Source organism: Pteropus medius, unplaced genomic scaffold (genome assembly GCF_902729225.1).
Source record: "Pteropus medius unplaced genomic scaffold, Ma_sr-lr_union100, whole genome shotgun sequence".
Lineage (NCBI taxonomy): Eukaryota > Metazoa > Chordata > Mammalia > Chiroptera > Pteropodidae > Pteropus > Pteropus medius.
Window position 1 is genome coordinate 730,115 of NW_024345916.1, and position 224,157 is coordinate 954,271.

At 37.9% G+C, this 224,157-nt stretch overlaps 3 protein-coding genes, 1 long non-coding RNA gene and 3 pseudogenes across 10 annotated transcripts in view; 4 read left to right on the forward strand and 3 right to left on the reverse strand.

Annotated features, from left to right (window-relative positions):
- The window catches only part of ABCA4 (ATP binding cassette subfamily A member 4), a 107,560-nt gene extending 93,798 nt beyond the window's left edge, over positions 1-13,762 (reverse strand). Inside the window, exons 1-3 of the mRNA XM_039874816.1 lie at positions 13,672-13,762; positions 11,665-11,792; positions 6,651-6,848 (exon numbers count right to left, since the gene is read on the reverse strand). Of these exons, the coding sequence (XP_039730750.1) occupies positions 6,651-6,848; positions 11,665-11,792; positions 13,672-13,762 (417 nt within the window). The remainder of the gene's footprint in view (positions 1-6,650; positions 6,849-11,664; positions 11,793-13,671) is intronic.
- Positions 13,763-30,957: 17,195 nt separating this feature from the next.
- LOC120612379 (uncharacterized) lies at positions 30,958-31,076 on the forward strand (annotated as a pseudogene).
- A 26,274-nt stretch (positions 31,077-57,350) lies between these two features.
- Positions 57,351-121,811, reverse strand: ARHGAP29 (Rho GTPase activating protein 29). Of its 6 annotated transcripts, none has more exons than XM_039874798.1 (23): positions 121,673-121,811; positions 106,606-106,842; positions 96,393-96,527; positions 86,988-87,084; positions 86,559-86,631; positions 84,362-84,410; positions 83,796-83,933; positions 82,891-82,955; positions 82,378-82,488; positions 82,197-82,277; positions 81,812-82,000; positions 80,930-81,067; positions 73,103-73,260; positions 72,419-72,558; positions 72,050-72,154; positions 69,688-69,786; positions 68,546-68,685; positions 68,082-68,270; positions 67,423-67,560; positions 63,396-63,628; positions 61,862-62,192; positions 61,626-61,734; positions 57,351-59,463 (listed from the first exon to the last, which is right to left on the reverse strand). In XM_039874798.1, the coding sequence occupies exons 2-23, from the start codon at positions 106,808-106,810 to the stop codon at positions 58,586-58,588; spliced, it is 3,801 nt and encodes a 1,266-aa protein (XP_039730732.1). In that variant the 5' UTR covers positions 106,811-106,842; positions 121,673-121,811; the 3' UTR covers positions 57,351-58,585. The 6 variants fall into 6 exon arrangements, with proteins under 6 accessions (XP_039730732.1, XP_039730730.1, XP_039730735.1 ...); XM_039874796.1 differs by lacking the exon at positions 121,673-121,811 and adding an exon at positions 112,324-112,478; XM_039874801.1 differs by lacking the exon at positions 121,673-121,811 and adding an exon at positions 103,078-103,167 and having other exon boundaries at positions 106,606-106,812.
- Positions 91,728-91,846, forward strand: LOC120612372 (uncharacterized; annotated as a pseudogene).
- LOC120612359 (extensin-like) lies at positions 112,510-124,425 on the forward strand. 2 transcript variants are annotated; one of them, XM_039874804.1, is made up of 2 exons: positions 112,510-112,805; positions 120,370-124,425. In XM_039874804.1, exon 2 carries the CDS (start codon positions 121,352-121,354, stop codon positions 121,817-121,819), a length of 468 nt encoding a protein of 155 aa, XP_039730738.1. In that variant the 5' UTR covers positions 112,510-112,805; positions 120,370-121,351; the 3' UTR covers positions 121,820-124,425. The 2 variants fall into 2 exon arrangements, with proteins under 2 accessions (XP_039730738.1, XP_039730737.1); XM_039874803.1 differs by having other exon boundaries at positions 121,175-124,425.
- Positions 124,024-178,905, reverse strand: LOC120612360 (uncharacterized). The gene is made up of 3 exons (XR_005655434.1): positions 178,581-178,905; positions 177,599-177,774; positions 124,024-124,103 (listed from the first exon to the last, which is right to left on the reverse strand). It is a non-coding gene; the product is annotated as an uncharacterized LOC120612360 (long non-coding RNA).
- Positions 164,659-164,777, forward strand: LOC120612381 (uncharacterized; annotated as a pseudogene).
- Positions 178,906-224,157: the final 45,252 nt, after the last annotated feature.

Genomic DNA, 224,157 nt, shown 5'->3' on the forward strand with positions numbered 1-224,157 from the left:
CCCAAATAACAAGCAACACTTCCACGTCACAACTGTTCAGCACAATCTCAAGGTCCGGTTAGACCTCTTAAGGAAGCTGAATATACAAATGGGTCTATGGAGAGGGCACGTCTCTCTTATCTCCTATTAGTCATGCTTGGTTTGAGGGGGTCCCTGGGCCTTGATCCTATACCTAAGAGATGAAAACAGGGCCCTAGCCAGTAGCCAAGAAGATTCTGATTACTCGAGGTCTGTTTGGGTTCTCAGGGGGCAAGAAACATGCTATCCTTTGGGACTGTGTAATATATTTTTTTTCTGAAGGCAGAATAAAACATATTAGCTACTGAAAAAAAAAAATCTTGTTCGGGTAGTATTTACTGATGCTTTGGATTTATTGGATTAATTAAACAGATGCTATGCTGCCAGCACACAAAACGATGTTTTTTTGAATTGAATTCTTTGTTTTACTTTCTCCGATTCAAAGAAGGCCTGGAAAACAGTATTGATTTCTAAGTTGAGGATTTACTTAACATAAGGGTAACTAGGTAGCCTTACGTTAAAAGTCTCTTTACAGGGATGACATGGCCTCTGGGAGCTGGTGGAAGGTTCTAGAGTGAAGGACATGCTGCTATCTTGAAAGCACCCAGAAAGAGGTAAAAAGCAGATGAACTGGCAAACAGACAGTGTGACCCACTGTGCTGAGTCCTAGACTACTGCTACAGGAAATCCAGATTTATCCGGGAGAGAAATTGTTGCTAGGCTACTGGGAGACTGTGGATTTAAAGCATGTTTGTTGCAACCAGACAGTTGTTAAGCATCAGATGAAAAGAGAGGAAGCCGGCTTCAGTGGTGAGGGGGCAACCAGAGAGGACACCCTGAGTACCAGGAAATGCGTCATGAGTGGAGAATTGAGACTAAATCACTCAGAGGTGAGGGGGAAATGCCAAACTGTCTCTAAAAGGAGAGGTCACAGAGACATGCTGTCTTCCAGGACTGGAAGAGACAGAGAGTCTAATGACAGGGTGGGCTCTAGGGTATGTGAACAGACAAGTTATGGGACTTTCTTTGGCTCAACAGAAACTAGACCTTTTTCTCTCTATTGTGACTTCAGTCCCAGTATTTGTGGTTGATGAAAACAAAACTGAGTTTGGAATTTAGGAGCAGTCAAAAGGTCACTCCATGAGACAAAAACTTCTTGCTAGTCTGAGGAGTCTGAAGAAGAATGTCCCACCTAAGTGTTCGAGGAGGACATTTCTGAGAGTGGAACAATAATGGGGGGACAGTGGGGCTCTCTGCAAAGTGGCTGTATTCTTGCTTTGGCAAGAACAAAAATGCTTTTTGTTTCAAAGTGCTTTTCCATCTCTTCTCTAATGTGAATGTCACTACCATCCCATAAGATATGTAACATAGGTCTTGTTATCTTGATCTTACAGATAGGGAGGCTGAGATCCTTTTAAATGACAGCAAGTTAGGAAGTTAAGGGCCAACCCAGATCCAGGACCAGTCTCCTGGCCACCAAGGGATCTTCGTGTGCTGCAGCAGGCTGCCCACTCTTTGGTCCTCTTACCATTGGGTCCCACGCTCAGGGGAAAAACTGATGACTTCATAAGGAGAGTTAAGGAAGAATTTGTGTCTATACTGAGACACTTCAGAAAAGAACATGTATTAATGGTAGGCAGGAAAGAAATTTTAATGGAAAAGCTCTTAACCTGGCATCCGCCTTCATAGGTTCCATGAGACACACCTGTGAACTTATATTTCTCTAGGGAAAAGGTTTAGAGCTGTTGTCAGATTCTCAAAGGTAGTCCTAACTCATAAAAAGGTTAAGAACTACTCTTATATAGAGATAAGAAATATAAGAGGTTAAAATCTTTCTTAAAACCCATTTACCGTGGAGAGAACCTGATGCCTACCTAATAAGCTGATGCTCAAAGTATATCTACTGAATAAAGGCCAGGACTCCAGGACACATTATCCTAAGAGCAGCCTTCACATGGGCCTGCTAGTGACCTGAGTGACTTTAGTTTTGACCTCTCAGTACTTGTTTCTTTTTAAATTCATAAAAACAACATATGATCTGTCACAAAAATAAGCTCTGACCTACTGTATGCCCGGAGCCTAAAAGAAGTCAAGGCAGGCCCAAGACAATCAAGCCCATAGCTAATGTACATTAATATTCCTTCCTCCTATTGCCTTTTTATTTCTTTATTGAAATCTGTTGACCCAGGGGAGATTTTGATTGTAATAGACACAGTTTTGTAGCAGTAGGCAGAAACAAATACTAATGCTGTAAATCAAATATGCTTGCTGTGGCTTAATAATTTTTTTAAAAAATATTTTCTGACTTCGTTTTTGTCTAATGGCCCTCCCTCCCTGCTCCCCCACCCTAATCCCCCCCCGGGGCTCTGCCCCCCCCCTCTGCTGCTGGCACTGGGCATCACTCCTTTCTCTTCCTCCCTCCCAAAACCATGCATGACATGAAGTGAGAGAAAGTTGACAGACCAAAGATTTAGAAATCGGAAGGGAGAGGAAACCATAAAGTTAAGTCATCAATGGGACGTCAGCGTAAAATCCTGGAGATGCGGGCTTTTCCAGAGAATTTTGACACAGCAGTATCATTCGAAAATTGAAACACAGAGTTGATACTTAACAAACTTCAACCATCACAGAGAGCAGAAACCACAGCCAGCTCACCCTGGGCAGCGTGGAGTCCACCCACATTTATTCCCCATGATTCAGGAATTTAGGATGCAGAGCCAAGAACAAAGCAGGTCATTGAAAGGAGCATGGAGTCAGGACCCCCAAGACTGGGTCCTTTCTTCCCCAGAACGCAGTGTTCAGCCACTCCGTAGTCAAAGAGACACGGGCAAAATGAAGTCAGAAAATTAAAAACCGTGACAGAGTAATAGTTGAGGGGAAGGAAAGAAAGCTGAATCATGCCGCCCTGGAAGCAGCTGCAAAGGGGAAAACCATGGGCCAAAATGCCGGGGAAGCCAGATTTCCTCTATCAACAACCATCGAGAGGGGGGCAGGGAGGGAAAATCAGATTTCCCAGCAGTGTGGCAGGTCTTGGCACCCGCCTCAGTTCCCCGCTGAACTTCCACAAATAAACATCAGAACAGAAGGGACAGATTTGCTTCTCAGCAAGATTTCAAAGCTGTGCACCAGAGTCGAGAGAAAACAGGAAGGATCTAGAAGGAGGAGAAGGAGGAAAAGGGGCAAGCTTACCTCCAGGCAAATCAGATGGGAAACATCCCAACCCCTCATCCAAAACCGACACATCATTTTTTATGAGGTGTGAAACGTTTTAGGCAGCGTTGGCAGTCCTGGCACTATGGGCCCAGGTCTCAGTTCCTGGGTTACAAGCTTGAGGTGGTAAGACCACAGGTGAAGACAAGCCTTTTTCAGCTCTCAACTGAGGTGAAACCTGGAGGGGCTAAATCCCTCTGGAGGAAATCCAGCCACCTGGCTGCATATTTCTTTCCCAGCCCACCTAGGTCACTGGACATTCGATATGCGTGTGTGCGCATTCATGTGTGTGCGTGCTCGTGTGCTTGAGTGTCCTTATGGGGATGGGTGGGGTGGAGTAAGGCCATGGTCTTGCATTTGGATTATCTGAAAATGACAACACTTACTCTGACTCCAAGGGGCCGAGGAAAAACACAGCTGGTCCCAGTTGGTGCTAACCCCCAAAACCTCTCTCCGATTCTCTCAGCTCCCCAATTCCTGGGGCTGGAAGTTGAGCTCTCATTGGCTACACACACACTGCCTTTTACACACACACCGCGCACACACAGCTCCTTACACAACAGGGGTAGGTAGCGTCACAGTAGTTTACTGGGATTGGTCCCTCTTTCTTTGTTAATGAGCACTGACTTGGCATTTACTAAAACCTTATTTATACACTGGCCTACGTGCTATGAGAAACAGCCCGGCGGAACAGAAGGCCCAGCATTCCCTGCACTGGCGCTCTGCGTGGCTGCCTGCCAACCAGCTGCAATAACAGTCTTATCCCAGGGAGGCCCCGCCCCTGGCCTCGAAGCAGCCCCTGCCTCCCTGACGCCCCTCTCAGAGTTGGGGGGAGGACTGGGCTCTGCCCTGAGCCTTTCTGTGCTGCCTCAAGGTTGTTCTAAAAACACTGATAGGAGCAATAAAGGGAGCAATAAAAGCAAAAATCCTGCCTTAATGCTGTAATTTATTTTAGGTTTCCTTATTAGTAATTTTTTTTTTTTTTTGATGTTTAGCTACTTCGTCCATTTGTCGAATGGAAAAGCACATTTGAAGAGCACCAATCAAGGTGTTTGTCCTCTTTGCTAGGGTCCCATGTGTCTTGTCTTGGTCCGGCCTTTCCCCGTAGAGATGAGCAAGAGCAAGAAGATGGCGGGTAGGGGGTGTCCTCCAGGCCCTTCTCCAACTAGTTTCATTCTAGCCAGTCTCTGGGGCCACTCGCCAACTTCATAAAGAGAATGGAAGAGATGATGTGTCTCCACAGCACCCTGGTCTTATGGGGGATCAAATGAAAGTGCTTCGAAGCCTTAGAGACACTTGGGGGTAGTAGTATTATTATGCTTGCTCTACAGAGGTTGATTAGGACTGTAAATCAAACTCCTGTGTTCTAGGTCAGTAATTCTCAGCCCTGGCTGGACATTGAAATGATCTTGGGAAGCTCTGAAAAATACTAAAGGCCAACTGAGTCAGAATCACGGTGGGTGGGAGCCGGGCATTCACAGTCCTTAAAAGCCCGTCAGGTAATTCAATGTGCATCCCCGCTGGAAATCATTGATCTGGGGCCCCAATGTTGTCGGTGTTGGCATTTCTAAGCTGAGCTTCTGGGACATGGTCTATTTGCTGGTCTGGGCTAACTGAGAGTTCAGCGAGGGCGGGAGGGGCATGCCTGACGCCTTGGCCTCAGCACATGCCTGGAGCCTTGCGGGCATCCAGTTAAAGTTTAAGTGTGTGGACATGTGTACAGGGATGGTGAGTGGGCGTGCAGAACCTATCTCAGGTCAGTGAGGGTGACTGGTTAAAGTTCTCCTCTGGTTTCTTAACTCTAGTACTTGCCGGAGCAGAATATTTATCAGAAAAGATGGACCAGAAAGATGGACCTTTCTGGTCCATCTTTTCTGATAAATATTCTGAAGCCGGAGGCCTGAGTTTGGGTTCAGCCCCTAATGAACAGTTTACCTAGGTCCCCCTTTATCCTGTTATTTCTAGAACTGTCACCCCAGAATTGCTGGTCATGCCCCACAAGTGCATTTACCTATACTAGCAGCCAGGGTCCTTCAAAAAATGACACAAGACTCTGCTCCTTCTCCAGCGACCAGAGGATCGCACAACCCCAGGTGCCCAGGGAACCTCCAACAGCTCTGCAAACACAAGCACTGTTCTCCCGGCTGTATATGATAGGAGGTCTTTATCATCTTACTCATCCTTCTGTCTGATTCCGAAAACAAACCAAGGACTGTGTCTAAAATCATTTTTTTAAAAACTTTGGACAGAGAAGTTTGAACCACATGGCTTTTTATTCTCCCTGCAGCATGGGGAGCCGAGAGACCTTTTCTGTGGTCCTGGGTTCTCAGTGGTGGTGGCTTCTGTAGGTGCCAATCCCTCTTACCACTGTGGAGCCCCATACCGATGAGCCGGGAACATCGTAGAGTAACATTAAGAGAAAGTCAAACTTTGAAAGAGACAAAGTGTGAACTCTTCCAGAAACTGAGAGGTCTTGGTTTTTTTTTTTGTTTCACTTAAAAAAGCCTTCGGCTTGCTTTTTAAAATGAGCTGAGAGAAGGTTTTCTGGGACTTGAGAGAGAGTATAAAAAGGCAAAACACAAATTTCTCAACCAAGCTCTCAGTGACTGACATTCCCCATAACGCAGTTCTAGAAACTAAAATGTAGGCACAAGAAAAAAATACACAATTTAATGCTAGAAGCATTATATATGTCACTTTCTCTGAAGGATTCTAATTTTGAGTGTTCCTTAAAGCATGCCCTACCATGACCTACATCAGAATCACCTGAATTGGTCGCTGGGGGTGGAAATTTGGAATTTATATATTTTACCAGCTTCTCTGATGATTTTCATATACTCTGAGGTATGAGAACAGCTGCTCTGCCCCTCTTTTACATAATTCCCTCTCATCTTATCCTCTAGCAAAAGAGATTTCAGGTCCCCAAAAAGTATGTCTGGGATGCAACACAGGGTTGAACTAGATCCAAATTTTTGAGACTATGAAATTTTCTTTGTTATTTTTTTTTCTACCCAGAAACAACAAACTTTGCGGTCTAGAGTAGACCCAGAGGAGAGAGAGTGAAGCTCTTATTTATTAAACGCTTTGCATATATTTTTTCATGTATCTTTTCCTACCACTCCATAAGGTGCTATATTTGTTTTATAGGTGAGTGATGGAGCCAGGGGCCATATCTTGCCCATGACCAGCTAGCTAAAATATGGTGGGGCAGAGAGTCAAACCAGGCCTCTTTTTCCTTTAAAGATGCTATCAGTCAAGATTCCTTGGGCCTTTGGAGCCTGGAGCTTTCTCAAGAATTGTCTTGAACACCAAGCTTACGATCTCCCCAACTCTCAATTCACAGGTCCCTGATGGCCTGGAACCAGGTCCTGCTGTCTCAGGAATTACCTTCCAAGGGGCAAGCAGTTCAGTTCCTCGCTTACCACACGGAAGAGCTTGAAGAAGTCCACGTTGGCATACAGAGTGTCTTCCACCCACTGTAAGGTGCCCTGGGAGAGGGAGCACATGGCATCACGTACTGTCTGTGCTCCACGTCTCTGGCTGAAGATTATGAAGCGCTCCAGGAGGGCCTCACTGCAGGCAATGTCCTTCAGCACCAGGTCTGGGACTCCATGAGCAAACTGCAAGAAGGAGAAGTGACACTGGAAGCCTGCCTGTCACAGGAGGATACTGATCCCCGAAAGATGTCCACATCTTCACCCACAGTCCCTGTAAATGCATTACGTTGCATGGCAAGGGGGCTTAAGATTACAGATGAAATTAAGGTTGCTAATCAGCTGACTTTAAAATAAGGACATTATTTTGGATTATCCGGGTGGGCCCAATGTAATCTCAAGGGTCTTTCAGTTGTGGAAGAGGGAGGCAGAAGAATCAATGTCAAGAGTAATGTGACGTGAGGAAGATATAACTAGCCACAGCTGGCCTTGTAAATAAAAGGAAGCCAAAGGATGTGGAGGGTCTCTGAAAACTGGAAAATGGATTTCCCTCTAAACCTCGCCCCCCAGTAAGGAACATAGCCTTGTCAACACCTTGACTTTCAGACTTCTGACCTCTAGAACCAGAAGATAATAAATTTTTGTTGTTTTTAAGCCGTTAAGTTTACGGTAATTTGTTATAGTATAGCAGCAACAGAAAACTAATACACTCTCAAGCTTCATTTTATTAGAGAGCCATTTAAAATTTGAGAGATTCCCTTCTTAGTACACAATGCTAAGGTGATATCAGTACCTACTCCCTGAAGCTGACGTGGGGGTGTGGCTAGAATGCATTTGGAGTGATGGAGAATAATCGGCCCCCTCCTTTCTCACCAGATTTAGCAAGTAAAAACACTGGATGTCCAGTTAAAATTGAATTTCAGATAAACAATGAACAATTTTTAGTATAAGTATGTCCCCAATAGTCCAAATGAGACATACATATGTTAAAAATTTATTTGAAATTCAAATTAAACTAGGCATTCTGTATTTTATCGGATGACCCTAACCCTTGGATACCCCACATCCTACAGTTCCTGTGGAGTTCATGGACAGTGACTCTTTAACCATAATCCCTACAATGGCCTCCAGAGGTTAAGGGGGTCTCAACACTGGCCAAGTATCCTTGATCAGCCAGCACAGTAACTGACCTCTTAGAGTTCTGAATGCCAAGCAGAGGGCAAGACCCTGAGTACCGTGAACAGGTTCATGAGCTTCCCTGGCTTCTGAAATCTCCCCATGGCTTCCAATCACATAGCCCTCTAGGCTGGAAAGCATAGTAGGCCCAGGCTCTGCTACCCGCTGCATGAGACTGTCTGGGCCACAGAAGGAAGCCTGGTTCTTAAATGAGGCACTGGTCATGGCCCACGCTGGGTTGGTGTGGACTCCATCAATCTCAGGGAACCATCACTAGGTGCATATTCCAGCAGAGCCTTCCTGTTTTTCCCACATTTTACTTCTTATCACCAAGCAAAACCCTACCCCCACCCCCTCCAGAGTCTGAAACATTTTGAGGTTAAGGGAACTAATGAGCTAATTTTGTCCAAACCTCTAATATGTCAGGGGAGAAAAGTGACGGGGAAGGGGTTAGGTGACTTGAGAAGGTTACACAACAGGCTATTGAGAAAGCTGGGACACCACAAAGGGCCCCAGCTCATTCCTTCACTCAGTCACTCATTCATTCAGTGCTCACTCACTGAGTTCCCACTCTGCAGGGACTAGGGTAGTTGTTGGGGATACAGAGAGAATAAAGTGAGTTTTCTGCTTTCCAGGGAGCTCCCTGGCTAGCTGGAAACACAGGTAAATAAGTAACAGTAAATTCCAGATTGAGCATAGTGAAGCCAGAGCATAGAAGAGTGGGGATAAGAATAGCTATATTTATTGAGTGTTTACTGTGTGCCAGGCACTTTTCCAAGTGTTTTACATAGATTAATTCTTTTAACTCCCACGACAACCATATATGGTAGGCATTTTTTCAAATCTCCACTTTACAAATGGAAACAGGGGCACAGAGTGGTGAATTAACTTGCTGGAGGTCACACAGTTAACTGTGTGGCCTTGCTGAGATTTGAACCTACAGCTCATGCTTAACCATTACCTGTTAGCTCTGTCTAGCAGGGCAGAAGGAGGGGTTAGGACAAAGAAAGGAGGATTTAGAAATGATTTAACAGAGGAGGTGACATTTGAGCTGAGCTTCGAAGCATGTCCAGGAGTTTACAGGCCTGGGATTGGCAGGTGGGATTAGGGACGGACCAGAAAACTGTACTACTTCCATCGTCTAATAATTCCCTAGATGTTGAAAGAGGCGGGGTGATGTAATTCCCTTCTGAGTTGTGCTCAGACACCAGGCAGAAAGGACCAGGAAGGGTATCTAGTTCTCATGGCAAAAAATAAAATTCTATGTTTGTTGAAGATGATCAATTAGAGAGCTGTAAGCCACACGTGGCTATTTAAATTTAGAGTAATTAAACTTAAATTACATTTAAAATTTAGTTCTTCAGCTGCACTAGCCCTATTTCAAGTGCTTACCTGCCACATATGGCTAGTGGCTATGGTGTTAGACAGCACAGAAAGAGAACATTGCCATCGTAGAAGAAGGTTCTAGTGGATGGTGCTGTTAAGGAGCCTCGGAGTTGGATAGAGACTGAGACCCAGATTGAGAGACAGAGACAGAGAGACACACACACAGAGAGAACAGAGAGAGACAAAGAGAGAGAGACAGAGACAGAAAGAGGAACAGAACCAGAGAGAGACAGAGACAAGGAGAGAGAGAGACAAAGAGAGGAAGAGAGAGAAAGTGAGAGAGAAGGAGAGGGAGAGGGAGAGAGAGAGGGAGACGAAGAGGGAGAGGCAGGCACACAAGGCAACCAGGCTGGGAAGGAGGGCACGGGGTGCAGAGGGAGCTGGGTCAACATGAATGACCCCAGCAAGTGTGGAAGCTCTAGGCTCCCTGTTAAGATCTGAGGTTTGCTGGTCAGGGAAGCATCAGCTAATCACTAAATAAAGTCTCAACTGGGTGATCCTGGTCCTTTCTCCCCACATGAAAGTCCTCAGCCCTGATGCCAGTAGCACAGCAACTAGAGAATCAAATGTCACGTCACTGAGGAACTGGAAAGAAATTTCCCCTAAATTCCTGTCCTTATCTCCATCTCCCTTTTATTACCAACTGGAAGTCATCACAGGCATTTCCAGGACTTGAGTTTTATGAGCTGAAGAGAAAGCAGAGGAGAAAATGAGCAATTGATGCTGCTGCCACCACACCCCTCCGGTGGGGATAGGAGGGGAAGTGGAGCAAAGCAGCCAGGCCTGACTCCAAGGGCCCCACCAAGAGCCCACTGCAACCAAGGCCTGGGTACTGCGGGCGCCATGCTCCAAGGGGCCTGACATGCCGCCTGGGGCTGACCCTCAGTTCCTCTCCTCTAGTTTCCGTGAAAACCTCAGGGTCTGAGAAGCCAGAAAAGCAGGTATGGGCTTCTTCGCTTCTGTGCTTGAAAACCTCCTTCAACAGAGCCAGCCCCAATCAGGCGGGTGGGGTGCCCCTCCCTCCTCTGGGATCAGGGGCACCCTGTGCAGACCTTTATCTCAGGACTGACAACAGGCCCTGAAATTCTGTTTATGTCTCGTCTCCCCTGGAGTCTGGGGGAGGTGCAGACCTGGCCAAGAGAGGTGGGAGGGCATCTGCGCTCTAAGCCGCTGCTCACCCTACATTCTCACTGACTTCATCCCAGTAGGAGCCCACACACCTAGGATGCTGGGCCAGGAGCCTGTAAGGCGCCAACCCAGAGCAGCAGTTCTCACCCCTGAGCCTATCAGAATCACCTGGAGGGCTGATTAAAACACACAGATTGCTGGCTGGTCTGGAGTGGGGCCTGAGAATTTGCATTGCGAACCAGCTCCCCCAGTCCTTGCTGCTCTGGGACTCTGAAAACCACTGAACTGGATGTAAGAAATGAGAAGACCTGGATTCCACTGTGGTTCTGACAATATTTAGCTCTATAGCCTCACACAAATCACTCAGCCGCCTCAGTTTCTCCCATCTGTTAGACCCATCTCAGGATTCATGTGAAGAACACACAGCTAAAAGATGTGAAAGTCCTATGTTAGTACTAAAAATGCTCTGAACAAATATAAGAGAGTATGAGATGTAGATGAAATAGATGGAGGAGGTGGGGCGTGGATTAGGTCAGAATAGAGGAAGGAGTTTGCCTGCCATGGAGAAGAAATGTTGCAAGAAATCAAAGGTTTGCTCTGCCTGCTGCCGTTACCAGGTTCTGTAACTGGGAGCAGTAACCTCAGCACACGCAGACTCTCTGCACTGCTGGTTTCTCGACCTGGAACTCTCCTCACAGTTATTTTCATGGCGGCCTTCTCTTCAGTCGGGTCTGCTCAAATACCATCCCCGCCCCCGCCACCACCCCGGGAAGGCCTCGTTGACCATCTCATTTAAAACTGCCCCATCAAGACGATCAGTCCCTCCTAAACTCCTGATCCCGCCAGATTTTCCTCATAGCCCCCATCTCAACTTAGAAATGCATGGTATCCTTTGCTTCCTTGATTACTGCCTGTCGCCCCACTGGACGTAAGCTCCTGGAGTCAAGGGCTCGCCAGTACTGTTCACACTGTATTCTAGTACTTAAAATGTCCCTAAATATTTAATGAATACAAGAAGAAACCCCAGTTTCCTCAACTAGAAGAGGAGGTTGAGCCACGTGATCTCTAAGGTTCCGTACAGTCCTAAAAATCTGAGATGTTGTAGTGTTGCCAAGATTTGTACCTCAGAATCCTATAAGGGGTATGTTGATCATCTCAAGTGACCCCCAGATATTTTTCTGAATATGTGGCATGAATCATGGGTTCTGAATGTGAAAGCAAGAAGGAAAAAAAGCCAAGGTGTTTCTTGCCTTTCTGGGGTTCGTGCTCACCCTTCCCCTCTAGGGACCACTGACCGAGGACATACACCTACCTGCTCTGGTCGGACCTGGGAGTTGACCAGAAGGTGGACAACTGAGTCAGACAGGCCAATGTTTTTCATGAGAAATAGTGTCAGTGTTTCTTCATCTTTTAGGACATCCAGGATTCGTATTCCTTTTCCTACATATGAATGAGAAAAAAATCAGGGTACTGAAGGGGAGGTAGGTCAAAAAGAGACGACATCTAAGATTGATCGGAAACATTTCTAACTTGATTCTCAGAGGAAGGTTCTGTTCTTGGGTTCCCTGGGCATGCCTGGAGGTCAGGGGTCCTGCCAGTAGGCTGTCACCAATACAGTCACATTTACTGCTGAAGCAGTTGAGCAAAATTTAATGAGAAGGCACAGGAGGTGGGAAAAGTTAGCTCAGGGTCAGGGGTGAGATTGTCAGATGTTTTGTAGGATTGGTCAAGGACAGTGGCTTTCGGCGTGATGGGGGTGAGGAGCTGGAGCAGGGAAATTTTGTCCCCCTGGGAATATTTGGCAATGGCTGGAGATAGTTTTGGTTGTCACACCTGGGGAGATGTTAGTGAGTAGAGAACAGGGATGCTGCTAAACATCCCACAGTGCACAGGACCAACCCTTTCCCTCCAAAACAAAGAACTATCTGGTCCAAAATGCCAATAGTGCTAAGACTGAGAATTGCTGGGATTGGAAGAGACACGTAGTCTGTCCACACTGCAGTTGTCATGGGGTAGAGGATCTTTCTTGGCATTTCTGTCATCTCAGTTAAGGCTCTAAGCTCAGGGTATTGACATGGACAAAGAGAGATGGGGCTGTTTTGGACAAGAAGATGTTCAAGTGGGAAAGGGGATGGCCTATTGCTGGGCTTGCAATTTTATGCCCCAATCATCCCAGCCATGCTCTCTCCAGCTCCACTCAAAACCTGCGAGAAGCAGAAACTTCCTCATGGAGAGGCACAAAGGACCGCTCACAGTTCAGGTCACTGTAGGGCAGGTGATTGAACCTCTTTGTGTAAACACTTACCACATCTTCCTCTTAGGGTTGTCGTGGGAGTGACAAGGGACAAGGAATGCAAAGTGCTCAGCTGTCAGGCCTGAAAATAGTGAACGCTCAACAAATACTCGTTCTGACTGCATTCATATTATTCTGACCCCTCCCAGGGGAGTCACACCCAGGGGCCCACTTCCTCTGCCTGCTTCCAGGTCCAACACCGTTACAGTTCATGAGGAGCTGGCCAGAGAAGAAGATTGCAGGCCCAGATATTTATGAAATCATTTCAACATTAAGAGAAAACATTTGGGTTGCATGAAAATGCCCATGTCTACATCCCAACTTCTCTGGGAGCCTGTTTGACTGCTTATCACTTGGCTCTTCTTTAAATGTAATCATCAAATCCCTCTGCAACTTCCAGGTCCTAACACCACAGAGCCCTTCCCCTCCCTTCCCAAATTCTTCCCTCATGAGGCAGGCAAGAGGCCCAGGCCCTGAGTGCTTCCCAGCCTTCCGCTCCATTTTTTGAGGCTGTGACTCTCACGGCACTGTGCCTTGTCCAGACTAATGTTGCTGTTGCTTTCCTCTTGAAAGGGGATGTGTCAATCACAGGCTAGAACAGGGTGACTGTCCTGAGGTGTCACCGCACTGCCGCCTCTCTCTCCAGGATGGGTGCCCTTTAGAGTTGTGCCACCAGGTAGCCCAGTGTCACTATCCTTTGCACAGGAAAAGCCCAGAGGCTTTAGGGGAATCTGACACACGAGTGAGCCCAAGGGAGGAGGTGGGTTCTGAAAGGGACTGCTCTAATCGATTCTTGCCTTCCCTCCTTTTCAATACTGTAAGTCTGTCATCTTCCAAATTCAGCCCCTGTTTCCTCTCTTCCTTTGTCTGGGGCACCAGCTCAATTGTTCTCCCAATCATTTCTTTATATACGGCATTATATTATATACTCTGGCCTCCAGCATCACCTCCCCTCCCCCCCACACACACAATCTCTTGTGAGTAGGGGGTTATGGATTCCATTTTTATTAATATCCCTCTTCATACCTAGCAATGCCAGACACAAAGATGTAAGCCTTTGAAGTCTCCTCTCTCTGACACCCAGCATTAGAGCCTGACATGGAATCAGGGCCTCCATAAATGGATTGGCAAGAGGCACACAATAAATACCTGTTGTTTTGAGTTAAGAATAAGGAAGCTATTTGACTGTTTATCTCTTTGTTATTCTTTAACTCACTTACCTGACCTTACATAAAAATACTTTGCTGGGGAAAGGGACGAATTGAGGGAGACAGGAAGTGGTTTTGCCCTGGCGTTGCACAGTGTCCTGCCCAGGTGACTGGGCTGCTGTGGCCCATAGGGAGGAGGGGGTAGGAGCTGGGAGTGTGGGGGCCACCCTGTAGAGAGAGTGTGGGGCCCAAAATGTAAGAAGTGGCCGATACCAGACAGAGGCTTCACTAGACTCTCGAGGGAGAAATGTGAGCTGGGGGCCTGAGGAAAGAAAAATAAATTTAGTTTAAAATGTGGTTCTTCTTGTTCTCTTCCCCTGGGAAGATTAGAGCCTGGGGGAGGGGGCTGCTGAGGCCCACGGAGCTGAGGGGAGCTAAGGTGGGAGGGAAGCCAGGAGAATGCATGAGGCTCCTGGGAAGAAGATGTTTAAAGATGATTGAGAGACCTGCAGAGCTTGCTCGGGGGCGAGAGGGGAGGGGGCTTCATGTCTGTCTTTTACCATTAATCCTCCCCTGTTGAGAATGCTGTACTACAGGTTTGCTAGAAAGGAAAATGCTGCATGGTCAACCATCAGCATACTTTCCCAGGTGACTGGGGAACTGATGGGCAAAAGCACACACCAGCGACAGCCGCCCACCTCACTTTCAAAGACTCAACCCTCCACTGCGACTTTGGGCTGAGGATTCAATGTTCGCAGCAAGTCATGTCCGCAGCAAGCAATGTCCCTGGGTGACTCTGGGACCGACTTTGAAATAGTCTGCAGTGCTGACTGTGGATTTCAGTCCCCAGCCTGGAATTCCTTCAGAGACTGTGTGCCACATTTTACTTGGGGATGGGCCCCTGTTCCTTCTGATGGCCAGTTTAGGTCATGGGTTCTGCACAGTCTCAGTTCCCAGCCCCAAATTCCTTTGGGAGCTTTGGCTGGCCTTCCCTGACCTGGTCTCCCCAGACCCCCAAAGCTGCTGTCATTGAAGGATTTTCCCCCACAGCCCGAGGGCCTGCAAATGGAACCACCTGTGCACTAATTCACAACTCATCCTGCTGTGGAGTTAGAAAGTAGTGATTTTGGTTCTCACATGCACACTGTAAAAACCACAGAGAAACTGTGATTTGAAACGACTTCCTGATACTTCCTCCCAGCTAGACTCATCTGATGACTGAACACCGAAACGAAAAGTCTGCGGGGTGAGCAGGGTAGGCAGTCACTCTAGGGCCTGGACGGCCTTGTTCTCTTCTGCTGTTCAACCTTAGAAAAAATGCTTTCTGGTTGGTGTCCCCCACCTTTTTTTTTTCCTTACGATTAAAATGCTAATTGTGCTCATCCTTTAGTCAAGCTCCAGCTGAGTAAACTCTTCTACCCAAAGCAGCAAAGAACACAATGTTCGTAATTCGGTTTTACTACATCAAGTATACACTTTTCTATTTTTGAAACAGTTTGAATGTAACGAAGTAATCTTACTGTCCCATCGGAACATACTCCTGTCCTGGAGCACCGTGGGGAGAGAGGGCAGAGGGTGGCCGCTGGGAGGGGATCGGAATGTCCCCTCCTTGACCGCCCTGAGCTCTGGAAGCTCCACCGGCTCTCCCCTCCACTCAGCGCGGTCATCTTCACTCAGTCCTTCCACTTCTGCCTGGGAGAGGGCAGGCACGCAGTCGGTCCCTAGGGACCAGGGCAGCACCTGGCTCACTAGACACTCGCCAAACATCTGCTGGATGTTGACTAAGCTGTCCAGGTGAGGCTCCCTGGGCGGATTTGTACCATTCTCCCACTTTTCTTGTTGGGAACCCTAAGTAGGAGCTGCTCTATTCAGCCCCTTCGGTTCCCTTGGTAGACCCCTTCCTCATCCCTGTCATCGCTGAGAGTCACTGCCTCCCCCCGCCCCCATCCCTATCCTTGGAGCAGAAGGGTCCCAGATCCAATTGGCTTCCTTAATAGACTATGAACCCCACTCCCTGAATAGTCTTCCCCACCCCAGCAGCCTCTTCTCCAACCCTAGACTGCAGTGACCCCTGAGTTCCTGGCAGGCCTTGCTTCCTCTCGGCTATTCATCTGCCCTTCCCAGGGATGGGTTCCAGCTGGTGTCCAGGTTTCTGCCATGTCCAGTCCCTCCGGCCACTTACAGAGGACCTTACTGCGGATACAACCGCAAAACATCTACTTGTGCTTTAAGAAGAGATGTCAGAGTGGTTACTGGGGTTGGATGTTTTTGTTTCTTGTTTTTCCCCTGGGGAGGAGAGACACAGGAGAGTGGGTACCCCAACCCTTCCTCCTCACTGTTCCTGACTCCAACGGCTCTCCTACCTGCACGACCTCAATGTTCTTGTGACCCATCCAGCCTGGTCTCTCATTTCCTTCACCTCCTCATCAACTAAACCCTTACCTCTGCTCCACTTCAACCACCTTGGCCACACTTTGGGGCTTGCTCTCACCACTCCTGTCTGCCTTTAAAATCTTGAATTCACTGTACTTCACTTTCTGACTACATCCATTAATCTGTCCATCTTGCTCATTTTCTTAGAGACCCTGCTCATTTTCTCAGTCCTTAGACAGGCAGAGTCATGGAACCCCCAAAACCTCTATTTCCTTGCCCTTCTGTTTTCCCCTGGACAATTTTAATACTCCTGGCTTCTTGTCCATCCTTCTGCATCCTGGATCTGACATGTGTAGTCCAATCACTGCCCTCGACCCCCTTGCCTCCTGGATTTTAGTGGCACCCCCTACATGTCCCCAGCCCCACATCCTCCCACTCTGCACATGCTCTGCCTCAGGCCCAGGATGCCGAATATTACTGGAAGAGATCAGAGGATCTTATGTATTTATGTCATGATAAACATACTCTCATTGATCTCTCTGAGCCCTTAATGCCACTTGGCATTGCTTGTGCTTGTTCCTGTTTACCTCGCTCTCTGGGACTCTGTGAAAGCCGACCCACACCTTCACCTTACTCTGCAAACTCCTCTTTCCTGCTTCCAACACTTAACCTAGCCTCATACTTCCCAGAGCACAAGCTCTCCTGGCACGTTCCTTTCTGTCCCTGGACTCACCTATGATAAGACCCTGCCTGTCCTCCTTCCCAACTTCCTAACTTCCAGGCTGGCAGGAAGAGGAGTCCTCACCCAGGTGACCCTCACGCCACCTCTACATCCCACTCCTTCCTGCCTCCTTCAGTATCTTTTTTCAGCAAATATCTTCACTCTTTCCTGTGTCTTCAGTCTCTCTGATATATGGCGCAAGTGAGAGGCAAGTGAAAACTAAGAACACTGAAGCCCCCCTTACCTGCAATTCTCTTAGGGTGAGTCCGGAGGGTGTCCATGAGTTGAGACAAGGTGCGGAGCTCTGTCCAAACATGGCCAAGGTGCTGGCTCTCTGGTGCATTCATGAGGAGTTCCTGAAAATCTCGATATACTCTTGCCAAGCTGGAAGAAAGATGACACCTCATCAATAAAGACAGAGCTGTCGTTTTCATAATAATAATACCACCTCGTGAGACTTTTTAAGATACCACCTACGTGACCTAGTTACCACATTATGTATATTTACAATACAGCCAAGGCTAAAGGAGAAAGATTTTTATTTCCTTGTACATATAAAATAACAGACAAGAGTAGTAAGCAATTTGTTCAGTATGCCAACTTTGGCAGGGCCAAGTCACCTCTCATCCCCATTCTCTATGCTTTGTCTGTTAGAGAAAACTTAAACAGGATAGTATTAGTTGATATTACTGGAAGTTCTTCCCAGCCATCGCCCACTTCACTGAGACCTGCCCTTCCAGATGTTCACAGGGGTAGGTTCTGATGGTCATGCTTAATCCACAAGTTCCTCCTTGCACTTGTGCACACACACATCTCTGCCAAAAAGAATGAAGCCAGGCCAACAAGATATGTTCCCAGGGATTTAAATGATAGTCAAGGATGCTCTTCCGATTGTCCAAGCCAAGGTGCTGTGAACTGGGCAACCAGCACCATACTGGACATTGAGAAGCAAGGAAATTGCTCCATGGAGAGAGGCAAATGAAGTGGGTGTCCAGAGAGAGGCAGAGAGGATGGATCTTCAGGCCAAGAAGGCAGAGAACAGCTCCTGACAGCTCTCCAGTTTTCATCCAGCCGCCACTCCTCCTTCCCCTGAGATCTGCCTTGACGCCCTTGGCTTTGTGAGGTCTACTTTCCAAATCAGACATTTCCCTGTGGGGCTGAAGCTTATTTAAAAGGGTTTCTGTGCCTTGCAAGCAAAAACTCCTTGAATAAGCCAATATTTCATTTGTAATGTGTGTGTGTGAAATGTGAAACCCAGATTTTTTGGTTCAAATGCTGAGTACAACTGGAGTCTGAAACCCCCCTCCCCCAACTCTCGTCCCTTAATCTATAGACACTACCAGTGCTGGTCCCACCAAAGCTCCATGTAGCCTCCACTGAGGTGTCTCCAAGGCTCCCTGAGTCTCACAGTGCGACCCATAGGATCCCGCTAGATGGGTAGATATTTCTTCTCAGGCACCTCAAGAGACTCAAGCTGAAAGTGTAGGTTGTAAATGAAAGCTTCAGACAATATTTGCAGCCATGGGAACCTCTCTGACTTTCCTAGAAAGACAGGTGTTCCCTCTTCTACCTTCCTATAATCTAGGGGTCAGCAAAGAGTTACATAGTATAGGCTTGTGGGCCATATAGGCTCTGTCATTATTACTCAACTCTGCCATTGCAGGACAAACGCAGCAGGTTTGTTCCCAATGGAGAAAGCTTCCTCTGAGCATTAGGCTGACTTACCAAATGTGCATTCTCTCTCTCTCTGTCTCTCTCTCTGTCTCTCTCTCTCTCTCTCATCTCTCTCATCTCTCTCATCTCTTTTAGCCAAAATGCAATTTTGTCCTGGAGGAATTATATCCAGAGCTCCTCTAAGGAAAAACTGGAGTAATTAAATATTTCAGTCTCCATCTGACTTGCTATTTATACAAGTAGGGTGAAGCCTGCTCTCCAATAAGCCTTTGTTGGTGACCCTTGGGTTTAAGCTTCACAAGCTGCAGGTCAAGTTCAACCCAGCAGGTGAAGGACAACACTGTCCCCATCCGTGAGCCTTTGTCTGTAGGGCATGCTTACGTCATGTTCTTGCACCTCCTCCTCTGAAAGAAAATCTCAAAGGTAGACCCTCTCCCTCTGGGATTGGATCTGAAATTTGACTTCAGACCAGAGGGCATTAACTTGGACTCCACAAGTTCCTTGACATTGGTGTAACGTGTGTGCGCGCGTGTGCGCACGTGTGTGTGTGTGTGTGTGTGTGTGTGTGTGTGTGTGTGTGTGTGTGTAATTTTCTTGGGAGAGGGGCCATCAGTTTTATCAGCTCTGTGAACGGTCTTCAGCCCCACAGGGCAAGAACTGCTGCTCTCCAGTGTGTACTAAGATTTTGTTGCTCAAGGGAACTGATGGCATCCACAAGAGAGGATTTGGAATTTGTTCTTTTCTCCCAGGAAGCAAATTTCACCTCCCAAATCTGATTTCATTCACCCTTGAAATATTCCCTGAATCTTAGCTTTTAGATGTCCAAGAAGGCTTTTAAAGGGAAGGAGATCTGTTAGGGTTGACCTGGGTGGAGCCATGTAAGACAACAGAAGGTGAACTGAGTTTTTCTCTTTCAGTGACTCCACTCAAGCAGATGGATGACCTGGAGGCAGTGGACATATCTCAGCAGGGTGCTGCTGTCAGACTTCAGGTCACAACTTGGAAATATAAGGACCAAGAAATCATGTCATGTAATATTCGTTTGAAGCTTTCTCCTCAACGTCCTTAACAGCTAATAGAATGCTCCATAGAGGAAACATGCCCTGCTCCTATGAGGGTTTAAGGGTTCAGCAAGCCACAAACACATTCATTCAGCATCACATATTCTGTGTGTGCGCACGTGTACGCTCTGGAGTATGACAAGAATAAAGAGGTGTACAACTTCCTTCCCCTTCTGGTGGGAATCTCAACACTTACATGGAGTTGTTATAGTTTGACACAATCCCAGGAGATTCCCCCGGGGTGGGACTCTGAAAACAAGGATTGTTCACATTGCAGAAAATTCCCTGGAGCCACGGCAGCATTCCTGCTGAGGGCATCGCCTTGTTGGGAAAATGGCCTTTAAGACAGGAAATGAAGACAAGGAGTTAGTCATCCAGAACAAGCAAGACTCAAGCCCTAGGAGCTGGGGCCTCTGCAGGAAGGAGCCTGTTCCCTCTGGTGCTTTCTTTCATTCATCCACATTTAAGAAGCAGGAGCATCTAATATATGCCAGGCCCTGCTCTGGATTCCAGAGACAGGGTATCTTCTCTCAAGTTCCCAGTGTAGTGGAGAAGGGGGCAGATAAATTTTCTAATAGAGGCATAGATGGAAGTACAGAGGGAAAACAGAGGAGGAGCACAGTATTGTATGGTGGGAGATGCAAAGGAATGTTAGCTCAAGAAGCCTCCACGAGTTGCTGATGCTCGAAGAAAAGAGGTTTGCCTAGTCCTTCAACAACTATTCCAATGAAGACCTATCCTGAGCAGGCAAGAAGATTGCAGCTTACTAGCTCCTGGGGTGTGGGGGGAGGGAAAGAAGCAACAGTTCAATGGACAGGAAGCTGACTTGGAACTTGCGGCTTGGAACTCATGAATAGGTGAGGAACAAGAATAGGAGGCTGAACAGCTTTGTATAACTCCTGAGGTCTGCGTATCAGCTGCCTGGAGGGAGGGGAGATTGTCCTGCCCAGAAGCCAGGTGAAGGTTTTTCCATAGTATAAAAGAGGCACTCACAGCTCACACTAAGTCCCAGGACACATCTAGCATCCAAGACATAACATTTTATTAAGCGTGATTGTGTAGCATCCCTTGTTCTTTTTTCTCTAGCATCATGCATAACATATCCCTAAATTGGTTTCCAAAATATTTTAGAGAACTCATCTATACTCTGTTCACTTTAAAACTAGTAATAGTTTAGGTACAGAAAAAAAAAAACAGAAATAAAAACAAAAAAATAATCACAATTCTTCAGTAACCACATACAAGTATTTGCATAGGATGTGAAAGAATAAAAGATTAGTTTGCACAATACTGATAAATCTCTGTTTTCTGCATTGTAGGCATGAAATGATGATAAGAAAATCCAGTGCTGGGACCTTTAGACCCCAAGATTTTTTTAAACAAAAGGATGAGATTGCCGGGTCTGCCAAGGGTCCGCTTTTATGCTTACATTCATGTTTGCTGTAGAGTGGGTTGACATTCCTTAACCAGATCAAGACCAGAAATAAAGATAAAGGCCACATGAGTTCCACCACAAAGCGAATCTAAAAACAAAACAGAAAGAAAGATCAGTGATGTTAAGAGATTGTAGGAAACATAACCAGAGCAGGCAAATTTATCTCAGCACCTGCCTATGAAATAAGACTTTAGTCATGGGATATTTCCTAAAGGACTTCCTCATTTTATTCCCTCTCACACACTACCTATATTCTGATATGTTAGAACAGCAAGACTTGGCATCCATCTGAGCTCTACTCCGCTTCTATTTTAGAAAACTGCATTAGCACGGACCTTTCATCAAGGATCATCAGGATATGTGCTTCAGTGTTCTTTGGATGTTGCTGTACATGAATGCAGATTTCACATGGCCATGCCAGATCTTGCCTGACTAACAAGCTCTCAGGTAATACCGATGCCACAGGTAGCAAAGATCTTGTTGTAACCTCTCCTGTGGATGATGAAACAGAGGGCCAGGGCGGGCAGGTGACCTGTGCAGTGTCACATTTGCATTAGAACCAAAATCCAGCCTCTTGTCTCCAAAGTCAATACCCTGCCCCTCCCCACTGCCCTGCCTTCTAGCACATGCTACGCTATGCATGGTCACTAATGAATGAATGAACACACAAATGACTCTGTGAAGTACTGTGATTCATAGCAAAGTCAAGAAAAATCCGGGTTTACCAACATTTTTCTTTCAACAATTTCTTGTTGCTTAAAGAAGCAAAGCAAGGCATACTGCCATGGGTTTTTACAATACTGAAAGAGCTTATTGAGACCAACAGATGGTTGAAAGTTGGTGTTTAAATTTAGGTTCAATTTAGAGTTTAAGGACTCTTAACTGCAAAGGAAGAAGAACCAGTGAGTTGTTGCAGCCCATACTGTGAGGCATTGCACATGAGAGTGGAGGTTGGAGGTATGGGATTACGGGGTGCGGGTAGGAGGGAGAGGAAGGAATGCAAATTGGAAGATATACCAGTTCTTTTATCCAACCCTAACTCCAGAGACCTTAGGAGGAAAACTCAAACATTTAAAGGAGAACTTCAGCAGGTGGCTAAGAATAGAGACAATATACATAGATCTGCCAGGGGCTATTTGCCTGGTGTTTTAATCATTGTTGTTCCCTCCAAAAAATGTACTTAAATTCTCAGCAAAAGTGTGGACACCACAGGAGGTGCTCAACAGATGTTTGTTCCTTTCCTGCTAGTAAGGTCTGCTGGCAACTGAATTATTACAATCATAACCTGAATCCATGAAGACGAAAGGATAATACATTGGAGAAAAAGCAGAAACTGTTTAGAGCAGGTGGTGATTATAAGTTGCAGTTGCAATTTATTACAAAATGTTTTACTTAAAATATGTGTAGGGAGGATGTGTTAGAGGAAATACACAAATATTATGGGAAGAAGAAAGAATAGTAGATTTTCCCTAAGGCACTCATTTTTCAGGGCTCCCCCTACACATTCTCCCACAAGATGGCCAAACACCAATATTTGGACAATTTCCATCCAGTGTTCAAGGGACTGACCTCAAGCGCATTTGATAGACACTGGAATGTGGCAGTCCTTCCCCAGCACGCAAATCAAAGGAGAAGGGGCTGAGCCTCTTCCCCAGCTCCCCTTCCCTTGTTGACATCCTGCCCTTATCAGGCCAGCATGACAGTTCTCACAGCAGCCCACACTTACCCTGTCCTATCACTCATCCAATGTCAGGGTCATTACTCCTTCATGTAAGTGGACCCCTCACTGGCTGTAAGCTTCCTGAGGTCAGGGACCATGTCTATCCCCATCACTACTGTGACTCTAGCACGGCACGACAGGGCATGGCTCATAATAGGTGCCTGATCAATATGGAATGATTGGTCTAGAAGGCTCCTCCAGGAAAGCTGGAGGTTACACAGAGGCTCAGGTCACCAACAATTTTCAGATTTCACACACTGTATTGGCTTCACACCTTCTATCCCAGGTCCTCCAGTGAGTAAAGTTGGGGAGCAAGTCTGGCAAGACTGCAATGTGAATAATGGATGCAAAGGGTGAAACCAGAAGTCTTTCCTGATGTTTTTACCAAGAAAATGAGACAGCTAGTCCAGATTCCGCACGTTTGACTCTTCCTTAAGACAACTGCTTACAACCTTGGCTTTCTACCAAGTAAGTCAAACTCCTTCCACGTAGCAAGTCTACCTGGGGGTAGTCTGGTATATTAGACATTAACGTTGGTTTGGGAACAGGAAGATCTGGGTTAAGAATCACTTTGGGGCTTGGTTAACCTCTGAGTGTCAGTTTTCTCATCTGTGGAGTAGGACTATTTTGTCCTACAGTGTACACCAGAGGTTAAGGGTGTTTCAGTACAGAGGTTTCATACTTGGCTCTGCTCCATATTAGCTGTATGACCTTGGGTAACCCATTCAACCTCTCCACGCCTCAGGGTCTCATCTGTAAAATGGGGATGATGCCAAGACCCATCTCCCAGAGCAATGTGAGAATGAAGTGAGTCACAGTCACCTAAAGCAGAATCTGGCACAAGGTAACGTTCAATAAACAGGGGCTGTTTATTATTGACTCACTTCTCACAAACAGCACTGTAGGCGACTGCACATTGTGAAGGCTAAAGAGTCAGGAGATAAAATTATGATTATCTGCAAGCTCTTAGGCCTGCCCTCCACTCACATTCATTTCTTCTCTTTTTCTCTTTCCGAATTCAGAACAGGTCATTTGCCAGTTTGGAAATGTGGGAGAAACTAACCATACGCTGTCTCCCGCTCCACACCTTAGAGTGGCTGGGACCAGGGGTGGGATCAGCCAGCCTGGCCTACATGTCCCATGGATAAAATTCCCAGACTCAAGCTTGTGCATCTCATTCCTCTTTGCAATGTTAGTCACACACTCTCTCATCTATTCACTCAGTCACTCGGTCACTCAGTCAGTCAGTCACTCCTTATATTTTGGAAGTATCTGGTCTTTGCGAGCATTGTGATTTAAAGTCCTCCCATCCGTGGGGGGAGGGGGCAAATCAGAATTCTTTCCTCCTTCACTCTTTGCCTAGCCCTAGGACAGGTGTGTCTTTGCAGGTGTTCCTCTTTATCATATCTCTAAGTTAGGGCTGCTATTTTCTGCCTGTAATCCTTGCCCCTCACGTGATCCCCTTCGTTGACCTAGGTCTGCATTTCTTACGTGCTGGAATCATGTGGGAGCTTAAGGCATGCCCCGGATCAACTACACTAGTGCCTCTGATCTTGGGACATCGTTTTGTTTTGTTTTGTTTTTTAACATTTCTCAGGTAATTCCAAATGTGCAGCTGGGTCTGAGAATCACTGGCATCGATAGTGGTTGTAATCTTTGAAAAACATTTGTTGAGGTCAGTGTTATTGTTTTAACTCTGTGAACATTTGTTTTGGAGAGACTGCATTTCACACTTCACTCCCTGCACAAAGACCACGGGCAATTCTTTTCCAGCCTGGCAGGTCCTCACAACAACCTCTTCTCCCTCCCCCAGAATCGTACTCAGTACCCGCACCCCAGAGCGGCATCCTTGTCCTTGATGCTCAACTGTGCAGGGCATACCCCAGGGAGAAATTCCACAGCGTAATTAAAAACATGTTTTCAGAGCAGTTCTGACTACCCCCACCCCTTCCCTTTAAACATGTCTGTAACTTTAATTAAGCCCAGCCAAACTCAGAAGGGGTCGGTGGAAATTTTTTTTCCAAACTGGTATTTCCTTGTTCTCTTTTCTGCTTCCCCTCCCCCTCTCTTTACCATGTGGGAGGACGGTCGCAGGGAAGGGCAGAGTTGTGCTTGTTATTTTAAATCTTGGCCAGTTAGACATCCCCCCACACTCTACTCTGTTTTCAATTTAAAAGCGGGTAGCCAAGGATCGAAATGAACTGTGCGATTCTCCCTTCTGCACCCAGAGCCCAGACAGAATTCTTAGCTTGAATGAATATGACCCAGGACCATCTGCCAGGGAGTCTGGGACCTGGGGATGAAACCAAGGGCAGAGGTTGTGTCTAACTCACCCGGCCATACAGGATGTGCAGGGTGACCATACAGCCCAGGTCCAGTGTTAGTTTACGTTTGTTGTCCTGGTGTAATCGTTAAAAGTGCCCCCTCACTTTTGTAACTGCCTTGGTTTGGATGAAAAATTAGATGGCCACCCTATCATTGTGGTCTTCATGGTCAACTTATTAGATAAGGCTTGATACATGGGGGCAGTGTGGGGTAAGGGCCATGTTTGCCTATCCTGGAATTTTAGGTCCAGCCCCACCAGTCACTAACCTCTGAAGTCTCATCAGTACCCATGGGGATAACAGTAGTATCTGTCTCATGCAAGTGAGGTGAGGGTTAAATGAAGTGACAGTACAGTGCCAGGCACTTAGTAATACTTGATAAATGTTAATGGGGGTGAGGGGGCGGGGAAGGGAGGGAAGAACATCTGAAGATTTTCATCGTACGCCCTTAGGGATTGGGAGAGGAGGAATGGGGAAACTTGGTATCTGTTTTTGCTCTTACTCATAATAGTAAACACCCAAAACCATGGAAGTTTGAGAAATTAACAATGTAGGAACTGAGTTTATGGGCTGAGCATGTTGTACTTTTTTCCCCCCTTAGAGTCACCATTTGTGCAGGCAGAAGCTTCTAGAAGAATCAAAAACTTAGGGAAAGAACCATAGACCCCTCTCAGAGCTACTGAGGGCTGTGGAGTATGCCTCTATCTTTACCCAGACCTCCTGGAAATTCCTGGAATGTGGTAGCTATGGGGAAGCGGGCTGGAGATATACCAGACAAGAGATCTCAATTTCCAGGCCATCAGGATGGCATCGAAAGAATATCAGCCAGACTAGGTGCATCCTGGTAGATTCCCCAAGCTAAGGTCTTCAGCATGAATTGCCCCACCTCACCCCAGAGGGGCTGGCAATGTGGAAAAGATAGAGTTCCTGAACAGGGGACACTCACCGATGCCAGAGAAAGAGAACAAACTGTGAGGGGCTTGGAGCCAAATCCTGTCTTTGAAAAGAAGGTTAGTCTCTGTAACAGCAACAAGCTTGCCACAGGAATAGAGTCATTTCAGGCTAGGAGCCACAGTCCTCAGGTATATTTCCTGATGGCCGTAGAGAGCACATTGCGAGTAAAAGTAAGTGAGACTCTTAGTTTCTTACGGAAGAGGGGGTTGGGGAGGGAAGATAGTTGCGTATTGGCTTTTCTTCATTGTTCCACAGACCGGCAAGCAGCCAGGGACCATGACTGTCTTGTTTGCCATTATATGCCCAGTGCCTGGCACAGCTCCTGGTGGTTATCAAGTATTTGTTGACAAAAGGAACAAATGAATAAATAAATGAAGTTAATAATGAGTCTCCTTTAAGTTTTGTCGGTATTCATCCTATTCATCCTAGAACGGAAGCTCCTGGAAACAAGGGATTGAGTCTCTGACTACTGTTTGCACTTGGCTCCTGGGAGCAACAAATAACTTTCACACCAACTTGAAAAATTATACCAGCTTTGACAAAAGAAAGCTTCTTGATGTCAGTGGTGTTTCCCACAGATGAAGAAGTTCAAGTTTGACTTCCCTCTCCCGCCTCCCTAAGTCCTGTCCAAGCCACACGCAGGAAAGGACCATCTGTACACAGGGTTGGATTGTGTCCCTTACTCCCTCGTGTGCTAGTTATTAAGCAGTTTTCCCTGAGCCCAAACCCCCAGCCAGCCAGGGCTCCCTCCTCTCGGGTCTGGAACTGACACCAGGCTCAGAGACCCCAGCAGCAGCCTCATTGCACCCCTTCCTCACAGGTCCGAGTCTCAGCTCCTCTGAGACTGGTGTATTTCCAAATTTTAATAATTCCATTTTCTTCTCTTGGTCCTCTCTGCTCTAGGGCTGGTCACTGTGTCCTGCCATAGCCACTTCCATGACACCTTGGACTTCTCTTTCACTCTTTCAGCTACCAGCTTTGTACTTAGAGAACACCTTTTTATATTAAATTCTGTCTGACTGAGACATTCAACTGTAAGTCTTCAAATGTCGTACCAGTTGGCCCACTTTTTTCTGTCACATCCCTTCCAGCACCCAGGAAAACCCTGTCTTGCCTACATAATCCCTCCAGAATCAAGGCTTGAAACAAATTTCTTCTCCACAGCAGATCTTCCTCCCTGTCCACCTTCCAAACTCTCCTTTCCTTGCCCGGCTCCTGTCTTTCTAAGCTCAGCCCTGCCCACTTCTCGCCTCCTCTCTCTTTCCTCTTTCAGCTCCTATAGTCATTTTATAGTCATACGGCATTTGCACGACTGCAAGTCTGCAGTAAAGTGCACATTTCCTTAGTTACATATTTACTTGTTACCTCTTTCCAGAAACAATTTAGAAGTAGGTTGGCATTTACATGTACACCCTTGGGTACTTTGATTTCTTGGGGTTCTTGCCTGTACTTTCCTGGTGTTTGGCCTATGCTACTTTTATTGCTTTTGGTCTCAAAACATACCTCGAGTTTTCCCAGCCTGACTGGAAGTGAGTCCAAGATGGAATCTGCTTCTTGTTCTATTAGTCCCTGGTCCCGCCCAGCCCTATGTCTGCTCACTGAAAGGGCTCAGTGAATGTCTGTGATGGTTCTATCTCATTGGATCTAAGACACTATCAATTGTAAGATGTACTGTGATTTTTTTGCATGCTATAGAAGTAACAAGTGTGTCCTGTTAAACTGTCACTTGATTGTGAGCTGCATTCCAATTTCAGAAATATGAAAACGTGAAAAACCAATGTGCCTCGTAGAATCGATAAAGTACAGTATCACGCTGGGAAGCTCTTGGAGAGCATTATTTTCCATTGAGCCTGTTCTTCAGGGCTTAGGTTCTTCTCACTACACAGGAAGGATGCTCAAGGTTGTGTGGACTGGACTGGCAAGTTTAAAAACCAGGATGGGGAATGGGTGGGCAATGGATTTATAGGCAAGACAGGAAAAAGAAGACTTGAATGTGGCCATGGTGGCTGCGGGTGGAAAGCGCTCATCTCAGGATAGAGAAGTATGTCTTCCTGTGAAGGACACTTGTCAGAGAGGCTCACAGAGCAGCCAGGCAGTTAAGTGCTGCTTCAGTGCTAAGCAGCAACCAGCCCATCGACTGCTCACCCTCCTCGCCCCCACCCCACCCCACTCTCTCCTCCCATTTATTTGCTCTGCACCTCACTTTGAGACCACAGACTGTTACCTTTTGCCTTTTCCGGAGGGTCCAGTTCTTCCAGAGCAAAAGCTGGATTTGTCTCGCGAAGCCCATGATGGCGACCACAGAAGACCCATAAATCACTCGGAGCCCTTCCTCTATGGCTGAGGTTCACGGGCAGCAATGGACATAAATGCCCCAGAGCACCTCCTGCTCAGTCTGCTTTGTCCTTCTCTGGGTGATTAAAGGTTCATTTTCCCCTTCAAAGCATAATCCCTTTTAATTACACATAAGCCCTTCGTTGAGGAAAGCAGGCGTACACGTTGCTGGCTCCTTTTTAGGCAGTGAAAGAGAAACCTAAAGACAAGTGACTGGGCACTAAGCAAATTGAGGAGGCATTTAATAGGAACCCAAGATCCTTAGCCTCCTGCCTCCATCAAAGAGGTTCCTGGGGTTCCTGAAAGGGAAACCTTTGGGAATCTGTGACCTTGGAAATCTGGGTCAAAATCTCTTTGCATAATTACAGGCTGGGCTTTGCTCTCCTCAGTAGCCTGCCTTGAGCCAGTGTCCAGGTTTGACTGTACCTGTAAGCCCTATCAACCCACTTGCCAGGTCTGAGGTGATTGCTCCGTTTTTTTTTAGCCGTTTAATTTGGTCTGTAGTGACCTTAGACCAGCTATTTAGGGGAATCACTAAGCTTAGTGGATGGTAAATGTTTTTATTTATTTATTTTAATTATTTTTTTAAATCTCTTGTGCTAAAATTCATCTACAAGTCATGGCTGTCTGGAGCTGTGCTGGAAAAGTCACTGAAACCCTCCAGGCCCAGCAGGACAGAGCCCACGATTGACCAGCCATGTCTGATGCTGGCCGGGCTTGAGGAGAGGGAGTGGGTGTTGCTAGATGGATGCATCCTCTGGAGATGGATCTATGATCCGAGGGACACCCCAAGCAAAAGACTCCCTGTTATTTCACCACTGGGAACTTTTAGTCTCTACCTCCTCAAATCAGAAGTTGCAACCCTTTGAAAGACTGTAGACCCTTGAGACCTACGTAGTGTGGAGGGAGAGCCACAGAGTAGGAATAGATGCTGACTTCACAGGGTTTGTAATCTGGTTGTAAACATGGAGCATGAACTTGGATAAATTAAGGTGTATGTGAGGGAAGCCATGAAGGAATATGGTCTATCCAAGAGAAGGAGAATGATTTCTACGTAGGATACCAAAAAGGCTTCTTGCAGGTGGTGGCATTAAAAATAAGCTTTGATGAATTACAAAATTATACTGTATGGCTTACAAATTGCTTTTGCATATGTTATCTCATTTTACTTTCACTATAATTTTGTGAGGTAGATATTCACTCTATTTTATATATGAGGATGGGTCACACACAACAATGCTGGGTTCCAGTCATATAAACCCTATACAAAGAGAAGGAGGCAGGAATAGCTTATCTTGCCCAGAGAAAGCACAAGTGAAGTGTGGCTGGAATGAAGGATGTGGATGGAGGAGTGCTGAGAGAAGAGGCTAGAAGGAGAAATAGAGACCAGACTCAAGAACAGATGATTATTGTTGCCTTGACTGAGATTTCCAGAGCATCTGCAAAGAGATCTCTGAGTGGCCCACAGGTGCAGAGCACCCTCAAACAGAGGCAAACTCTGCGTAGAATCATTCAGATCTTTTTGCCTGCTAGAGCGCAAGAGACTATGGCATATTTTGATCCTAATGGCTGCCAAGAGTATTAAGTTTGCATTGGTAACAGTGTGGGTGAGTAGGGAAGCAGAGAGCCTGGGCAGAGGCGGACATAGGAGAGGAATTGGAATGATAGAAGGAGGGAAATACAGTGGCTTATTGGAAGTGGATGATGAAGAAAAGGAAGAAGATAAAGAATGATTGGGGTTTAGGACATGGTTGCCTGGGTAGTGAGATGGAGGTGCCAGAGGAGGGAGTAGGAGAAAGCAGGAGAGAGGACAGGCTTACATTTGATATATTGGCTTTGAGGTCCCTATTATGACATCTGAGTGGAGATATTCAGTAGGCAGTTCTGGGATGGAGACACAGATTTGGGATGATCAGCATATAGATAAAGCCCTGGAAGTGATTAAGCAGAATCCCCCAGAGATGATAAACTTCAGAGATGAGAGTTTGTGGGGTCACTGTGGGAGAGCTACAGCTGATGAAAGAATATGCCTCATTCCAAATTCCCAAAGGGAACAAAAAGTTGTAGTCAGCAGATATCAGCTATATAAATTGTGTTCTGTTATAGTTTTTAAATAATCCATTTTTCATTGAGTTACAAAATAAAAACTTAAAATAGGAGCACTTTGCTATAATTTAATTGATGACACTCCAATAGCATTATTCCCATTGAACTGATGTTCTTGCCTGAACAAATGTTTGTTGAAGTTGACATTTTTTTACTGTCATAAAATATACATAACATAAAATTTACCACTTTAACCACTTTTAAGTGTGTAGTTCAGTAGTGTTAAGTATATTCACACTGTTGTCCAACCATCACCACTATTCATCCCCAGAAATTTTTCATCTTGCAAAACTGAAACTGTACACCCATTAAACAATAGCTCTCCATTCACTACTGTCCCCTCTGCTCCTGGCAAATACCATTCTACTTTCCGTCTGTACAAAATTTAACTACACTATCTACCCACATAAATCAAATATATTTGTCCTTTTGTGTCTGGCTTATTTAATTTAGCATAATCTTGTCTATGGCCATGCTACCCTCAGCAAGCCCGATCCCGTCTAATCTCGGAAGCTAAGCAGGGTCAGGCCTGGTTAGTACTGGGATGTTAGACCATGTAGGAAGACCAGGTGCTGTAGGCGTAAAAAATAAAATAAATAAGGGATAGTAAGCTGACAAGGTCCTTGCAATCCGTGAGGTCAACCAAGGGTTGCCTTGCCTAAAAAAAAAAAAAAAAAAAAAAAAAAAAAATTAGCATAATCTTCAAGTTTCATCCATGTCATAGCATGTGTCAGATTTTTTTCCTTTTTAAATCCAAATAACATTTTATTGTATGTAAATACCACGTTTTGTTGACCCATTCATTGATCTATAGTCATTAGGGCTGTTTCCACCTTTTTGCTGTTGTCAATAATGCAGCTATAAAAATGGGTACACGAATATCTGTTCAAATCTCTGCTTTCAATTTTTGGGGTTATGTATCCAAAAGTGGAATGCTGGATCAAATGGTAATTCTATATTTAATTTTTTTAGGAACTACCGTACTGTTTTTTATAACCAGCTATACCATTTTACATTTCCATCTACAGTGTATGAAGTTTCTAATTTCTCCACATCCTCACCAATATTCGTTATTTTCTATTTTTGTTTTGTTTTGTTTTACTTTACAATAAGCATCTTAATGGGTGTAAGATGGTATCTCATTGTGATTTTGATTTGCATTTCCCTAATGATTGGTGATGTTAAGGATAATTACTCTTTAAATATTATAGCTCTATTCAGGTGTGCATTTTTTCCTGCCTAGATAATTACAGTTGTTTAAAAAGTATGTCAGAATAAAGCCTGTGTTCTCAGTTATCTCAAATATTTCTGAGAATATGCCTAGTTAGTCAAGAATGGTACTGATAACTGCATATTTCATTTTCACAGTTATCACCAGTAACTCTAATTGATTGGGGTAAATCTGGAATTGATGTAAATGTAGAGAGTACAGTGTTTTCAGACTAGAACACTACACATGGATTGAGAATTGTGAAGTTAAGTGATGAACCATATCAACCTATATTTATCATCAGAAGTACAAAGAAGTCAAGACAAATGGCGAAGTTTTTCAGATTTCGTCATTCTTATTTCTGAAGTTTGAAATGCAGTGTTATCAAGGAAGTGACTTTTTATTTCTTGTACCAGTTATTCTACTGACAAAAATTTAGTAATGAAAAAAAATTTATAATTAAAAAAAATTCTATTTGAAAAAAGCTCTGGAAAATGTATAAGTTAAATGAACTAGAAAAACTGTAATTTTGGAGTGGAGATAAATTTGATAATGAAACTAATACCAATAGATAGCCATCAGTTCGCTTGAAACAAGCTGAGGAAAATAGAACATCCTCCAAACACATCACTGAACGTTTATACTTCTTTGGAAACAGCGATTATAGGTGATGTAGGAAGCATTATAAATCTATATTATAAGCAGAAAGATAGGTTTGAGACATCATAACCGTAAGATAAAGAAAAATATTTTGATTTCTAAAGTTGGGTTTATTCCTACCAAATTCAAAACTGAATCATTGGGCAATTAAAACCTGAAACTCCTTCAATTATGAGTAACAAATTACTTCCTCAGCTCATTCAATAATATTTGATAAAGTAATGCTGCAATAAATAAATAATCATCAGTTTATAAAAATTATTCAGAAAAAAAACCAAGGCTAGGTGGAAGCTGCGGGCAGGTCATCTACCCGGCTCACAAAAATTTGTTCTCCTCTGAGGGTGACCCCAAAGCCAAGGGAAGGTCTACAGTAGACTTGTGGATGCTGTAGGTCCCTGTTCCCTGGCCATAGCTGATTGGTCATGTGTGGTTATGTGACCTCAGGTAGGCCATTCAGAGTCTAGTCACAGAATTTTCGACTGTGGACCTGAGAAAAGCATGAGTTCATCTTTAGAAAAGTTCAGAAGCTATGAGAAATTAGAGGTCATGCTCGGTCACAAGGTTCAGTTTGTACTCCGTGCAAAGCTGTCCAGGTGAAGAGTGGAATTTGGGCTGAAATCTCACTTGCTTTTGCCGACCAAGCCTTGGGCCCTGATATAATAGGGCTGCATCCAAGAAAAAGAAGTGGCTTTTTCTTTTCAGAAAGGTGCCTTCTGCTCACCAAACTATGCAACTGGGAGGCTGCCTCTACCCAAAGGAGTGCCTTTTCTAATTTGCACAAAAGTGCCATGTGGGCTAGCTGAGGCCCTGAGGCTGTGTATCTTACCACAAGGAGGAGATATCTGATCTGCAGTAAGAGGGAGTGAAGGGAATGCGCAGAGAGGCCGAGGCAGACAGCATTCGTCTCAGCTGCAGCTGCGTCGCTGTTGCCAGCTGTCCTTGGGACACAGCTGCTCCCCTGATTTTCTTTCAGGCAATTTAGCTCTAAAACACCCCAATCCTTCCAGCAAAATCTCCTTTTGCCTAACTTAGCTCAAGTTTGGCTTCTATTAATTGCAACAGAGAGACTCCTGACTAATGTGAGTTGTATTAATCAAGAAGAGGATATGTCCTGGACCAACTGACATAAGGCAAAAAAAGAAAAAAATATATTTGCAGCCTATTGGAATGTGCCTGAATAAAGTTCTCGGGTAGGTACATGACTGCAATATTAATATAAGCAGAAAACTCAGTAGAGTTGCGGCAAAGTTTAAAGGAGAAGAGCTATACTGTTGTGTCGTTTAAGAAAGTAAAGGAACTCCAAACTGTTCGATATGGTCAATTCCTATATCTATTAGGGAAAGGCTGACAATTTTTAAAAACATGCTAAGCAATATGAAGGTATAACAAGTCGGATGATGTGTGGGAGATTCAAAACACATCAGTTATTGTACATATAAGCTGGGACTGACGTACTTTCAAAATTTATCAGAACATTATAAAAATTATATCAATTAATTCTCAAAATACAGTGGTGGTCAATGAATCAAGTGGAATATTTATGTTTTCGATTTTGAACCAACTTTTTGTTTAAAATTTATTTACTATTCACTAAATGTTATAAGAATTCTTCCTAAAGAGTCTCAAAGTGAAACTGTAAACACATTTTTCCTTTGTTTTTAAAAGTAGAAGCAATACCACATAGTTTGTCATCAGAGAGAAATGATGAGTGTTTCAAAACCATTTGGCACAGAGTAGAAGGAATTTCCTTAGAAAATAATCTCTAATGATCCCATATTTAAAAATATCTTTGAAGGAGGAAAAATTAGAAATTAAAAGAATTTTCAGAGAGCATTTTTTCCTACCTCCTCAGGATAATATAAAATAAGTATCTATTACTATGGATTACTAACTACATCACTGTATTTAAATTTATATTTTTTTCTGAGGATGATTATACCAAAATAAAAATAATTTCTGAATTAAGTAAAGCAATATCAAAATACATAAAAAAATTGACGAGTATAATCCTAGAACTTTGCTTTTACCTAAAATAGCTATAGCTTAATTTCATCTTTTAACTAATCTTGACTCTTACTTGAGACCTGATCTCATTGAGCCTTGTGGCTTAGAGCTATTATTGATTTGATTTGGCTGGGCACTGCAGAGAGAATGGCATGACTCCTTTGCTACTTTGCCTTGAAAGGAATATTAATACAGTGTGATAAAAGAGGTCCAGGCCCATCACTAATTATTGTGGAGTAGAAATTAATGACCAAACTAATAGAATTTAAGCATGCAGTGGTACTATGGAATCACTGGCCCGATACACTGAGAAATAAGTTATATTTTCCAAATCGAATCTCTCTTATGAGAATCTTGCACATTAGCTGGCACTAATTTAATCTTTCCTGTAAGAATTTCGAACTTCTGTGTGTTATTGTTCGGCTAATGTACAGACATTGATTTTTAGCTTATGAAAATAGTACTATTTGAAAAACTATTCACCTGAAACATTACCACGAGCTTCATTCTTGCTTAGTAAGAGGAGACATTGTTCCCATGGCTAAGCAATTATTGCCAATCTGCTCCCCAAATATTCTAGAGCTGCTCTGAGGGACTATGTGGAGGAGGAGGTCTAGAATGGAAATCTAGGCAGTTCACCATTTAAAAAGTAAGCATACTAGCATTTTATCACACCACACCTAATAGCTAAACCTGGAAACTTGCCATATGCCCATTACAGAAGAATGGATAAATGAATTGTGGTGTATTCTTTTAATCAAAGTTCATCCAGCGATGAGTATAAACAAAGTCCACCTACAAAAATATGGATAATTCTCCAATCCAGAGTGCTGAGCAAAAGAAGCCTGACACAAAGCATCCGTAGCCCGCATTTACCTGAAGTTCAAGGGCAGGCAAAACTCGCCACTGATATTTAAAGTCAGGATGATAGCTACTGTTTGCAGGGTACAGGGTGGATGGAAGAGAGTTTCTAGGGGTGCTGGAAATAGTCTGTCTTTTGATTTGGGTGCCGATTACTCGGGTATGTTCAGTTTGTGAAAATTATGAGACTGTGAACATGTGATTTATAAGCTTCTCTGTATGTATGTGTATTTCAATAATAATCTTTTTTTTTTTTTAAAGTAAGTGAAGGAAAAGAATATCCAGTGAAAGAGCCAAAGTGGAATGAGCTAGAGATGATGGGAAAAAAATCTGGAAAGAGGGGTGCCTTGAAGTGACATAAAGGGGATATTTTAAGAAGGAGGAATGGGTCTGCAGTATCAAATGGCTCAAGAAAGGCGAGTCAGATAAAGACTGAAAGTGGTCCATTGGACTTGATGACCTCTGAGAGGACAGTTTTAATGGGAGGCAGAAACCAGACAGAAGAGGGTTGAAGAGTGAGATGGGAAGAGTGCAGCTGGTCTTTCGAGTAGCTTGACAGTACAGGGAGAGAGTGACAGAGACAGTAGCTACGGGGAACATCGGGTCAAGCAGGTCTTCATTTCCTTGAAGACAAGAGAGATTTGACCATGTTAAAATGTGGGAAAGAGTCAGTTGAAAAAAAGATACTAAAGGTCATGAAGGATGATTGATGGGGTCCCGAAGAAGGGGAGGAGGTAGAATTAGCCTTCGGCAGGGAGAGGGGCACTTTGCATTCCAGGGACACTGTGAGGGGGTGGAGGGAGGGGGCGGGAAGGTACGGAGTGCAGATTCACTTAGGGAGCCAAAGCCAGGAGTTGAGGGCGTTCGCCCGGCTGCTCCTATGTTAAAGGTGGCACGGGAAAAGTAGGGAGATTAAGTACGATGATGTGAAAATACCTGGCGAATTATAAATTAGTAACAAACATGCAAATCTATAGTATCGTCTCTCCTTTGCCCTCCTTTGACCCTGTTAAGCAAAGTATGCATTTAGTCTGCTGTCTTAAACGGAAGAGTAATTTATATTCAGTATGTAAATCTTAGGGGTGAAATTATTCCAGGAAAATCCCCCTCCCACCATACATATACACACACACACACACACACACACACACACTCTTACACAATTATATTCATCGAAATAGTTGGCAAATTATAGGTATTCTTGTTATTCAATTCATGTTGACAGTTTAAACCAATAATGTTTTCTGGAGTTTTTTTCTCTGTTACAGTTATTTGTGCTCCAGGAGAACTGGACCATTTCAAAGGTCTGTTGTCTCTGGGAAAACAAGGTCCTACTTTGTGGGTCTCATTGTCCACCTCAACCTACATGCACACTCCAGGCCCCTGTTGGTTCCCCTTCTCTGTCTCCTGGACACCCAGCCCCAGTCATATCTCTGGAGTTGGTCCAACTTTTTTCTTGTTCTTCAGACTGCATGATACATCTACTGGCACCCCCACCTCCATCAAAGACAGATCAATTTGGGGAAATTATTCATATGGAAAATAAAGATCTGGAAATGTATCCATGTATCTTTGAAAACTCCTTGTGGACTTTGGGGGGTGAGGAAGGGGTAGTCCATACGTCTGAGCATGAAGAACTTGGCTCTAGCAGAATCAAAGTAAATCAAGCTGTTATCAAAAGAGAGGAGGCAGCTTGCTTTCCAAGCACATTTTTATACACTCACTTCAAAAGCTGTTTAGAGTTTTGCTGACTGAACATTCAGAAAACCCACCAGAGCCCAGAGATTTTACATTTTCTGGGTATTAAGTGCAAAATACTTGGACAGATAACAGAGTTTCATGGGATACCGAAGAGTATTTCATAGCAGGCCATTAGTCTGGGCTGTTATCACATGAGCCTCAGCAGGAGTTTTGAGCTGCTGGCGGAGCATGGAGTCTGATAACACCTGAGTAACCCACTCCTGGGCCAGACCTGTCACTCTATGATCCCAGGGCATCATCAGCTTGCCTTTAAGAGTTAGACATTCCCTAGGGCTCCGGCCAGAGTCAAACAAGTGAAAAACTTAAAAAACAAGGAAAAGAGACATTCCAATGCCAAAAATAATTTTTGAGAATCAGGGATCTGGAGTAATTCAGAACAACTTCTCTGTGGTGATGTTTTTAATAAGATGAATAATAGCAGTGCTTTGAGTACCTGTGCAGAAGGTGTATGCCTCCTTACAATGCTGGAGAAGACCTGGCACCTGCCTTCAGGAGTTTGCTATCAGAAGGTTGGCAAGTAAAATTTCCCCAGCCCCTGGCTGTGTGTGTTCATCTGCATGATTTCCAATAACAGGTACAGAGCCCGCCTCCTGGTGCCACCTTGCAACCATTCACCCGCCAAGTGGCAAGACCACACAATGACCAAAAATGATGTCAGTTCTCCAGTGACTGTTTGGCCTTCAGCGTGGGGAGAACAGGAAAGTGGAAACCACTTAGGCAGCATTCTGTGAGATGGGAGAAGCTGTGGGAAAATATTTTGCGTGGTTCTTGGCTGCTCGGCCTGACAAAGCTTGTGGTTTGTTGTCAGATTCCTTCAGCTAAATTTATCAAAGGGTCAAAAAGCTCTCTTGGGTGAGGGAAATCTCTTTCTTCATACAGCTCCTTATCACTCCCTTCCTTAATGACTCTGCATCCTGACTCTCTGCCTCCTTTGGGGTTGGAACCTGGAAGAGGTCTGTTTGCTTAGGTACAAATAGTGTGTCAGCCTTTGTCCCTGCCCTGGGCTCATCTCTATCTCAGCCCCAGTGGGAACGTTGTTCAGTCATTTTAGTAGAGCACAGATGGCCGTGGGAACATTGGAGTCCAAGCAATCCCTCTTCAGTCATCTGAAAACCCATGAATGGTATGCAAGCAGCTTCTGTCCCCAAAGTGTAATCAAATTCTAATTCTCTTTACTCCTTAATGAAATTAAATTATTTTTAAAATACTATTTCTTGATACCAATCAATAAAGATTTGAGAGTGAGTATTGTGGTATTATGGAAAAGCATGGTCTTTGAAACCAGACATAACTGGGTTCAGATCTCACATCTGCCCCTTAGCTGTGTCTTTTTTAAAAAAGAAAAAAAACCCCAGGATATTGCTATTAAAAAGATGAGAGAAAATGTCTGCATTAAATCAGGAGATCCTCAAGAAAATACATGAAGAGGTTTTTTGTTTTGTTTTGTTTTTAGTAAATGATGCTTCTTTATTTTTCTCTCAACAGCTATTTAAGTTTGTTAGATTATATTTGGAGAAAGACTGGACATGGTTCATTCAAATCCCTTAATACAGAAGACTGTGTTGCTTTTTAAAGAAGTCATATCAGGTCAATTTCGGTTTCTTGACAAGGTCTGGAGAAGCCATCTTAAGTGAAAGTCTGTCATCAAAGACAAAACAAACCTTGCAGTAAAATGGTTATCACTGGCTTTCAACCTTTGGTAGCTAAATTGCAGCTAGAGAGTGACAAACACTCAGAGCCTAAACCGAGGAATGAATCCCAGCAGAGCTATTATAACTGTTTTCCTGAGAACTTACACTTTTTCTCTGAAAGATGCTGGATCAAGACTTTCAAGATATCAAAAATAAATTCTCATTTTTCAAACTAGAGACTCATGCCTTATGTGGAAGGTATATTCATGGTTTGTATCTTCTGTGTAATGCAGAATAAAAAGCATATTTCTTAGAGACTGAATAAAACAATTCTTTGACTCAAGTTGCCTTTCTTGTGGGGTGAGTGCATTCACCCTGAATAGGGAAGGTGGGGTGCTGATGAGCTTCGGAGAGAATGTCAACAGAACATTTACTGTTATTATTACTACTGATGAAGACATGAAGAGATCACTAGAGATCAGTCAGAGATAGCCCTGACAAGCTCCTCTGAGATGTCTGTTTTCAAACCGATCAAGCTTTTGTTAGTGCTTCATAAGACAATTGCCTTCTATTTTTACCATGCTTGCCAGATCCATGTGACACCTGCTTCATTATAGTTAATTAATTTGGATTTGGCTCACTGTTTATACTTAGTTGAATCCTTAACAATAATTTGGAAAGTCACAGGGTTTTTATGTTATATTTTTTGAGAGTACTTTAGAGCTCAGAACCATTACAATATATTGTTCATGTAACTCTTAAAATAATCCTGTGCCCCAACAGTAGATGCACCATAATTTGAAAGGCACTCCTTTAGATGATCAAATATATCATGAAAGGACTGTTAACGGCAAAGGAGTAATGGTTCTTTTTCTTTTTCTATACTAATCAAACATTCTCCCAACCTCTTTCTGGTAAAAGAAATTCTTAAATATCTAAAATTACTTTCATGTACACCATCTTACTTGATCCTCACAACTCCCTGTGAGGTGGGCTGGATAAAAATTATGACCACTTATAGAGGAAATTAAAGATCAGAGTTTAAATTACTTTTTCGAAGACACATAACTAGTCCTTATTAAGGCACGAATAAAAACTTATGCTTTTTATTCTTTGTCAGTCAGTTACATTACACTTCTCCTTAGTGAACTCATGGTTGACAGGGGCCAGATGTGTGTATGTGTGTTTAAGCTACTCTCATCATCAAGTACCGATTTCAGAGGTTTAAGAGGAACTTAAGTCAAGGTCCACTTGTCACAGAGACAAGACTTCCATTCCAATTCAATGGAAAATAGTGTGGCTTCCATTCTCTTCAAGATTTTAGTGGTTAAGGACACATGCTTTAGAGTCAGATACACTTGGGTTTGAAATTCTAGTGCACTGCTTATTAGCTGTATGACTCCAGGAATGTTTTAAAATTTTTAATTTTGATCAATTTCATCACCTGCAAAGTGAGAAAAATAATTTTTAATATCTGTTGCATAGGGTGGTTGTTGATCAACTGAAATGGTATGAAAAGTTTATTACTGCGGTCAGTCTAAAGGGAGCATTAAATGATGGCTATTATTACTTTGATAAGCAATGTCTACTGTTGATGCATTTGCTACGTAATATTTTGAAATCAATGATGATATGATTAAACTTTTTAAATGGTGGTTCAATTCATCATATAAAAATATACTTGTGATAATAAATTCAATCCATTCAAATGTTTACTATTTCCCCTCTAAATGCAAAAGCAGTACAGTTTCCTCTCTTGCTTCATTCCTGTGGCCCAATAACCATCACCATCCCTCCAAATATCTTCACCACTTCAAAGATACTTTACATTTTTATAGGGCTTAAAATGTACATTAACTCAGGTCTACTAACTCACCTTCACAACTGCCTTGTGATGCAGATATTATCCTCATTTCACAGATGAGGAAACACTCTCAAAAGGTTGGATGACCTTCCAAGGTCACATAAATAGAAACGTGTATAAATAGAAAAGTTGGGAAGGAATTACAGGCCTTCTCATTCTTTCCTATCACATGAGTCTCTGACAAAGCAGGAAATAAATACATGGTTGAATCTTCTTTTGACTTACCTCTCCTCTTCCTGGTACATAATGTCATGCAAAAAGTTACCCAGTGCATTGAAGAGCGGGAAGCATCCCCGTTTCGAATGACACTAGTGCAGGAAGCAGTTGTTAAGTTTACATCCTAGACTGCCATTGGTCGGTCGTGGTTTTATCCCTTTTGCTACAATAGGAAAATCAGGCTGCTGGAATTGAGCATTTTCTAAAAAGGAAAACTGAGTCATTTGTTTTTTGCTGATTTTCATTCAAACCTCCTTCTGTGCTGATTGATGGCAAATAACTTGCAGACCTTTCGGTGACTCAGCCACATATTGGCAGCTTGTCTGGGGTTCCAATACAGTTTTAGGATACTGACTTCCTTTTTCCGTTCCATTTCAGAAATCATCACAATAGACTTTAATTACCACTGTGAACATCCAAAGGAAAGAAAAGATGGGTTGGCTTTACCCAATTATTCCCCTTCCATTCTAAAGATGAGACCTTTGACAGAGAGCCTGAAGGTAAATAAATATATCATCCAGCCATCTTTTTAAAGGGTCAAATAACCCCTTTCAAAGTGCTCTGGGTCTCAGACTTCACTCACACTTCTGAGAAAAAGTAAGGGAAAGCAAAAATGGAAAGCAAAGGAGGGAAGAGGAAACAGACTAGAAAAATTAAGAGCAAACAAGGAAAGTTGCCGACCTCAGGTCACTCTCAGGAAAACTTGGCCCCAAGTTGAGAAAACCCATTGGTAGTGAAGCAGCCGAAAGAGTTACTAGTGTTCCTTTTCGTCTCTCCTCTTCTCCCACAGAGGCTTCACAGCCTGAAGCACCATTTTAACTAAACTTTTGCGACATTAAGTGGTTTATTAACAGCTCCCTCCTGCAGAGAAATGTTACTGTGTCAGATTACTTGCAGTATTCCCCCTTGATTAGATTAGGAGTTATATTTGAAGTTGTTTTAGTGGTCTGTATTCTGTTTTTATTCAGTTTAAAAGGATAGGTTTTGTAAAACACTTCCAACAGCTTTAGTAAAAAAGTTTAATTCATTGGGTTTGGAAACATTGACTCCGAGACTGAACTTCAACCAGCAATAAATGTCTCCAAGGGCATATAAGTTTCTCTAGTGTACAAATACATTTGTCAAAAATATATTTGTTAAAAAAATAGCATGGGAAAACTTGCACGATAACCTCAGTTGTCGAGCCCTTGCATAGGTTTCATTCAGCTACTGGACGTGAAAAAACAAAGCACAATTTAGAGTATCTTTCTGTGCTTCTCATACCCACTGCAGCAGACTTAACCTGGAACAGCTGTTAAACATGCTGGAAGCCGAGGTACTCAATCAGGATCTCTGGGGGTGAGGACCCAATATTTGTATGTTTAACAAGCTTTCCAGGTGATTCTGATGCACCTAGCATTTGAGAAGCAACCCAGAGATTAGAAGGACAGGCCAGTGTTCCACTGGGGTGCCAGGGTTTGCCTTCAGGCTGGGTCATCCAAGTCCAGTTAATTCTCACAGCTTTAAGATTGTTACAAACCTTTTGCTATTGCAGGAACCACCAGGAGTAGAATTGGTTTATACTGAGAAAATGTAACACTGACTTCCATTACATCGCCTGCAAATCTTCGGGAATTTTAAAATATTGAACCATCTAACTCAGCTCTGGGACCTTTTATGTGAAGTTCTTATTGGAATGCATGGTTATTTATCCATTTTTAATTAAAAAAAAAAAAGGACTCCATAAATATAAAGAATATTTTATGAAAACAAAGGTATATTCTTTCTGTAGTCTTAGGCTGTTAGCAACCAGAATCTCTTTACCAAAAAAAAAATTTTTTTTTTAATTACTAAAGAGGTTGGGATTGTCCGGGTTAAATCGGTAATTTGGTGGACTCAAATGACACAACTCAAGCAAGTGCAGCTGTGGCTTTGTCAGCGTTTTATTTACTTAGAATCACTGGACTTACTTGAAGTAATGATTTCCAATGACCCCTTAAGTGAAGCTTGATCTCAAACCAGTTCACCAATTATGTAAACCAATTTTGAGGGTTGTCTATGTGTCAGGCAATTGATGCTGGGTACCATGGATAGAATTAGGCATAATTTTATAAAGAGTGCCTCTCAACTCTCCACTGTCCATCAGAATTAACCATAATGCTTTTAAAAAAATCAGTTGAAGTTTGAGTCCATCCAAAATCTACTAAATCAAAACCTTTAGGGGCAATATCAATGCAACTGAATGTACAAACCTCTCCAGGTGGTATCAATACAGAACTAAGGAGCAAAACCACAGTGTTAAAAGTCTTATCTTCAGAGAATTTTTAGTCTACAATAGATGATATTGACGTAAATACATCTTCCACAGGACTTGTAGTAAGAACACATTTTAGAACATAATAGTGGTAAATAGCATCAGATCCGACACAGAAACAAATATATAAATGGAAGGATAAATGAAAAATTGGCAGAGATTAGAGAAAGCACAGAGAATTTTCTGGGCAGATTCTATTGCATCTGAATCTTGAGCAGTAATAGACTCTGCATTTGTTTTTTTGGAATTTCAAATTAAAGGCCTATAGTCAGAAAAACTGGTTCCAGTTCAAAAGGCAATGTTTTAACTTTTTCATAATTCTGATGCAAGTATTTGAAGTTGTACAAAAATTATACAATGAAAGTATCTAGAGTGTATACAATTTTTATTAAAATTATATGACCTCAAATTTTTATTTTAGGGTAGAGCTATAAACAACTAAGTTCTATATAAGACCGATATGTTGTCAAGGAAAAATGAAAGACTAAATCAATATCCTGTGAACATGTATGAACATATGTTACATGCATGTTTAAATGAATTCCTGGCAGTCTTATATCAACAGAAAAGAAATCAAAGGTTTGCAGTCTGGCTAATGAGAGGTTCTCTGAAGGGCATTCTGTGGAATGCATTTCTTTGGCAGTGGCTCTAGTGGACTCAATTAAATTCTAAGCAGATTTCTTTAATCCTTAGCTCTAACTGGGTCAGCATCATCTGATTTTAAGTATTATTACAGGAGACATAGGCACAATGATTATTAAAGTAGCTGCAACAAACTTGCCTAGAAAGTTGGTTTTTTTTTTTTTTTTGAAAATGCTTGAAAGATCCAATTCACATAAACTGAAAATCTCTAATAGGACCACCACTACTCTGGAGTAAACTGAGGTGGCCTCAGATGACAAAAGGCAAAAATCTACTTGAGTTTTTTTTTTTTTTTTTTTAATAGGCTGCTTAGGAAAAATGCTTAATTAGTTTACCAGATTCTCTGTATTGGTTCAGGAAGATTCTGTTGGGTAATTTGAGGACACAGACTTGAAGAGAATTTTCAGAACTGGAAAGATAAACATATTGTTTTTAAATCAGAAAACCTAAACAAAATGTGGCTATCTCTTTCCAGAGACAATTATCAATAGGTGGGTCAGTGATACTTTTTCAAGATAGCTGTTAGGTGCTACTCATTAATTTAAGACCCTTTTCCTAAAATTTCCCATCATCTTACCAAGTTCTCTTACTGTTTGTAGTTTGTTACTGATTCTCTTTGAGGTTTTGTGTTTACAATCATATTTCATCTATAGTGATCATTTTATCTTGTCCTTTCCAAGTTTTATATGTCTACATCCTTTCTCTTGCTTAACTACATTGGCCAATATTTCCAGTACAATGTTAAATAGTAGTAGTGACGGGCATTCTTGTTACATGTCCCTATATCAGAATGTTCCTAATGTTGTTCATCCACTAAGTGTGACGCAGACTTTTTAGGCTGTCACCCTGCTCCATCCCCAGATAAAAACACATTAATAGATTTTATGTTACAGGACCATAGAGGCATACCTGGAAGAAACTCAGGAGTTTACAAATGTAAGAGGCACTGTACTGGCTGGACCTAAGGAAGCCATAGTACCATTTCTAAAGTAAATGAATTAAGGAAGAGAGGATCTTACTCCATTTGCTTTTGAGACCACTAGTTTGAAAATTCATCGCAGGAAACATACTTTATACATCCATCCTTGTATCCATAAATATTCATTGCTTAAATGTACACTATGAGAAACATATCAAAAGCCCTCCCATCTTTGTAACTGAGTCTCCCTATCATAAAGCCAGATTTCTTAGAGGAGTTCTCCAACCCCTCAGACACTGTCTTTCACACGCCCGCCACAGTACACCAGCCATGGAGACTTCAGGTAGTCAGTGGGCTTATAAACGCCATGTTATTACCCTTTTTCATCAGTCAGATCTCTGCCTGTTTGTAATAAGTCACCTGCCAGACTAGGGATTTCCATAATAAAAACAGCAGCATCTTTTCTTGTATAATGGCCTTCAGAAGCTGTCATGTGTCTACATGCTGAGTATTATAAGTAGGATGAAATGCCAGAGACTCCAAAGGCAGGATTTCCCAACTCATCTCAGAGTTTGTAGATTGGGAGAATGTTGGGGAATGAGAGGCAGACTAGCCAAGAAGAAAGGAATGAAAGCAAAGTATGATACTCCCATTGAGGTTTACCAGTGAGGGGTAACGAAGACATCAATTTACCAGGTAATTCCATTATATTCTCTGGGTCGGTTGTCTTGACATTTTAAAAGATATGTGAAGGTATTTTAAACTGCATAAACACTAACACCTATTATTTAACAGTAAGATTAAGAGCCCTGATTTGTAATCTGACAATTCTATGTGTGAGTCCTGCTCTGTCAATTACTGGTTGTGTGATTCTCTTGGGCAAGAGAATGTGTGTAGAATACCTAGCAGTGCCTGGCACATAGTGAAGGCTCATAAATGTTAGCTCTCATTATTTTCTTTTTAGGTTTCTGTAAGTAATATGATTCTTCTATATTTTACACAGCGAGGACCGAAAACAAGGCAAACAGGGCAAACAGGGTGAACTATTCATTTCCCTCTAGTTCTTAGTGCCATTTAGAACTATAATACAACTTCCCATGAAATGTATTTCATCTCACAGCCAAGAGAAATATGATTCAAAATGTTGAAAATCAAACCAAGAGTATGGTTCGCAGACCTCAATAAAGTCTAAAGAGACCATGATTTCAGAGGAGCGATGAGTCCTTGAAATAGGATGCAAAAATTGAGTTTACGTATCTATATATTTAGCAGCTATAACAAGGTCATACAAAACATGTACTATAGATAAATACAATGTTCAGATACTAATGTGGACCCTTAGGCTATTTTGGCTCGTCTTAAATTCTATTTTAGATTCATTAGTCAAAACCCGGAAGAGAGAATTTCTGTATGTAAAACAGACACTTATTGGAATAGCAAGAGAAATATTTAGCTCACAATCTGACTTATTCATCAAATCCAGGGATCAGCAAATTTTTTCCTATAAACGAACAGATAGTAAATATTTTAGGTTTTTCAGGCTGCAGGGTCTCTGTCCCAACCACTCAACTCTAACATTGTAGCAGAAAAGCAGGCACAGACACTACGTAAATGACTGGGCATGACTGTGTTCCACTACAACTTATTTACAAAAACAGATGGTGGGTCAGATATGGTCCGTGGGACATAGCTTGCTGCCTCTGCTCTAAACATATGTCATACTCTAAATAACATGACTCACTCAACTATTCAGAAATAAGCTCAAATTAGTCTGATCTTTGTACTAGTTAAGGCTTTGTGCACTATTCACATATGGCAATATATAATTATATATATTTACATATAATTGATATATGTAAACAAAGTTTTATACATTTTATATAATAGTGAAAAGGTTAAAACTGTTTTATTTTATATTCGTATTCTAGTTGTTGAGTTTTATAATGTTTCCTTTTTACAATGAAAAAATAAAGTTGGTCTTTAAATTGTGAGATTCAAAGAAGCCATATTTTTGAAATAGGGTTTGATGGCTTTAAAATACAAATAGTTCAACCCTCTCCCAATATTTCTGCTTTGTTGTATGCACATTTAAATTGTTTTATACTATATTAGTTTTTATTAGTTTTATATTATATTAGTTTCAGTTGTACAACGTACTGATTCAACATTTATATACCTTACAAATTGGTCACCACGATAAGTCTAGTAACTATTTGTCACCATAAATAGTTATTATAATTTTATTGACTCTATTGCCTCTGCTGTACATTATATCCCTGTGACTTATTTTATAACTGGAAGTTTGTACCTGTTAATTCCTTCCCCTCTTCTGCCCAATTCCCCACCCTCCTCCACTCTGGCAACCATGTTTGTTTTCTGCATCCACGAGTTTGTTTCTGTTTCATTTTGTTTGTTTGTTTTGCTTTTTAGATGCCACATATAAGTGAATAAACATATTTTTTTAATCTATAATTTAAAAAGTTCTGAACTTTTTTCAGTATTACAGAAAATATTTAAGTTATCAGCAAAATTTGAATTTGATCGGAAATTTAAAATTTACATATGTCAAAGACCAAGTGATAAAAGACAAACTATCAACATATTTTAAAATCCAAGTAATGAGATTCAACTAAACCACAATTCAGAAACAGGCTTAAGTGTATCTTTTTTTGTGCAATCTAGATGATTGTCACTGATAAAACCTAAAATCCTGATATGAAAAAATACAAATATATTTGCTAGACTTTGGTTATTACAGAAAAATATTAGAAAATGAAGCTGTCAGTTATCATTTGGAATATAAAAGCTTACGTTTAACAGAATACAACTGTTAAAAAAAATCCTGTCATCTCTTTTTAGAACTACCTAATTTATCCTGGAGAGTTCTTTTGTTTTTTAACCATTGCAGTCAGAAAATTATTTCTACAATCAAGCACTTGGTTCCACCCTAGAAAGTGAAATTGCTTCTTACTGAATTTATCATCTTGACAATTGTACTTTATTGAAGATAGATTAAAAGAGACCATTTAACAGGAGCCAAAAAGTTAGTGGAGCTTTGGAATTTTTAAATCAGCTTATTGTGCTTTGTAAGTTTCCAAACACAAAATGTATAATGCGTGTGTTGCTCAGAAGTCACTCAGGAGGCTTATAGGATGTCACTGCACGTTTGGGCTGCGATGTTCTTGGTGCTCTGAAATAAGTTCGAGAATTTGAAGCATAGCAAGATGTAGATATTTATTAATTTGTCTTTTAGAACATCTTGTTCCAAGGCTAGAAACCTAATGGTTTTTGAGAAAAAGAATGAATGTCAATTAATTTTTTAGAAATTAAACTTGAAGGGCATTTAATTAATAGCCAAGTTTGACTGAGTTCATAGATGTATAACCTTATAAATCAATAGAGAGTTCACTAAAGATTGTTGAGCAAGAGAGAGATGCAAAGTGCTTAGAACAGTACCTGACCTAACAAAATCTCAATATATTTAGCTATTTTATTTTGATCAACATTTCTTATAATGTATACCACATCATGGGATAGTAGAACCACCACAGGCTTAGAAGTCAGACTGGTCTAGGTTCATAATCTGACAAAACTAAATTATTCAACCTTCCTTGCATAGTTTCAGCATGGGCAAATGATATTCTAGATTCTGTAGAAGAACACTTCCAAACGTCTTAATTTACCTTTCTTGTTTCTGCCATTTCCCTCATGAGGAGATCTTGCAAGAAGTGTACAGGCAGACTTAAAGATCTAGTCAGGGTTTAGAGGAAGTTGATTAGGAGTTTTTCAGACATTTTTCATTTTGAGGGAGAAGTGAAGTTTTGAGCTCTTGATATATAATGTCAAGAGCTGGTATATAATGCTATTCAAAAAAAAAAAAGAAGAAAAGAAAAGAAGAAAAGAGAAAAGGGTTGTCACTTTCTATATCTAAATCAAACTTGTGTTCCACTTGATTAAAAAGCTTGAGTTGACAGACTCACTTTCAGAACAAAGAGATTATATAATTTTATTAAACAAGTTATTCTCAGTCTAAAAGATACATAGTAGTGAATATTTCTTCCTGCTTAGCAGAAAAAAATTGTTTTACTTGATAGAAATACCTATCCCTAAAGTTATATTAAAGGGTTAAAGGCATACTTTGAATAAAATTATATATGTGTGTGTGTTAAAATTAATGTAATAAATAACTACAAAACACACTTAGTTTTTAAAAAAAATTGCTTCTGTGAAATTCTTTTTATGAAAATTTCAGCAAGTATTTCCATAAGACATATACATAGACGTGAAATTGCTGGGTCAAAGGGTTATTATGATTTCTAGAGGCAGACATTGGTAAATTAACCTCAGAAACGTTAGACCAATTTCATGCCAACCAATCATAGGCATGACCTTGAATCACAGCATTTTGCCAACTCATTTAATCAGCTTTTCAGTTACACTCAATCCACAGTGAGAGTATATCATGTGAAATGCCTTAGATGTCCATCATATCTGATCAACTAATGAACCATACCACTCAACTTGTCCAACTAATTATAATAGTTCATTTGTATTTTCTATGTACACAATTGATCATCGGCAAACACATGATCCTTACTTCTTCTATTTCAATCATTATGCCTTTCGTTTATTTTTCTTGCCTTACTGTATGGCTAGAATCTCTAGTACGATGTTGAATAGAAGTAGTGATTGTAGGTATCGTGTCATTCCTGATCTCATGGAGAAAACTTCAATATTTTACCACAGAATATGTCAGCTGTAGACTACATCTCTATCAGTTTAAGGAAGTTTACTAAGAGTTTTTATTATAAATGACCATTAAATTTCAGCAAATCTTTTTTTCAGTTTGCATCTATTAAGATAAGTATATTTTTCTCCATTTAAAAAAGCAATATGGTAAATTTGATTTTTCAAATGTTAAACCACGTTTGCCTACATAGAAAACTAACTTCACTTGGTAGTAATACATTATACGTTTTGTATAAGTTTCTCTTCTCTATATTGTAATATTCTTGTCAGATTTTGGTATCTGACAAGGATAAATTTAGAGAATTTGGAAGTATTCCTTTTTCTATGTATTGGAAAAATTTGTATAAAGTTAGGGTAAGTTCTTCCTTAAATGATTAAAAGAATTCACTAGTAAGGCCTTACATTTTCTTTGTAAAAAGCCTTTTAAAAACGGATTCAATATACACTAATAGATGGAAACTCTCCAGATTTTCTAGTCAGTTTAATTTTTTAGGAACTTGTTTTTATTCAAATTTTCAAATTGACTTTAAGTTGTTCATTAAATCATCACAACATCACATCTTTTCAATGTTTATAGAATCGCTAATAATATTTTCTTTTTCATTCTTAATGTTATTTTTTTATTGATTTTCTTGGGGGGTTATCAATTTTCTTAATCTTTTCAAAGAACAAGCTTTTAGTTTTACTGTTTTTCTTCAGCTTTGTTTTCTATTTCACTGATATTTAATATTTATTGTTTCCTTCTTTCTACATCCTTTGGGTTTGATTTACTATTCTCTTGTCTCTTGAGATGACATTTAATTGATTTTAACCTTTCTACTTTTATAGTAAATGTAGTTAAGGTTATAAATTTCTCTCTAAGCGTTGCTTTAGCGTTGCTGTAGCCTATGATTTTTGATATGGCACATCTTCACTATTAGTCAGTTTACGATATTTTCTAATGTCTGTTGTTATTCTTTGATCCATGGATGTTTAGAAGTGTGTTCTGTTTAATTTCCAGGTACTGGATTTTAGAGGATTTTCTAGTTATCTTTGTTACTGATTTCTAGCATAATTTCCCTGAGGTCAGAGAGCATATTTTAAATTTTTTCAATCCTCTAAAATGTTTTGAGGCTTTATGACCCGGTTATTGTCAGTTTTGGTAAATTTTAAATATGGGCTTAAATAAAATATGAATTCTGTCATTGTTGATAGTGTTCTCTATCTGAATTAGGTCAAGTTTAACTGTTCTGCAGATCCATATTTTTAATACACTTTTGTCTGTTCAGAGGTATGTTAAAATAATGCTTATGATTGTGGATTTGTGTTTTTCCTTTGTCTATTTTGCCTTAAGCATTTGAAACAATGTTATTTGTAATTGTGAAACCTTCCTTATAGATTGACTTATTATTACAGAATATCCTTCTTTATCTCTAGTAATGCTTCTTGACTTAAAACTTTTATATGATATTAGTATAACTACATCAATTTTTTTCATTAGTAGTTGTATGGTTTTTTTTCCATCCTTGTAATTTGTGTGACTTCATTACAAGATGTGTCTCTTGTAAACAGGATTTAGCTAGGTTTCATTTTCTTCCCTATTCTGATGTTAGTTTATTACTTGGAGTATTTAGTATTTTTTAATTTAATGCAATTACTGATGTAGATGATTTTATATTTCCTATCCAACTATTTATTTTCTGTTTTACTTTTTCCTTCTGTCTTGTCTTTCAGATTACTCAAATATTTCATTTTTCTCTCCTTTTAATGTATTCTTTTTGACATTAACAACATGTATCTTCAATTTAACACATTTACCACTTCCTTCATAATGCCAGAACTTCATAATACTTCCGTTTTTTTTTTTTGCCTTTTCTATTACTGTTGCCATGTATTTTAACTCTACATAAATTTTATACTACACATTACTATTACTTTATAACAGTTGATATTCATTTGTAGTCACCTTTCTAGAGGTCTTCAGTCTTTCCTGCATTTCTGTATTCCCATCTGGAATCATTTTCCATCTGCCTACAGACCTGTCTACAGAATTTTGATTAATGCGGGCCTGCTGTGCACTTATTCTCTTTTTTGTTTGTCAAAACACCTATAGTTCACTTCGCTTCTGAAGGATAATTTTACTCTATAGAATTTTGGGTTGACAAGTTTTTCCGCCCCCAGCACTTCAAAGATGTTTTCTAGGTAATGAGGTTTAAATGCTTCTTGGCTGACATTAATAACAGTGATGAAACGAAAACAGTGAAATTGCTTAATGTAATGATTTTAGGATTTCTAGCACCTAAAAACATCTCAATCACTTTAAATTGAAGGGCACAGTATCAAGATGAGAATTTGAAAAGACTTTACAGATCATCTAGCCCATTTCTTCCTTAATAATAATCCTTGTAGATGGTTATATCTTTTTTATCTGGAACACTTCCAGTTTTTGAAAGATCACCAAATCGCAAGAAAATACATTCCACTCAAAAACAGTTCTAATCATAAACTGCTTTTTTAGAGAGTACTAATATAAAATCTGCCTCTGTTTAACTCTCAGTCATGGAACTTCATTCTGCCTAAAGGAGCAAACAAGATGTTTGACTTTAATTCTTTGTTTTCACATCTGATATTTGAAGAAAGCTATTACTTCCCGTTTCCAGGTTAAGCATCCCTTTTCTCTACCCTGCTCAACTCCACCCTCAACTTTCACCAACTCCACATTCACCATGGGTCACTAATCCCTGTCAATTATGTTCCTAAAATTAAACTGGAATTTAGGTCATCATCTCCAGAGACAGTGGCTTAATTTAGGGCCTATTTCTCACCTGGATTACTGCCTATTTTTCTCATTATCAGTAGAAGCTAAGAGATCTCTCTATACAAACCTTATTCTCTCTATGCTTAAAATCTTCAACAACTCACAATTACAGGTTCGTTTTCCCAACTGTTCTAGGGTAGAGTGTGTAAACTTATTTATTCTGTCAACTGCTCTGTTGTCCTCTCATTATTAGCAAAGTTTAACCTATAAAACTGACTGTAACCCAGAAAAACTTTGGCAGTTTTAGATGCAACAGTTAGATGCAACAGTATTAAAATAAGCTTTAATACACACACACTAAAAATGACCTTGGAGTTGGGATATGATAACCCTAAATGTCAGTATCCCAGCAACTAGAAAAAACATGTAGCCTTAAAGTATATGATTTATGACAGCCCATCTTAAGAAAAGTAAAGATAAAATAATTTAGACAGACTTTCTTAACAGAATTTAAAGACAAAATTTATGGTAAAGACATGTGGGTTCAAGTCCTAGCATCTTTTAACTACATAACTTATAATAAGTTATTTAATCTCTTTGAAGTCTACTTGCTCATCTGAAAAAAGCAGTTAAAAATACCTGACTTGGTAAAGATTAAATGAGATGACAATCACAAAGCAGGTCTGTTTTAAAAAGAAAAAAATGAAGGAAAGAAAGTAAGAATTAAGTTTTCAATGCAGCATTATTCATAGTGACAAAAAAAAAAAAAAAAACACAAAAAACTGGAAGCAACCAAAATGTCTGTCAACAGTGGCTTGAGTAATAAATTGCAGTATATTTACCACAGGAATATTTCACAGTATTTAAAAATCCAAGGAATGATTAACATACAATTCAAGGTAGTGGTTACAGCTGGTGCTGAGAGAGGCAGGCATGTGATCAGGAAGGGGTGCTCTGGTGGCTCCTTACATTGTATTAAGGGGGTTGGGAGCAACCCCCTTATCATTTATTCTTTAAATGATACATATACATTTACACAGTTCTGCATTTATGATCAAATTTAAAACAAAAATCATTCAAAACTCTAACTGAATCTGAATTATTAAATATGTATCTGCATTTATATGTGGAGAATTCATAGATTCACTTCTTTGCCCTGAGTTGAATCACGACACATTCTGATCTGACTGGTAACTGTGAAGAAAATAGTTGGATACAGGAAAGTTTTGATTTTGTTGGAAGTAGATCCTAAATAGCGAATTTCTGATGTAAAATGAAATGAGAACAGGTAATTAATTTGGCAGACAGCAATTGTCATATGCCAACAATTGTAAATAAAATCTTATCATACTTAGTCTATCTCTTGATTTTTAAATTTTGGAGTCACATTCACTTATTAGCACTCCCTAGATAATGAAAGATCACGGTCTATTCACACTGTTACACAATCTTTTCTTTCCAATTCTTTCATTAGAAGGAAGATTTAAAATATCCTGTAACAAGTGGGCAGGGCCATACTTGACAAACTGAGACAGGTTTTCTTGTGATGTAAGGCTTTTGTTTATTTACTTAAAAGCCAACGACACACCCAAATACAACTTTAACTCAGAAACATGGATAATTAGTTTACTTTCTGAAAAGTATGCTAATTTTATGTATGCAGAAACATAAAAATGAGTCTATTTTCTGGAAAGTATGCTAATCTTATATATGCAGAGTAATTAAACTGGTTGATTATAAAGACATTAAAAAACAGCATAATATGTAATGTAGTTATAGGAAATGCTACTACTATCTAAAAATATATGCAAGTATTAGAGCTGAGACAAAAAAAAGGGATGGCAAATAATGTACAAGTTTGTATAATTTTATAAATATATCCAATTGTTTAAACATTTCTTATGTGTATAACCATTTAAAACTTTTTCCTAGTAAATTCAATAAACAAGTATTTAATAGCTGCTCATTATTCAAAGATCATAAATTTGTCCCTTCCTTCCCCTTCCTATTGGGGTCAAGGATTTAGCCAGATGACCAGGGCCTAGGATTTAAATGACTTGGTTAGGACTGAAATCACTGGGGTTAAGGGTTCAGCTGATGTGGTCTTCGTTGGTAGCGTTTCAACTGCCATTTTAGGAATCAGGACCAGGGCAGCAATAGCTGAGCACTTATTTGGCATAGTTGGGGCTATGTGGGCCAACACAACAGCTGGCATTGTCAGGAGGTGGGAATATAAAGGAAGAGTGAGCAGATAATGTATTTAGGATCATGGGAGCCAGGTTTCTCACTATGAAAGAAAGGAGTTACAAGTATGTAAAGACTAGATTAAATCTTGAAGTATTGAACTAGCATTGAAAGTATCAATGTGAACTCAAGGTTTTCAATATGTATGTACATAGAAGAACATATAAACATCTGTGTATTCACACATGTATTTCTTTGATCTGTGTACCAATAGGGCTTAAAACCAATGACTTATAAATAGCAACGAGCTCTTCTCAGCTCGTTTTCCATATACCGTTTTCCTTTTAAAGAACCAGGGCTCCTTAGAAAAATGGCTGGGGCAGGGAAAAGTCCCAGATAAGCTTGGAACACCTTGATGTGTCAAAAAAGAAAGAGCTCAAAAAGTCAAAAGGACATAAAAGTGAGCTTGAAGAGATTCCCGTAGACCAAATATGGCAAAAGTTCAGTATCGAAATAAATGACAGTAATATATTATAACTTACTGAATAAAGTAGGAATCCATGAGGCCATAATGATATAAATGAATAAAGATATGAACAAATGGAGAAAAGTTAGCTCTTCCTTACTGTAGAATATCAATCAAAGCATAAGTAATGATGGACTCACCATTTGGCAACCAGAATAGTATTATCTGTGTTAAGTGTTAATGGACTCAAACTAACTGGAGACCATTTGATGACAAACGGGATATTTACATGGTCTCAAAGAATCTCCCCCACAAAGTTCTTTTTATTAACTTTACAGTGGAGAAACCTGATATTATCCTAACCAAGGGATCAAAGTTAACATCACTAGGAATGGGACAATATGACATTGTATATCTCCTGGTGTGATACAGTGAAAATACAACATCTTTCCTGTGATATATCTGACAAAAATGTCTATCCTGACTCTAACTATGAGGAAACATTAGATAAACCCAAACTGAGAAACATTCTACAAAATACTTGGCTTGTACTCTTCATGTCAAGGTCATGAAAGAAAAGACTGAAAAAATGCTCCAGACTGAAGAAGAGAGGACCACTAGATGCACCGTATAGTCCTGAACTGGGATGCTAGAACAGAGAGAAACATTATTGGGGTAATCTGTGAATCTGAATGTGGTCTGTGGATTAGGTATCATGTGTCATTGTTAATCTCCTGATTTTGGTGGTCATACTATGGTTAAGTAGGAGTGTTCTTGTTTTAAGGAAATATCACTAAAGCATTTAGAGGTAATGGAGCATACTATCTGCAACTTACTCTCAAATGGTTCAAAAGTTACACTGGATGAGACTACATTGAATTTATACATAAAGTAAATGAACGTCTTTATAGTATTGAGACTTTCAATCCATGTAAATCATGGAGCACTCCATTTATTTCCTTAAATACCTCTTGATATAGTTTAAAATTTTCTCCATGAAGATCTTGCACATATTTTGTTAGATTTATTAAGTATTTCAAAAATTTTATGCTATTATTTAAGAGATCTTTCTAAAAACTTTCATTTTCTGTTAGTTGCTGATATAAAGGAATACAATTGACTTTTGCATATTGATTGTGAATGCAGCAACTTTGCTAAACTGTAGATGTGAATGAATTGTCTACATATATAATCATATCAACACATCAAAACTTCCTTCCTCTGGAAAAGATAAATCTAGAAAATTACATTGACTATAACTTGTCAAAAAAATATACAAATGGTTGCCATTTTAAAGAGATTTTTATAGTTGTACGAAAACAGTAACACAATGTTAGTAGGAGTAGTGTAGACATAGTACCGTATTTAAATTAAATCACCCAAGGAAGCGAGGTATGATTCTGTTTGCCTCTGAGATCTCTCTCTAGGCAACAAGTCCCTCATAGGGATCATATCTTCACCTCTGTATCAAAAGAAATACACTGCCTACGATGCACTCAAAGTAATTTTAAAAACTCATAGATTCCAATTAAGTTCTCGGCATGTAAAACAAGCCTGTGTAGGGAAGTTTCGATTGACCCTTCACAACTGACTTCTTGGGGACTTGAACATGATTTCCGTGAGGCTTCCTGGTGGTCTGGCAGCTCTAAAAGGACTTCCCATTGTTGCTCTTTCCCTTGGCTCACATTTTTTCCATGCATCGTAAAACAACTTCCTGGTGAATGACTGCCACGTGACTGGGTATCAGGGCACAGTGTGTACTGTGGGTACTCTAGAAATAGCATCATCTTCTCAGGAGATACTTGTTCCATCTATGCACTGGCAGCTTAAGCTCTCACTTGTGAGGTTTAACAGGGAGGGGAGACAAAGAGGGCAGTTGATTGTATGACATATTCTTTCACTGGGTTATCTTAATACAGTAAAATAAAACTGAAGACGTTTAAAAGTACATTTTCTAATTTTCAGTATGGGATGATGAGAAAATTCTGGAGATGGTTAGTGTGAATGAACAACGTGAATGTACTTAATGCCACTGAACCGCACACTTAAAAATGGTTAAACTGGCAAATTTTGTTATGTATATTTTACAATAAAAAATTTTTAAAGGTGAATTTTCTATTATTAAACACTACTCGATATTACTCTGATATTACACGGTAATTAACTGCACTGACCAGCAGAAGCTGATGACCCTGTATTTGAGACCTGACCTCAACTGTTACAACTGTGGAACCTAGAACAAATCATTTAACTAAGCCGCAGTTTCCTTATCTGTAACACAGAAATAATAAAATACTTACCTACCCATTACAGGCTGCTGTGAACTAGAAATAATTTATGTAGGAACCTAACAGAGTTCATGGTTCATAGAGAGGGCTCAATAAATGTTGGCTCTTATTTTCTTTTTAGGTTTTTCTAGCAATACAATTCTTTTATATTTTGTACAATGAGGACTAAAATCAAGGCTCTAGCACAAAAGGGTTATTTATATCTCACTAGTCCTTAATGTCATATAGAACTAACTTCCCATGAAATGTATTCCATGTTGTAGTGGTCAAGGGAATGTATGAGCCGAGTGTTAAGCCAATAGTTAATAAACCGTAATTTTCATACCCTAAGAGGCAACAATTTCAGAGAAGCCACAAGAACTGGAAATAATTTAACAGGTTAATATATATATAATTTTTATCAAGGATAACATGGTCATACAAAAACATTCACTACAAATAGAATTCACGCATATAAAAAGAGGCTATTTTATTTTTTGTCCCTTTTACATCCTATTTTAGGCAAAATGACAAAACCCAGAAACTAACAGAACTGCACTAGTTCTAAAAACTGGGAATTTTATAAATGAAATATGTCCAATCATCTACACCTCCTCTCAAATTCCAAACAATGAGGCTTATTGAACTATACTTTGAATCAATTTAAATAAATCTTTGTGCCATTCAGATGAAATATACATTGTCAATGGTTAAAAGTCCAGGTAGAAAAAGTATATAAAATTGCTCATAAGTAAAAACACCTCATATGAAAGAAATGTTTTTTTTTTTTTTTTAAGAAAAACCCAGACAATATCAAGAGGAAATGCATTGAATTTTAAAACATTTTTTGGACCATTATATGAAATACCAAAAGTTTCAGAACTGTTGAACAAAAGTTTATGTAGAACAAAGCCAAGAGGTGAAAAACTATTAAATGTATTAAAACCATCAAAAGCCAAACAAGATAAAACTGAACTATATAATTTAGAAACAGGTTTAAGTGCATTTTTGGGGGGTATGATTTAACTGACTACCACATGTAAAATATGGCAATTAATTAATATGCAATTAACTACATATTTGCAAGCCTTCTGGCCATTATGTAAATATTAAAAAGTTAATTGCCAATTAAAAAATAAAAGGTTACATACATACCATAAAAGCACAATGGTCAAAGATGCACTATAAAATTGTGTGAAAAAAACACATACTAAACAAAGATCTTTCAGGCACTTGCATTCAGAAACATTCCTTTTATAAATAAGCATAGTTTCACGTCAAAAAAATAAAGCTGATTTTTCCCAATTGCACCTATTGAGAACTAAATCATATATTAGGGATGCATTTAAATGGACCATTTTATGGGGAAAATCAATGAACTTTTAAAAAATACGAATCCACCTACTTATTCACAACTTCAGAAATAGATAATTCCAGTGAGGCACAGATGTGGCCCTATCAAAACATTCCACTACTCAATATAACCAGCGCAATACAATGACAAAAAGCAAACTCCACAATCTGGCATTCCTATACAAAAGGGGCCCTGTCAAAAATTCTTCCACAAAACAAACACAATACCACAAAACAAAATGACTAAAAAAGAAAAGCTGAATTTTGACAACCCTACACAAACTGTGGGACTTCATCTTCAAGGTCTTCAAATTGTTGCATTCGTTTAAGCCTCGGTCTCTGACATGTTGGATGCACAACAGGCAAGTCACGCTCCTCAGAGTTCTCTTTGGGCTTACTACTAATTGGCTGCATGAGACAAACTGGTGCATTTTCTGAGTCTGGAATTGATTTCAGCACATGCCCCTGAGGAGCATGATCTGTGCTAGGAGGCACTGCTGGGGAGGGTGCTGGTTTCTCTTCAACCCCTCTCATACTACCAGCGGGAACCCGTGGTTTATAAAACGTTGTCCAGTGCTGGGGCTGCAGTGTTCTGGGTGCTCTGACAGGAGCAGCAGGGCATGAGTCAGAGGACCGTCTCTCTGACACCTGTCTTGCTGGTTCTGTGCATGGCTTACTGGGCTGGGTGGCACTGAGTAGCTGGTCCCCACCAATCTTGATGCCCGTCATCACTCCTCCTTCTTGGAGTGCACTGGGCACAATCGTGGTCTTTGCAGTTAGGTCATTTTGTTCATACTGTTTTTCTGGAGTTTTTTGTAGAGTTTGCTGATCAAAGCCATCAAATTTGCAACAAACAGTAGGGGTGTCTTTTCTATTAACGCCTTCAAAGGTAGGACTCTTGAAAAACTTGTCTGAATTTACATTCCCCAAATTTCTGCCATTTCTCTCATGAGGAGGGCTTGCAAGAAGCAACAGTCTATCTACAGGCAAACTTGCAGGTCTAATCTTGGTCCTTGGGGTATATCGCTCAACAACACTGCTTGTCTCCCTTCCGGATTTCAGAGTAAGTGGCTTGGAGGATTTACAAACATCTTCTATCTTTTGTGATGTTGATTCAAGCTCTGGGTCTACAGGCAAATGGACTCTGTTGTCTGTAAAAAGAGATTTATTTAAAAACCAAACTTCATGGCACATGGCTAACAAGTTTGAATGAACATGCTCTCAAAACAAGGGCCTTACATATTTTTTCCAAGTTATTCTCAGTTATCTATGCAGAGGGATTTAAAGGTGAATCCTGAATAAAAATGTTAGAATTCTATATTTATTTAAATCAATATAATAACTAGCAACAAAATTCACTGCAGTTTCAAAAAAACTAAAAAAGAAAACATATGCTGAAGTAACTTTTTATGTGTGATGCATGAACAAGTATTTGCTGGGTCAAAAGGTTATCATGATTTCAATAGGCAGACAATGGTAAATTAACCTCAGAAAAGTTACACCAATTTACCCATCAACAAAACGTAGCCATGCAGTTGAATCCCAAGACTTTTGCCAACTCATCTAACCTGCTTTTCAGTTACCTAACCCACAGTGAGAATGTATCATGTGAAATGCCTTAGATGCCCTTCACATGTGGTCAATAAATAAATGGACTGTAACATTCATCCTGTCCAACTAGGGTTGAATACGTCTAAGAAAAAATGCCCATTCACCCCATTTACTATTTACACCCAGACTTACTTTCTTCTCTTTCCTATCAAGTCTGAACTCATGGCCCATATTTTCTCAATAGAACCTTGAACTCCTTTAAACCCTGTACCTTTTTGCTGCATCTCCCCTAAAAAATTCCTATTTCTGGAAAATTTCAGCCCTCTGCTCACACTCCTCTTTTGGCCAGCATTCTGCTGACAGGAGCCAGGTGCCCATCAGAATCACTGCCAGGAGTCATCTCATCTCACCTTCCTCCTTACCTTAGACTGCTGACCTCTCTTCTCTGGGCTTCCAAAGCAACACTCTCTTGTTTTATTTTCCCAGGTCCTTCCCCACATGTACAGACCACTCTAAGGCACCTGACTCGAAGTGGTAGGGCTGTATTCACCCACCAAAGTATATTCTTCAGTTCTGAGGGAAAAACTTATAGCCTAATGAATAGAGTGCAGACTCTGAAGCCCAGTTGCTCCGTTTAGCTCAGCTCTACCATTTCTGAACTGGGCAAGGCAATCTCGCTGTCCCTTGTGTCTTCATCTGTCAAAAGGGAATCATAATTGTATCTGTGTTGATGTATGGCCTAAATGACCTAATTATGAAAAGTGCTTAGAATTCTTTGGTATATAATAAGCACTCAAAAATAACATTTATTATTAAAACAATTCTAATTGGGAGCCCTAGATCATGGGGTAGTGAAATAAGCAGAAATGTAGGTTCAAATACTGACTGAACAATTTATTAGGGGCATGACTTTTGGCATGATTTCACCCCTCTCAGACTATTAGGCTACAGATTGAACAGGGCTAATACTACCTACTTTATAGCACAGAACTGTTATGAAGATCAAATCTAATAAACAGAATCAAACAATAAGCACAGTGCTTAGCACAGAGCAGGTGGATACTTACTTAATGAATGTTAGCTCCCTTACTTTTTTCTTTTTAGACTCAGTCAGGCTATTTAATTATGCATCAAATTTAAAAAAATTGGAATTTAGCTCTAGGAATGTATAAAATTATAGTAATAAATGGAAGCCTTTCCACCAGTTTGATAGCTACAAGTCACTGCAACTAAAATGATCATATAGTGAATAAAATGACTGTAGTCAAGGAAATAAAGACATACACATATGTGTGCTTAATGTGTAAAAGGCAGGTGTTAGGTAAAATAATTTGAAAAAAAATTTAAGAGTTTTAGGAGTCTAATTTTTTTTAATTTTAGGAGCCTAGTTGACTCCTTATAAGCAGTTAGACCAATACAATGATCTACAGTAACAGAGATGCTAATGAACTATCATACTACTCAACACATTTCTGCCACAACTTTAATTTATGGCAAAAAGGAAGACAAAAAATTTTTAGAAAGAGCACCAAAAAAAAATCCATGAACTCCAAGATGTCTTTTTATAAGAAAGACTGTTACAGAGAATAACATTTAAATGCGAGGTACACTAAAAGGCAACTTCCTTAATGGCTAGTAAAGATCCATTTACTAAAGAAGCTTCTTTCTCTGACTTCTCTCAGCTGCACTCACCCCGGCTTTTAATCATGGTTTATTGACACAGTTTTAAGTCAGCAAACATGTATTTTACATGGCCACTCACCAATGAGACATGCATCACATTTTTCTAATGTATTCTGCTTTCGTTCTGATTCTTCAAATGATGTAGCTGGTTCAAAAATTTTGCTTTCACTATCTGCTTTATGGATATCCTATTGATGGAAAAGAATTTTTAAGCTTTAAGAAGCAACACATCTCAAAATAAAACAATTCAAAGATTTTTACCTTAACATAAACATTATAAAGTTCCAACACAATTCCATAAAGGTCAAAACTCACTTCCTTTGAAGAGAAAAACAGTGACTTCATGGAATGTTCTGGGTCTCTTCCTTCTGGTGATAACAGAGGCTTTGGAAGACGGCCTTGATCAGCCTGAGGTGCAACACCACCTGTACTACACACAACTGCATCTTGTGGCTGCAGAGACCCATCAAAGATCTTCTGGGAGTAAGTAATGAGGAACTCAACCAATCGCGCTTGATTGGAGTATTCCGCAAGAAAGGAGATGGTGATCGGAGCAGTTGTGGGCCTCGGCCTAATGAGGCTTGGTCCAAATATCACTCCCAGGTTTTTGGAGTTCATCTTGTTTTCCTCTGCATGATCTACGACCCTGCAGAGTAGAATACATACAGCTATATGGGATTTGCCTGTTAAGATTTTCCTAATGGTAGTTTACTACAGGTTGGGAAGGGTGAAAGAAAAATGGGCTGCAGAAGTCTAAGAAAAGGATATATTTATGTGATAAAATATTGACCACATACCAAGTTAGGTTTCACAGTATCAGGATGAAAAGTAAATGGAAGGAACTACCAGAGTTTTACCAGCAGAAATTAAAAATACCCCTAAAAGCTGCAGGTCCCTGTGCTGGAAACTTAAGCATCATCGTCAAATTCTGATGGCCATGGCTAGTCTGCTGACCTAGTTGATTCTCCATTCTAAAGATCTCTCTTTCGGTTCTATTGCCACTCCCTCTGCTCTGGCTTACTTCAAGCTCTCAACACATTTTAATTCTATGACTATTCATGGAGATCTAACATACAGTAAAGGCTTCTCCTTCAAACCATTCCACATATTGCTGCCAGAAAGATCTAACAGGCAAATCTGAGTATGTTAAATACCTGGCTCAAAATTCCTTAGTGGGTACAGAAGGAAGATAGTCAACTTATCTGCCAAGTATGTAAGACTTTATTTACCAGGCCACTATCTAGCTCATTCCTGCTACTGCTTGCTATATCTTAGCCTAACCAAATTATCTGTACTTCCCTAATGCAAAATGATTCTTATGTCTCTGTATCTGTTACTGCTGCCCTGAATGCTCTTCTGCACGTTCTCTGCCACCAAACTACTATTTAGTTCTTCAAGTGGCTCAGGACTACCTCCTCTGATTCATGGTTCCCCTTCCCCTTTTTCCTGTGCATGCTATGCAGAGCTTCATTAGAATTAGCATGATGCTGCACTGTACATGTTTGCAGGTCTACCCCTAAGCTGACAAGCACAACAGATGACAGAAACCTTATGTTTTCATTCTTGTTTCACCAGCCAGAGCCTGGCACACAAGGGGCATCTGAGGGAAAGACGTTGGCTGCATGAACATATGTTCAATGGCTCCCTTTCCCTAACACACGTTAGAAATGAAATGCTCATTTTAAAAACAATAGCACAACACTGTAAATACTCGAGCTATACACTTTAAAATGATTAAGATGGTAAATCTGTGATGTGTATTTTATCACAATTTTTTAAAAAACAAAAACAGTTAAACCGATCAGTTATCCATCCACTAATGGATGCTTGTCTTATAAGAAGTTCTTACCGCTTAAGATGTACTATGAGGTAATGAAGACTGTTAAAATTTGATGCTGGCAATTGTCTTAGAAGGTCTTTGCTTTTTATAAGAATTCGGTTTATTTCTATACACGTACTCGGCCATTTTTTGTCCTCTGGAGTATCCTTTTTTGTCTCTTGTTCTTCATTTACTCGTCGGATCTCTTTGGCAAGGTCTATAAATTCCTTGTACAATCGGAATAAAATAAATGGTTCTGGAAGCTAAAGAAATAAAATTACATTAGAAATATCCCTCTGTCCTTTTTTCTCCTGTTGATATCTACTAAATAGCTACTGAATGGTTTGGCACGTCCCCTTAGATGAACAAGACTTAGGTCAATCCATGTTTAGAAATGTACATATCTTTGCTACAGATGTGATCTATAAAGACAATGTAACATAATCACCATAAATCATATCTATTGTAAAAATGAGTTGACTGATAATCAGTAAAATTCTAAATCTTACATTCATAACTGCCTCAAACTGAGCATGATCTTCAACTGTTTTACTGAACAAAACCCAGGATGATACACAAAATAAGTCAAATTAATTAGAAAAAGCTTATGTTCCGAATTTTATTGGTATAAGGGAAACAGAACAAAATGCTTTAGGGTCCTTGTGTTTTACTTATATCAGACTGAAGCAGCATTACAGAATATGGCTTATAAGAAGGAAACTGTGAACATTTTATTTACTTAATTTTTAAAAACAACTTGAATTGGCATAAGTCAACAGAAAAAGTTCCTCAAACTATCAAAGAGTATGCCACCTTGATCTAACTGGCATAACTTATTTCAATATTTATACTGCTCAGTGGTAGAAAAGAGCACACCTCTGGCTGGCTGAAGTCCTAGACTATCTGCTTATCCAGTTTCCCCTGCTGGTCCCAGAGAGGAGACGCTTTGAGATCAATTCCTGCCTCTACCACTCTGAGATCTGAAGAAGGTAACTTAGCCTCCTGGAGCTTCAGATTTCCCACATGGTACCTGAGTAAAATGAAAGCTATTCTCTAATACTATAGAATCAAGCATGTCTTCCCACACTAAAGTCTTGGTCCCATAGTATTCCTGACACAGAATGAGAAATGAAAGTATTGGCCCCATTCATTTCCTTTCCCTGACTGGCTAGAAGAGATAAAGGATGGTTCGCTATGAGGTTACAGCCAATCAAAGGTACTCTGATTCCATTTCTCAGCTGAGAATCCTGTGAAATGTGATTAAAGAGATATCAATCGTTTCCTGGGCTAACATGACAGGTCTAACATTTGTACCTAATTTCTTTTCTTCTGCAACTCCATGAAATACAGTTAAGTATATAGAACCAACAGAATAGGAATGGAGACAAAAGCAACATTTCACAAGCTGAAGAGCAGATGACCAACTGCTGACTTAGCAGGCCTGAGAAAGGTGCAATTCCAAACTGAGATACAGTATGGCTTACAGGATCCTAAGGAGACTGGAGGGCTGTCAGCACAAGGTCCTCTGAATCCTAGGGGAAGGTGGGCTACCCAAGAAGCATTAGATCTCTAGATCCTTGTTTCTACTCCTTGCTCCTAAGCAGCCTCTTCCCCTGAAGCCTGAGGATTCCTCTTATGGGCAGTGTTAAACTGACGATTCTCTGGATGAGCAATGACAAGCACAAGAAATGGGTGGACAGCTACCTGATACCCCAGAGAAAGGTCTTTCACTGTCTAGAGGTGTGGTGCCAGTACTCTGGGAGCCAAGTAGAGTAAGAAGGGTCTAGGATCTCTGCATTTAGCATGCATACAGGGCTATCAGACCAGCCCAAGAAAAGAGACCTAGAGATGCAGATATCAGGTGTTTCTTAAACAGCCCACCTAGATCACACTATAGTAAAATTCAAAGTCTTCAAAGATTTCATGTATTCAAGAGCTTCCAAAGACATTTTAATTCCCAACTCTTTCATTTTAAGCAAACAACTACAGAAGACAAATCAAAAGATAGAGGAAAAGAACCAACTTGAAGGTCTAGAACTGTGCTGTCAATATGGTGACCACTAGCCACACACGGCTACCCAAGCACTGGATATGTGGCTGGTTGAAAGTGACATGTGCTTTAAATGAAAAATATCAGATTTTAAAGATTCCATGACAACAATAACCAAAAAGTAAAATATTTCATTAATAATTATTGATTAGATGTTCAGATAATTTCAGTATATTAAATAAAATATTAAAATGAACTTTATCCATTTCTTCTCTTTACACGGGTACTAGAAAATTTAACATTATATATGGGGTTCACATTGTATTTCTATTAGATAGGACTAGAAGCTAAGCAGAGAAAAGAACCCTTTTTAAAAAAGTTATGAATATCCTCAGGTAGATAAGATACTGCACTCACTAAAAAAAGAAAGAATGTTATAAAAGGAAAAGAGAACCAGAGTTCTTAGAAATTAAAACATGACCTCAGAAATGAAACAGTTTACAGTAGGGGTGGAAGATAAGCTGAGAAAATCTCTTAGAAAGTGTTAAAAGAAAAAAAAATGAATAAAAGAGAAAGAACTACAGAACCAGTACAAGTTGTCAGTATCCAAATATAAGTTCTAGGAAGAAAACAGAGTGGAGGAAATGAGCAGTGAAGTGAACGTTTAAGGAACTAAAGGACAGGTATCCAGAATGATAGAGCTCATGCAGTACTTGAAATAGCAGATGAAATGACACCCACATCAAGGCGTATCACGTTAAATTTTAGGGTAATGGGGAGAAAAAGAAGATTCTACAAGCTTTCAGAGAGAAAATACATACAAAGAATCAAGAATGAGAAGGATCTCAGGCTTCAAAGAGAATAGAAAAAATACTTGCAAAATTCTGAAGAAAAATAATTTCCAGCCTAGAATACTGTAACTTTCCCTACCATTCACTCTTCCACTCCCATTCAAGAAAGTAGAATAAACACTGATAAATAAGTTTCAAATACTTTTATTCCACATTGCTCAAAAGATGAGCATGACCAAAACAGGAGAATAAACCAACGCAGGAAGACAGGTATTTCCTCACAAAACAGAAGAGGCTGGAGAAGAGTGACCCCAGGATGACAGCTATGTGCCATGTTAAAAAGGACCCAGAGGGAGAAAAGAACTCCCGAGATCCACATGTTAAGAATCATTGTCACTATGCTCTCTGTAACAGTCTCTTCTTCACCAGAGGACAGAAGGCAGCTGAGCCCAGATCACTTTTTATTCTTAGCTCAGCATGACAGTGTGCTGACTGTTCCTGAACTGCTCCATAAGCTGCTGCCTGAAGCCTCTGAGGCCACTTATTTCATCCCACAGAAGTGTTTTCCTTGGACCTAATCCTGAAACCTACAGGTATGACAGTGAGCATGGAAAGAGAAAACATAGAGAAGCCCACTCCCCGATCATATTCCTGCTGAACTCGCAGTACCCAGTTTATAGGGCAGTCCTGCCTCATGCTCCAAATATGGTGAATTTCCAGGATGCATTCAGGACCTTGCCCACTGACTTCCCACAAAAGCTATTTGAAAATATCAGTGAAAGTAAAGGTGGACTATGACCTAGACATTGTTCTACTTACTGTATCTTTTATGTACTATTTTGAATAATAGCCTTTCTTCATATAGCTAGATTTATGCTTCCTATTCAGTTTTCTAAAACTTAATGATACACTGTTTAGGAATACACGACAGGTATTAAAACTTTTAAGAGAAGAGAGGGAGTAATTAACATGGTTAGGAAAGACCACTGGGGTAGAGTTGCAGGCTACAACTAGACAGGGGCACACAGGGCTCTTCTAAAAAGTAAGGTAAAGTTCTATTTTGTTAAGCTAGGTGATGAAAAGTGTTTGTTTTTATTATTATTGGTCTGTACACTGTATATATATTTATATATAGTTTGATTTATACAGTAAGTAAAAGATATTAATATGGTCTATGTTGATGAAAATATACGTGTAGCAAATGTTATCAGCAAAATACAAAACATATTTTTGCCCTTTTCTATTTAATGGTAGTTTTCAAAGGTAAAAACTTTACCTGTCGAAGGTATAATTTCAAGACGTCACAGATGTCATGCGAACTAAACTCTGAAATGTCTACCAAGTGCATTCCATTTTCCAAAGCTTGACAAAGTTTTTCAGTTTTTATTTTGTTTCCACATACACGATAAATTCCCTTGAGAAGAAAGGGGAAAATTTTTTAAAATTCTGCTTTAGTACAAATGGCTAAATGTGGACATCTAAATATCTGATGTGTCTGTTTCAATGTTTATTAATATTTTAGAAAAAAACTTGGGCCAAATAAGGTAATATTTTCCAAATAAATCTGAATAAAATCAGTTACTTCTTAAAAATTAAGAGCACTGCTTTCTTTTCCTATCTTTTCTTTTTTTTTTAGGCGAGGCAACTCTTGGTTGACCTCACAGATTGCAAGGACCTTGTCAGTTTACAATCCCATATTTTTAAAATTTTTTTTTTATTTTTTTAAGCCTACAGTACGTGGTTTTCCTACATGCTCGCCCATCCAAGTACTAACCAGGCCTGACCCTGCTTAGCTTCCAAGATCAGACAGGATAGGTCTTGTTCAGGGTGGCATGGCCGTAGATAAGCACTGTTTTCTTTTAAAGTCTCCTTATCATGAGAACAAATCACACAGGCATTTGTTTAAAAATTTTTATTTTAAGAGTTACAACATACCTGTAGACACAAGGCTCTGTTTTCAATCTCTGTGGCACATATTTTGAGTATAAAAGGGATGCCATCTGGTTCCTTTTTTGCAACTTGTGTGAATTCTGCTCCAAATAAGTGTATTTTCCCCAGAAGTTTCTGATGACCACAAATGATGACTAAATTTTCCAAACACTTTCGGTGACAAACAAGGAGACACTGCAAGAAAATAATACTTTAAAACTGGTTAACTTACCTTAAAACTATTCACAACAAACTATAGGTAGTGTAACACAATGAAAATGCGTTTAGAAGATATTATTTGTGGTATTTAAAATACATTTAATAGCAAAATAAAATATAATATTATGGAAGGTACATTGTGGTTCAATTTATTAAAATTATATTTGCAAAACAGCCTAGTCAGTAAAATTAATAACAAAAAAGTAAAGCAAAAGCATAAAGGGGATAATGTAATTCCCAAAAGATCTTACCTCTTCACATTCAACACCTTGGAATACTACAATGCCTTCACAATCCCTACATTTTGTGGGGGATCTCAGTTTGTGAAACTTGTGGGTGAGAGCTGCCTTTGACATCAACGTTTTCTTATATGTTCCAAGGGAATTGGGTCCTTGCAACAGAAATAGATTACTATGTAAGACTTATAAAATGACAAAAATTATAACATACGATAGTATATTTTGAAAAATCTTTAGAGTTTGCAATCATTCCTATATTATGTAACATCAAAATAAGCATCTAATTTAGAGATCTCTCACAAGGCACACATTTATCAAACATTTTAGTGATGAGTAAAAATCACCACCAAACCAATAAGATACTTCTAAAATAGCACGGCATAATGTTTTCAGAATTAGAAAATTTACATGTTATTAATATGTCCTTTATAGAGATGGAAAGGGCGTTACGTAGGTGGCATTACATTCTTAGAAAATGCCCCTATAAAAGCTTCAAAGAAAACTTGCTGTATGAGGTCAGTGTGTCAGCATTATTTGCATTAAGGATAAATCTATTCTTAAATTATGATAAAATTATAGATAGTATTAGCTAGTTATACATCAATATCCTACTGGAGATTAAATGTTATGTTACTTTAGGAAGTGATGCCAAAACAGGTAACTGCAGGTTTCAAATACACAAAACTAATTTATATGAGTCTACATTAAGTCACTAAGGTAACAGATATCTCTTTTATATCCTTCAACATCCACAATTTTCCTTATCCTCAAGAAATATACTTATTTACTTTTCCTGCTGAGCTGCTTGCACTGTTTCTTTTGAAGAGGCTCATTCACTGCAACTCTTTTGATAGCTAAGTCATTATATTAAGTTCGCAAAAGATCAAAATATCTAGCCTATTTTAGCACCATGCTAATACATTTTAGATCTAGTAGTTTTGCTGCTTGTTGTAATATTTGTAATTGGTAACATCTGATTAATATATTATCAACCTATACTTGTTCATATTAGTTGGGATATATTTAAGTCTTTATAATGCCTTTTGTTTAATACACGGCAACGTAATTCTTTAAGTTATACTATTTTTCTAATATCATGCAGAACCACTGAGTCAACTGGTTTAGTGAGAACTTGATTCAGTGAGTGTCAATACCAGATTCTGAAGGGGAAGGTGGCTCTCTTTCATCTAGATCATCTGCAGAAGACATGGTTCCGCTGGATGGTGTTCGTGGAAGTTTTCGATTAAAGTCTCCTATAAGAAAATTATGGATATAATTACCTGATCATGCACTTTAGAATTTTATAAATGGATAATGACAACATTTTTTGAATAGCGCAGTCATACTATTTTATTAGTGACCATGTAAAATATTTGCTTCCATTCTCAGACTTTGGATACAGGGAAGTCTGATACTTATTCCTGGGAGCAAAAGTGAATTGAACCCAAACTGACTTTTCCAAATAAAATATAAAATTGAGGATTACATCTCAATGAGACCTTAACTGCAACTTGTGACAGTGTCAGACTGTAAGCTCTAGAGGACAGCAGGTATTTTCTATTCGTGTCTTATACCTAACATCTGAAAAGAGTGGCTAACACAATAGTAAAGTTGTCCTTAAATGCTTCTTGAATTAAATTATAAATAAATGCATACAATATAATCCAAACTTTGTATATAAAAATCTTTAAATATGGTTAATACAATAGGAACATCACATTTATGTTACCAGTAAGACAGGAGACTGGAACCAGGAAAATGATTCCTGGCAGGGAGCTGAGAGCACAGGATCCAAACTATACCAGCAAAGGATTCTGCCATGTGTATCAAAGCATGTTCAGAAGCAGACCACCTAGATAATGAAATTTATTTGCTCCCTGCTGATATTACAAACACGGCTGTAGCTAAGTGGAAGAATTCATTTAACTCAAGGCTTTAATAGTCTAAGGTTCTAGAAAGGGCTAGAGGGGGCTTTACAAATGATTTAAACCAGCAACCTCACCCCAAAAAGATTCCTCTGCATAATAAGCTTAAAAGGTAGTCATAGGTAGTCAACTGGTATTTGTTTTGAATGTGTCCCCAATGACTAAGAAATTATGAGGTCATATGTTCCATTTTAGAACTATTCTAACTGTAAAATGGCTTCCTTATATTATCAAGAAGAAATCTGCCTTCCTATAAATCCTAGTCTTAGGTCATAATTCTCCCTAAAGGAGCAAACAAAAGCACTCTAACTTTAATCTCTTTATATTTCCAATATTTGAAGACAGCTGTCATTGTCCTCAAGTTTCCTCTTTCCAAGGCCAGGCAGCCCTAGGTCTTCATCCATTTATCATGTAACCAGTTTCCAAATCTTTATCACAGGCAGTCTTACAGGATTCTAAATAATTTAGGGCTTTCTCTAGGATAGGTCTTAATTTTTGGGACTAGGTGGAACCACACTGTTTTTACAAAGCTAATAATAAATACTCAGTTAAATATTTAGGCTCACATCTCCAGAAGGTCCCTTGAACAGAGCTAATTTTAAAGGAAGACACAAAGTAAGCCTACTAACCTCAGTGCTACATGGAAGTATTTCTAACTTTAAATTCAAGAGATTTATTTACAAATAAAATTTCTGTAATATGTTGAATACTAAAAAAAAAAAAAGGCCTTGGACTTTGTGGTTAAATCCTATAATGTCATCTCCCGCAGTGCCAAGATCCTAGGAGGAAGGAACGTAGCTAGAAAGAACAGGACTGGAGCAGTCTTTGGTCAAGGAGTGGAGGAAAATAAATGTAGAAGTAACAATCTTATGGGTTCAAGTGCTACCTTCTTCTGCTAGCTGTGCATCACATGGCAAGTTATCCTCCTTGAAGTCAGCAAGGGAGAGTTCAAAACACTTACTCTGCCTCTCTAAGGAACATGAGATTATCAAAGCACCTTAAAGTACATTTATAAAAAGTTAATACATAATCATTGACCCAAGAACTAGTGTTAATTATGGTGTTCATTCTAGCAATTAACTACAAAACAATCCAAAAGATCTAGAGTAATAATGTTCACAGAATAAAACAGTATACAGAGTATAGTATAAAATAAAGATGGCTACTCTCATCAATATGGATCTCAAGCAAAAACTACATGAAAGAAGTCACAAAAGAAGGGTATGATTCCACCTGTACAATATTCTGAAGAGGGCAAAGTTTAACTAGATATAGGTACTAAAACATTTAACATAGCTAGGAATGATTAACAAAATTCAGGATGATGGCTTATTCTGGTAGGATACGGCAATGTTACCAAGAAGTTACACACAGGAGCTTTCTAATATACTGATAATGCTCTACGTTTCTCAGGCTGGGTGGTGAATATGTAAGGATTTATTATTTTTCTTTTTAGTGCACATATATATGTACATACTCCTCTCTAAGAGGTAGTTCATTATAAATATAAGGTATTTAAGAAATATTCCCCCAAAGGAATACTTCAATTGTTCACTGAATTTTCACCTCTAAACTTAAATAATTTATATACCTGGACTTATAGATTCTGAATCTAGAGATCTAGATTCACTGCTTCCTCCAGTGCTCTCAGAGTCACTGAACATCCCAAATGTCCATGGCCTTATACAAGAAGGACCTTTAAGAAAAGAAGATTTGAAGTTAAACTTGGCTACAGATAGATTATAAGGCAAAATAATGACATATAAATGAGACGAGTCAAGTTTCTTTGTGATCAACAATCCACTTTAAGACAGGCACAGTGCTTACAACTGTGAATAAGCCTCATAAAATTACAATTCAAGGCCTGATTTTTAAATTCCAGAGTTGCAACTCATTTAATAATCACATTCAAACAATTTGGTCTTTCATGAATTAGTGCTGTCTTTAACGTGAAAAGTACCTGTCGTATCTGCGCTGTTAGAGCATCTGTCCTCTTCCATTTTATTACAACTGTCAGGAAGGCGCGCAACGTCCTCTAAAGAGTCGGCAGGTCCATACCCAGACGCATTGGGACTGTTTGTCAACTGTTTATTTACATTCCTAAGAAAAACCCAAATAAAACTCATCCTCAGAAAAATGACTAATAATCCACCTATTTTACTCTAATTTCAGAAAAATTTGTTAATGAATGTATGGTAATTTAACTAAATATTAAGAACAGACCATATTATATGGCTTGACTTCTTAAAGGAGATGTGAATAAAACTTATTAATTATTTGTACTCACTACAGCTGAAATATAGAAAAGAGTAGCAAAAGTCAAATCAATTATTCATGTTAGGTAAACTTTTCTACTATAATCTCTGTGGAAAATGCAGGTTAAATCTGTGCACTATACATTCAAAATAGATATGACCATTATTTGCCAATCTCGAAGGATTTTTAAATCTCAAAGAAATGAGCTCTTGTGTCAAAATGGAAAGCTTTTTACTCTTGAGTTACACCTTAAATAATATAAAAAATTCCAGAAAATTTTAAAGTCAAATCTGGCAATGTTAGAAAAGATACAACTTTATACCAGAGAGAAACTTAGACGAGATATTTAATCTCTTAAAAAAAACTTCATCTACACATTAATTCTCACCCATCAACTTTTTCTTCTTCGGTTGAATTTGTGGCCTTGACAAACTCACAATATTCTTGGCCTGGGTCATACAGTTTGGCATTATCACAGAGAGACTGCAGACTGTTTGCGAGGGAGGCAGTTTGTAGTTGTTGCATCTGGAAGAGGTTAACTGTAACCTATGGTCACAGAGATAAAAGGCAAAATAACTCATGATATACAGAATGCTATGTAAATATGCATTTATTTCAAGTGACAGCATGGAGAAAAAGGTCACACAGTGAAGCACACAGCACTGAATATCATTGTGAGCATACTCTATCGCCTGACTTCGTGCATGGTCTAGATCAGGAGAAAAAAAAAAAATTTAATCCAATATCTAGGAGCGACCACTTCCAGCAAAATTGGTTTTAAACTGAAAAGTTCAAAAATATAACCCCATGTCCCTACTGGCTCACAATTTTAGGAGATAAGAGTATTTTTGAGAAGCCCCAGCTCTTTACTCTGATGGTCTGACCACACTGTCTAAACTCTTAAGTAGAAAACGTGAAGGGAAAAATTTCAATCAGAACACTATTATTTAGACTTTCGTTTTTCAATCCTATAAAAATATAAATGCTTTATATGTATAATGTATCCTATACCACTCAATTTTTATAAGTAGGTATATATTGAATCTATTCAAAATATATTATTCCACTGAATTTCTACAAATGCCTAAACATAACTCTCACTACTACTACTGCTTACAGTAACAACAATAATAGCAACTGAGGGGTGTTTACAATATACCAGATGCATTCTGAAACTTTACATGAATTAACCAATGTTCACAAAAACCTAGGCTTTGGGTATGCTATGGTAAACAAACAGGTGAGATTCCAGTCCTCATAGAGTTTATGTTCTCCTGAGGGTGGCACTGAAGAGAGAACAAAGTAAATAAGATAATTTCTGGTACTGAAAACTGCTAATACTACTATATAAGATTGTTAAGTTATGGAATATGGCCAGGTATGTGCTTGTGGAAGGGTATTTTTGACATGGTAGGTTAATGAAGGCCTCTCTGAGGAGGCAGCATTAGAACTGAGACCTGATATAAGAGCAAGTCAATGCAAAGTTTTAGGGAGAAGACCAACCCAGACAAAAGACTCTAGGACAAGAGTGACTGGAAAAGAGCTTGTTGGGCTCAAGAAACAGATGAAAGTCAATATGGCTGTAGCACAATGAAAGAGGTGGAGCCAGAAAGGGAAGCAGTCATCTAAATCACATTAAGGAGTCTGGATTTAGGTACAAGGAAAGCCAGTGGGGAGTTTTAAAGTATTAAAAGCTATAACATGATCTGATTTATTTTTTAAAATGCCAGTGGCTCCTGTGCTGAGAATGTGAATGAATGCCAAATTTGACTGGCTTAATGTTATTTCAAACACTGCCATGTTTCCTCTTCATCTCTCTTGATATACCAGACGATATGCTGAGCTTATGATTAGCCTCTAAGTCCTTTCCGAGGTAAACAGGCATTCCTCTAAGATAACTAAAACTCAGCACAAATAGTATTTGAAAAGTGCACCAACAGAATAGCTTATTTAATTCTTTCAAGAAATAAAGGAAATTCAAACTGCAGATAGTAAAACCTAAATCTAGCAACTAGCTATGATCAGGGAATTCTCCACTTAATGGTAAACTGAACTTACTCTCTTGATCCTAAAGTTTAACTACTTATTTGTAATACTTTTTAATAAATTTTATAAATCTAGTTAAAAACACCAATAATTTGAAAAGCCAAATGAATAGCAACAGGCATTAATAAATTCATCTGCTGAATATTCGTCTCTAGGTATTTATTAATAATAAAAAACTTAAGCAATAATATATATAGGAAGCCCCATCTTGAAATCTCTTTTCTCTCAATCATTCAGCCTTCTTGCTCCCTTAACAGAAATGCTAACAAGTAAGGCCTCCATGAGGTAGATCCTGCAGGAGTTGCTGGGCATCTTAGCTGGCGGGTGGCTCATAGGTATCTAAAAAATCATGATGTTTCTAGACCCTTTTGTCCTTCAACCTCTTTGTGAGTCAGGGGCTTATTAGTCTTTTTCTTCTAGGTCTCCAATGTGTAGCATAGTGTCCCAAATACGTCATAAATGGGAAATGACCAAATGAATAGTAGTAGAAAATATTATTAGTCAAGGTCATACTGCAATCTGCACGTTTTCTGGTATTGCTCACTCAACCACACAGGACTTCCAAGTCTATGGCCACCTTTTATCACTAACATCTAATTTTTAGTTAGTACACTGGCACCTAGATTAACATAAATTTTTCTGACAGCTGGTGAAAAATTTTTCACAATTTCAAATTAACAGGAAAAGTTTCTCTCAAAAGAGAACTTAAAATCATGTTATATGAAGAAAAGTAATCAGATTTGGGGGTGTTTAATGTGGAGGAAAAACCCAGGGAAGGAAGATAGTAATTATCTTTAAATATTTAAAATGTAGTCTTGTAGAAGAGGAGTTATATTAGTAAAGTAGAGAGGTACACAGGGAAACAGATTTTTTTTTTAGCTCAATATAAACATCATACTAATTTTGGAGTTGTTCAAACCCAGACTGAATAATCATTAAGCAAGACAGCACAGTATTTAAGAGCAAAGGCTCTAAAGTCATTCAACCAGGTTCTTATCCCAGCTTTACAATTTATATAACTGGACGACCTTGATCAAGTAACTTATAAGTTCCCTAAACAAGTGTTTGAAAAGTTAATGTGCCAATGAATCACGCGGGGGATCTTGTTCAAAATGCACATTCTGATTCTGAAAGGGAGAGGTCTATCCCTAGGTGCAACCATTAAAACAAAACTACACAGAGATATAGTTAAAAAACTAATAGATAAATTAAAATGTAAATAAACACTTTAGATAAATGAAACTATCATTCTGATAAATAAAAACAGATTAAATTAAATCTATACTAGATAAATTAACTAGATAAATTAAAATATAATTCTAAAAATTTATCAATTTATCTAAAATAAGGCAGCTAAAGGCAAACAGATGAAGGAAAACAGAAAGTACAAACAGAAAATCAATAATGAAATAGTAGACCTAAATTTGAACAATTTCTATATCAAATATAAATGGTCTAAATAGTTCACTTAAAAGATACAGACTGTCAAAATAGATTTTTAAAAAATCAAGACAACTATATGCTATATAAGAAATTCATTTTAAATATAATGAGAAAGTTAAAAGAAAATGAAGAGAGATATACTACGTTAAAAATAATCAAAAGAAAACTGAAATAACTATATCAATATTAAATAAGGTACATTAAAATACAAGGAAAATTACCAAGATAAAGGGACATTTCATTGGATAAAAGGATCAATTCACCAAGAATATACAACAATCATTAATGTATAAGCATCTGACAGAGTTTCAAAACACATAAAGCAAAAACTGATAGAACTAAAAATATACAATATGTAGAAGACTTCAAAACTCCTTTCTCAGTAATGAACAGTAAAAAGTAAATCATCAAGGATATAGAAGAAATAACACAAACTGATGGGAACTAACTGACATTTACAGAACACTCTGGTCAACAACAGCAGGATACACATTCTTTTCAAGTGCATATACAGAACATTAACCAAGATAGACCATATCCTGGGTCATAAAACGAACCATAACAGATTTAAGAGAATCAAAATCGTACAAAGTATTTCTCTTAGCATAAAAGAATTAAACTAGAAATCATATCAGGAAGATATTCAGAAAATCCTCAAATACTTGGAAATTAAGCAACAAACTTCTACATTATCCAAAGGTCAAAGATAAAGTCTCAAAGGAAATTAGAAAATATTTTGAACTGTACAAGAATGGAAATATATAATTCGAAATTTGTGGGATGCGGATAAGCAGTGCTTAGAGGGAAAATTAAATAATATTTGTATTTAAAAAAGCAGGGAGATCTTGACAAACAATCAAAGCTTCTGCCTTCAAGTAACTAAAAACAAAAGCAAAATAAACCCAAAGGAAGCATAAATAATTTTTTTAAAAAAGAGGAAAACCAATAAAATCGAAAGCTGTTTCTTTGAAAAGATCGATGAAATTTATAAACCTCTAGCCAGGTTAACGAGAGAGGGGGGTGGTGGAAGGCAAATTACCAATATCGGGAATGAAAGAGAGCATATCATTCTAGCCCACTGAGACACTGAAAGGATAAGGGAATATTATTAACAACTCCATGCACACGAATTTGACAACTTAGATGAATGGGACCAATTTCATGAAAGCCACAAACTACCAAAAATTCACCCCAAAAGAAATATTTAACTCAATTAGACCTATATCAAAGAGATGGAATATATAGTAAAAAATCTTCTGAAAAACGAAAACTCTAAGTTCAACTGCTTTCACCAAGAAATGTCACCAAACATTTAAAGAAATAACACCCATCCTATACAATTTCTTCCAAAAAATAGAATAGGAAGAAACACTTCCCAATTCAATTTATGAGGCCAGAATCACTGATACCAATGTGTAAAAGGAGCAAGGCATCACTACCGAGAGGCTTATGCCAGGAATAAAAGCTAAATCGACACTCAAATATCTACATAATCCAACATATAAACACACTGAAAAAGAAAAACTACATGATCGCATCAATCAAATGGTATAAAAATCATTTGACAAAATCCAACAACTTCATGATAAAACCCTCAGCAAACCAGAAAAAGGGGGGAAATTCCTTAACCTGACAAAGGATGTCTTCAAAAAACCTACAGCTATCATCATATTTAATGTGGAAAGACTAAGTGCTTTCCCCATAAGATCAAGAATAAGGCAAGGATGTCTTCTCTCATGACTCCTATTCCATAATAAACTGGAAGTCCAAGCCAGTGCAATCAGAGAAAGAGATAAAAGAAATACAGTTTGGAAAGGAAGAAATACAACTGTTCCTATTTGCACATAACACGATTTTCTATGTAGAAAACCCCAATCAATGACAACAAAACAGCTCGTAGACTAATAAGTGAGTTTAGCAAGGCTGTAAGATCAACACACAAAAATTGTATTTCTAAATACTAACAATGAACAACTGGACTTTGAAATTAAATAAATATGTGTGTATGTGTGTATAGATACATGCACACATAAATTATATATGTGTATAATCTCTTGTATTTCATTTTAATTATGTGTATGTGTCTATATCACTATGTAGTAAACAATTGATCACACTCACAATAGACCCCAAATAAACACACATACATATAAATTTAAATCTAACAAAACATGTAAAGACTTACATGTTGAGAACTATAAATGCTGATAAAAATATATCAAAAACCTAAATAAATGGGGAGACATACTATGTTCATGGATTGAACAACTCTATGGAGTTAAAATGCTACATATATAGTCAATTCTCCCCAGTCTGAGCTAAGATTTAATATACTCCCAATCAAAATGTTAACAGGATTTTTTTTGTAGACACAGACAAACTGATTCCAACATTCTTATGGAAAGTCAAAGGATCTTAAATACTCAAAGCAATTCTTAAAAAGAATAAAGTTGAAAGACTCATGCAACCTGAGTGTTTTTAAGACTTGCTTTAAAGCAAGAGTAATCAACACAGTACAGTTTTGGCAAAAGGATAGACACATTCATCCATGGAACAAAATACAGACTGTAGAAATAAGACCTACAAAAATATGGTCAATTGATTTTTGACAAAGATACAAAGGTAATTCAATGGAGATGACACAATACTTTCAGCAAATTGTATTAGAACAAGTGGGTACCTCTATTAATTGTTTTTTATTTTCTGTATTTTATGTTTTGACATTTTAAAAAGCTTGCTAGCCCTCCCAGGGCTAGCCACCTCTTAGTTGGGGAGCGCGTCTTTCCTATGGAACTCCAACCACCTCATTATCTAAGTTTCACATGCCAAACCAACATTTTCTCCTGCTATATATCATCACAGGTACCAAGCAACTAGAGACCATCCCTATACCCTAAAGCCCACTGGAATTATTCAAAATAGCCAATCCTATATTGGTTATCTTGCCCTATCTTGCCTTTTCTTTGGAAACCCCAATAAAAGCTCTATATTCAGCTTTCCCCTTACTCTTACTCTCCTTGACCAAACCTGGTATTTCTCCTGTGGCCCTGTGTGGCATAAGCATGTCCCTGTCTCTCGGGAAATGTAAGTAACTCATCTTTCAATAGCATTGACTTCTCAAAGTCAGCATTCAGTCATCTCCATAAATTAAAATCCAGTGGGTATAATTTTAATATAACACCTGAATGCAAAGAATAAACCTCGACCTATACTTCACACCTTATATAAAAAATAACTCGAAATGGATCATATATCAAAGTCAAACTATAAAATTTTTAGTAGAAAACATAAAAGTCTTTATGACCTTGGATTAGGTAAAGCACTCTTAGATATAATACCAAAGCGTAATCCATAAAAGAAGAAATTGATAAGTTAGACCCCATCAAAATTAAAATCTTTTGCTCTGTGAAAGACACTGCCAAAAGAATAATAAGAAACTTTAGACTGGAAACCAATGTATGTAAGCTCGACAAGAAAACAAACAACTATTTTTAAAAATAGGCAAAATACAGATTGCATATAAGCCCCTGAGAAGATGCTCACTATCATTAGTCGTTTTAGAAACACAAATTAAGACCACTACCACTACCTACCTATTAGAAAAGCTAAAACCTACAAACAGCAGCAGACATGTGCTGTCAAGGTAGCAGAATAACTGGAACTTTCATACATTGCTGGTGAAAAATGTTATGGTAACTATGGAAAACAGTATGGCAATTTCTTATAAAGTTAAATAGACATTTATCATACCACCCAGTAATCTCACTCCTAGGTATTTACACTAAAAATATGAAAACTTATGTTCACATAAAAACCTGTAAACAAATATTCACAATCACTCAAAACTGAAAACAACGCAAATGTCCAACTGGTGAATGGATAAACATCGAGGTACATTGATATAATGAATTACTACTCAGCAATAAGAATAAATAAACTATTGATTCATAGATAACACTGAGAAATCTCAAAGGCATTAATGCTGAGTAAAAGAAGCCAGTCTCCAAAAGTTACATACACACTATTGTGATTTCGCTGCTATGACACTCTGGAAAACACCAAACCATAAAAGTGGAGAACATATCAATACTTGCCAGGGGTTAGGGGAGGGTGGAGAGTTTGACTACAAAGGGGCAGAACAAAGAAATTTTTTTGGAGTAATGGAATTGTTCTGAATCCCGATTGTGGTGGTGGCGTTTACACAAATTTATACATGTGTTAAAACTCAAGAAATGTATACCAAAAAAAGGAAAATTTTTTGTAAATTTTTTACAAAAACTATTTTAAAGAGGCAAATTCAAACACTTGAGGGCAGAATTGTTTTGTTTTCAAATAAATCACTGGGTTCAATTTTAATATTTAGTTTACCCAAAGTTTGAAGAATATATCTCATAGTGCTGACAGAAGTTTCAGGGGTCAAATCCATTTTGCCAACCAAATTAAGACAATGGCTTAGAGGCAATTTCAAAATGTCTGACTTCAATTTTAATCAAACAAATCATCCATCCACAGGGTGTGTGGGGGGGAGGGGACCAGATAAAAAATGTAACTCAAACCATATAACACTATTAAAAACTGAAAGTCAATTTTCAAACTCTAAATGCTCCATTAACCTCAGAAATTAAATCTCATAAGAATCATGACTCATCGAACATCCCTCTCCCTTTTGCAGATATGCAGACTCTTTTTTTTTTCCCCTCTTCAAAACACTGAAGAAAGTACTTACAGCTTTAAGGGTAAGATCACACTGGAAAACAAGTTTCCGGAGTTGTGCTAAAATTTCTCTTTTAGTATTTTCCAGATCATTTCGTCTTTCTTCAACATTTGTCACACAAACTTTGTAGAGTTCATTTGCTTCTTCTACCTTCGGGAATACCACACAAAAATTAACACTAGTCACTAGAATCTATATTTTAAAACAAATACTTATTGTAGTATAGCTCAATTGAAATAATTGAAAAGACTTAATGCACAAAAATTCTGAAATAGTCTATATTTTAAGTAGAATATTTCTAAAGATAACAATTTGTTTTGGTCAGTGACTCAAGGGTACTTGACTTTCATGGATACTCAAGTACCACTTAGAATTAATATAATGTTTGTCTATTAAATAAATAGTCACTTCTATTTAACAGTATTTTCTATTTACATTTACTATGTTTATATAACCTTCTTACAGAATTTGTTTATCAAATTATATTTCATAAATAATATACAAAGTTTCAGCCTAGCCTTGCTATCACATCTACACACAGGTGCCTAAAGCGTGAACTTTCTAAACAATGAAGTCAAAAATATTGACTTCTCTAAGATACTTCTTTCACAAAGAAACGCCAAAATTCGAAAGATAAGCAAAAGTCTCGTAGCATAGTAGTTCTCAAAGTGTGGATCCCCACCAGCAGCAGTAGCAGCTTCACTTGGGAACTTGTTAGCAATGCAAGTTGTCTAGGGCTAACACTAGACTTACTATATTAGAAAATCTAGAGAAAGGGCCCGGCAGTTTGTTTCAACAAGCCTTCCAGTGATCCTGATGCATGTTAAAGCTGAGAACCAAAGCCTTCCCAGATTATTGCTAATTAACTTGCAAATAACAAAGAAAAATCATTACTTTTTGAAGAGCCTCCTCTTCCAGCCTTCGCTTTTTTTCTAGCTGCTTGTTGAGATTTTTTACTAATCCACTACTTGAGCACAGATGCTCCTCTTCTGCACGAAATGTGGAAGATTTTGCTTTTTCATACTCATCTTGACGTTGTGTGCATAACAATTTTGCCTTTTTAAGAGCAGTCTCTGTTTCGAGCTACACAGAAAAAAAAGTATTATTAAATACATAATAAATACATTACTTTAGCATGAATATTCAGCAAGATAGTTAATATAACATTTTAGAAAAACTACAGAGTAAGGTATGCATCTTCTCAGGGTAGGTGCTTATATACAGCAGATGACTTTAGGTATCCATAAACAAGTAGATAAAACTTGATTATAATACTAACCATTTTATTTTGCTCCTGTTTCCAAAGTTCCTTTATTTCTTTCCTTTGTTTTTCCATTTCATTTTTCCTCCCAAGTAGAGGCTATTAAGGATATTTTTTTAAAAGAAAAAAAAAAAGCTGTTTTCTAAAGGTATGCAATGCAGTTGTTTAAAAAATGTGTATTATACACATATATTTTTACCTGCACAAATTTGTTGGCTTGGAGAGCTGTAATTGTTTGTTGTAAAAGGTGACTGCTCTCTATGTCATTAAGAAGAGCACTGGTAAATAGAGACTGCAGTGGCATAAACTCCTAGAATTTAAAATTGAAAAGTAAATTTTCCAACAGAAATGGCACTAGAATTCTAGACTCCTCATTCTTCAAAAAGAGAAATTTTAAGTTTCTAATTTTTTTAAAGAAAAATGATTAGTTATAAATATGACTATGTGGAAAATATTGAAGAAAATTAATTATAATTAATTATTAAACTAGCAAAATTAGTAGCTAACAAGATTATCAACATTCATATATAATTGTGAATTTCCTCGTTTTTTCATAATAGGCATCCAGGTAAATTCAAAAGGATTTTATTTTGTGAATAAAAATGTTAGCACTTAAATTACTTTCTATATAACTATGAAATGTTTTGATTTTGCAGGGTACAATCAGGAGCTCATCATGGTATAGAACCCTAGGAGTTCACTGAACACTTACCTGTAGTCCAATGCTAGTTCTAGTTGCCTCTGCCAACTTGACAATATTTCTAGTGGACTCCAATTCTGAAAAGGTCAAAGAAGGAATTAGAAGATAAAATTAACTTATTTTTCCCCTTGATACTCTAAAATTATTTGTAATACCCCAATTAAAAAGTGATCACGAATACTAGCTCACATTGTGATATGCTATGATTCCTCATCGGAAGTGTTTGTCAAAATCAACTGGGAAACTTTCAAAATACACTTGCTTAGACCTCACCTCTCTGGTGGATGGGACCTAGGCCTATGTTTTGTCCTTTTCATAAGGCTATTCAGGTAAATCTGATGGGCATTCCCTATTAGGAGCAAATAATGTAGTAGAAAGACGGGCTTTGGGTAAATTCGATAATCTTCCAGTTACCGCTATGTGATTTTAGGCAAGCCTGAGATCTGACCTTAAGCACATCACCTATCTTGTTTGCCTCACCTGTATAATGGGGTTAATAATTCTTGTCTTGCTTACTTACCAGGGTTTTGGTAAGATTAAATGAGATAGTGGATGTGAAAGCATTTTGTCAACCATAAACCCTGGCAAAATATTAGGTATTAAGAAAGCTCATACATCTATTGTTTTTAAGTCCCTTTACCATATTGTCTAATTATATTTCTTTTCACCCACTAGACTTCTTTAAAGGCAAAGACAGTATACTATTTGTTGGTTGTCTTACAGTAATGTTTAATAAGTACATTCACTGTAAGAAGAGTCTTTCCTATTTCGAGAGGAAAAAATAAACAATTTTATTCACTACAATGAAACAGCTACTATCTTGGAATCATATTACTCATAGTCTATAGAAAATTAATTGTAAACAATTTAGTTCTTACATTCCAAAGTTAATCAGATGCCCCTAAAGGGCCACTTACCTAAGTTAAGCTTTTTTTCAACCCATGACACTATGTTCTTGGTGTATTTTGACCATGTTTTAGCATATGACAAAGCCAGTTCTATAGAGTCAGTGTTCTTTAACAGCATGCTGTCTAGTTCTATAGGAGAAAAATTTCCTGAAAATAAAAATATTAAGGCAAGTATAGATTAATGATCACGTAACTCAAAACCAAGAAGCATTCAAATCCTAAGATGCTCTTCAATGAAAAATATAAGTAACAAATTTAGAATTAAAGGGTCACAGTTTAAACTTAAAATGGTTTCAAATTATACTATATTTTTTTTATCTTAATGTGTATTTCTATTATTCATGAAGTTACAAGCCCTATACAATTCTTGAGCAATCTCTATCACATTATCTGCTCTAGCAGGTTTTCTTCCTTAAGTTTTTTTTATGAAAAACTTTATATATCAGTTTATGTTAAAATGAATACATTAGTTTTCTAAGCAAGAAGAGATTCGAAACATTTATCAAAATTCAAAACATTTATCAAAAGTAACTGCAAAAATTTTGACAAAAGTTTTAAGTACCTTTAAGCATTACCTTTTTCATTGGATGAATCCACTGATTCCACAGAAACATTTTCAAAAGACTTACAACATGGAAGATAACAAATTTAAGATTAGAACAGAAGGTAACAGATCTTTGCTTCAGATTTTTTTTACTCTAATTTGTTACTCTGACATAATTCCTGCTAAAGAATTTCAAGTATTTAGAACTCAAAGAGCCTGAGAACTGTGTTTAAATGCCAGAACATTTTATAAGAATTATATAGCTTTTTACAAGAGCAGTTCTCAAGGTCCAAGAATGAATAACCTCATTGTTTACTAACAGCATTAGTTAACATTAATAAATCCATTTAAAACTTTAAACTCTGCAGATCTCAAAAATATCAGCCAGGAAGTTATAGAAGCAATCTAAATAGATTGCTATCTAAATAGAAGACAAAGACTTATATTTCTTCCAGCCATCTTTTACCATTTTATTAAGTGACAAGCATTTTCTCTGAAAGTCTATTAGAGAGCATAGCACAGAACTGTCTATGATGATGGAAATGTTCTATATTTGCACTGTTCAATAAGGTAGCTAACTAGCTACATGTAGCTATTTGAGCATTTGAAACATGGCTAATGTAACTGAAAAGTAAAATTTTAATTTTATTTATTATAATTAATTTAAATTTAAAGAGCTCCATGTGACAAGAGGATACCTTATTAGACAGTGCAGGAAAACATTATCTACCAAAATTGTAAAATCTCAGACAAATTTCATCTATTTAATTGGGCAATAGAGAGTATGCAGGTATTCAATGCAAGAGGGATCACAGAGTCCTGGGTTTCAAGTCCAAGTCTACCACTTATTAGCTGTATGATACTGTGGTGCTACATATTTAAGCTCACTTAACTTTGGTTTGCCCTTCTGTAAAATGGGAATAAGAACACCACTTTCACAAGGCTATTTTAAGGACTGAGATGATACAGGCTTTGCACAGTACATAGTAATAATAAGCACTGTTAATAAATGGCAACTATTATATTTGAAGATATTTTTCAAAACTCTTCTCAAACAAAATAATTTTATTTCATTAGTAGTATTATATCATCAACTTTATTTCAATCTCCAGGGTAAATTAAAAATTGCAAAAAGGAAAAAAAGGTGCAAAAGATAAAAAAGGAAAAAGTATTTTCCTTAAGTATAATATGTGTGTACAATAGAAGCACAGGAACAGGAAACATGATTCACACCTAAATTTTAAATTGTTTAGAGCCCTGTCACATAGACATAATTTTTATTACATCTTCTGAATTCACGCAAATCTGAAAAGATACCATTGAGGAAAAGTTGTGAATGATAGCAAAATATTTAAAGACCTTAAAATTCTTCATCATTCTGATATGGTTTATACACTATCCTCCATGATTCATCAATGGATGACTTCAGAAATAGTCAAATTTTTTTCTCAGTATCGTAGTATGTGTAACAAATGCCTTAAGTAGTCATTCATATTTTGTATTGTTTTAAGAAAGACCTGAAGCTTTTATATTATTTTGATATAATACAAGTACTTGGCCCATTTCCAAATATTTGTTGAAATCCTTTTTTAGATTTTATCATCTTTAACAGCAAATGATCAACATATGTTCCTAATGCAATTTGTTTAAATATCTTGCATTTGATGAAAAAAATTTATTTAAATTAAAATATTACCACTACTTATATCTTTAAAGAAATATTCTACATGTTCCTCATGTTCTATCATTTCATAAAATTTTTCTTCCAATTAGGAATCAAAACCCTAATCCTCTCACATATTAATAGAGATGCTCTTACGGATAATTAAGACCTACAGGCCTGTTATTAAGTGTTCTAAGGTAACAAACCATAGAATTTGCTTCTTGCATTATTTTTCTAGGTTGCCACCAGTCTGTAAGATCTGTGACAATGTCAGGAGGGAAAATGGTTAAGAATTACTTACTAAAATGTTGGACCACATGACATATAGTTTCATTATATAAGACACTATAAAATTATCAGATATGTTCTTTTAAATGTTAGATCCTCTTAAAAACTATAAATTTTTCTCTAGAAACTGACCATAAATGATCATATTAGAAATGAACTGATCTGTTTTTCTCGCTAAACTCAAAACTAGTGAAGAGTAATGCTGAGATTAAGATTAGGAAATTACTGAAATATTAAGTTAAAAATATTAAAGTCTTTGTTTTCACACTTGGCCTACCTTACTTTCCCGAGAAACAGGCAGTCGCAATAACGAATCACTACCTACATCTCCCATAAGGAAGTTTGTCAGGCTATCCAGGGAGGTTAAAAAGGAAAAAGAAACAAATAAAAAAGACAAGTCACTACATTGCTCTGTCAACGGGCTTTACATTCAACATGTCATCCCAAACAAATATTTTTCACTAAGACTGTTAGAAAAAAATTCCTAGGAATCTATTCACATAAACCACAGTCACTTGCAAATGAATGTTACTTCTTAACAGCTATTAAGACTCCTCCAATATAGTAATAAACAACACAGAATGTAGCTTTTCTAAAGTTGTGATAATATTTTACATTGGTTAATACTTTACTTAACTGAATACTGTGACATACTCTCATGAGAAACCTAGGCCCAAATTTCTTTAAATGACAGTCCTCTACTTACATATTCCCAAAGGTAAAGGCCAAGGTTTCAATGGAAGAAAACACTTCCCTGAAGAGATCGTTTTTGTTTTCTTCATTAACTTCTGTGAAGTTCACAGCTATAGGGAAAGGTTTGTTACAATAAATGAGGGAGAAAATATTTTAAACTAGATTTATATAAAGTCATTTAATCTCTTAAAAATCCACCATTATTTACAGAAGCAATAGAAGATTCAGAAACTGAACAGCTTAATACAAAATGGATATGATGTTCAAGTTTTTCATTAAAGAAATTATATAAAAGAATCAGCTTTCATAAAAGTGGCTAGCATTCCAAACTGACGACTACATGCATTACATAATTTGACACAACTAAGAAGTGACTCAATGTGAAATCAATCAGTCTTGGAGTCACAGAGTCCGTGTTACACCAGACCTCTCTCATTAAGAGTGTTCTGTACTATTTTCTCTTGCTTATTGCTTTATGGCATTTTTTAAAAACAGCTAAATGCACTGTGGCTAACTTAAGTACATTTTTCACTATGGATTACCAATAATTGAAGTCATATATACATATATGACATCACCTAAAACCTATATCCAAAGCATATCACACAAAAAATACCCAATGCTTTAAAAAAATTTAAACTCCTATTTTTTTATAGCCTTATTTCTTATAGGCTCTTGCATTCTGAGGTCCACATTTACTATACAGATATTCTAATGTTTTGCATTTTGTTAAAGCAAATTATGAAACATAACTGAAAAAGGTTTCTTATTCTCTGTATGCACCTATGTTAAATATCCAGATACAATTCACCAAGACAAAATCTGAAGGTAGAATTGGCCATTTTGAAAAAGTAACCTGATTCTACTCAGGTTGAATTTAAGAAGCAACTGGTTCCCTGTGTCCCACCATCCCTCCCTAGGATCCTTGCCAACAAAGGGAAGGTATAGAAACCGAGAAGAGAGGAAGCCATTCTTTGCCTTAAAACAGAGTTGTTCTTAAGCTTGGCTACACATTAGAATTACCTAGGGAGATTTAAAAACAAAGTCTAGATCCCACCATTGAAGACTGAGATTTCATAGGTCTGAGTGAAGCACAGATTATTTGTTAAAAAGCTCACCCAGGTGATTATAATGTGCAACTAGGGTTGAAAATGCTTTCTGGAAAGCAAGGATTCCTAAGCAGAGATGAATTAAACCTCTAGCCTATAAACCTCATGAAGTGACAACCAAGATTTTACATGTATAAGCCTTTGTAGATATGAGGGGCAAAGGTCCACACCTTCCATCAGATTCTTCTAAGTATTCCTTATGCAAACAAAAAAGAAAAACTTAAGAACCACCATAACTAATTTTAAAAATATTTTTGGATTTCTGCTCTGGCCAAGACAGAAAAACAGTCTTATACTTCTTTCTGAAACAACTAAAAGGAACCCATACAAAATATATGAAACAACAGTTTCAAGACACTGGTTATCAGGCAAAAAGAACAGGAATCCTGACAGACAAGAAACAAACATGGCAAGCTCCACAAATGGCCCCGGCTTATGGCCTAATATCACACAAAACAGATTTCTGAGCAAGCGAAACTATCAGGAACAGAGGTCATTTCATAATGATAAAGGAGTCAATTTATCAAGATATAACAATCTTATTTATGCACCTAGTAAAAACTTCAAAATGGATGAAGAAAAAACTAAGAACTGCAATGAGAAAGAAACAAATTCAGTGACAGCAGTTTTCAATAACTCTCTCAAAAACGGACCCAATACATAGAGGGAAAATGAGTAAAGACATGGAAGACTTTCACAACACTATCAGCTGTCTTGACTAGATGGAAAATTACAGAACAGCAAAATAACATGTTCTTTTCAAGTGCCAACTAAATATTTGCTGTATTATAGGCCATAATACACATCTCAATGGGTTTGAAAGGACTCAAAATATGTTCTGTGACTAGATGGAATTAAATGAGAAATAACAGAAAGATCTCTAGAGAACCCCCAAATATTAAAAAACTAAAAAACACACTTCTAAATCACCTATCGGTCAAAGAGGAAAAAGGGAAATTAGAAAATATTTTGAACAGAATGAAAATGAAAACACAACTTATCAAAATTAGTGAAAGCGGGGTACAGAGGGTAGGGATTACAAAAGGATACCCATTATATGGATTGTGATGGTTTCATAAGAACACGCATGTGAAAACTGATTAAACTGTACCCTTTACATGTGTGCAGTTATGTCGATAATACGTCAATAAAGCTGTTTTTTAAATCTCATTGGAAAGGAGACTCTAAACAGCAATTTATGATGTAAAACCAGCAAAAATGTAAAGCCTACTCATATTTTCAAACTTTAGACTTTAAAGAAAAAAGTACTTTGTAACACTGTCCAAAATCCTATTATTATTCTTTACTTCCTATGAATATTCTTTTCATAGCACTAAACATGACTAGGAGATTAAAAAAAAAAAATTGTGAGCAGTGAGAAGACAATTATTCGAACCATCTTCTTTCCTTACCTTCATCCCTACCTGAATGAGGTTACAGCCATCTAACAGAAATTCCTATTCCCTGCTTGTACTTCAAAACAGCTCTATATTTCTAAAATCTCCCCCTATGCCACTGTTTTTTGCTCCTGCTTAGTGTTGCAAAGTCTGGCTCTTTTTCAATAATAAATCTTCCCATTCTCTCCTGCATACTTCACTTGCTCCCATTCCATCGACATTTTTTTTTCTTCCATTACTAACGTACTCAAATCTTTCCCAATTGAAAAAAATTTTCATTTTACCATATTTCTTCTTAAAGCTACCACCCAATCTACTTTAACATTTTTTTACTGTCGAACCTCTACAAATAAGTCATGACTGAATTCACCCGGATTTAGCTTTTCATCTAGTTAATGATTATCAGGGTTGGAAAACTTTTCTTGTAAAAGGATAAATAGTAAATATTTTAGACCTTTCAGACCATACAGTCCATTGCAACCATTCAACTCTGTCTAAAAGAGCCATACATAAATAAATGAGATATAATGATATACAAACAAATAAAGAGTGGCTGTGTTCCAATAAACCTATTTATGAAAACGGTCAGCAGGCCAGATTTAGCACTCAGGTGGCAGTTTGTTGACCCCTGGTTACGGAATAGGTTCCAAGGCCAGTCTGCCTTGGTTAAATCCTAACTCTGTCTCTTATTAGATTAGGTAACTTAACCTTCTTTGCCTCAGTTTCCTCATTGATAAAATGGGAATAATATGTATTTTGAAACCGTTGTGAAGAATGAATGAACTTCGAACAGACCCTGTTACATGAAAATTCTCAATAAATGTTAGTTATTATTTTCATTTAATACCACTGGTAACACTGTCAACAATAACTTCCTATTAATCAAACTTGAAGGCCTTCTTTTCTTCTAAGTTTTCATCCTACTTGACCATTCTGCAACTCTCAACATCTCTACCATTTACTATGTATGCAACCTTGGACAAACTTCTCTGTTTCAGCTCCATTATCTGCCAACTGGGAGCTGATATAATAGTACTGATCTCAAAAATTTACTCTGAGGATTAGTGGGATAATCTATGTAAAGAGCTTAACAGTTTCTGGCATACAGTAAGTACATTCTCAATAATGTCAGCTATTATTACTTTAAATTTTAACTACTTCCTTCCATCTTGAAGTATTCTGCTCACTTAGAAGCAATGTGTTATAGTAATTAAAAGGAGAAAAGCTTCAGAGTTTTAGACTTGAGTTCAAAACTGTGACCTCTACCACTTCCTGTGATACTCTCGATATATCACCTAACTTCAATTTCTTCACAGGTACCATGACATATTATTGAAAAGAACAATTGAGAAATTGTAAAGCACCTAGACTACAGTGCTTGGTAATTGGCAAACATGAGCATCCTCGTGTTCTATATCTCTCTATAGACAATTTGTACTTCATATAGTCATTCCCACTCAGCTTGCATTTCTCATCTTGGCTTTCTTCTTTATTCACTATCCCCACAGAATCTCATCCACTTTCGTACCTTTAAGGGAATGAATCCTTAAACCGCCTGTCTAATTTTAAGCTCTGAGCTCCAAACCCACATTTCCATTGGTCTGTTTGATATATTCCTTCCACTCCTTCCCAGTCTCTACCAATCAGCACTGCAATCTCAACATATATTAAACTGAGTATCTTTCCTTCTACTCTGTCCCTCAAGCTTACTCATTTCCATACATTCCTTAGCTCATTAGCTTAGCTTTCGAAATACTTCCAAAATATTTTTTTCTTACTTTCCAATCCCACTACCATTGCCTTAGTTCAAAAGGCCACATTATATCTCTAGTCTGGACTATTTAACAACCTGCTAATTTGGTGTCTCTCTGTCTTTACTCTCTCTCATCTATTAGCCGTTCTTCAAAGCTCGTCAAAATTTTGCTCAAGGTTCAAGTAATTGTCTCCCTTGGGTTTCCTGTTAAATAATTACAATAAGTGCCAAGACACAGTACCTCTTTAAGAAGTCACATGAACAGCTTTCATACACATAACTTATTAGAATAGTAACTTTCAAACTTTTTGACTACAACCTTCAATAAGAAATACATATTATATCATGACCAAGTATACCAAACACACATAATAGTTATCAGTTATATAACACCTATAAAGTTTTTTGAGACAACTTTCAGTCTTATAAAACGAGTACTGCTTTCTGGGTTTTTTTTTCCTATTCTTTTTCATATTTTAAAAATGGTGGCCACAGTCTACAGCCATGCCACCCTGAACACGCCCAATCTCGTCCGGTTTTGGAAGCTAAGCAGGGTCAGGCCTAGTTAGTACTTGCATGGGAGACCACTTAGGAAAACAAGGTGCTGTAGGCGTAAAAAAAAAAAATTAAAATTAAAATTAAAAAAATTTAAAAAAAGCGTTGGTCACAGTCCACTAACTTAATGCCATCAATCAGGTTTGATTGTTTGAAAACCACCGAATTAAAAGATATAATGGAAGAAAATTCTCACCATTTGCACAGGAAAAAAAATGCTTAGGGAAAAGAAAAAACAAGAAAAGCTACAAGATTTACAAAAGGGAAACTTTAAGTTGCTTCTGAGAAACACAAAAGACTACTTAAAATACATACTATATTCTCAGATAGAAATGTCAAGTATTAAATTCTCCTTAATTTAATTTTAAATTTAACTCAAAATACCAAGATATATTTTGGAACTAGGCATGCTACTTTAAAAATCCTGATGAAAAAAATAAATCATGAACCAAAAAAGTAATGGAAAGAGGAGTTACCCTCACAGATACTAAAAAATACTATACACTGTACAATAAAGACAGTGTGGTATTGGCATATGACTAAACAAATCAATGAGACAGAATAAGGTCCAGAAACAGATATAAATTTATATGACAATTTAGTGTATTTATGATAGACATGGCATCACAAATTGAAGAAAAATGAATTATTCGATAAATTAGCTAGACATACATTCTAGAACATATCAAAGGCTTATTTAATAAATGACGCTACGAAAACATTAAAAGAAAAAGCACTGGCGAATGCTATTATAATCTCAGAGAAGTCCTTCCTAATTCCGAAAACCCAAAAACCATACAAGACATTGATAAATTTAAAAGCAAAAATTAAACAAAATATCATATGTAAATCAAAAGATAAACAAAGAAAATATACACCTTATGTTGAAATTAAGGGCTAATTTCACTTATACAAAAAAATCAATACAAAAAAATCAATATAAAACAACTATCAAGAAAAAAATGAATAAAGGGTCAATTCACATAAAAAGATGTACAAATGGCTTTACAACATAAGAAAAGACACTCAACTACATCCAAAATGAGGGAAATACAAATCAAACCTATTCTGAGATAATAATTTTTACTATAACTGGATATATAAAGACTGGATAATAAAGCTTGGTAACCAGATCTGTTGGCAAAGGTTCAAGAAATCAGCCTTTCAGCACTGCTATCGGAAGGGCAAACCTCTACAGAGGGCATTTGGCAATATCCAAAATATAAATGCACATGCTCTCTGATCCAGTAACTATCCACCTAAGAATTTACATGGGTATTCATTGAAGCGTTGTTTGTAACAGGAAAAAAACTGCAAACAGTACAAACATCTATTAGTAGTGAACTGGTTAAATAAATTATAGTACATCAAATAATGGATTACCATACAGCTTTGAAACAAAACAAAACAAATAACACAAAAGAATAAAGAAACTCTTTATGTGCAGATAACTCAGAACAATGAGCAAGGAGCAGAATGCTACCATTTGTGTATAAAGGAGGGTAAAAAAAGAAAACATGTATTTGTTTATATATGTGCCATACGTCTCTGAAAAAATACACAAAAACCAGTAAGAGCTGTTGCTTATCTAGGGAAAAAAATGGACTAAGTGTCTGAGGTAGGAAAGACACTTCACTGAAAAGACACTTCTCATTTGTATACTCTTTTACCAACTCCATTATGAACTGTGTAAATAAATTGCCTATTAAAAATTAAGTTTTCAAAACAAAGAAAATGTAAGGCTTCTATAATTTTGGATGTGTAATTAAAACTTATTTTTCTTTTCATTTGCCAATTTTTAAATATAGGGCAAACACTGATCATGAAAACCTAAATAAACGGTCTTTTTAATTTATATTACAAATAAGATGGACAAAAATAACTGTAATACTAATGAAAATACAAATACTAAGTACACAATAAATTCCTTCATACTGAAGATTTCTTTATTTCAAAAATAGGCTCTATCTCTCTTACCATATTGCAAATATTTTGTCAGACTGAACTTCCTGCTTGGAAACAGGAGGAGACACAGGAAATACGAATGAATGGGGGAGAGCTAAGGATTTTTCTTTTAAAGTTATTAAAAGGTAAATTCCAATTTCTCACTTATGCATAGACGTGAATAGATTTCATGCATTCGAATCTGTAATAGTACAAACAAAATTAGACCTCTCTGATTCTAAAGTTATTCTGTATTTATTTGTTAATTTATTTTTTTTATGGTTTGGTATAATACTTGCCAAATGCATTTGACAGTAAAGACCTCCAAAGCAAGTCAGGTCACTGTTGTTTTCTAAATGTAATCAAGGGTTGAGACAAGATAATCTCTACATTTTTGACAGTTTTCTGATCCTAATATAGAGTAGTTTTTCTTCCTGTTTTCCTCTTTAAAACAAATAAAAATGTAGCTTTATAGGTATTTTTGAAAATATTAAAGTAGATAGCTTAAGCAAAACACTCAGATTGCCACAGAACAGACATTCAAAAATAGTTTCTACTTCCCTTATGTCTTTCCGGGGTTTGAAAACTAAATTATCATTAAATGTAAGAATTAAAAAAGATCTGATTCAATCTCAATTTTTTTAGGTCACTGAATATTTTTCATTTGGGGTATCAATGATATTTTTTGATGACCTCAAGAACAAGAGTGGGGGAAGGTTTTATTTAAAAAAAAAATAAACTTACACCAAAGAAAACATAGTTTTTAAAGGTTTCTAACCTTTAGTCTCAGGGAGTCCTAGTGAAGAATAAGTTTCCCTCCAAAGTAACCTTTTAAATTTCATCCAAAACAAAAGTAAAATCCTAATAATAAACCCAAGGGTAAAGACAATCATAGTGGGAAATAATATTCAAAAGATTGCATTACCTCAAAGAAAAAAAGATCTTTAAGGCAGTTGAGAGGCTACTTTCTTCAAGTCTTTTTCTGGAATGTGGATACCAACTAAACACAGGCACACTCCTTCCCCAGGACATCCTGACTGCACACAATAGCTAATGACAACAATTGAATGAACTGTGGTCGCTATTTCCAAGCATGGAAATTTTACTATCTATAGACACAAATTTCCCTATCTTAAGTTAAGTTAAATGGTACTTACAAACAGTCCATTTAAAAACAAATTTGGTTACTAAAGCACATTTTAAAAAGTCGCAATAGCAGTTATCCATTTTCCCATTAAAAGCTATCTCCATTTTTTTCAGTTCTTGAAATACAGAAAAAAGAGAACCACATATATATGATAAATCTATGTCAAAAGTAGAAGAGGAAGTTCTTAAGTAAATAGACTATATTTTATTGAAAGATTTTTTTTCTCTTCCTGCCTCATCCCTTGACACTTGCTCTTTGCCCTCTCTAGATATGAGTATGTTCACCAATCACAACACGTTCTTCGACATCCAGAGTTCTTGTACAAGCCCCTCTATCACAGTCCCTGAAACTCTCTTTAGCCTAGTTAATGCCTCTTCGAACTTGGAGATTCGGGACAGGTAACCCCTCTCCCCAGTGGAGCCTTTCCTTTCCTTACTAAACCAATGGGAGTCACTTTTTCAAGTAGTTACATTACTTGAGTTCATTCTACCTATCAGTGACATTTAACACTAGCGATTACTTCTTAGAAACCTGCACTTTTTAAATTCCATAACATCTTTCTACAAATCATCTCCTTACTTCTTAGGTGTTTCTTAGGTTCCTCTATCTTCTCTGTCCCTGGGATCTCATACTCAGTCCTCTATTTGCTCTGCACACCCTGAGTTGGTGTCATCTTCTTTCATTACCACCTATATATCAACAACTCTCAAGTCCTCATCTTCAACTATAAACTTCAACTTAACTCCTAACATACAATCAATGGTATGTTTCATCAAGTCGATATCCATCCCCTCTTCTGTAACAATCACATTCCACCTCTACTACATCCCAGCTTCTGCCTTGGATCAGACTGTCAACCCTCATCTAGCCCATTATTTCTAACAATCTCCTCATTGAACTCAGTGCCTCCAGTCTCATCTCTTCTCAAATACTCCCTTTACCCTCTGGCCTTCTTATATACTGTGGCCCAGAATAACAGATTCTAACATCTTTGGGTGGCAAGTCATTTCATCAAAGGATAATGTCTCAATTCATGATTTTTTTTAGACGTGTTTTATACACACACACATACATACATATATATGATAAACTTGTTTTACAATTTTTGTTTCATTTTTTTTCATATTTCAAATAAGGTTCCAATTAAATCTTCTTTTTCTTCGTTTGGTTCTTTCCTTTAAGTGGAGTCACTACAAACAACCATTTTCTAGCACCAACTGTCCTCACATAACAAAGACATTTTATACACTAATAACTTACTTCAAAAGAGCATGGACTCTTTCAAAAAACAAAAACTTTAAACAGTAGTTTACTTAACTTCAGTTAGTATTTTTAGAGTGTTTCCTGACAAAGTTTTAATTTTTAAAAGGAAGAGAGCTTTAGGTGTGACGGTGAGAATATTAAATATTGAAGTATACAAACTAAGAGGCGATGGCTCTGAGGTCATTATGAATGAAAATGTATCACTTGGATCTTTTTTGTCCACACCAACCCACTTTTAAATCTTTCTTACCTTTCACTTTTGCAGTAAGCATTTCTGCAGCATTTTGAAGATCGACAGAATTGAGGTTCTGATGTTTATTCATTACAGACTTTAAAACAATGAGAAGTTCGTCCAGACGTATATGAATGACTTCTTTAAAACAGTCTTAAAAAAGAAAAAAAAAAATTAATTTGTTTTTAAAACCAAGTTTCAGGAATCTAAACTATGAAAGATTATTTTAAAGCACATTTCAAGTAGAAGCACTGGCTCCACAATTTTTGCCTACTATATGTTCACTTCTATTTTCATTATTGCAATTATATACAATTTATATGTATAGCCTTCAAAAAATCTTTAATATTTTTAAGTCATTAAGGATTTCAAAGGCTCTCCCCATCATAGTCAACTTAGCACTATCTTTTTCAGTTTTCTCAGTCTAAATACGCTCTCTAGATTTCCCTGGCAGCAACTTTATAAGAAGTTTTCCTGCCTTATAGTTTTTATTCTAATATGCTTTTTAATACATATGGTAACAGTTAAAGCCTTACAATGTCTGATATAGTAATCAATATTTAAGAAAACTTACATGTTAAATTTTCATGTTAGAATTGATTCTTTGCATGAAGTTAATTCTAAGACACTAGAAATGAGCAACTCATAGCTGTATAGGTATATAAAGAACACCGTTTGACGTGACCTTTTTAAAAACTGTCATATAACTAACATGATACAATGCATATAACTTTATATGATTCGATGAATTTGTGTGCGTTTTAGAACAACTGGATTAGTGGTCAATGATGAAAAAGTAAGAAGATCATTATAAAAATTCCAGGTTTCTGCCTACTCTTAAAAAATTAAAATCTGGTTATACCAGGCCCACATCCTCAAGCATCTAGAACAAAGCGGCACTGCTCTCATAGATGTGCCTTCTTTCCTCGACTCCACTGTCTACCCCCAGCCTGCTTCACTCATTTACACCAACTCCGGTCAGCGGGATGTGGACAGCGTTTTATAACCCCTGGAAATAAGGTGACCATATAATTTATCATTCAAACTAGAACACTCCAGTCAGTGAAAACGGGGTGCTACTAATAATCATGAGAGCACTTACAGGCATATTCCTGGATCATTATCCTAGGCAAATCGGAAAGCAAAATAACTCTAACTTTTAAAACCTCTGAAGTAATCCTCAAAACTTTAAAAAGACAACCATCTTAAATACAATATTCCAAGGTAATTTTCCTTTCTAATAACCTTACATAGCACTAGTGTTTAATAACAGGTAATTTATTCAGTGCCCTCATGTGCTTTTAGTACCTAAAAGTAAAGGATATTATCTCATTTAACTTTCATATCAATCCTATTACACAGATAATTTAAAAATCTCCATTGTACAGATGAGAAAACTGAGGCATACCTAAGTTCACCAAGTTACTAAACTGTGGAGCTGGAATTTAAACCCAGGGAGTATAATTCTAGAAGCCATGCTCTTAATGTTATACTGCCTCCCTACTGAATACCTTTAAAAGCAAACCAAAATAAAAAAAAACCATGTTTAAATACTGTCATCCATAATAATAAATTTTTTTTTCAGAAATGTTAAAAGACGATCATTAGAAAAATTGTCTATAAAAAACAAAAACAAGAAATTATACCATTGTGCATCAACTATTCCATTCATAACCAGCATTTTCAAGAGAGAGAAATATGTAGGATAAGAGGAACAGGCAAGGTTAAGAGTTGTGCATATATATTGGGGCAACGAGTATTCCAAGAAGAGGCAGAGAAAAATAGTTCAGGGAAGCAGAGAACAGAGTGCCTTCAGGAGAAAAATCTAACTCATTCAACCAACAAATTTTAATGACAGGAAAAAATATACAAGGGACTAGGTGCTCGCCTAAGTAGCCTTAGAAATGAGTGGAGTCTATAATGCTAAAGGCAAAGAAAATGCAAATAAATACTGTACTGTAGTTGATAAAGTGTTTTCCATGAAGGTTCAGGTTAACAATTCTGTACATGTATACTGGAACTGAGCAATTGAGTAAATGGATGGTGGATGGTGGGAGCCAAGGTATCACTGTTGAGAGTGGAAACTTACTACTAAGCAGGAGGAGGAAGCTATAATGGTACATGTGGTGATGAATTAATGTTGATACTTCAGTCAGAATTCATGCTTAGCTTAATAGAGATATAGGTGGCTACATATAGAAATATTTATAGGTATGTGTGTATATACAGGTTAGTATACACACATATATTTCTTTGCTATGTCAGCTGAGAGGGCCTCAAAGAAATGACATCCCTGTAGCAATGAGCACATCTAGCATGCTGAACTTGGTTTCTAATACCACTGTCCAATGAAAGGAACCAGGAGTCCTTAGATAAATGGCTGATTCTAGGATTGGGGCAGGAAATATACAAGATGAGTTAGGAGCATCTTATAGCGCCAGAAAGTAAGAGCTAAAAAAAAAAAAAAAAAGAAAAAGAAATCTCCCCCTCAAAAAACAAAGAAACCCACAAAACCCTCACATTGAAGAGAGGATGCCAACAGTAGACAAAAGCCAACTGAAAGGGCTCCCAATAGCCAAAGGTGGAACAATTTGAGCAACAAATAATTCAAAGTATAAAGTAAGTATTCATGAGTCCATACTGATACAAATGAATGACTGAATAAATGGAGAAGAGACAATCTCTTGTATAGAAAAATTCCAAATAATTTATATAAATATAAATTATCTCCTCAAGGAGGTGACGTATGAGCATAGTGACTTCCTTCTAAAGACTACAGTATGGAAGGGGGTACAAAAAGTGACTTTACAGTAGAGAAATCTGACTACTATGTGAAACAGGTGATCAAGGTCAACATCAACAGTGATAAATCATGTTCACATTAAGTACTCTTGATATGATGTAATAAAAAAGTGGCACTTTACATCTGTTACTTTTCTTCCAATATCCCATTAACTCCAATCTAATCATGAGAAAAACATTAGACAAATTCTAATTAAGGTGCATTCAACAAAATACCCAGCAAATATTCTTTAAAACTGTCACGGACAGTAAAATGAGCAAAGTTTGAGAAACTGTCACAACCAAGGAGGGCCTAAGGAGAACATGACAATTAAATGTACTATGATAGGATCCTGGAGGAGAAAAAGGATATTAAGGACCATTTAGGGAAATCTGAATAAACTATGGACTTTGATTAACATTGTTCATTAACAGATCAATATAAGATGTTAATAAATAGGGAAAACTGGGTATAGGTGTATAGGGGAACTCTCTGTACTATGTTCTCAATTTTTCTGTAAATCGATAACTATTCTAAAAATAAAGCTTATTTAAAAAGTGAAATACAAATAGACAAAGATTGTAGGAATTTTATGTACTATTAAAATTTTTCCCATAAATATAGGTTACTTTTTAATTCATAGGGAAATGTAAATATGTAGTTATCTATATAATAATTAAGTTGTTAATTATCTTAAATAAATAATCAATATCTATAATGTTTTGTAACTGTGGATGTTAGTTTGGTTGGTTTACTTCGTTGAAGCAATATAGCTTAGTGATTGGTTAAAAACATAGCCTCTACAATCTGATTGCTTGAATTTGAATTCCAATTCCATGGCTGAGAGACACTGGGCAAGTCACTTACCCTCTCTGTGCCTCTCAGTTTCCTCACCTTTAAAAAGATAATGATAGATACTTCATAGATAAAATGGATGAGTTAAAACACGTAAAATATGTAGAACGGTGGCTGCAACATAGTAAGCCTTCCATTAATGTTTGCAGCTGTTCTTATTAGTTTATGCAGCAGCAGAAACAGGTTAATAATATAAGTTAGGTCTAAAATGGAACCTAGTAGCTTTGACATAAAAAAACAAACAAACTTCTGAAAATAATTTTATTAGTTGTAAAAAATAACAATTATATTTTCCCCCAGTTTTGCACTGCAAAGTCGATTCTTTGTTTGGCCTATAGCTAAATAAAAGTAGTTTATGGTAATACTACTTACTTATCAAAATCAAGGTAGAGTGAGTACTATTATAGAGTTGTACTATACTCTTTGAAACCTATCATAGTCTTAGAAGAGAAAGGAAAGCCAGTCATTTCAACCCCCCTTCTCTGATGTTTCACAATAAAATCTACAGATATTAATATATTTAGGGAATTCTATATGAATACTTTGCCTTATTTTGAGGTCTCAGGCCAAAAGAGCTTGATTTTTGAGTGTCGACAACAAAATCAATATTCAAAATTAGTGCTGGGTATTCAGCAAGAACTATGAAATATTAACGGCTTAAATGCCTAAATAAACCAAGGTAATAAATTCTGGTCTTCTCGGAGTCAAGGAAATTAATAAATGGATATATTCAAAACTATTAAATGTTTTTCAATTTCCTTAGTTTTAATTTCTAATAGTAAATAGTAACAGATAAGCCCACAAAACCAAAAACTCTTTGGGATCCTCGATAATTTTTAATAGTATAAGGATGGGTTCCAGAGAATCCCTACTATGATCTTTCTAAAAAATCACCGCAAAGCATTCCAATAGCTATCAATATAAATACTTGAAATTCTTTTTTTCCTATAAGGAAGCCCTTATAAACACAAAATGAAGTTGTTTCAAGTCAAAATACTGAAAAACAGTAACTTAGCAAGAAAAAGTTATTTTGCAAGAAATTTCAGAAATACCTCAAATTACCCTATAATTCCAATTTCCTGTGATTGAATATACTTTGGACGCTTCTAAATCAACAGAAATGAACATGACTAAATTTAAAAATGTTAATTACAGAGTCAACTACTAGCACATCGCTATATCCTGATAATACTTCAGCTGGGACTTTATAAATTTCAGCAAGCCCTTAATTATGTCTTAAAAGTGCTAAAAAAAATTCCATTTTTAACAAATGTTTTCTCTTATAAAAGAATAATGCTACCCCAAATTTTTTTATGTAGTAAAAAGCCTCCTATGAAAGTAACGAGTTTAAGAAGCTCCTTCACCAACACAAAATATTCCCCCCCACAAACACACATACACAGCAGCAGCAATGAGCGGAACACATGAGGCTTTAACTATTCTTTCCTAGTACAGAAGAAAGGTTAAGTAGCTGACTGGTGTGGAAGAAAACAATAGATTTAGATCAAGAAAGCTGGGTTCCAATGCTTGATTTTTCCACATTCCTTGAACTCTTAGGTTCTCTGATCTCAGATTCATCATCAGTAAAACAGAATTAATAAGAACACCTATCCTAGCTATCTTAAAATGTTGTGAATATAAAATAAATTAAAAGAAACAATTGCTTTGTAGTCTTAATACATAAAGTTATTATTACTATTAAATCTGTAAGCTATTCAAACTAAATACCTTTGAAAACAGATTTGTCTCATACAGAATTATGTTCAATAACAAATATAGTTATAGCAAGGTACCACAATAATTTGGCTAATGAAAAAGAAACACTAAAGTTAAGTTTCGATTTCATTTTATTTATATAAAATCTAAACTGGTAAATTACTTAGAAATAAAATCATAATTAAAGATATGCTTTATAAAAACACTTCTACACATATGAGTTAAATTATAGTATTTAACTTAGTAATATAACTAAATACAAGATAATTTTTAAATTTTATAGTGGCCACATTGTAAATGTAATGAAATTTAATTTATACTACAAAGATATTAAATATGTGAATATATTAATGTTCAACCAAAATCTTAACACTAGTTATCTAGAACAGTAGAACTCCTATATCCCAATGTCTGTTTGTTTATCTATCATCCCAGTAATATAGTAATCTGAATTTTAATTTATTGTTTCACTCATCTGTGCCATTTATTTTGTTTAATTTAGCTTATCAAGTGAAAACAGATTAGCCAGCTCTACTTTTTAGTTCTCATGCATTAACACAATACTGCAGTGTTTATATTGCAAACACTTCATGGAAATGCTTAAGTAAATAAATGAAAAAATCCATGGTGTTTTCCTGGATTTGAAAAAAAAACAAACCTGAAAATAATTTTTAAAATCAGTCTTGTTAATTCAGCTTAACCTCTCTGGGAAAGCAGTGAAAACAACAAGGAGGAAAAAAGGTTTTAGAACTTATCATTAGAAAACTATCCCCCCTCCTCCTTTTCTTTTTTTGCTGTAATGACTTCTGAATTTACAGGATAAAAGTAAAGCCTGAACAGCAGCTTTCCTTATCCAGCCACTTGAGGGGTGTAAAAATAATAGCTGACATTTTAAAACACTTATTCTAAGAGCTTTACATTTATGAACTTGCTTAATCTTCACAATAACCCAATGATGTAGGTACTATGAACTCCTTTTAACAGCTGTAGAAACTGAGGCACAGAGAAGATAAATACCTTGTTCAGTGGCAGAATGAGGATTCCACCTTAGGCATTCTAATACTGTAATTTGTGCTCTTAATCAATATGCTATATCAACATGGTTAAAGAGGAAATAGTTTAATGGCAGTACTCTACAATTTGTGATTTAATAGGCTGTAACTTCCAATGCCAGTTACTATTTTAAGTGGTGTTAAGTTATGTAAACCATTCTAGGCAAGTACAGAAGAGGAAAGTAATCTCCTAAGAGCTGGCACATGTAATAAATGAGCTAGCTGTATTTCACACTTCATTCCTCAAAGATTCATTTTTTACCTTCTAGGCACTAAGGTATAGCCTATTAACACTCACATTAACCTCTCCTAAGCGATATCCATTAGAAATCACTTGTAGAGAGGTTTACTTCTAAAAGAACACGGCAGTCATCAGGAGAGTCACTGCCTAGAAAAAAAAGAAAAAAAGAAAAGAACACAGCAGGAAGGCATATCTGAAACTAGCAATTTAAGGTTTCTAATATTCCACAAAATTCCTGGCACACTATAAAGGCTGAAAGTTAATTAAGAGTCATTAATAGTCAATGATTAGTCAAATTAACACTTATGTGTCAAACAACAGTCAAATTAACACTTATTGAAATTTGTCTGAAATAAACTTATACATCTTGCTGTATATTCGCCCTGGAAAAAAATTGGGTTAATCAATAAGACAGGATTTCAATTAAATCTTTGAAAATGTATACAGATCTTCCCTCCCTAATAATGTAACATATTACTTAATGGCATTAAACTTTTTATTTAACTCCTTCTGTTCAATAAAATTTGCTTTAGAAAGTTAACATACTTCTTCTAACTATAGTTCTGTTAAATTTAGGATCTAGAATTCATCAGAAGCTATCACTTATGAAATCAGTTATGTTTTCACAAAGTAAGTGATAGTGATACACCCTTAAATTAGAAAACACTTTTAAAAAGTAGAGAACTACTTTATCTGAAACTGAAAATAATATCTTATCTTTCTTTCTAGCCTGTTTAAAAAAAAATGCAGAAAAACAAGACACCATTGTCACATTAGTAAACTTATTAAAATGCACTTAAAAAACAGTGTCATGTAATCAACAAGCTACAAGAAGCATTAGACTGATTTTCCTTCAAATATGGCAATGGACCCTTCCAAGAATCGAGTATCAAAAAAATATTAAGTATTTGCACTATTCTTTCTAGCTCAATTAAAAAGCCTTACACTTTACAAATTCCCAAATTTTGAACTTCCTTGAGTGGTGTTCTACCTGGGAATGGTGGGGTATATGACAAAGACAGAGTTTAAGATTACCGTAAAAACAAGAACAACATTTATGAATCTGTTTGTTGGAATTCAGAAGACATTATTTTTCAGGGGACGACCATAAACCTGAATTGGTATTTACACTGCACGTATATTAATCTGTGGTGGTAAATTTAAACACAGAGGATGCGTGTATAATTGAGGGCCTTTAGCATTTTAATATAAGATGCAATATTTTCCCCTGTAATTATTCATAATGCACCTTAATAACACTGGATAGAGATCTAAACTTCAAATTTCCTATCTGCTATTTGTATAAAACTCCAGGGTAACCTCCTCCTGGAAATAAGTGGTAGACAGAATTAACAAACTCTATCATTTACCCTATCAAAGCAAGTGTTTTCACAGTCTAATTTCCCATATTAAGCTCTCTATTTTTATTTGTAAGTAAGATACACTGCATAGGTATCTTAAGTCTGTTAAGGGGTATAGAGCTCTTTGGCAGAAATTTATTTTCTCTAGGCAATTCCTCAACAACTACTGCAATATGAGCTTTACGTTCTCACCTGGGAAATTTTCATAAATACCACATTTAAGATAATTATCATAAAACTTACATTTAAAAATCCTATAGAGTGGTGGAAGGGAGGTGGGTATCCTCTAAAATGCATTATGGAATTTGAAAACAAATAGTTAGCTGTCTTCTTCATCTCTGAACTGTCAATATTCAGAACAGTATAGAACTTCCAACTCCAATCAAATTATAAATCACAGAATTATAAAAGTGATAACATCATTCTTAGCAAATTATTAAATGACTTAAGCCATATTCCAAAACTAGTGAGTAGCAGACCTAGGCCTAGAACCTAGATCATGTGATTCTCTTTCCAGAGCTCTTTCTGATACCTCTTACTACCAATTTAACCAAACTGTATAACCTGGCTGGAAGTTGATCTGCTAGTTCAAATCAAAGAAGGGCATGAAAGCTACATATTCCATAGGTAACTTTAGGAAGGGGAGTCCACAGAGACCCCAACAGTTCTCATTTCTAGGTAAAAATTTTCTTAAATTTGCTCCCATAACAACTTTTTCTAGGATTTCTTTTAACGCTGTAGGAATAAAAAATATTTATAGCTCAAGAATTCATCTCATCATTGAGAAAGGCCAAATGTCTATACTGGCACTGTCCAATAGAAATTTCTTCGCTGACGGAAATTTTTATATTTTCACATAGCCACTAGCCACATGTGGCTTATAAGCCTTTGAAATGTGGCTACTGTGACTGAGAAGCTAAATATTTAATTTTAATTAAATTTAAATTGCCACATGTCTAGAGGCACCATACTGGATAGCGCAGATCTAGATAATCCCCAGTGAAAACAGAATTGGCTACTAAAATCATGAAAACTGAGCAGTGTATTTACAGAGTACCTGCCATGTGAAGCAGGTGAAATAGCATGGAAAGAACACATCATTCTGCACTCATTACCTCTGGGTTCCAAATGAAACCATTATTTATCAGAAAGAGGGGTTGAGATCACATAATCTAAATTATACATACAGCTCACCTGTAAAATGGGACTAAAAATACCTGCCTTTGTGGGGACTGCATGATTTAATACTGTTTGTATGTAAAAGTGCTCCACAAAATATAAAGCCTACCCTCGACAATATGGTTGAACATCTGAAGCAATAGTCAAGTAACTTCGTACATCACTGCCTGATGAGAGGTAAAGTATAGAAGGAAAATGTTATTTGTATTACACCAAAAGGTGATTTCATTTTATACCTACATTCTATATTCTTAAAAGCTAACTGTTTAGCTTTTTAACAGACAACTGAGATAAATTTAAAAACTGTAAACAATGCCAAAAACTAGGCATCCTTCCTCTTAAGGAGGCAAAAGACAATACTGGCAAGGCCACTGACAAAATACTGACAAGGCTCCCTCACTGCAAGAGGAAAACAGTGAAACAGCTCTTTGCTGTGTGGCCAAAATTTATAACGATGATGGTATTAAATAAAGAACAGCAGAAGAAGAATCAAGTCTCATGCTCCATTATCCATCTCTAACTAAACAGATGTGCTTATCTCTTAATTAAAGAAGCAAATTGAAGAACATCAAAACAGAATTAAGTTTGATTTTTGAGGAAAAAAAACATTCAAATGCAGTGATTTTAGATTAGGTTTTAGGAACAATATAGAAAACAGAATCCCAGCAGCAGTATCAACAATTTAAATTACAAACATCAGTTTGCTTGTTAAAGACCAATAATGAACTGTGTTACCATTAACAAGGTTAAAATGCCAATGATCGAAAATTTTACTCTGTCAAATGGGCTCACCTGCTAAAAACCAAAGACTTATTTTTGTTTTTTGTATTCTTGTTCCCTCACACTTACCAAGTTTCTATAATGTATTCTACTGTACCTGATTATGAAACAGGTAAACATCAAACATGTGGGGAAAAAGTCATAAAATAACTACAGAAGAATACCCTGTCCCTAACACTGTGTACACACTTCTCTGTAACGAGGCTGGCATTTAAAATTTTACAAACTATCCAGTAAGAATGCTAAGAGAAGATAGTTGACAAACCTGAAAGAATAGCTTCTTTCAAATATAACAGCATATGGGAGAACTTCCTTATATCATTCACCAACTCCTTGATGTAATCCGGATCAAAAATAGAATTGGAACTTAAAGACTTGAGCCCCATTTCAGAAGTTGTAACATCAGTAGAGAGCTGGCCTGATGACAAAACACGTTTTTTCTTTGTCTTTTTCTGTTTGTGAGCAATCATCCTCTCATATAACAGTCAGAAAAACTGAAATCCTTAAGGGGAGTAGGGGGAGAAAAAAAAAAAGAGAAACAAAAATACTGCATCAACCAGGGGAAACATTCTACTAGGTTTTCACAAATAGCCCATAGCCCACCTCAGTATTGTATTAAGAACAATCACAACAATAAACACTGTACTGTATTACTACTAATAGTAGCAACTTCCATTTATTAAGTGCCAGTAATCTTGACAACTCTATGATACACAGACTACTGTTCTCTTCATTTCACGAGTTAAAGAATCTGAGGTTTGGAGGTTAAATGATTGGTCTAAACTCTTAGCTGATAAATGATGAACTGGTACTTAAACCCAGATCTGCCTTGCCACCAAAATCCATGCTCTTAATTCCTAGAGTAGGTTTTTTAAAATTTGTAAACGTTTTCCTGAACTGTCACTTAGTGGAAGGACATATTCTCCCTCCATGACATTATCTTCAAAAATAAAGACGAAATATGAGCTTTGAAAAAAAAAATTGTTTTCAAAATCCCCCTCCATCACTTACTGTGTGTGACTTCACAAGCTCTTAATCAACTCTTTATATTGGTGTGTTCATTTATAAAATGGGAATAACATCCTGACAGCACCTACCTCATGGGATGATTGTAAGCATTAAAAGAGACAATGGTACAGAAGTGTCCATTCAACATATAAAAGTAGTTCATTTACAGTTAGTTCTCAATAATAATGCATGCACATACATACATATACATGTACACATACACACAGACATAATATGGATTATCAAAATTCAGCAAGAATATCTCTTTGTTGAAAACAAGTTCCAAGGGTGTCCACTAATTTGACACACCCTGATTGGCTGAACAAATAAATGTATGATTATTGGGGCAATATTTCTGGGCATTTCAGGATGGTATAGTAAAAACACAATCATTTGGAATGAGAAAGATTTAGATTTGAATCCTGGTTGAATACTTTTGAATGTGTGACACAATTTGCATAAAGGCTGTGTGAAGACTAAAAAACACAAAATTAAAAGACTTCATATGTGATATTTAAAAGGAAACACAAAGTTAAGACTCCAAATGTTAAAACACCTAATCCTGGCATATAGTTGGAACACACACAAAAAATTTAGTTTCTGCTTCATCCTTACATTTTACCTTTTTAGAATAAAAAGTCCTAATTTTGTTTGCATATATCGGAATCAAAAAGGAAATGACTGGTGGAATTAAATTAGCTCAAGCATCATCAATAACACATTTAAAAATATTTTATACTGACAATTTGAGTACTTTCAAAATGTATGAAGGACTAAAGATTTCTGTGAAATTCACAGTAGAAGTTTCATGTAATATTCATTTCCAGGTCATGTGTAAGATATATTACTGTACCATTTACTCCTTCCTATACTTGACCCAACTCTAGAGACTGTTTTCTTCATAATCTATAGCTCTATATCCACTTCTATCTCTTCTACCACTTCTAGGTGAATTATTACCATTTTGGTCTTAGCTACTGTTACTAATTTTCTGATGATCTCTCCACATCCCATTCCAAATGCAGTGAGTACACTTTTCAAAACACGAATCTCATCATGTCATTTCTCTGCTCAAAACTCTTCCAAAGGACAAGTGAGACGTTATCATGCACTATAAGGCTCCACGTGAGACCTGGCTCGTACCTACCTCTGCAATGTCACCTGGAGACATGATTCCTACTCAACACTCCTGCCACACACACCTTCTTCTCATTCTTCCAACAATATTTGTTTATTGTGACCCACAGTAGGAAACAATTTTACATCATGGGCCCGTATACATGTCAAATATGCTGTGTTTGTATATGATGGTACGTGTAGGAATGCATAAAACAGAATACAGATTCTGGATAAGGAGCCAGGTAATGTACTCAGATGATTTCTATCCTATCCTGTTTTATATTTTAAAATGCTGGTTGCAACCCACCAAATTGGTTTCAAGTCATAATCAGCCCATGACTCTACAACTTGAAAAACAACAACTGTTCGACTCAAGGTCCTATCTCTACACAGTTCCATTTGCCTGGACTACTCCTTCCCCTTTGTTTACTCATTTTAATCTCAGCTCAAAGATCACTTCCTCAAAGAAGCCTTCGTGGACCACCCCTTACCCTATAACCACCACCACCACCACCAAAATAAAGCAGAATCTCCTGTGAGATGCTTTAGAGAGTCTTATGTTTTTCATCACTGCACTTATCCAAGTTCAAGTAGATGGTTCATGTCTTCCTATCTAGACTATAAACTCAAGGAAATCAAGACCATGTCTGTTTGCTAACCACATGTTCTCTGTTCACAGCATAGAGCATGGCATATGAGGGATGAACTACTCAAAACTATTTGCAGAATGAATGAGTTTATAAACTTATAGTTATAATTAATGTTTATAGAAACCAAAATGGTTAACTTTGGATTGTTGTAGTATTTTGAATGGAAAATACAAATGATTTTAAAAAATATTTCTCTAAAATAGTGTCTTTTAAAATACACACATACACAAACAAAAAAAATAAGCATATGAAGTTGAGTAAAGGCAAGATTACATAAAACTGAAATCAAAGTTGGATTTCAATTGTTTCTCTACCTCTGATTATTAAATAAGGTGTCCTAACACTTCTCTGATAGCTTTTATAGTTTCTTTATACAATAGTCTTATTAATCTCAAATTATTTCTGAGAATGTAATTTCTATATTTAAACTAGTTTCAAACCTATCTAACGTTAATACTTAAATATGTAGATAATTTCTAAAATGAACCCAGGACAATTTTTTAAGCACTATTATTATGCCTAAGTCTCAACAACAACAACCCAAAAACACTCAAGTGCTGTGTTTGGGCAGCACTTTTACAAATCACTTCTTGAGAACACTATTAACCTAACACTTTTGCAGCTTACTTAATAAAAGTCATTCCGATTAATTTTGATGGCTTTTAGTTTAATAAATTAGAAATCTGGTCACTGTCACTGATAAAAAAGATGGTTATAAAAATTAAAGGCATATATCACAAGTTCCAAATAGAACAATTCACTTATCTCAGCAAAAACAATTTACTTTACAAAGTGTCAAACTAGTAACCTAAAGCTGTAAAAAATGTTTCAAAAAATGCTTAAACATTTTTAGCCAAGACTAAGAAAAATCTGTAAACAAAAAAACAAAAATGGTGGGAAAAGGAGGAATTACTCAGCCTTATGGTGAGTAATACCCTAATTTTGTTATACATTCTTTACCACTTTTCATTCTTCAAATAAAAAAAAAGAATATTAACAGTTGGAAAAAATTTAAATAACAAAGTTAAGTCAAGCTTTCATAAAATTGAACTATGATAATGAGGAAGTTTGGAGGATATAAACTTTCCAAGACCATATACACTACCTTCCCATGTCTCAAAATGAACATCCTCTAGTCTGTGGTAACATAAAATGTAGTAACAGATTGCAACTGGCAATTCAATTAAATGAGGCAATAATATGGAAAGCATTTAGTACAGTGCCTGGTTCAAAATGAAGACTCAATAACTGTTAGCCATTATTACTAGCAGTGTTTTATGGCAGATTATTTTTTAACATAAGTAATGAACAAGATATGGCTTCACTACAACTTATCTGTAGACTGTGAGCAAGAAATACAGGACTAGAAACAATTTCAGAAACTTAACTGACTTCGTGGAAACCTACTAAATCACTTCCAAGTGAAGTTTGAACTGTGCAAACAGAATGTTGAGCAAAATACTTGTGAAACTCTCCTAGTTCTCATGCATCTCTTCAAACTCCAAATCTTCAACATTAAAAATGTGTTCAATCCATTTCTCCAAGAATTTTGTTGCAAACAGAAAATTACTGTGAAAAACTTTCTCCATATGTTCTAAATTCTAAGTAATATGTGCATTAGAAATGTGAACACTAACTTCCTGGTACTCTGGAATGTAGCTTTTCCAAGACTTGCAGTAGCCCATGTTAACGTACCCTGTCCCATGTACTTCCTTCCCAAACGTATCACTATAGAAGTATTTTCGTTTCAGGCATTGGGTTGTCTAACTGAAGTGTAAAACTGCGCCCAAATATCTGTTCTTAATAGTTCACATCTTACTATTTCTACCTCTGGAAAAAACCGCCAGACATTTCAGAAATCTGAAATTTCAGCATAATTTCCGATTTGGTGAGACTCTACTTAAAAATGCTAAAAAAAAAAATCAGAAAAAAAAACATTCTGGAGGTCTTTAACTGTATTTTTAAAAAACACTATCCACAAATAGGAGCATGTTAAAAAGTTTTATCGATAGTGTGTAAATAACTGTAATTTCTAAAGAAAGGCTTGCAATACGCATACACTTCATTCCTGTGCAGTTAGAATCCAGCACGTTTTAAAAAGCTGCCCAACCTCCCACGCCTCCAAAATATCTAGCATTCCTGGCAAGCAGGGCTCTCCCTTGACCAGCCCAAACTACCCAATGTCAAAAGCACGTTCTCTATCCCAGTATTTAAAAACAGAGTGGGAAAATCAAGCAAAAAGGGCGGCGAACATTGATAGTGAGAGCCAAGAGATATCGTCACGGAGATGGCTGGAGAAAGGTGTAGGGGCGCAAACGTCCCTCCTATAGCAGTTAACAGTCCTGCTCTCTGAAAAGGTGTGAGGCTAATTTCTTCTTGAGAAAAAGTAAAAAAAAAAAAGATTAACATGGAGACATGAGGTTCGTCAGTCTCTAGTGTTTCAGACTGAAATCTCTCGCACTTGACCTCATCCGTCAAAAAGAAAAATTTAAAAACAGGAAAAAAACACCATCAAGCCCCAAACATCCACAACGGAACTGGGAAAACCACTGACACAGAACGAAACGCCCCTCCTCGGCTCAAAAGACAAGAGAAGAGGAGAACAATGCACCACGGAAATCCTAAAATATCTCAGGAATGAGAGAGACCCTGTTAAAGAGATGACTGCTGTCAGGGCAGGTGGGAGCGAGAAGGGATCCGGAGCGAGAAGGGATCAGGAGCAAAACTAAACGCTAGTGGTCAAGAGCACGGATTCTGGAACAAAATTGCCGTGGTGTAAATCTGCACTCTACCAATTACTAGCCGGTGTATTCCGACAGGTTTTTAACTTCAGTTTCCCCATCTAAAAAACGAGTTAAATAATCTCGGACACGTGAGGATTAAAGAAGTTAAAAGTGGAGAGCTTTTAGAGCAAGATGCGGACAGAGGGACATGCTGTGTATGTCTGCTTTTAGTATCATCGTCATCATCTGCTCTGGGCCACCGCTCGCGCCCTCCCGACTGCTCTGCTCCTGTCCCGCCAGGCGCCCGGCTCGCCCACGTCGGACCCCTTCCAGAAGGACCGGGAGCCCCAAGGACCCCGGCCCAACTCCCAGCGCAGACCGCAGCCGCCTCCGCTCGGGGCCACCCGGACCCTGGACCGCAACTCGCCGGCGGCCGCTGGGGGTGACTCCAGCTCCCAGCCGCATCCGCCACTTCACACTCACCGCGGCACTCCATCCTGCGTCCCGGACGCAGACGCCCGCCCAACGCTCACAGCCGCCGCGGCCGCGGCCGAGGGCTGGAGTTCACCAACCCCATCCCCCACGGCCCGCGGACGCCCGGCCAAGCCGCCGCCGCAGCAGCTGCAGCTACCGCCAAGACTGCCTCCCCGGCTGCCCTCGCCCCGCCCTCGCCCCGCCCTCGCCCCGCCCTCTGGCCTCGCTCCTCCCGCCCGACCTTGCCCCGCCCCCTAGGGTCCTGCCCATTGGCCCTCACGCCCGGGGGCGGGGCTCGGCGCCCTGCAGCAGGTGGGGCGGCTGCTGGCTCGCGCGCGAGGCTAAGGCTGTCAGCTGCACCCGAGCCCACAGGTTGTCCCCAGCTTTGCAAGACGTGTTAAACACCCTGTGAGTCTCGCGGCAGGGTAGGCGGAGCGAACCTTAGGAACAAGTCACCTGATGACTATATCTGGCTAATGGGAGTTTCTCAGGTAAGCAATCTACATTTCTTATGAGGTACATCTTTTGGCAACCCTGTTCCTCCCTCTCCAACTCCTTTAAGGAAACAAAAACAAAAACAGGACCTTACACAGATAAAGTGTAACACAGCACAGGCCTGGCTCAACTCCTTTTCAGAAGAATGAACTCCCTCAAAACCAGTCGACTTGGCCTTCTGTAGAGGGGAATACTTTCCACTTAGACCAATATTATATTACTTTCTTCAACTGCACTCTCAAATTCTCTCAGAATGAGAAAAATTCTTAGAAAGGTGAAATAATTAAAGAAAGCAGCCCGGGCCGAAAGCACATAGGCTTGCAATCATACTATTCACTAGAACAAGCAATGTCATTTACCTCTGAATGTGCTGGCACATTCAGAAAGAAATGAGGGAGGAACAGAGGGCACATGAGGAGAGTGCTTACCCACTATTCCCATTAATAAAGATTGTGTTCTTTATTAAAGTAGAACTTGCAATGTCACTGACAATGTCTTGAATAAGTTCCTAATGGGAAGGGAGTATGTGGAGTGGAGGTAGTAGTGGGACAAGAGACAGAAAAGAGCATACAGGAGGGAAGGAGAGAAGCAATGAAAGAGAAACAAAGAGAGATGTGAGAAACAATTGTGGAGAGGTGAAAAAGAGCGGGAAAGAAGACCAAGAAAGATGCACAGAGAAGTGGAGGCAGATAATGAGAAAATAAGATGAAGACAGAATAAGGAAGATAGGAGAGACAAATAGAGATGATAAAGAGGGAAAGAGATAGAGCTACCCACTGATGGAGAAAGGGAAGAGGGTTGCCTCTGACTCACAGTTCTAGGGATGTGAAGCCAATTAGGCCCCTAGGTTGGTATGTGAAAAAAATAAATAAATATGAGAACTCCAGGCTCCTTGATTACCTGGATTCTACAGTTATTTTGCAGAGTTAATTTTTAAAAACTTACCCATTAAGCCTTAAACCTAACTGTATGAAGATTAAAAGCACTAGAAATGCTAGAGATACCGAACATCCAAATGTTTCTCTCTGGAGGAGAATGATGTGGCATGGACACTCACCATGGAAACCACTGATGGCTAAACTGAAGGACACTAATGGGGAAAGAGAGAGAAGGATTCTGGAGGCCAAGGAAGGTAGTGGCAGGGCAACTCTCAGGAAGCTCAATGGAGGAAAGTCTTACCCTCGAAACTATTCTGGGTTAATCTCAAGACCCTTCCCACCAGATATACCTCTAAACCATCTCAAAACAGCCAACTACCAAGCCTAAGACTGACACAGAATGAGTCTTCTATGAATATTAGTTAAATTACAAGTAAGGTTATCTAAAGGAAATTTTAACAAGTCTCTCAATCTCAATCCTCCTCTTAAACCTTTTAAAAATATGATAATTATCTATCATCTTCTCTACCTTTCTTCCTTAGTAAAGAGAATGATGACATTTGGAAACATTAGAAAAAAATAGTGGTTCACTTTTAAATTAAAAGGATTATATTAATCCTCCACTTACTGTTATATTAGATATATGTTTCAAGTAAGAAAAGTACATTATTGTAATAATACCTTTCTGCAAGTCCAAAATTCTTGTTTTATAATTAAACTGTAAAGTGTTAAAAAAAAATTTTAAAAAGTAAAATTATCTGTATATCCATTGTAGAATTCTGACATCTTAAAATGTTCAACAAGTTACAGAAAAACATTTAATGAAGAAATATATAATTGACTAGAAACTACTTATGTTTTTGCCATTTTACATTATTAATGTCTAGTATTTTTTTCCTTCCCAAACAGAAATTCATATTCTCTATAATGTTGCTCTTGAGTCAGCCATTCTGTGAAGCCTTTACTTACATTTTTTTAAAATCATCTTTTTCATGTGTTCTCTGCAGTATTAACATAGTATTGTTATTTTTGCTAGGTAGATGTCTTCAAATTCCTGAAGCTGATTCTGTAGTTTTTAGATAGCCTACTTTTCATAACAGAACATGAGTATAAAATCATCTGACAATGTCTGGAGATATTTTTAGCTGTCATACTGGGGAGGAGGTTGTACTGACATCTAGTGGGTAGATGCCAGGGATGCTGCTAAATATCCTACTTGCACAAGAGAGTACCCCCAACCCTCCCATCCCTATCCCTAACAAAGAATTATCTGGACCAAAATGGTCAATAGCATCGAAGTCGAGAAACCCTGCTCTAGATCCAATTATCATTCTATAAGCAATATAAAAGATAAGAGGAGCATGTTAAATTACATCATAGAATGTACTCAGCAAATCTAGACTGTGGGCCATTTTTTAGAGCAAACAGCACAATTACTTAAACAAATAAATTGCAAGGATAAGATGAAAAGAAAATCTATAGATTAAAAAAGTCTTAAAATTTTAGATATGTCAAGTGAAGAATAAACAAGATCAGACTTGTCCTTCTATATTATCTTAAGACATTGTACTATAGACAGCACAGAACTGTGATCTTCAAGAGATCACAAACGAATGAGATAAACCTTACAATCACCCCAACTTTCTGCCTGGAGGCGCATTTTAGACCATGGCACAAGAAGGGGGCAGCCAAGCAGGGCAAGGTACTCGTGTTGAGGAGACAGGGATTATAGTTCAGGGAGACTGGGAGAGGATGGAATGTGTAGGGCAGAGCACCAGGGAGGAAGGAAGAAGACTCCAGAAATCTGCATAGGCAATTTCTTAATTCTCTTGCTGAATATAAAGCTGCACACATGTAGGGCGAAACTCCACAAGGATGGGCAAAGAATTTCCAGGGAGCAGTAGCAGGACATTTCCCATGGCTCCCAAAAGGCTGGGAGATCTCTGAGTTTTCATCAGCCAGAGTAGAGAGACCTGCTGAACACTCAAGGAGAGATCCCAGAAAGTCATGTGTTAATAGTACATCTAACTCAGCCATAATAATATTGCTTCTTGGCCTTTTTGGCTAAGATCAAGTGTCTAACCCACCCCTAATAAAAAAATGGAATTCTAGACTCACCCCAATGAAACTTCAAAACAATGCTCATTTTATAAATTTCTTTAAAATTTTTTGAATTTAAAACAAAAGTAATAACAATGTGTTGTGGCATTTCCAATATATACAGAAGTAAAATATAGGACAATAGCACAAAGTAAGGGAGGAAAATGAAAGTATATAATAAGGTTCTTACATTATATGTGAAGTAGCATAATATCATTTGAAAATATAATAAGTAAAAAAATTTGTATTAAAGTCTTCCAAGGTACAATTAGTAAGCCAATAGTAGACATAAATGGAATTCCAAAAAATTAATCAATCCAAAAGAAAGCAGGACAAGAAGAAAAAGAAACAAAAACAGATGAGACAAATTAAAAACAAACGGCAAGATGACAGATTTAAACCCAATCATATCAAAATTTATATTAAATATAAATACTCTAAAAACATCTATGAAAAAGCAGAAATTGTCCAATTGGATAAAAAGATACTACATATTTCCTGTAAGAAACAGACTTAGAATACAAAGACACATATTGAGAGTAAAATGACAGAAAAAATACTAATCATAAATTGTAGAAACAGGTCTACTATATCAGACAAGGAGTTTTACCAAGGATAAAGAGTGACATTTTGTAGTGATAAAAGAGTCAATTCATTATAAAGACATAATCCTAAAAGTATTTGCACCTAAAAATAGAGTTCCAGAATAGAAGAGGCAAAAACTGACAGAAATGTCAGGAAAAACAGACAAATCTCAAAGACAGTTAAAATTTCAATAATCTTTTCTCATTAATTCATAGAATAACAGAAAAATCTGTAAGGATGTAGATGATTTGAACAATATTATCATCCAACTTGACCTGACATTTATAGAAAATTCTACCCAACGACAGCACAATACACATTCTTTTCAAAGGCACATAAAATATTCACCAAGATAGAATATATATGGGACCATACAACAAATCTCAATAAATTTAAAAGGATTGAAATCAGACTGTGTATGTTCTCTGACCCAAACAAAATTAAATTTGGAATAATGGTAAAGTAATTGGGAAATCCCTAAATATGTATAAATTACAAAATATACTTTTAAATAATCAATAGATCAAGTTTCCTAAGGGAAATTTGAAAATATTTTGAACTGAATGAAGGAAAATTAATTTCAAAATGTGTAAGTTATACTGCAAAGCAATGGTTAAATATATAGCTTCTTTCTTTATTAAAAAGAAAGAAGGGTCTAAAATCAATGCCTAAGCTCCAACTTTAGGAAGCTAGAAAATGAAGAATTAAAAGAAAGTAAAAGGAAGGAAATGATGGTAAGAGTAGAAATCAATGATAGAGGAAACAGACAACAGAGAAAAATCAATGTAACTAAAAGCTGGTTCTTCGAAAAGATAAATATCTAGCTAGAATGATCAAAATATAAACAAAGAAAACAAATTACTAATATCATGAATGAAAGAAGGGACATCCGTACAGACCCTACAGATATTAAAAGAGTAACAAGGCAATGTTACAAACAACTTTGCAGATAAATTTGCCAGATGAAATGGAAAATTTTCTTAAAAGACACAAATGACTAAACCTAACATAAGAAATAGAAAATCTGAATAGCCATCTATGTGTATATATATATATATATATATATATATATATATATATATGAAATTGAAAATATCTCAGAAAGAAAACTGCAGACCAGATGGCCTCACTTATGAAATTTATTGAACCAGGTAAAATAATCCTACAAAAATATTTAGAAAATAGAGGGGACAGGAACACTTCTCCCAACTCATTTTACATGGTCAACATTACCGATACTGAAACCAAAGAAAGACATTACCAGAAAACATGCTGAATGTCTTAAAACAGTGTCAGCAAGTCAAATCCAACAATATATAAAAAGGATATTACATTATCCAAGAAGAGTTTGTCCTGGGAATGCAAGCTTAGTTTAATATTCAACAGGGAAAAAAAATGTGATATCTTAATAGATGCAGAAAAAGCATGTGACAAAATTCTGCACCCATTCATGACTAAAGCAGTCAGCAAAGGAAGAATAGAAAAGAACTTCTTCAACCTGATAAAAGGCATCTACAAAAAATCTACAGCTAACATCATAGTTAATGATGAAAGACAATGTTTTCCCCTCAAGATCAGGATCAATATTGTTACCGAAGATCTTAGAGCCAGTATAATAGAAGAAGAAAAGGAATAAAACACATTCAAATCCAAAAGAAAGAAGTAAAACACTTTATTCCAGGTGGATATGTTTGTGTACCTAGAAAATCCTAAGGAACCTATAAATAAGCTTGTCACAACTGACATCTGAATGACACATAACTGAATATAGCACGATCACAGACTACAAGGCCAATATACTATAATCAATTTTATTTTTATATACTAGCAAAAAACAATTGGACAATAAAATTTTAGTAACTAATACCATTTACGATAACATCAAAGGACAAAATATTTTTAGGAATGTATTTAACAAAACATGTATAAGACCCTAAATTTAAAACTACAAAACGATGAGTTCGAGAACTGAATAAATCAACAAGCATACCATATTCATTGATTGGATGACTCAATACTGTTAAGATTTTAATTTCTCTCAAATTGATCTATAGTTTCAATCACAAACAAATCTCTCATGAATTTTTTGTAGAAAATGATAGGCTGAGTCTAAAATGTACATGAATATGTAAAAGATACCAAATAGCCAAAACAACTTTGAAAAAGAACAAAGTTGGAGGACTTTCACTGCCTGATTTCAAGACTTGGTATAGAGCTACAGTAGTCAACACAGTTTGATAGTGGTATAAAGAGAGACTTAAATCAACCGACTAGAATAGAGTCCAGAAATAGACCCACAAATATACAATGAATTGATTTCCAAGAGGTGCCAAAGTAATTCAATGGGAGAAAAGGTAGTCAAATATCTTAATATCCATGTGAGGAAAAATAATATCCTCGACCCTTACTTCACAGCATATCCTAAAATTAGCTCAACATGTATCATAGACCTAAACATATAACTTAAAACCATCAGTCTTTTAACTTCAGGAGTCAGAGGGGGCAGCTACCTGTTTTTATAAATAAAAGCCTCAGAGGAACAGAGCCATGCCCAATCATTTATGTATTGTCAACAATTACTTTTGAGCTAAAACGGCAGAGTTGAGTAGTTGAGTTGCTATAGCTTGTAAGCCTAAGATATTTCCAATATGGTCCAGTAATAAAAAAAATTGAGGATATTTCTAAAAGAAAGCATGGGAGAAAATCCAGAGAAGAATTTCTCAAACACAAAAAGCAAGAACCATAAAGAAAACATTAGTAAGCTGGACTTCATCAAAATTCAAAACTTCTGCTTTTAGAAAGACAACTATTAAGAAATGAAATACAAGCCATAAATTGGGAAAAATATCTGACAAAGGACTTGTATCCAAATTAATCAAAAACTCTTACAACTGGATAAGAAAACAACAACCCAATAAATTAATGAGTAAAAGACATGAACAGATACTCTGCAAAAGAAGATACACGACTGGGCAATAAGCATATAAAGTAATACTCAACACCATTAATATCAGGGAAACGCAAATTTAACCACAATGAGATAGCCCTAAATATTTACTAGAATTCTTAATTTTAGCTAAATACCAAATTTTGGGCAGGATGCAGAGTAACTAAAATTCTCAGACAGCAATTCTGGCCAGAAGGGCCCTCTGCCTTCTGTGCTTATTAAAATCATTCTCTTAACTGCAGTCTCATACAAAACACCACCTCTTCAAAGAAGCCTTTTCATTCTCTCCACTGAAAATAAATTACTCCTCTACTTTCCCATAGGGCATTCAACATACATTTCACGGGTAACCTATTTATTGGGCCCTATTTATTCAGAATTGTCTACTTATATGCAATAGACTGAAGGTTCCACATAACCTAACATAGAATGGGATCACATTAAATTGTGAGTGAATTCTAAAATTAATCACCAATGCCACAGGGAATACAAATCCTTCCATGGTGCCTTCTGGGCATGAACTTTGTTGAACATACTAGTAACTCCTGGGGCCAACGGCAGTGGTTGCAGAAGGCCACGTTCCTAGATCAAGGACCTTTACAACTGAGAAGTGAAGGTGCTGATAATTTAGATGGATGTTCTATTTTAGGAAGTGGGCAGAGCAAGAACTGACCAGCCACCACAGATTCCCTGAACAGTGCTTTCTTCATTTCAGCCAAAGTTCTATTTCCTGCCAATTCGAGGATGAAAACATTTTCTACTCAGGCCTATCTTACATTCTTTCAAGTTCACTTTTAAATTCTTCTCAGAATCGTAAGACTATAGCTATTTGTAACATAAAAGCTAATGAAGCTTCGGCATCAGGGTTGCTCACTTGTACAGTTCCTACACTCAGGAAGCATTTCTAAGCATGCGTTTCTGGCAAACTGCCTAACGAAATCTCTGAAGAAAGAGATATAAATCTCCAAGACTCTTGTAATTTGTTGTGATTTCTTTACTCATTCTAAAAATTCACTTTCATAATCTAATTTAAAATTCTTTTTCATGAAGAAGAAACCCTCTTCAAACTGAACAGGAGGTGAAGTTAATTTCCACAAAAAGAAGAGGAAAGGAAAAAGAAATGTGGAACAAAAAGCATCTTGGCTATTTCGGCCTCCCTGTGGGTCTTGGAACTTTCACAAAATACCCCATCCACTAACACTCCCGAAAGACCCACTGTTAGAAGGCAGAGGATATCAAAGATCCAAAAAACCCAATGTGGGGCTAGTGGTGGTGGTAAAGAAACCACATCTTTGTCTTTAGAGAGGAGTGGTGGTGAAAAAGCAAGATAGACGTGTCAGAAAGGCTCAAAAACAAGGAGAGTCCCTGGTTACTCTTCCAGCCAAAGAAAAACTATCCTGAGCAGGAGGTTTCGATCATAAGGGCCTGGGACATCCAGGAAAACAAACTCACAGGGATATGCTCTCCTCCTCCTCGTAGTAGCTGCAATCCCTCACCTGTCAATTCCTATTTTGCAAAGCACAGGACTAGCTCTCTTGGGCCACGCTGTGAAAAGATGGCCAAAAGACAGGGAAAGAGGGACTGGTGGTGGGGGCAAGTGGAGTTAGTGAAAGGACAGCTACAGGAGGAAGAGAGACTGAAGGGGTAAGAATGGTGGAAGAGGAGAGGTGTGGAAAGAGTGACAGAGATGCACCAGAGGTGGGCACTCGAATAAAGAGGGAAAGAGGGTGTTTTTCTACCTTTAGTGGACACCCCAACCCCGCAAATGATAAAGAGCCTGGGCTTTGGTGAGGTGTAGTATAAGGTGGATATGGAACACGAGCTGTCTGTTTATCTCAGACTTTGTAATTGTCAGGCTGAAATTTCAGAAAACGCCACCAAATGTCCAAAAAGATCCCAAATGAAGAAAGCATATGAAAACCGATGGGGGAAAAGAGGAAAAGAGCTTCTGCATTCTGCATGGAGGCTGATAAGGGCATGTGGCCAGAAAAGGAAGAGGGGCTGCAGGAAACTCTGGGGGACTTGAAACGAGATGGAAGCTGGCCGGGCACATCCTTCCCCAACAGCTCCTACAGTGTTGCCTAACTCGGGATACCCAACCGGGGTCCGCAGTGTCTCCGCAGCGACCGCTCGCTCCCTCCCCACTGCTCTGCTCCTGCAGCGCCCCGCTGGTCCACATCGGACCCCTTCCGGAAGAACCAGGAGCCCCGAGGACCCGGCATGTCCCCAACGCAGCCCGCAGCCGCCTCCGCTCCCGGCCACCGCGTGGGCTGCCCGGACCCTGGACCGCAACTCGCCGGTGGCGGTCACGGGTGACTCCAGCCCCAAATCGCATCTGCCGCTTCCCACTCACCGCTGCGCTCCATCCTGCGTCCCGGACGCGGACGTCCGCTCAACGCTCACGGCCGCCGCCGCCGCCGCCGCCGAGCGCTGGAACTCGCCGACCCCATCCCCCACGGCCCGCGGACGCCGGGCCAAACCGCCGCTGCAGCCCCTGTAGCTACCTCCAGCACCTCGCTGGCCGCCGCCGCCCCGCCCCCACACTCGCTCCTCCCACCTGTCCCCGCCCCACCCCCTTGAGGCCCAGCCCATTGGCCCTCACGCCCGGGGGCGTGGCTCGGCGCCCTGCCGCAAATGGGGGAGGCTTCTGGCTCTCTTGCGCGAGACGCTGGTTGTCAGTTGCACTCTAGTCGGTAGACCTCAACGTTGCAGGACGTATTTGTCACACTGTGCGGCTTGCCGTAGGACAGGTGGAGCGAACCTTAGGAACAAGTCACCTTTTGCACTCCAGCAATGAGCAGGTCCTCTGTCCTTGTTTATGTGGAAATTTTTCAGTGGACACCTTGAATTCCTTCCAGTCAGAGACCTGGTCTTCAACTTATTTTGTCTGCCTTCTTCCCACACCCTTAGGGAACAAAAAATGTATTCTGTGCTTAACTTTAAAACTGACCCAAGTTTTTCTGTCTTATACTGATTGTCTTTTTCAGAAAACTAAATTACTCAAAATATCAACTACTGTGTACAGTATCTGGCTCATAGAAGTTGATCAATAAATACTAACTGAATGCATGTTCCCCTAACTATGCTATTTCTTTCTTACCATTAAATGCTCCTTAAGTAATTGGACCCATCGACATTGTCGGAGAAATGAACAACCAAAATTAAAGCATTTATTTAGAGGTTGAATCACACATCATACATGAAAAAAAGTACAGCATTTCTCTTGAATAGTGAGGGTGTTGTATATCTTCGTAACACAACCACTCTACCAAGAACACCTTTCCTGTTGTCTTTTCTGGGACATAGCAGACACTCCATGAATATTAGCTGAATAAATGGGTAAAATTATGGGAGGGGAATTTGAGAAAGTTCCTCAATTTCATCCTCCCCTTAACTTTTATGGTAACTCTGCCATATTCTCCACTCTTTTAGTCAGAAAGAACATGATATTTGAAAACAGAGAAAGATGGCAATTCAATTTTGAAAATAAATGCAATTATTAATTGAGAAAGAATGAACAAAAATCTGTTATCTGGTACAAGTACCTCATGTGTTCGGTAATGAAAAGAACGAATAAAGGGTAATACCTCCCCCAAATCCTATAAAACTGTCCCAGGACATAACCTTCTACACCAACTTATTTTTACATATAAATATTTCTTTGTTAAAGTTGTTCAGGATCATGGCTTTGGAGGACAAAGAATTACAGACAATCAAAGAAAAAATTCAGAGGCATAATGGATGCTAGATTAATAATTAAACATATAAGACAAATAGTATAGTATTGCTATTTTATAATTACAATATTTGTTAATAACACATAACCATGCTGCCTATTGAAATGTTCTTCATTCTTTCCATGATAGAGTACCACCTCTGCTGAAACTTTCCTGTTCTCACTGAAAATCAATCATCCCATTTGACATTATATGGTACATAGAATCCTGTAATTGTGGCACTTGTGGTTCTTATGCAGTATTTTATTTGGTAGTGTTTATTTATACTAATTAGATTGTGAAGGTCTACAGTATTACATTACCTAAATCTGTGTCTGGTATAGAAGAGACTAAGTATTTTCTGGAAGAGTGTTGAGGAAATGACTAGTGAGCCCAGGAATAAAAATCCTTCCAAGAAGTTTTTTTGTTTGTTTTTGTTTTTTACCATGAGCTCTGCTCAACTTGTAACTAATGAAACCAAGTGCAATGGCTGCAAACCCACATGCCTAAAGCAGAGCCTATCCCAGGTACCCTATGCCCTGAGGTGAAGGGACTGATAATGAAGGCAGATGCTCCACATGAGCAGTGGAGATGGGAAACCAACCCCACAGGAGAGTACAGTGGACAAGTGCTTTTCCTGTCAGCCACACTTCAGTGACAGTCTTCCAGGCATTATTCTAAGCACTGATGTTATACTAGTGAACTTTAAATCTGCTTTCAGACTCTCCTCAAACATAATTAAATACTTGGGAGAGGAGATAAAATAATGGAAGCAGGCAGGGGTGGCCTAAAGGCAGGCAGGTTCCCTATCACTGCAGTTGTCCTTGCTTCTCGCTGCTGGAGCATTTAGAAAGAATCACGGAAAGCTCAGACAGGCCACACTGACTACAAAGGCACCAGATTTCAAAGTGGACAAAACTCACCAAGCAGGTTATTAATCTTGATTTCATGATGGTTGTAATTGAGAAACAATGAATCAATTCAGACTACATACTGGAAATGAATGTGAAAGACATTGCAAACATCCAAGAATTCTGTGTTGTCATGAGGAAAGGAAACTGAATAAGACTGAAAAAATAAAGAAAAACTCAAGTGAGTGTATGCATATGATATCATACTAATTTTATTTCCAGATTAACATATTGTTTCAAAACTTAGTTTTTAAAATGTTATTTTAAGTTCTCTGTAGGCATTTGCTAACATGAACGTCTTTGTACCATGCATAACCCTCCTTAATGTCTTAACAACATGTATAAGGAAATTCTCCCATAAATTAATGGTTGTTGCGAAATAATACCATTGGCCTAAAATCTAAGTGATATTGTTGTGAATAAAGAGATGATGATGACGATGATGATGATGGTAATAAAAACTAGCCCTCCATGGTTTACTCTGTGTTAGACACTATCTTAATTGTTCTTTATATTTAGTGAGTCATGTAGTACTCACAGTAACCTTATGAGGTACTATTATCATGCCCATTTTACCAGTGAAAAACTGAGGCACAGAACAAAAGTTCAATAAAGAGTTTCTGTTGGACTTAATGAAAATTGATGTTAAGATGAAGATAAGTTTGCTTATACTTTTCTTAGAAGAATATCATAGAGAATGTCTCCTCTTATTCTTCTGCCTCTCTGGCCTTCTTGCTGTTCCCCACATACCCCAGGGTCTCTTCTTGCCTCAGGGTTTTTGCCTTCGTTGTTTCCTCTGCCTGTAATGGCCTCCCTCCATATATCTATGTGACTTGCTCTTTACTCCCATCCAGTCTCTTTTCATATGTTCTATACCATTGGCATGTTCCCTGGCCACTTCATAGAACAGCATTCCCTATCTTTGCTTCTCCCTATCTTCCTAACCCTGCTTTAAATGTTGCCATAGCACTTATCCTTCTATTGGTTTGGTATAGTTTAGTTTATTTGTACTTTTTTTTTTTTAATTTTCTTTCGCTAGTGTGGGAATATTAGCTCTGTGATGGAAGGGACTTTGCCTGTTTTGTTCACCTTTGTATCTCCCGCCCCTGGAAAAGTACTTGGAATTAATCAATAAATGAAAACGTTTAAAGAAAATAACAGTACATATGCTGAAATACTAGATTTATCTTTTGAAAAGATTAGTTCGTTAGTATTTTTTAAGTTTTAATCAGATAAGAGGACCATATTGTTTTGCTTGACAAAGATTTTACATTAGCTGCTAATAACCAACATAATAATGCATGCCAAGTTTAATTTCTTCACCCAATCTATCTGAAAAAAACATAAATACCTCTAGAATCTTAAATTATTTCCTTCCTTCTTTAAGTGGAGGGGTAAACATTTTCTGCTATTATTTTGCTTTCATCTATTCCAACAAATGCTGACTTAGATAAGAAAGCAAATATAGCCACCCCTCACCTGTGTATTTTATTTGATGGGTGACACTATGCTGTGGAGTAAATCCTGCCATTTGGTCCTCACAAAAACTTTCTGACATGGGAAAATGAGATTTATTTTTTCCCAAGAAAATAGCATAATTTTCAGAGTCAGAGGGATGTTAGAGCTCATCTACTCCATTCTCCTTTATTTTATAAAGAAAGCCCAGCCCAGCTTTTCCAGAAATCATAGTTAGTCATTGACTAATTAGACTGGAACCAAGACCAGGGTTCTTTCTACACTAACTGATAGATTAAGATTTTCATAAGTCTGTAAGTCTATGAAATTAGATCAGTGCACCTGATCATTCTTAGTTTAATGTGTAAATATTTAAACTAACATGTTTAAATGTGAAATTTGTACTACAAATTTACTCTTATTATTTTAGAGGTCTGACTCATTAAGTTACTGAAAAATAATGGCCCTAAAAAAAATTGGGTGGCTTAACATGGAACCAATGAAGCTCGTGGTTTGCTCTTGAAGTAGAAAGTTGTCCTGAGGCATTCTGGAGCATTTGCCAAGAGCACTGCCTTTCTCTTAGGGAGAGGGCTGGCTGGCCTTAGGGAGGAGCGGAGCCCAGTGGAAACATTGCTAATCTCTTTCTTTATCTACCCACTGAACAAATATTGCTGAACCCTGAGAAACAATGCTACCACTAAGGACTTTAATGAGTGTTTATCTTTCTAACTGCGTATTTATATAGGGGTGGCTGCCTGTGGCATGCTTGCCAGAAGATTGAGAAGTGACTGCTTGTAAAAGTTAACTAATATTTAGTTTTAAAAATCTGTTTCAGCAAAGTCTCCTCTTAAATTCATTCAATAGGACATTGCATTCCACAGCATCAGAACTATTATTATCCAATTATTTAGATACTTGGGTTTAAACGATTTTATTCTGAAATTATCTTAATAACTGACAATGTGGGGCTTAAGTTAGAAGAAATAAAATACAAGAAAAGATAGTACTATGAGTTAATAATTCTATAATATTGGTGCCTCGAAATGTCTATAAACTTTGGCTTCAAAGACCTTGAAAAGTATTGAATAATTGTCATTGATGGATTGACATCCTTTGCCAGAATAGATTTGACAAACTTTATTATGCTTGATGACATATTTAGTTTAAGATGTTCATCAGTATAATTAAATTTTGTCTGAGAGCTGCATGGTATTAGAGTATATGAGGTCACAAGCATAACTATATATACTACTAGCCAAAAAATAAAAAAAAAATGATGAAATACCTGTTATGTAATATCACTGAAACCATCGGCTTAGTATATGCAGGGTGGAGAACAGATGGACTGGCAAACAAGGCATGGAAACAGCAAGTTGCCTTGCTTACAAGTTAGCCTGAGTTGGGCTGCAAAATGAAACATGCTTTAGATCTCTCCTGTGAATAAAGACAATACTCTTGGAATGAACAAGATCAAGACAGTTTCTAATGACTTCCTTCTAGGTAATGACCAACAACTAAGAGGGAAAAAAAAAGAGTTCCATTCTGGAAAAATGACTAAAAGATAAAACAAGCTTACCAAGAAACCAGAATCTAAGGAAATGCGTAGACCGGTAGACAAGGGGTCTTGCTATAGACCTTGGAGCTACTTAGGGACTTAAAAAAGTAGAACAGTGGATTCTAGAAGGACTCTTTGAAGATGTTGCACAGAGAAGTGGTATTTTAATCTACATAAGCTTTTCTTGAACATCAACAAGTCAGTGACATGAAGCTGCTGATGCCAATAGCAATGTTGTATTTGTGAATCATTGTTTGAAATGCTATGAAAACTGAGGGGGCTATACGGTTTTGGTAGTGGGGGCAGGGCAGGACCATGGGGAGGAGGAAAAAATAAAGGAAGTAGAGATCATAGGGAAAATTTCTTGAGAACAAAACAGATCACTGATTTATCAGACTAGGTGTTATGAACTGAACTGTGTTCCCTCAAAATTAATGTGTTGAAGTCCTGACCCCCAGTATCACAGAACGTGACTGTATTTGGAGACAGAGTCTTTAAAGAGATATTAAGTTAAAATGAGGCCATTAGTGTGGGCTCTAAACCAATATTACTGATGTCCTTATAAGAAGAGGAGATTAGGACACAGATCATGTGAAGACAGAGGGAGAAGAAAGCCATCTACAAGCTAAGAGAATCCTCAGAAGAAATCAAACATGTCAACGCCTTGATAGGATAGGTACAATCTGTATAATAAATATCAAAGCTTTTTATTACCTAGAATATTTGATGAATACAGAAAATGTCATTCCTTGATCAAAGCGGATTATTTGAAACTTACAGTGTGGAATACGACTATTTAGAGCTGGTGGGTGTATTGGAAAGAGTCATGCTTGAAGAGACAAGTGGCATTGCTTTAAGTTCAATCTCTGCTATTAACTTACTGTGCAACTTTGGATAAATAGCTTACCCTTACTGAGATAGTTTTCTTATCAGAAATCTAAATAGGAATAACAATAATTCATATTTCACAGACTAGTTTTGAAGATAAATTGAAATAATATATGTGATAGAGCTTAGTACACTGTGAAATGCTATAGACCCCAAAATAAAAGAAGAGTAAATTAATGCTTATTAAGCTCTTATTATGAACCAAGAACTGTGATGGAATTACTATTATTTAGTAGCCACCAATATTAATTGCAGCGGCAGCAATAATATCCTTAAAATTGCTAATCTAACTCTTTCTCTGTTTGGTACCAATGAAGAGACTAGGGCAGAAACCAGTCAGAAACCAATCAGCCTCCTCCCACTGAAACACTCACAGAACACCAGGCTTGTAAACACTCTGCCTTCTGATTTTAATGACAATATTACAATGGATATGATGCTGCATCCTGGCCCACACCCCAGAGTAGGAGTGATACTGACTCATTGCAACTTGTGAATATTATGAAGAAGAAATGCCCCACTTAAAGAGCTGAATAATGGCAACTTTTGGGCAGACTGGGACTTAATTAATATTTTGATGGGGTTGGAGAAGGAAATGGTGTTGGGTCCAACCAGACCCCATTACTAGTATTATTATCTGATTCTTAAAACTTAAGTGGTTTTGTGTGTTAGCTTGCTGCCATAACCAAGTACCACTGGCTGGATGATTTAACAGAAATTTATTTTCTCAGAATAATTCAGTATTATGGAAGCTAAAAATCTGAGATCAAGGCATTGACGTGTTTGATTTCTTCTGAGGATTCTCTTAGCTTGTAGATGGCTTTCTTCTCTTTCTGTCTTCACATAATCTGTGTCCTAATCTTCTCTTCTTAGAAAGACACCAGCAATATTGGTTTAGAGCCCACACTAATGGCCTCATTTTAACTTAATACCTCTTTAAAGACTCTGTCTCCAAATATAGTCACGTTCTGTGGTACTGGGGGTTAAGACTTCAACATATTAGTTTTGAGGGAACGCAGTTCAGCTCATAACACCTAGTCCGATAAATCAGTGATCTGTTTTGTTCTCAAGAAATTTTCCCTATGATCGCTACATCTTTTATTTTATGTGAGTGGGGTGGGATCGCAACAACATCGTTTCCATAGGAATATGCTTTTCAATTCTTTATCTTGAACTTACAAGCAAACTTTTGAAACACAATCCACTCATTGGATGGAGACGCCTTGAAAATTAAGTATTTGCAAAGGATTTATTTGTTTCTCTCAAACCAATCATTTTATGATTCAGAAGACATTTTAAGAATCTTGTAATGTCTCTAAATGATTATTGTGACACATGTGACATAGCCCAATGATATATGCCCTATAGATGCAGAGAAGGACTAATTAATAACACCAGATAATGACAAAGTGTTAATGACATTGTGTAAGTGTTGCCATGCTTTTGGAAATTCTATCAGAATCTCTGATAGCACCTAATGAAATGTACTGATTGATGACTTACTCCACACTCTTTCCTTCTTAGAGAAAGAAGATGATAGAAGACCAGGTCAGAGATGTTGGGTTCTGCTGATGGAGGGCAAATTATTGATACACAAAAGTAAAATAGAGATTGAAAACTCAAAACCCTAGAAGTAGGGGCAAACAGAGAGCCAGACCCCTGACAGGAGGAGTTTGTTCTTACTTAGCTCCAGGCCACTGAAGTAGGATGACAAATCACATATTTTCATTTGCCTCAGGCAGTTTCAGTTAATGCCTTGTTGTTCAGGCATAATTATAAACAGGGTCTCCTCTCACTCTCAAAAGTGTACCAATTCATACAATACAGTTTAAGGACACACAACCGGTCATAGAAAAGTTTAGGCATAGTATTGCCTGGTGTTCTGATTTTTCAAACCAGAAACTTGGGTTTTAAAGAACTTCATTGAATTTTTAAATGTGGCCAAGAAATTCCAAATTTTTAAAAATTTTGTCCAGGTCAAGTATATCTCATAAGGAGCAGACTCTGGCCTGGGAGCTGCCAATTTGCAATCTCCAGGTTAAAACCTCTAGCTTAGATGAGAGTATTCTTTGATTTACCTTTTGAGAGAACTTGTCTCTCATGCAACTGGTAACAGAGGGTTTTAGAGTGTCTCCCACAGGAAAAAGCCTTCTTGCTCTAGGAAATTCCAATAGAAATCAGTGTGGAGTCCAGGAGATGAGAGGCCTAATATGAGCAGCTTAAGCCGTTGGTCTAGGCCTTGGTAATGGTTATAGCCAGCACTTTCCATGTACTAAATGCATAATATAGATTATCTAATATACTCTTCACAATAGCTCTGTGAGGAAGATATTACTATCTTTATTGTTCTAATGAGGAAACTGAGACTGAAGGGACTAATTAGTTTGAACAAGATTACCCAGCAAGTAAGTGGTGAAACCAGGATCTGAACTCATGTCAAACTTGACTCCAAAGCCCGTGCTTTTATCCTCTGGGTCTGCTGCTTTCCAAGGTAGAGAGATCAACTTTCTCTTTTCCTTGGGATATTTTTCATTTGAGTGAATCCTTTATGACCTCTTGTCACTATGAAAAATGATAGTCTTGACTCTGGGTCTGTAAAAAGACATATTCTTGCTTTTGTTCAGGGCTTCAGGCCAGAGGCCTCATGTTTCAGCTCAAATCTTTAAGAATAGGGGGCCCCATGGGAGTTTAGAGCCAAGGTCCCAGTTAGTCATAAGCAGTGTTCTTTTACCAGGTGTCCTTGCTACCAAGATCCCTTGAGAGCCTACGGTGGTGTTAAGCAGGTGGTCAAAGATTTAAGGTTTCATAATCCCAGGCATCTCTATGTCCCATATCCATTTCAGAGATACAAGTAACAAATAGGCCTCATTCAATGGAGCCTAAGAAAAGCATAAGATTTTCTTTCCATGATTAATTTGACCAAAGATTAGGAAATGTTTAATATGTTGTACTGGGTTGACTAATGTCTCCCCAAAATTCATATCTGCCTGGAACTTCAGAATGTGACCTTATTTGGAAATAGGGTCTTTACAGACATGATTAGTTAAAACGAGGTCATACTGGCTTAAGGTGGGCCCTAATTTTATCACTGGAATTCTTATAAGAAGAGAAAGAGAAACACAGAGACCTACAGAGAAGGAAGATGGCCATATAAAGATAAGTAGAAATTAGAGCAGTACAGCTATAAGCCAGGGAACATCAAGAATTGCTGGTAACCACCAGAAGCTAGGAAGAGGCAAGGAAGGATTTTTCTCTAGAGGCTTCACAGGGTCTTGTCAATGTCTTGATTTTAGACCTTTAGCCTCCAGAACTGTGAGAAAATAAATTTTGGGTTTTTTTTTAAAAACCATCCAAGTTTGCAGTAATTTGTTGCAGCAACACAGGAAACTAATACATATGTTAAAAAAGATTTGAATACCGTAATGCCCTTTCAGGATGGACTGGAGGAATCTGTGTTGAATGTTTGAAATCAGAATTCCCAAGTCAAAAGTTCATGAAGTATTTCCTGACCCACTGTCAATTAAAGAATAAACTCTTGAGAGAGGAAAAGTTTCCTCCCTATATAATGCAAAAGCATCTGTGGAATTTCTACAGAGGACAAGAGGCACCCAGTGTGTTGGTTCTGAGCTAATCTGACCAAGACTTATTGTGATAGGAAGTCCATCTACCAATCTACCATCATTAGTCACACTGTCCCAAGCCTGAAATCTGACATGGCTGGGGTGAGCCATGACCATGCCAATGTGAATTATGTGGCAGTCTTTTCCCATGTGTGCCCTGTCTATCTGATTGGCATCTGACTCAGTTTCCTGATCTGATGATTCTGATCATCTCACCGCCTCAAATTGGGTGGACTCTGCATTAAAGAGAAATCTCTTCTACTCTCAATTTCTAGAATGCCCATTGCTCCATCTGAAGAAAGCTGGCCACAGTTCCTACATTCTGGCCTTAGATGATTCTATCAAATTTTGAAGTCTCACCCAAAGGTGGCACATCTATAGGCCTATCGGTGTTCTGTAAAGTAATCTGGCAAGTGAGCTCTACCCCATGAGGAAAAAGGTAAACAACAGCACCAATAAGACCTATGTTGGAGAAATCTTCTAAATAGAAGGCCTTTTGGAGAGCCCCTGCTATTGGTAGTAGGAGCAGACGTTGGAAAGACACACAGAGAAAAAACACACAGAAAGCAGAAATTATGAGGGTACCAGATGCCATTAGTGGCAGAAACCATAAGACAAAAAGATAAATACAGGAAGTTGACAGTAAGTGGCAGGAACAGTAAAAACAATGACCAAGAGTAGCTGCATCATTGTAAAAATGACAGAGCTTTAGAGTTAAGCTGATGGGTGCCCAGGAACCCACAGGATAACCCAAGCTGCTTTATATTCTAAAGCAGCTTCTAGTTCTTAAATGTTATGGTCTCTTTGAGGTACAGCTGTGTAGCTATTAAGAGTGTTCCCTGACTTTTTTACATTCTATATCCCTATAATATCATCTTATTATTCTCTGCTATTAAATAAGTTAAATGTTATCTCCAGTCTTGAAACATTAAAACACAGGCCATGAAACCACTATTTGCCAATTCTAAATTCCATCAGATTAGAATTCTTGGATACTGTCACAGTGATCTGAGTATCCAGTCCCATATTAGACATTGACACTTGGACTGTTCATTACTATAGCTTGGCTAGTCCTTCTTACCCTCAGCTCTTTCCCAATCCATTGCTGCAGAAGCTCCAGCATGCCTTATAAATCAAGGCACATGGGTTATGATAACACTGATCCAACTGAATGATGAAGTAATAAACATTTGTGTTTGTTGCAGCAAGGTTGGGTCTCATTTGATTTTACTATGTTATGCATATGGGTCAGGTATAGCTACATCTCAACAGAATTAAAAATTTCAGTAATTTAGAAATAAAAAAAATTGGGGGTCTTGTGTGCCTGGTCTATTTGTAATCAGAAATAGCAATGTTCTAAAGATGTCAGAAGCCTTCAAAACATGTGCACATGTATAATTTTGAGGCACAATTATAAGGGTCACATAAGGAGGCAAAACACCTCAATGTAATGAGTTCCACCCCACCCCCTAATTCCCTTTAGGTGTTAAACAATATGTATATGTTTTTTATTTATAATAATACAGACTCATTTTAGAAAATTGGTGAAGTTTTTTAAATAATCTGTAATATCACTATCTCAGATAGTGATTATTAACAGCTCAGGATTCCTTTCAATCTTTTTTTCTGAATATATTTAAATTTTGTCACAAAATTGAAATTCTATATGAGCCACTTTCTTCTTCTGTTTGCTTTATTTTGTTTTGATTTGATTTTGCTTTTTCCACTTATTTCCTTAAATTAGATCCCTAGAAGTAGAAGTTTTTGGCCAAAGGCTAGGCATATTCTTATGGATCTTTCTACATAATGCCAAATTGGTCCCCAGAGAGAATATTCCTATTAACACACGATCTTGGCAGCAGCATATCAGAATGGCCATCTTACCACAGCAGTCTTTGATTTCTTTCTCCTATGAGTTAGCATAAGTTCCACTGAGCCTCAGGAGTTCTTGCTGGTTCCTGTCTGAGTCTTTCTTTGTTAGATTCTCTACTGACTCTCATTTCATCTTTACTGTTTGTTATTAGTACTGTACCACTTCCATCTCAAGCCTGAGAAGACTCTGGTTGGAAAGAATGTTAACAGTCCTTCCCTACTAGTCAATGAAGGTCTGAAAACTGTTTCAGTGTCTTTGGGCAATGGTTCTCTCTGAATGTCCCTGGATATCCTCTATGGCTTAATTCCACTTGATTCTTTTGGACTTTTGAGTTCACTCAGGAGAGTCTCATCCTGTATCCCACCATCAAGCTGGTATCTGCTTTCCCTGTATCACCCTTGCCTGTCCCATTACCTGTGCTGGACCATCTCTTGCTCTTCTCCACCTTCTACTGCATAGACTTTCCTGGAAGATTTAGCTTTACATCTCACAATTGTCCATTCTAACAATCCTTCATTCCACCCCCCACCGCTGGGCTCTACCAGAGGCCACTGAGGCTATTTCCTTAGGCTGTTCTCCCGTGAAAGTCATCTCTTTGACCTTGGCAGCTATGAAATGGGGCAGTATTTTCTAAACCTTCTTTTGGTCTTGATCTTTCATTACCAGCCTTTCCTCTGGGGTGCCACCACCTCTGCCTTAGTTTTGCCTCTGGCTCTTTCAAGTCCCTCTCACTTTGGCTAAGGGCCTCTTCTCTGTTCCGTGTTGCAGCACATGTTGCCGTGGCCCATGTGCTGCAAGTCCAGTGAGAAAGTGACACTTCAAGGATATTAAGCAAGTGTACTAAAAGTTCACTAATGGCTGTGGCAGTTTGCCAGTTTCATCTTAATAAACTCTATTCTACTCCACAGACTTATCCCCTTTCTACCCAACTTCCATTTGGTCCTTTTTGCCTCTCATTTGTTTAAGCTTCATCTCTAGTATTCATACCTTGGTTTACCCTCCCTCTGGCCTCTGACCCACCATATAATATCCCCATTCACCACTTCCTTCCTGCATTGGCATTACTGGCCTGGTCTGGCTTCTCTATGAGCTGAATCCATAAGCTGCTCTGGCAGGGACGACTTGGCATTCCTAGGGCCCTGCCTCCTCTTGGCTCTGGCCCTGCTCCAGAAGCCATGTGGATAGGATATTTTAACCCCTCCAATTTCAGTTTTCTCCTGAGATGGTAAGGTCTAATACTCAAGGTCAAGCTCAGACCATCCCTTTCCAGTACACCTTTTCCATGGACATGACTTGGGAAGGAATGTGGAGACTAGGGGTAGCCACTCAGATCTGAAGAAACACTGAGAAACATCGATTTTTCCTTAGGATGCTTCGGTCACTCCTCTAAGGGATGTTCTTACCCAACTTCACATCATCCATTTATTGGGAGCTATCATGCTGCTTTCTTCCCACAGCTGGGATCTCCCTTCTTTGTTACTGCTGCCTGCTCCCTAACTCCCAGTGACTTTTCCTTAAAGCTGACTGTGTGAATCCCCTGCTTTAAAAGTGGGGGTGGCCCTTTGCCTTAGTGAGTCCTACAGGGACAGGGGCTGTTTTACCTGGGTATGACAGGGACACCGAAACCAAGAGTGTGAGGAGGTGTTTCTTGCTTGGTCCAAAGTCTAAAAACCCAGGAGGAGAGTCTTGTGTCCCTCCACTCTAGCAGCTTTTACAAACTTGCCACCAGGAACGTGAGTGTAGGGAGACTGAGGAGAAACACTGCTCTTGTTTCTGGCCTATTTTATGAGCCAGAAGGCACATGGTGGTCTTCTTTCTGGTTAAGCTGCTTTTGATTTAAAGAAACTGAAACCTACTTAGAGTTCAGGTAATTGGAATGAAAGGAAGGACTGGCCCTTCTAAGGTAAAGCTAGCTAGCAAGGAAGTAGGGATGACAGGCAAATTGACCAGTGAGTCAGCCAGGCTCAAATTACAGACACTAAATAGACACCGGTAACTGTCATTAGGGTCTTTCTGTGACATGCTTATTCCTGGGCCGCAAAGACAAGGAACTCCTAAAACCCATGCTACTCCAGAAACTTCTCTCAACAAAGTCAATATTCTTTCACCTCCAAACTATGTTGAGAAATTAACAGAGCTTTGAATGGGAGTCTGAGTCACTCTCCCTTCCTGATAGAAAGGGGCTGACTTTTCCTGAATATTGCGCTTACTGTGTCAAACTAAAGGCTAGAAGTATCTCTTTGCCTCCCATCTTTTTTTCCCCTCCACTCTTCTCCCCACTTCATGAATTAGGCCCCTTAGTGTTGTTTCTTTTCATCTGCATTGTAATGAGACTCAGGGTACGGAACACAGAGAGAAGCTAGGAGAACCAACTCATTTCCATACTGCTGGTTCTAACGAGGATCCTTACTTTTTAGTATTCATAGCTTCCCAGCACAGGAGTTTCCCACTCTAAACTTCCTGAATCAAATGTTCTGGTTCCAGAGACACATGTACAAATAAATTATTTATGACAACCAATCATTAGTCCCGGGAGGAAGCACACCCACTGTCATTCTTTAAGCTTTACAGTGTTGGGCATCATGTGTATGAGGAAACCAAGGCTCACAGAGGGGAAGTGACTTGCTGGAGATCACACGAGTTAATGGTAGAGCCAGGACAAGAACTCAGATCTATGCTCAATCAGGAATCTTTTCATCACCCTATCATGCCTTCCTCAGAGCTTTGTTCATCTTTTGTTTATGTAACACTATATCCTGAGTCAAAATTCCTTCCATAGCTTAGAAATAGGCCAGCATTTTCTTTCTGACTTTTTGCAATGGAGCCTCAAAATAATATGGTCTGCTAAAGTATAGAACTGGAGCATTATGGGACTATCTTAGATCTTCAACAGGTGTGTTAGTAATTCCAAAGCCAGAAAAGTGTTTGTTGGTGTGTTCTCACTTAAGACATAGTCACATAGCCTTGGTTTCCAAAGGCTATAGTGTCCTAAGGTTTGAATGTGGATTATGGCCATAACATTCTTGAGTAACCTTTTCTTAAGTTCTGAGACCAGGTAAAAATGCAACACGATTGTCGAATCTTATTTACATTTCTCCTCTGCTCTTGTGAAGATTTAACTCGCCTACATAGGCACAGATGTAATAATAAAATGTAGTGGAGAGGCAATAGAGCTTAAAGTGTGAGATGGTGGGTTCTGATGTCAGACAAATCTGGGATCACATTCAGACCTGGCTATTTGCTAATTGTGTGGTCTTGGGTAAATAACACAACCTCTCCAAGACTCAGTTTTCTTATTTATAGCATGAATATTATTTGGAATAATTATATGAAATAATCCATGAAAAAGACAACCCTGGTTTTGGTCAATAGCAAATGCCACCCAAATAATGATTTATTATTGTTGCATTTTTTGAACGACTTCAGTCTTCACTGTATAGTGGGAGACCTAGAATACTCAAGCTACTAGATGAAATAACTGCATTTCTTTGGCATATTGACAATGCTAATATTTGTTCTGTTACCCTTTTCCTTTTTTTATAGCCCTCAATTACTTTTACGCTGCATAGGCTTCAGTTAAACATAGGCTTCTTCTGACTAACAGAAAAGAATAATTAGTAAATTTCATTAATTATAGTTGTTTAATACTTTGATTTTTAAAATATGTCTGTCTTAATTCAGATATTCATTTTGATTATAACCATTGAAACTCTTAGTTTAATTAAAATATTTGTTAAAATATTGTTATATGGCAAGACCTATAGATATTTGATACATTCATTTCAAAGATATTAACTTTACTAATTCTTTCTCTTTCTTTAAGTTTTTATTTAAATCTCACCTTAATGGGCTTACTCTAATCATCCCGTTTAATTATGTAAACTTACACCTTCCCCAACTCTTGACCCTCTTTCTCCTCATCCGTACACATACTGGCACACTTCTGAACCACTTAACTTGCTCTTTTTTTTTTTTAACCTTAGCTCTTAAGATCATCTAACATACTATGTAATTTTATTATGTTTATTTTATGTTTTCCATGGACAGAGTCTCTCTCTCTCTCTCTCTCTCTCTCTCTCTCTCTCTCTCTCTCTCTTTCTTTCACTCTTCCTCTGATATATCCCAAGTGCCTAAAATAATGCCTGGGACATTGCAGGTGTGCACTAAATATTGTACATATTAGTTGGATGTTTGTTAAATGAATACACTGGCATATTTAATTAAAGTAAATCTATTTAAACTACCAAATGACTATCTTCCATAGGAGAAATACAGACAAATTCCTGAGCCATTAACTTCTATTTGTCTTTTTGTATTTTCCTGCTAAGCCAAACTAGACTTTAGTGATGATCCTTTATAAATGTATGCATGTGTATATATGTATACACACATAATATGCACGTAAATGCACATACATACATGTATGTAAGATTAGATTTTTTCATAGTTCCATAACTTTTAAGTCTGTCAACGGAGTATGATCATTTTTCCTTTTTTCTATTTTGAGACAATGTTTATTTCTAAAGACGCAGCTATTTCATCACATATCCCACAGAGCAATGAATGCCCTGAGGTGAAAGTCCAGAAAAAGTTTCTTTTCAAAACTCCCAGAGTTAAGTCCAGTTCTGGCCCAGATCCAGCTATACAACTGAATCATTTGCCATGTTGGTGCTTGAATATGGAGCATTACTTTAGAGTGAAGCTCAGAAAGAATTTGTTTTTATCTAAATTAAACTTATTTTCTTTTTTGCTGCTTATTTCCCATCTTCTGGCAGGCTGAATTGATTCATTCATTCATGAACATTCATTTAATTAACTTATTCATTTCCCAACCTTTGTCAAGCATTGTGATAGGTCCTGGTTATAGATGATGAAAAGAAGTTCCTTCCTTTAAAGAACCTAATCTAGGAGAAGTAATAGACAAGTAAAAAGGTAATTATAACACAATACAAATGCCTCTTTACAGCTGACAACAGGATACTAAAGGAACACAAAAGGTTAAGATATATTCATGGTCTCTAAATAATTTAGACCATTGCCAAGTTCACACTTAGACAATTAGATTTTTGAGAGTGGATTCCCCTTTTGTCTGCCCTGAGATGGCAACTGCTCATGTCCAGGAACAGTGGAAGCAAAATTTATTATTATTACTGTAACTATCATATTTTTAATAATAATGATGACGGTGAGGAAAAGGCAGTTTACAGAACAAGAAATACAATGTTACTCATAACTAAAGCAATGTAAATTAAAACAACAATGCAGTTGATTTACTCAATCATTGAGCACCAACTGTGTGCCAAGCACTGTTGAAGGTGCTGGAGATACAGCCAAGACTAAAACCTACAAAGCTGTGGCTCTCAAAGAGCTGGGGAGACAAACTAAACAAATGAATAAATAACAGTAGGTTCATGAGCTTATAATTAGAGTCCTGGCTGAAGCTCAGTTTACAGTGGGTCCACAGGACCCACAGATCCAAATGGAGTTATTTCCCTTGTTCTCAAGCATAAAATTGAGATTGACAAACATGGAACTTAGAGATGGAGAAAGTGAAGAGGATAAAACACAAATTACAGTTTTGCTCCAGGGTTATGCTAACTACCACTCTTGTCATAATATACTCCAAAAGAAGGGAACTGGACAGCCCTGAGAACATTATTACATTGATAACATCATGATGATGAGGAAAAAGAAAAAAACAGGAGGCAATCGCATGCTGGAGACCTTGGTAAGATACATGCACTTCAGAAGGTGGGAAATAAGCCCTATAAAGATGCAGGGATCTGCCACATTAATAGAGTTAACAGGGGTGTGCTGGGATATGCCTCCAAGGTAAGAGATGCATTATTGTGTTTTACATTCCCTGCTACAAAGAAGGAAGCAGGTTCAATACGAGCAGCCAGGCCGCTTGGGCCAAAAGTTCCAGCAGACCTATGTTGTTCAAGTCGTCAGTGGGAGAATCACAATACAGACCCCTGAAGTCCTCCTGAGCATGGTCATGCCATCTGCACTAAACATTATGCACCTTTTGAGAAATAGCTCTTGATATGTTATTGAACCCTAGTAGACATGGAATGCTTGACCATAGGACACCAAGTACCCAAAACTACCATTTTTGAGTTGGATTATTTTGGGCCCACTGCGTCATAAAGTCAGACAGATCTAGTAATAGGCCGTTAAAAGTTGGAACCGATACATTTGGGTTTGAAATCAAGCAGTACTAGAAAACACAAGCAAACTTCAGGAGCAAATAATTCAGACTCCTATGTCACTCACTGCAGTTACCCCAGTATTTCTTCCTTACCTTGCACCTACCTATGCCATATGGTGGGTCCCTGTGTGACTAGCTTAAACAGAAGGAAAATGCTTGAGCTGGAGTTATGAATGGGTTGGCTTCGCATATGGAGCAAGCCAAAAATGGACAGCAGCTACTTTACAGCCACCCTCAGAGATGCACTTGAAAGGGGTGAAGAAAGAAAAGGTTCCTAATGGGCAGAGCTGAGAGCAGCATACCTGAATAGTTACTTTGTGAAGAAGAAGTGGCCCAAGACAAAAATGTATGTTTGTTATCTATTGCTGCATTACAAATCACCTTAAAACTTAGCAGCTTAAAACAACACATATCTCACAGTTTCTATGGGTTAGAAATCCAGGTGCAGTTTGGCTAGCTCCTCTGGCTCAGCTTCTCTTATAAGACTGCAACCAAAATGTCAGCCAAGCTGGAGTCATCTTCAGGCTCAACTGAAGGAGGATCTGCGACCAAGCTCATTCACGTGGTTGTTCACAGGACTCAGTTTCTCACAGTATATTAGCCTGAGGGCCTCAGGTCCTTGCTGCCTGTTTGCCAGAGATCAATCTCAGTTCCTGGCCACATGGGCCTCTCTATAGCATGGTAGCTGGCTTCCACGAGCGTGAGCAAGCAAGAGAACAAGAGAGGGTAGACGAGATAGAAGTCAGTCTTTTTGTAACTAATCTCAAAAGTGATATCCCATTACTTTTGCTGTGTTCTATTTGTTAGAAGTAAGTCATTAGGTTCAGCTGACACTCAAGGGGAGAGGGTTACATAAGAACATGAATACCAGTAGGTAGAGACCACTTGGAGCCATTTCAGAAACTGCCTTCTATAATAGATTCCTGATCAATGGCGAGTAGCAGTGGCCCATTAGAGCATTCGAGTGGCTGACTAAAGGTACAGTTGAAGTGCCTATTTAGTAGCAATATCCTACAATATGGAGTGGCATCCTTCAGGACATAGAACTTTTTAGAGACCTCTTTATGAGACTATTTGCCCTCTAAGAAGAATACAAAGGGTAGAAACACAAGTGGTATCACTTACCATTACTCCCAGTGACATCCCAGTAATAGTGGGCTCTGCAGGATTAGAGGTCCTGGTCCTCAAAGAAAGTGCCCTCTTACCAGGAGACAGAGCAAGGAGTCCCACTGATTTACAAGATACAGCTTCCACCTGGACACTTTGGAACTCTTGTGTTCAGAGACCAACAGATAAAAAGTAAAATCAAGAATAAATGGTCCTGCTCAGCAAAAGAGATGCTTTTACACAATGGGAACTCAGATTATCCATGTGGGAACCTCTCAATAATCTGTTACCCAACTGTAAGTGTGAACGGGCACATATAGCAATCCTGGTGCTGGGAGGGTATGAAAACCCCTCAGAGATGAGGCTTTGGGTTCAATCAGCAGGAGAACTATCAATACCTGTTGAAGTGAAGGTTGAGGATGAGGGAAATTTAGAATGGACAGTAGAGGAGAGAGAGGGTAAGTCCCAGTTTTGACTAAGATGGACTGCAGAGATGGGACTAGAGTTTGTCTCATGAACCTCCTTTTTCTAAGTTTTTACCCAGGAAGAGAGAACTATGGGAACCATGGAAGAGCTGCTGTTTGAACTTGCATGGAGAAGTAGATCTGTGAGATGCAAGAGGTGGACAGTGGTAACCATGGAAGAGTGTTTCTTAGATCTCCCTTCAAGAGAACCAGATGCAAATATAGCACAGCTACTGCACCTTTGGATACAACCCAGTGTTCACTCTGAGACCACAGTTTACCCAATCTGGTCCCAGCCAATGACTGAGATGGGAGAGTACTAGAGCTGAGTCATTTCTACCCAACATAAGACTCCTGTAAGGGATCGTCTTAGCTCCGGTGCTCTCCACCAGCCTGGCTGAGACTTCCATAGAGTTGTGCTTCAGTCTGAGGTTCTTTCTACTCAATTCTCCTTTCCTTCTCTCCTTTCACGATGTTAGCTCTGCATCACAGTCTGAAGGCTCTTCCTGCCTCCTACTACTCTCTTGCCCGCTCCGTGGGCTTTGCCTCCAGTAATTCTTAGACGTGTGTAATTCTTTCTTGGTGACTGCTTTTTGAAGGACCCAAACTAACACAAGAGCAGAGTGAGCTTATCCTTTGGAGTTCAGGGAAAAATTCCAAAAGAAATTTATTAAATCTACATAGATTCTAATCTAATATGTGACTATCCCAACTATTAAAAACCACACTGCAAGCCAACTTTTAGAGCACAAATTTGTACAGTAGTAAACACTATGATTTCTCATTGCTATGGGCAACTAGACCCAGTGCCCAAGCAGGTAACTCCTCGGATGAGTCCTGGAAGGAGTCAAGATAGGAGTTGCTTACCGCTGTAAATTCCTGTAGGGCAGTCTTGGTAAATGCCAAGGCTTTGGAAATCTAGAATACTAAAGAAAGAACTGAAATCCATTTAAGCACCATGATCAGAAAGAGAAACTAGTAAATAAGATGTTGAGAACTGTCCTCCTTTGCATGAGCTACAATCCACTCTGCAGGATATCTGTCTGATTAAAGGACTTAGGCAATTTATTTTAACAAGAGCAGTCAGTAGGCTTTCCTGGAATTAGAGTTACAAGTTAAGCAAGAGATGCCTTTGGAGATTCTTGGCTTGGTCTCTTATCTATCATTCAGATCTTTTTTGCTTAAAATTTTTATTTTGAAATGTTTAGTGCTCCATTCTTGCCTCCACATTTTTTCAAGAAATTTAATAGAAGTGCTATGGGTGTTTGGTTTTAGAGACAATGAAGTGATATGTAAGACAGATCCCAAATTAGGGGATAAATGTAATGTGAAGTCAAACCCCACTTCTCTCTGTTATGATTGACACTTGTGCAAAATAAACATCTCATATCAAAGCGTCTTTGTAAAACACTCAAAAATCTTGCCTTAGATTTTTTTTAATAGAATTAAAGAATTTTTTAGAGTCTTTGTTCTGAGGAGCTAAGTAATTTATCATCAAAAAGGGGTTGAACCCAAAGTTCTTTGAAATGACAGTGCCTCTATCAAAGCTAGAGAATGTTCTGACTTTATTTTTTTAAGCAGATGAGGAATAGGAGAAAAAAGAAAAAAAAATATAGGCGAATTTTTTAAAGTTCTAAAACTAACAGCTAATACTTACCGAACACCTACTACGTGCAGATTTATAAGGATTATCCCATTTATTCCTAACAAGAATCCTGTAGGACAGAACACCATTATTATCCGCACTATCTAGAGGAGAAAATTGAGATTTAGAGAGGCTAAGCAATGTGCCCAATGTCACATAGTTGACTGTACATTATTCTAGGGCAGGAGTAGGCAAACCCTTCTGTAAAGGGCCAGATTGTAAATATTTCTGGCTTTGTGGGCCATACAGTCTCTGTTTCATTGTTGCAACTACTCAGCTCTGCTTTTTTATTATGGAAACAGCCAGAAATGATTAAAATAAATGAATGGATACGACTGTGTTCCAATAAGACTTTATTTACAAAAACCAGGCCATCTGAATTTGGCAGGTAGGACTTACCTTTGCGAATGTTGTTCTCAGGTGGGACAGTGTTTTAAACTATAAAGTGCATAAGTTGCTTTTCAAAATTAATGTATTTAGAATCTTGCAGAGAAAATTCTGACCAAGTTGGAACTATCTAAAATACACACTCCTCATTCTTTCAGCAAATACTGAGTGCTTACTGCTGGGATGCTGGCAATACAGTGATAACAGATACTTTAGATGGAGCTTACAGTGGAAAAAAGACATGTAAATAAACAATTACTGATTTAATACACTGTGACATGTGTTATATGATAGGCTCAGTGATTAAGGTCCCAAGGGAACATATAAGAAGGACAACAAATCTGGCCTGGAGAATCAGGGGGCTTCTGGCAGAATGGGACAATGATCCAGCGACAACTCTGTGCTCCTACCAATGAACTCCATTCTCCAGGAGCAAAGGTTATTTGAATAACAACAGCTGAAAGATGGCTTAAACTAGCTATACAGTCTTCATTGATTTTAAGCACAGGCTATTTACAGTGTAAATGTCTCATGCACCAGGGCCTGACAATGTCACCTGGAGGTCTGTTCAAAGAAATCACCAGTTTACTTTTAAGGATCTTAGTTTCTCTAACTTTGCCTTCAAACCTGACCCTCTCCAAGAAGTCATCATGGTCATTCTCAGGGGGCATCTGCTCCTCCAAAAGACAGCATGTAGAGCAAATGGGTAACTGTGGATTGGCCTATCAGTGGTTCCGAAACCTGACTGTCTATGAGATACTTACATGAAATAGAGTCTTAGGGTCCTGATTCTAGAGATTGTGATTTAGAAGGTCTTGGTTAAGTGTTTGACAATCCAGCTTTTTAACAAGCACCATGAATGATTCTGATATGCTTGAATTATGTTTGGGAACTGCTGGTATGGAGGATTTTTAAAGTTGCTTTTAACCTTTCCAGCCAGCTATTCTGTGTTTATTATTATGACTACATTTACAGACATCCTACCAAGAAGGAAGGGAAAATCTAACTGGTTTTAGGGGTGTTTACCACAGTTTCTACCTTCCCAATTCCACAATGTAGGGACAATGATTTGTGTGATAGGCTGATATGCAGGAGTCAATATTGTTGCCCTAATATGATGAGGAATCATCAGGAGCTTCTCTTTGTTAGGTAACATAACAAAAATGTGAGTCTTGCATGGATCATGCCTGCATGCTTACTTCAGGCATGCTTTTACATGGCAAAAGAGCAGCACCTGTGTATAAATCAAACCTAGCAAAGCACAGGCAAGATCTTTCCTGCCTCCCGGTTCTGGACAGACAGGGTTTGGCAGGCTTCTTTGCCCCTGTGTTGGTTTAAACTAATGTCCAGTAGGGTCATTGAGTGTCAGTTGGCAAAAGTTATAAGTGGGGGAAGGATAGGGGGAAAATAAAAGGAATATATAAGAGAAGGACTGTTAGAAGGCAATGAGAAAGAAAAGAAATGTTGGAGCAGCAGAAAGTCAGTCTCCTAATTCCTGATTATGCTTTAAAAATTAGTCAGATTATTAGATTTGAGGTTCTCTGGTACTCCAAAGACCTGGGATTCTCAGCCCCTATTCCAAATTTGGACATTTGAGTAGAAGCAGAGCCACACAAGCCCAACAAGAAGGTTTTTAACCTAAAAAAGAAAGTCTGGAAGCCATCCTGTATATTATATTATTTCATTTGTCTCTTCAGAGGGTATAGGGTTGGGGCACATTTTGTTAGATTTCAGAAATATGAATATTATCTTATAGGAACAATACTATAAAGGTATCAGCTGATCACATTAAGCCATAATTATTCATACATAGAGTTTATTTTTTGAGATTTTAAAAAAGATAGGTATTAGAACTTTCTAATTGAGTCCCAATTCTCCATCATCACTGTAGTTCCTATTATTGATATATAGGAAAAAATACACATTTTGTATGTTTTTCAGTTTCTTTTTTGCAGTATTTGTCATCCTGTCCCTGAGCATTGCAAAGAGTCACCTAACTTTAGTGAATAATTATGACTTAAGAGCCTTAGCATTAACTGGCAAGTGAGTTTAACTACCATGGCTATGACCCCAAAATTGTTACTGGGGCCTTTATGAATAGTAAAAGTGAAAACAGGCATGCTTTGAACTGATTTTGATACAGCAGGAACTTTCCCAAATAGTCAACTCCTAATTTTCCATGCTTTTGAACAGAGTGAACTTTTTCATCGTACTTGGTAATGTGTTTTTATTCTAACATCTGAATATGGATGTTTTTAGAATCCTGGGAATTCAATGGACTTTAAATAAAATAATGTTGCCATTCTGAGAAGATCCAGCTCTGAAGAAATTGGAAAGCAGGCCAGCTTCTCATTCTTAAAGATGAGTTAAATATGCAGGGAGAGGGAATAATGTCACAAAGAACCTGAAAGGCAGATTTGTCATGGATTTAGATAATCAATGTTTGGCTGCAATGAATGAAACAGTTCAGACCACATTTTTCCTTAGGTCATGCTCCCCAAATTACTGTTCAAGGTGAAAGCAAAAGCTCACTTTGATTGGGATTTTAAATAAATTATAAAGCAGTTTTTTTTTTAATGTCAATCATTTTTGTAAGCACTAGGCTATCAGATTCACCATTTTATTCTAATGTATTGTATGTGTGTAATAGTGTGTGTGTGTGTTTTGTGTTAGCATGGAAGAGGAAAAAATAGAGATTCTATAACCCAGGACTATAGAATCTGGGAAGAAGGGCCATTCAATTGCAGCAATAGATAAAAAATAGTTCATTTTTAAATTTTTCTCCTTCCCTTTCTCTGAAGTTTTCTCATTCTTCCCCCATCAAGGTAAATTTCCCACAGTGTGATTTCCCACGTAGTGATAAGGGAAAGGCAGGGAAAAAGAGAGAGGCTGGTCAATTGCTTTTCCCTAAGATGCCTACTGGAGGGAGGCAGATTAGTTAGAGCTAATCTTGCCCATCAATTGCTGATGGGTCCTCCAAGGTACAGCTCCTGGAGGGAAAACGATTCAAGCCTTTGGAAGCAGGAGTGATAAGTAGTTTGGGAAAAATAAATTCATCTTGGTAACTCCAGATTTTCTCCAATTTTTATTTGTACATCAGCCAGTTAATAAAATATTTCAAGGAATTTTTCTGAACACCAATAACACTCAATTCTAATTCTACTATTTGCGCACAGCCACCTGATTGAGATTTATTTAAACATGTGTGTGTTTGTGTGCGTGCATGCACACACTCACACAATATATTTTGTACAGTTTTGTACACTCTGCACCCCTAAAGAGAAAGTACTGAGACTAGCTATTCAAACTGTTGCCTTAATAAAATGTAAGAACTGGAGGCAACTTTGAAAACTTTGTTCAAGCTTTTTCCTTTATAGATAAGGAAAAAGCAGCCTAGAGAGATTCAGTGATTTTTGCCAAGGTTGCACAGCTACTACCTGTCAAATCAAAGACTAAAATCCACACCTGGTGCATGCACGTGCATGTGTGTGTTTCTCACCACATCTAGGGAAGAAATGTCCTGAGAGACATTCTGAAACTCATTAAAAAATTAACCTAATGGAGGCTGAAATTAAGGGTGTCTTAATTAGTAATTAAGTTTATTAAACCAAACTCTTTGTTGAGGACCCTCAGGGCATGATCACATTAAAATATTTTAAGCCATATAAAAGCTTCACTTTAATTAATAAGTAGATATGCCAGCCTAGAAAAATGAGTCTGAGACCAACCCAATGGTCAATAAATAAGAACAAATGCTCAACATCTCCCTAGCATTAGGCCACCCTCCTGGTAGAACTGTTGCTCCTCTGGTTTATTACAGGCCTCTTGGGTAAAATGCACAAATGTGACCATCAGGAAAAAATGCTAACTTCTGATGTGTAGAAGAAAAAGATGGTAATAATATTGATCAATTTACATTTGTAAGGAATCGAAGTAGACTAATTACAAAGTTCATTTGTAAGGAGTCAAGTTGACTAACAACTTGTCATTAATCCAAACAGTGGTATGAGGGTTGCATGGCAGTGTCCTACTTTCTGGCTCTTTTGATCGTTTTGGCCAGGTTTGCTATTTCTCATGGTTTCCTTTTGTCCGCTAACACAGTGGATCTCAAAGAGCAGCTGTGAGGGTCCTCCAGATGGTTAATCTCCAGCAGTCTTGGTATTTCTGTGTAGATTAGTGGGCAGCTGCTTAGAGTATGAAGCAATGTTTTACTTGCTGTAAAATTTCATGCCCCTTTTTGTCTGTGCTGTACCCTCTCCGGGAATGCCCTGTGCCTGTTCTCTGACTGACGAGCTTCTGCATTGTACTTCAAAGACTAGGGTTACATATCATCTGTCTAGAGGTTTTTCCTGACCCTGGAGTGGTGGCACTAATCTCTCCTACTATTCACCATTTTATGTAGCACGTAATCTCTATTATAGCACTTTTCACAGCATATAAAAGTCATTAATTTACTTTCTTATCTTTCAAAGTAGAATGAAGGCTGCAAATATGGTGACTGTCTTATACAGATCTGTGGCCACAGAGATGGCCTGAGTAAGCCTTTAGTCCATGCTTGTCAAATGCACGGTGTCGCTTCACTGTTTTATGACTCACTAAACAAGAGTTTTTATAGAATCTCTTCTCTGGTCTAAATTTCTGTCTTAATTCTCAGGCCTCACTTCCACCCCATTCTCACGCCTGTGTCCTGAGAGCCCTCCTAAAGGCAGGATCGACTTAAATTTTCACTCTATCTGTAGTCTTTCTTTTATGTTCTTTTTTTCCTTTCGTTCTGATGTGAATTTGGTTAGAATTGCCTTTCTGGGTAAAGGTTTCCCTAATCTGATTCTAATGTTGTCTGTATCATCTTGATACTACTTTTCACTATACATCTTGAACACACCAGCTACTATATACCATTCATCAAAGTTCTCTTACATTTTCACAGTTCCTGGTCTCTGCTCAGATTTGGCCCTCATTTATTTATTCGTTCAATAAATAAGAGTTGAGCACTTACTATATGTCAAACACTGTTCATTACTCTGTTCTACCAGGATCACTATTCTCCTCCTTTAGAAATTCTATTCAGCTCCTGACGTCCCCTAGTTAGACTTAATTCTCTCTTCTCCTTCTACCTTTTAGAGCTTTTTTGAATTGTATTTTTTATGATGATTATTTTTTTAGTCTGACTTTTTTCTCCAGTAGATGAGGAGCTCTTAGAGGATAGGAAATGTGTTTCCCACCCAACCTGGCATAGCCTTTTACAGGTTACCTTCCCATAGTAAAAGTTCTTTGATCTGAAAAATGAGTAAACCATTAAGGAAACTGTAGAGGAAGGTGAAGAGATTGAAGGCTTCCATGGTTCTCACTAGTACACTGTTGTTAATCTCTCCCACAAGCCACATATGCTATCTATAACAAGCACGGTGGACTCATGGAATTCATAATTAAGTACAGAGATTTAATTAAATGTATACAATTTTTAATTCAATTGTATACAGTTGACCTTTGAACAACGTGGGTTTGAACTGTCCAAGTCCCTATATACGTAGAATTTTTTTCAATAAATACTGTAAATGTGTTTTCTCTTCCTTATGGTTTTCTTAACATTTTCTTTTCTCTAGATTACTTTATCATAAGGATATAGTATGTAATACATATAACATACAAAATAAATATTAATTGAAAGTTTATGTTATCAGTGAGGCTTCTGGTCAGCAGTAGGCTGTTAACTAGAATTAAGTTTGAGGGAGTTAAGAATTAATACTCAGATTTTCGACTGCATGGAGGTCAGTGCCCCTAAACCTCATATTGTTCAAGGGTTAACTATACTTACAAATGGTCAGAATGATAAGTGTTATGTTATTCATACTTTATCCCAATATTTTGCTCTAGAATTAGGAAAATAAAAAATAAAAGACGACAAACAACTTGGGGGCACTAGCAGGAAGGAGAGTTGTTTTGGAAAGGAGAGAAACAATTCCTAGAGTTTATTGTGATTCTTTTCTGCAAACTTCAATCCTCTTCCATAACAGGATCGGAATGGATTTGTCAAATTATCTTATAACCAGAATAATGGCGGGGATAAGCAGAGAAGACTGATGCCCTCCATTCCATTCTCCTGTGCCTTATCCTCCATCTAGGTATCACTTCTCGACTTTGAATAATGACTTCCAATGACAGAAACATTTCAGTTATTTCAAGGGTTAATTATATCTCCACAAGTGATAACTGTGCTCTATTATGATTACTAGATATAGAAATGACCATAATAACGCTCTCTAAGTTACAAAAATCACAGAAAATTTGAGTTTTATTGTATATTGGTGTACACATGTACTGCAAGAGTACACATATCACACATATCCACACATGCATTTATACAGCTAAATGTATATGCACAGCTAAATGTGCATACCCATTTAAACTCACTTTCTAAAATAAGCATCTATAATTTTCTATAATGTACAGCCATATGTGCACACATTTAAACTCACTTTCTAAAACAAGCATCTGTAGTTTTCTAAAATTACACTAAATCATTACATTTTCCAACAAGACAGCATGATAGGGAAAGAATTGGGCCCTTGTGCTATCATATCTCACTGGGCAAGCACAAGACAGGAGGTGTACTAGAAGCTGCTCTTTCTGGAAACAGCCCAGCACTTAAAGCTAACCCTGAGATCAACACCATCAGTGAGACATGTTACAGGACTTCATAGCAGTGCATCACAGAAATTCAGGAACGTATCAAAGCATTTGTCATTCTGGTGGCAAGAAATAAGCTGAAAGAATTTAGAGAATTGCAATCACACATAATAATGTTATCATTGGGAACTGTAGAATTTGAATTATGTGCACACAGATTTCTCTTTTTAAAACAGCTCCTCTGGCAGGTACTGCTTATAAGCATTCAAGGAAAAGGGGATTCTGGATAAAATCAACTAGCAATCAGCTAGCTACCTGATGTTGGACAGATACTATACAGTGTAAACAGGATGGGAGCAGCTACAGTGAGTGAAAATCAATTCTGAGCAATACGTGCAGCTTGGCAGCACTACTAGGGAATTTTTTCCCCTGGGGATGTGATGGCTTAGGACTCCCATGTTGATGGACATGCAGTCACTAAGGCCCCTGCACGGAACATTCTCTGGTGCATAGGTTTGCGCTCCTCAACAGTGTGGGGTATTTGTGAGAAGTGAACGATGCAGAAGGGTGGGTGCTTGGGGGTGGGGGTGGGGTGCTATGATTCTGACCAGATCTTTCCAATTGCCAAAATCATCCAAGCCCTAGGTATAGTTCTTTTACTAAAGGGACAGACCATGGTAGCCCATAGTCTAAAAATCCTCTCAATACTTCCCAAAGTTGGCAGATAACCAAAATCACCAAGGAACTGTTAAAAACAACAACAACAACAACAACACAGATTCCAAGACCCTACTACCCAAAAAGTCTTCAGAAGTTCTGGGCTGGAGCCCATTCCTTTTAAGAAGTTAAATTGGAAGATATGTAATATATTTCAAAGTCTCACTTGGGAATGCCTCCAATTGCATAATCATTTTAAGTCATGCTTGATAGGTCACATGGTTTCCAAATTTTTAAAAGAACTAGAATTAATTACCTCATGAGAAGAATTTTCAGCTCTACATATGTAGACTTCTTTTAGTCATTCTAGGAAGAATAATGAAAAAATGGTAAACTATTATTCTACTTATTTTAGTGGGTGAATCCAGAAGCAATTTTACCTGCATTCATGTAACTTGACCTATATATCAAGTCAGACAACCATGCACTTTCCTCTGTTATAATTATGGTAGAAAATAGAGTATAAATTTAACCGATAAATAAGAAGCTTTTAAAAATTATCGCCAAAATGTTAGCAATAAACTTAGAAAATCAGTGGATACTGTGAAATGGCAACATAAAATCCCAATTGCATTTCCAAAGAGCTTTATCAGCACCAAGAAATCCCTTGAGTAGGGAACGGTGCTAGTTTCCAATGATACGAAAAGGTATGAGATATGGCCCTGTCCCAGTTGCTGATATTCCTATTTAGAAAACAGACTTTAAACATGAAAAAGTGAATAATAAATCATAAAATTTTTATCCAACCTATTTCTTCACAGATGACCTCGATTCTGTCAGGAATCATTTTGATGGAAAAAACATCAAGCCAATATTAGAAACACAGTTCAGACAGTGTAAGTGAGATCTTCAAAGAAAAAGTACAAAAGAAGAGAACTAATTTACTTTATACTGAAGTTCTTGGAGGGCTTTACTTACAGTAATTTCTTAAGCTGAATATCAGGACTTTTAAACTTTTGAACTGAAATAACTACCATTTCCTGACAGACTTCAATGTATCAAACACTTTGTAAATATTATTTTATATCCTCACCTCAGTCTTCAATGCAGAGGTAATGATGATGATCATGATTTTTCAAATCATAAAACAGGGACTTGAACAGGTTAGGACACATAGTATAGTAGACTATATAACTGTTCACACTTACTTGCCCCTTTCTGTGTTAATCCAAATGTGGTCATATGACTTGCTTTAACTAATGAAATGTGATAAAAAATGATGTGTATCATTCCTGGCAGAAACTTTAAGAGTCAGTACATGGTTCACCATGCTTTCTCTGCCATGGAACCAGCAATGTTCCAGATGAAGGCAGCCTAAGTCCTGGAATGAAGACTCTGTAGAGTAGAGCCATAGTCAGTCCATGGTGGACACATAGCATGAATGAGAAACAAAACTAGGATGTGATAAGCCACTGATATTTTAGGATTGTTTGTTTCTGTAGCAAAACCTAGTTTATCCTGACCAGTATACATAGTAAGTGACAAAACTATGGTCTGAACCTAAGTCTGTTTAATATCCAAAACCTAGGCAGAGAAGAAAGGTGCAGGCACAAAAGTAGGCACTTCATAAATATTTGTTGAAGAAAGGAATGCATAATTGTTGCCCAGAACACAACTCAATACTTCAGATGTGATCTGATCCACATAAGAATCATTAGGAGTACAAACATTCTTTTTACACTGCATACTTATTAATGAAGCTTAGCTTTTTTTTTTTTGTCAACCCTACTTACTTCTTTAATGAAAATGTACTGTCTACCTAACATGTGCAAAGTACAGAGTGATATGTCATGAGTGATACAAAAATAAAAGTTAAGAAAATTTCTTCTAGCTATTTATAATTTCATGAGTGAGAGTCACACATTCATAACCAGCTGTGTCACAAAGGCAATGCATAGAGAGTTGGAGATAGTATGTTATTGAAGGAAGATGGAATGTGGAGCTAGGTAGCCATGAGTTTCAGTCATTTACTCTACAAATGTGTGGTGAGTATCAACAATGAGTTGAGTGCTATATAAACCTGTGCTGGTATAGATTTTAAAAATACCAGCCCCTGATCTCAAAGATCTCACAAGCTAGTAGGAGAGACAGATTCATTAAAAGGGAATTACAATAAGAGCTGTGATAAAGTTAAGCTCGGGAAGCTATGGATATATAGAGGAGAAATATGAAATCAGCCTAGAAGAGTCAAGGAAGGGCTTCTGGAGGAAATGATCCTTAAGTTGATTCCTGACTGACGTATGAGTATTTGAAAGATAAAGTAGGGAGGAGGATATACTGGTAGAGAAGAGAATTGTATTTAAGCCCCAGTGAACACTGGATGAGAAAGCCAAGGAGGTCACATAGACGAGATAGTCTCAAAGAGCATGGCTTGTTTTAGGAGACAACAAGTAGCACACTGTCTTAGTTCTAGCTGCCATAACAAAATAGCAGAGACTAGGAGGCTTAAACAGCAGTAATTTATTTTCTCACAGTCACACTAGGGGGTAGGGTTTTAATATATTAATTTGAAGGGACACAAACATTTAGTCTAAAGCATACACCATGGCTGGAAAATAATATACAATTTGAGGAATAGTGGAGAAAGAAAATTGAACAGTAAGAAGTACAGAGTATAGTGGACACCCCTTAGATATACTGTCAGCTCACAATGATTCCTTGTTCTCTAAGAATGCCTTATACACAGAAGGGAGTCCCCGATGGTCACACCTGTGCCATGTGTGTCTCCCATGAGTCTAAAGATTAATTGATTTATCCAAGCTGGGCCAATTAGAATATTATTTCTGGGGATTTTAAAAGTAGAAGTAAGGGATACAGAGCTTAGGAATCTTTAAGTTGAGTCACATTAATGAAACCTCATAGAGAGAAGGGCCACCACAAACAGTGTACAATCAGCACAATTATGAGTAGTAGCCCTGGTTAAGGTTTTTGAACTTCTGCTGCTGACATCCTCAGAGCTATTAGGGTCCAGGTTCTTTCTGGCACTTAGTTGTTCAATTCCTCCAATTCCATAAGTTTCTCCAATATCTTTCCAATAATCTTCTCTCTCTCTCTCTCTCTCTTTTCCTTGAGTTAGCTGGAAACTGTTTTTTGTTCCTTGAAACCTAAGGAATTTTCACTATTAGAGCTTATTACCCTCAAGACAATGGAAAGTCACTAGAGGGTTTTAAGTAGGAAAGTAATATGACAGGACTTTTGTTTTGTAATGATAATTCTTTTGGTGGTATGGAAGATGTGTAGGTTAGAGATATAGAGATTGGTTAGAAGGTTCTCGTAACATTCTAAGCAAGAAATAATGAGGTCAGGAGAAATAGAGAGAATGAATAGATTTCAGAACTATTGAGAAAGAAATAGAATCAACAAGGGCTTGATAGTCAAATGAATGAGTAAAAATTGGTACATTAGCAGTCAGAGATGTCTGCAGACAGTTGGGTTCCAATGACAGGAAAGATAGAAAATGGTGCCATTCAATAAAGGAGGACTTGAGTAGACCGTAATGTGATGAGAAATATTAATCATTTAATTTGTAACATGATTTTTGGGCACTGGCTAGAGATAGAGTGAAAAACCTCAGCAATTAGATATGCTGATTTTGAACTTAGAAGCAAAAATTGACCTTTAGTCAGGGACCATGGGTTACTCATGCTAATGACCATTGACAGTGGATAAAAATACTTACAGAGATGAAAAGAGCTTTAAGTGAGAAGAGAAAAGGGAAAAGGATGAAACCCTGGAGAAATGTCAACATTTAAAGATAAGATAAAGGCTGGAGATAATATTGTCCTAGAATGAAAGAGAGAAGAGAGTTTCAAGAAGGAAATTGACAACAATGTCAAATGTCTTGAGAGACAAAATAAGACAAAGGCTGAAAATTCAATTGCATTGAGAAATTAGTAATTTACTGCTGACCATAGCAAAAGCAACTTCAGCAGACAGTGTGAGACTGAAAGAGATTGACGTAAATAAAGGTGAGAAAAGAGGTGAGAAAGGTAAAAGAGCAAGTGCAGATCTATCTTTTTAGTTTAAGAAGGTTTGAAATCATATTGTTGAGGGGAAAGAGGAAAGGTTGACTAGGGATACCTAGAAGGGCTGGAGGCAAGGCTGGAGACCTTAAAAGAAGAGTGACACCAATATGTACAAATGCTTGCTTCTCTCTATTAGTGTTAGGTATAGGGTTGAGAAGGTGGTTAGTTGGATTGACCCAGGATTGAGATTTTTCTGGATGGATAGGTAGAAAAATAAGGAGAAGGTGAATTGAGAGTATTGTCCTAGAATGCAAGAGAGGAGAACAATTGGGAAAATGTATCTTTGGTTTTAAACTGCCTGGAGAAGGAAATGAGAATAAGATGAGACTGAGAAATCAGAGGTGGAGTGGAGGAGTCAAGGTACTTAGTGTTTCTGATGCAATTTAAAAACTCTGCATTGATAAGAGTAAGAGATTGTGCTTTGATATTGGAGTTTAAGATTTCAGAGATAGAACAATTCCAATTCATAACAAAATCGGGGATGTGATCAAGGGTCTAGGTAGAAAAAGCAGATAACGGGTAAAGATTGAGGATCTGTGAGGTTAGGATACTTGAGCATGTTTATATGTTGATAAGAAGAATCCATTAGAGAGGGAGAGTGTGTGTCAGTCAGTGTGAAACAGATGAAATACTCAGATCAGGATAATCTGAGGGAGAAACTATTTACAATGGTGTAGTTACAATACAGGGAATTGACAGGAGATTGTAGAGAACCCTGAGGTGAGAAACAGTGGAACAATTATCTTAGATTTAAAGGGATGAGGGAAGGGAGCAATTACCAGAACCCAGAAGGAGAGGGTTGAGAGGACAATGACTTTGATCAAAAGAAACAGCCAACTCAAGAAGACTTTGAGGGATAGAAATCAGAGAAATAAATAATTCTATCTTATATTCCTCTCTCTCTCAGATCTCTTGCTGGCTCTTCCCATTGGCCAATCCCACCAGGGAATAGAGGGTAAAGAAGCCTGCTGATACAATTCATGTAGACTCCAGTCTCACCCAGCACAAGCAAGGTAGAAAAGGATAAAGAAGAGGCCAACAGAGCTATTCAGCAGAGATTAGAGATATAGGGAAAAAGTGCCAATTTCTGACAAGATGGGAAGGGAAGAGATTCAAGTCTCAGATGAATGGGACTTAAATAGGAAACATAACTTCTTTATTACGAGAAGAGAGGACCGATAAAAGATAAGGTATGTTAGTAGATTGTTTTATGGTTTCCATTTTGTCTATGAAGCAAAGGTCATCAACTGATGTAGAGTTAGGGGAGAGATGAGCATGATGAAAGGTTTGGTGTTATCATTAGGAAATATAAGAGAAAGCCAACCAGAGAATTGCATCAGTGTTTCTAAACCACTCTGAGAGCCCGTTTGAGGTATAATCATACATTTAGGGTGAAATCTATCTGCTCTTTGTGTGATTTTCTCTAGCGTTTTTAAATTATTCATGTTTAAGTATGGAGAAAGCGTTAGTAAGACTCCATGGATTGAATTTTTGCCAAATGGAGGCAAGGGAGTATTTGAAATGACAATCTATAAATCTAAGTTGCAAAGGGAGGAAAGTGAAGGCAGGGGGTGACTAATGCATACGGGAAAAGTGGAGGAGTTGATAGAGGACTGGGTGCCCTGATAAGGTATACTTGAACAAACTAGTTAGAAAGATGACAAGTTGTGGGAAAGAGCAGAATGTTTCAACTCGTGATTTTGAAGGTTGTATAGGTCTGCACCCTTTCACTTACAAGTAATAGAAACTAAACTCAAACTAGCTTAAAATATAAAAGAATTTATTGGCTCATATAACTGGGAGTTCCAAGGGAAGAGATGACTTCAGACATATCTGGATGCATGGGTTTGGAAGACACTATCAGGACTCTCTTTCTTCGTCTCCTAAGGTTTCTTAGAGATTTCCATTCTCTATACTCTCTTGCAACAGACAAACTTTCTCTATATGGCTTCACATGGAAAAACAGCTATTGGCAGCTCTAAGGTCACCTACTGGCACCTCATGATCTTTAGGAAGAGGGACTTTTCTAGTGTTCATAGACCAAATTTTCTGGACTGACTGAGAATGACATTTCTTGGGTCTCAGCCCATTTTTTTGAGCACTTATGTGCACCAGGCAGTATGTAAACTGTCTTGTATTCACAATATTATTTAATCTTCATGACAACTTCTGTGAAGTACTGAAGTAGATGGTATTAGTTACCTCTCCACTGTTCATTCCTCTTCACCTTTCCTACTAGTGTTCAATTTTTCTTAGCAAAATTGGAAAATGACAGTTTCCACTCTTAGATGCAGGTATAGTTCCGGACTGGTTTAAGTTAATCAGAGTCACCCACCTTCTTGGTCTTTCATGGAATTTATTAGTGTGTAGCTCTTTTTAACTCAAGTACATATACTTCAGAAAGCTTTATACTACATAAGTAAAAAGAAATAAAAATATCTTTAAAATAACGTTTTTTTCTATTATAAAATTATGTCCATTGTAGAAAATATAAATGGTTTACATCATTTACAGTTGGACTAAGTGTTTATGGTCATTTCTATAAAGATTGAGCATCAGAACTTTGGCCAGAAGAAAAATTCCTCATTATTTATTGTTCCATGAAAAACTCATCTTGACTTTGATCATTTTCAACTTATATTACCTAATTTAGGAGCATCGATCAAGATGTAGATGAGACTTACTTGTAGTAAAGCAGTGTCTCAATCTCTCTTTTTGTTTCTTTCTTATAATCTCTCCTTAGATTTGTGTTGATAGCATTTTACACAAAATTTTGTTTGTTTTATTTATTTATTTACTTACTTACTTATTTACTTTTTGCCTACAATATATTAATAAAAACATTCACCGAGGAACAATGGGATAAATCTCTGTCCCTGTGGTCAAGAACCTATGATGCTGTTTGTCACAAAAATAGAAAGACAGAGAAGTAGAAGAGTAAAAAAGTATATAATGAGTTCATTTATATGATTTTACATGTTTAATCTTGCAAATACAACCCACGACAATTAATTTATGAAAACAAAACAAACAAAACCCAACCTGAAAAACCTTAGAAAGTAATAATAAACCATAAACACAATGCTGCTGAAACTAAGCTCCACCACAGCCTCAGCTCTGGTTTGGATGTAGCACAAGTATTTCAAATTGCACTGGGTGGAGGCCCTGGCAGGAAGGAAGCATCGGATATTGCTGGAACATATCTTTGTTTGAGCAACAGCTAATGAGAAAGGTCACCATTATGCTTTGCTTTCAAACACTGTCTGTTTGGAAATTAGTAATGAACATTTCATCACAAATATTGGTTTATAATCAGTGAGGTACACGATTCTGTAGTATTAACCTTTTCTCTTCTCAGTGGAGAATAAAAACCAAAACTTATGTTTTCACCAGTGTTTTGATCAGAATACGTCAATAAAACATAAAATGACTTGCTATTTATTGGCTCAGGGTATCTGGTTTTTCATAAAATCCTAATAGTGAATTTAGAGGAAATTCAGCCTTTGAGATTTTTTTCTTGCAGTTTTAGTGTCATTTGCACTCTTGTTAAACTCATTGCCAGAGTTTAAGATGTGAGGCTCTCTGGATTTTGTTTCCTAACATTTTATTTCATTTGTTTAGTGGATTGAGTCAGTGGCACTGAGATCCTAAGAAAGAGCTTAACTTCTTTCTGTGCAAAGTATTTGCTGACAAATGTGATAAACTTCAGGAGGCCTTCTCCCAGAAAGGGCTGACTTATAGCAAAAACAGTAAAAGCAGTTAAGCAGACATTTCTGCCACAACTTTGGGAGAGAGAGGAATCTATTAAATCTCTTCGTTTATATTTTTGGTTTTCCCTGTTGGCTAGGCTGTTGTATTCCCATGTCCACAGCACGTTCCACTGTGGGAGCCTGGAACTCCCAGAATAAACTTTGGGAAAGGCTGGGTCCACCCTCTGGGGATAAGGGAGCCAGAGGGAGGAAGGGGAGGGGGTAAAGGAAAAAGGAAGGGGACTGCTGTCTTCCTGTGTTTGGATGACCTTTCCTTATGTTTATCTGGAAGAACTGGGCAACCACTCTGTGTTTGGTGTCAATCTGCCATGTTGCCCCACGTGATCTCTTTCTTAGCTTAATGTGGATAAAGGAGCTTTGCTTCTGCTGGAAGGATTAGATTTAAATCTCTGAGGGAAAAAAGAAAGTGTACCGGTCTGCTAGGGGTGAGTGCCTAGAGAAAGAAGGCTTAGCAAATATACTTGCATGTTTGTGCCTAATGGATTCCCTAAGAGAAAGACCTGGGTCTCTCTTTGAACCATATAGAAAAAGGACCAACTGTGCTTCTGCTCTCCTGCTGAGAACTAGACTAGAGCTTTTCTTCCTTTTCCTGAATCCTCACCATTTGGCATAATGCCCCTAATCCTGGGTATTCCATAAATATTTCTTGAATGAGTAAATAACTGAATGAACGAATGAGCAGAGTCACTGAGATGAGAGTTGACTAGGCAACAGGTGGTAGGGTCCCTATAATACCTCATTTATTTGCCAGTCTTTGCTATAAGGGCCCTGTATAGCTCTACTTCAAAGAGACCAGTTTCAACCTTTCCTGCCTCACATTCCTAACGGGTGAATCACTTGTTTCTTCTGGGTGGGTGAGACAAACTCCTCTGGTTTCCACCTTTCCTTTCCATTTCAGTGTTGATCACTCATCTTGACTTGGCCTTAGCTTATATGTTATTTCCCCAGAGAGCTATCCTTTAATGCCCTTACTAGCCTCCATCTAAATTAGATCCCTTCAATACACTTCTTATGGAACTCCATTTTCTTTATAACGCTTAACACAATTTGTAATCATATTCATTTGTGTAATAATCCATCCTATATTTGTTTTCTCCACCAGATCATACAGTCTTTAAAGAGAGGGGACCATGTTTATTTTCTCATCATTGTATCCTCAGCACTTTTCACAGTCCCTGATGTATAGTAAGCATTCAGCAAGTTTGTGTTACATGAATGAATCAATGAGATTAGTGAATACATTATATTTGCAAGGAGAATTCATATGACGTTACCGAGTGGGATGAGGACAAAGGTCAGAGTCCAAAAGCCCTATCTCAGTCGGCCTTGGACACTTCATGAGTTTGAGATTCTGGAAGAAGACGAAGTAGTTAGCAATCAGTAGTGATGTGTATTTTATCTTTGGAAGGTGGAGAGTACTCGGGCCGCCTGGGAATACCAGAAATTCTCTCTTCTATATTCCAATAAACAACTTCTTCCACTTTTTCAGTAATAGAATTATTCCTGGTCATCAGGTACCCAAACCTCAGAAGGATTTATGACTTTTCCCCCGTCCTTCATACCACACAGCTTCACAATGCTCCTTGTTGGTTTCTACATTTCCATTCCCATGAGGGCCATTTGATCCAGAGTGTTAGTCAGATTTCTTTCAAATTACAGAATTTTAATTCACATTACAGAATTTCAACTCTAATTAGCTTAAAAGCAAAAACCAGGAATGTATTGGATCGTCTACCTGGGAAGTTAATGGGCGTGGCTGGCTTTAGACTCCTCTAAACCCAGGAGTCAGGTGATTGATTGCTCGGGCCTCTACCTCTTGCCATCTCCCTGCTTATCTTAAAAATGGGCAACAGCTATGACCTGTGGCTCACAACCTCCTCATTACACCAGAGAAAACTCCGATTGCATCCATGTAACCACTCCCAAATCAGCCCCCGTTGTGGGAGAAGGAGACAAGGCTCTGATTGGCCTGGCCTGGGTAATGTGCTCACCCTTATGGCCCTCGTTTCGGGGGAGGGGTATAAACACAGAAGGAAAAGAGGAATTATGTTACCAGGAAGAGCTGAGGAAGTTGTGCTAGATAATCAAGAACAATAGAACATCACCTGCACTAGCCACCCCATGCCCGGTGCTGTGGCAGGCCCGTTACCTACACTAAGCAGGGCATACGAGGGAAGTGAGAATGTGCTAGGGAATCGGATGCTTCGGTCCAAATCCTTCCTCTTTCTTGTATTAGCTGTTTTACTTTGGACAAGTTAACCTAAATCTAATTTTCTTGTAATAAAACAGCGATGCAAGACATTCAATGAAATATTATTCAGCCTTAAAAGAAAGGGAATTCTGGCACATGCTACAACATGGATGAAACTTGAAGATGTTGTGCTAAGTGAAATAAGCCAGACACAAAAAGACACATACTGTATGATTCCACTTATAGGAAGAACCTAAAGTAGTCAAATTCATAGAGACAAAAAGTCGATGTGTGGTTGTCAAAGGCTGGGGGCTGGGAATGGGCATTATTTTTTAATGGATATGGAGTTTAACTTTGGAAAGATGAAAAAAAGTTCTGAAGATGGGTGGTGGTGATGAGTGCACAACCACATGAATGTACTTACCACCACCAAACTGTATACTTAAAAATTGGTGAAATGGTAAATTTTATGTTTTGTATATTTTATCACAATAAAACTTTGATATAAGGATTAAATGAGACAACAGGAATAAATATTAATCATTATTATTCTCATAATGACCCTTAGAACAAGGTATTATTTCTATTTTTATCTCTGATTAAATTGACTTGGAGGTAAGTATCCAGTCTAAGCCCACCAGCTAGAAAGTGGCAGAGCCAGACTCAAAGCCAATACCTGACCCCTGATCCCCTGCTATTTCCCATTATTCCATGTTTCTTCCCAGCATACTGCTTGCTAGCTACTGTTGCTTAATTAATATTTTAAAATGCTGCTTTGGTTATGTCACCTCCTCTTAACAAAACTTTAAGAGGTCTAAAGTCTAAATGCCTCCTCCTGGCACAATTCTCTTTGCAGTCTGAACTTAATTACTTTTCTTCCTCATCTCAAGGTCGAAGCCCTGTGTCATCTATGTCCATAGCATATACTTATTCTCCCACTAGGACAATATTGAAACTACCCACTTTTCATTGCTTTGCTCAAGACCCAACTCCTCCAGAAAGCCTCACCTACTGAAAGAGAGACACGGTCCCTTAGCTGCCATAGTGTTTATTATTTGATAGCAACACACAATGTACTGCTTTGGTAAAAGTTATTACTTCAGTTGTTCATGTCTTATCTCCACAGCAGGCTCTCAGCTCACAGACAGCAAGGATTGTGTTGATTGTTTCTTTAAATTTCTCAATGCCAGTTTAGTGTTTTGCATTGAGCAGCAACTTGATAATAATTTTTTAATGATGCTGATGCAGGAAATATGATTAAAGATGACTAGTTCACATAACCATTACTTGAATTAAGGAAAAGCATGTATTATTTTCTTTCCTGTTAGAGAAGACACTGGAACTTTTCCTTGTACTTTTAGGTCAGTTCAGGACATAATGTTTCCTAGTCAGAATGGAAATAAAAAGATTGAGCCTGGTTTAAAAGAACTGATCTGCTGGTGGGCCTGTGAGGGAGGTAGATGTCTCTTGCCGATTAAATTCTGAGAAACGGAAGCAGTCAAAACTATTTACGAAGCAACCAGAGACGAGGCAGTGGTTTTTTTGAGAACATCTCAAAAAATATCAAAGGGCATTTGAGGTCCTACAAACAGTGCCTGCTGTGCAAATACTTCAGCCTCTGCACAGGTACTGGAAATGTTAATCATGATGTCTTCAAGTCCACACGCCTTTCTAAATGACACTGTCCCTTAACTCCAGCCCCTGCTTAAAGGTTAGTCTTCTGTGGACCTCATGAAAGATCCGTGGAAGTTCCCCAGGAAGAGAATTCAAGGTCAAGGTGCTGGAAAGAGCAGCCAGAGCTGATATTCGGCAGAATGCCATAATTGTGTAGTTCTGAGTGGTCATAGGGTTCATTCTGATTGGTGGGATCCTGTTCTTCAAATATTTTAAATTTTACCCGGGCAAAAGGAACAGTATTAGAAGTGCAGGCAGTTCTGAGTGGTAACAGCATTGAGCACCAATGAGAGAATGACAGAAGATGAGGCAGGAAACATAAGTAAGAACCAGAACTTGATGGAATTTAGGTTGACTATTTGGGCAGATAAACCATAGAAAATCATTAAGGAGAGAAGTACTATGAGCAGATGTACATTTTCAAAAGGTGAGAGAAATGAGTCAATTGGCTTTTATAATGGACTGGGTAAGTATTGATGAAGACTTGAAACAAGAACTTTTGGCAGCACCAATGAATAGGAGTGGATGGATATAAGAAACATATTTTAGGTAAAATTGATTGGTTTATGATCGTTTGGGGATAGTGAGTGTCAAGAGGAGTCAGAATCTGAAATGTGAATTTTCTAATTGGTGGTATGTGCCACAAATACAATGATGTTCATATTTATTTCAACTGTCTTTCCTCAAACTTCAGGGAATAAATTGCAGGTGATCATAGATGAGATAAATAAGCAGATCAGTTGAATATGAGGTTATGGGCAACTGTTAAAAAATGCAGTCACCCCACTTGACCACATGTTGGTTTAGTGAGAGTTTAGACTGGAATGAGTTACTACTCATTTAAAATCGCAGAAGTCCAATTTGCCATGACTGAAGGAAATACGGAGAATGTTCTGAAGGTCTATGAGAACTAGGAAAATGGCAACCAGATGCCTTGGGATGAGGCCATTTCCTAACCAATGTACAGGGCATCATGTCCTCTTCCCTACATCAGCTGAGCCCCGGGTGTCATTGAGATTGCTACAGTTTCTTTGGGTGTTTTCTCACCTATGAGGCAGTCAGGCTGAGAGAGCTGTGGTGGGAATAGGGAGCATTCCAAGAGTCTGGGAAGCCCCAGAGGAGAGACGCTGAGTTATTTTCTCAGGAATGAACTGAGAATTCCCCTGCCGAAGCCTGGGCTCACAGAGAGAGAAAAATGTAAAAAGGTTAGTTTGTGATATCGATAGTCGTATCCATCATGTCCACTGTCACATCCATGGTCATAACCTGGAGGACCACCTACTTTAATAGTGCTTTAACTTTCCTTGTCTAAGTAAAGGGAAATATAATAAGCCAACAAGCAATTTCAAGCAGTAGACTTTCACTTTTCATTTGGATTTTAGGTCTTTAATTTTCTAACTCAAGATTTTATTTTGAATAATATTTCTTCAAAGATAACAGCAATTTCTCCTCACAGTGAGGCTCAAGACCATGGTATCCTTACAGTTGTATAAAATAAACTGTTCTTTGGACCTGCAAAGAAATACTCAGATGTCGTAACCTGAAAATAACCTCAAAATTTTCCCACACTCTAACAAATCCCTAAACTGACAAATGGATATGTACCGACATTTTCATATCCCCCTGGGAATGTATTTGAGGATGCTTAGTACCAAAGAAAATGTTAGAGAAATACATACACACTCAAAAAAATAGGAGTTTACACCAAAAGTGCTCTCCTGTCAAAGGATCTCAAGTAGAACATGACGTATATAGATATAGGTATAGATGTAAATATATAATTTATATAATACAAACATCAATTGTAATTTAGCTTTCTTCCCACAAGTTGACATTTTTATTTTATTAAGATGTTTAAAACAACAATACAACAAAAATGCTGGACCTCTTTTTATTCACAAATATTCCTATTTGCTGAATAGGAAACACAGTTATTTCTATTCTATCTTTACTGAAAGGAAGTCAAAGAAATAAAAATGTTTTCAATATTTTCTCCTCTGTTCCTCTGTTATGCTTGTCTTAGCCACACCCAATCTTCATACCTGCTCCTGAGCAGCTGAACATTGGTGAAAAAAATCACCCAAACTGCAGATAGATGCTATTATATATTTTTGATTGCCTCTTCATCTGCAGGACAGTCTCATAAACTAGCTCTTCTGCTTTCTGTAATAATTATTTCATACCTTCAGATTCCTCAAACATCTGATCTTTTCCTCCATGCCTTATTGTAAATAGATGACTTTGGATAATATTTCACATAGAAAATACAAGCAAATTATGACCAAAAGCCCTAAAGGGATTTTGGAACATAAAATGATTATAAAGGTTGTTCATGAAAGTAAATATACAAGAATAACCAAGACAATGAGAAAAACAAAGCAATGGTTATTAACGAACTATAAAGCTACCATAATTAAATAATATAGAATTGTTGCTGGAATAAATAATACTTCAATGGCACAGACAAGAGATTACGTAGAAGAAAATAAAATAAAACAAAGCACTGTATGGCCATGCTACCCTAAACAAGCCCGATCCTGCTCGATCTTGGAAGCTAAGCAGGGTCAGGCCTGGTTAGTACTTAGATGGGAGACTACTTAGGAAGATCAGGTGCTGTAGACATAAAAAATAAAGGATTGTAAGCTGACAAGATCCTTGCAATCTGTGAGGTCAACTAAAAAATAAAAATAAATAAAATAAATAAAGGTGGCATTTCAAAACACTCACAAACAGTAGAATATTTAACAAATGGTGTTGGAAAAATCGGCTACTCATTTGGGAAAAAAAAAAAGTTTTATGTTTACTTCTCACCAATAAAAAAACTGGATAAATTTTAAAAGCCATATGTTAAATACAAAACAAAATTGTAAAATTTTGTAAATGGAAATATGGGAGATTGTTTATAATTTTCATAATGGGAAAAGCTTTACAAAGCAGGACTTAAAACCAAGAAATAAACAACAAAAAAATTTGACAAGAATGACTATCATTTGGCATACATATTGACTTAGTCTTTAAGGAAGCCAGTTGTTAATATATATCAAAATATTCCTGTCTATTCATTTCCAAGATTCTTTTCCTTTAAAATATTCACAAATTACACTGATGGCTCACTGTAGCAGAGTTTAAAAGAGTTACAAATTAGAAACAATCTCACTGTCTTACAATAGAGGAATGTTTTAAATAAATCCTGCCACATTCATACAATAAAAAGCTACAGACCCTTTTACAACTGTGTGTGTACATATATATGCAAATGCATAGAAAATGCTTTAAAAAGATACACATCAAATTCTTAATTCCCAATACTCCTCTGATTTGGTAAATGGGATTTGGAAAGGTGGTAGGTATGAAGGAGGAATTTTAGCTTTTACTGTACTTACCTTTGCTTTGTTTGAATATCTTACATTGAGCAAATAATCTAGTATACTTTCATAATTTAATTAAAAATGAAATAAATAAAATAAAAATGATCAGATTTCATTGCACATAGCATAGGCAAACATTGCTTCATTAAACTATTGTTTTCTGAACCATTTGTTTCAACTGTATGTGTATAGAGTCACAGTGTAAAATATTTCTCACTGGGAATTGCATTTTTTTAAGAAAATGATTTAAGTAATTTTGCCACCATGAATTCTTTTCATCAGCTTCCAAACAAGCTCTAGTACCTTTCATCTCTGAAAGTTATCCCTGAGCTTCATGTGTCTATCCGTCCATCCAGCTCTTGTCTCCCTGACTCAGGTTTGTGAATGGAGTAGTCTACATTTGAAGATTCTACCAATGCACTTCCCAGCTACTTCTCAACTGACTCCACTCTGGTTCTGCCCCGTTTTCTACTACAGCTCCATTATTATGGTCATCAAAACATCCATGTGGAGAAATGTTTTGCAGTCCCTCACTCTATCTAATGTCTCACAATACTCTATATTAAGGGTGGGCTACTCCCTCCTTCCTCATGCACTCTCTTCTCCGGGTTGCTATGAGAAAGCACTCTCTCCTGGTTTTCCTTCTGCCTCTCTGCTTACTCCTTCTCAGTATCTCTTGATGGCCTCTCATTTGTGGGCCATCCGACTCCTAAATATTGGAGTCTTGGGGCTGCTCCTGAGTTCTCTTCCCTCCTCACTCTCTACTCCCTCCTTAGGCAATCTCAACCATTTTCATGAGGACTGTAACAATCTGTGTTGTTCCCTTCTCTATACCCACCCAGCTGTCAACACAATGCCTGGCGTACAGTTAGTGCTTAATAAACAATTATCAAGTTAATGAATAAATGAGCAAGAGAAATGACTTAAAGGGTAAGTCATGATCATATTCATTAGTTCTTGCTGCCATGGAATCTTATACATGTGTATTTAATTGTTTTACAATCAGTTTGAAGGGAAAAGTGCTCCTGAACTTCCTAGGTAAAAGCACATTAAGGAGAATTGGCAGCCTTTGCCCCCCATTAAACAAGTGCCAGATTTGGGGAATTAGAGAAAGATGCAGTAAGTTGTCTAATTATTTCAATTGTTTTGACCGCTGGGCAACATATACATATTTTCAACATTTGCAAGACAATTGTTTCTAAGAGTTCCATCTAGCAAAACAATGATGCTGCTACCTTTTCTTCCTATAATAATAGTATGCAAGAATAAACATTACTCTTTAAGTCATTCTTATTTATGTACCTTTGAATCCCTAGTGGATTATAGAGGGCTTGGAACAAAGTATGTGTTCTAGATTAATTGGTTTACCTTGATTGAACTTGAATTATTTTTATTATGATAGAACATTTTAGAAAACTAGACTTTGATAATCAATGCTTGATAATATCCAAATGATAACAATCCTTCCTAGTTTATAAAATATTTTCACATAGATTATTCGATGAATTTCCCTTTCTACCTGCCCCAACCCTCCAAAAAACCCCACTAGAATGTAGGGAGGAAAGATAGTAGGAGTAGGAATAGGAGTAGGAGTTGTAGTACCAATTTACCCCACAACCTCTGCCCCTGCTTCACCAGAGAAATTAAGCAGTTTGCCTAAAGTCTTGGTCCAGGTCTCTTCCAATTAGGTCATGCTATCTCTAATTATAATTTGGTACAAAAGCCAATGGGACATTGGCAGATTATATTTCTTAATTCCACAGAAACACCTAGTGTCAAAAAAATAGGATGAAAACTAACTTTTAAGATCTACCCTCTTTTTCTGCAAAGAGATGGTGTGTAATACCTGCTGTAAATCTGGAAGCCAAGTCTTACCACCATTTTTTTTTTTCCATTTTTGTCACATAGGGTTGTATCTTGTGCACCATTTCAAATCTCCTGATACCATCTCTTACTCTAGGCACAGCTGCAGGAACCCATTTTGAGTAAATTTCAAAGGTCCAATCTGACATGGCCTTTCCTTATCTTGAATCTTTTACCTTTCACTTCCTCACTGGGGTCTACTTGTCACTCAGGTGTGTGCAACCCTGAAGAGAGTCAATGCCTATGGTCCACTTTTGATCAATAAAGATAGTAATTTGGGGATAAATGCTTCCCTGTTTTATCCCCTCAAGAGAGAGTTCTGAAATGCATTTCGCAAGGCTCCGCAGAAGGTCACATGAGATCAAGCACCAAGTCACCAGCAGTTTTGACCAACTTAGTACACATCCTTGCACTTGCCTTCCCTCCCTCCCTGTTTCACTCTTCTGTTTTCCCAGTCCTGCTCCCCGGGATCCATATGGACAACAGGGGAGCATGCAAACCTTTGACTCAGGCTTTGATTTGGGAGGAATCCTGACTCAGACTGGGTTAACCCACCTCCTTTTCTCTTAAAAGAAGTGGAGAAATATTACTGTAAAATGATATTTTCCAACATTTATTTCACTTTCAGTTATCCTATTTCATTGTCATGTTATGACATAACAAACTTATGAAAGAGATATCGCTACTTCCATTTGATAGATGAGGAAACTGAGGCTCAAAGAAGTTATGTAAGTTGACCAGGGTCACATTGGCTAGAGAATGGTAAAAGCAGAATTGAGTAAATGTCCCATAAGGGGAGATCAGGGCCTGCTTTGCTGTAACACAGCTGCCTCCTATCACGATATTTTCAGAGGGCTTTGATCTCAGAGCCTATGCTCTGGAAAGTGCTCTTTCTCGATTATCAGCTCTCTGCCATGACACTCACAGCTGTTCCAAACATGTCCACACTTTTTCCAGCTTCAGATACACCAGGCATAGAAGATTTTTTTCCAAGGAATTTTGTTGTGAAGAAATATAAAGGAATAGAGCAGTAGCTGGAAAAAGGAATCAAGGAAAAGGTTTGAACATATGCATATGCTGAAAGGAATCACCTAGTAGAGAGAGAGAAGAGATGAATGGTTTAGGAGAGAAGGAGAGTAGGTGAGAGGTGACGAGTCCCAAAGTAGAAATCAAGAGATTGGCTTTTAAAGGGATAAGAGTTAATTCCTCTGTTATAACTAGAAGAGAGAAAAAGAAATTACCATATCAGTTCAGGTCTCTAGGTAAGTTGAGATCTCCCTTGTCCAAAAACACAAACCAAAAGAATCTTTTTCTGACCTCATGTTGCACACTCCATGCCCTGTTTGTCTACTGCTGTATCCCAGTACCGACCTTTTAGAAGGCTCTCAATAAACATTCGTGGTCACTGAATAAATAGATATAAATTATACAGTTCCTTCCCTTTAGTACCAAAAATTTCTGAGACTAATACTAAATGGTCAAGAAACAGGTAAAAAATGTCATTAAGCCAGAATTTAATAAGAGCCGAAATGACCTACAAATAAATCACTCCTCGACCATTGCTATTTAATCGGGAAAAATAGACACATGCGGTAAAATTAAACAAAACGAGAAAACTAATTGCCCAGGTAAAGGATGGCGGAACCCTCCCCTGGTAGCAGTACTTGAACAAAAAAGACACAGTGTTGTAGTAGCCACAGAGTTCAAGGTGACTGAGCAAGGAGAGAGAAATGGGTCCACGGCTTCCTGTACCAGCTGAGGGAGGCTGTCTAAGACCAGGGGAAATGGTCCCTGCCTACTTCTGCTGGATGAAACCTTGTAGTGGTCTCCAAGTGCCACCCCTTCAAAGGAATGAGCTGGAGCATCCTCAGTAGAAAGCAATCAGGCTGTTTATAAATAAACATAAAACGTTTTCATGTGAGGACCAGTGAAGGAACTGTTTGATTTTCAAATATGTAAAGAGCTGTGACCTTTCTAGCACAGTTCCTCTAAAAGCTCAAAGCCAGCCATTCTCTTCCCTTACTTGGACCTCCAATTGATTGATCCTACCTCCTTTTTACTACCACACTTCCCTCCCTGGCTAGCTCCAATTTCATAGGCCAACACAGTGATCAATTCCTTGTTTATACCCTCAAATATCTCATTCCCTATCACCTCTCCGGTGCTTGTTTCAGGGCTGAAGGAAAGTCCAAATCCCAGGCATGGGACCAGGCAGCCTCTCATAGTCCAAGACCTTTCGATTCACAGCTATCAAGAGGGAAACTTCCTCCTTTACACCTGTTCTGACTAACATAAGATACAATCCTCTTTTCTCCCCGACAATTACCCCAAGCTTAATTTTTCTTCATAGCCCTTCTTACTACCTGATATTACCCTTTTTATTTTTTAAAGCGTATCTCCCCACTAGAAGGTAAGTTTACGAGGGCAGAGCATTTGAACATTTTCTTTACTGCTCTCAATCCTTACACTTAAAACAGTGCCTAGTATGCAGTAGGCATTCTGTCTAATAATGAATTCCTAAGGAGCCAAAGGTATTCAAAAGTGTAATGAACGGCTGCCTCAGAACTGCTCAGAAGTGGAGTGGGCCAGCAGTGTGAGCATCTGGAGAGTTTTGCTGGGCGTTAACTGAACCCAAGACTATGATTCTGTGAAATTATACTCCCTGAGGTCATTGGTATCTCCCTGAACACCAAACCCAGGGGTCCTTGTCAGTTATTATCCTTACAGATGAAGTTTCCTCTCCCTTCTCTCAGCTTAGGAGGTGGCACTGAGTTGGCTGGGTCCGCCGCTCCTTCTCTGACCACCACGTATACCCCTTTGCTGGCTTCTCTTCTTCCTACTGGACCTTACATGTAGGTGTTACCTTTTTGACCACCTTCTTAACACTCTCCCTAAACTTCTGTTAATCAGTATCTTTAGATTACATCAATAGCATGAGAAAGATTAGCAAAAAGGCTAGAAGGAATTTTTAAAAAGCAAAACGCATTTTGCTTTGCATTTTAATGAAGAGTCTTGATTTTACTTCAGAAGATTTGGCTTTGAGCCCAGCTCTGCCACTTACTAGTTTTGTGTATAAGTCTCCTAACTTCTCTGGGATTTCAGTTCTGCGTTTATAAAATGGAGATCATCTTCATGTATGAAGTTTGTATGGTGTATGTGTGGAAAGCTTTTATAAACTATAACTTGATCTAAAAACATAGATTATATCTTGGCAGACCATAAAAAGGGGTCACTAAACCATTGTCCATAGGGAATAATAATTGATATTGGACTTGTTTTTTAATTTTTATGTACTTGTAAGGAGAAGGTTATACCAATAGGTGCAAGATTGCCTTTTAGGCTTTACTTCAAGACCCAATCAAATCAATAATGCACTGTAATTGTCCATAGCCCTAGGAATAAATTTATAAATAATTTAAAAATATGCAGCTGATAGAAATGAACTGAAATGATTTCTTTGCCCAAAACAACTAGGGTTCCATTTCACTTCTAAAGTTAGGAGTGAAATGAATCCTTGAATCTTTATTCGCACCAGCCCTGCCTGTTTGCTGATAGTAATTGGAATCTGGCTGAATCATCTTCCTCAGTAAAGGGGAATCATTTGGGGTTTCAGGCAGGCATGTCCGCACATTCCTATGTAAGACAGAGGGAGTTTCAACATAGACCGGGCTGAGCTTTCCTTTGAGTTGTAGATTAGACAAGGAACACACCTTAGTTTAGTTTTGTTTGTTTGTTTGTTGTTGCTGTTTTTGTTTTGTTTTCTCCCTGTGACATAAAAGTGTGGACTATGAGGGGAAAAAAAATCCTACTTGCTTTATGGTTGGTTCCATGAGAAGCCCAGCTATTTATTAAAAGTAGGAAACATTTTAAGCTGCTCAGCTGAGATTTTAACAGCTCTTGTCTAATTGTTAACCTATAGACCTCCCTAAGAAGAACATTTGTGAGGGATGACTTCTTAACACGATCTAAAATCAACCCTTTCCCAAAAGACCTGTTAAAAATTACACATTTGGAATTTTGTCCCAGCCTGACTCAGCTGCTGAATTTCCTTTTGATATTTCCCAGGGGGATGGGAGAGAGATAAACAGCCTTATGCCATTTAATCTAGAACATTTTTAAAAATCTGGTATCGGATTTGAGTACTTGCTAAAGGGAGGATGATCAATTTCCCAGTTCGCTTGGGAAAGAAGACTTTCCTAAAACACAGGTTGAGCTGATCATCCAAGAAAGGAAATCCCGGTTCATATCACTCACAAGACAGATGAGGAAACTGGGGTCCAGCAAAATGAAAGGATTTGCCTCGATATCACAAAAGTAGCTAACACTTACTGCATTGCTGGCACCAGAACCCAGATCTCCTAAGTCCTGGATCAGGGTTCCAATGACCCACTGTCCTTGCCTTTGGCAGTGAGAGATGGGGTCAACTGTGTGGAAGAATTTAAGTTTAATTACTGGCTCATGGGCATTTGCTTACTTTATTTAATTCACATGTGAGCAAAGGCAAGCAATAATCGAAGTACATTCTAATAAGTGATCATGGGGATGCAAATGTTCTAAAGCAACATAAAAATAATGATCACTTTTATATCCATGTTTACAGTAGCATTATTCACAACAGCTAAAACATAGAAGCAGCCCAAGTGCCCATTGACAGAAGAATGGATAAACAAAATATGGCATATACATACAATGGAATGTTATTAGGCCTTAAAAAGGAAGGAAATTCTAGCACATGCTACAACATGGATAAACCTTGAGGACATCATGCTAAGTAAAGCCATTTACAAAAAGACAAATACTATACGATTCCACTTATATGAGGTACCCTATAAGTGGATACTAATAGATCTAAGATACAAATACCCTTTGAATATTTGACTACTCTAAGTAGTCAAAATCGAAGAGATAGAAGGGAGAACGGTGGTTGCCAGGGGCTCTGGGAATAGAGAAATGGGCAATTAGTATTTAATGGGTACAGAGTTTCAGTTTTGCAAGATCAAAAGAGTTCTAGAGATGGATCATGGCATGGCAATGATTGTAAAACAATAGGTATGTTCTTAATGCCACAGCATTGTACACTTAAAAATGGTTAAGACAGTAAATTTTAAGTTACATGTATTTCACTACAAATTTTTTAAATGGAAAAAAACTTAAAAATAATGACTGCAAATAGTTCATCTATTCTATTGGTGCAAGGTTTCTGTTAAGGAGGTCTGAAAAGTGTTTTGCAGCCATTTATTAGCTTTGAGATGTTTTGTCAAATCAAAGCACATTCTTTAGATAAGGAGTTTGGTTTGCTTTGATACTTAATGACCTTCCCTTTAGCTAGAGCATAGAGTTCCTAACACCTAGTGGGAGCTCACGGCCTTGCCTGTAGTAAGTGCTCCATAAACATTTTTCAAATAAAAAAATAACAACATCTATTTTGAACATTTATTCAGAGGTGAGTTTATTTTGAAGCTGATGAAGCTTAAGCTTCAGGACCTCTCACTTTAACAAGACCTTCACAGGCTCTGGGAGGTGCCTTAGCAATGTAATTACAGAGTCGTATATTCATATAAACTTGCAAAAGTAAGATTTGTCTTCTTTTTATTAAAGAGGGCTCCCTAATTTGTATAATTTTCAGATCCCACAAAATCTGGATCCACCGCTTCCAGAGGTGGATCCACTTACTGCCTTCCACTTACTGCCTTCCCGAGGACTCTGCGGACAGCTTTCCATGGTTGCCTCTTGTAATCCTCACAACAACCTTGCGAGCAGGTGCTATTGTGATTGCCACTGCTCAGATGAGGAAACTGGATAACTTGACCACAGTTCCCCCACTAGGGAGTGAGATGCAAGGATTTGCAAAATGTGAATCTAGCTCATGTTAAATTAGGTGTGAGCTTGGTAAAACTATCATTTCACCTGATGTAACTGAATAACAAGGATGATGGCTGGTCTTTTTAAACAACTTATGATCGGGAAAAACATTTGTTATACAGGCCCTTCCTAGCCCCACCTCTTGTTTAGTAGAGGAAAGGAAATTTAGGAAGGAGGGGAAAATTTAGAAAGAGGGGAGTGAAAGGAACAGAAATGTAACCCTACGTTAAGGGAGATTCTCCGCACCGTCTCCCCCTCCCCCGCCCCCCAGCTTTTTGTCTTTTCTTTTTTGAGAGATGTGCAGTGTTGCTTGATCTCTGGGCAGGTCCCAGTTGGGCTCTCTATTATTTGAATCTGCTCTGTCCCCCAGGACTTACAGTCTAAAAGCTCTACAGCTCAGAAGGCGGAAAGGAATCTTCCCTGTAAACATCCTCTGGGCCGCCCGGAAAAGGTAACCAGCAACCTCTGCTTCCTGTCTTTATTCAGATCCTTGAAGCAAATCATACAATTTTCTATTCCTCTAAGATTTCTTAGGGCCCATGGGACAACAGAATTGAAAATGTCACAGAATTGAAAATATCCTCCTATTGAGGACACTGCTTTGTCAGACTCAGGTTCTCTGGCTCAGAAACCTCATTCACGCTCCTAGCTTCCAGCGAGATGCTGGGCCTGGTGCTGGCCTGGCACTTAGGAATATTGCAGACCAACTTCCTGCTACCCAGAGAAAACTCACCATGAAAGTTTTCTGTCCCAATTTCTCTATTTCTCACTGCAGTGCACTTATCACTCAGCTTGCTAAACCTAGGACCACCTCTGCTAGTCTCTCCCTCCCTCTCATCCCAAATACAGTTGACCCTTGAGCAACACAGATTTGAACCGCATGAGTCCACTAATGACATGGATTTTTTTTCAATAAATACTATAAATGTATTTTCTCTTCCTTATGATTTTCTTAATACATTTCCTTTGTTTTAGCTTACTTTATTCTAAGAATGTAGTATATAATACATATAACATACAAAATACATGTGAATTGACTGTTTATGTTATCAGTAAGAGTTCCGCTCAACAGTGGGCTCTTAGTAGTCAAGTTCTGGGGGAGTCAAAAGTTATACCCAGGTTTTCGACTTCATTGGGAGTCGATGCCACTAACCCCCACCCCCACGTTGTTCAAGGCTCAACGGTAATCAAGCGCCATGGGTTTGCCTTCCTGTTAATGCCGAGAGTTCCCCGCTTTCCATTTCTTTGCTGATACTTTGTTCTCAGCCCTTCTCTTCTAGGGCCTGGGATATTACAACCGCTCCCTGACTGGATTCTCTGCCTTTAGAGCCACCCTCTCCCAGAGGTGGATTTATCATTTAGTAATAAGTCCTCAACTCTAGGACGCCTTAGTTGCATCAACAGACTGCTTTTAAGTGCTTCTACCTAATTTTGTATTTGTGACTATATTCCTTTTCTTAAAGAAGACTCCCAAAACTATGTATGCTTCAGAACTCTCAAAACAGGATCTTCCCCACTCCTATTCATTTTGCATGCAGCTGCCAGATTAATCTTTTTGGTTTTTTAATAGACTTTATTTTCTAGAGTATTTTAGGTTCACAGAAAAATTGGGCGTAAAATACAGAAAGTCCCTTTATACTTCCTGCTCCTACATAGGCATGGCCTTCTCCACTATGGAGACCCCACACCAGAGGGGTACATTTGTTACAACTGATGAACATATGGTGACAGATCATCATCATTAAAGTCCATAGTTTACATTTAAGATTAATCTTTCAAAAAAATAATATTTCTTCATGTTACTGTTCCACTTTAAAACTTCCCATTAAAATGTTGCCCATTTCTCTAAAGTTTATCTCCTTACTTGAACATTCAAGGTTCTCCATAATCCACCCCAATTTTGGTCTTCAAATTTATTTCCAGTAATCACCTATACACATAGAGGGAGGAGACTCCAAGCAGGCCATCCCCATTGTCACTTCACAGCTTTGTTCATATCACCTCCACACAGAGTACGGTTAAATTTAACTCAACAAAGATATGCTGAGACTTAATATAGGATGTCCACCTGCATCCAGTCTGACCATCAAAATCGTACCCAGTTGTTTATCTCACTTTGTCAATGAACCACCCCCCCGCCCCCCGCAGGCCATCCTGTTTGCTGAAACCCTGCTTGCCCCAATAGCAGTAGTTTCCAGTTTGGGGGATTTAATGGACCAGTTAGACTTTTAAAAATAATAATAAGCCTAATATAGGATTGTTAACTTTTTGTTCTGCCAAATTAAGGACTTAAAATTTAAAAATGTCATCACAATTATCTTATTAAAGAAGAGACTTTTATCACTCAAAAAGTGTAAAAGGCATAAGCTCAAAATAAGTTTTTTCAATGTAGTACACTCAACTTTAGAAAAATTCACTACATTTTTCTTTACTGTGTGAATGACTCAGTAGTGAAAACTACTCAGACTGGCATTGGGGAGTGACTCTAACACTTCTGGTCTCCACCACCTGTGTAGCTCTTACTCACAAACTGCCTTGGGCTATACTTTGCGTTGTTGACTATTTAACTTCTTGTGCACATATGTCATTTCCTCAACTAGAAGATAAACTTTATAAAGAAACTGTATAGGAACTGTAACTTTAACTCCCCAGCAAGACCATGCACCTAGAAAATGTTCAATAGTTATCAAATGAATGAATCAGCCTTGAGTAGGCTTTCTAAGCCTAAGTAACCAATAAATCTCCTCTTAATGGAGTATGAGCACCCCATCCTGAGGCAATTTCTTTCAATAGACTTCTTTAAAAAGAGTTCATCTATACAAATTGCTTTGCTTTTGAGTGAAACCTGAAAAAAAAAATCTGATATAAAAAAAGTAAACAGTTTCTTCCTCAGGGCAGTAGCAAGCCCCAGCAAAGAGAATCAAAACACAAACACACCTTTTGTAACCTGTTATTTAATGTAGCCTAGTTATTTTGGGCTTTGTTGGTAGGCATGCACGCAGCGTGTGTGCCTCTCCAACTTGACCTGACTTGATAGGGTGGTTGGCTTTCCTTCTGTGTCTCTCGTCCATATACCTAAAGCCTCCATAACACCTAAATTGTTTCTTTCTCTACCTGGATGATTTAAAAAAGGAAGATAAGAAGCTTAAAATCTTCCTGGACAAGTTTTGGTTTAGATCCAGGAGTCCAGAGCAATGTAGTAAAGTATCTTTCATTCAACATCCGGAATTATCTTTCAAAATGCAAGTGAGGTAAGGTCACATCCCTGATTAAAGTGTTCATTGCCTTTCAATTTAATTCCATCCGACAGTGATCGATCAGGTCCCCGCCACCTGCCAGGCCCTGTTCTAGATGTGGATACATCAGCAAATAAATCAGACATGAATTCCTGCCTTCCTGAAGCTAATGGGAGGGAATAAGGGAAACGCAAACAAGAAACATAGTAAATAAATAAATAAATAAATAAATAAATAAATAAATAAATAAATAATGTATTATACTATGTTAGGTGAGAGATACAAAGGAAACTAATTGGAGCAAGGGAGTTGTTATAATTTAGATGGGAATGCCGGTATAAGTCTAATTGAGAAGGTGGCTGGAGTGAAGACTTGGAGAAGGTGAAGCATGTGGGCCACATGTCTTTCTGGAATCTCTTCTGGGAGAAGAGGAAATGCCTTCCTACAGGACGATCTCACCTGGTACCTTTTCACCTCATCTCATCCACACCGGCCCTCCCTCACTGCTCTCCAGCCACCCTGGACATCTTTTTCTCAACTCAGGCTTCGCACAAACTGTTCCATCAGCTCAGCATTCTCCTTCTTCGTCCTTGGTCCCTGGACAAACCCCTCATCCTTCAGGTCTTAATCTAAATGCCACTTTCTCAGGTGGGCTTGCTTTACCCCCTCAATCTATTATAACTTAGGTACCCTCCCATAATTATTCTTATGGCCCTCTCTTCCGAAAATGAACGCTGTGTGCATAAATAAACAAACAAAAAGAGCTAAAAAGGGATAATCTCATTGAGAACAGGGATTCTGGTTTGTTCATTTATCCTCAGTGCCAGACATATTGTTGAACATATTTGATAGACTTTCTCTTCATAAATAAGCTTCGTTATCATGTAGATATGAGTATCATATATCATTATTTCAATAGATACAAGGATCAAGTTGTGGTTTGCTTAAATTTAAGCATCATCATCATCATCAATAAACAAAATAAAAAAGAAGTATGACACATTCTTCAGCAGAGAAACCCTTCCTCCCAGATCAAGTAGGTCTTAGATTCAGATCTGGGCCCAGATGGGCCCTTTCAGGACCCTCTCCCACCCAGTGAGGGGTCAGACGGTACCTTCCTAACTTCTTGTGAGTCTTGGTTTTCTTAGCAGGAGAGTCCTTACACAACGAAGAATTTTGCTTCCTCTTCTTCCTCTTCTTCCTCAAGTCTCAGCTCAGTAGTTCTTCAGTTTACTCTGTGCCTCAAATTAATTTAAAATAGCATTCATTGTACAGCAAATTCTCAGTTACCTAGGGGTAATTAAAACAACCTTAAATTTTTTGCCATAATCAATCACATTTTGGGGGGTAAACCCAGAGTATTTTCTTGTTGTTTTTTTGCTCAGAAATATCCATTTATTCCTTGCCTCATTTCAAAATGCATCTTAGGTGACTTATAAAAATCATGCAATATAATGGAAACAAAAGAGATAAATCACAGCAAGGAGAAAACGACAGTAAAGTGATGCTAAAATTAAGCCACTACACAGAAATTCTAACCCTAGGGATTCAAGCAGAAGGACCACAAATGTGGCAATGAAGGAACCAAACTAGTCATAGGATTCACATGTTTTGTAAGGTACATCCCAAGGGCTCAGGAGATTTGAGACTTGAAAGACCTTTCTCCCATGCATCCTCAAAAGGGGCACTGATGCCATGAATAACATTTAAAGCAAGTGAGTTTCCAAAAGCTGTTTCTTATAGTGTCACGGAGCCTTAAATTAGGTCTCATCTGTGAAGTCAAGTCCTCAAAAACTCAGTTCTTTGAGGGAACAAATGATGTAGTTCAAATATGAAGTTCTTTAATTATCTGATTTGATCCAGGAATTAAGTTTAAAGCATCTAAAACAAACAATGAACTGCATTCTTCCACAAAACTTATTATTATTATTTTTTCCCAATCAAGCAGCAGAGAAATCAAGGGTAAATTGTCTGGCAGGGACCTAACATGTTGAAACTCTGTATTTCTGATTAGATGCAGGTCTATACCTAAGAGCTTGGCATCCGTTTGTGAAAACGAGGGTTCCAAACCAGGCCAGGTGCCTGCATGAACCTACCTCTGGAAAGAGGCAGACCAAGGTGTATCCATGGTTAAGAACCAGATTTTCTTCAGAAAACAGTTCCCGTTTGCTTTAACATACAAATAACAAATGGACAGTCAAAGCTTCATGGAGCGTGACCACCAAGTGACATAAATAACAACCCTCCCACAAACATCATACATTCCACAGTTAAATATAAATTTAGTTTTCTATTATCCTGTTTTGGTTTATTCATCCTGTACCTCCCCACCCTTTAGAGTAGATAGTTGGGAAGTGACTGTTAAAAACAAAAACAACCTGCAGAGAAAAAGTCATTTTGGATTAATGGCTGAGCCCTAGGCTATTGGCTCAGTGTTTGATTTGGCTCTTTCCCAAACCAGTCCTATGTAGGAGATGGGTCACCTCATATAGCATTCTCCACCAGCAGCATGATTTTGTTTTTTAAAAAATATGTACTCTTGGTAGGCTGTCAAAGTGAGTTGTACTTAAGGTATGCGTTATTCAGAGGTAGAAAATTTTTTCAGCACTGCTGAAGTCTTTATTCCTGACAACACATTAAGAATTCGACACAGTAATTTTATTGTTTTAGCTGTTGCTTTTACCATTACTCATGCAATTTTACTGGGGCACGGAGGGGGGAGAACTGATGATTTTTCTCCCCTACTATGTTTTGTGTGTGTGAATTTTTTTTTTTTTTAACTTTGGTTTGGGATGAATGCGCCTAATGATTCACCATCTGGTGTCCAAATATTTTTACAGACATGAATCCAAATACCACAAAGTCATTGCCACGGCTCAGGTTACGTGGGTCTTTTTCTCAGGCGGACTTTTTATTAAATGTTATTATTCCTGAACTATGAAAATCCCAGCCAGGAACCCTAAGATTTTGCCTTGAGAAGAAAACTTGCTGTGTTGACCAATACAAAAAAAGATGGAAGCGAGAACTCCCCCTGAACCTAATTTTTTTTTTAAAAACAAAAGGACTTTGATTTTTGTTATCATACTCAGCAGTATGCAAACTGAATCAAAGTGACGACTTCTGCTGCATTCCTGCTGTAATCATCATTGGTGGAAGCAGATAAGGTGTGAGTAAGCTCTGCGGGAATCAAATTTCAGCCCTGTCAGAGGTAATCAGAACTGTGGTCTTAAAACAAAGGCTCCACTCCACCTCCTCAGTCAGAAGACAGTTCATTTCCCCATCCCCCAAGCATTAAGGAAAAAGAAGGAGCATATTTGCAAGAGCAAAATAAAACCAAACAAAACAAGAATGGTAAGCTTGAGTGGTGTTTCCTCCTGTTTACACCAGGGATCAATCTGTCTACATTTAATACTTGACTTCCTCCTCGTCCAATATAATAATGATAATAGATTTTTAGGAACATGGATTGCAGTTTTAAAAAATTAAGTTTCTCCTCTTAACCCTGTGTAAAGAAACTCGGTTAGTGAGTCTCTGCATTATGGAGCTCCTAGGTCAACACCATGTTGCGAAGACACGAGGGTTAAAAAGAACACTTTTCCTAAAAGAAAAAAGTGTATTTACTCAAAATGTTACCCAAACTTTTAAGAGCACAGAGAAAATTGCTCCTGTTAATATGTGCCACATGAAAAAATTAGAATTCGAATTGCTGGATTCCCTCACAAAGTTAAAAATCAGAGCAAACAGAACCAAAAAGGATGACGTAGCCTTGCAGCTTCCAGCTTTGCTAGTGAAACTAATTGGGATGTCCATTAAAATAATCACAGAACTCATCTTGTCCGTTGCTCGTTGCTGGTAAGACTGTCTTAGAATGACTAGAATTTGATGCAGCTGCCTTGGAAAGAAAGGGAAAGATAACACTCCCATTTCAGCAATCGGCAAACTGAAGTACAGTGGAAATTAAGCAGTAGTGCCAGGTTCGCGGAAAGTCGGTGAGCTGAAGATAGGTCAGAAAGAGTGGAGGAAGTGTAGACACTGGTGATAAGGCAATAACTGGAGGAAATTAAAACCCAGTAGTGTGGGAAAAAGAACAATTAGCCAAGACAGAGGAGCAGGAAAGAATATAGAATGAATTACAATCAGAGGAAATGAGCCAGAAACAAAAGAGAAGGACTTGCTGGGTGGGGCCTGAGAGGAATCAGGAGAAGTGACTTAGGAATGCAGGCTTTCTTTTGGGTCCTATCAGGGCCTTATTGTTTGGTTGCTGTGGCTCAGAATTTAACCCCTTTATACCTTGGAGACTCAAACTCCAAGGCAGCTATCTTTATTCTGCAGCTCTTTGAGATCGTTACATGAATATTATGAATTTCTGATAAGAATGACTTTATGATTAGTTTAAAAAAACCTGCCTCCCCGCCCTCCCCCCACCTCCGCCCCAAAAAGCAAAAGGTAAAGCTTGGATCAGTCAGCAAAATATTTCCTTTAGAAACTATAAAAAACATCTACAGCACAAAGTACCAATTAGCGAGTGTAGATAGTTTCAGAACATATTCATAAAAATGAAATTTTTTAAAAGAAAATATATAAACGTGTCTAAAAGTAATTCATAGGATTATCAAAATTACCTAAGGGGATGAAATGTTCTATAAGGATAGAAAAAAGGATGGTGATTTTATGAAAAAAAGAATTTGCTTATTCTTTCAATCAGTGTGTTTATCACATATGATTATTGGCACAAGAGAAAAAGATTTACTGTGAATCCAAAATAAAATTGTTGTTGACTCATTCCTAAAAATCGATTGGCAGAAAGCTAAGAGGAAGCTCAACTTTAATCAGCCAAGATGTTAAAATCATGGGAGAAAGGCTAGCAGAAGGATGAACCACAGCAGCTAGAGTTATTGTAAAGAAGGGGGAGAGTTGATTATAAAGTAGATGAGGATGCTAAACAGGATTAGAAGGACCAGATACTATTACAAATGGCTGATTGAGGAGGCAAAGTGGATAATAAGGCAAATTAAGGATTCATAGAAATCCTCTGTGACCAGGAAATGAATTAACTGCTCAGACAAACTAATAAATGAATAAGGATGAATAAGGATGTCCACGAGTTACTGGGAAAAACAGAAGGCTCTTGATTTATACAACCACCACACTTAAAAAGACTTTTTTAAAAGGAGGGGGAGGGGCCTTTGAAACAATACTAAGAGGGTGTAAAAGTGAACTGAGAAGATCTAAAGTCGACAGTGATGGAAAGCTGCCCTTAGGAAAGGCCACAGCAATAAAAGATTCTTAAATAGTTTAAAATGACTGTGAGTGAGAGGTAAAATTCTGGAATTTGAAAAAATGAACTAGGTTTTATTTTATTTTACTTTAGTTTTTTGGTCTTGTCTTCTTGAGGCCAATAAAATGCATCAGAAATGAAAACAGTGTCAGAAGAGTGATAAATCAAGGGCAATTAGGAATTTCCCTCCAATAAATTAACATGACTTAAGAAGAGACACTCCCCAGGAGGAAGAAAAAGCTGCAGAGATTAATACTGCCTTAATGCAGTGTTTGGATGGCTCCTTGGAAAGACAAATGCCTGAGGAAATCAGAGCCAAATAATTCTAGTATGTTTCTAGATGTGGACCAGGGAGGAAGCCAAAAATTGCTTCTGAGCAATTGAACAACTTAAAAGTGTAGATAAAGCATCAGGGTGAAATTACTAAATGCTTAGACATATGTGAATTTAGAACATAAAGCAATCTAATTTTAAGAAAAGTTACCTCAATTAAAATCCTCTAGTGGATTTTGGAAATTAATATTTGTACAGAAGGCTGTGCAATAAATGAACATTTATTGGCACTGTCAACATATTCTTCAAATATTATTTGTTAGCTAACATCATAGAGTCTGGTAAGGAAGAATTAAGAGCAGATTAAACAACTCCTCCCCATTTGAGATTCTAAGACTCTTAAGGAGCTCACATCATTGTAGACACAAAAGTTCCCACAAGCCTGGGCACCCAATAATAAGAAGGCACATGCATTATACAGTGTATGCATGAGCAAGAGAATCTCAATCTCAGATTCATCTAAAAAGAGAAGACATCACAGAAAAGGTGCACATAAATACTTGAAAAGAGATGATGTAACGAATACCTTGGCAGACAGAGAAGAAAAGACAGGGTATTTCGGATATAGGAAGACCCTCTGAGAAGGCTCAGAGCCAAGAGTGGGAAATTTGACCAAGGAACCCAGAGCAAGGCTTGATAAGAGCATAAGTTTAGTGAAGAACGATGGAAAAGGTTACGGGCCTTCTAGAGTGAGACAAGCTGGGTTTGAAATCCAGCTCCCTAATTGTAAACTTCTCTGTGCTTTGGTTGCCTCCCCTTGAAAATGGAATTTTACTAGAAACTATCTTAAGGATTATTCTAAAAGTCAAGTGAGAGAATATGTGAAAAATAAGAAACCCAACAGGAACTATGGCTATGAATAAATTGTAGTCAGTCTGAGGATGAGAACACACACCTTGACTTTCTCGTGTCATCTCTAGCTAATTCTCTGTTGTCTTTCAAATTGTTTACAGTCTCTAAAGACAGCAGCCCCACTTGGCTCCCTCCCTCCGAGAGATGGTGGGAAAGCCTATTTTACCTTCAATTTCCCTTTTTCCACTAAAAACTTATTCTATTTCTTCTCCATATGACCTCCCCTCCTGTTTTTGAGGACACAGAGCCCCTACTCCTTTCCAAAGCTAACCTCTCTTGCCCCCTGCATTCATTTCCTAAAGGGTCCTGTAGGATGATGTTTAATCAACGAGTCCATCCCCCTCTTCCAGTTATAGCAACCCCTCCATTGTTCTTTCTCTTTAGTCTCTAGTCATGCTCAAGTTTTCTCTGGCTTTGTACACCTTTCCCTCCGATGGGCATGGTTAGCACTGCGTACTTCTTTTCTTCCCTGCATAAGCTAAACTCCCCTCTATTTGAGCTTCGCCCCTTACTCTGCTAAAACGGCTGGTTTGATGGCCACCAAAGCAGAATCTAACAGGTTTTTCTCCATCTTATTCTATTCTAGCTTCTTGTGATTCTGAGTTTACTTTCTCAGAAGCAGATTCACTCAGACTAAAAGGAGGTGATGAGAGCTGATATTCCTGCTACATAAAGACAGGCATTTCCTCTCTTTTCTGACTGTTCCTCTCAGTCTTCTTTTCTCAGGCCGTTCATGTACACACCCCGAAGGATTCTAGACTCAGTTTCTCACCCTGTACTTCCTCTGGACAATCTCATTCAAGCTCGTGACTCATCATTTCTTTGCAGGACATTCCTTCACTACCGTCCTGAGTTTGGAATTTCCAATTGTCTTTTGAAAATCTCATGTTGCCTTTTTCATCCATTTATTCATCCACTCAACAAATATTTATTGAGTGCCCCTGAAACATGTCTAAAACCATCTAATTACTTCTCTTTATCCCCAGTCCACCTGCGTTTTGACCTATATTTTCTCTGGAGAAATGACACCTTGATCACTTCCCCTGAATGAGGATGTTAGAAGTCATCTTCAACCTCCTCACCTAGACAGCTACTGAGTCAGGCGGCAGTATATACTGGCTACTCTTACATATGCCCACTGTTCTTTCGAGACGCTAGAGGCTAGCTTACTTCTTAGGGGCCGAAGCAACTTCTATTTCTTTGCAATCTCCCAAAGTGAGTTAGTATAGTTTCTAGGACTGAGTGGAACTCCATAAATATTGTTTAATTATACCGAGTTGAAATCATTCATGAAGTGATCGACAGTTATGGTAAGGATCTTAAAAGACATTTAATTCTTTGGAAAAAATGCAAATTCACTTAGTTATCAATTAACACTTGCAATTAAAGATTCCAAAATTCTATAGAAATGTGCAGGAAAATTATGTAAGAAAATATTAATTTTGAAGATGGAAGCAGACTTGTTCAGAGAGAAGACTATCCTTTGTTTAGCAAAAAAACCTTGGCTATGAAAGATGCAATCACCAAGGTTAAACTGCCTTGTATAAGAAAAGTATCAAGAATTGAAGACTGAAAGCCAAAAGGGAAGAGAACAGAGGAAGAGAAAGGGGAGCTTAGAGAAGTGAAGTGAGCCAGTGATGTTATCAGGGACCTCTACAAAGAGAGCCAGAACATAGTTAAGAATGGCTGAGTGAGTTTTAAACAGAGAGGTGTCCAATATATGGTTTAACGTTATTGGCTGTGCTGTGCTGTGATTTGATATAACTCTCATCGTTCTTTCCTATATTTTATTTATTTTATTTTTTTAATTGTAGAAATGATTTAAATTTTTTTCTCCCGTCTACCTCCTCCCTCCCCCTATCCTCTGGTAACCACTAGTCCATTGTCCATGTCCATGAGTCTCTGTTTGTCCTGTTCATTTGTTGCTTTTAGGTTTATATTCCACATATAAGTGATATCTTGTGATTTTTTAACCTTTTCTGTCTGGCTTATTTCACTTAGCATGATTATCTCGAGGTCCATCCATGTTGTCGCAAATGGCGGTATTTCATCTCTGCTTATGGCTGAGTAATATTCCATTATATATATGTACTACAGCTTCTTTAGCCAATTATCTATCATAGGACACTTCGGTTGCTTCCATGTCCTGGCCACTGTGAATAATGCTGCTATGAACATTGATGTGCAAATATCGTTTCGGATATGAGTTTTCAAGTCTTTTGGGTAAATACGCAGTGGAAGGATTGCTGGATCATATAGTAGATCAATTCTGAGCTTTTTGAGGAACCTCCATACTGTTTTCCATAGTGGCTGTACCAATTTGCAGTCCTATCAGCAGTGTATTAGGATTCCTATTTCTCCACATTCTTTCCTATATTTTAGAACCTCAATAAAAGTTTGCTATGTGGCACCCTAAGTCAGTGGGTATGGCAGCTATGGAATAGGCCACTCAGATCAGCCTCCACCTGTTGCATGTTTGGGACCCACTGCAATGTTTACACCGAGGCCATGGGTTGCACCAGCTAATGAGCGAACACGACTCATAATTGGGCCATTCCTGCTCAATGCAGGACTCCTCTAGTGGGTGATTTTTGCTCTAGGTCGTCCCCATTTGCCTGCTTAGGACTATCTCGAGCTGGGCGATGGCCTGAGGCAATTCCTTCCTTCCCTTTCTCTCTTCACATGTATCAGACCTGCATCATGGTTTAAGGTCCCCCACCTACTCTTGCTCTACCTCTCTCTCCCCTTTATCCTTAACAAGCATTTTCCTCAAGGAATCTTTTGTAGCTCTAATTCTGTCTTGATGACTGAATCTCAGGGGACCTGAACTGACAGAATGGGACTTTTTTTTTTTTTTGGATAGTGTGTGGGGGAGTGCAGGAATTGGAGCAATTTCCAGGGTGGAGTGACACTGAGTGGAAAAGGGACAGCACGTACAGGAGAAGAGACACTGAGTAAGGATTGAGAATTTGGCAGAAGCGAGAAGCTGTAGCCCAAAAGTGACTAGGAGAAGAAAAACTTTCCGAGAATCTCTAGAAATTTGGAGAAAGGTGCTAGGTTTCCCATTTCATTTTAATCTTAAAGGACAAGGTAACTTCAGCCGCTGAAAGACTTTCCAGGATATCCGGGCATCTTGTGTGTGAACAGGTCAAAGCAAGAAACTCATAATATACTTCGTGAAGGGAGACCTGCAACTTGAGGGGAGTGGAGAGTGGTAAGAGAGTGTTCTTAGAGCTTGTCATTGTATCTTCAGCACCTACCACAGGGCTTGGCAAAGAGGAAGCTGGTGAGACTGTTGAAACCTCTAAGTGAGCACAGATTTCCTGATCTGGACGGATTACATTAAGGGCACTCAATGAGCTTGTGAATGATGTCACCAAATCACAGTTAGTAATCATTAAGAAATTTGGAAAAAGGAAAAAGGTTATGAACTAGGAATTGAACAATGTCCATGTGGCATTCCAAACAAAACCAGGATGAAATGCTTTGTTAACTCAGAGTATGAACACATTATTATCACTTTTACATTTTAATGTAATTTCTTGATTCTGCAAGGTGGTTTGTATCTCTCTGCATTAAGGCTACCTCTTCCTCTGATTGTGCACCAACCCTGAGACTCACTTGGTGTAAAGGGAGGAAGTGAGGAGTGCTATTATTGGCTACGCTAAGTGCTGATCTCCATGCGTTTTATCAAGCTCTGTTTACATAACTGAGAGAGTCTGCTAAAGGTACTTCTCCTGAGCAGAGAAAGTCTGCTCTATGTTCTGGTATACACTTTAAACATCTCTCAGACACCCTATTACCCCAAAAATGCCACGTGGATTCTACCAACTAATGATCAGTTATTTCATGAGAGGTTCAACAAGATTCTATAATAGATTATAAAGGCAGTTACAATAGCCTATCATATGATGAATAATCGAAGAACTATTAGTGTTTCATTGAGGATATATGGCCCTGCATGGCCGCAGGATATATAAAAGGAGAGCACCTATAAAAATTACCATTTATGGTCTTAGTTCTGAACTGCTTTTCTGAACCTGTCCCTCTTACTGTTTCTCCTGTACTTGTGATCCTCTGAGCTAACGCATGTCCTGTTTGATGTCCTTCTTCTGTTCTCTGTTGTACCTTTGAACTTGATGTTCACCCCATTTCTAGTCTGATATGACCTTGGTTCCTTCCGGCAAATATTCTGGTCCTCCCCTCTACAGGGCTGCATTTAACCAGTTCAGGTAAACACCTCTCCTAGGTAAAATGTAAGATCTTTCAACTGGTGCTCCACTTCTGGCGGTGGGACACTTAGTAATTTTGATACTGGAACTGGATACTGGGGAAGGCATGAGCTGACATTGTATGCCTTCAAATATTTAGAAGAGGCATTTTTCCTATTATGGCCCCAAAGGATAGAAATAGTGGGACATTAAAAGGATAGAGTACAGCTTGAAACCAAAACAAAAAGGTATTTGACAGCAATTAGAGCAGCCACAGCTGTCATTTTCTTGTCGCTGAAAGGTGCTGAAGAAAAGGCTGGTTAGTCATCAAGTGGAAACATTTGTAAATCGAGTCTTGCATCCTATGGATCATTTTACTAAAGATCTACTGGTTCTGTCAGAGCTGAGATTCTCAGAATCTAAACTTTCATGATTCTTTGAGTTAAAAAGAAAAAAGTCAGGTGCCTGACTGAAAGTAACAATATGGAGGGTCACTTGCATATGCCTGGGGGGGGGCACGAAGGAAATTGAACATTGAGATGAGAAGCAGGAGAGTTTGAACCTAGGTTGGGAGGGAGGAATCATATCCTCAGAAAGGTCTGGCAAATTATGTTTTCCTGTGCCAAATGGAGTGGCTTAGACCTAAAGAATGTCTGCAGTTTTCACCTTCCCACGCGGCTACTCTGTAATAATTAGTTTTACTACTTTTTTCTCAAGCTATTGCTTTAATTATTTTAATTAGATTGTTCATGCACTAGAGTCATTTATAAGTACTTTTCTTTTGATAGCTCGTCGATAAACAGTAGAGGGAAACTACCACCTTGGAGGGAGCGAGTGTTTTCGTAAGCCATGGCGCAGAGCATGGAGATAGCGTCTTCTACTCTAAGCTAGAGACACACAGAATCCTGGAACATCCTTAGAATGTGAGTCTCCTCTCCTGGGCAGAGCCTAAGTCACATCTGTGTTTTCTGTGGTCATCGTCCCTTCAGTCAAAGCAAGAGTCATCGTCCCTTCAGTCAAAGCAAGAGAGAGCAAATAACCTGTTTTCTGTATGTTCCTCTGACAACCACCACCACAAACACTAAAGGTTACAGATGGTTAGTCGCTCAGCTTTTATTAAAATTCCACATACTTGGCATTTCTTAGCTATCTGTTTTGACTCCTGGTTCCATTCCTTACTACGTTGTGTGACCTTGGAAAAATAACTTCTCAAATTCTCAGTTTGCCTATCTGTCAAAGGAAGGTAAAAACATCAAACTGGTTGAGTTTGGAGGATTAAGTGAGTTAGCATTGGCTGGGCTCTAAGACTGTGACGGCACAGAGCGGTCATTTGATCATTATCTCCTCCTTCTCCCTCTTGCTTTCTTTTCTCAGCCTCCTCCCTCTCTTCCATTCTACCCTCGCAGCAATTTTGACATGCCCAAATTGGGACTTCTTGGTTCCAGACTTCAGGGCTCTCTTTTGCTGTGTTATTATTCTTGAGCTATTCTTTACAGTAGTAAGAAAGACAGAACGTGAGATAAGTTGAGATAACAATTTTCAAGGAATTATCACTATTCAAGTAGTCCTACTGGGATACCTGAAAGACTGCAAGTCCCTTTTCTCCATGGCTGTTATATCAGACTCTCTAAAACGATGCACATGTGCTATTTGGAACATGTGTCCCTCAGCTGTGTTCTTCCCCACCTCCTGGGGCTGACGAGGCTTTGGGAATGTGCTGCTGCAGGTGCATGCAGCTCCTCAGGCTCTGCCCAGGGCTTCAGAGGATTACTTCCTCGACCTCCACCCTGCCATCTCCAGTCAGGGACAGGGACATGAGGTTTTGCTAGCCTAGGGCCCTGCATGTCTGTCTAAAATTAGATTTTGAGCTTTTCTTTGAACGAAGCCTAAGACTTCAGAAAGCCGTGCCGCTGTGCTGCCACTGCCAGAGTTGCCTCTCGCTTGCTCACATGGAAGCTTGTAATGGAAAAGAAACCAGGCATCACCAAAGCAGCTCTTCTTCACAACAATCCATCAAAACAGGAAACTGGGACTCTTTATAGTGCATGCCAAGAACCCCGTCCTTTCTATGCTGTGGGGCTGCGAAATCACCACCAGGGGAGTATGATTTAAAAAATGTTTTCACTAAAACTAATAGATTAATAGAAACAAAAATTTTCTCCACAAGTTCTCCTATAACTAGTATCTAGAACAGGGGAAAAAATTTTGGTTTACGTTGAACTGAAATGTTTGCTTTTGGCCTCAAATGTTGTATAGTTCCAATTAAATACGATAACCACATGTTATTTTTATTAAAACAACCACCAAAGGAAGAACTGGCCGCTTAGGTTTTCAAAAAGAATCTTTTGGCCCCATCTTGTGACTCTTTTTGGTATAAGTTTCTTTTCTTTAAACAAAACCAAAGCCACCCACTTGTTTTCAAAAGGAGTCCTCTGGTACCCTCTTGTGGCACATCACAGAACTTGGAAAAACGACAGCTACAGGAGGGTAATACCCTTGTCCCAGAAAGTGTGCAAGCATTTGCTCACTCGCTTTCATAAGTGTAAGCGATGACCTGAAGAATCATCGAGTAGTCGGCTTATTCATTTGTTTTTGTAAATTTGAAGCGCAAAATAAGGAACGTTGATAAAGTCTCATTTTAACCTCAAAAATGGAAATTGTGACCATCAATTTGATGGAGGAAGTGGGCAGCAGAAAGGCTCAAAATTATCCTGACTTGAGAACCTCTGAGATAGAGCACACTACGAAATCATTGAGACAAAATGGAGAAAATAAAAGCATCATTATAGCCGGTATAACTTTAATTTTCCCAAATTGTCCTGAGACAGGGGAAGCAGAGTGGAAACAAATGCCATTGGCCTGGCTGCAAGATCAGCTTCCAGAAAAATGGCACAAAGCTATCATTAAGGGAAGTTAAAGAAGAATTCAACTGTGGAACACATATTCAAAATAACACATGTGCATAATTTTTGAGAGTATTATATCATAGCCAGGGAGAAAAGGAACTCAGGGAGGTCATAAATTTTATACCCCCCGTAGCCTGAGACTGTACCATCACACTTATGCTGAGTTCTATGAGTATATAAGATTTTCATGATTGCAACATGTGATTGCATCATAACATGTCATTGTTATGTTTACAGAAAATCTAGAAAAGACTCTCATGACTTGCTGACATTCGGGCTCCCTATGGGCTCTGGCTTTCAACTTCATCTAATATTTTGCCTTTTTTTTTTTCTGCACCATTCTTCTTGAGCTTACTCGATTAACAATTATAATTCTTCTTCATATTTGGTACTAGCTTAAAGATTTAGATCTCCTTCCACATATGGAATCTTCTAAGAGTTTCCTCATCTCTTCCACCATTTTCTACGAATGTCTCAATATCCTAATTTAAATATTTCAAAATGTCACCCTTTCGTGCTACCATTTTTAACCTCTGCTTTCTTCCATTATCAATATTTCATTCATTCATTCATCATTCATTTGATAATTACCTCTTATATTCCAGGCAGTGTTAAAATCTGGAGATACATAAGCATTAACCTGGACCCTAAAGAGTCCACTGCAGTCTAGTACTAAAGAAAGAACAGAGAAATTATAATATATTACGCATAGCAAGTCATGGGATGCAGGTGTCAATGAAGGGCTACAGGAGCCATGAAAAAGAACTAATTCTTCTTCAAGGTAGTCCAAGAAGATTTCACAGCGGAGCTGGCAATTAATTGGGTACAAAGGATGCATAGGAATTTGCCAGGCAAAGAGCACTCCAAGCAGAATGAATAACATATACAAAGACAGATCTGTGAATGAGTCTGATTTGTTTTTATTCTTGCCTCTTAGATACTCTTCTCCAAAGATGGCAGCCTTTTTCCTTCCTCTTCATGTGGATGTGCTCCATATCAAATGGATAACCACCATGTCACTGAATTCATTTTCTCTACCCACACTAGTACTCCTGCTCCAGGCTTTGCCACTCTCCCACTCATCACTTCTTTATGCGACTTTACTCTCCCTTTCTGCTCACATCTAGTTGCCGGAAACTGTCACTTCTACCTGTCGTCTCAGTCTCATCCATTCCTCATCTCTTGGCCTATGACCATGACTGCTCTTCAGACACAACTCACTTCTGTCCTAGAATCTGGCAAAAATCTCCTGACTGGCTCATGGCTTTCAGTCTCTTCCCTTTCCAATCTATCCGACCATCAGTTACAACTTATGGAAACATAGTTGGGATGTTGGATCACTTGCTCATGGCCCAGCTGCAGGGCAGGCAGGAAAGGCAAGTGTCCTTTCATGGGAGATAAGCTCTGTGGTAATGAATACGTGGAGATGGCAGTGACATAGGAACGAACAACGTGGCCACCACAGCCTAAAATTTAGGCCCTTGCCCTTAGAAGACCTGGTTGATTTCCTCCTTAGATCCCTTTCTCACAGTCCTTGCCATAGCCTACCAGGCCCCACATGCTCTACCCTCAATCCTTGTTGTTCCTCAGATATGACAAACACTCTCCCACCTCGGGCCCTCTGTGCTTACTTAGTGCTCTCCCTGCCTTCTTCACTCTCTCCACTACATGGTTCCCTCTCTTATTTCCTCTAAATTGCTTCTCAAATGTCACTTTCCTGAGAGGTATCCCCAGCTATCTCCTGTGGAATAGCAGTGCCCCCTCCCCCACATGCCCTGGTCATTCCTGAAAATTCTTACCGGACCTGGCTTATTTATGTTTGTTTACTTTCTGTCCCCGCTCCATGACAGCAGGGACTTAGTCCACTTTGTTCCCTGCTGTATTCCCAGGGTGTAGAAGAGTGCCTGGCACATAGTCAGTACTGAGTAAACACCAGCTGAATGCAAAGTGGAAGAGTCAAGTTTTCTTACCTCTATTTTTAGCAAGGTCTGTATTTTTCCAGCCTTGGGATGGGTGAGATTTTCCTACCTGTAAATGCTGGGGTAGAATAAGAAAGAAAGGATATGGTTGGTCTGAAAGCCTCGTCTTCTGGACAGGAGTCATTGGCTCAGAGGTAGGAACCTCCCCAAACCCAAGTCAAACAAAGCAGAAAGTGGTTGGTTCAGGGCTAGAAAGGTGGTCCAAGTTGTGTCACCCAGCGAAAGTGCCTTTGTCTCAGTGGTTAGGGAAAGGGAAACTCTGTTCTCTGGCTGGGCATGACTTGCCTTAGTAAGAATGGAATGGCTGCAGGTACTTTCTATCAAGAGAAACTCCAGCCTGAGGACCAGATCTGAAGCTGAGCAGAGGGCATCGCAGACAAGCAGAGCCAGAGAGACCCTACCACAATGTGAACCTCTCCTTCTAACTCTGCTGGATCTTACAGCTACTGGATCTTACAGCATCTGGCCTCTTTGTTTAGTAAACTAATGAATTGTATTATTAAGTCAGCTCAAGGTCAGTTTTTCTTTTTTATGTAACCTAAAGCATCCTGATACACTTCCCTTAAGATGTTATAATACCCTGGGTGATGTTTTAAGAAGGACATTGGTAAATTAGAATATTTATTATTGAATGAATGAATTTATTCACCAGGTATTTATGGAGTGTCATACAGCTACTTTAGAGAGAGAAATAAATAATAAAAGATATAAAATCTACCTCACTTGGGGGAAAATAATAAGAAATAGGGAGTGTTTAGCCTCAAAGATAGAAGACTTAGAAGGGTCATGATGGACGTCTTCGTGACAGATGACATCTCACATATATAGTCGAAGGAGGTGACACGTTTAGACATGAGTTTAGCTAGGGCATGCTGGAGTACAATATTATCTTGATTCCGCTTTAGATGCCAATCTTGTCTCCTAAGGAGAAATATATTTACAGAGAGCACAGAATGGAAAGGCAAGACTTTGCAATTAGCCCAGACTTCAGTGCCAGAGTGGCACTGGCATTGCAATGGCCTCCTTAAAAATTGATTCAAAAAATTTCTGACTCTACTTTTCTCAGCTTCTCCTGATTTATGCACTTTGGTAAAGCTGTTTGATCACTGAATGCAGCTGTGCACAGAAAGAGATCATTTCCCGTTGGCTGCTTTCTGAGTAATGGTCATGACAAAAGGGTGGGAGGTGAGATAGACTTATTTTGAAAATTTGAGATTACTCCCTGACCATGCCTGGGCATAGTATATCTATCTCTACCCTAATAGCAACCCCAGGCTAGTGTGGTTGGTACACCCTCCAGATGGCAGCACAGCCAAAACAAAGCCTGGGAGATTCAAACTTAATTCTGGTTCTGCTGCCTGGATTCTCAAGTTGGATTACCATGGCCCTAGATCGTAAGGGTAATTGCCATTTGATTGAGCACACAGTCACAAAATTCCCTTGCAGTGACACACAACAGCTTCTGTGGGGGCCATAATAGGTCTCTATGACTTCCATAAAAATGTCTAAGTCACTCTTGCATCTTTTTTTTTTTTTGAATAAAAGTTCTGGGTATGCTTAGGGGATGACTGCAAAAAGGTGAAATTATAGATACTGAATTGGATGCACTAATTTTGAAGCAATGGAAGGCAGTCAATAATAATAATACCTAGATGGGAGCACTTCAGAGTCTAAGAGACACAGGGAAGAAAGGGGTTTGAATGATCTTTGTTTTTCAAAATCAGCCCTAGAGCCTTCCTTATGAAGGAAAAAAAACCCTGGTGAGATTTTCCCAAACCCTTGCAAGTGCCCTAGAGTTAATTGATCGTTGATCCTCTGACGGTTGGCTCTGACTGTAATTTGACCATCAGTTTCCCTAACCTTACTGAGAAGTCAGTCAGAAACAGCAGGGGACAGCTCTGGCTTCTCTATATCCCATAATATTCTTCACCCCCATTCTTATAACTATCACCAAGTCATTTCCCCAAATGGACAAATGCCACCCAGTTGGTGGTGTGGACAAAGAGGACAGATTGGACTGACTGACCTCAGATGCTCCTTCTAAAAACAAAGGCTAAATTCAACTATTTAAACTGACTTGAGAATTTGAAGGCTTACCTGGTTAAGAAGTTATATTGGAGGCACTGTCAACATCTCCCTCTCAACTATATAGATCCTACATAGAAACCTCCAACAATTATCAACAATACTTTTCTTCCCCTGGGCATGATGCACACTCTCGTGACTGCACTTCTTTCATGGAACCCAGACATTAACCTTCTTGCCTTCTGAAAACACAGTGACTTGCAACTTAGCAGTGATCATAAGAAATTTTCAAGTGGTCAAAGAAGCATCACTGGTAGATCATGTTACCCTCAGAATTGAAGAGATCATTCCAAAAAGAAGCTACTTTCGGTTACTTAGGAGAGATTCCCAGATAGATAACTGATCTGTACACCCCATGTGCAGCTTTACATATTCAAGAGTCATCAAATAGAAAAAGGGTTCAGAATTAGTCCCTGACTTGAGCTGAAGCGATCGGACCCTACTACCTCTCCTTGGAGTTTGCCAAAACTCACTGGTCAGGGCGGTTATGTTTGAGAGACTAGCCCTAGACTTTCACTTTGAGGCCCAAGATAGAGCCTGTGAAATCACTGATACATCTGCTGTACCTAGATTTAATGTCTCAGGCCAAGTGGAAAGATCAATGTAGACACTTAAGAAGCAAAATCCCCTGACAGTCTAAGGTAGAACCTGATGACATATGGGATTTATTTAGCTGCCTGGGTCTGGAATCCTGAAAGGCATGATTATGGTCAATACTTCAGGTTGACTTCATCCTCCTTATTGGAGTCCTATTGATAATAGCTTAATTAAATGCTGTATGAGACAAACTGAACAGATTTGGTCTCTCTGTTGGTCAGGTTAATCAGAGTGGCCAATGGGATGGTATACTCATGGGAAAATTTTCCACAATGCAAGTCAGTGTAGATAGGGATGCTTATTGTCTAGTATAATAAAGATAATGTTTTCTTTTGCAACAAAGAGCAGGGAGGCTTACTTTACATTATGAAATATTTGGGTTGCCTAAGTTTGGGGTTTCCCTTCTGTGATGGAACCCAATGGTATGTGCCAGTGTCACCTGGCCCTTTTTGCATCACCTTGGTGGTTCTGTTTGAGGATGCGATCTGGGGCTAGGATAACCAGGACAAATGCTCATACTTTGTCTACTGCTATTGCTGTATGTAATAAAGTCCTTTGTCTTTTCCTGGGAGTCTCAAGTCTTCTGCCAGCCTCCATGAAACTGTGGCAGACTAATTTCTTGGCTTGCAAGTAGGGAAAAATGTGAGACCCTTCACAGTTCTTGACATCAACAAATCTTGTTTATAATACTCCTAATGGGTTAAAATGTTCCACCAAGCATGCTTAAGATAATCCTGTTCCCCTAATAAGGGACTAAGGTGACATTTGGTGTCCTTTGCAGCTTTCCCCCCATTCGTGAGCTTGGCTGTGATCCCAGAGGTAAAATTGCCTCACTGTGTTTGTTCTCTTGCGCCATCCTTTCTCACCCCTGCAGCTAACTTTTGTGTTCTCTTGTGCCATCCTTTCTCACCCCTGCAGCCTGTTTTTGCTGTTTGTCCACCCTATTGTAGGTGTCACTGTTGTTGGCTATCCAGTATCCATTCTTTACTATTCTCCTATCCCCTTCAGGATGAGCTCCTGATAGAACCCAAATACCATTCAGATATTCACTTATTTCCAAGTAGCCAAAGGAAGCTGACCCCACCTCCAGCTTTAGAGATGAAATCGATTGGTCAAAGAGTAACCCATTCATTCCCTTTGCCAATAGATCAATTTTGGCCAATGCGTTAGAAATCTGAGGAGGAACTTCTCTGGAATGTTATCTTTTTTTCTTAAAAGTATGGGGGAGTGGGGAGGAGAGAGGTAGATGGTAACACATTGGCCAGAAATGATCTATTGGCAAAGGGAATGAATGGGTTACTCTTTGACCAATCGATTTCATCTCTAAAGCTGGAGGTGGGGTCAGAAGTAAATCAAGAGGTGGTTCTGTTTGAGGAGTATACTATTGCTTAATCCTGGGGCAACACTCTGTCAATGCTAATCTTACTGAACTGAACTCATAAATCTGTGGGAAAAGTGTTTAGTAACTCATTTGTAGATTTTTTTTGGAACCAGAAGGTGTGTTATCTTGAAAGAAATAGAAATAGAAATAGAAAGGCTTCACATTTGAGGGATTCTAAAATGTTAATTGTTAATTGGATCTAAACATGGAGGACTTGTTTTTTTTCCCCTAAAATCTTTTATTAAACATGATAATTATAAACATCTAAAATTTCTTTCTCAAAGGATCCTAAATAAAGCAGATGGTTCAATTTGATCTGAATTTATAGCCAAAAAAACCTATTAAGTCTCTTTTGTAACTCACACTGGGCTTGGAGGACAAAGGTCAGAGCTTTGAGAGGTCTCCTTTTTTTTTTGTATAGAGAGCTAAAGAAGAGGGAGCTCAAAGAGGGTGGGGATTTTTCTTTGTGTGCACTATGGAAGAAATTATCTATTTATTTAACATTTTAAAAATTCAAGTATTCTTTTCTCCAGACAGAAAAAAAAAAAAAAGGAGAGAAATACTAATAGGTATTAGGAAAAAGTGGAGGAGCTATAATTATGAAAGGCTTATATATTTTGTTGGAATGCTTTGATATTGGAGAGTCCTCCTGGTTTCTTAGCAGAGTAAGTACAATGCCAAGGAGATGGTCAGGGTGACGTGTTTATCTTTGGAATAAAGCACCAATCCTCACTTTAGAGAATAAGTAGTTATTTAGTTATTCTGAGTGATTTAAAGGGATTGACTCTTCAGTGAGGCCCCAGCCCTGCCCTTGCACAAGTGAATTCAAGGTGCTTATGCCCTCTCTTCTAGATAGTGAGGGTCTTTTTACATTGATCACAAATGATTTTCTGATACAACTCTTGCTGAAGAAGAGAAAAATAACTGCAGATTTCTTCTGATCCCAACACCAACAATTAATGGCCAGGTACTATTTTTTTTAAAGTTATATCATATTTAAAATTGAAATATTTGTTACTCTTGGGTCACAGTCACTGGAAGGGGACAGAAAGAAAGCTTCTGTTTCTTGACCTAAGTGCTGGTTCCATTCGTGTGTTCAGTTTGTGAAAGTTCAGTATAGACCACTCAACTCCCTAAACAACTCTATGAACCTAAATGTCCATTGAGAATTGGATGATAAATACATTGTTGAATATTTACACAATATACAGGGTGTTGGATTTCTGGCAAATTTTTTTTTCCCGTATCTGTTGACATGATCATATGATTTTTGTTCTTTAGCCTCCTGATGCGATAAATTGCATTCATTGATTGTTGAATGTCAAATCAGCCTAGCATCCCTGGAATAAATCCTACTTTGTCATGGTATATAATTCTTTGCTGAATTCAATTTGCTTAGATTTTGTTAAAGTTTTCACATCTATATTCATAGCAGATATTGGTCTTGAGCTTTTCTTTTTTGTACGGTCTTTATTTGGTTTTGGTATCAGGACAATATTAGCTCTCTAAAATAAATTAGAAAAAATTCCTGCCTCTTATATTTTCTGGTAGTGATTATATAGAATTGGTATTAATTTTTCCTTAAATGTTTGGTTTAATTCTACAGTGAAACTGTATGGAGATTATATTTTTGAGAGTTGTAAGATTACAAATACAAATTCCTTACAACTTATAATACTATTCAAATAATTTATTTTATATTGACTAATTTGTGGTAGTTTGTGTTTTTTAAGAAATTGGTCTGTTTCATCTAGGTTGTCAATTTTATACGCATAGAGTTGTTTATACTATTCCCATATTACCCTTTTGATGTCTGTAGGATCTGTAAAAATATCTAGTATTTCATTCTTGATATTGGTAATTTGTGCCTTTTATTTTTTTCTTTGATAGTCTTGCTAGAGGTTTGCAAATTTTACTGACCTCTTCAAAGAACCAGCTCTTTGTTTCATTAATTTTCTTTGTTGTTCTCCTGTTTTCAATGTCATTGATTTCTGCTTTTATCTTTATTATTTCTTTTTTTCTGCTTGCTTTAGGTTTATTTTGCTTTTTTTTAGGTTCTTGATGTAAAAGTCTAGATGATAGATTTGAGATTTTTCCTTTATTCTAATAGATGCATTTGGTGCTATACATTTCCTTTTCAGAACTGTTTGAGTTATGTATCACAAATTTTGATACGTTGTATTTTCATTTTCATTTAGTGCAATTAATGTATATTTGGTTTGTTTCTTTCTCTTGAGACTTCTTTGACCCATGAATTATGTAGAAGATGTTGTTTAGTTTTCAAGTGTTTGTAGATTTGTTTGTTACCTTTTTGTTATTGATTTCTTGTTTGAGCCCATTGTTTTTGGAGAACATACTTTGCATAATTTCAATTCTTTTAAAGTTGTTTAGATTTATTTTATAGCCAAGGATATAGTCTATATTGGTATATGTTCCATGGGTACTTGAAAAGATCATGTATTCTATTGTTGTCAAGTAGAGTGCTCTATAAAATGTCTATTAGATCCTGTTGGTTGATGGTCTTGTTGAATTCTTCTATATTCTTTCTGATTTTCTGTCTAGGTCTATTAATTGTTGAGAGAGGCATGTTGAAATCTCTTACTGTAATTATAAATGTGTCTATTTCTCCTTGCAGTTCTATCAGCTTTTGGGTCACATATTTTGTAACTTAGATCTTTGTGCACGTGTTTGTTTCAATACACAAACTGCGAAAAGAGACTTAGTTAAAATAAGAACATAAACTTTGTCTCATAAAGTGACAGCTGGTATGATCATGTGAGGCACCTGGGGAAAGCAAGCATTGAGAGTACAAAGTGCAAGAATCACCCCTTACCTGACACCTCTCGATATTGCTATTTTCTGACTGACGTCTCTGAAATTAATTTCCTATGATAGAAGTCTCCAAGTTCTTTAATGTCATTTATTATAATAATTACCTTGAAATGAAGTCAGACTCAATATTCTTAATGATTTTTAAATGTGAACTAATTTACTGAACTCTTATGCTTTATAAAAACAAACAAAAATTAATAAAATTGTATTATCATATATCAAATATATAACTTTTCCCAGGCTACCTCTCCTACTTTCACATAAAGGTATTGTCACTCGCATCGAAAATGGTGTAATATTGAAGGTGTGAACACCTTTCAAAAGGGCAAATTTCTTTTTTTTTCATGATAATGACATAATAAATATTTTTGATACAAATATATATGTACTGTGTATCATCCTTGTGATTTTTTTTTGCTTTCTCATTTATCATGATATTCTTTAGGGAATGATTTTAAACTATGAACAGAATACTTATATTGAAGTAAGAAGACAGCTCTAGGTAATGGGAGGTAAAGGCCTTTTGGTTTCTACCTCAGTGAGGTCTCTTTTTTAACTTCCTTTGGAATAACTCATCTCTCTGGGCTTACTGTGGTTGAGGTTCTGACTGGAATAAGAGAGGGCAGACAACACAATGTTGGACATTTCTTATAAACATCTTCAGGACCTCTTGACCTTCTATTTCAGCTGTGTATTTCTCTGATGATTAGCGACCTTGAGCATCTTTTCATATGTCTATTAGCCATCTGTATTTCCTCTTTGGAGAAGTATTCTATTCAAGTCTTCTGCCCATTTTTAATTGGATTATTTGTTTTTTGTTGTTGAGTTGTATGAATTCTTTATATATTTTGGATATTAACCTCTTATCAGATGTATCATTAGTGAATATCTTCTCCCAATCAGTCAGTTGTCTTTTTGTTTTGTTGATGGTTTCCTTTTCTGTGCAAACATTTTAGTTTGATGTAGTCACATTTGTTTATTTTTTCTTTTGTTTCCCTTGCCTGGGGAGATATATCTGAAAAGAAATTACTGTTAGTAATATCAGAGAGTTTACTGCTTATGTTTTCTTCTAAAAGTTTTATGGTTTCAGATCTTACATTTAAGTCTTTAATCCATTTTGAGTCTATTTTTGTATACAGTGTAAGAAGGTGGTCCAATTTCTTTCTTTCTTTTTTCTTTTCCATGTATCTGTCCAATTTTCCCAACACCATTTATTGAAAAGATTGTCTTTACTCCATTGTATATTCTTACCTCCTTTGTCATGTATTAAGTGAGCATATAGGCATAGATTTATTTCTGGGCTCTCTATTCTGTTCCATTGATCAATGCATCTGTTTTTAGGCCAGTATCATGCTCTTTTGATTACTGTAGACTTGAAGTATAGTTTGATATCAGGTAATATGAGACCTCCAACTTTGTTCTTCTTTCTCAAGATTGCCGTGGCTATTCAGGGTCTTTTACGGTTCCATATAAATTTTAAGATTACTTGTTCTAGCTCTCTGAAAAATGTCAATGGTATTTTGATATCATTGGGGTATTTCGATACCAATAGGGATTGCATTGAATCTATAGATTGCTTTAGGTAGTATGGCCATTTTAATGATGCTAATTCTTCCTACCCATAAGCACAGTATATGCTTCCATTTATTTGTATCTTCTTCGATTTCTTTTTTCAATGACTTATAATTTTCTGAGAACATATGTTTTACTTCCTTGGTTATTTGATTCCCTGGTATTTTATAGTTTTTGATGCAATTGTAAATAGGATCGTTTTCTTAATTTCTCTTTCTGAAAGTTCATTATTGGTGTACAAAAATGCCACTGACTTCTGAATATTTATTTTGTAACCTGCTACTTTACTGAATTCATTAAATGGTTCTAATAGTTTTTTGGTGGAATCTTTAGGGTTCTCTCTATATAGCATCATGTCATCCGCAAATAACGAGAGTTTTACTTCTTCCTTTCCAATTCAGATAAATTTTATTTCTCTTTCTTGTCTTATTACTGTGGCTAAGACTTCCAATATAATGTTGAAGAGGAGTGGTGAAAATGGGCATCCTTGTCTTGTTTCTGATCTTAAGGAAAATATTTTTAACCTTTCCCCATTAAGTATGATGTTAATTGTAGGTTTGTCATATGTGGCCTTTATTATGTTGAGGTGTGTTCCCTGTATTCCCACTTTGCTGAAAGTTTTTATCATAAATGGATGCTGGATTTTGTCAAACGCTTTTTCTGCATCTATTGATAAGATCATATGGTTTTTATCTTTCGATTTGTTAATATGGTGTATCACCTTGATTGATTTGCAGATAATGTACCAACCTTTCATCCCAGGACTAAATCCAACTTGATCATGGTGTATGATATTTTTAATATATTGCCGAATTCAGTTTGCTAATATTTTGTTGAGGATTTTTACATCAATGTTTATAAGAGGTATCGGCCTGTAGTTTTCTTTTTTTGTAATGTCTTTGTCTGGTTTTGGAATCAAGGTAATAGTGGCCTCATAAAAAGAGTTAGGGAGCCTTCCTCTTCTTGAATTTTTTGGAATAGTTTGAGAAGAATAGGTGTTAATACTTCTTTGAATGTTTGGTAAAATTTGCCTATGAAGGCATCTGGTCTCGGACTTTTGTATTTTGGGGAGGTTTTTGATTACCGATTCTATTTCATTGGTGTTAATCAGTTGGTTCAGATTTTCTGTTTCTTCTTGACTCAGTCTTAGGAGATTGTATGTTTTTAGGAATGTGTCTATTTCTACCAGATTGTCCAATTTGTTGGCATATAATTGCTTGTAGTGTTTTCTTATGATCCATTGTATTTCTGTAGAGTCTATTGTTATTTCTCCTCTTTCATTTCTGATTTTATTTATTTGAGTCCTCTCTCTTTTTTCTGGCTAAGGGTCTGTGAATTTTGTTTATCCTTTCAAAGAACCAGCTCTTGGTTTCATTAATCTTCTGTATTGTTTTTCTAGACTCTATTTCATTTATTTCCACTCTGATATTTATTATTTCCTTCCTTCTATTCACTACGGGCTTTATTTGCTGCTCTTTTTCTAGTTCTTTTAAGTGCGAGGTTGTTTATTTGAGCTTTTTCTTGTTTCTTGAGGTAGGCATGTATTGCTATGAATTTCCCTCTTAGGAATGCTTTCACTGTGTCTCATAGATTTTGAGTCGTGTTTTCATTTTTGTTTGTCTCTAGGTATCTTTAAATTTCTCCCTTGACATCGTTAATAACCCATTTATTGTTTAGTAGGATGTTATGAACTTCCATGTGTTTATGTATTTTCCAGTTTTTTTCTTGTAGTCGTTTCTAGTTTCATACCATTGCGATCAAAGAAGATGGGTGATATGATTTTAATCTTCTTAAATTTATTGAGCCTTGTTTTGTTTTCTAACATGTGGTCTTTCCTGGAAAATGTTCCATGTGCACTTGAGTAGAATGTATATTTTGCTGCTTTAGGGTAAAATGCTCTGAAAATATCTATTAAATCCATCTGGTCTAGTGTACCTTTTAGGCCCATTGTTTCCTTGTTGATTCTTTGCCTGGAAGATCTATCCATTAGTGTCAATGGAGTGTTAAAGTTTCCTACTATGAGTGTATTATTGTTGATCTCTCCTTTTATGTCAATAATTGCTTTATGTATGTAGGTGTTCCTATGTTGGGTGCATATATGTTTACTAGGGTTATGTCCTCTTGATTGATCGATTCTTTTATCATTATGGAATGCCTTTCTTTGTCTCTTAGTGGAGCCTTTGTTTTAAAGTCTGTTTTATCTGATATAAGTATCGCTTTTTTTTTCATTTCCATTTGTGCGAAATATCTTTTTCCAACCCTTTACTTTTAGTCTGTGTCATTTGATCTGAAGTGAGTCTCTTGTAGACAGCATATGCATGGGTCTTGTTTTCTTATCCATTCGGCTACTCTGTGTCTTTTGATTAACATATCTAATCTGTTTACATTTAAAGTGATTATTGACAGGTACATAGTTACTGCCATTTTATTATTCGTATTTGTTATTTTCTTTTTTACACTTTCTCTTTTTACAGAAGTCCCTTTAACATTTCTTGTAATACTGGCTTGCTGGTGATGAATTCCTTAAGCTTTTTCCTGTCTGGGAAGCTCTTTATCTCACCTTCCATTTTAATTGAAAGCCTTGATGAGTAGAGTATTTGTGGTTGTAGATTCTTGTTTTTCATAACTTTGAATATTTCTTGCTAGTCCCTCTGGCCTGCAAAGTTTCCATTGAAAAATCAGCAGACATTCTTATGGTGGTACCCTTGTAAGTAACTAGCTGCCTTTTTTTTGCTGCTTTTAAGATTCTCTCTTTGTCTTTGACCTTTGGCATTAATTATGATGTGTCTTGGTGTGGGTCTGTTTGAATTCCTCATTTGGGACTCTGTGTTTCCTAAAATTGTATGTCTAATTCCTTCACCAGGTTAGGGAAGTTTTCTGTCTTTCTTTCTTCAAATAGATTCTCAATCCCTTGCTCTTTCTCTTCCTCTTCAGGTACTCCTCAGTTTTGCTGCAACTTCTGTCCCTGGGCGTTCCCACTGTAGTCACTACAGAACACATTGAGACCAGCTGCCATCTGGGACCACTGCACAGACCAGTGCGCTCCCCAGACACGATACTGCAAACTCTGCCTGCTACTGATTACTGTGCAGTGGCCACCGTGTGCCAGCCAAAGTTTGTTGCCTGTGTGGATTGGGAGACCCAGTGGGGGCTGTCGAGTGGGGGGGAAGGGACAGAGCTGTGACAGTTCACTGTCAATGGGATGCCTGGGGCAATTTGTGGGTGAGGTGGAGCAGGTCTCAGGGAGACAATGGCAGTCAGATCAATACAGTCTCAGTCTTGCTGCAACTTTGGTAACTTTTCCCACATTCCCGCAGAAGTCCCAGATCACAGCAAGACCAGCTGCTGTCTGGGACTGGCCCACGGATCTCCAAGATCCACCCAAGTTCGTGTTGGCAGCAGTGATCTGCCTGACCCTGTCTCGGAAATGCACACTCACAGCACTGGCTGCCATTTGGGAGTCCTAGGCCCTGAATAGATGCAGGGCGTGGCAGCCATCCAGCAACAAAATCCCAGTCTGTAGATTGGGCGGGGCAGGCTGATCTTCTCAGGCTAGCACTTCCTTATGGCCTTGTGAGAGGGATCTGCACAGTCAAGCTGGCGTGGTCAGTAGATTGCCTGGTAGGGGGGCTATACTAAGGCACAATGGAGGCTGCTCTTCCAGCCTCTGTTTTGGTGCCAGGTAATGCAGACATTTATGCCCTCTAGAGAAAAGAATCCAGTATTGTGGTACCATCTCAGGGAATTTCCTGATGAGAGGGAATACATTCCTTACTGTGTGACACCAGGGTAGGGCTTACCCAGGTAGTTAAATTCTCTGCGCGGAGTAGGAATGGAGTGAAATAAGCTTTAAGTTATGGAATTTGGACCAAAGAGGAAAATCAAGGCGGTATTTGGGACAATGATGGGTCTAGGAACCAAAGGAAAAGACCTAAATGTTAACACATACTAAGGGAGTAATCTTGACTATGAGAATAGAGGAAGCTTCTAAGGGCACCAGTATGATTGGTACAGAAATGCCAGAAATGCTTAATTTGTTTTTCATTACAAACTAAATATTATTATCTTTCTCTTTTAGTGAAAGCAGTTTAAGAGGAGATCAATCACAATATTCAATCACCGACATCTGCAAATGGTGAAGAGTTCAAGGATAATGATTAGAATTTGCTCTGTAATTTTGCATGTTTTTATAATTTTTTAATGCATTTCTCATTGTTGACATACATATAAATTGTTCCCTCACTGTCCATAAATCTCTCAAAGCGCTGATTTTTCAATAAACAACACAATGCCTATTACTGTTTTACAGTCATATGAGTAAACATCTTCCATAATTTAGAATTCGGTAACAATGTTCTGGTTTTGCTTTTAGATTAAAATTAATCCCATTTGTAAAAATTTTAACAGTTACACTGCTTGACATTAATTTGCTTATGTATTATAAAGTGTGCCTTGACTTTGGAGCCAATAGACCATGGTATTTTGCTCTTACTTATAAGGCATGTAAGTTTGATCTCTATAAAATAATTTTAAATTGACAGAAGAATACTATTTACCCTGGAGGGTTATTATGACTCTTCAATGAGGTGAATTCTGATTAACGAACTTATTAAACACCTATTCTGTGCTCAGATCATTTTACCGGGCACTAGGGACAGATTAAAGGAGACATTTGGTAAGAGATAGCTCATGTTCCATAACACAGGAATTTAGGACCCTTGCACCTCACATGGCGAAGAATTTTAGAGCTCAGAGGAAATGAAGAGACCATCTCGATCAATATCTTCACTTCTCAGATGAGAAAACAAGGCTAAGGGAGCTTAAATGAGTTGAACACAGTCACAACCAGATGAGCTTTAAAGTCAGAATTATAACCTTGGTCTCCTTGTTCCTGGTCCTGTTTGTCCTGCTGTACCTGTAACACTATGTCTTCTCCATGGGGGCAGTGAATGGATGTGTTTCTAGAAATAAAGCCAGAACTTGAAAACATTTACTCCACACTTCCTGCCTTATTCTCAAATGGAATAGCATTTTATTACTACTGACCACAACTTAGTTATTTTACATTTAAAAATTTTTAAAAATGGTTGTTTTAAAATTTGTCAGTATACAGCCACTCTAACATTTTATCTATTTCTTTTCTCCTTGACTATAGATACACGTATCAATATAAATCCAATTTTATGTATTGATCTTGTCACTTAATAAACATAAAGATCTTCTCTGCGTTACTACAGTCTCATAAATAGACTTTAAACAATTTAGTTTGTTGGTGTTTTCCATTATAAAAGGTGCTACTTGGTCACTCTAGAAAATTTATAATTCAGAAAAGTCAAAAATTAGAGGGAAATAAAGCACTTATAATTTTGCCACATATATATTCAACCACTATCTGTATCTTAGAATCTTATTATAATATTTAATAATTTAAGTTTTTTATCTTACAAATATATTTTTCATTATAACATTTAGGTGATTGGGATTTCTGGAGGAAATTAGGGATTGAATGGGTTGGTAGAATTTGTCTATAACGGTGAGTAACGCTGCTCAGCAATATCTCTGTTTCTCCTTCAAAGCATATGGCAGAATTATACCTCTCCATCCCCTTGCAGTCAACCTTGGCTTTAATCAATGGGATATGAGTGGAAATGACATGTGTTAGTTCCAGGTGGAAGCATTTAAAAGCCACTACACAACATGCTATGTCTCCTTCCTCCTGCCATGGTGACTTGCAAAGTACCAGATGGCGGAATTTCCATCATCCTGAGTCCTTGTGTAAGGATGGTGCAGAACAATGTCCACAGCAGGTCAACAAAAATATAGGACTTGAGCAAGAAATTCCATTTATTGTCTTAAGCCAGTGAGATTTGAGAGTTGTTTATTACTGCAGCGTAACTCCAGTCTATCTTATCTGATGTTTTACTTTAATTTTTGAAGCAGTCTAGCCATCTCACATTGAAATGACTGCTGGTAGTAGGATGATCTGACTTTGACATCTGCCATCCCATCAGTCACCAGAGGTAATGTGATTTTACCTTCCCTCTCTTTGCATTCTACATATATCCTCTCCAAAAACAAAAGTTTAGTGGAAGAGGATCGTCTTCTCAGAGAGAAGAGGATGATTTTTTAATCAAAGTGATAAAAATAACTACACTCTCTTTTAAAATCTGAAAGCAAAACAAATTTGGTTTTTGTAGAGATTTGTGTGCTTTTTTGAGAAGTCTGTCTGGAAAAGCCTATTATAGATTGTTTTAATAATGCCTGTCTAAAGGACTCAAAGAGTAGATGCTTAGCACAATCTCTGGCATATAAGAGATGTTAAATATACACTTATTCAGAAGGAGGAAGAGTAAAATGGAAGAAAAAGAAAGTAAGAAGAAAAGATAGGGAGAAGGAGAAGAAGAACAGTGAGAAGGAAGCTGAAGAGAAACATATATATGTTATTTCTGCCAGGATAAAAAAATTTCTCAATCATTAAATATTATAATAATGATTCTAAAATACAGATAATATTTGAATACATATTTATACATATTCATAAAATATAGATGGTGTTGAATACACACACACACACACATACATATTTTCAATTGGAATAATTTAATTTGCAGAGAGAAGAGTATATCCAGGTTGGCATTACCTTAAGCAACCAAGAAGCTGCTTATAGCATCTATGTCTGACAGAGAAATTTCCAACACATTGGGCCTATAAAGTCACAAGGCCCAAGTGGCAAGACAATTTGTGCTGCAGCCTAAAACTAAAGAGTCTTTTCTTGCTCTAGATACAACTCAAAACTGGATGCCTTATGTGTTACTTGCTAAAAGGGTCAGAGAAGTATGCTCAAATTTGGTACAGGTGATGGGAGATGCTAGGTACAGCAATTTGTTTGCAACTTTTAGAGAGGCTATCTCACTGGTGTGCCAGACCTCTGAACTTTCTCAGAATTTATTTTCCACCTTTTAGTGTACATGTGTTTTACTAAGGCATCTAGAGTACTTGCTTCTTCCTGTTCAGCAGGTACAACTAGCATAATGTAATCAATGTAATGGGCCAATGTGTTAATCTGTGAGATATTAAGAAATTAAAAATGTGCCTCTGGATTCTATTATGACAAGGAACAGGAGAGTGACATCACCCTGAAATAAGAAAGTGATGGTATATTGTGCTCCCTGCCGTGTAAAGGTAAACTACTCTGATTACCTTTGCTAATTGGAACTGAATAGAAGCATTCAGTTGCCAGACTGCAAATGGCATCATTACCCAGTTAAGCAAAAATCACATTCATCTTCCAAAATCACATCCTCGTTGTCCATTTTGCCAAATGCATGAGTTAAATGAGAACGTAAAGCTATTGGTAGGTTTTTATTCAGGGATAGTCTGGTTTCCTCAGAACAGGGGGAAAAGCGATGCTTCTGCTGGCAAGGAAGGTTCAGGAGATATGGGATTCAAAGTTCTCAGCACCATCTCTTCTGCTCAAATGTCCCTACCACATGTCTAAGTTTCCTACTCCCTTCCTATCATGTCTTAGCACAAGAGCCTTAATAGTGTTGTACATTTAACTGACACTGCAACCCTGCAACTTTAATAATCAGGCTCTGTGTTTAATTCTCAGTCACATCTGCCCTGGGCCTACAGGGATTCTTTTAAAAATGTGATAGATACTTTCTGATTATCCACCCATGCCCTGAGTTGGACATTCAGTATTTCAAATTTGTCCTTTTTTTCTATATGTGCTCTCCAGAGTTATGACAGGGCCACCCCAAGCTACGCAATCTTTGTATCTACCATTGTTGCTGTAGCCAATAAGTGCCATGGCCACTTGATCTTCCAGTGGCTTGCTTTCGATCATCTTTCCATCCCATGCCATGAGTAATCTGTGCCCCAATATTCTCTTTAGGAAGGTTATTCATGTGTTTTGTTTCCTGAAGCTATCCCACTCTCCTTGTAATTGTCCTATAAGTCAGAGACCTGGCAGAAAAGAGATAGAATCCTCAAAAGGGGTATTAAAGAAAGTTTAATGAAATTAACTATTAAAAAGGTGTGACAAGATATAGGGAAACCGTAAGAGATGGTGGAGTACCACAAGGCTAGCAACAGCAAGAAGCCATTAGCATCTCTAATCTGGGAAGGGCAAGGGGAACTGAAATCAATGAGAGCTACAGCCAGGTATGAGAGATCTCAGCAGGAACTGTGGCCTTTTGTATGGAAGTAGCATAAACTCTCACCTAGCTAGGAGGCAATCAAGGGAATAAATCCAACAGCCTTTTTCTGTCTTCCCATTTTCCAGTCTCCTACCAGTGCTTCCCATTGTCTAAACCCAACTGGAAACCTAGTTAATGCTGTTGATAAAGGTCAGAGTCTTGGGGCACAGAGCAGAGTGTGAAATCTGGCAAATGCATCTGAAAGAGCTTAATTAAAGACTCTGCCCCCCCAGTCAACTCCCTCTCTTTTCCCCATTAGCATCTGCTGTGGCAGCCTGACCCTGCCTGACCATTTTGTGCTTGAATGAATTAGTTCCTGACTGAACCATCTGCTTCCCAGGACTCTCCAGCTGATGTGGCAGTCCGAAAACCTGCTTAAGTAATTGAACCAGTTTCCTTATAGTTTGGCAGCCAATCAATGTTCTCCTTATGTCTTTCTTCACATGGAATATCTATAGCTGTGTAGGAATTTGAAAGTACAAGATTGTATAAAACTGCCCGCCATGTTCCAGTTGGGGCTCAGTCTTTGGATAAGAATCCTCTGAGCTGGTGCCGGCATCAATAAACGCTGCTTCCTGCTTATAGCCTCGGTATCCCATCTCTCCGTTCAAGAATCTCACAACACTGCCACTATTCTTTTTTTTTTTTTTTTAAACCGGATGAAAAACTCATTTCTCTAAACTACTATGCACCTACGAATTCCCATCAGCTAGTATAGTATTCTTGGGTGTATCAATTAGTCATAGTCTAATCTGAAACCTAAGATGTCAGCCAGCACAAGTGCTTTTCTTGTAAGACTGTCGGTCTTTAAAAAAAGAAGAGAAACAATCGATCAACCTAAAACACTGCTTCTATTGTTTAAGATGAATAATAGCCAGCTCAGTAATATATTCCTCTGGCTCCTTGGCATCTATGTGACTCATAACTGATGTGTTCTGACTATGAGGCAATGGAGTTCCCTGGAGGAAAATAGTTATCAGATGGAGATGAGGTCGAGAAAGAATGACACACTAAGACAGCAGGGGCAGAAGGACAAACCTGGAGATTCTGAAATGGGTTGTCTTCAGTATCAAGATCCAGTTTCAGAGATATCAGTCCTGATCAGCATGCTCTTGCCCATTTTTAGAGGAAAGTAGGATCTAGACCCAGAGAAAACACCTAGTAAAAAGTACGCTGAGAAGGAGATAAGAACTCCAACCTGTTAGGTTCATATCCAGGGCTGGGTACTAATTCTATCTGGTAACATGACAGAAGGCCAAGTAGACCAGCCTCTTCCAGCAGTGATTAGATAGACAGGGAGCAGCCCAATGTGGCACCCTGTTAATCAAGAAATATTGAACATTATTATGTGCCAAGTATTGTCCTAAAAACTGGAGATATGGATCTTAGGTAGAAGTGAGGAAGGCAGAGTTCAGATAAATTCATTCAAACGTTTAATCATTATAGTAAAACATGTTTTGGAGAACTGTGGGATGATATCAGAGCACACAGCAGGGGACTCTATCAAATATAGAGTCAGGGATGACTTCTTAAAGAGGAAAATTTATCTCAGAAACACTAGCTGGCAGATGTGAGGAGATGCTTTGTCTCCATTGCTATTTTTTTGTTCGTCCTCATGTTGGCTCTTTAAATAAGGAAACCAATCCCAGCAGCCATTACAAGTGAATCTCGGGTACTTGAGACAAATGCTAAACTGTCTCGCATTATTCCTGCCTATCCTTTCTTTCTCTTCTTGGTTCCTATGTCTGTTCAGCTTTGAACTCTTTTTGTGTCATGGCTAAAATCTCAAACTCTGAGGTCATATAGCCCTAGGTTCCAATTCTATCTTCCCCAGTTACCAGCTGTGTGACTTGGGGCTTGTTCCTTAATGTCCCTTATTTTGGTTTCCATAGTTATAAAAGAACAATAATGATAACACTACCTCACAGGGCTAGTGTGAGAATAGAATAAGATATGTCACTACACATGGAAGCTTTAGTTATTGTTCAGTTTTTTCCTTTTCATCCCTCATACTTCACAACAAAATCTTAATACTGAACTTTTATCATCCATCCTCCACTAGGACACCAACTGCAGTTACTCTCAGGTGCTTCTCACTCCAGGTAGCTTCCAATAAACACCTCATCTAACCTTGTTCTCTAGGACAGGTGTCCCCAAACCCCAGGCTGTGGACAGGTACCAGTCTGTAGCCTGTTAGGAACCAGGTCGCATAGCAAGAGGTGAGCAGCGAGGCCAGTGAGCAAAGCTTCATCTGTATTTGCAGCCACTCGCCAACGCTAGCATTACTGCCTCAGCTCCACCTCAGATCATCAGGCATTAGATTTTCATAGGACCACCGGTCCCTGGTGCCAAAAAGTTTGGGGACCACTGCTCCAGGACACTGGGAGAGGGTTAGCCATGAAATCAGTGCCCTCTTGGGGGTATCAGTAAGCTCCTCCTCATCTCCCTCTCTTTTCTCCCTTTCATTCCATAAACTTTTTTTTGTGCTTTTCATATTTATGGACAATTTTAAGTTTTTTGTGCTTTTCATATTTATGGACAATTTTAAGTAAATTCTTACTTTTAAAGTCACATGAATATAATGTCACTCATTTCTATCTCTGAAAATTTGTGGACATATATTAAAACCACCAAAGCATTTAATAAAGATTTTGAAAGAGATACTTTGAGGTTATGCAACTATTCTGTTTCTCCTTAAAGTTTTACCGATTAATTTTAGCGTTCATCCCTGATTCTTGCCCACAATAATTATTGCTGTGGTGTTCAAATAATAATTTTTCTATTGCCTTCATTTCTTCTACATTTATTATTTGGAATTTTGGAATTTTTCTGTAAGAAAGATTTTTCCCTTCTCTCCCATTTATTCAATCATTTATTTATATCAGTGTGAACTAATAGATACTTATGTAATTCTTTGGTTATTATTAATTTTGTTGCTCGAATTGTTCCAAGTTTGACCAATAAAAGCTCTTTTTATTTCTGTATCATTTATCTATCTCTCTATCTACATGAGTTTATACTGACATCTTTGACTCGTCCAATTCCACAGTAGTCATTCCAGCCTTCCCTCCTTTACTCATTTGTAACTCACTTTCTCTCTGATAGTGAGAAATAGCACTACCATTATCTACAATTTGTGTACTTATTTGTTCAACCATAGTATACATGTAAAGCAACATCAGAATTGCCAACCTGTACTCTTGTATGAAACACAGTTACCAAATAGAATATAGAGTTTTTGTCAGCTCATTTTGTTTTTAGTGTTATAACTGTAAAAGCAGTTTCCCCAAATTACCTAGGCCAGCTCTTCTCCCATCCTCATGCAGTTATGTTTTTTTGTATACATTTTTCCATACAGTTAGATTTATTTGTCATATTCTGCATTCCATTTTGGGATCCCCCAATATCCTGATTTATTTTTTAAATATTGCATGCAGTAAGGTTTGCTCTTTGTGGTACACAGTTCAGTGGGCTTTACTAAACGCAGAGTCACGTGTTCACCACCGCAGTACCAAATAGAGCAGTTTCATCTCCATAGAATTCCCTTGTCTGACCTTTTTCCCCCAGCCTAACACGGTGGGGAGACATTTTCGATAATGAACATTTTTAAGTAATAAAATACTTTGGAATCAACTCATGCAAAACTTTTCTATTTTGTCACTTTTGGTTATTTTAAAAATGTATAAAAGTAATATATACACATTTTTGTTTAATGGTAAAGAAAGGTGTAATATGAAAAACAATTCTCTTGCAGTTGTTTGCATCTGTGACTATGTGAGGGCTTTCTCCTTCTGTGGTTTTATAAAATCTCCCTTTGTATGCCCTTGTCTGGCTCAGTCTTAGACCTTCAAATCTGGAAGTCTCTCCCAGTAGCTAATGGTTCCAAGGCCCATTCTCCGAGGTAATCAGTATTGACCGTTTTATTTCACTTGTAAGAAAGTTGAGAATCAGGTCACAGTTATTTATGACAAAACTTGAGGTAGAACTCGGCCACCTAGCCCATTGTTCTTTCTGCTTCCTTGTGTTTTTGTTCAAAGGCATGTATTCTGACCAATCTGCAACCCAAATATGGGTGAGTATGAAATGGATAACTTGTAAAACACCCACGAAGTGGAAAGTGAACTGTTTTGACCTCAGCTGCTGTATCTGTAGCTAAAGCCTCATTGGTGTGTTGGGGGAGGGTCTCAATCCAGATGACTTTTATTTTCCTTGTTATGCCATGGAACTCTGTATAAAAGCTTTCCTTTCTGGTTGCAGCAGGGTTTTAGTAGAGATTTGCAGAGAAGCTTGCAGATGGAAGGCATCAGCAAAGATTTTTTTATGGAAGTCCCTGTTTTGCAAAGATTTGAGCAGCAGCAATTAGAAGCAGAACATTCTATAACAATAAAAGAATCACTGATAAAATCTGTGCCCTTGAAACTGAGCTTTGAGGAACCGAAGAGAACGAGAAAATCCAGAATTCATATATTAGCAGTATTAACAGGAAGCGACCCGCCCCCCGCCCGACTGAACCAGTGTGGCACTCTGAAGGAAAGAGGTCGAGGAAAGAACGTGCAGTGCGTCTTGACTAAAGACGTAGACCTGCCACAGGACCGGAACAGGACATCACCCTCCTACCTCCTGCCTGAAGGCTTCGCCAGCATCTGGAGGATAGGAGCTGCTGCAACTCTAAAACTATGCAATGATTACAGCTGTGAGTACTTGAAATATGACACAGATATTTAAACTTACATTATTTCCATTCTGCAATTTAGTTTTTCTGAACTAATCCTTTTATTGCTTGAATATAATGAACCTCATGTACTGTTAAAGACAGATGCCTGAACTGGGTGGAACTTACTAACGTGTACTCATAGCCCTGGTCAGTGCCCAACATAAACAACAGACATAGACAACATGACCAGTATGTAATGGTGCCCAAGCAGGCCCCAATTCTCCAGATGTTCCACTCCTTACATTTTTTGACACAAATTCCTAAGCAGCGAAATTTAGAAATCCTTCCAATTATAGCAATATATGCATCTTTCTGGATTACAAACTGGGTAGTTATGTTGTGACATTAACTGTACATCTCACAGGCATTCTTAAATATTCTAAAGGAATTTTGAGGGAAGGTTAAGAAAAATTATTTCCCTTCCATATTTTCAGATATCTTAGAGTCTTCTTAAGATAAATTAGTTTTCTTTCATATTTTTAGATACCCCAGGTCTTTCTCAGGACACAATGGTATTAACACTGGAATAAATTCTAGGATGTTTAAGTGAGTTTTAAACCTGAATTTACTTTAATAAATCTCCCTTTTAAAAAAATAATTACCTTGTTTATTTCTTTGTTCATTCATTCATTCAGTTGGAATTATAACTTACATACTATAAAAGGTGCAGATCCTAAGTGTTCAGTTTGATTTGTTTTGATGTTAGAAAATACCCATGAAGCCATCACTCCAAACAAAATATGGAACATTTCATCACCCTAAAAAGTTCCCTCAGGCTCTCTTCCAACTGATTTTACCCCATTTCTAAATACAATCACTTTCTGACTTCTATCATAAATTTATTTTGTTTGTTCTTGCACTTCATATTCAATGAATCAAGTATTATGTTTGTGTGTGTGCACACACATGTATCTTTCACTCAGTGTTTCTGAGATTCATCCGTATTGCTGTACTTAGCAGTAGTTCTTTCTTTTTATTGCTGAGTAGTATTCCATCACATGGATATACCACAATCTGTTTACTTACTCTTTTGTTGATAGACACTGACTGGGGTTTCCAGTTTTAGGCTGTTATGAGTAAGGTTGCTGTGGCTATGCCTAAATTAGTCTTTAATTTTTCTCTTAAAAACTTCTTATTTTGAAATAATTTCAAATTTACAGATAGTTACAAAAATTAAAATAGCACAAAATACCCATGTATGCTTTATCCAGATTTATCTATTGTAAATGTTTAACTTTGCTTTATCATTTATGTGTATGCTCTTTTCATATGTGTGTGTGTTTTCCCGGAACCATTTGAAGTTCCTTTATTCCAAAATTATGATCTTTTACTCCTAAATGTTCAGTGTATATTTCTTAGAAGATGGATATTCTCTAACATGATCATAGTATAATTATCAATTTCAGTGAATTTAACATCAGTGTAATAGTCTAATCTAACCATCATATTCCAGTTTTGCCAGTTATTTACCCAGTAATGTCTTTAACAAAGCCTTTATTTCCCCCCAATACAAAATCCAGTTCAGGGTTATCTATTGCTTTTAACTGTCACCTCTCTTTTGCCTCTTTTAATATGGAATATTTCTAAAGCCTTTCTTTGTCTTTATGAGATTGACATTTTTGACAAATAGTACCCCTTATCTTTTTATAAAAATGTTACCTATTTTAGGTTGTTCTGATATTTCCTCATGATTAGATATATGTTATATCTTCCAAACCAGAGTACTGTATAAGAGTTGTATTCTTCTCAGAGTAGCTCATTTAGATGCACGAGATGTCATCTGTCCCACATTGGTAATGTTCATTTGGATAACACAGTCAAGATGTTGTCCATTTTATTCACTGTAAAATTACTATTTTTTTTTCTGTTGTAACTAATAGGTAGTCTATGCGGGGATAATATAGGATTATGAAAATATCCTGTTTCTTATCAAAATTTCCTCCTAGATTTAACATCCATTGGTGATTCCTGCCTGATTCAGTCTTTACTATGATTGCTGCAAAATGATCATTTTCCACTTGTGTATTCATTCACAGTTATCAGTTGGCTCTCGGCATTCAGCTGTAATTGAAAGCTCTCTCTTCTGCACTTTTATTTATTTGTTTATTTGTTATAGGTATGAACTCATTAATTTATATTTCTTCAGTGGCTTATAATTAATTACGGTACTTCCTATAGTGCACAAATTATCCCAAAATTGGCCAAAAGGAGTCTCTTCTAGATGGCTCTTGTGTTCTTGTGACACATCCCCATATTTTTAAAAATCATTTTCTTATTTTCTGGCATAACTAGATGTTCCTTCCGCATCTTATATTTACCCTGCTCCATCATGGAATTAGCCTTTTTTTTCTTTTTCTTTTTTTAAATGAGTCTTGGTTTGTCTTAGTGAGTAATGATATTAAAGACCAAGATCTAGGTACTAGGTGTGATCATTGCTATCAAAGTATTTTTGCTTCTTGGCCCTTTCAGGGGTCAGAATTAAGAAATATATAAATTATTACTCATATATACAAATGTACACTTGTGTGAGAGTTCAGAATGAGTCATCCCAAGACGTGCCTCTGTGGTATGTGGGTTATTTTGAGTTAAAGGCAACCAAGACTCTTAGGGCTCAAGAGAAACTTCTGCTCCCCCATCCCTATCTACCTACAAGAATTGAAATTAGGGGCCCTGCCCATTATAAAAGATTATCAGAGGTAAACTTTTTGTTCTATCTATATAGCAGGGGAAACTAATTACTGAACATCTGCTCTTCTTATTGTACTGCAAATGACCTTCTTTCCCTGTAAAGTCCCAAAATGCATTACCTCAGCCTTAGTTCAGAATGTCATATATCTCTCATTTTTTCTTTTGATCTCTAAACCTTTCACATATATGGGGTCTCTGACTCTCATGTATGTGGGGTTCTCATACATTCATGTGTAATTATATTTAGTTATTTCCTCTTATTAATCTGTCTCATGTAGATTTAATTATTAGACCAGCCAAAAGAACCTTGAAGGATAGAGGAGAGTATGTCACCAATTTCATTGTTATTGTTTTCTCTGCTGGTGTTTTTTGTTTGTTTGTTTGTTTGTTTTAAAGATAAGCAAACAGAGAGAGAAAAATATGGTGTAGATGATATAGGCTCTGTTCATCCCTCTGGTGACCAAATCAAAATTGTGATGAAAACAAGGAGCAACAGCAAGGAAAAATTGCCTGGGATCTAGATGAACAAGCCATACAACTAGAGAGAAATCCAAGAAACCACCCTGCAACGGTAGAAGGTAGGACGGGGCGAGGATGCGGAGCTGCCTGGTCTCGAGCAGCTAAGTGGCACACAGGCCCCTGCAGTGGCAGTGGCAGACGTCTCTTAAAGGGGCCGTGTCTGTAAATGGATTTTCCTGGTGACGAACCAGCTTGCTCTGAGCTCCATTGCCGATTCGGTTGCGCGCAGGGGGCACCAGGGACTTATAGGAACACATTGTTGGAGTGAGGGTCGATGTGAGTCTTGCTCGGTACAGAAGTGCCCGCGGTATCCATTGTTCCTTGCTGAGCCCTCCCCGCTACCAGTGCACCGGACACAGCGCTATCATAGCTGTGACATCATCAAACTGGATAATGAAGGTCGCTATGCTCAGAAGAATTCCTGGAACCCTGCCTCTCCCAACTCGTGGCCCCACCCAAGCCATATCCAGGTGTGTCCTCAGCAAGTCAGGTGCTCCTTGCTGAGACACACTGGTGGAGGCAGCTGGCCTCAGTTTCTGGTGTGGTCTTTTGAGGCAACTATAAGCACAGCATCTGCGGATTGCTTGCTGAACCTTAACAGATGGCCACAGCGGGGTAAAGTCTTGGGCTAAATTTGGCCTGCAGCTGAACCCCTCTTAGGACTGTGCCACTGGACACCTACTTCACAAATCCACACTAATAAGACCAAGGGACTTAGGAGCTTTGCTTAGTTCATAGAAACAGACATGGAAAAGCAGCCAAAATGGGAAGATAAAGAAGCAAATGAAGATAAAGAAACCATATGAGAGAACAGAACAGAGATCCAGATATAATGGAGTCAAATAATCTAACAGATGCAGAGTTCAAAACACTGGTTATAAAGATGCTCAATGAACTTTTAAGAACTCCAACAAAGAGATAAAAATAGAAATGGAAATTATAAAAAGGAACTAGTCTGAAATGGAGAACACATTATCTGAGATGAGAAGTATATTAAATGGAATAAACAAAGGAATAAACAAAGTGAGTAAAGAAGAAGATCACATGCCTTATCTAGAGGATAGGAAAGCCAATCAGAACACTCAAGTAGAATGGCAAGGAAAAAGATGCCAAGACTATAAAAATAATTTAAGGAGGATATGGGACACTATTAAGGCTCCAAATATTCATCTGATGGGAGTAACTGAAGAAAATCAAGATGTTGAATAGCTGTTTGAAGAAATAATGATGGAAAACTTCCCTAACTTGGTGAAAGAAATGGACATAAAACCCCAGGAAGCTCAGAGAATTCCAAATATCAGGGACCCAAAGAGGCCCACATCAAGACATATCATAATTAAAATGTCAAAGGTTAAATACAAAGAAAGAATATTAAAAGCAGCAAGAGAAAAACAAATAATTACTTATAAGGGAGGACCCAAATGACTGGCAGCTGATTTCTCAAAAGAAACTATGCAGGACAGAGGGCTTGGCAAAAAATATTCGACAGGATGAAGACCCAGGATCTACTACCAAGAATAATTTATCTAGCAAAGTTATCATTTAGAGTTGAAGGACGGAGAAATAGCTTCCCAGATAAAAATAAACTAAAGGAATTTATCACCACCAAGCCAGAATTACAGGAACTGTTGGAAGGACTTCTTTAAGAAGAAAAAACATGTATCAAAAACAGGAATAAAGAATGGTAACAACTACACTCCTATCAATAAGTACCTTAAATGGAAAAAAATGAAGTGCTCCAATCAAAAAACAAAGTGGCTGAAAGGATAAGAAAACAAGACCCCTACATATGAAAAGGAAGGGAATGGAAAAAGATATTGCTATGATGAACCTAGAAGGTATTAAAGTCAAACAGAGAAAGATAAACACTATATGATTTCACTTATATGCGGAATTTAAGGAATAAAAAGAAAAAACTAATAAACAGACTCACAAATATAGTGGACAATTTGGTGACAGGCCGAGGGGAGGGAGGTTTGGGGGCTTGGAGAATGGGGTGAAGGGTTAAAGAAGTACAAATTAGTAGCTGATGGATGTCATGGGGATGGGGAGCATGGCATAGAGAATGCAATTAGCATTAATACATTGGCTAGGTGGAGGATCAGGGGAGGGAGGGAACAATTGAGGGGGATCATTTTACTAACTATATAAATGTCTAACCAATGTACTCTATACTGGAAACTAATTAAAATTTAAAAAATAAAAAATAAATAAAATAAAAGATAAGCAAACATATCTATATATCCTTATTTTCCCTTCTTTTGTACGTAAAAGGTAGCATTCAATATAAGCTCTTTTCCCTTTTTTAACTTAATGGTTCCACCTGAAATCACTTCATTTCAGTTCATAGAGATCTTCTCTATTATTATTTTTTTTTACAGCTGCATAGAATTCATTGTGTGCCTGTACCAAAGCCTTTTATCAATGTCCTATGGTTGAATATTTGATTAGTTTCCATGACTTTGCAATTTCAAATAATGCTGCAAGAAGTAATCTTACATTAAATTGTTTAATGAATCTCATTATTATTTATTTATACTGTCATTTTTAATTTAATTTCAAATCATCCTTTTTTGATTATTAAAGCTTCAAGTTAACAACATTAAACAGAAATATCTGAATCCAAGTGAGTACAAACATTGATTACATTACTACTCTGAATAGATCTGTCTTTCTGTAACTATATTATAGAGGAAGGAAATGGGAAAGTATAGAAACAAATGATGGAATAGGACCAACAATTCTGTAACTAATTCTGCCACTATTTAGTCATGAAATATCGGCCAAGTCACTTCACTTCTCCCTCAGTTTCTTCATCTTAAATAAGACCATCGGTCTAGATATAAAAGTTCATTGTAGCTTTAAAATATTCTGCTTGTGCTTGTCTTATTTTAGCTTCTCCCCTCATAGTTATCATTATGATTTAAACAATCATCTTCTTACAATGGTTTCACAAAATAGAAACAAAATAAATATAAGAATAGATACCAAGGTATTAATAATGTAAGTAAAGTAAACTAAGCCAGTTGAATAAAGTACAATACCTAAATAATGGTGGTATTTTTTCTAATCATTGCTAATTTTTAGGCTATAAAATTGTTCCACACACTCAAAGATCGTGAGCATACACAATCAAGGATTATAGGACATCCAAGAAAAAGCTCTTATGTGGAAGATAAAGGCATGATAGAAATAACAACTTGGGCAAAAGAGACTATACGTAGAGTAGATAACTTAATAATAAAATATCATTGACAGTTTCGAAGAGATAAAAAAAGGATATTGCAACCATTGTGTAAAGAAAAAATTCTATAAAACGAACATTTCGAGAACAAAGAACTTTCCTCCATACTAATTCTATTCATAATAATCTGCTTCTTTTTATAACTTCTAAGACATTTTTGCCTATGGTCATATTTGCATTAAATTGTAAGTCATCTTATATTTTTAACTATTTTCTGTTTCAGTCTTTATTCTCTAAAAAGTAATCACTGATCAATCTTTGATATATTTTATAACAGAAAATCAAGACAATATAATACGATTTATTTAAATCCATATTTTTATTATAAGCCAATTTACATTTTTTATCTCTAAATTTATCACTACAATATATAGCTATAGTGGTGAAACTATACTCATCGCAGTTTAAAATATATATAAAAATGAAAATAATAAAGACTATTGGCCTTTTTACAACTCTTATTTCCAAACTTTCTGGTATTATTAAGGTTTTTCTGATACAACAGATTTTAGCAGCCTTTTAAGTTTCTAATCTGGGGGTAGCATACAGGGGTAGAGAATACAGTAATAAGACAATGGCCAATTGAGAACCTGAGAGCAGGATCCCAGGCTGGCCAACTTATTGTGCATAGTTCTATTTCTGATGAGGCTCAGCAAAGTGTTCAATCCTGGCTGGGGTCAGGGCAGCATTTTAGTTCTAAAGAAGGGGTTGGTGATGGTATTGAGCTGAATAATGAGTCAAGCTAAGCTTTATTGTGGCCCGGGAGCTATGTCTACTTGACTGGATCCCATGTACAGGTGGATGACTGAGTGGTAAGCCTGCTAGATAGGGCATCAGACTATACCTACTATTTCAATCAGAATTTTCTTTAAAATGATTGGAACTGAGCATGCAAGTGCGAGGCACAGTAGTTATGAGAGGGAACTGAAATATAAAAGTAAATGTAAAAATATAGTCAGAAAATTGCCTCCTTGTAACTCCTTAGCCTGTATTAGTGTATACACTGTTGATTTAAAGAGGTTACATATTATCTTATTTACTTTCGAATTTCCTGTAGGTAGGTTCCCAATACATGTATAGCAGGACAATATCTTGAGTTATCAGTTTATATTTTCTCAGTATAGTTTTCCCTTTCTCTTCTCTCAAGCAGAGAGCAAGCTTTATGCTTCATTGCCTCAGTTGGGCTTGGTAGGAGGGCCTTGTGACTTTTGATTGCGAAAGCTTTAACGGAGACTGGGGTTTGAGGAGATAAAAAGACCCTGCCAGATACTGGAAAAGAGAGATGTTCTTTAGTTGCATAGCGTACCAGCTTAGCTGGATGCTAGGTTAGAAGATCCTACACTCATCCAAGATTTCTTAGCATGGAAGAAACTGTGCAGGCTGGGACAATGACACTTCATTCACAGCTAGTGCAGACTGATAAATGAAGGGACCTCTACAATGCCTTAGTGATGGATTAGACCCAGAACTTTGATGCACCCCAAAAGAAGAAAAGCCCAAGAAGGCTGAATTTATCTACTTGTTTAATCTTTAAATTTTATTAAAAAATATAATTGGTTCAAAAGTAATTATGAGAAACTGGATATCCACATGCAAAAGAATGAAATGAGACAACTACTTCATGCCATTTGCAAACATTAACTCGAAATGGATCAAAAGTCTAAATTTAAGAGCTAAAATTATAAAACACTTAGAAGAAAACATAGGGGGAATTAGGGGAAAATCTTCATAGGGATTCTTCAAAATCCATTGGATTTTGCAATGAATCTTTAAATATGTCATCAAAAACAGAAGCAAAAAAAGTGAGGAAAGTAGATAAATTGGATTTGATCAAAATTAAAAACTTTTGTGCATTAAGGGACATTATCGATAAAGTGAAAAGACACGTAAAGAATGGAAGAAACTATTTACAAATTATATATCTAATAAGGATCTATTATCCAGATTATAAAAAGAACACTTATAACTCATAATAAAAAGACAACCCAATTTTAAAAGGGCAAAGGACTTGAACAAACATTTCTCCAAAGAAGATACACAAGTGGCCAACAAGCAAATGAAAACATACTCAACATCGTTGGTCATTAGGAAAATGTAAATCATTACCACAATGAGATACTAATTCATACTCACCAGGATAGCTATAATAAAAACAACAACAACAACAACAACAACAACAACAACAACAAATAACAGGTGTTGGTGAGAATGTGGAGAAATTGGAGCCTTCATTCATTCCTGGTGGGAATATAAAATAGTTCAGCTGCTGTGAAAAACAGTTTGGTGGTTCCTCAAAAAGTTAAACATAGAGTTGCCATTCTCCTCCTACATATATACCTGAAAGAACTGAAAGCAGTTACTCAAGAAAATACTTGTACATGTTCACAGCAGTACTATTTACAATAACCAAGAGGTAGAAACAACCAAAATGTCTATTAGCTGACAAGTGGTTAAATAAAACATGATCTATCCCTACAATGTAATATTATTCAACCATAAAAAGGGATGAGTACTGATGAATGCTACAATGTAGATGAACCTTGAGAACATTATACTACATAAAAGAAGACAGAGACAAAATGTCACATGAACAATCTGGGACAGATAAATCCACAGAGACAGAAAGCAGATCAGAGGTTGCAAGGGTCTAGGGAAAGGTCGGCAGTGGTGGGTAACTGCTTCGTGGGTACGGGGTTTTCTTTTGAGTTCATGAAAATATTTTAGCTCTAGGTAAACGTGGTAGTTGAACAACACTGTCAATATACTAAATGCCACTGAATTGCTGACTTTAAAATAGTTAATTTTATGTTATGTGAATTTTACCTCATTTAAAAATGTTCTTAAATATAATAGATGATATATTCACATGGTTAAAAACTTAAAAGGTACACATTTGTTCAGTGCAGTTTTCTTCCTGCCTCTTACCCCTATTTACTTAGTTACCCTGCTGGTAGTTAGTCAATATTATCAATTTATTAAGTAATCTTTCAAAGATATTATATTCATTGATAAGCAAGTAAATATATATTATTCCCCTCTCTACCATTTTATGAATGGTAACACACTTCGCATATTATTCTGTTCTGGCTTTTTTTCTGCTTAATATTATATTTGGAGATCATTCTGTATTAGTATATTTAAAATTGCTTCATTCTTTTAATGGATATATAATTTTCCATTACATTTAGTTAACCAGTGTTCCAATGATGGGAATTAATGAATGTTCCCAATTCTTTATTTTTACAAATAAAGATGCATTATATCTATAACATTTCACTTACATGAGAAGAGTACATCTATAGAATCAAACTCCTAAAGTGAATTACTGGGTCAGAGGGTATGTGAATTTGTAAATACTTTTAAGCTATTGACCAATGTTCTGCAGTTTGACTGATTTGCCTGCCTATCAGAAATATTAATAAAATATTACATATTATATTATTAAAGTTTGAGATTTTTGTCAATCTGGTAAGTTAAAATTGTATTTTAGTGTAATTTTATTTTGTATCTCTTACAAAATGTGATGAAAATCACCTTTTCCTATGTTTAAGAGTCATTTTAATTTTTTGTTCCATGAACTATATTTCATATTTTGAACCCACTTTTCTATTCGGTTTATGGACTATTTTTTACTAATTTGAAGGCGCTCTTAGGAAAATAAACCACTTGTCTCTAAAATGAAGTGCATTTTTTCCTTACAGTTTTTATTCTGCTCTGTTTACCATGTTTTTTGTCATGAAGAAATTATTTTTAATTAGCTGGACATCCATTTTTTTCTTCTATGGCTTCTGGATTTTAGTATTTGTAAAAAGGTCTTCTTCCTACTAAGATTATAAGATAATTATTTCATGAAGAATTCTTTCGTGTTTTCTTCTAATAGTTTTAGGATTTCTTTAAATTTCATTTTCTTTTTATTCATTTTTTGATCAATTTATAAATTATTCTCTTTATTCTGTTTGGAATACAGGATATGGATACCATCCTCCTCCTCCTCCTTCTCCTCCTCCTCCTCCTCTTCTCCTTCTCTCCTCCTCCTCCTCCTCCTCCTTCTTCTAGATGATGCAGAATTAAAGAAAAATAAGACTTGGCTCCTTCCCTTGTGATGATTACTGCCACTTAAACGAATAGCAATTAGAGAAGCTGTGACAGAAATCTGAACAGGGTGCATTGGGCACATCAAGGAGAGTAAAAGGGAGTTCAGAAAAGGCTTCACAAAGGAATATGTCTCCAATATTTACTGATAATCTGAATTAACATTCCTATACTCTTCTGGAAACTCTC

What these genes read in the sequence shown, in the direction of transcription:
- LOC120612359 (XM_039874804.1), top strand. Translation starts at nt 121,352, where the DNA reads ATGGAAGCTGGCCGGGCACATCCTTCCCCAACAGCTCCTACAGTGTTG.
- ARHGAP29 (XM_039874798.1), bottom strand. Translation starts at nt 106,810, where the DNA reads ATGATTGCTCACAAACAGAAAAAGACAAAGAAAAAACGTGTTTTGTCA. An exon ending in GAAAGAAGCTATTCTTTCAG is followed by an intron (nt 96,528 to 106,605) that starts GTTTGTCAACTA and finishes TTCTTTTTTAAG; the next exon opens with ACTGTTTTAAAGAAGTCATT. An exon ending in AAGGTGTTGAATGTGAAGAG is followed by an intron (nt 68,271 to 68,545) that starts GTAAGATCTTTT and finishes ATTTTCTTGCAG; the next exon opens with TGTCTCCTTGTTTGTCACCG.